This window comes from Gouania willdenowi, chromosome 7, assembly GCF_900634775.1.
Source record: "Gouania willdenowi chromosome 7, fGouWil2.1, whole genome shotgun sequence".
Taxonomy (NCBI): Eukaryota; Metazoa; Chordata; class Actinopteri; order Blenniiformes; family Gobiesocidae; genus Gouania; species Gouania willdenowi.
Genome location: NC_041050.1, coordinates 19,355,867 through 19,644,224, shown reverse-complemented (window position 1 = coordinate 19,644,224; position 288,358 = coordinate 19,355,867). Strand labels below are relative to the sequence as shown.

At 38.4% G+C, this 288,358-nt stretch overlaps 16 protein-coding genes and 2 long non-coding RNA genes across 22 annotated transcripts in view; 7 read left to right on the top strand and 11 right to left on the bottom strand.

Annotated features, from left to right (window-relative positions):
- tbc1d25 (TBC1 domain family, member 25) overlaps positions 1 to 3,178 on the bottom strand; it is an 8,302-nt gene extending 5,124 nt beyond the window's left edge. Inside the window, exons 1-6 of the mRNA XM_028453868.1 lie at positions 2,933 to 3,178; positions 1,217 to 1,326; positions 974 to 1,128; positions 710 to 837; positions 434 to 622; positions 23 to 298 (exon numbers count right to left, since the gene is read on the bottom strand). Coding sequence (XP_028309669.1) covers positions 23 to 298; positions 434 to 622; positions 710 to 837; positions 974 to 1,128; positions 1,217 to 1,326; positions 2,933 to 3,004 — 930 coding nt within the window. The 5' untranslated portion in view covers positions 3,005 to 3,178. The remainder of the gene's footprint in view (positions 1 to 22; positions 299 to 433; positions 623 to 709; positions 838 to 973; positions 1,129 to 1,216; positions 1,327 to 2,932) is intronic.
- Positions 3,179 to 5,407: 2,229 nt separating this feature from the next.
- On the top strand, positions 5,408 to 21,363 carry ccdc22 (CCC complex scaffolding subunit CCDC22). Its single transcript, XM_028453408.1, has 16 exons — positions 5,408 to 5,827; positions 6,190 to 6,367; positions 7,881 to 8,013; positions 9,590 to 9,696; positions 9,956 to 10,031; positions 10,121 to 10,290; positions 12,887 to 13,102; positions 13,189 to 13,359; positions 16,452 to 16,571; positions 16,659 to 16,775; positions 16,865 to 16,966; positions 18,543 to 18,650; positions 19,396 to 19,491; positions 19,769 to 19,828; positions 19,914 to 19,988; positions 20,775 to 21,363. Exons 1-16 carry the CDS (start codon positions 5,778 to 5,780, stop codon positions 20,886 to 20,888), a joined length of 1,893 nt encoding a protein of 630 aa, XP_028309209.1. The 5' UTR covers positions 5,408 to 5,777; the 3' UTR covers positions 20,889 to 21,363.
- Positions 21,364 to 23,796: 2,433 nt separating this feature from the next.
- On the bottom strand, positions 23,797 to 30,362 carry LOC114467243 (leucine-rich repeat-containing protein 38-like). The gene is made up of 2 exons (XM_028453410.1): positions 29,438 to 30,362; positions 23,797 to 25,376 (listed from the first exon to the last, which is right to left on the bottom strand). Exons 1-2 carry the CDS (start codon positions 30,090 to 30,092, stop codon positions 25,129 to 25,131), a joined length of 903 nt encoding a protein of 300 aa, XP_028309211.1. The 5' UTR covers positions 30,093 to 30,362; the 3' UTR covers positions 23,797 to 25,128.
- A 15,542-nt stretch (positions 30,363 to 45,904) lies between these two features.
- On the bottom strand, positions 45,905 to 57,540 carry LOC114466510 (ephrin type-B receptor 2-like). Of its 2 annotated transcripts, XM_028451979.1 has the most exons (15): positions 57,457 to 57,540; positions 55,153 to 55,837; positions 54,371 to 54,526; positions 53,842 to 54,177; positions 53,585 to 53,709; positions 53,347 to 53,509; positions 53,067 to 53,175; positions 51,267 to 51,331; positions 51,048 to 51,170; positions 50,720 to 50,967; positions 50,025 to 50,240; positions 48,563 to 48,712; positions 47,644 to 47,837; positions 47,404 to 47,559; positions 45,905 to 46,022 (listed from the first exon to the last, which is right to left on the bottom strand). In XM_028451979.1, exons 1-15 carry the CDS (start codon positions 57,511 to 57,513, stop codon positions 45,914 to 45,916), a joined length of 2,892 nt encoding a protein of 963 aa, XP_028307780.1. In that variant the 5' UTR covers positions 57,514 to 57,540; the 3' UTR covers positions 45,905 to 45,913. The 2 variants fall into 2 exon arrangements, with proteins under 2 accessions (XP_028307780.1, XP_028307779.1); XM_028451978.1 differs by having other exon boundaries at positions 47,653 to 47,837; positions 51,048 to 51,331; positions 57,457 to 57,513.
- Positions 57,541 to 89,740: 32,200 nt separating this feature from the next.
- Positions 89,741 to 99,486, top strand: LOC114467517 (putative beta-lactamase-like 1). The gene is made up of 6 exons (XM_028453874.1): positions 89,741 to 89,846; positions 92,153 to 92,253; positions 92,335 to 92,492; positions 92,629 to 92,849; positions 96,926 to 97,031; positions 98,514 to 99,486. Exons 1-6 carry the CDS (start codon positions 89,741 to 89,743, stop codon positions 99,484 to 99,486), a joined length of 1,665 nt encoding a protein of 554 aa, XP_028309675.1.
- Positions 99,487 to 107,655: 8,169 nt separating this feature from the next.
- trappc6b (trafficking protein particle complex subunit 6B) lies at positions 107,656 to 115,052 on the bottom strand. 2 transcript variants are annotated; one of them, XM_028453206.1, is made up of 6 exons: positions 114,849 to 115,052; positions 113,659 to 113,726; positions 111,548 to 111,665; positions 110,197 to 110,280; positions 109,506 to 109,599; positions 107,656 to 107,876 (listed from the first exon to the last, which is right to left on the bottom strand). In XM_028453206.1, the coding sequence occupies exons 1-6, from the start codon at positions 114,927 to 114,929 to the stop codon at positions 107,845 to 107,847; spliced, it is 477 nt and encodes a 158-aa protein (XP_028309007.1). In that variant the 5' UTR covers positions 114,930 to 115,052; the 3' UTR covers positions 107,656 to 107,844. The 2 variants fall into 2 exon arrangements, with proteins under 2 accessions (XP_028309007.1, XP_028309008.1); XM_028453207.1 differs by lacking the exon at positions 110,197 to 110,280.
- A 3,663-nt stretch (positions 115,053 to 118,715) lies between these two features.
- Positions 118,716 to 133,667, bottom strand: foxp3b (forkhead box P3b). 2 transcript variants are annotated; one of them, XM_028453469.1, is made up of 11 exons: positions 133,569 to 133,667; positions 124,057 to 124,196; positions 123,693 to 123,765; positions 123,433 to 123,586; positions 122,148 to 122,235; positions 121,908 to 121,976; positions 121,731 to 121,824; positions 120,752 to 120,828; positions 120,074 to 120,175; positions 119,808 to 119,948; positions 118,716 to 119,263 (listed from the first exon to the last, which is right to left on the bottom strand). In XM_028453469.1, the coding sequence occupies exons 2-10, from the start codon at positions 124,192 to 124,194 to the stop codon at positions 119,847 to 119,849; spliced, it is 897 nt and encodes a 298-aa protein (XP_028309270.1). In that variant the 5' UTR covers positions 124,195 to 124,196; positions 133,569 to 133,667; the 3' UTR covers positions 118,716 to 119,263; positions 119,808 to 119,846. The 2 variants fall into 2 exon arrangements, with proteins under 2 accessions (XP_028309270.1, XP_028309269.1); XM_028453468.1 differs by having other exon boundaries at positions 119,808 to 119,929.
- Positions 133,668 to 137,298: 3,631 nt separating this feature from the next.
- Positions 137,299 to 150,831, top strand: gpr173 (G protein-coupled receptor 173). Its single transcript, XM_028454123.1, has 2 exons — positions 137,299 to 137,840; positions 146,563 to 150,831. Exon 2 carries the CDS (start codon positions 146,749 to 146,751, stop codon positions 147,931 to 147,933), a length of 1,185 nt encoding a protein of 394 aa, XP_028309924.1. The 5' UTR covers positions 137,299 to 137,840; positions 146,563 to 146,748; the 3' UTR covers positions 147,934 to 150,831.
- Positions 150,832 to 157,862: 7,031 nt separating this feature from the next.
- Positions 157,863 to 168,950, bottom strand: suv39h1a (SUV39H1 histone lysine methyltransferase a). Its single transcript, XM_028453090.1, has 6 exons — positions 168,781 to 168,950; positions 166,445 to 166,590; positions 164,204 to 164,863; positions 162,181 to 162,327; positions 160,643 to 160,772; positions 157,863 to 158,995 (listed from the first exon to the last, which is right to left on the bottom strand). The coding sequence occupies exons 1-6, from the start codon at positions 168,797 to 168,799 to the stop codon at positions 158,862 to 158,864; spliced, it is 1,236 nt and encodes a 411-aa protein (XP_028308891.1). The 5' UTR covers positions 168,800 to 168,950; the 3' UTR covers positions 157,863 to 158,861.
- Positions 168,951 to 169,332: 382 nt separating this feature from the next.
- On the bottom strand, positions 169,333 to 173,832 carry LOC114467303 (organic solute transporter subunit alpha). The gene is made up of 7 exons (XM_028453481.1): positions 173,491 to 173,832; positions 172,536 to 172,687; positions 172,359 to 172,432; positions 172,115 to 172,270; positions 171,244 to 171,355; positions 170,802 to 171,054; positions 169,333 to 170,165 (listed from the first exon to the last, which is right to left on the bottom strand). Exons 1-7 carry the CDS (start codon positions 173,555 to 173,557, stop codon positions 169,738 to 169,740), a joined length of 1,242 nt encoding a protein of 413 aa, XP_028309282.1. The 5' UTR covers positions 173,558 to 173,832; the 3' UTR covers positions 169,333 to 169,737.
- A 1,365-nt stretch (positions 173,833 to 175,197) lies between these two features.
- On the bottom strand, positions 175,198 to 187,856 carry LOC114467161 (protein-serine O-palmitoleoyltransferase porcupine-like). 2 transcript variants are annotated; one of them, XM_028453250.1, is made up of 14 exons: positions 187,740 to 187,856; positions 185,049 to 185,155; positions 184,515 to 184,651; positions 183,984 to 184,176; positions 183,468 to 183,511; positions 182,982 to 183,163; positions 182,752 to 182,882; positions 178,370 to 178,495; positions 178,101 to 178,201; positions 177,089 to 177,165; positions 176,893 to 176,956; positions 176,438 to 176,523; positions 176,170 to 176,280; positions 175,198 to 175,849 (listed from the first exon to the last, which is right to left on the bottom strand). In XM_028453250.1, exons 3-14 carry the CDS (start codon positions 184,648 to 184,650, stop codon positions 175,751 to 175,753), a joined length of 1,350 nt encoding a protein of 449 aa, XP_028309051.1. In that variant the 5' UTR covers position 184,651; positions 185,049 to 185,155; positions 187,740 to 187,856; the 3' UTR covers positions 175,198 to 175,750. The 2 variants fall into 2 exon arrangements, with proteins under 2 accessions (XP_028309051.1, XP_028309049.1); XM_028453248.1 differs by having other exon boundaries at positions 187,721 to 187,855.
- A 5,399-nt stretch (positions 187,857 to 193,255) lies between these two features.
- On the top strand, positions 193,256 to 195,608 carry LOC114467351 (sporozoite surface protein 2-like). Its single transcript, XM_028453557.1, has 3 exons — positions 193,256 to 193,478; positions 194,594 to 195,459; positions 195,539 to 195,608. Exons 1-2 carry the CDS (start codon positions 193,457 to 193,459, stop codon positions 194,983 to 194,985), a joined length of 414 nt encoding a protein of 137 aa, XP_028309358.1. The 5' UTR covers positions 193,256 to 193,456; the 3' UTR covers positions 194,986 to 195,459; positions 195,539 to 195,608.
- A 182-nt stretch (positions 195,609 to 195,790) lies between these two features.
- On the top strand, positions 195,791 to 196,294 carry LOC114467350 (uncharacterized). Its single transcript, XR_003674509.1, has 3 exons — positions 195,791 to 195,850; positions 195,927 to 196,057; positions 196,167 to 196,294. It is a non-coding gene; the product is annotated as an uncharacterized LOC114467350 (long non-coding RNA).
- A 6,617-nt stretch (positions 196,295 to 202,911) lies between these two features.
- Positions 202,912 to 232,025, top strand: myt1a (myelin transcription factor 1a). Its single transcript, XM_028452979.1, is given in 22 exon segments — positions 202,912 to 203,139; positions 204,410 to 204,493; positions 204,591 to 204,645; positions 205,769 to 205,811; positions 205,887 to 205,952; positions 208,879 to 209,123; positions 209,658 to 210,908; positions 213,162 to 213,281; positions 213,707 to 213,797; positions 214,643 to 214,756; positions 214,843 to 215,060; positions 216,077 to 216,279; positions 220,154 to 220,369; positions 220,446 to 220,597; positions 220,700 to 220,762; positions 223,529 to 223,591; positions 224,756 to 224,839; positions 225,120 to 225,341; positions 225,513 to 225,604; positions 228,536 to 228,639; positions 229,334 to 229,477; positions 231,165 to 232,025. Coding segments are annotated over 20 exon segments (3,690 nt in total). The 5' UTR covers positions 202,912 to 203,139; positions 204,410 to 204,493; the 3' UTR covers positions 231,309 to 232,025.
- A 2,976-nt stretch (positions 232,026 to 235,001) lies between these two features.
- asxl1 (ASXL transcriptional regulator 1) lies at positions 235,002 to 251,585 on the bottom strand. The gene is made up of 11 exons (XM_028453330.1): positions 251,098 to 251,585; positions 246,407 to 246,490; positions 243,733 to 243,852; positions 243,165 to 243,363; positions 241,989 to 242,149; positions 241,824 to 241,908; positions 240,160 to 240,326; positions 239,979 to 240,075; positions 239,422 to 239,527; positions 238,177 to 239,200; positions 235,002 to 238,026 (listed from the first exon to the last, which is right to left on the bottom strand). Exons 1-11 carry the CDS (start codon positions 251,152 to 251,154, stop codon positions 235,432 to 235,434), a joined length of 4,695 nt encoding a protein of 1,564 aa, XP_028309131.1. The 5' UTR covers positions 251,155 to 251,585; the 3' UTR covers positions 235,002 to 235,431.
- Positions 251,586 to 254,350: 2,765 nt separating this feature from the next.
- On the top strand, positions 254,351 to 268,271 carry LOC114466976 (zinc finger protein PLAGL2-like). Its single transcript, XM_028452873.1, has 3 exons — positions 254,351 to 254,491; positions 258,703 to 260,411; positions 268,105 to 268,271. Exons 2-3 carry the CDS (start codon positions 259,126 to 259,128, stop codon positions 268,199 to 268,201), a joined length of 1,383 nt encoding a protein of 460 aa, XP_028308674.1. The 5' UTR covers positions 254,351 to 254,491; positions 258,703 to 259,125; the 3' UTR covers positions 268,202 to 268,271.
- LOC114466977 (uncharacterized) lies at positions 267,808 to 268,311 on the bottom strand. Its single transcript, XR_003674484.1, has 3 exons — positions 268,252 to 268,311; positions 268,045 to 268,175; positions 267,808 to 267,935 (listed from the first exon to the last, which is right to left on the bottom strand). It is a non-coding gene; the product is annotated as an uncharacterized LOC114466977 (long non-coding RNA).
- An 11,686-nt stretch (positions 268,312 to 279,997) lies between these two features.
- LOC114467387 (sporozoite surface protein 2-like) lies at positions 279,998 to 282,319 on the bottom strand. Its single transcript, XM_028453625.1, has 3 exons — positions 282,127 to 282,319; positions 280,149 to 281,014; positions 279,998 to 280,067 (listed from the first exon to the last, which is right to left on the bottom strand). Exons 1-2 carry the CDS (start codon positions 282,146 to 282,148, stop codon positions 280,623 to 280,625), a joined length of 414 nt encoding a protein of 137 aa, XP_028309426.1. The 5' UTR covers positions 282,149 to 282,319; the 3' UTR covers positions 279,998 to 280,067; positions 280,149 to 280,622.
- Positions 282,320 to 288,358: the final 6,039 nt, after the last annotated feature.

The following is a 288,358-nucleotide window of genomic DNA, read 5'->3' as shown; positions in this document are numbered from 1 at the left end:
TACCAGCAAATGATCTACATACCTGCGGGTGTGTGATAGCAAATGTAGTGAGCAGATCAGTGAGGGCAGTCAGATGAGGACTATCCTCTGAGCCTGCGTAGTACGGGTGGGCCCGGTCAGTTCTTAGGACATCTTTGAGAACATTTCCTCGGATGAATTCCAGGTCCTCTGTGCTGACCCGGGCGGTCCACTCTCCCTTTAGCTGGTCGTACTCCCTGGTCTTTCTCTTCATGTAGTCCATTCTTTCCTGCCCCGTCAACCCATCTGGGTAGACATTCAGAAGGTACCGCCACACCACCTAACACATTATTGGAAAATGAAAATGATTTTACTGAGGGAAAAAGTATAGATGGGGAGTGAAAAGTCATTGCAATTTTAGTACCCATTAAACCAATCTAATTTATATGGTGTTAATGGGAAAAAGACTGTTAACCTTGCGCAGTGAAGGCTCGACACCGCCATGATAAATACGCAGACGGAGTTCCTCCGGCCGGCTCAGCTGACCCTGTCCGTTCAGGTAACTGTGAAACTCTGCATCACTCAGGGGAGGCTTGAAAGGTTTGATCTCCTCACCATAAGACCAGCCGAAGGCTTGCTGGACTTTGGATAATGTACGGCCCACCTTTGCACAGTGAATAAAGGCGCACAATGATTCACAGACAGTGGACGAGGCATGTAGAGGATATAAAAACAGTAAAGGATGAAGGACCTGGGATAGAAGAGTCTGAGTGAATGGGAGTGCTGCAGATGCCAAAGACCTGGTCCTGTCTGCAAAAAGCTGCTCTGAACCAATCACGTCTTTGGGGCTTATGATGTCCCATTCCTCTAATACAGGGCCTGTTGGTCAATAAAAAAAGTTAAGACAAAAAAATTCAGATTTAATATCTCTTCCTCTGATTATTAATGAAAGTTTTCTGGTAAATAAGCTGAATCAAAAGTTGTTTTTTTTTTTTTTTTGGCTGTTTGCGCTTACTGTCTTCTGATGGTTTTATGTCCATCTTCAGCTGTAAATAAGGTCTGGCTGAACTGATAAATGCCACATCTAGATCCCAGTCTGACACCAGAGTCAGATACATCTCAGCACCACTCCGATCTCGGGACAGATAACTGATGACAAAGTTCCGCTTCCTAGTTTGAAAAATAACGATAAAACATATTCTTGTATCAACACCAGACGAAACACATTTTTATCTAATCAATGGGTGTCCACGCTTACCCATTCAACTCAAAGGCTCGGATGAGTATGTGCTGCAGGACTTCCAGTGATGTTATCTGAGGATCCACAGCAAAGGAGCGGAACTCCACAGGAAGTATCCCGTCACACTTCTTGAAGCAATTACATCACAATTTTAATTAAAATGAAGTTGCATAAAATACAAGTGTTCAGGTAAAATGTAAATTATCAGAGAACATTTAAAATATAGTTACTTCCGTACAATACAAAGTCACACGAGTTACGACATTGTGTGCTGCCTGTCTATTCAGAGGGCGGAAATCAAAGATCCGAACAGTCACAGATTACGGGTACTCACGTCACGTTACTGTAATTGAGTAGTTTTTATTGGTACTTGAACTTTTTGGAGTATATTTCTAAATCAGTAATTTTACTTGTGCTTAAGTACGTTTTAAAAAGGAGTAAAGTAATTAGTTACATTTCTACACCCAACTGTTACTGAGTAAACTATTATTTTTTCATAGCCAACCAACAAAATTAATGCACGGTGCCAAAACAGCATTGAATGTAGGTTATTGTCTCTATACTTAGAGCCTGATAGATATTTTTTTAAATTTGTATTTTGAATTAAATTAATTGGTGTTATTTTATTTTAAAAATAATTGTACATTTTGACAAACCTTTTATTTATACAGATGCCTTTGTGGGAAAAAAAAAAATTAAGTTCCAATTGAGCAAGATTTGGTATCTTGGTCTGTTTACTGTATGCAAGGGAACCGTAGCAAGATTTATTATCAAAAATAAACGTAGGGGACGAAAATAACTAGTAACTTTCTACTTTGACTACTGTTTAATTGATTGTACTTGAGCATTTTATGTATGACTTACTTGTACAATTTCAATCAAGTAACACAGTATTCTTTACACCCCTGAAATACAAAGTTTCATGTAACAAACAAGTTGAAAAACAAAGTCTTGCATTTAAATGTATGTTTACCAAAAAATAAACGAGGGAATGGAAACAAAGGAATATAATGAAAGCTGCTTTAAAAAGATTAAAATAATCTATTATTGTGTCAATAACAATTGCAGCCATTGTTTTTTTTGTTTTTTAAAGCAAAGTACTTGTTTTGAATGTATTTGTTTGGTTTTTGGCACTACAACGATATTTCCCCACTGGGATTATAAAGATTTACTAAAAACTAAAACCACTGGGCTACATGCCCACAAGCTTTAGACAAATGTCTGCTGAAACCTTTTAAACTCATTTGTACTAGGGTTTTAGCATGTATTAAAAACTTTAATAAATGGTTCCATGCTCAATAACTACCTGGCTGAGCGCAGTGAAATATTATTGATATTCAGGCTAATAATAAACCCATGGATATGACGACACACTGTCCCAGGATGTAGGTGACGTCAGCCCGCCTATGTGGCTCACGAAGCTCACTGTTGTTGTTTCATGGTCACATACTGGGACAAGTGAAGCAATATGGATCAGAATCATCATAAAGATCCGAAAGAAGTGTTAATAATGAACACTTCCAGGCTAGCTGACGGTTAAAAAACCAAAACATTCAGTCACAACAGACCACACACCGACAGGCACCGGGTCCGTTACCACTGAATTAAAACGCAGCCATCATATCTCAGTGTTTGTGCTGCAGCAGGACAATATTAAAGACGCAATAATGAGGTTTTATCTGTGTGAGTCCAGCTCAGTCTGAGGCTTTGTTTGTCAGACGTTGATCAACCTACCTTGACTTTAACGCGAACCACGCCTCGCTCCTCCTCTCCTGCTGTGTTAGCGGGACGTTGTAGCTCAGCCATTGTTCCTAAGGCTCGGTTCCTTTTGTTTTTTTTTTATACCGACATGTTGACCAGCAACAGACGGAGGCTGGAGCGAGCCCAGGTCCTCTGCTTCCTCATCCTCTGTCAGGACTTCACTAAAGGTTCACACGGTTCCTTGCGCCCCCTATTGGTTGTAGTTTATTTACCGCGTCCATCTACGTCAGGAGTCCAGTTCACAGGTGTATTACCGCCATCTAGTGGCCCAATGGGGAAAATGCTAAAAGGTGAAGATCTGTCATTATTAAAATTTTGGACGATATCCGATACTGGGCTCACGATAACGATTCAAGATGGTGTTTTTTTAAAAAAAAAAAATTTTTAATTATTATTATTATTATTATTATTATTAAAGGAGAATAAAAAATTAAAAAAAAACCTTAAAACAAAATGTTTTTTTTTTTTTTTTACTAACTTTTGGAATATAAAATAAAAAAATATTTATATAGGACCTACTAAAAGTGCCACTCTGCAAATAGAACACAGAGACAGACAATTCATGCTTGTCTAAAATTCAAACCAAATCATGTCATCATCATGACATTCTTGAAAGAAAAAAAAAATCATGAACTTTGCATAACACGTTTTCTAAAACATCAAACTGGAACAGTCTACAGAGCCCAGGTTTGAAACATGGATATGTACAAAAAAGTCTACATTTTCTGGCAGCAAAATAACCTTTGGGCCTTGACGAAGTCTCCCTGCAGTTGAAAAAACACACTTACTTCTGACAGAGGTAGCAGAGATGGAATAGAACACTTTACCCCCTCCCCCCAGCCCCCTTGCAATATCGCGATATCACTTGTACCATTGACGATTCATTTTGTGATGTTTTAATATCGCAATAACTAAAAGTAAGCACTGCATTGCCACAAACTTGTTGACTGTATCAGACCACAGTGAACAGCTAAAATTATCCAGTGTTCATTGATGAACCATGGCTGAACATAAAAACCCTGTTAAAAGATTCTCAAGATTGGCCGGTTTTAGTAACATTCTTGAAGCCAAAATACGGCGCTCTTGTAAATTTGACGTCATTTGGAGCCAGAGTCTGCGCAGTAGGGTCCGGCGAGAGGAGCCCTGGTAACACAGCATTGAAATACATTTTAATAACTGTGTTGCACTGTTGTGTTGGTAGTGTAATGTGAAGGGCAGCTCGTCCACCTTCCATGACCGAGTGCGCGATAGAGAGAACCAGCCATTTTGCGTGTCTCTGCTTGTGTATTGGTTGAGGTTACAAAAGGCGGGGTCAATTAGCAAATGTGCAAAACATTTAAGTTCAACATTTAGATTTAGATTTAACATTTAGATTTAACATTTATATATAAAATTCAACATTTAGACTTAGGTTTAACATTTAGATTTAACATTTATATATAAAATTCAACATTTAGACTTAGGTTTAACATTTAGATATAACATATAACATTTAGATTTAGATTTAAAATTTAGATATAGATTACCATTTAGATATAACATATACCATTTAGATTTAGATTTCAATATTTAGATTTAATGTTTTTTTTTTTTTTTACCTCTATATATGTAGTTAAATGTTGTGTTAAATGTAGGAAAATGTGCTCAATATGAGAAAAGTGAGATAAATAAAGAAAATGTGTTAGCTACAACTTTTATACTAAATTTTTACACTTGGCACCCCATAGCCTTCTGCTGTCTTCATGCTGGAGCTGGCGATTCCTGATCGATGATTCGTGGCTCAACTATTCTGGAACACTTGGAGGGACTATCTTTCTATCCATTTCTGTTTGCCCTTCTGTTCACTGACCCCAACCAGTCGAAGCGGATAGCTGCCACCTGTGAACCTGGTTCAGCTGGAGATTTCTTCCTATAAAAATGGGCTAGTTTTTTTCTTCCCAATGTCCCTAAATGCTTGTACATGTGGGTCTTTCTTTCTTACTATGGACTCTTATATTTTGTTAAGCGCGTTGAGATGACTTTGTTGTAATTTGGACTATATAAATAAAGTTGAATTGAATTGAATTAAAAATAAAAGCTTCACTTTTGTCCCATCTATTCTTTTTACAGTCTGGTAATCACACAGGTTATTCTTTATTCTTTTAATGACTTACATTTAAAGAATGTTGCAGTGCTTCATATACTCCACCCCCTGCCCGGTGCCATCACAAAGAAACACATAAGCAGTGTAAACTTCACTTGGTGGTCTTAATGTTAAAGCTGATGAGTTTTATCCTTCAACAACCAGAATCAATCAATCAGAAACAGAACGTCCCGGAACCAGTTCCCTGTTCACCCGCAACTTTTTCCGGTCATGAGATTGCTAGTGCTCGTGCATGCTGGTTGATGTAGTTTTTCTGCACTTTTTTTGCTTTCTTTTTACAGTGAGAGAACTACATCTCCCAAAAGGAGCTGTACTACTTGTCGCCTGTGCTGCATTTTTCCCACGGAAGCTATATTATTACCCGATTTGTGCTGTTTTCTAAGACTTATAGCGCTGAATCATTCCCCGTAGCCAACGCAGAGGAATATATAATGCTATGAAGTAATATTTAGGACGATACGCTTTATACAAAAGATGACGATAGGGAATGTTAGCAAAGCGGGGAGGGTCTGCCTTGCTAACTAATAAGTTTTCAGCTTATGAAAGATGGAAGCTCGTCATTTAGCTCACTTTGGTACACGGGCAACTTATACAAGTTACAGTTAATTTGACGAATCTGCTCATCGGAACTTCAGCTCTTCATCTGAGTGTCTGCTTTGCTCAGAAACATCAGTTATGGAGGAAGTTGACAAAATTCTCATTCACGCATTAAAACAAATTGGCACGTAAGTATTACAAGAATATACGTTTAAGGGTTAAGAGTGATTAAGAAAGGATATAGTAACACATTTATATATTTCTCAATACTTACGTAGGAATGCAGGAAGCGAGAGTCAGCTGCTGTCATCTGATGTTATGGCTGATTACAGACAAACTATTTCCTTTTGTCGATCTAAACAATATATGAATAAATGAATGAAAACACCAGGATCTAGTTTTGGCTTGGTCTCATTGCTGTAGTTAATTGTCATGTGCAAGCCATTATCAAGGTTCTCAATCACTGTGTACTATACTGTGACGCTAGTTTTTCTAATGAACGAGTTACCACTAACAGTGAGAATCATTGTGTCTGGATTGTTTCACACAGAGAAGTGAGTGAAGAGACTGACAGCATCAAGAGATTTACCAGTGAACTGATCGTGGAATCGGTGGTAAAATGCATTCGAGTGATCGACCCTGGCTTGGGCAGTGCTTTGCCCACCTCCCTCCCTCCAGGCATGTCAGCGCGTTTCAGGGTTGGAATGATGCTGGCACAAGCCTGTCAGGTAACATGTTTCTGTATTACATTGTGCACAAGTATCACAGTCTGACTTCCCTTCGTTTTGAAGTAGAAAGTTTGAAAATTCTCAGTTTAGATCAAATATATTGAACACTTATTTTAAAAAACTTAAACAATGCCATATTATGTGTGGAAGTAATTAAATACACTTCTGTGTGTGTGTGTGCGTGTGTGTGTATATATATATGGTAACAAAGAAGTACTCCCTAAGCATCAACTTTTTTAGCGCATATTTTTTGTAAATGTTACTGAAGTTGTCTATCCTTAATAGATGTGCATTACAGTTTATCTCAGTCACTTTAGTGCTTATAAAAATGAAAATTCTCATTAATATTAGTTCAACCTCCACAACATTTAATCATTTGTGCACATCATAGGAGCAATTTCTCCTTCCTCTGAAAAAACTGCAAATGCATATCAGTTGCTTTCATACAGTTCTCTGCTGTTTTATAACAATTTCATTTGCTTATGTCATGTCAGTCAAAATGTACTATACTTTTGGATCCTGACTAGTTGCTTCCAATAAAACTAAAAGTCTTCATTTCATTGCTTGAGTCATTACATACAAACTTGTTGAACTAGTTATTAAATTTTGTCAAGCAAATTTTATACCTTTTTTAATAATTTTTTTCTGGAAATGTCTCCTAAATTGAACAAGGGATTATATTCGTTGTGATGTAGATCAAATAATGTGGCCAGACAGACAGGAATATCTGGATATGCCAGAATGATTTACATATGCTAATTAACAATTTGCCCCACGACACTGAACAGGATAAAGTGGGTCTGAAAATGAATGAATGAATGAATTTACAATTTGTACTGTTACAGTATATTGTTCAGATTTGTGCACAGCTCTACCAAAAGGGCGTTTCTTATGTTTGTTCTAAATAAGTGACTGTAGTGTATTTTTCTTTTGCACAATGCTGTAGAATTGCAAAAAGCCTATACAGTAAAAATGTGAAACATACATATTCAGTGTCTTTTACTCCCCTGACTACAGCAATGTGTAACTTTACTGTAGTTTTCAAATGGCTGTACAAGTAGTGTATAGTGCTGTTTTTAGCATTTTCAGGTAGTGTCACTGAGTTTTGACCTTTTTTTGGCATTGGAAAACACTCAGAGAATAAACTGTCATAATAAAAACATGACAAGGCCATTTGACTATCTTGTTCATAAACGATGGTGTCGAAACTTCTTATTTGGATGACACTGGCAGTTTCATTGACTTGAATACTTGATTTTGAGGAATGGACCATCCATTTTGAGCAAGTCACGTGCTTTTGCAGGTTATCCACTAGGTTTTGCAGTTTGCACTAATTGTTTTTAGAAATGCACTAACTGCTGTGCAAATGTTAATAGTGATGTGAGAAAAGCACCAAAGCGACTGAGAAAAACTGTAAATTGTGTATGAAATTTATAATGCATATCTCTAGTTAATGCTGTGTATGGGCCTATGAATGTCTCCGGTTTTATGTGGAATTGTTTCCCCCCCCCAGGACATTGGTTATAAAGGAGAAATAGGGTACCAGACTTTTTTATACAGCAATGAGCCAGAGATTCGGTCTCTGCTCATGTTCTTGGTGGAAAAGCTGCCCAGAGAAAGTGCTGAAGCCTCAGACCAGCCCACAGGTAAAGAAAATACCAGTCTCCCTCTGTCTTTTATTATGTGGATTTTAATGAAAATTATTTATTGCAAGCATATACATTTTTATTTTCCCCCCTATGGACAGTATGAGTTTTCATCTTCACAATGACCAGGCTAATAGATAGATTATAGGACTGATGAATAGCAATCCTCTATCACAACGTCTCTTACTGATGATTTAAACAGAGCTCTAATCTTATCGTGGGGATGAACTGAAGTCAGAGTGAGCAAAGCTTCACATGTTATTTCAGGAAAGCAGAACAATCACTGTTAGTTCCTAATAGAGGGTTTTCACGGCGCCTCATCAATCCGGACGTCGCCATATTGGAGGTACTCAGCAGACCCTAAAGCAAATCTTGAATTTTGAGAGGAAATGGTGAATTATTGCTGTGTTTTTGGCTGTACCAATCAGTCAGACCGTGAAAAACATTTGGAGTTTCATAGACTGCCAAAAGTTATAACAAATCATGGAGAACAATTTAAAAAATTATCAGAGGAAAGGAGGCGCTTTTGGCTAGCGAAGCTAAACCAGGACCTACGAGGCAAAAATCTGAAGGTTAGGTTAGTTAGGTTATTAAGGTTAGTTTGATTAAAGACGGATATTGCATTAATTACTTTGGCCTTCACAACACTCCTGTCATTGATGAAATGATACTGCATCTCCCTCACTCATCCACACACCATCTGGTTATAGGCCTTCAAACTTTTATAAGATTCAAGGTCTTCCGCTGTGTAATGGATTGGTGAGAAAACCAATTTTGCACTAATAGACGGAAAACTCTCCTGGTCATCATTGATCTTAGATGACAGAGCTGACTCGTATGGATCTGCACCACCAATAAAGTGTAACTTTTCCAAATATCGTGCCCTTTCCTGCGGACCAAGTCCTTCCCTTTGTGCTTGTGCTGGGTATTGCCAGGTACCTCGCGATACGATATATCACAATTTTATTATATTTTTGCCTACAATAACGATATTACCACAACACAGCGATTTTTGCGATAATCGATATATCGCGGGATATTTCATCCACGATACATTACGATATCTGTGTCATTGAAGAAATTCAGAATTTATTGACTGCACTGAACCCATTTCACAAGAATTACAAAACATTGTCAATCAATTTCACATGAATGACAGCCAAGTAAAACAAAATGTATACTGCACAGTGGCTCATCTTAACACACACACACCACACACACATGCACAGTGTAAATTTGTAAATATCCACTCCTCGCCTATTGTCTCGTTGTACTGTGTATGTTCTGCATTATCTCTGTGTATCATGTAAGTATATATATATATAGTTTTTGTCATGTCTTGTATGTTGCATATAAAAAAAAATCGATATTTGGCGCCAGAGAAGCGATGACGTATTGCGAGACGCAACCTTGCGATATATCGTTTTATCAATATTTTGACACACCCCTACTGTGTGCCTTTGCATCTATAACGCATTTTGAGGAGCTTTTCTGTAGTTTATACATTGCAGTGTTTACCTCCGAGTTTTTGCGACCCGTGTGTTGAAGTTAAACTAAAGTTGTTACTGTGCTGTAGGAAAGTCGGTGGTGCTGCAGAGAGCCATTTCTGCTGCAATCAAAGCCCAGCTTGCTGTGCCGTGGCTGCCTCCAAACTGCAGACTGCCACTGCATTATGCAACACAGGTAAACACCTGGATTTTATTGTCGAATGTCAGTGGAGGGAAAAAAAACAGAATGCACAGGGATTTGTCAGTTTGCTTCCATGCAAAACTGAAAAGAGGCAAAGACCGTTTGATCTTTTATTGGGTTTTTTGATTTGTGATCCTGGGGGACAGGAGCCACAGGCTGGAGGGCTGCAAAAATAATTAAAGAAAATTAGTAGAACAGCATCACTGCAAGTGTAACAGCCACAATGAAGCAAGCAGCTTTTTTTTCTGTCTAGAGTCAAGAAACATTGCACAGCTTTCATGTTCAGCCTCTCAGCTTACCACAATCCTCAGGCAAGGAGCACCTCAAAGGTAACCACTGCCTGCATTCACACACAATTTTCTTGTTGTTATGATGGCGTTGCCATGCGTTTACATGTATGAGTCTGCTGCTTTTTCAGAGGTGAAGGATTACCAGCGGGACATTCTTCTTCCCATCACTGCCCAGCTTTCCAGCCGCACGTGCTTGGTTGCGTCTGTACTGGAGCAGCACACAGCAGAGCTGAGCGCTGCTCAGGAGTGGGACAACGAATGGAACAGTCAGGGTTTGTTGTCCCGCCTCACACCACAGGCAAGTAAACCCACACAGAAAAAGCAATGAATCACAGACAGTCATGGGCCACTAACTTTCATTGATATTTGTGGGAAGCAAAGTCTGGTCAACGTGTTCTCATTTACCAGACAAACTACTGTAGATTGTTCATTGGGATGCCCATTAGCTTCCACCACAGTGGTTGCTTGTCTTCCTGGGGACCCTAATTTAAAGCAACAAAATATTTACAATAAATATACAATAGCAAAAACAGAATAAAATACAATTACATACAATTACAAATACAACAATAAAAACAGGACTAGAACACTTCATGTCTTGATCTCACATGTACAACAGGGCTTTGAGTTCCTCAGTTTTTTAGGCAGTTTATTCTATAGTTAAGAATAAATAATATAGTATACATGTAATAAGACAGACTTTTGTAGTTAATTAGTTCTAGGCCGATTAATGACCAAATCCTGACGATAAGCACGCCTCGTACAATGTGAGTGTTTTTGTTTTACATATCTAATATTTTCAAACAATGAAGCTGGTTTACCGTTCAGGATTATTTTCTTTAAAAATCATAATAGGTTGTATTGTATTTTGTCTTGGAGAATAGGCCAAGACAAGGTAAAATGCATTTCTTTAACACAAGTAAAGAAAGGACACTTTAGTACGACGCAGGCCGCCTTGTTTTGTACAACCTGAAGCCTTGATACATCTGTTCTATTTACAGTAGACCATATAGTTGAACAATATTAGAGATGAGTTAACACAAGGGATTGAACTACCAGTTTTATAATTACAAGAGTGACAAAGTAAGATGACCTACTGACCACAGAAATAGCTCTACCCATTTTACTGATCACCTGGTCTATATGAGGTGACCATGAGAGGTCGTGATCCATTGATGAAGGCATTTATGCTGGGTGGGAGGTTCGCCTTGGGCCGTATCCTCCGGTCTGGACTTAAGCGTTTTTTTACGTGCCTGCATTTACGCGCCTCTCTCCTGCGCGTATTCTCCGATCAGGCTCGTGACACGCCCACCTTGCTTAAATCAACCAAATGTGCTTAGTCAGTGAATGAAGGTGGTCTGAAGCAAAGGAGGCGGGCTGGGCCATGATGTCATTTTTTTGGGGCTGTCTAGAAATCACGCAACATGGGAGTTTTCCCAATTCTTGAAAATGTCATTGAAATCCGTGAAAATTATAAAACACACGTTTAATTTGAAAGGCCTTCGTTGATAAACAATGTAACAAGTTGATTTGATCAGATTACTTCAGACTGAAGATCAGACACATTTTTCTTTCCGAGCCACAGTTAAAATCTCTCTTTCTCCCTCACGTTTGTTTGTCTGCAAAGACTAATTTTATTAATTTCTTACATTTCTGCATTCAGAAATGATCAGCGCACATTAGTCATCATCATCTGTCATCAACGTTTCCTTGTTATTTACTCTTGTAGTTGATCAAACTGTGGCATTACTGTACACGGTGTTTAAATAGTTGAGCATCAGTCTGATGTCTGTCAGAGTTTCATTGTAACAAGCTGCAGCAGCTGACGTGCACACCGTGGCACACACAGCTGATCAGCTTTGTGACGATGCTCTCATCCCCTTCCAGGAGAACGAGTGGACGGCACGGATAAACAATAATTAAATGTAACGCATTTTCTCCCGTCTAGAACTGGTTGATGTGAACATATTAGAAATGCTGATGGTCAATCTTTTGGCGTGTTTGTGTGACTCCCCCCACCCCCGTGACGGTGTCAGTTTGGATAGATTCTTTCTGGGAGTGTCTTCTGCAATATTATGTGTGTGTGGCTTAATCTGTAACTAAGGCCAAGCTTTTTATGCAATACAATGTTTCACCTTATCGTGGCGCTGCACTTATTCCAGGTTCAGAAGCGCGTAAGAGGAAAATACGTTAAGCATGTGGGAGAATACGCGTAAGGCCAGATTTGAATGGGAACGCCCACACTTCAGAGTCGCTCCACCCAGAATGCATAACTGGGATGGAGGCGCGCAGTGACTGACTTAAGTACAGGGGGAGAATAGCGCACAGCCAAAAACAGCGCCACTGCACGGCTTTTCTGACTTACGTTCATGGAAGAATACAGCGCCTGAGAAGCACACTATGTAAGGAAAAGAAGCCAGCTAAACCTTTTTGCCTTTTTTCCTCCAGTAAAACTCAAGTTGTGCTTTCCACATGGATGTGACATATCCCATGTGACCTTTGACCCGCTTTTATAATACGCTTTTTCTGGTCTGGCACTCCCCTTGAGGATGTAGCTTATTGCATTACTGCCCATGTGACATTAAACAGTCTTCCATATCACACATTGTTGCCTCAGTTTTTTGGGTACTCACTTGCTAACCCACTTACAGCTGTATTTGTTTCAGGTCATGTTTAAGGTTCATGACATATTTGAACTAAAATCATATACAATCGCTGTACCAATAAGATTGATGCTTGTTGGAAGACAAAGAGTAGAAAGTTAAATGGTTGGTTTAATCACAATTGTCTATTTCCTTTTCATGCAATTGTTGAACTAATAAATATAATTATATGACAACAACCTAATACTTTTGTAATGAACTGTATGTAATACATGACACGCTTTTGAGCAGGAGTACCGCTCCAGGAAACTGACCAGGCTGCATAAGCGCATTGAGGATCAGCTGCGTTCTGCTGCCCTGCCTTCTTCTGAAAGTGCCTTCGGAGTTTCCCACGCCACCTCCGACCTATCAGAGCTACTGCAGTCCTTCAGCGGCTCCACCCACTCTGACCACATCCTGACCAAGGGTTCCCACTTCACACACACTCAGAAGTTTACCTTTACACAGGTGAGGACTGCTGTGGGAGCAGAATACGGTGACATGTCTAGCTCTGTAGTAACAACTGATGCACTGTGCGTGTGTGTGCACCTCAGGATACGACAGCAGTAACCAACCCCATCCCGACTGTGCGTCAGTCAGAGGGTGACGCTTTGCTTCGTCAGCAAGAGGAACTGACTTCCCTTCAGCAACAGTTCCAGCAGCTTTGTAGTCATGTCAGTCAACTAGCAGCAGACATGAAGCACACAAATGTCACTAATGCACAGGTAAGACACACACTATCATTGTCTTTCAACACCAGCAAGTCCAGTTACACTGGTATCCATTTGAATTAGTTTGCATTAGCAGGGCTCTACACTAACTTTTCCAGTGGTTGAACCAATCCCAGAATTTGGTCGCACCCTTTTTTTGAGCGAGGATGGGGGGTGGGGGGTGTGGGGTGTGTGTATAGCATAGCCATGCATGCTGATGAATAGTTGACTTAACTGGCATACCTTTTGTATAAAGTAAAGATTGACAATGACTTGAGATATTTGCAAAATGTTTTCAGGTTTTAGTGTCAATATTAAGTTTTTCTGCAACAAGCAGTGGCTGAAATAACAGGTGATGTTTTTTTAATATAATTTTACAAGAAGACGGAACAATTTAAAAATAAAATAAAAATAACAGCAAAGCATAACAACAGGTTACATGTATTCTGTTTTTTATTTTGCAGAAAGGTTGTACTTGAATTAAGTTAACAGTACCATAACTAATTTAGCATCTGCATTGTTTCACCCCGTGGAATTCAATTCAGAGGGTCCAGGAGGTCTTATAGTGGGGTCTCCTAACCCTCTTCCCCTGGTCAGGGGTCTGCAACCTTTACTCTAAAAGGAGCCATTTTGCCTCATCTCACCTGGATTAAAGTCCTCCTGGAACCAAATAAATACCTTCTCAATGAAGACAATACAGTGTATTAAATTCTATACAGTTAAATATATAGAATAATGTTTGATTTAATTGTATTTATATTGATCATGTAAATGGAGACTTAGAAACAGTTTAAAATAAAATAAAATAAATTGACATCAAGAAATAAAACAGTATATTGCATCTTCAAATTCTTACACATCTCAGTTTACATGAACTCAATGTTATATAAAGAAGTATTTTTTTAGTTAATGTATTTGAAAGGCTACAAAAAGTAACTTTGTATTTGATAACACATGATCATGTGATCAACGCATGCTAATTGTTATTTTCTTGCCACACATAAAACATGCATATTTAACCTGCACATTGGTGGTTAAATGAATCTGTTCCCACGCAATTAAAATCTCTATTTTCTTCGAGAATAGTGTTTTTGTTAGTTTAATTATTTTACCAGGGATTTAAAACTTAAGGTTAACCACAGGAAAGTTAATGGTCTGTAGATGTTGCAGGAGGTGAAGTAGGAAGTCATTGCATAACTTGATTTATTTTAGGTTAACAAATTGTTATATCTTGATTTTATTTGTCATTAAACATTAATAGCCTCAGTAAAAATAACTTTATTTCAATAGTTTTTTTAAAAAGTTATAGGGAGCCATTGCAAAAGAGTCAAAGAGCCACATGAGGCTCCAGAACCACAGGTTGCAGACCCCTGCCCTGGGAGAACCACAGCTGAACATCTGGCCTGGAATCATAGTCCATCAGTTCTGGTCCCTCCATGCTGGTTCTGATGAGCGTGTACACTCTGTCACTGAGCTTGGCACGTTTTTCCTTTTTACTGCTGCTCTCAATTTGAGCGTGCTCTCAGTGAAGGGCTCGTTATGTCTGGCTGCGTTCGCGGACCGCGCACACTCTGAAGGAGCACATTGGTGTTTATACTCAGTGCATTCACCGTTTGCATTACCCTCAGCCAAGTTGTGTGAGCGCGCACCGTCTCCTCACCCGCAGCGCAGAGAGAGAGAGAGAGAAGTGCACTCTGTGGGACGTGACAAAATAAGGTCACCCATATGAAGTCTTGAGCCTTGATTAGGGCTGGGCGATATGTACGGAATTCCTAAAGGGCCATGCTTTCATACATGTTATTTCCTTCATTTTCCCATGATAAAATTGATATATCTTGATAACGGCAATGTTGTCATTTTCTATATCGCTAAAATAGAAAACTCAATATATCTTGAATCATGATATATAGCCCAGCTCTAGTTTACATATGTGCTTTATTTGTTAGCTTAGGTAATTATGCCGTTAACTTTACGCTCTCCAAGGGCTGTTACATTTAATAGTTGTCTTTGCAGTGCCTGATCATAAAGTCACACTAGTGACAGGCAGACAAGTATTTTTAACTAAAATGCAAGCTGGCATTAATTTTACTTTAACTTTATGTTTCTATTTTGTTGACTTTATCACGTGGAGAAAAAAGCTATTACCCGTTCTTCTCCCACACCAACCTTTCCTTAAGGGATTTCCTTTGGTCCTCTTGTGATTTGGTAACTTAATACTTTCTGCATCCAAATTGATTAAACTCGTACCGTATTTTTTGGACTATAAGGCGCACTGGATTATAAGGCGCACTATCAATGAATGGGTCTGACCAGGTCTATTTTCATACATAAGGCACACCGGACTATAAGGCACACCGGTTTGTTGTTGTTATTATTATTATTATTATTATTATTATTATTATTATTATTATTATTATTATTATTATTATTAAGGCTCATTAAGCAAAACAAAATAGTCTGATAAGTCAAACTTTATTCAACTCATTAACAATAACTCTCAACATTGTTCAGGTTTAACACATAAAATATAGAACAATACACTCACTTTTTCAGTTCAGTATGTTGAAGCACAGTACAGGTACATATCACCCCATGAGGTGTCTGACTATGGTAGCCCTAAAGCACCAAAAATCCATCAATAGGTGCAGCTTCATGGTTTACCAAAGTTGTACTAAAACATTTTGACACATTAATTTCATACATAAGGCGCTTATAAGGCGCACTGTCGATTTTTGAGAAAATTAAAGGATTTTAAGTGCGCCTTATAGTCCGAAAAATACGGTAATCAAATAATTGCTCATATTAATGTATTTTAGCAGTGCTGCTTTGCATTAATCACCCATTAGTTTGTGATCACTCATTCACACATGTTCTACTGGCTAGAAGCTGGAGTTCCCTGGTCATGTAAAACCTCACAGTTGTCCATAGTTTATACATTAACTTTGATGGCAACATGTTTACTTGCTGCTAAAGACATTACAGCCAATAATAGGTGTCATGCTACAAAGCAACAGTAATAACGTTATGTTTTATGTTGGAGTTTGTTTTCAGTTATGTTTGCGGAAAAGAAATGGACAGTGAAGTAACAGTTGTGTATTTTGCTGCAGGTGATGGATGAGTTAAAAAAAAGAGAACAGGCAAACTCTGAAAAAGAGGAGAAGATACTTGTGAAGAAGAAAACAATTGACCTGCTGCCAGACACAGACAACAACCTGCTTAAGCTTCAGGTCAGAGTTTTGCATTTATCAAAGCAACTGGCTGTTTTCCTTCAGTGGACTCTTCTATTTACAGAACATCTGTATCATCTCATACAGGCTGTGGTGGAGGCCAGCTCCAAGCGTGTCATAAACCTGGCAACTCAGTGGGAGAAACACCGCGCACCACTCATTGATGAGCATCGCAGGTTAAAAGAAATCTGCAGCACTCAAGATGTGAGAAAATAAGACCAGTTCTACTGATGCTACAGCAGCTGTTTTAATTTCACCACATCTGATCACTTTTGTGTAATTATCCGTTTTAGCTGGAATCATCCAGAAAGCTGTCTGAAATCAAGTCTCTGCACGATAAGATTTCAGTGTCTACGGAGGAAGCAAAGAGGAAGGAAGAAATGCACAAACAACTGGTTAGTGAAATGCTTGAGTGGAGCATTTAGGAACTAAATGAAATTGTTTTTTGTGAACAATTAGATTGCAAATATGAAGTTAAGATGATTTAGAACTATAACTGTATTTAGTACTATGGCAAACTGTTTTAACATGTAATCAGTTCTTACAATTGTATCTATGTTTATAATTGTTAGGCTTTACACAGATCTGATTGGCAATATTGGATCAGGTTATATTTTGCATTTAATGCAATTAATGTAATCGGCTGTATTGTCTTAATTCACCGATTCGATCAATGACGTTATTGTCATGATGAAACTTTCTGTAGATGCTCCCATTGCATTGTTTTATCGTCTCATTTACACCAAAGAGTTGTTTGCTTTACATGACACGACTTTATTTCACTCACATTTCTGTACAAAGGTGAAAACCTATGAGCGAACGGCGAAAATGTCGAGCAAAACGGCTGAGCACTGGACAACTTCCCCAGTCTACCGGCTCTGAAAGCAGGGACAGCGTGTGTGTGTTTTGTTTATTCAGTCAGAGCATGTTAAACGTGAGAGTCCTAAAGCCTCACATTTACTTTTGCTTTCATAGCAGACACTTCTGTCCGTTTCAGGGTGGTGTTGGACACAGAACCGTGTGCGTGTGCGTGTGCGTGTGTGTGTGTGTGCGCGCCCCACCCCCGCTGTGCACCTGTGAATATGGACTATAAGCAACAGCAGGTTTTGCAATGTCACAGTCAGGAAATATGTCTTTGCTGCTAATGCTAATGCTGATGCTAATGGAGGCTTCACGTAGTTCCAGTGTGGTCTGCCTACACAGCTTCATCTCCAACTCTTTTGTAGTTGTTTCACAACAGTCACTGAGTCTGACATGGGACTCCGGTTTAATTCAACAGCTGCAGCACTTATTTTGCAATCACTAAAAACGGCATACAGCTTATAATCGATCTGCTCCAGTCTCACACGCTCCCTCACTCCAGATATTGGTCGAGCGACTAGGGCATTCATTTGCTGTTAAAGGGGCACGCACGCACGCACGCACACACTCTGACAACAAATGTTACACTCCCTCACAGTCACAAGGCTGCATTTAGGTCCCAAAAAATAGTACCATTTGATTTTTCGTGGATCTGTATCAGGTAGTACTGAATGAATTCGGTCGTTACCTAAAAAAAAAAAAACTTTTATTCATATGATCGTATCAGTGATTGTTTTTTTTAATACTCAATGATTGGTGATCGGCTCAAAAATCCTGATTGTGTAAATCTAATAATTATTAAGTCAACATTATTCATAATTTCAATTATATTGTCACTAGTTACACTGTTGATTATAGATATCAACAAGTCAGTTCTAATTAGTGGAAATTCTCATTGTAGATATCTGAAACTCGTCAACATTTTCCATTGACTTCCAATAAAATGTAATTATGTTAAATATTAGTATATTGTTGGCCACGTTAGCACTACAGTATAATAGAAGTATCGCCATGGTTGAGTTAACCAAAGTCACGCTTATTTGGTATATTTATATTTATTTATTCCTGAATTGCCTTGACATGTAAGTGACTGTTAATCTTCCTTCAAAGGTAACAGAGTTGGAGAATCTTCCTCAGGATGCGTCTCGGGCAGAATACACTCAAAGGATTCTAGAGATTGTCAGTAACATCAAGAAACAAAAGGAGGAAATTACAAAGGTGAGGAGGAACAGGACGTTTTAATGCTGAGGTGATGGTGGTGGTGTTCATTTTTCTTCCATGTTGGCTTATACTGACTTATTATCTCCTAATATTGTATAAAATAAACATAACTAGCTACAATGACAGTAAATGTTTCATCTGACTCCAACTAAAACACAACCTATGACATTAAACATTAGTTGTGATTAAAATGGTCCAAAACCTTGGTTAGAAAGCACACACATTATTTTATTTGCAGTCTGTAGAAAACAGGTCTGATACGGTGTGAAAACCATAGAGTGATGCTCATAGGATTGGAACCATGTCACTTTACTTGTGTGCAGATGTATGTGCTGATAAGAGGTGAGAGCTAAATTTAAAAGGAAACAAAATTGAAAACTTTCAACTTTAAAAAATGAATCACAGCAAAACGCAGTCAAGAAGTGATACTTTTCTCAATCTGAGAGCAATTACATTTTCTTACAATAAAATGCAAATTAGTTTCAACTTAGCCAAGCTGTTGATGCATTCATTATCAAAGCTCTATCAGTTCCTGCTACTTCCTATTATGCCCTGGATCTTTGTTTAAGGAAGCAGAAATTTGAGCTCGACAGAGGAAAGGAATGACTTTAGGGGAGCGTGGCAGTCATTTTGTTTCATTGCACTGCATTATAGAAATGATTTGTAGTTTATCCACGGGACAAGCAAGCTAATGCAGAGCTCATGAGAAGAACGATCCAACATGTGTTACTTTATTTTGCAGATTTTGTGTGACACAAAGGAGCTTCAGAAAGAAATCAACAACCTGACGGGTAAACTGGACCGGACCTTTGCCGTCACAGATGAGCTGGTTTTTAAGGTATCGGCTGATCTTGTGTTTATGATCCTTTTAATAGTTTAGTTTGAAGAAAATGGTTTTGACCAAAACCATAACTCACAGATCTCTGTTAGATGTTAATCATTCACACTGTTTATAACTATAGCAAATCAATGTTTTCTAATCATATTTAGGAATTATTTTAGTAAAGATTTTGAAAGTTCCTTCCATTCTACTCCCATTGTCTATGTTTAATTTATGTTCAGGAACTGTTTTCCAACTGGTTGTTGTTGTTGTTGACAATTGTTTGAATATCCAGGATGCCAAAAAAGACGAATCTGTCCGCAAGTCTTACAAATACTTGGCTGCCTTGCATGAGGTACATCACTGCATCAAAACATCTTTTTTTTTTTACCCCCAGTTCCTTTCAGACTGATGTACCTAATGTCATTTCTACTTTATAGAACTGTAATCAACTCATCCAGACAATTGAAGACACCGGTACGATTCTGAGAGAGATCAGAGATCTAGAAGAGCAGGTAAGACTTCATTTTTACTGATTTCTATTTCTAGAGCCTTAGTTTAAAATGTGTCCAAAATGTACATCTGTCCAATTCCATCACATTTACAAACTCAAAGCAGGTAAAAGAGGACTTTGTATATACTAATCAAGTGAAATATGGTTTCATCGTATTTAATTGATATTTAGTTTGAAGTTCAGTGAAAAAGTTCTGAGTTCTTTTCCCAAAAAATATCAAGCCAGCATTGCTGTGTGCATCAGAATAAAAGTATCGCTATGGCATCGTTTCGATTGTTTCTTGTGGGAACTTTTCTTTCCTTTTTGATAAATTGTGGGTAAAACTGCATTTAGGAGTGAAGTAAGGCTGTATTTATTGACATTATAATTACAGCTTTCACAAACCATTGAAAAAAAGACTCTGATTCTGAAGAAAGGGCAGGATTTTCTAGACTGTTCATAATTTACTTAATATTAAATGAGAGATGTAGATCTGCAGCATGGGTTTATTCCTTTGTGCCACCAACTGTTTAGGTAAAACACTGTTAGAGCTATTTATAGGTTCTGCTATGGTTTTTACTCTTCACCTAAAAAGGGACATTTATCATACTATGGTGCAAAGTGTTTACTGTAGTCTCAAAGAAGGTCAGTGCAAACAATAAGGTTAATAATCATACTGCAAAAATTACGTTTTGTTGCATTTGAAGATATAAACGCTTTATGACTCGTTGGTGACAAAGAAATATTTATGCTAAACAAACTAAACACATATTGTTCCATATTTCATGTCATTGTTTGTTGTCCACAGATCGAGGTAGAAAATGGAAAGAAAACAGTGGCTAACTTGGAGAGGATTCTGGACGACTATAAAGCTATCCGACAGGAGAACTCTGCACTCGCTGCCAAAATCAGAGACGGCTAATGGAGACGCCACTTTTTTTTTTTTTGCCTTTTGAAGCTGCAGCCACACACTGATCTGAAATGGACTGATCCAGTTTTTACATAGAGTAGGACACATGGAGACCTGTTTGGGAAACTAATATATTTTATTGCACCAAGTGAAACAACTCAGAAGACAAGTCGCTGTTTCTTTCTAATTGGATTCTGAGAATGTGATGATGGTTTTTCTAACTGAGGCATATACCGACATGTTCTCCATCTCAAATTGATGTTGTAATAAAAAAAGTTTAATTATAAGGTGATAATTATTATCAAATTTTTAATGTGTAAATTATTCCTCCTTTTTAGACATTAGCAGGTTCACAGTCCTGATTATACCAACTGATCATGTCAAGTGAATGACTTTTGAATGTAGTCCATTAACCTTTTGGTTCAGATCTATCTGCTAAGTATTGTACATAAGGTACCAGCTTGAATAAAGATGCCTTCTAGATTTACTAGTGCTGTGAATTTTTAGTCTGATTATTAAATGCCTAACAGTGTCTTAAGTCATCTATCTGTTCTGTATGCTTTTGGATTTCTCCTTAGTACAACACAGCTCGACATGCAGGTTTGCGGCCCTCCAGAACAAAGGTTGGACACCCCTGCTTTGTGCAGATGAGCATTGAGTGAGAGTGAAATTACTGCTGTAGGTCAGCAGTCCAGATTTTAGTGTAAAAATTAATTAAATATATTTTATGCTTAAGATTTCTTAAAATGAAATTTGAAGAAACTAATATTAAAATGTATACATTTTTCCTATAAATACGAAAATCCTACTCCCAGAATTATGTTTTGTTAACAGTGTTGGGTAAGTTACTCTAAACTTATAGTATATTTATGTAACTAGTTACTGGGATAAAAATGTAATATTATTACAATATTACTGTTTTTTTTTAATGTTACACTGCTTTGAGTTACTTTTGGTCCAGAACACTAATTATATATCTCACTGATGGTGTTTGAATAACATCGATCTAAGTTTTGTTTCTAATATTTGTGCTGTTTCAGGAGCAGGAAGCTCTTTTTTGTTTCCCATAAGTTATATTTAACTATAATGATCATCTTTTTTTTTTCCTCAAATAATTGCAAACAGTGAGAAAACAAAGCAAATATGCACTTAAATTAAATATCCATGTAACTTGAGTTACTTTAATTGTAACTAGTAATTTATTACAATTTGTAATATATTACAAAAATAACTAGTTACTCCCAACACTGTTTGTTAGTAACACAGTGGCTATCAAAAGTAATACCATATTGAAAATGTTATGCTTTAAAAAACTTTCATTTTTACATTTTTTAATCAATGGTGAGCTACACAATTGTATCCATAATATTAAGATTCCACAAAATGCATTTATTTAAGTTTTTTCAGGAAATTAACTTTGATCTCCCGACATGTTTCGACTGCCAACTGTCAGTCTTCCTCAGAGGCATCAACTGATTGCTTCGATGTATCCTTACAAGTTCTATAGAAATAACGTGTGTGTAGCGGCCAAGCGTTCACAGGAACGTCTCTTTTTGATCCTTCAATGTCGGCTCTTCCAATCATTGTGAAGCTAGAACTCACCAAGTGTTGGATCGCTCCCACACTAATATGGAACGTGAACTGGGTTTAGACCATTGTGAGACAGGTTCATTTTACCCTACTGATGATGTGTTGTTGCAATAGTAATCCTGCGAACTGTCAGTTTTCCTCTGAGGAAGCAAACCAGCAGATCACTAGAAAAAGTTCATACTAACTGAAAGAGATGTAACAATGAACTTTGCACCAAGTGAAACAACTCAGAAGACAAGTCGCTGTTTCTTTCTAATTGGATTCTGAGAATGTGATGATGGTTTTTCTAACTGAGGCATATACCGACATGTTCTCCATCTCAAATTGATGTTGTAATAAAAAAAGTTTAATTATAAGGTGATAATTATTATCAAGTTTTTTGATAATAATTTTTTGATCCTTCAATGTCGGCTCTTCCAATCATTGTGAAGCTAGAACTCACCAAGTGTTGGATCGCTCCCACACTAATATGGAACGTGAACTGGGTTTAGACCATTGTGAGACAGGTTAATTTTACCCTACTGATGATGTGTTGTTGCCAACTGTCAGTTTTCCTCTGAGGAAGACTGACAGTTGGCAGTCGAAACATGTCAGGAGATCAAATTATGTTGTTTTGTCTTCTCATATTTTTGCAGTAAAATGGAAATGTATGGACAAGTACTAGTTTAAACAACTTCCTTTGTGATTCAAAAATGGTTTTGTGGAAAGAAAAGTGTATAACACTTGCCTTGACAACAAATAATATAAAAAAGGTAGGATTTTGAGTTTATTGAAGAACATAAACACTTTTTGTTAGAAATGCTGTATGGCCATCAGCACAGTTAGCCTTTTTTTTTTTTTATCTCTGTTCAAAAATCTGGTGGTGTTGAAGGACTTCACAAGAGGACTAGACATCTCAGAGAATCAATGAACAATTAGCCTATTTATATAACAATCCAACTGAAAAACCAGTTGTAGGTTTTGAGACTATGGCAATTCATTTTAGCATTCAATGCCTAAATGTAGGGTGACCATAGTTTTAATTCCAGAAAGAGGACACTTGGGCCGACCTTGACCTCGTATATTCTCTTTATAACAAAAAAAATTCTGAAATCAGAGGTGACTCAAAGCAATCCTCTTCCTTATGTATTAAAATAATGTGTTTGATAACAAATCTAGTATCAGACAGCCATTTGCACACCATAATTACAATAGTCTATATGGTTTTATAAAATATAAACTTTATTTGTTAGTGTATGTACATGTGTGCTGATGCTGCACCCATCTAAAGAGAGATCTATGGGCAAAACCCTTCTCGAGCTTTGCTATCGCCCTATGTTGAGATACAAACAATTGGACCACACAAATGAATGTTGATGAACCAAATCTTAGGAAGACATTCCTCTCAACTATCGTACAGTGAATGCCAGAAATAAAGGAAGTATTCAGTGTGTGGCAGTTCTCTGAGGCAGTATACTTTGCTAGAGGGTAGAGCAGAATGACCGAATCAGTTCAATAAACTTCTCATAACCACTACATGCAGAAGACTATCATGAACAGCAAAATTCAAAGTATCAAACCTTGAAAAGCATCAATAAAGCATTGAAAACCCATTGAAAATAGCTTTCCATTTCTGCTAGAACAGGAAAGAGAAGTTACATTTTATACAAGATCTGCACAAACTTGCTTTTTTAATGCTGCTTAAAAGCTGATATTACTCAGACCCAACAGAGTCAACCTGGATCAGCCGCTCCGGCGTTCCGGACAAAGTCACTTTTGCTGTTTTCAGTCTGCTACAGTTTGGTTTCTGGTTTCAGGAACCTTGATGATTGTTGGTGAAATAGCTTGTGTTCAAATCAGCTGAAGAAGAACCAAAGAAGGTGGATGTTGAGAAGGATCAACACTCCATTCCAGAAGATGGTGCAATGCACGTGAAGATGGCTGTCAAGAAGTACAGTATTGTTCAAATTGCAGAATAGTAGTTGTGCTCTAAAGTTTCATGGCAAAAGTTTACCCTGGCTTTATTGATCTTTTTTACTCCTAAAATATAGTTAGTGTTTTGTTCCCCTCCCAAATATTACATTTTATATAATTGATTTTTGTTGAACAACTGATACCATTATTTTGTCGGAATCCCCTTTTAACATTATTCAAACATCTTTTTCCCAACAAATTTTATACACATTGTTAAGGTTATGCCAGGGTACGTAAACACATCCCACTGAAGACACCATGGCTCATGATTAGGTCAAAAGGTTCCAAACCCAACCTACCTTTTCATTTCCATACCTGGTTTATTCATCAGTTTAAAGACACCATCTGGTTTGGAAACCGGAACCACTCTGACACTGTGTGAAAACACTGCTATGCTCATTGCTACTTAAAGACTGACTAAAGTCAAGTGTCTTCATTTTAAGAAATAGTGCATTGATGTGACATGTTACTGTCTTTCTGTTGCTCTGCGATGATCATTTTATCTTTCTTATGATTAACTATTTTAATCAAGATGAACTGGCAACCTATCTATGTGTACTGGAACTCATATTTTAGCTGGATTTGTTCCTTTGTCCCTCATTTTAGTCGTACACTGTCCACTGCAGCTTTTTCCAGGTGGATTGCATGACAGCGTTTTTGTTCAGTACTCGGCACATACCGTATCTTTTTACCATTAAGCTACCTATTATCAGTCGATTCCCTCCTCTTCATCTCCTTTAAAGCCTCTTTTGAGGCGCTGGAAGCAGGGAACAATGGAAGCCAGACAGAAGCTAGCAATAATGGCTGCTACGGACACAGAGATGCCAGAGAAGATGACAATGAGATAGTCTGTGAGGGAGAGTGTACTACGGCACTCTCTGAAACTGTCCTCACTCAGAAGACTGAGAGGAACACGTTGGCCATCCAGAGGAAGCGAGCACTCCAGTACCTTCATTCCTGAGAAATGAGAAATGATACCATATAATCAGATGACAGAAAGCACTGAGGTCTTAAACAGTCTGAGTCAGAACACAACAAAGCAAAGAAAAGCCTTCGTGACAGTGGGTTTGATTGTCTGTTGCTGACTGAAAGTCTCCAATTATAATGTTGGCCGAGCCACTAAAATCAAAGAAAGCTTATTATGACGCAAACACGTCGTTATGTTATTTTACAGAAGAACTAAAATCTGAAATTTCTGAATGTTTCAGTTGAAATATCAATTGCTTTGTCAACAGTCCTGACCTCGTGGAATCAGCTTCGGTGTGTTGTTCATGCCGGAGATCAACACAGTCACAGGTTGTGATAAATGGGATGCTATTACAGCAGTGTGTGACCAGGTCGGATTGGTGACCAATGAATGAATGCCACAGTTTGTTAATGGATTCTTCTTTCTTTAGACTTCAAATCAACAAACAAGAGCCGACAGCAACCCACATACTCAGCTCTGCTGCTTATCCCATAATAAATGCTCCTTATAAACATTGCAATGCCTGATTTTCCCACGTTAGAGGGTTTATATTCAAGATGCATTACTAAAACAAAAAAAGTTTTTTTTTGATAGGTTTTTCCAAGGTATATTATTTGGGAATTTTAGTGATTAGCATGTTCAGTAATAGGGGTGACTATTGGCAAGGATGTTGCAATACAATACGTATCACGATACTAAATGAAGTTGCTGTATATGTTCATCAGAAGATCATTCAGAGGACAAATTGAGTCAAAACTATTTGCTTCAAAACATCCTATTTGTTATTTATTATTAGTGTTTATGCACATTTTCACTGAAAAAAAGAAAATGCAGTGTTACACACTGCCATCATAAAATATACAACTTTTTCTTCACTGAAGTGTCAAAGTAACCATTACAACACAAATGCAAAAATACACAAAAATATAGATTAAATAGATTTTTTTAAAAAGAAATCAATAATGATAATTTTTTTGATAAAAAATATGAAGTTTTTTAATTAAAAATCAATTTAAAATCGGCACCCAAAAAATCGCGATCTATCGTGAAATTGATTATTTTTCACACCCCTATTCAGTAACCTCTTTCTTTTTGGTGACATTTGCGAGAACAAAAAAAATCATTTTAACAAAAGATCATAAAACGTCCACCTGCGTAGCTATGAAGTGGTGTCTTGCAATAGCCGAAAAGTAAAACCATCATCCTTATTACCGACACAATTTGAAATGACACAGAATTGAGACAGTTTTGGAAACGATTGCGAAGAGCTTGAGAAATATTTTCGATATAGAATATATCCATCCATCCATTTTCTGATCCACTTGTTCCTTTTTTTCCAGGGTCACAGGGGTCTGGTGGTGCCTATCTCCAGCTCTCATCGGGCGTTTGGCGGGGGTACACCCTGGACATGGCGCCAGTCCATCGCGGATAAAATATATTTGTTTTAAAAATGTATTTGCCCAACAAACTAACGGACCTCTAGGGGTAGCTTGAGGTCCACCAGTGGCCCGTGGACCACTCTTTAAGGAAAAAGAAATCAAAATTTTATGGCCTGTTGTTTCAGACATCACACAGAATGGTCAGAAAAGTCTTTAGGACCATCTTTCAGCAACTTCTTGGTCCTCCACATAAAGGTACCCAATGCAACACAAGGGGAATGATAATTTCATTATAAATACTAGATTTATCTTGTGGAACAAAATACTAGGTTAAAAACTCTAACTTCTTGTACAGTTTTAGGCTTAAACATATATAAACTCTACCTTAATGCCTATCTCTGGTTTTTAAACCCAGTGCTGTGTTTTTTTACTGCCTGTCATTGACTTTTAAAAGGCACCTTTTTATAAAAAACACCATTGAGCCCTATATTGTGTTTATTTCTACAAAATTCTCTAGACTGGTTTAGGTAACAGAATTTCCATCTGATTCGACCACCACTGACGCGTTGCCATATTCAAGAATGACATGACAAAATGCTCAAATAATATTTCTTTCCCAGCGTGCATGAGTGTGCATGCACGCTGAGAGACTACAACCACAGGAGGGTTTTCCACATGAAAGAGGAACTCAGTGACCTCAATGCCTGGTCACGACGCACAACATCAGGCAGTGGAACGAGTGCAGAGAGGAGAATCCTTCTCTCTACTACACCCAGGAGCAGACAAAAACAACTCATTTTGGACTGATTGGTTAAAAACCATATCTGTTAAATCCAAATCCAAAGTTGTGATATAAAACAACTGATGACCTAATTAAGAATGTGTCAACAAATATGGCTTGGTGTTGTTGTTTTTCAGTTCAATTGAATTTTTTGGATGAAAAGGATCAGATTAATAATGTAGGTCATCGCTGTAAGCCAGGAGAGGGATGTCGATGACATCCGACTTCTCTGAGTTCTGCTTTGATCTTCCTTTGACGTTGTTGATGTTCATTCACTAAAAACATACTACACAACAAAGGCACTATTATGCCAAGTACTTCATCTAGCTCTCCATTCTTCTATCTTTATAACCACTTTATCCAGATTACAGTCACATGCATACACACCCACACATGTCACCGTACTAGAGGAGGAAAACAGTGAAAATGGAAACCAAACACAGTGCATGGTTATTGAATTATAAGCTAAGTGATCTAAAAGGATGGATAGATAGATTTTGTTATTCAATTCAACTTATTTGGTTATGAAACCATTTAAATGGAAATGGCTTGACATTGATTTAATAATCTTTGTTCTTGGTTGTTTACTTTTTAAAATTGTTTAGCACGACTCCTGAAACCATTAGTTTGTTAGGTAAAACATCTTGTTTTGCTCTTTACAGTTCACATGATTTATTTTAAACATTTGTTTTAATTCTTCAGAACTTCCCAAGAGCAGCATCACTTCCAGTGTGGCGCCACATATGGAATTATATCATTTTTCAAATGCAGTCCAAAACTTTTTCCCTTTATTTCTATTTATTTTATCTTACAACATTTAAATTGGATTTTATTCTCTGGAAGGCCGGGAAAATGGTGCAACCACATCGGGAAAGAATAAAGGGACAGAAAACGTATGGCAAGGCAAAAAGATCCAGAATTTGAATAAGTACTAAGTGGAGTTATTTTACGGTAATTTGGTTGTTATTTAGTGCTTGGAAAAAATGTGGAGAGATAGCAGTAGGTTTTATGGGTTCAATGATTTGGAAAAGACTTCACTGGAGTTATTTGGCATATTCTAAGTAAAGTTTTATTTTTGTTTTCAGGGTTTCATTGTTATTGTAAACTTCAGATTTTAATTAAAAAGTAAAGGCCATGTAGTTCAGAGCTGGTAAACCTGATAATGTAGTGTAATGGGTGAGATGTGGGTCCGTTCAGCTTATTTCAAACACCTTGAAACCTGCACTTGCTCCTGTGTTTGGTCGCTCTTGCAACAAATCTGGTGTGAATCCAAAAAATTATTTTCTGTTCTGAGTTGCAAGGGAAGGTTGCTGTGGTAAAAGCAAATAAACCATGCAGCAAAGTAAGTGAGCTAAGTAGCCGTGGTCTCAGGACTTTGTTTGAATTTGTTTATTAACAGGTTCAAACAGATTTTGTGTTGCTTCTGCAAAAAGGAGCCACTCAGAAACTCCTTGCTTTACCTGGACATAAGTTCAAAGGTCTCCTGAAGAGGACAAACAGAGTGAAGTTCAGCTAACAGATACTAACAGAGCCTCTGTAAATCCCTTCTTAGTGCTTGTTTCAGGCCAGCAGTTGTAAGTGTGCAAGGTTAACCTGGCAGTTTGGTTCTGGCAGTGTGAAACAGAACAGAGCCAAATGCAGCCATATAAAAACGTGTTTTCTCTCTCCAATCTAATTCAGTCCTCCCTGATAGTTACTTTACTGCTCTTTGGTCAGACTGGAATGGAGACTTGTCAGTACATCACTGTGGAAAAATACACGTTATTTAGTATTTCATGTTTTTGTCAATGTTTTATGTTCTTTCCTTCCTCTTTTATAACCGATTAATCAAATTGTTACTGATCAAGATTGTTACTGAGTACAGTGGTAACCCATTCTTTAAGCAGCTTACCCATTGGCAGCTTGTCCTCGTTCTCTTTCATCCATGCAAATAGTTTTGCAAAGTGACAGTCACAAAGCCAGGGATTGCCCTCCAAACGCAGCACTTTAAGGTAAAGCAGGGGTTTCAGAACACTGACATCTAATCCTGTTAAACCGTTCCCTTCCAGCTCCAGCTCCCTTAAAGAAGTCAGCCCTGAGAAGGCGTCCTTGTCTATCATGCTTAAGAAGGGGTTGTTTCCCAGACGCAGTTTGATCAGACTTGTTGAGTCCTCAAATATCCCTGAAGAGATTTCTGTCAAGTTGTTACTTCCCAAGTCTAAGAAAACCAATCTAGAAGATGTACTCAGAGTCCCTGGCTCCAGCTGGGAAAGACAGTTATTCCGTAAATCTAGATAGACCAAATCACTGTATAGGACTAGAAAGTCAGAAGGAATCCAGGGAATCCAGTTGTTGGAGAGTAGAAGACGCCGAACGTTCAGAGGGATGGCGTCTGGAACTCTAGTTAATCCTTGGCCAGTGCAGTTCACAGTATGGTGGTCTGGACACATGCAGCTGGATGGGCAATTGTGGCCCCGTGTAAGCAAAGTGGAAGAGATCAAGGCAAGTAAAGGCTGCAGCCAGTTAATGCATGGTATCATTGTCAAGGGGGTGGTAGCATGAACCATGAGACAGGGGAGTGAGGGAGTAAAAAGAGGGGGGAAATATGGAGCTGAGACATGTTAGGACTCACAGGAGAGGAAGGGGAAGCAAATATCAGACGTTGATTAGGCGCAGTGCTTGCATCCTTCCACGCCGTTTTAGTCCAAAATGAGGACAGAAAAAAAAAAACAATCCTGGAGAAGGGAATTACACAAGATCATGTAATCAGTTGGATTCAAAAAGCAGGCTGTGGATTCTGGGGGAAGAGGGATGGGTAAAAGGGAGCGTGCAAGAGAGCTTGGAGGAGGGGGGATGTGAGAAAGATGAGGATTAACTCTGTGGGAAATACATGCTAGCAGACGAAATACAAAGGGGGAGGAACCTCATGACGTGTGTCTGTGTCAGTTTGTCTGCGTTGTTGTGTAGGGACAGCCCTCAGTGCGTGTTAGTGAGCAGCTGAGGTAAACCCGCCTGTCATTGGATGGATCATAGACTGGCTTCCTTGCTGTGATTTGTTGCGACGTAATGGGGGGTTAGGCCGACATTAGTCGTGACTCATGTGATGCTGTGAAAAACGTGCAATGTAGGCAGTGTTTAATGAAATCACAACCACTTCCTTTGGATTTTTCTAGGATCAATTTTACAGAAACAATTATTTTCCCCCTCTCAGTGTTAGAATGAATTATATTTTGTTGGTTTTAACAGCAGCTATCAGTAAAAAAAAACCAAGCACAAAGTGTTTCAAAGCTCCTCCCCTCAGAACTTCTCTCAAGCAGTCTTTACTATGGAAACTAGTTATCCAGGAAACCAGGAAAGTGACATTTTGGGCAATCGTTTACCATTAGGCTTACCAACAGATAGCATGATGTGTTGTCATATCTTCAATGTCTTGAAAATATGTTCATATTTTGTTGTATATTCACAGGTGAGTTATAGATTGCGTTGATGCAATGCTTAATATGGATTAACAGTTTTATAAAAACTATGGAAAGAGAAAACATTCAAACAAGAATATAGTAACCATTCTATTATTTTATCTAACACAATAAGACTGGTTAAGATAAGATTAGATAAGACATGTACTTTGAATGTGCTGATTTCTGTTTTTGACCACCATGGCTCTAACTACAGCACATGTTCTGGGTGGAGTTTTCCTTTAGAATCCTAGTATTGTTTTAGAACATCTCTGGTTCTCTCTAGTGTTCAAAAGTAGCATTACAGAGTTTTTTTTTTTCAGTTTTTTGGGCCCGAGCGCCAGAAGTGGTGGTCTAGAAGCAGCCAGCAGTAAAACAGTGATGGATGGACATGGATCACAGTGAGAACTTTACATCAATACTTTCACAATTTTTACACATGGTAAGGACACATGAAATCTATGAATAAATAATAAAAGTGGGTTTCATGGTTACTTTTCTTACATTTTTTTTACTTCATGTAACAGGATAGATCTTTGATTTTGTTCAGGTGCTCTCACTCCAAGCTGGCACCTTAATAAGTGGTTTGCAACTGACGTCACATATCCCATGATCCTCTTCGATTCGCATGGATCTGCCATCTCTTATGTTTACAGCTGCATAACAACACATCTTCATTGGCGGATTCATGTGATTTTTCCCGAATATTCCACATAAAGCTAGGGATCGCGGTATGATAGAGGAGCGCGGTGGGGTTGAGCCCTACAGCAATTTGTTCAAATTTGAGGACGATGTAGGAATGTGGCCGAGTCTAAAATACACGGCCATCGTGAACTACTTGGTACTCGCTACAAGTTTTGTAACAAGGAGACAGATGAAGGCGTACAAAAGCTTCTCCTCATACAACTTTTTTGTGTTGGGATGGATGAGGAATAATGTTGTAAAAAAACAATGCAAAGGCAGAAACAAATGTACACACACACACACACACACACATACATATACTATATGCGGACATGCCTGGTAGTATGTGCTGGTGTTTAAATCTGTGAATGGGTTTGGTCCAGAATACATCAGTGAGATGTTAGTCAGGCAAATCGGTAATGGAGAAAACGAATAAAGGTGTTCGCTTTCCGTTTTTTGTTTTCTGTACCAAAGCAAAAGAGTTTGAATTTGAAAAACAAGGCGTTTTCCGTTTTTTCATTTTAGTTTTGGAAACAAATATCAAATGAGTGTTTTTTTTGTTTTTCGTGTTTTTGTTACATAATGAAAAAACGAATGAACGAATGATACACGGATTATCGAGCCTTCCGTGGTTGAGTGTCATGAGGCATCTACGTATATCATGTCTATGTTTGTGCTGCAAGAACCGGTGCAGTTTTCATAACAGATCCCGTGGGATTACCTTTCACTAATCAGATTGAACAATAATTTTGGTTATTTTACCATTTATAATATTATGTCATCGTAACTAACGTTACTTACATGTATAAGAGCAGGAACTGGTGCTATCTCTCATTCTCTTGTTGTTTTATTATTTTTAACATTTTGAAGGTTTCCCAGTGATACAGGCTGTCTTCAACTTCCCATGTCATCTCCAAAGAGGAGGTGTATTTTTACTCTACATGGTAACGGAGATATCAATGATTCGTTTTAAGAAACTGATTTAATTTATAATTTAGTTTGTTGCTATTTTGGGTTAGCGTTTTGTTTTCAGGATTAGAGCCATGGATGAGTCCTTACCCCTAGTGGTGGCTTTCCTTCACGTATTGTGAGTAATGTGCTGTGCCTCACGGGAGATCAGGTGTTATGAGTTTTGCCTCGTCTTTGTGACTTTGGGGTAAGTCCTGGATTTGGTCCTCAACATTTATTGATTTGTATAAGTTACTTTGCTGTTTTTATGTTTATTTTTCCTCTGTTTTGCGCAACAAAGGCCAACATAAGAACGTTTTAAAAACGTAAATGTGACGATTAAATAAAAACAAGGCTAAACCATTAGAATCTTGTCTCCTGCCCTTTGTGTGATCAAACATGTGTTTTTGCTGATCAGATGGGTGCTTCGTTTCTTTACAAAGGCGTGTTTGGAGAGACAATAAATCCTCATCTTGCCACATTCATAAGCCAATAAGTAAAATAAATGCTAATATATCACCAAAAGAAACAAGACAACTGTCTCCAGGTGAACTATAATGTACAAGTGGTATCTGATCAGAGGTGGAAAAAGTTCTGACCTTCATTAGTTGAGTGAAAACTACTCCAATACAAGTAAAAGTAACTCAGTTAAAATATTACTTAAGTAAAAGTACTGAAGGATTTGCTTCATAAAATGCTGTTCTAGAGCATAAGGACTTTTATGAAACATATTAATTTTCACCGGCACCACACAGACGCACATGGGAGACAGATGCCCCACTCCGCAACCACGCCTTTGAATGCGGCCTCGATGGGCACGGCAGGTGTGAGGGCCCGTTATCACTGCTTGCAGTTTTAATTTTTATTTGCATACGACATATGCCCCTAAATAAATGTATGTAGCCTTGATGCGTTGTTCCAGGCTAGATTTCCTAAGATGAGGTGACCACCCAAAGCAGAACAAACAAGAGAAAAGCTGTGCAAAAAGAAGAATGCTCTAGTTTTGAATGAAATATAATTTCAGCGATTTACACTTTGCATTAAGTTTTAAGAGATAAGATTTATTGAGAGATTGTATGTTGAAAATATAATCATTTAATTTGCTTTCAATTATCAGGTTTGATCATCTGTATCTGTATATTTGAAATGGCAATAGGCCTACCCCATTGTCCCACATTTTGGAAGTCAACACCTTCAATCTTTGGTTTAATGACATTTTTATTCAAATGAGCACAATTTCTCAGTGCTGCGAGCAGAACATGGTTTTTTAGCTTGTTAATCACTGAGACTAATATAGCCAGTGTGTTGCTGGATTATCAGCATGCAAAAAGTGAGCGTTTGCTACTTTCAAATACAATTGTGTACGCCCACATGCACCGCTTTTAGAGATTGATGGTATGTAAATCTACATTTCATTTTAGTGGAATAAATCACTCCCAAATGTATTAGTGTTCAATAAAAATTATGTCATAAAAATTTCAAGTATACATGGAATGATTTATTTACTTCACATTAACAGAGACAAGGCAATTATATACAAAGAGCCTCAATCAATGTGATTATAAAAATACTATTAAAATGTTAATATAAAAAAATTACCTTATTAACTTTGCTTCCTGTCTCAGACTTATCGTCACAATCTGGGGTTGTGCGTTGTGTTATGTTTATTATGTTTCCAGTATTTTTGTGAGTTGATTTAAATTTTGTCTGGTCAGGTTGTGAGTTCAAGTCCTGATATGGCTTTTTCAGTAAGGAGTTTGTTTTGAAGATGTTTTTGTTCTTTGTATCATTTTTTTTTTAGAACTTTGTGCTCAGTTTATTTTGCAATTTATTTATCTAAATTGTATTTTTTGAACATCCTCTTCTTGTGATTGGTTCCTTTGCTTTCTCCTACGCCTCACACTATTTAATAATTGGCGTATTTGTGCACAGAAGCTTTTGCAACCCTGTTTGAGACTGAAATTAGTGTGCAATATAATATCCAAAGATAATGATTTAAAAAACAAGAAAAAAAGATGTTGTTCAGATCATCTTTATTGATTTCACCTTGAAAACTCATTTGTTTGTGTTTTTTTTTTTTTTTTTTTTTTTTTTACAAAATTACACAATAACAGTATCACAAATTCAATCAATTCACCATTCACAGGAATTGTAATAAATACACATTTCTACCACGTACAAAAGAGAAACTCCAGTTTTAGTGTGGTCACAGTGGTATGAGTCACTGGGCTGTGATACAAAAATCCATTAGTCCTATGTTTCATGTGCCTTGGACCAAAAGACAAGAACAAATGTATTGTATGTAAATATTATTTGCCTAAAGCCTCTGTTTACTTGTAATAAACATTTTCAAAAAAGCATAGGGGAAAAAAAATGTGTGGTAAAAGAAAACTATTCACTTCAAATACTGGATTCTTTGAGGTATTTAAAGGGCTGATGGACTTTGGATTCTGGTTAAAAACCTTTAAATGAATTAACAAAAAAAGGACAACAATGTACAGTGAGGAACATACATATTTCAACACCCTACAATTTTGCAAGTTCTCCTACTTAGAATTTATGGAGGGACAGAATAAAAATAAATAAAAATCAGGAAATCATACTGTATGATTTTTTAAATAATTTATTTTCTTGCTGCACATACGTATTTGAACACCTGAGAAAATCATTGTTGACATTTGATACAGAAGCCTTTGTTTGCAATGACTGAGGTCAAACGTTTCCTGTCAACTCCTCCACACAGATCTTCTCTAGATCTGTCAGGTTTCGGGGCTGTCGCTGAGCTTCCTCCAAAGATTTTCTATTGGATTTAAGTCTGGAGACTGGCTAGGCCACTCCAGAACCCTGATATGCTTCTTACGGAGCCACTCCTTGGTTTACCTGCAGCTGTGTGCTGTGTGGTCATTGTCATGTTGGAAGACCCAGCCTCGACCCATCTTCAGTGCTCTGAGTGAGGGAAAGAGGTTGTTGCTCAAAATCTGGCAAAACATCCTCTCCTTAATACAGTGCAGTTGTCCTGTCGACTTTGCAGAAAAACACCACCAAAGTATGATGTTTCCACCCAAATGCTTCACAGTAGGTATGGTGTTCTTGGGATGGGACTCATCCTTTTTTTCCCCCAAACACGGCAAGTGGAGTTTAGACCAAAAAGTTATATTTTGGTCTCATCTGACCACATGACTTTCTCCCATGCCTTTTCTGTGCAATGCATGATTTTAACCCATGATGGCATAGTGTTCTACAGACAGTAACCTTTGAAACTGTGGTCCCAGCTCTTCAGGTCATCGACCAGCTGCTCCGTTGTAGTTCTGGGCTGATTCCTCACCTTTCTTATAATCAGTGATACCCCACAAGGTGAGATCTTGCAAGGAGCCCCAGTCTGAGGGAGACTGACAATCATTTTTAGTCTTTTCCATTTTCTAACGATTGCTCCAACAGTTGATCTATTTTCAACAAGCTGCTTGGCAATCGCTCCGTAGCGCTTTCCAGCCTTGTGGAGGTCAACAATTTTGTCTCAGGTGTCTTTGAATTCTGGCTACTTAGCTGAGCAGCAGCAAAAGAGCAGAGCTGAGCACACAGATGAAATTATTTACTAAACATGATTTTTTTTATTTGAGAACGGACACGATACGTCATTTCACAACAAACTATCATTTACCACCTGATTCTGGCTTTGAGGTAATCATCTACTTCTTTTTTCTTCACTGGCTCAACTGGAAAGCTAAGTAGCAAGCTAACTAGCTACAAATAGCAAGCTAACTAGCAGAAGAATGGCTTTTTCCACAACAAAATACAACAGCCAGTGCGAGGAATACAACATAGAGGGTAATAGACACTGTGGATATGGGAATGAAACAACTTTGCCGCTATTTCAAAACAGCAGAGAGGATAAAGCTAACTTGCTACCAAACGGTGCTGACAAAGCTGTCAGAGCTAAGGAGTATCTTGTTCCCATTGATAAGCCAACAGGTGCGAGTTCTCCATGGAATACTCTCAGAACTAAGCCTAAGAGAAAGTCATATCCGCTTCAAAGGCTAACGGGCCGAGCAAAGCCCTGATATCAGTAATGAGACGGACTGGCCTGCTCTCCCTTCCCAGACCGCAGCCTCGACTTCAACACTCTTGTCTGCCCAGACACAAAAGTGCACCACAAGACTTTATTTATTTAAATAAGTGCTGTACTTACAGGAGAGGTGGTAAAGTTGTTGCCATCTTTAAATCAATATTTCAGTGCAAAGAAATAACATTTGGTGATTTTATCTCCTTTGAATATATGTCGTTCTTACTGATGGGTGATTCAAGAGTTCCGTTTTAAGTCAATTATAGACCCCCAAGATATTCTGGAGAATTCATGGATGAGTTTGCTGAACTGCTGTCAGTTGTATGCACTGAATACAACTTTTTAATAATAACAGTTGACTTTAATATTCATGTAGACAATAACATGGACAATACTGCCAAAGAACTATATAGAATGAATGTAGTGTGTGTGTGAGTGAGTGTTGGTGGTGGTCAGACGGGCCGATGGCGCACTATGGCAGCCTCGCTTCTGTCAGTCTGCCCCAGGGCAGTTGTGGCTACAATAGTAGTTTACCACCACCAAGTGTGGAGTGAAAAAATAATTCCGTATTTCTGTAAATCAACTTAGTGTCCAAAAAAGCGCTGTATAAAATTGATGTATTATTATTATTATTATTATTATTATATGCTTTAATGGACACTTTTGGTCTTATACAACATGTGACTGGTCCGACATACACTCAAGGTTGCACTTTGGATCTGATTATATTTAAACGTGTTGATATCTCTGCTGTTGATGTAAGAGACTTAGATCTATCTGATCATTTCTGTGTCTTTTTTATTTTGAAGCTGTATCATCTGTTCCTCCTACTTCTGTGTGTTTTAAGAAAAGGTACATAAGTGATAACACATGAACAGTTTATGGAAGCCATAGCAATGACACCAACTTGAGTGCTGAGACAGTTGATAATCTCTTGGATGAGTCTACTACAAAAGTCTGTAATATCATAGATGTGGTGGCTCCAATCAAAACTAAGAGAAAAACAAACACACAGAAAACACTTTGGAGGAGGACTGAGAAAATGCAGAATTTGAAATTAATTAAAAGTTCACAACCCCCAGATCAGATAGCCCCTGAATTACTGTCAACTGGAAAATGCAATGTATTTGCTGTATATTTCAATGAAAAAATACAATCAATAAGGTCAAACATCAGAACAAACCAACAAAATAACAAAAAGCTTGAACAGCTTCAACCACTGAGGGATGAGTCAACTACAATGTTAGAGTTTATTACAGTGAACCCAAAAACAATAGAGGAAACTGTTCAGCAGTTGAATCAATCAAATTTCTTTAAAATTGTTGTAAAGTCAATTGTCACTGATTTGTGTCAGATAATTAACTGCTCATTCCAATCAGGCACCGTACCAAAATCCCTGAAAGAGGCTGCTGTGAAACCTCTGTTAAAAAAAGAGAACACTGGATGCCTCTATACTGGCTAACTATAGACCAATCAGCAACCTTCCATTCATGGCTAAGAATATTGAGAAGATGGTCTTCTAACCTTCAACAAAATATTTGATAAATTTCAGTCAAGTTTTCGTTGTCATCACAGCACAGAAACAGCTCAAAGTGATCAATGACAAAAGGTTGAACACTGATTCATGAAAAGTACATGTTCTCATTCTATTGGATCTCAGTGCTGCATTTGACACTGTGGACCCCACAATTTTGTTGCACAGATTGTAAACATGGGTTGGACTAAATGGAAAAGTAATGCAGTGGTTTAAGTCATACTTGGAGGAGCAAAGATGTTTTGTTAGCAATGGAAACTATGTCCTGTGGGGTTCCTCAGGGCTCTGTTCTTGGGCCCATTCTGTTCAGCCTTTATATGTTTTTTTTGTTGTTTTTTTACAGCATTGGTGGCTCACAATTGTTCTCGGAAGTGATCAGTATACTATTGTAGCCAATGGAGCTTGAGTGAATTAGAGGGTTTGTGATGCACTTTTGAACGGTAACACATTATTATTATTATCAGCGTATCTAAACCCATTAACGTGTGCATTAAGGCACGTTAGTAGATTATCCCCCACTAAACTAGTACATTTTTATTTTTTGTATTTTCATTTTTTGTTACTATTATTATATTTTACTTACTTTTACTACTACATTTTTGTCATTGTGAGGTACAATGCTGTTTTCATGTTGATGAGAAAAGAAAAAAATTCTGAATTCTTCTTAGAAAATTAAGGGATCAGATACACAGCGTTTACTTCACACAGTTTTATCTACCCACATAGGCGACATATCTTCTTTTTTTTTTTAATCAAACAATACGCTTTTCAATTGTGTTATTTGTGGAAAAAGTGCAGATGAAGTGTTTGAATATGATTGTCTCACAGATTTCTTTTATTGCTATAACCTGCTGACTTTGGCTAGCCATTTTTTTCTCCTCTGATTCGGTTGCTTAGCCATATATTTTCACTCCTTTTTTGGAGCGAGTGGAGCATCCCCATACAGCACAGCAAACTGCATGACAAGTTATTAATGTTTCTGACTTTGTTAGACATTTATTTAATTAATTTATCTTGGTACATAAGTGCATAGTAAAAAATCGAATGTGTATTTTTTATATATGTACGTTTTCAATGTGTCCTGTCTGGATGTGGTGTTTTTTAATGACCCCATTTTTAAAGAAAATTTAAAGCAATACAATACATATTAAAACATTTTTTAAACCAAATTAATGTTGGCCTTAACTATGTCAAAAAAGCTGGCAAGCTTACACTAATTATACGTTAGGAATAAAGCTATTCATGGAACTACATAAACATATATTGTATATACACATACATATGATGGTGTACTGTTTAAATATTGTCAATTAATGCAGTTATTGATGAAAAATTACCAAAAATCTCAGTTATGTCACTAGGAATCAATGGATTCGAATGGCCCGTCACTAACTTCCGGGAACAAATTCAGTCTTGCATGAATCAAGTGACGGTCAAGCATTTTGCACTTCCTTTGTCGCTACTCTCTCTATACGGCTCTGGATTTGCCCATGGTAGTAGTTGGAGTCTGACTGACTGTAGGGTGGACAGGTGTGTTCAACGAGCTCAAACTATTATTTACATTAATAAGTGGAATAAATGTGGACTTTTTAAACACAAAGTAACAGGTCTTTGAGAGCCAGAATTCTTGCTGATTGGCAAGTGTTCAAATACTTATGTGCTGCAATAAAATACAAATAAATTATTTAGAAATCATACAATGTGATTTCCTGATCTTTTTTTTTTTTTTAATTTTGTTTCTCACTGTGGAAAAGCACCTATGATGTAAATTTCAGACCCCTCTATAATTTCGGAGTGGGAGAACTTGCAAAATTGCAGGGTGTTTAAATACTTATGTTCCTCACTGTAAAAATTTATTTAGTTTTGAAACTCATTAGTAGTTCAAGAATTATGCTGATGGTGATAATGAGCCATTCACATGAGTCATTAATCATTAATATGCCTTGGATGGACGTAAACTGTCTTCCAAGAAAATGGAAAGCAGGTCCAGACTCTGTAAGAAACCATCACATACATTACATCAACATTAGCTCTAATTCAGTTGAGTCATTGTTGACAGTTTAATTGGATTTTAAGATTGACTTTTTGAATTCTCATTATTTTAAAAGAAATAATGAATGTTCAAAATGTATTGGAAGTGTGTCGTGTGGGTTTCAATTGTAAATACAACCCAAAGTCTTGATCCAAAGCTATTCAAATAAATAAATAAAATCCACAGATGTTTGTTTAACTTTTTCTTGTGCCATGTCACACTGTGCTTATGTGTTCAGTAAAACACAAAAAGTAAAAATAAAACAAACATGAAATCAAAATACAAAAAAAACAAAAGGTTAAAAACTAGACAAGAACATTGCATATTCACAGACCAACAGGCAGAGAGTTTAACAGCGTTGTCCAGGTAAACATATTCAAAGCCTTATTGTGAGCTTTTTAGCATCAAAGTTTGAGAAGAGCTAAGTCATACAATAATTCTTTGCTGGTTTAACATGAATAATAAGAACATTTTCCAGTGTTTTGTACAAAAAGTGGCTAAAAATTGAGATTTCACAATTTACGAGGAAGACGTTAAGTGAGTTGTATGAGGAAATTTAGTACATAATTCTGCAGTGTGAATATGAGACTGAACCAGTACTGATCAAGTATCTCGTCCATAGCAGTCAGTGAGGATGAACTACAACAGCCTCATTTTAGGACAAAGTTGTAACAGCACAAACATCCGAGGTAAAGTCATTATACTACAGAAAGAACACGATATGAACGAACAGTGTTTAAAGGGAGGTCTTTGAAATGTGTCATTGCTACTCGCTCCAACAAATTCAGGCACACCCTTTATCCTCTGTGGCCAAAGAGGAACCTTAAAATAGCTTATGTTTTGCAGGAATGTCAGTTATTATTTTTTTTGTTGATCTGTTAACCCTGTAAAGTTGTGATCCTGTGTCTCCTCCCTGAGTGCATCGGTCATTTAGAGGTACACTTGTTTCCCCAGACTGTAAATAAATATGAATGTTAGTGTAACTGGAGGCTATAAATATACTGTAGTGGTTAAATTACTGTACCACCATTACTCGGGGGAGTGTCAGTCTCTTTGTGTTAGCTCAGTGACGGGAACATGTCCAAGTACGTAGAGTGCCTTCACTGTCCTTTCCATATAGTAATAATCTGTGAGTGTGCTGCAGATGTTATCACAGTAATGTCACAGTGAGAAGGTCAGAGGCCGATTGCAACGTGCGCCGAATCAATGACTCTTATTTTCACAGAGAGCATGAATGCATGTGTATTGGTTTTGTGATAGATTTGCTTCCTCCTATGCCTTTCTTCTGCTGTGGGCTGGCACTGAGTCTAGAGTAAGGATCTATAGCCTGGATAAGTAGGTTAGGATGGATGGATGGATCATCTGTACACATATGCAAAAAAAAGAAAAAATACAGTCGTTCATGACTACACTTAAGAGTGTAACTCAGTCATTGTGCAATAGTTGAAAAAGAGGTATTTGTCTTTTATCAGTACAATAAACTGATCTATACAACATGAAACATTGCTGGATGCATCAACAAAATCTAAACATTTGTAACAATAAGGGACAGATTTACTAAAGGTTTGCGGCTGTAAAAACGTGCAAATGTCACTACACTCGCTGAGAAACAGTGCAAATTGCGTCAGTCAAGAATGCAACATATTGCGCACAATGCATTTAGCGCATTTGTCACTGATAAATATCTGGGGTGCAAAATATTGGGAGGAGGAAATACAAATATATTAATTCAGCACGTCCACTCACATTTATCAAACATGGAACTGTTTTTGCACATAAATTCAGTAGCTCCAAAGACAGGCGGTAACTCACAGCATTACGCACAATATGGCTACAGTAGACATTGCAAGAAGACACATAGGAAGTGAAAGAAAACTAAAAGAATGGATGTTCAGTGCTCCAGTTAACTGTTTCTAAACTTCAAAAAAATAATTAAAATAAAACTGGAGTTTATGTTAACAGGATGTTCCCAACCAAGAAAAATCCCCAGAAAAATTGCTACTTCGGACACCTCAGACCTCCTGGGCAAAGCCTGTTAGCTCATTCGCAAGTGCTGCAGAAGGCTTTCTTTGTTGCTGCAGTAACTCCGATCAATGATCAACTGATCAATAGCATGGTTTCTGGGCTTTGCTAAGGAGCCTGTTTTCCATGGGCAAATATGAGCAATGTGATGGGGAATGACTGAGTAGCCACAAAAAATAACATTATGTTTTGAAGTCCATTTAAGTAACAGTGCTACATAACTGAATAAATTCAGTGTACTCACCAAAATAAAAGAGTTTTCTGCAATTATCTGCAGAACAGACAGGGAAGGGCACCGATTTCACAATCACCTTTAATTCAACAGCTTCAATTTTAATTTTGAGCTTTCACCTACACATCTCTCTTACATTCTTCATGTTAAAAATGTTCATTTAAATAGGACCACCTAAACTACGTGCACCTATTTGCGCTGCAGTCTTAGTAAATTCCCCACAGCAGGTAAGACCAAAGTATTGAGTCACGCAAGTGATTTTAGCGCCCTATATTTGAAATTTTAGTAAATCTGCCCCTCAGTGTACAGTTCTTACTAACAAAGCACACATTAGGCATGAAACACATTTCAAAGTGATGGTCTCAAAGTTTACAGGAACTCTTTATAAGCTCAAAATAAATGGGACGGAAACCGTGCCAACATTAAAATGGTCTGTCATGAACAAAATGTGCTCAATCTCCAACAGATGATTGTTTTGGAAGCATTAAAAGTCATTATCAGAAGACGAGATTGTTTCCCTTCACAGGTAAACAACCCACACATTGGCCTTTATAACTTTATAAAAACCCTTCTGAAGGGCAAATCTCTGCAGGGTACATTTACAAGCATTACCTCCATGGAGGTTTTACCCCTTTTATCAATTCCTATAAAACAAATGTGAGCAACATTATTATTCTGAACCACTATCCCCTCCCAAAAAACAAAAAAAAGACTTAAAAATCTTTATATTGTCAAAGAGAATGCAACACCTGCAAATGTGTAGTGCCCAGTGATAAAACATAGGGACAATGGTGCCTAATGGTTATAGTGTAATGTACTTGTGACACAAGGGTTGTAGGTTTGACCCCAAAGAGCAGATTAGGCACATCCACTCACTACCACGGTGGGCCCTTGAGCAACAAACAATGGAGTAAATAAAACATTAAACACACATTTAACATAGATTCTCTTCTGCAGCCCAAGGGTTTGCATATCAAAGGTAATCCTCAGACGTGCTTGCAGCAGACCCGTCTACTCACAGCAGTCACTTTTACAATGAGCACACAACTAGTACCAGTTAGCATTAACTTAGCATTAAAAATCAAGTCAGTTATATTATATAACTTGTACTTTTTGGCCACTGGAGATACTGCACTGTAGTATGTTAGTGACACTGGGTCCTCCCAATGACTTAAAACATAATCATTGTAAAGCACATATAGTTTCCCTCTGCAATACACAGTGCTCATTACCCTAGCGTTATCTTATCAAACATTGTGACAAAATCTGAAAATGATTATGACCGTGACTTTTTTTTTCCGTATAGTATTTGTGTTTACGCAAAGCATCTATAAATAATATTTTAGTTGTTCCACCTGCCTACTCTCAAACAAAGGGTATTTCAACTGTCAGATGAAGCAAACCGATTAGTTTCCAGATCTGTCCTCAAAGCGATCTGAGTTTTGAGTGAATGTCCCTCCCCTTCACCATGGCAACAACAGGCTTACTTATTAAAACATAAAAGTAGACTTTGTTCACAATGAATCTCTTCAGTTATGGAAGAAGGAGGTTGTGAGTGGTGAAGATATTATACCGAGGAACAGTGGTATCAATACTTACATACTGTATGCAATTTTACTTCACCATATATATTATGGAAAAAGTAATGATATTGAAAGAGCAACTAAACCCCAAACCCACTATTTTCTGCTGAATACATATATATTTGAGTAATAAGTAGTGCTGTTGATTGATCCAAGTCCAACTTTTAACATTTTAGCAAAGGTATTTTTGCTTATTTTGTTGTAAAATGTGAATTGTCACACTGCCCTCTAAGGGTTGAATGCTGGCTATTACAGTTGAATTTTTCTATTGGCTGAGACAGATTATGACACGTCGTTGGGATCATCGTGCATCACTAACTGTCACTGTTGGCCCCGCCCCTCCTATAAAACCTGGGAGGAGGGAAGAGGGTTTCCTCCTATCACAGCCCTCAGTGAGCATTGATTGACAGTTCCATGCTCCGCTGCTGTAATGTTTTTGACTCTGTGCTTCTATAAAGAGCAGATTCTGGTTAAATTAGAGTGTTCATCAAGCTATGTGTGTATGTACAGACACATCATGTGTGTATTCCTGTCTGTCTCTGTGTGTGCACAAACGTGCGTGTACTTTTTGTCGCTGCGTGTGCGTCTTCTTGGTTAATGTGTGTGCGAGGTGGTTTTCCGAGGCTGGAGAGCAGGGGCTGTTTCTCCATGAGTGCTATGGTGTCTGTAGGGCTGTGTGTGGGTGGGTGGGTGAGCTTCACGTGGGCATTGTGTTTGCCTGTGATTGTAGCAGTTGAGCACAGTTCAGCTGTTACTGTGCAATGCTGTGACTGGACGTGTCTTAGCTGCTTCAGAAGTAGCACCCATAATCAAGATATTTTTTAATTTACCCCCTTGTGGCAGGTCAGTAGAAAGCAGGGGTTTAGTTACTCTTTTAGTAAGCAAGTAAATCCAAATTATCACTACACAACAGGGGCCCCAATTTTCAGTGCGCAGCGCAGCCCGCACACACTTTTCCTGGCACTATTACGAGCCTTCTGTGTGGTAAAACACAGATGTTTCAAAATGTGATTTTGTAGGTGAACACAAGAATTGTGTCAGCAATCTGGACTGGACTCTGCCTGTGATATAAAACACATTCTTCCCTGCAGCAAAGTCCATTTTCTAATCCTTCATTGTCAGACAGGGTGTGCCGTGCTGTCCTCCAACTGGACTGCGCTACTGCATCTCTACGCCACGCCTGATTTTTAGGGACATGCCTAACAGTGCAGGGAGCAAAGCGCTAGTCGGAGAAATCAGGTAATAATCTATGGGTCCTGAATTGTATTTGAACTGTATTAAAGTGTCACTTTATCAGATATTAGTCTTTAGCAGAAGCTGGAAAATACATCCAAAATATAGAATAATATCAACATTTTGATGAACTTTTACTTGGGACTGTATTTTAAGAATCCTCTGGATAAAACGAGAGGAAGATATTACATATGATATGTGTTCTACCAATCCCCTCTGTCTCTGCCTTTGTATACCTGCTTAGTTAAGACTGTGATTTCTGAGCTATAGATGCACTCATAGAATGCAAAGAGCTGTATGCCTCTTACTGCTAATGTGCCGGGCATTGTTTGTACCACAGTGAAATGGAATAAAAAAGCAAACCAATAAAATGTTGTAACATATGTAACAAAAACAGATGAGGATGTTTCAAATGTCATCTTCCCACCACTCATGTCTGCCACCTGAACATACCACAGCTACGAAGCATCTGCCAAACATCTGTGCTGTGCTGCAGACTGACAGTGCCTGGAGAAGCAGAAAGGAGAATCCAAAGTAGGGGAGAAGTCTCTGAGCAATCTTCAGATCTCCTCTGAGGTTTCAGGGCGTGCTTCTGGTTTGTGTGATCAAACCTCCACTGAGGTGATCTGGTTCATCTGGGCCCTCATTGACTGGATGCTGTTTAGGATCTTTTTCTGGTGGCCGGCCAGTATCACCCCAACCCGGAGGATGTCCCTGAAAGGAAGACATTTGAAACTTTAGCTTAATTTAAAACTGAAGGACAACCTGATCAAACATGTATTTACAAATGATTACTAAAACATCATTTAATGTTGCGTTAAAGGGATTCTTGCTCACATGTTTATACTCTCTTCTGTGGAAAAAAGTGAATACTCCTGTGTAGTGTTAACTTCCATGGCAGTTACATAAGATGATACATTTGTAGTAATCAGAGAAGGTATATTATGGCTCTGTAGAGTCCTCACAAAGCTGGAAACTTAGGGAAAACACTGACACTTCCTGGTGGAGGTCAGCTACATCTGTGCACACAGCTGCGCCTTCAACCATCACTACATGGCTCCCAGTCAGTGGCTGAATTGACATCCCCCCAAAAAATTGATGCACATTAAGAACTCATAGTTACTAAAGACAGACACTGTTGCCCTTTAAGAAAATGGTTCACTCATAATGAGTTAAGGATGTAGAATGCACATCATTAAGGATGTATTGACCAATAGTATTGGTTTGCAGCCTCTTGTCATTACAGTAAATATCAAGTTGAAACTCTAAGTCTGTCATCACTCTAAATGATTTTTTTAAAAAATCAAATATATTAAAATTTATGGATATAGTTAGGTTAAAAATACTAGAAATTCTGTTTTCGAGTTGTAAACAAAGACCTTCCTTTAGGTATTCAAGCATTATTCAGATTAAGAAACAGTCGTTATAATCTTAGAGGTTTTCTTCAACTTGAAGCAAAAAAAGCGAGAACTAATATTAGACAACGAAGTGTATCTGTTATTGGAATGAAAATCTGGAACGATTTTAATGATCAACTCAAATCAATTAACACACTGTCTACATTTAAAAAATACATTAAAATATGAAATGATTAATGCATATACGCTGTTGTCATAAAAGTAAAAAAAAAAAAAAAAATCAGGAAAATAAGTTATTAAAGAAAATTTAGTTTGAATTAAAAATCATGAATTTATCAAATTCAATTGAGAATTGTTGTTGTGTTTAAATAGTTTAAATAGTTCAATTGTAATGTCTGGATGGTCTCATATGATTGAGATGTATTTGGTAAATGTAGTCTTTGTCAATGCACTGTGCATTGAATGGACAACCAAGTAAAATGTATTCATTCATTCATTCATTCATAATCATGAATTTTTCTCCAACCTGTAAGTGATGGAACACGTGCAATTAAGCCAAACATTTACAGTGTGTTTCTTTGGTCTAATATATTTAGAACATAATGTACTGTGCACCAAAAATGTTGGCCACCACCTGACAACTGGATTTTCTGTACATTAAATTTCTTCGATTTCTAACACAAATTGAAGCCTTGTTTTGATGCAGGTTTTAAGGATCGTAAAAGTACTGAACCTACTCTATGGTCATTTGAGATACCAAGTCGAAGCTGGTAAAACCTTCACTGGCAAAGTTCTCCTTGTACTGTCCCATTTTAATTGCATCCAGCCACTCATCCACCGTGCTGAAGGAGGAGAAGTCTGGCATACTGCGGTCGAGCAGGGGCAAGTGAACGCTGTTGGACAAAAGGAAACATCTGGCTGTGACACTGCTGATTTATGGGGTGCTGGGGTCAGGCACAGAGTAATGTCGGCCTTACCTTGATGACACTGGTGTCATGGCCTTCAGGCTGTTGGGATTTCGGATCATCTTATCCAAAGTGTTGACTGTTTGATTAAATTTTGGTCGATTATTGCGTTCCTTTTGCCAGCAGTCCAGCATGAGCTGATGGAGCGCACTAGGACAGTCCATAGGAGGAGGTAACCTGTAGTCCTGCTCTATGGCATTAATTACCTGCAATATTTAACATGTAAATCAATGATTGATGAATACCTTTGGAAACATTCAGTACATACCAGCATTGATCTAGTTTGACTGATGCAAACGGAACAATTACCGATTGAAATATTTGATTTCTACAAAATCATCTTGATCATCTACAAGGAAAACCATAAGGCAATTTTTCCCTTCACTCATTTTTTTGTACTAATTTCACCATATTGTTATTGATCTTAATGACTGAAATCCTACACAGAAATATAAAAATGTAATTTGATTGGTGGATTATGGTTGGTTAATTTTAAGCAGATGATGCAAGGCAGGCTTTTAATTAAAGGACCCTCCTTGCACTCCTGCTGACTCACAAAAACAACTCATCATACACACAACGCATGGTCATATTATGAAACAATGTCCTGTGACGTCAAAGAATAAAAAATAAAATAAAAATAAGAATGGGAATCTTTGCAATGGAGTACATGGAAAGGTGTGTCATCCAGTTTTTGTCATGTCATGTATGTCAAAGCCTCAGCCACAAAACAAAAAGATCCATACAGTATCTGTTGTTGTTTGAAATGTCAATGTATTAAGTAACCAGTATTTACCCAATATTAAATATTGCGATTTAAAACATTTTTCTCTACAAACAGTGTCAAAATGTCATGCAACTTTGCCAGAAAAAACAACAACTAATAATTAAGAAAAAAACCTACATTTTTTTGGGATCAGGTTTTACTTACATCTTGATTACTCATGTCCCAGTAGGGTCTTTCTCCATATGACATCACCTCCCACATGACTATGCCATAGCTCCAGCAGTCACTGGAGGAAGTGAACTTCCTGTATTGAATAGCCTCTGGAGCTGTCCACCGGATGGGAATTTTCCCTCCCTAAGATGCAACCAATAAGATAACCACACATGAAGAACTGACACAAGGAGCAGACAGAGATTATATTCATTTCATCTTATTGAGCAGGGATGCACGTAACTTCTTTGTTCTGGTGCTCACATTTTTTTTTAAACAAATGTTTTCCATAACTACCTTACAAGAGAAACAGAACCGAGGAATCCCTCAATAACGTGTCGTGTACTTTCATTTAAACTGAAATGGAATAGAACCAGCAGAACTACATGTCTGTTTGTTTAAAGCCTTGTTGAAAATGAAGCTTTCTAATGAAAAAACTAAATGCACAAATATCTGAAAATCAAATGAAATTCAAAGTTACTTTTTCCAAAGCACTGAACATTCTGTTATTCTACAGAATGCCATCATCACTCTCCTGACTGTGTTCCTCTCATTCAACAACACTAGAAGATGTGGATGCACAATTTTCCCTGGTTCAGCCAGTGATTGGCTGTTTCCATTTCTTACACTACTTTATAAAGCTGTCTCATCAGAGTGGGATTTTTCTGATAAATAAATATTCTGCACTGCATTTCTGTGTTTTTTTTGGTGTGAAGCCAACCAACCTCACTCAAACACTTCTATTGTGGTTCAGACTCAATCTGACCTTTATTTGAAGTAATGCTTAATGGAGCTGAACTATTAATAACTGGACTACAGTATAAGCTCCCTAATGATAGCCAGCTTTTTAAACTCCCAAGTGGCTCCTCATCTTTCCTGTTGCTTTCATTAATTACTACTAAATGATTTGTAAAAAAGTTTTGACTAGTAATGAAAATCTAAATTGTATCAATTATTCATCAAGTATAAGGTTTTATTCATATACTTTAATATTTGTGCTAAAATAATTAGTTTTAAAATACAAAAGGTGCAGGTAATGTCACTGATGGATGGCCTGTTCTCATATGTCTGTGCAGCTTGTTCGTGGAGCCTTTATGGTTTGTAACTTTTAGATGGCTCAGTCTACACTCTGCTCCGGATCAGTCCATGACATTAAAATCCAAATTTTGCTGTTTTCTTTCATGTTCTTGCTCCTCTTGTGTTTCTTTGCCTCCCTGCTGTGCACAGTGCTGTGTGTCTGTAACCCTGCCCTCCCCTCTCAGACACAGACAGAGCCACACATGTGGCTGAAAAACTTAAACAAATGGCCCAACTGTTGTTGAATTATACTATGATGATCTATTACTAAATCTTGGGTGTGCAAATACAACATTTGATCTGGTGTATATTGTTTTTTTGGTGGTTTGTGAGCACCGCTAATGAGCACCCTAGATAAAAGCACGTGATAAGAACCAACCAAAGCACTCGTGTATGTGGGGTCTGACGTATCATCTTCAAGGAAGCGAGACAGGCCAAAGTCGGACACTTTGCACACGAGGTTGCTGTTGACCAGGATGTTCCTTGCTGCCAGGTCTCGATGAACGTAATTCATGTCACCCAGGTACTTCATTCCTGCCGCAATGCCCCGCAGCATTCCCACCAACTGGATCACTGTGAACTGCCCATCATTTTGCTAAAAGAACAAATGAACATAAAAAGCAAAAAAAACAGATATTAATTCCATCCAAAGTTCTAAACTAAAAGTCTTCCTTTTTCTTCAATGCTTCATGTTCATTTTATATGAAAATGTGTGCACATCTTCCGTGTGTGCATGCTCTACTTGGCTCATTTGTGTTTGCTTACACGTGCATGCTCATAAGTTTTGTGTCTTTGAGATTCATTTTGGTATGCTTGCACATTTCAATTTGCCACTATAAGGTCAATAGTCCATGCTTTTGAGTTTGTGTGTCCTTTCATGCATGCGCCATCAATTCCCTTGATTGCTTGAGTGCTGTCTGTTTTGGCAACTTAGCATGTGTGCTTATCTTGTGCATGAGTTGAAATGATTCGTGTGAGCATGTGTATTTGCATAAGCTTGTAAGAATTTAATTTGGAGTATGACAAACTTGAAGGCAACTGTGCTAAAAAATAAAATAAAATTGTGATTTTTACCCTGAGGAAAGAGTCCAGGGATCCATTCTCCATGAACTCAGTGATGATTATCACAGGACTGCTCCTTGTTACCACCCCTTCCAGATGGATGATGTTAGGGTGGTCAAACTGGCCCATTATGGAAGCCTCGCTCAGGAAGTCCCTCCTCTGGCGGTCAGTGTAGCCTGCCTTCAGGGTCTTAATAGCCACCATTATCTCTCTCTTCCCAGGTTGCCTTAGGTTTCCACTGCACACTTCTCCAAACTCACCTTACAGGTAAACACATATTCAAGAAAAAGATAAATACATTCAGATCAACTTCCTTTAGACTGCAGTCATGTTTCTTTACCTGCACCAATCACTTGTTCAATTTTGACACAGGATGTATCAATCTCTTTAGCAAACTCCCTGACAGCCTCATTTGGGTCCTCATAAGTAAAAGGGTCAATGTAGATCTTCATCCCTGGTGATACTGCAAGAGGAATGAAGAAACATGAAAGTAAACTGAGTAACATTTTTTGTTTTGTTGGCCACCATAACAGCAGAGAGAATAAATAAAGCTCCTTACAATGACCACTGGTGTATTGTTGCAGTTTGTCTGTATATTCAGAGTCCTGTCGGTCTGAGCCTCTCCTGTGCAGGACAAACAACACACACACACATGGGTACTTAGAGGACAAACATTTCAAACAAATTAATTCGGGAAACTTCTTGTATTGATCAAGGCTATGAGATACAGATGAATCCCAAGGAGAATACACTTTTGTTTGGGTGAAGTGGACGTATAAGCTATATACTGTAAATAAATGAAGGACCATGTAAAAGCTGATATGTGATTACAGAATCTCTCCTGGTCCTGAGGGGTATTCCATAAAGCGGGTTATGTTCAAACTCTGAGTATATCATTCCAAAAAGTGAGGTATGTTCTTCTCTGAGTATGTTACCCGGGCAACATTGTCCGTGAACTAAACCTGGTCGCTGGCAGGTTTTTATCAAAGAAACCCTGGGTTTCTACCTGGCTCCGCCCACCTGAACACCGTTTCTGAACACTTTAATAGACCTTAACACTTTTCTCTGAAACACATTAGTAACATCACACACCACAGACGTGTTCACATCATTAATGTTGTGTTGCTTTACGTTTTTTTTTTTTTTTTTTTTTTTTTTGTGATAACGGTAGTTTTCTTTCTAACATTGTGGATACAGATCATTTAGTGACAGACGCTGAGAGGTTGATCTGGATTAAAACATCTACTAATGTCTGTAGTAAAGTTCACTGAATACAAACCTGTGGATAATATAAAGGAGGAGATGATAATTTAAATAAATCCACTTTTAAGGCTCAATTGTTGTTTTATATTGTTATACAGTTAAATTTGTAGATCATATGTCTTTGAAGTTATGATGGCACAGTGAAGTGTGATGCTGCGCTTGTAAGTGACGAGTTGTGGGTTCGCGTCCCACTTCAGTGTTTTTTTTATGACATTTTTTAGGACGTTGAGATGACTCTGGTGACAATATTACATAAAAAATCAATATAAATGATGCAATATCAAGCGGCATTTACTGTCTTTATATCCAGTGTAACAGGAGGACTCTCTATGCAGCCTTCCTATGCTGCTGACACGTCTCCTCAGACACATTTTATTTATATTATTCACCGCTCGTCACGTCACTGAAGCAATAAAGTGATGAAGTGACCAAAAAGTGTGACTAATTATGGGTGATTTAAGCCACTATTGTAACTGAAGACTGAACGCACCTTTTGAACAGGCTCATATTCATCAAACAACGGCTTATTTCACCCATTACGGTGAATAAATCACTATTTTCCGTTTGGTTGCCATGGCAGCTCGATTAAATCTCTGATCCATTGATGATGGCTTTTTGTCGCGCGTGTGCACGTAAGTAACCCAAGGTTTACATACTCAGGGTTGATTAACCCACTTCATACCAGCTTTAATGGAATCCGATACCTAGAGTTTCCCATCACGGAGTATGTTGACCCAGAGTTTATGGATAGACTCAGAGTTTGTTAACCCGCCTTTATGGAATACCCCTCTGGTCACACTGCTTCAAGCAGGCCAGATACCATCCTATACTGATAACATTTGCCAAGGTCTCTTCTCAGAGACTCTGTCATTGTTATGCTTAGCGCTGTCAGCAGCATACAAAATCCTGAGAGCACAGAACATCTACATTCATTGGGACACACACATGGAAACCTCTGAATCCCAGACCGGTCTGCCTCTAAAACCCTTTCACCAAATAAACCCTGTGTCCGCATCTGACCAGTAAACCAACAACTTAACTCCGTCTCATTCCATTCAAAATCGCCACAACAAAAGCCTTGAGCAATACTACTCACCTGCGACAGGCAATGATGACAACAGTGATGGCAAGAATAATGACAACCCCTGCAGCAGAAGAGCCAATAATGAGGGGAAGCTTTTCCTGCAGACTAGAGTTGTATTCCCCTTCAAATTAAAGCCAAAAGAGAAAAAAATACAAATAATTAGTTCTGGTTAAAAATGACTGAAAAACACCTTTTTAAAATGAGAGATAGAATGTGTTTTTAAAACATTCAAAGCAAACCCATCTTCGACAAACTAACATGACCTGAAGACTATGAACGTCCACAGACTTACCTTCAGCCAAGGTTTGGAAATACATCTTGCCACTGAAACGTCCAAATCCAGCTACGGTTCGAGCCCGAACCTGAAAGACGTATATGGTTCCAGGTTTCAAGCCTCGTACGACTGCGGTGTTAGTTTGACTCCTGGTTAGAGATGAGTTCCATTCTGCCTGGTTCTGAGACACAACAAGAATAAACTGTATTGAGACAAGAATAATCAATTAATGTAGGACTTCAGAAAAACTAAACACCTTCTCATGATACTGCAGTTCATAGTCTAGGATTACACCATTGGGTTGATCAGGCTGGGACCAGGACAGAGTGATGCTGTTTGGGGTTCTGTTAACCTGGTGGATGATGGACACTGAGGATGGAGCTGAGAAAACACAAGAGATGTTTTGACAGAAACACTATGATACACATACAATCTGATTAACACCAACGAAAGTTCCACACCAATCCTGATCACCAATCACTGAGTCAACAACGTGATGTTGCCATTGCTCACCCGCCTGGTTGGTGGTGATGTTGACAGAGGCATAATGAGGGGAATATGGACTCTGGTCTGACACACCGTTGACAGCCTGTATTTCAAAGGTGTACACGGTGTGAGCCAGGAGGTCGCTGATGTAGACGTAAGAGTCGGTCAGTCCCAGCTGACGTGGGACAAACTGCACGTTGTCTCCACAGCGAGTGCAGCCACTGTGGCCACTGCCACAACTTTTACAGATGATGTTGTAGACAACATCCTCTCGACCTCCACGTTCCTGTGGTGGGCTCCACTCCAACCTCAGGGCTGTTTCATTAACAATGGAGATGACATTTTGTGGAGCAGATGGAAGAGCTGGGGGAGAAATGAAAGAAGGAGAAAAATACTGTTACGTGCAAAAGTTTTTGATGACAGATATTTTAAATATGAGTATGTTGTGTTTGTTTAGTGGCATGCTGACTTAAGTGTCTGATGATACTGACGTTCACGTGAGGTTTTGTTTCAAATTGGAGCAACTTTCAAAAAGGAGAGTTGGATGTATACGTACTGGTGCATGGCATCTGTGGAGGATCGGAGTCAGAGCGGTAGTATCCATTGCGACAGACGCAGTTTGTTGCCCCTTCGTTCATGGTTCGACTGTTAATGGGGCACTGGTGACATTTGTGGTCGCCTTGTGCTTCCTTAAAGAATCCTGAGACACAGGCTTTGAGGGGATGAAGCAGCGGGAATGATCAGGAAGACATGGAGAAAAATTCAAAATTAGCAACTAACAAGGAAGTAAAAGGATGAAACAAAAGTATAAGGTAAAAATACTCTGATTTTAACATAATTGTCATATGTACTAAAAGCTGTCAATGAGTTTTGCTTTTTCCACCCAATCAAATGAAATACCTAATTTGACCTAGCTCTAAAGATACTATATGTTTGCATATTTAAACAGTTGTATTTTCTGTTCTTTAAATTATACAACTGGTTAATGCTCTGCTCTACTTTTAGCCCACATTTACTGCTGAGTTTACAATTTTTCTTTGTCGAGACAACCTCTGTTAATCAGCATAGAAAAGCACATCTTACATTAGTGGCTAAAAATTGACTTCAATAACCAGGTCAGGAGTAGGTACTTCAACAATGTGAACTAAGATTTTAGTTGAATATGCTACGCTGATTCTTACTTACAAAAGGATACTTTTTTTTTAATGAAATCAATAAGATATCAATTGAAATGGTGTATTGCACATCATTATACTGTAATGAAACTTTATCCTTGTGTGGTTATGCATTTGTTATAAGTTATCATTATCAATACACAAATTCCACAGAATACCTTACCTTTGCAGACTGTGCCATTCTCCACTGTCTCATATCCAGCTTTGCACATGCAGCGTCCGATCGGCACCATCCATTCTCCATCACCATTACAGTAAAGCTTTATAGGAACGTCCACTTCCTCCCCATTGGCCACACACACACCTCTGGCTGATACCAGAGAGGTGCTCTCTGCTCCTGACAAAGTCTCAGCAAAAACAGCCCCATTTTGTATCACCTGAGGACATTTCCTGTAGAACACTCGAACAGCAATGAGAGACATGCAGGCCCCGTAATCCTGGAAAGCCAGGTAGAATCCATTGCGGGAAACGGGCCCAAAGCTTCGAACTTCACTGTTGATCTTCATGATACGGCCGCCAAGATCCACCTGTGAGAAGCTTTCATCTGCGGCTATAGTGTCCACTTTGACCCAGGGGTTCTCCATCCAGGGGGGTGAGGATTTGGTTGCCATGTCTGTGTCAGACTCATAGTAATACAAGTTGAAGGTCTCCTTGCAAGAACCAGGGACATTAGGAATGGAACTGCAGTCACGCACAGAGAACTTCATCTGCACATGGATACGCTGAGCACCTCGACGATAGATGTACTTAGTTCGAACCCAATTGTTCTGACTGCTGTCGAAGACGTTGCACACCTGGTATGTTCGAATAGTGTTCATATGTTCGTCATAACCGCTAACTTCTTCCCACTGAAAGACATGAAAACAAAACATGATTAAATGACACAATCATTACTACAAAACAAACTTTATATTAGGTTACGGTAGGTAGGGTAGTTAGAACCTCAGACTCAGGAATTTCCCTGGACCAAAAACAGAAAAAGACAGATCCGTGCCAACCGAGTATATTAAAAAACATGTTCCTGTACTACTCTTATATTATAATATAATATTTATATATATATATATATATATAAACCGAACAAAATTGTTTGCAGAACATTAGATCAGGTCCAACTGAAGACTCTAGGTGCCTGATTGGACAAAACCCCAAAGAGGAGTTCGAAAAAGTAGGTTTTCCAGTTTTTGTGATTTTGCGCCAATACAACGGAAATGGGCGTGGCCCAGCCCAGGTGATACATTGCTATTCAGGCAATCTGTGGGTATAAGGTTTTTGAATGTGCAACATACAGTGTGAGAGTTATAGGCCAAAACGCGTTGACCTTGGTTATAGCGCCACCTGCTGGTGGACGTATGTGAGTTTTTGAGCCCGAGGTACGTGCAGGGGTCTGGCCCAACCCTCCAAATTGCACCACCCTCCCTTGCACGGTTTAGCCTCCAGCACCACCTTTACAGAGAGAAAAATTTAAATAATAATAATAAAAATCGGAAAACAAATACAATAGGCTTCCCAGCACCGCTGGTCCTGGGAATCATAATTTGGGAGGTTAAGTAGCTTTTTCAACAACAAAGCGAACATCATCTGAAATGGGATCAAATCTGGCAGCGTAAACAGACTAACTTGTTATTATCTATTAGAAGTGATAGCCTCAGTAATGTAGATAGATAACAGCATTAGTGTGCAGTGTTTTCACTTCTAATTGAACCAATGCTAACTAGCAAAGGGTGATAGAGGATGGTTACTTGTTCATAATTAGTTTGAAACCCCCAATAAATAATGTGTAAGCATTGTACTTTTACACTGTAAATATGATCATTAAAAATGTCTCATGACGCATTACAGTAGAGTACAAAATTATCCTAAATAAAATAATTGAGAAGTCAGTAAGTGTGCACAACCCTATACTTGCTAACCCAAATGTTCACAAAAGTGGGGAGACTTTTATTCACAAAACTCCATGTTTCTAATGAATCTCTTCACCTAACAGTGTTTTAGGTGTTTTCTTTTACTTTCCTGGTCTTACGTTGTCTTTAGTCAAAGCTCATTTACAATATGTTGAATTACTTTACTTGGTCAGAAGTGGGTTTTGAACATATAAATAAATGCAGTATGGGTATAAATACAGTAGATTTTTTTTAGATTCTTGAGCAATCGATATTTCATACTCTGGTGTAAAAATCAACTTGTGAACAAAAAAGAAGAGATTCCAAAAAAATAAAAAACTCAAACCAATGGGTAAAAGTGTCTTTTCCTTAACATCACTGTATTTGTAATATTTTAGTTATAGTCCATGGCTTTTTATCACAGCAGCAACTATGTGATGCAAAGGGGCTATATGAACCAAAATCACAACTTGAATGTTCATTATGTGTGTTAATATCATCAGGGCTAATGTAAAACTGTTTGATGGCTGCGTACGCAGCACAGACACTGTTTCTACTTTCTAGTGGTGCTTGGATTCTCTCACCCCTTGTGATGGATAAATGGTCCAACCCAGTTCTGCTGTTGCTGTTGTTGAGTCCATCAGTACTTCTGCAATAACAAACACCAAAGGAATGGTATCAGTTTGGTCAGTTCACACTATTACTCTGTTGTTCTTAATCTTGACTGTTGGTGGTCTGGTATCGTAGTGACACAAGGGTCTGCATGCAATGCTGCCTCATTGATTGGGTTAAATACTTTTCGGTCTAGTGTCCCTCTTTCTGGAGACTAAGGGGCCTCCAGCATGAACTCATTATCTTAGCAACAACATAAGCCATTGCACCACAGTGTTGAACTGACTCTATCCAAATTAACCCTGCCTGGGTCTTTATCCGCAGGGAGAGGCAGATAAAGAAACAGCCATGTCCAGAGTGTGGCCAATAAAACCTTCAGAAGCAGTGGCATTGTGCTCAAGGCATCCCCAATATTATTATGGGGGATAGAATGTTAGAACGCTTAACTACTCTTCCAACTACCAAGTTAACCATATAATTTATAAACAGGCATCAGGCATAGACTAACTTTTTTGTGTGGAGCTCAGAGGACCACCTACTGTATAGAGTTGTTGATTGGTGCTCACTTCTATATATACTGTACATATTTTCCTTTTTCCATTACTACCTCACAGGAGGAAGAAAACCAAGGGTTGCATGGATAATGTAACATGTACTTTATTTCGAACTGAAAACCGAATTAGCACAAATACATATCTGTTCTTTAAAGCCTCATAGAATATGAAGCTTTCTAATGACTGAAATTCAAATGTTTAAAACAGCTACTGTTTTAAAGGTGCAGTCTGCAACTCTTATAAAAGTGACTTTTTGTCATATTTACTAAAGCTGTCACTATGTAAGGACAGCTTTACATCAAACTAGTAGTTTGTGTGAAAAAAAACAGGCTCATTGAGTCCCGCCTGCTGCTCCTGCTGCCTTTGGCAGATTACCAGAATGTATTGCGGCCGAGCAAAAAGAACCAATCAGAGCCAGGATTGTGTTTGATGGGCTGTCTGACAGCTGTTGCTCACAGGCCCCGCCCCTTTCCCGGAGCTAGCACGCCGTTTTTTTTACAGTGTATGGTCTGGAGGAGTAGAAGATAGAATTGGTGACTTTTCGGCTCGAAAGGTAATTACTGCTGCTTTATTTACATTATGTTTGATTTGTAATTGTTACACTAGAACTCTGTAGTGCATGTGTTCATGTGTGCGCAGCAGCCTCCGTGTGGGCTGCTGTAAGTGACACAGTTGCTGCTGCTGCTGCTGAGGTACATTGAGAGAGAGAAGCGCTGCAGTAATATGCTTTTAACAGAGCATGCTATATTACTGTGATGTTGCTGTTGGACTAACGTTAGCTTGTTAGCTCCTCTGAGGGATGGACTTTGGAAAGTTTGGAGGCAGGGTAAGAGAGCAGTGGGGAGGGAAGGGGAGAGAGGAATCTGAGAGTCGTGGACTGCACCTTTAAAGCACTAATTACATTTATTGCAAATTGTGCACCACATTTCTGTGTTCGTCATTTGTATGAAGTCAGCTGACCGCCTGCAGCCACCTTTCTGAGAACACACTCTCACTGCTCCAATAACAACAGCTGATAAATCAATCAATGACTGAAAATACCTTTCCTACCACATTAAAAACAGCCACTATCATTCCAATCCATAAAGCAAGAAATAAACAAGACATTACCAACTACAGACCAATTTGCATTCTCCTCGTTATATCAAAAGCAACAGAAAAATAGTCGTTGAGCAACTCACACAACATCTGAAGGATGAAGGCCTTTTACATCCCATGCAGTTTGGATTTCGGGCAAACCACTCGACCGAAACAGCATGTTGCCTTCTCACAGAAACAATAAAACAAAATCTTGACAATGGAGGAGTAGTAGGAGTAATATTCTTAGACCTTCACAAGGCATTCGATACCGTCAGTCACCCCACATTACTTTTAAAATGAAATAAATTCAAACTGTCGACAAACACTCTGGCTTGGGTTAAGTATCTGGTCGTACCCAATGTGTCCATATCAGTAACACTCCATCCAGTATTACTGCTACTGATATCGGACTGCCACAAGGCTCTAACATCAGCCTTCTTCTGTTGTCCCTATATATAAACGACCTGCTATCTGTATGTGAGAATGTTAATATCCAGATGTATGCAGATGATACGGTCGTTTATACTTGGGGAAAGGATGCTGAACAGGTAGCCAATAAACTTACAGCAGCAATGGAAAAGGTGCAATATGGCTACATAATTCATGTCTCACAATAAACGTAAAGAAGACGGCAACAATGTACTTTGTCAACAAATATAAACAGTAATCCTTTCCAAACATAACTGTACAATACAAAATGTCACTGAATATTGTTACCTGGGTGTCATTTTAGACCCAACTCTTAGCTTTAAAAAACATATCAAACAGATGTGCCAGAGTCTCAGATACAACATCGAAACATTCAACTGTATTAGAAACTCTTTAACACTGGAGGCTGCTCAAAGTTATTTTAATGCAATGATTATATCCCGGTTTGATTATTTTATAACATGCTGGTCCCTGGCGAGTAAAACGACCGAAAACCACGACAACACAATCACTGTTAAGTCCTTCAAAAATATACTGTAGACTGTTAAATTTTGACAACATTCAAAGATTTGCATCAACATGATTGGCCCATAGAATCCTAAATAACTCTGCACCAGCTCCTCTTAAAAACTTACACAGTTCTCTTCTGCTGTGACAAGTAGAACCACATAATCCTCCACCAGGGGGCAGTGTATCATACCCAGACGTAAAACTTCATTTGCACAATAATTATTATATATAGAGGGTTTTCACCAACGTCACTTTCTGAGCAGTAACTCGGATGCGCCGCTATGTTGGAGGTAACCGGTTGTTGACACTACATGTTGGATGCTCAGAGAGGTGTACTCTGCGATGGATAAATCACAGAAAAGCTCCTCAAAATGCATTATAGATGCAAAGGCATACAGAGAAGGGCTTGGTCTGCAGGAAAGGGCACGATATTTGGAAAAAATATGGTTTATTGGTGGTACAGATCCATACGAGTCGGCTTCCTCGTCTTGGGTCAATGATGATCCGGAGAGTCTTCCATCTATTATGCATCCTGATATTGTCAACTACCTGGATTTCACCAAGCTCTACACAGCGGAAGACCTTAAATCTTATAGAAGTTTGGAAATCGGCTGCAGTTGTAGAGGCTTGCGTTAGCAACAGATTTATATTGGCAGATAACTCAGTCAGTTCTAATGATTTCACAGTGAACCTGTAGCGTAGTTACTGTAAAAAAGTATAGGAATCGCCAGGCAATCTTTAGGCAAATCAAACAGTTATACTCCATTAGATGCGACTACTCTGGACCTCGAGCCTCAGATTGCTACGCCGACTACATCCAGCGGCCTGCGAAGCACACGGAGCCTCGTACCAGCCGTGTCCGCCAGCAGAGGAGACGTGAGCGGACCAAGCTAAAAGCTAATCCGCAGAGAACGCCGCTTCCTTAGATTCTGTGTTCTAATGTCCGCTCCCTGGAGAACAAACTGGACTACCTGAAGCTGGTGCAACAACGGTGAGCTAGTCTCATGTTGCTGTTCTCCTGATGTAGAACTACTGACTATAAAATGCAGACATTGTTCTCCCTGATTTGTTATATCTTTTGGCAGTCTATAAAACTCCACATGTTTTTCACGGTCTGGCCGATTAGGACTTGGGATTTGCTTGTTGGGATGTTGGGATTTGCTTGTTTGTGTGTTGTTTGTAAACCGGCTGCTTATATCCAAAATGGCAACGACGCGGCAGATGTGTAATGTGTATTTTATGAAATGTACTTTCTGTATTGAACTTATGGTTAGTGTTTACAAATAACGACAGATGTTGAATGAAAGGATGTATTTGTCCTGGTGAGTTGCTGTAAATGAAATGTGTGGATGTAATGTACAGGTGTAATGCTGTACATGTGTGCGTGGGTCAGTGTCAGTGAGAGTGCGAGTTCTGAGTGTTCTTAATTGTCTTAAATGTCTCTATGTATTGTCCCTAGTATAGTGATGGAATCTTCAGCTCACTGTTAAGAGCCGTTTCTTCCAGCTCCCATGTGACTCCTTAGATTATTTTCTAATTTACATTACCTATGACTAAATTATCTGTTTAACAAAATGATCATTAACCAGAAGTCATTGTTTATTCTGTAGATATAAGTAAAATGTGTTGAGTAATTTGGTATTTCTGACACTTGGAGAAGTGTCTGTTATTCGCCCGCACTGACAAAGGTTAGAACAGGTGGTCAACTATTTTATTTCACTGTGTGAATGACTGACTACACCTGCAACTGATCATCAAATTAATAACAGCATTTTTTGATCTTCTCTGTATTAAATACATTGCATTAAAGGTTATATCTTTATTAGTAACATCAATTGTGTTTAATGTGTTATCAACAAACAAAAAAAGTGCAATCAAAAAACACATTAAAAGTACTGGTTTTCTGCATAATTTTGTTATTTGGGGCAGAATTTTTTGCAGTCATTTCTGAGCAGATGTTACATTGAGTCATTAATTCTGGGTAAGCTGCTGCAGGTGAACAAACAGTGTTCTGTAGATCAGCTTATCTATAATCTTTTTCATTTTCAGTGAGCGTGATGTTCTGTTGGGTGATCAAAACCCACACGCCACTTTATTAATGCTGATCAGCCAATCACATGGCAGCAACTCAATGTTTCAAAACATCTCTGAAGTCTGACCACTAACCATGCTGACTACAGCAGTAGAACACAGGTATCATGTTATTTAAAACAAAAAAAACAATAAACTGGCTTTATACAGGCTCACAAAAGTGGGAAAAAAAACCGTTCTCATCATACATAGTTCTCGGTATACCATAATACTGATGCACCGGCTACAAAGGGAGAACCTGAGAAGTCGTTGCTGTGTTTCGTGGGAGTTTGAAGAAAAAAGACACCGGATGGAAAACAAAAGTCCAGTTTTGTGCAAATTGTGCAAGAAAGAGTTGTCGAGAAATTTTTGCAGCCTCCAGCCTTCCAGCTGAGCTTTTCCACCCCAATGCTAAACATTAAGGGTGTAACAATAGATGTATTTGTATTGAACCGTTTCGGTACAGGATGTTCGGTTTGGGTACAGGGTTGTGCATGGGTGAGTTCCCGGAACAGAACAGAAGTTGCGTGTGTTTACTTCCGCCTGCAGCTACATGTGCCAAGTAGTAAAGGCTGCAGCCTGTGTACGTCATGGCTAATGCTAGTGAGTAACCAGAGCTGGAGGACCCTCCCCTATCGCTAAAGTCTCCTGCTTGAGAACACTTTGGCTTCCGGGTGAAACACTGCAACGGGGAAAGACCAGTGGATAAAACAAGGGCAATGTGCCGACATTGTTCATCTGAGATTGGTTATGTTTCTGACTTGAAACGGCACCACCCGAGTGCGAATATCACTGTGACAAGAAAGAAAACGTCCTTAGTGCAAACAACAACTGCCATCGGAGTCTTTATAGCAGCGGATAAAAGCTTTTAACAAGCTGTGAGGAACTTATTTTGATAATATTTTATGTATTTTTTGTTTGAGAATATTATTACCAAGCAGCACTTTACAACAGTATAGTATTTTTTTTTTTTAAACTTTATTTTCATATTCTGTATAATGTTAAATACATTGTTGGTTTACTAAAGTTTTAATTAAACAAGCAAATTTATGTTTTGCATTAAACTGCCAGCAGATCTGCACTTACTGCAGACAATGTGGACAAGTACATTTTTCTGACCAAAAATAAGAACTTCTAAACCAAGGGCTACATGCTGGAACTGTGCTGTACTTTTTGTTTGTTAAGAGCTGTTAACAAGCTGTGAGCTTATTTCTATAATATTTAATGTATTTTTTGTTTGAGAATATTATTACCAGGCAGCACTTTACAAGTATTGTATTTTTTTTTACTTTATTTTTATATTCTGTATAATGTTAAATACATTGTTGGTTTACTAAAGTTTAGAATAAACAACAAGCAAATTTATGTTTTGCATTTTGTTCCATACTGTACTGAAAATAAACCTAACCGTGACCTCAAAGCCGAGGTACGTATCGAACTGTGATTTTTGTGTATCGTTACACCCCTACTAAATATGTAGCAGCTAATTTAGCATGGACAGCGGTCCTTTGGACGCTACAATAGGGCGAGAAGACAGAGTGGCCAACCCACCCCCAACAAAATGACAGGGTTCAGAACCAAAATGAATAAATCCATGTGTGACAAATGATCAAACTCACTGGATAAATGATTGCAGTGGACAGTCGACCACTCTCGGTGGTAGAGGATGTGGGGCTCGAGGCAGTGTTAAAGATAGCGTCGTCTGACCCACGTTACCAACTTATGAACTGCTATGTAGAGAGGCTATTTACTATACTATATACTCATCAGCTTCATCATTTGCTCTGTTTATTTCACGCCACAAATATTCTAACTATTTTGCACTGTTCAGTTTCCACTTCTCTTCTCTTCTATGTACTGTACTAGATAAGTGCTGTTTTTATTTTAATACACAAAAACACATTTGTTTTCGAAAGTTTGAGTTAAAGTTTGTGCTTCGTGAACCATGCAATCATAATATTCTTCATTCATATTGCACATTATGCTAGCAGTCAGTGATTTGTTTTCATTAATCCAGTCATATACCAAAATCCCTTTAAATTGGAAAACATTGCATCTCTTGTCAAATATCATTAAGTGATTAATTTAGATTAATCAAGATTAATTTATTATAAAGTCTTTAATTAATTAGTTTGTTTTTTTGATCGATTCCCACCTCTAATATACATATATATATAGGAGTTCAATCAAACCAAGGTTCAGAACCTTAACCTTAAGTCCTACCTCCTAGGGCCCGGGCCGGGGGCGTGCCGCCCTCCCAGCCCCCCCATAGCTCCGCCCCTGCATTTCATGTTGAGTTTAACTTGGTATTGAATTGACTGTACTTAAATGACACCATAGTCACCAGATCTCTATTTATTAGACACAATCTAGATCAGTGGTTTTCAAACAAAAAAGGTAAAGATTGACTATTCTTTTTTAAAACTCCTAAAAATAACATAGAATGTGCAATCAGATATAATAATAAAGTTATTTGAGTGCAAAGAAAAAAGGCTTTTCTATTTTCCATGCTCAATGTTCAGTAAGGCCCAGAGTTGAGAGGCACTCAACAGTCAAAGTAGATTTATTCACTGAATTATTTCTAATGGTTAGATTTTTTTAAATTGTCATATATCACAGTGAATGCTTGGATCCTGTAAATACAGTTTTTTCTGGTTAAAAAGGAAATTTACTTGCTCTCTTCTCACAAAACACGAAAAAAGATGCCACACTTTTGGGCCTTTTACAACAGTTAAAATGAAAGAAACATCATAAAGTAGTTGACACGGAATCACTTTTCACAGGTAAAGTGAGGAATAATGTGGAATGAGCAGGTTGCAGTGTAAAATAAATATAAACAGGAGGAATAGAGCTGCTCAGTGTCCAGGTTCTATCCATAAAATTAGGAGCTCATGTAATGCTATCGCATGTAATACACACCTTACTAGTGAAACACAGAATTTATGTTAAAATGAATGTTTATTTTAGCAATAAACTACACCTGGTCAAAAAAAAAAGATAAGTAATTATGAGATCATTTCAATGTATTGAATGTACAGTATTTAGTATGGAGGACTATTTTTTAATGTACACTTACCCTTAATGTGTAGGATTAGTTATATTTTGTCATTTCAGGGCTTTTAGAATAGAATATAATTTTTATATGTAGAGGTGCATAAACAAAAGTAGTTCTCTGCCTTTAATCCATTCCACAGTGTAGCGCTCGGCGAGCAGTTAGGGTTAGGGGACTTGCTAAACATCCCACAGTAATGACTGTCAATGTGGATCTTTTAATGCTGGTGCTTCAAATGACCTGTCAGTCATCAATAATCCTGATCAGAGGCCAAACTCATGTTACTCTATCTGACTCCCTTGTCCTCTGTCTCATAGTGACTCTGTTGCTCTTCTGGTACTTTTCCAACCTACAGTTCAAAGTCCAGGGGTTTGATTCCCCCCACTTATTCACCAGTTGCTGGTCTTGTGATAACCAACATGACAAGAGGACTTTCAGGGTCCATTGTTCTCTTCTGTTGACTGTTTCAAGAATCATTTGCTTCACCTCTCTGTCGTCCCCCTTTTGCGACACTGTGTGTGTGACAGTTTACACATTTAAAAAGTCCCCAATAATGTTTCTGCACGTGCATCCCAGTTTACAGAATCTGACATGAACCAAGTGGGATTCAAATCATGCAAGCACGGCTCCTTAACAGTGATGTGCCATGACCACTAGGGTTGGGGAGGCAGGGCGTTGCAAATCGAGACCACCAATGACAATTTCATATGTTTCTGCTGTCAAGTGTTAATTCAATTCAATTCAACTTTGATTGTACAGCGCAATTTACAAGTCATCTCAATGCGCTTATCAAAATATAAAATTCATAATAAGAAAGAAAAAACCCAACAAGATCCACATGAACAAGCATTTAGCTATCTAACAAAATCAGCATCGTAAAACACCATTAAAGAAACATAAACAATTATTCAATATAGCCTCCATACTCTCCCAACAAGATATATCTCATGACACGGCAGAGCATCCGTTGTTACGGCTAATTCTGATTTTGATTCACCCTGTAGTTTGGGTACCACCATCATTATTATGCAGCTGGGAAAGTGGCTGTTTGATATTAAAATGAACGCAGATCACTTGAGTAAGTTTTTAAAACACTGCCATGAAATGTTAAATTAACTTTATATGTTTTATTTATTTATTTATTTTTTTATTATTATTATTATAGTGCTTTAGCCAAAATTCACAAAATATTGCTCTCGGGTATCAGCCACATGTGCCAATTCAACACACACACATTCACCCATTTTACTCACACATTCACACACGTATTCAAACACTAACAGGGAAAAATCTGTCATGCAAGACGAAAAAACTTGGGGTTCAGCCTCTTCCCTATGGACATGTGATGTTATGATGTTTATCCGAGGATCTGAAACGTCGAGATAATGAAGTGGCCTTTAATTGAATCAAACCATCCTTAGGTGATTCCTATTATCTCACTGACTGTGGTAATAGTCAACTCATGTAGCCCTTCAGATATTTTTACCATCATCGCTATGTATAAACACATTAGCCCACACTCTTATCACACATTCACACGTTGTGTTAGATGACATCAAAACCTGTGTATCCAACACACAGTCATTCACTGAGCTGCTACTTGCTGAGGCAAAATCAGTGGCTTTGAAAAAAAATCCACAAGGACCAAACAAAGCTTGCGGATAAAATCACAGCTTGAGCTCCAAAATGGAATTGATCTAATTTGGCTGGAGATAGTCATTAGTTTGTCGTTAGCTTGTTTCACGCTATTTCTTTGAATACAAAACTGCACACACTGTCTGCTTCAGTGGGCCTGTGCATAAAAGTAGCTATTAGCTGATAAACAGAGCAGAAGGAATGCACTCAATGCCCTGAGACATGCTGCTTTTGTACGGCAGCCGCTGTAGCCAGCAAAGAAAATAAAACCAAACAGTAACATTAAAGACAAGCCACAGTACAAAGTGTTGACTTTATCAGTAATGAAGCTACCCAAATATTTGAACAGTCAGGCTTTTTGTCTTGTTCATTGTTTTCACTTTTTAATGATCAGTTATTTAGACAAAGCAGCCAACAAGCGTGTAGCTCAGTCAAAGTGAGGGTTTTCAGGTGAATCATCATGAGAAATGCAGCAGTGTATTCACAGCAGCCAAGTTTTACTCCTTAGAAGAATTGGCTTGGTAATGTGTCATGTGACATGATTCTACAATGAACATAAACCACAGATGGAATTTGTTTGATTTAGCTGGATATCATCGATGTTCTGATGTTATTTACCAATGCTGAACAAACATACCATAGTAGCTGTAGTTTGGCCACATTGCCTCCAAAGTTTGACTACATGCCACTACTTGTACTGACATTTATTTTATCTTGATAAAAATGAGCTGTGATTGGCTGTTTCTGTTATTTATGATGGACTTGTCACAATGTAGGCTGAGATTAAACGTTTTGTTGCGTTTTGGCGGTGCATTTACACGGCAATGCCATTTTGGTGCTTGAAAACAGAAGTTTTTAAAAAGTTAACTTTTTCAAAAAAGCATCTGAGGGTCTAAGTCAGTGCTCCAACACTTTATGCTGGATAGTGCCTTATTATCCATCCATCCATCCATCCATCCATCCATCCATCCATAGACAGCCAGACAAGCCAGCAGTTGTATTTATGTTGTGAAGCTGCACTCACAGGTCTGTCAAAATGTACATTAGGGATGTAACGATTCACTCAACTCCCGATACGATTCGATTCACAATACCATTCTCTCACGATTTATTTTACAAAATGGGACGTTAGACAATTGATGAGTGAAAAATATTCCTTTATTTTTTTTGGGAAAAAAAACTAGAAAATACTGTTCTATTTTCCTTTTATTTTTCATTGTCAAAAGAATCCCTTGATAAACTATTCAAAACATTACAATTTAACTAAAAATAAATCTTGAATGAAATAAATAAAGGAATAATACAAATGAAGAAGCCTATTAATTTAAATTCTCGTTTAAACTACATAATAGTTATTTTTCTTTTTAAAAGTGCAACTGAAAATATATTTTGTGCCTTAACAATTGGACTTTAAAAAAAAAAAACCGTCATTCACTGATTTACGTCAGATATTTGTTTGGACCAGCAGAGGGCGCTGGTAACCCAGTGGTCGGTTGGCATGCAGAAATTCTTGCAGTGAAGAAGAGATGCTATGCTAGCAGACAGAGCTAATAGAAAAACGTGACTTTTACAGACATTCATGTAATATTACAGATATTCTTTCAGTGCTAAAGGGGTAATGAATCATTTATGAACATGTTTAAGAGTATTAGGCGGCCAGGAAGAAAGTAGTAGCAGATTCTGCCCGCCGCTTGTCCACTGCGATTCAATTTTCAAAGTATCGATGTCAATCATGATACCTATGAATCGATTTTTAACTGCCTTACGATTAATCGTTACATCCCTAATGTACATACATAATGTATGTTCTGTATTATTGAGTTTGGATTTTAGTACAAAATTAGGCACAATGGTCACAGGAAGTAGGTGCAGAATTGTTCTGTTGTCCAATGAAAATTGAGAACCCCTATTTTCGTCACCTGAAGAACAACTTTGCGCTGCATTTTTAACACAGCACCTGATTTCTCCTAATAGCGTTTTGCTCCCTACACTGTTGTAGGTCTGTCCAAAAAAAGCAGCATCAGATTCTGCAGTGGAGTCCAGTTGATGGAGAGCAAGGTGCACCAGGCACTACAATAAGGGATTAGGAAATGTTTTACTTTGCAGGCAGTGTCCGGTGCAGATTGCAGACACAATGTTAGTGTTCACCTCCATAAACTAGAGTATAAGTCTAGAGTATATTGTCATCTCACCAGACACCAAACAATGGTTTACATTCAGTAGAATTTTTATAATTGTCAAAATATATATAAAAAAAAACAATTATCTTCAGGGATCGAGATTGCGAGACTTGGTCGCATATGCACGTATTTTGTCAGTGTGTGTGACTGAGAATTTCCTCTGGTCGCATCTGTGCGAGTGCGTAGGGTGACCTTATTTTGAAAATCCAAAAGGAGTAAATAGGGAGTTACGCGCTGAGGTGTATGGGCAGAGAGGGTTAGGGTTAGGGTTATGGATGGTTATGGGGTGTGTGCCTAGTGGACGTGGGGCAGGGGTAGTGGGGTAGAGCACGCTGAGCGCAAAGAGCGGATCGAGTGAAGGAGTGGGCGGGGAAGAACGCCCCGAGCAGAGTGATAGAGCGCACACGCGCAGCAAGGGCCAGTCTTCACACTGATACTATGGAGGACATCATCAGAATCAGCATCAAGGGGCCAGAACTGAGGGACTATTATGCCAGGCCAGATGTTCAGCTGTGGTTTTCCCAGGAGAAGAGGTTTAGGAGACCACTATAAGAGCTAGTTACTCTGAATTTCCATGGAGTGAAGCAAGGCAGATGCTAAGTTGTTTATGCTACTGTTAAGTTAACTCAAGTACAGCATTTCTGCAAAATAAAAAAAACAGAATACATGTAAGCCTTTGTTATGCTTTGCTGTTATTTCAAACATTTATGTTACGTCTTCCTTTAGAATAATACACAATAAAATAAATGATCTGTTATTTCAGCCACTGCTTGTGTTTTTCTTTTTGGTTTTTTAAAATGTATTTATTTACAGAAGAAAATAACAAAATAGACTTCCAGCAACCCATCGCACCCCAACCACTCCCCCATACATTCATACCACAATCACAACCACAATCATCCACACATTCACAGTGTTGTGACAGGAAAGCAAAATAGAAATAGAAATAAAAATAAAAATAAAAATAAGGAGCACAAAGCAAACAAAATGTATAACATACCAGAATGAAAAATAAAATAAAATCAATAACACTAATCAAAAATCAATAAACAAAATACAACACAATTACCAAAACATTTAATTGGTACACCTTTAAGAAACTACACCTAATAACTACTGTATATCTCTAACTCAAGTAAGCAAACATTCCATTTATTTTCATGCTCAGTTATTCTGTTAGTTGTTGCTATAATTGTTTCTAGCATATACTGATGATCAGCTCTATTCTTAAAGTTTTTATACATACATTTGATATAGTTTAGGCTTTAAAAATAGACATTTTACCCAGCAGGATAATCATATTAAAAAAGTGTGTACATTTACCTTCAAAAACACATAACAAAATATTCTGTGGTGTGATTCTCAAAACAATATCCATAAACCTTAACCATGACTGTACACTGACCCAAAACCAAGCCACATGTGGACAAAAATGAAATAAATGCATCAGCCACTGCTTGTTGCAGATAATATTGACACTAAAAATTTAAAACACTTTGCAAATATCATATCTCGAGTCACTGTCAATCTTTACTTCATACAAAACTACAGTACAGAATCCATGAGGGAAGTCGTGTAGACTCTCTGATCCATTTTAAATTGCCCGGCTTTCTGCTGTGTTGACATTTTACCGGAAGTCCGCGGCACATACACTACGATTGCGCATTTCCGGTTATTGTGGAAAAAGGTCAATTAAAACATTTATAGTTCATTCTTAAATGTAAAAAAAAATCACAAGTTTTCCTCACGTCATTTCAAGTAAATAGGCTCAAGTCCGAGTCAAGTCTAAAGTCATAAGGAGCAAGTCCAAAGTCAAGTCGAGTCTTTTCAGAGAACTATTCAAGTAAGTCTCAAGTCCCGAAAATTGCGACTCGAGTCAAGTCACGACTCAAGTCTCCCACCTCTGATTCACAGGAAACCAGGACATTCTTAGAATGTTACATACAGTAAAGTTACAGTTTAAGTGTTCCTAATGAATATCTCCTCTTAACATTGCAAGCAGTATATCGTGTTTAGTGTTAAACTGACCAGAAAAATATGATCTCTGCTGTCATCTAGGTTTGAAGGTAATATTCCATTGTGTTCTAAGTTTTTCTTTTTACAAATAAACACACCCACAAAAAAACCACAACCCCACAAATCACCCAAAGCAATCTGATTGGCTGCCGCAAAAACGTCAACCAATGGTAATCGCTAAAACCCAGATACAGTATGTCATCACCATTATAAGACCAAGGCAAAATTCAAATCTTTGGATTTGAACGGCGCAGGTCGCAGAGTCACCCCATTGTGATGTACTATATATTTTCTTTGTAACCGCACAGTGTTTTGTTTTATTCGACTTTGAGTAAGCTTGTATGCTCCAGAGAGGAAAACACCACTGGACGCACTGCTGTGAGCTTAAACCAACACAAGAACAAAGCTTGTATGTGCTGAGGACCTCTCATGAGCCAGAACCAGTTGAAACCATCAGTTATCTCTCTCACACACATAAGCATGCACGTACACACACACACACACACACACACACTGAAACCACGCTTTCATTTCTTTCTTTCTTTCTTCTACTAAGCTTTTTACTTTTAAATTGTATTTACTCTAGCATTTATCCTTAGCTTAGTGAGTGTAGTGCTCTTTTAGTTATTGTGTAAATTTAACAGGTTTGATTAATAAATGTTTATACTTTTACTATTTGTCTGTAGTTCATGCAATAATGCAACATAACATGGTTTGTTATTGGAAAGTAGACAGTTTCACACACTGAATGACACGGTATTAATAACTACTTAAGTGGCCAAAGACACTTTAAACTTTATCTTGAGTGGCACCTCATTTAAATTCATGTAATATTAATAACAAATAACATTATCATTCTTATCACTCCTTGTCAACCCCCTTACACTTGTGTAAAGTAGGGAACTTCACTTCTCAGCTCAGAGGTAAACCTCTCATCTTTACGCACAACCACAATCTGGCTGCAGATGTGAATCAAATGACCCCCCCCCCCCCCCCCCCCCCCCGTCATTGATCGGATTGGCGAATTAAGACATTGCAGCCGATCACATTAATTGGATAAAATGTTCAATATTGGCCAATCCGATAAAACTGATTAGATCGGTGTAATGATGATTTGAGTCCCCCCACTGTCCCACCCTGAACTCACTCCTCGGTGTCAATGTCTTTTAACAGTTTAGTTACGAAAGCACTTCTTAAAAACTACATTTTCAGGATTTCCCTTTAATTACAGGGTACGATAATAAGGAAGGATAGCAGTAACTTAAAAAGGTGGGAAATGTTGAGGTTTCATCATGAAACACTAGTTTTCCTATTTTATGCAATTGTTTCATGTTCATTAAATTTCATCGAAAATCCAAGCTTTATGGAGATGCTGATTTCATTTTCCAGCAGGACTTGGCACCTGCCCACACTGTCAAAGCTACTAAAAGCTGGTTCAGTGACCATGGTGATACTGTGCTTGATTGACCAACAAACTGGTCTGACCTGAACCCCATAGAGAATCTGTGAGGTATTGTTAAGAGGAAGGTGAGAGACACCAGACCCAACCATGCAGATGACCTGAAGGCTGCTATCAAAGCAACCTGGGCTTCCATTACGCCTGAGCAGTGCCAGAGGTTGATCGCCTCCATGCCACTGAGCATTGATCCAGTAATTCATGAAAAAGAAGCCCCAACCAAGTATTGCATAGAAATGAACATACTTTTCAGAAGCCTTACATTTTAGTTTAATTTTGAATTTTGGGTTTTCATTATCTGTAAGTCATAATCATCAAAATTTCGAGAAATAAAGGCTTGAAATATTTCACTCTGTGTCATGAGCCTATATCATATATGGGTTTGACTTTCTGAAATGAGTGACAAAAATATTGAACATTTTCTTGATATTCTAATTTTTCTAGATGTACCTGTATAACATACCACTGACCATACACCAGATCAGTGACACTTAAAAACATTTGTTGCAATGTTTCAGCAGAAATAATAATTTAAAGATGGTAAATTTGAGTAAAACTTTGTCAGCAGTATTTAACTTTACTGAGTACTAACTATATCGCTCATATCTATCTTTGTGAGTTTGAATCCTAAAAAGTAAATCAGATTTTAGATGAAGCTTATTGGTGAGGGGAATGATTAGGGCAATGATTTTAAGTAGGTGATTTGGTTTGTTTTATTGGTAAATAACTTTAAAATAGTCTAAATGTTTTGAATGAAAAAAATCGTGATAAAATTGTGATCGTGATTTCACAACAAAAAAAAATCGTGATATGATATTTTTCAACAAAACACCCACCGCTATGTACACTGTATAATTGCGATAATTTAAAGTGGACAAGGTCCATTCTGTAGTGATCACTGAGATCACTACGTGCGCCCAGTACAAGACGAAACCTTGTCTGTAGTGGTAGCATTTCAGAGCATGGTGGAGGCCTTTTAAGGTTCATATTAACCTAACCACTGGGAACGAGTGTATCATAGTGTGTCATGTTTTCCCTGCAGTCTGTGCCGGACGGGGTTTGTACGGGGAGGGTATATTTTTAACTATGTAAAAGCACTTTGAGCTGTATCTATATGCATGAAAAGCGCTTTTTATAAATAAACATTGATTGATACACAAACACGCACACATAAAATGGTTTGAGGCATCAATTTATGCTTATTACATTCCAATTACATTCTGGGAAATTGTAATGTTAGTGAACTGGTCTTTAAACAATAATTTTGAATCTAGTAAAGAGCAATAAACTACATATAAATTCAGCACACTTGCTACCTCAGAAACAGGGCCACTTTTGGTTTAAGGATACATTTCGAAAGACCTTTGAAAAATCCTCAATAATCTGTTTGGAGTTGTCATTTGACGTGAGTTTTAAGCTGCACCCATTTAGATGGCATGTCAAATTACAAATGCCCTTTGTATGAGTGTAGATAAACCATTTTCAACTAAAAAAGAAATAGTTTTATATATAGACAATAGGACATCTATAAGATTCAAATACAATTCTTTTGGGTTTTCCCCCCAAGTTTCTGCCATTAGGACAATTAGCTGTGATTTTGTTATGAGTGTCATAGTGCATGGACAGACTTGGATACAAGCATGTACTGTTGCGTCCAAATGGCCCATTTTTCCGGCTGCTCGCTTCTTGTTAGTATCAGCAGCAATTAATGAGGAGCTGGGAGGGGACGGCAAGCCAGGTGTCAGGGCCGCCGCTAAAATGGAATAAAGAGGCCATGAGCAATGACCCGCAACCAATTCCCACAGACTCAGCCAAGAAGGAAGTGCGATGAATGAAGGAGACTGAAGATCTGACTGCACTGTTGACTATTCATTAGACTTCCCATCTCTTTTTCTGTTTCCTCAGAAAACCTACAGACAGACATCATTCATTGAGATAACACAGCATATGTCCTGAACATATACATAGTTTTCCCACCATGTTTTTGTTTTCCTTTAGAACCTGGGAAACATTAATTTTCACTGCATTGTTACATAAATGAATCACTGCTTAGATGTGTTAGAGCAGCGATTGGATGGGTTGTGGACAACTGGTCAAAAATAGATACTTGATGTCTCTCATCTTTGACTTGTCTTTCATTTTGGCATGCATGCTGTGAAATGCATGTTGCACAGGAAAATATATAGATTTATGTTTTAAGAAAGATTATATGTGTGTTTTTAACAGCTATTTTTGAAAAACTAAATTTACTTGGTTGAATTCTAAAAAAAAAAGTGGGTCGCGATTTATTGACGGTGGCAAAATGTGGGTCTCAGTGTAAGACCAGTTGAGAACCCCTGTGTTAGAGGATCACTTGAAAGGCTATATAGCATGTGTGTTTGGTGCCTTATTGTCCATTTAGACACAAATACTAACACATAGTTTGGTTTTAAAGACAGTTGTGCATTTAAAAGCTTAGCTGCGTTGGTTTTGGCTGGAGCTGCTAAGAGTTTCAACACTGAAATGAGGACAAGGGTTAGCAAGGGTGGGGGTGCGTTAATATCTGTTTTTCCCTCCTATCGTGACTAGACATTCATGGCAGCTCCACAGTCACGGCAGTTTGAACACGACTCAATAGAATATGCTATTAAAAGTCATGTATTGTGTGTTAAGAGGCAATTTTAATGCTTTTACACTGTCTGTCTGTCTGTCTGTCTGTCTATCTATCTATCTATCTGTCTATCTATCTATCTATCTATCTATCTATCTATCTATCTATCTATCTGTCTATCTATCTATCTATCTATCTATCTATCTATCTATCTATCTATCTATCTATCTATCTATCTATTGTTGTGTGTCAATTTTCTTTTTGCAGGATTCTATGGAAAGTAGGACAAAAGAAGAGGAGAGAGTGGGCCAACTGAGGAGGTAATATTTTCACCAACATTTATTTGTAGTTTTGTTTGTCTGTAAGTAGGATTACATCAGATCCATATACTGATTCTGAATCAGTTTCAAAAATTGAAAAATCCCTATCTCTCAGTCTCATCATTGACGGAATTTCAAAAATTCATGTCTTGGTTTGTAATTGACTGATCTTTATGAAATTTGACTCAGTTATGTCAGGTTGGTTTCTCAATTACTCAGCCAAATTTCAACCAGATTCAGATAAGGATTGCGCATTTCATTGCGATTTTTTTTTTTTTTTCTTAAAAAGGGGGTGACCAGACATTTTTGCCTGCTGTATGGTTGTTAATGGAGATATAAATTTGTTCCAAGCCTTTAAAATGTGATGATCATGGTACCATGTGCAGAATCACTGAACCAGATAACTGCCAAAATCTGGCAAAGAGGATATGTGATGCTTGGCGGAGGTTTTGCGCTCTCTGAATGCTCTTGTTTTTAATATTTTGTATTTGGTTTGTAGTTCAATGGACATTGTCAATTTTGTACAGTACAGATTTTGTACTGCTTTTTGCAACGCCACACCCAGCTCCTGCCTTGTTTGGTTATTAGGAAAGAGGTAAAGCCTGACACCATGAAGTGGAATCCCAACAGTTTGGTTATGTCTCAAAATCTAAATTATTTATTTTTTACATTCCATTAGTGGCTATACAGAGTGAGTGCAGCGTGGAGCACAAGGCACCCATCACATACACACGCATGCACGAAACAATCCTGTATATTATGGTATATTAAAATAAATACACAACTCGGGAGATACAGCTCTGGTACAGTCGTTCATTTACATTTACAATGGAAATAGCTCATTAACATTCTCTGCTGTCAAGTTCATTTTTTTTAGTGTTGAGAGGAAAATGAGGGCCAGTAACAAAAGAGCTATGGATTGATTGATGCTTGGTATTTTTTTTTTTTTTTTTTTGATCCCAGTAGCACCCAAAGACCATCAAGCTATGTGATGATAGTCACACTGAATATTGACTGGCTTAGATCATCACAATTAGACTAGCTTCTGTTTTTAGAGCAAGGAAAAGGAATTGAGGTCAAATGTTGAGTTGAACTCATTGCTAAAAATAAATTGAAATTCTGACTGAATAGTGACTATTCCACTGGGCTGCATTTACGTCCCTTCATTAGGTACTTGTACAATACAGCATATATTCACAATTTATTTTGAAGCAAACCAATTTCACAGAACCACCTTCTCGCACATCAGTCCTCTGCACACGTACCTACAGTATCAACCAACTGATTTCTTATGGGTAAAGATTTATTAACGCCTTTCTCCTGTTTAGACTATTTTCACGGATTTGTGGTTTCCTTAAACTTTCCTTCTGTCATCTTCACTTCAAATTTGGAAATGCAGTGTGGTTGATGATCCAGCTTATTGCTGAGTCCAAGAATAATATATTCCCACACAAACCCATTTGTTGTGCTTTCTCTTTCTGTGCTGTATCTTTTTGTCTCATCATAGTGGCGTCATTTGTTTGTGCATGGACTGTAAAGGTCACCTGAACCCACAGGCAGGCAGAGAAGCAGGTCATGTGTTCCTCACGCCAGCCCTGACGAAGGAAGGAGACAGCCATCTTTTTCTTATTCTTATTTCATATCCTCATTTGACAGGAGAAAGCTGACAATGGACTGATGTGACAAAAAGAAGCAGCTCTCATATAGTTAAAAAGTAAAGAGCAGGACTGTAGTAGGTATGGTTGTTGTTGTTTTTTGATTGCCCGCTTCTAAAGGACTTCTGTAGTAAAATATACAGACTGTACTCAAATAATCCAATAACACACTTCACAAAATTCAAAGTGCTAATACAATTGTGTAATAATCATTCCATGTCTTTTTTTGTTTTGAAAGTAATTACTCCTATTTTTAATCTATCTCATGCAGGGGTTCCCAAACGTTTTGTGCCCAAGGCACACATAAGGACCAGTGAAAATCTGAAGGCACACCTATTGTGCAAAATAGCCTTTATAACACGAGTTATCACTCATATCATGTACAATATCTGTAAATTTGCACAATTATTTACTAATGCCAAATAAAATGTGGCAAAAATAACTATATTACTCATGAAATATTTATTAATTAAATATTTCCCCCCCAAAAAATAAGGTATAGAGTTTGCCTCTGTATTATGAAATGAGTGCATACAAAGTAGATTATTTTTGTATATTGCAATAAATGTATGGTTGTCACAAAATTCCACCCGGACTTGCCTCATGGCACACCAGTGTGCCGCAGCACACCGTTTGGTAACCACTGATCTAAAGGATATAACGTCTCTCCACTCTGGTTTTTATGTCTGATAACCAATTAGCAATCAAACAAAGTGTTACCAGCTGATACCAATCACCTGATCACTGATTACAGATCACGTGATGAATTAAAAATTAGGCGTTTTAATTTGTTATGGGGCAATACTGCTCAATACCTATTCTTGGCAACATTCCATATCAATTTAAGAAAAAGAGAATGTATCATAAATTGCAAATGTTTCATTATTAGTCTGTGCTTGGCTATTGACAGAGGTGTCTTATTCAATATATTAATTCATAGCAGTCTATATAACAAACGTGTTTTTGAAATAATAATATCCTGATCGATCGGAGCATCGAAATATTGGTTCTCCAATATTTGTAGGAAGTTTAAGTGACTGTAATTTAGTTAATGTGGCCAAATTGATTGAGAAAATTTTGGTTTGTAAAGCTGCATATTTAAACTCTGTGTGGTATCATACATCAGAACTGTTTCAGAACGAGTCAACTAATAAATAAACAAATTTTCTCCATCCTTCTGAGAGTTATTCATTAGTTAATGATGAAATAAATACATGCCTGTTTTACAGTAAACGCCTTCCAAACCGTCTGCAGTACAGTCTGCTACCACAGTGTCGATTCACGCCCTTAAAGGTGCAGTCCGTAACTGTCAGATCCCTCCCTCCCCCTCCCTCCACGCTGCTCTCTTGCCCTGCCTCCAAAGTCCCTCCATCAGAGGAGCTAACAAGCTAACGTTAGCCCGACAGCAACATCACAGTAACATAACATGCACTGTTAAAAGCATATTACTGCAGTGCTTCTCTCTCTCAATGCGCACACACCAATCTATCAGCAGCAGCATAACAACACAGTGTCACTCACAGCAGCCCACACGGAGGCTGAGGTGAGAGCAGCGCACACACTAACAAACAGCACATGCACTACAGAGTTCTAGTGTAACAATTACAAATCAAACATAATGTAAATCAAGCAGCAGTAATTACCTTTCAAGCAGAGAAGTTACCAATTCCATCTTCTACTCCTCCAGACCATACACTGTAAAAAACACGGCGCTCCAGGCAATACCTTGCTAAGAGCATTGCTGTGTTTTGGCCAAGGCGGAAAGGGGGCGGGGGCTGTGAGCAAAAGCTGTCAGACAATACATCAAACACAATCCTGGCTCTGATTGGTTCTTTTTTGCGTGGTCGCGGTGCATTCTGGCAATCTGCCAAAGGCAGCAGGAGCAGCAGGCGGGACTCAATGAGCCTGTTTTTTTTTCACACAAACTATTAGTTTCATGTAAAGCTGTCCTTACATAGTGACAGCTTTAGCAAATATGACAAAAAGTCACTTTTAGAAGAGTTACGGACTGCACCTTTAAGCATGCTGAAAAAGTGAAGGTTTCTCTGCGTAAACGCTACAGCCATAAACCAACAAAAGTATAGGGCCAACATCCAATTCTGTGTCAAATAATTACCTGCATAAAATAAAGCTTTAATACGTTGCAGTTACATGTATATTTCACCACACAAATGTTAGAGGGAACTTTCCACTTGACGCTCAAATAGTAATTACTTTAGTGCATTGTGGCCATGGACCCTTTTGCACTGATGCAGTGCCAGACACAATAACATAAAGATCTCTGCCTGTAATCTGTGAGATTACAGGCAGAGATCACTAGGGATTCACCAAAATGAAAATTTGTGGTCGAAGCCAAATAAAATATAAACGCTTGGCCGAATATCCAAATATCGAATGAGGTTGTTTTTCATTATTTATTTTTTTTATAGTGCATAAATAGCCTAGAATCAATTTTTAGACATGTTTTTTAAAGAAAGTAAATGTTTATTGAAAATTCTGACATTTTTTAAATATCCCAGTAGCCTTTGCTTCTCAAAAAAAGCACAACAAAGTTTTCCATTTATATTAGCCCTTCAAATAAAACAAAACATGCAAAAAAAACCCAAAAAAAAACTAAAGTGTATTAAAGGTGAGGCATGATGAAAAAAAATCACTTCATAATGGTTTTGCTACAGTGATATACATCCCAAAGGTGAAAAAGTTCTGTTTCCTCCCTTGTTATTCTACATTTTGTAGTGTCAGCTCAAAACGAGACAGTTAGATTTTGCCCACACCGAACACACTTTTTTGACTCAAAATCACTGCACGTAGTTTGATTGCGTCACGCGCTACTATTCGGCCTTGCTTTTAACTCACTCCACCGAAGGCCGAATGTGGCTTTTTTTGCAATATTCGGCCGAATATGTTTGGTTACCAAAAATTCGGTGCATCCCTAGTTTTCACTTTATTACCACTTGTTGAACACACTTGCTGAAGAGCTGCAGTGAGGCTTTATACAGTCAATGCACTGGATGGGATGACTGAAGAATGGCTAGGCGGTAGTTTTGAAGACACAGTAATCTTATAAGGAAACACTTAGATGGCCTGTGCAAACATCAATAAATGCAGGGTACAAATGCCACAAATATTAAATGCTGTATTTATCTGGAAATTTTGAAGTTCTTGGCCTCTTTAGCCTAATAAACATAATGAGTAATGTTGAAATAGCTTAATGGTAGATTAATATGGAAATAAAGCAGTCCTTAAGTAATGAAAGTGACATTTTTACAAGATCGTTTCTTTGCGACAAGTGTCTAGAACAATGGAGAGCAAAGGGTTTGTCGTGTTCTTGCTTTAAGTTTGCATTAACTTAAAGCAACTCAGCGTTAAATAACCTTAGTCCACCATATTATGGTTAAACATAAGTCCAACCATCCATCCTTTATCCAGACAAAGGTCAGTGGGGGGAGGGGTGGGTGGGCTTCCTACCAAAGCTACACCAACACTCATCTACAGACAACATCATGGCACTAAACTGTCGCAGAAACAACATCCAGGCTTTATACAGTATATATATATATATATATATTAAAAAAAACTTAACTGGTAAATCTTAAGTGTAATATTAACATGTACATAAATACCATAGAAAAGCTGCGAAAAGTGACATGTGACAGAAACTTCTCGGGCACAGCAGAATATAATGCATATATGTTCAAGCCTTTATTGAACCAGGATAGTCTCATTGAGATCAAAACTTTCTTGAAAACAGTTTATATATAAAATTATAAAATATATATATACACTAATGTTGTATGTTGTTTGCTCTAATTTGATGGTAGAAAACAGCAACAACAACAATGCTTTCTTACCCACATTTATAATAATAATAATAATAATAATAATAATAATAATAATAATAATAATAATAATAATAATAAAAGTTAAGCAGCACTCTGACCATTAAAAGGCTCAGAAGATAATTCCAATCTTACCTTCCAAAGCCCACACTGATGGTATTATCCACAGCAGATAAAAGACACCCATAATCATGACTATTCCAGGCACCACAACGTGAAATATTTTTCACAAAGCCGTCCAAGAGCCGGCTGTCAAACTGTGCTTTCATTTGGAGATACAGAGAATCATCATCATCGTCATCCTTGTCCTCCTCCCCACGGTCACCATCATCACCATCATCACCATCATCACCATCATCATCAGCAGCAGCAGCACAAGAGATAAAGACCGGGAGCGCGCGCTCAGGCCGCTTTGAAGTGTCCACAGAGAGGGGCGGGAATAAAAACACTGGCAACAAGGGATTGGACCAGAGTTACCGCCCAGTGGGAAATATGTGGCCAATCAGGAGCTTTAAAAAGCGCACAACATTCAGAACTTTTATTTATTTACATATTTTCTTTTAAAGAAATGATTCAATCTTTACAAAGGGACATAGAACACAGATACTAATACAACATCACATTTTCTTTCAGTTTAGCTTTGGATTTTTTTTTCGAGGTCTTCAGGTTTTTTTTTTTAAATTTTACTTATTATTAGTGATAAAAAAAGAAGAAAAAGAAAAAAAAAAACATTTAACACTTTTAGCAGGTGAAATAGACCTTTTTTGAAGTAAAAAAATTCTTACAAAACAAATACTTTTGCTGTAATAGTGCAGGGATGGGCAACTATCACAGCGGGGGCCTCAAAAATGTGATTGTATCTGATCTGAGGGCCACATTATCAACATTTTTGTCAGCATTTAGAATAATGACTGATATAAGCAATAACACATGGGAGGGGAAAGGTTTTATTTTTTAATTTTTTTTTTTTTTTGTCTTTGTGGTTTTTGGAGTCATTATGTGTGTTTTGTTATTTTTTGTGCTTGTTTTGGGTCACTGTGTATTTTTGTTGTTTTCTGTTTTTTTTTTACGGTCATTTTGTTGACATTTTGTGTGTCTTTGGAGCTATTCTGTAATGTGTTGTTGATTTTTGTGTTTTCATAGTCATTTTGTTTGTTTAAGTGGTGGTTGTGTCTGTCTTTGTTGTCATTTTGGGCATTTTTTGAATTTTTTGTGTGTTTTGGGAGGTTTTTTGTGTGTATTATGTTGGACTTTATTTTCCTTCCAACTTCTTGAAATCTAAGTTTTGGGTATTTGTTTTGGGGGCTGCACAAAATTAAACCGAGGGCCACATGTGGCTCCCTGGCCACCAGTTGCTTATGTCTGTAATAGTGCATAAAGCATTCATTGTGTTTCAATATCAAGGAAATTGAAAGTCTATAAGGTAGGTGATAATATCTAATATTCATAGAGCATGAGAGTTAGTGTTTGGAGGTTTTTCCTTTAAATTCACATACATTTTTAGCAGATAAAGCACAGCACCTTTCTCACTAAATAAACTAAAAATAAACAGATGGGATTTTGTAGATCAGCGGATTTCAAACTTTCATTAATGATCATGATTAATGATTAATAATCTCTGAAGTTGCCTATAATTTTATTCAAGTAGCGCCTCAAACACATGAGAAAAATATTAAAGGATATTTGCATGCATTTTTTTAATATATGTTTATCTGCGTAAAGGGCTGGATACTCATTAAAGGACTTGGCTTTTTAAATAGCAAAACAGTAACTAACTAATTTCAGGGTTTTTTTGGACTTGCTTGTTGTGTGTGCTCATGAAATATATAGTTGCAATTCTACTAAAATATGTTTGATTTAAGTAAAGAAAGAGAAAAAAAATATCAACCGACCAATAATTAATCTCTTGCATTCCAGATGGAGGTACAATACTTTCCCCATTCTAATGTGAGAAGGCACAATATATCTAAAAAGCAATTTGTTTCTTTCTATTTTGTTTATAATTGCTTTCATTGAAAAAACACATCAAAAAAGGAAGGAAAACTTTCATTGAAAAAATGACATATTTTGCTTTGTAAAATCAGTAAAATGCTATTCAACTCAACAACTTGGTTGGTGCACTTTTAAAACTGCAGCTTTCTCCACTCCATGCTTATCTTTCAACATGGTTGTCTGTGTGAAAGTCCTGTGGTGAACCTGTGTCTACTACCTGCATAGCGCCCTCTGCTAGTTGGGATCATCTCTAAAACTATAATAATATCTAATAATAATATCTCTCCATAGCCTATAGAGAAAAAAATATTACATCCCAAAATATGCCCTCTGTGCCACTTGGTGACTTGTTCTTCAAGTGATCCACACTTATGACAGATATTTGGTGATGTATTTACTATATCAACAGATTGATAGCTAATATTAGTGTTAAGAAGAACCCCCATTATTTCTATGCAGGAAAATACCCATGAAATAAAATATGATATATGATATCATATTTTATATGATATAATGAAATTAGTGTTGATTAACTTATAGTTGTTATACCCTTTCAGTCCACAATTATGTTTTTAACAGCAAGTTTCCAGCCTGCATGTTATGGAGGAACAATTCTGCCATAATTATGAATAAATATATGATGAAATACTAAACACCTACAGACATATGCCATTAATAAATACATGAATAAATAAATCACTCAATATGTGCAATAAATAAATATTTTAATACCTAAACATATGCCATAAATGCGTATTTTTTTATTTTTAAAGGAGCCTTGGGCAGGATTTGTGAAAAAATAAACGTCTAAAAAGTGTTATAATGCTAATGGGGGATGAAGCGCTCAAAACCAAAGAGAAAGAGCCCACACCCATTTCTATCTATTGCTTTGAACAGGCTGTGTGATACATTTTGTACTGCAATTCTGGGGCCAAATTGTGACATCAAATGACGCTGGTGCACATTCTCGATGGCTTGGAGAGGTGTCCACTCTGTCGGAAATAAAGAAGAAGAAGACGGCTTGGAAACTGGAAGAAGACAAGCCCGGATGCATGTGCGCAGGTCTTGCATTAAACAGTCACGTGAACGGCAAGTAAATAAATAACCGTGTCACAGTTTGAGTGCGGATTGGGTCGCATTTTCTTGTCCGAGTCCGACCCGACAGTAAAAATCTTATTTTTTCTTCATATTAATGACATTTTTTTTTTTTTTTTAGTGTTAACTACCGCTTTTATTAACAAACAACTGTTAATGTCAACATCAGCTCAGCGAAAGGGTAACAAGCAAACGTCAAACACAAACTGGGGCACAGTACACGCAAGACACCCAGGGGATCTATTTACATAATCCAGATAAAGATAATCAATGATCTTGTGCAGAAAAAAGATTGTTTCAACGGTGGATGGCTTCATAATTGTCCTTCTCTGCTCCTACATCTTGCTGATGCAGTGCTCACAGCTGCAGCTGCTGCTGCACTTTTCAGCGCTGCAGCAGCAGCTTCTGCAGGAATGCCAAGAACGCTGCGCGCAAAGGACACTCTGTGACCAAACCCGACCACCAGTCCGGTGCCATCGGGTCCCATCAGTCTTTGGTCAGGTATCCATCCACACTATCAGCTGTGATGCTAAGAGTTGATGGGCTAACATTACACTAACGGCCGTCGTGTCACTACGAAGTCTTATTTCTTGATCCTGCCTGATGCTCCTTTGATGCACACATTTCAGCTCGCACAATAAAATGCAGAGGAGGGGGCTGTCCACACTGGCTGAACTTTTTGCCTATTGGTTGATCTGCAATCCGACGGTGAACTGTTTTTTCGCCAACCCCAAACACTCTTTCAATGTCACAGACAGTCAAATCCGCAAGCAGGTGATTTTATTGCGATTCCGCCGGCAACATATGAGCTGGATGTCCAACAATGTGGCAGATTGGCAAGATCAAGTGATGTACCACTTCCTCCAAATACCAAAGTATCTGAGGGTCAAAGCTTGTGTCGTGTACAACACTAAAAATATTATGCTACCAGTTATTAGCTATTAGTCATGACTGCCAGTGTTACTTTCTGCCACATCAGCTCAGCACATGCAGCTCTGTAGCGTCTTACTTGAAGTGGCGTCGCTTGCGTTGGCGTCTGTCTGCCATTGCTACACCTGCCAATCAACCAATAGGCAAAAAGTTAATTTAGTGTGGACAGCCCCCTCATTGCCAAACCATTTCATTGTGCATGCTGAAGTGCATGCATAATTAAAATAATAAATAAATAAACAAATGAACAAACAAACAAATAAACAAAATAGCATTTATGGCATATATTCAGACATTGGATGATTTATTTATTCATTTGTGGATTACATCTGTATACGATACTTTACTTCTTTTCATTTTATTTTATTTTATTATGGCGGAGCTGGTTAAGATGGGACACAGCCACTGATATATTTTAGGATCACTGTTACAATTGTATTCCTTCGTTTATTGGAACATTTAACTGAATTTCATCTGTGAAGTAAAGATCTAGTGATACACTTGTGTTGGTGGGAAACTATAAAATCAATGGCTGAGCTGCCAAGACTACAGAGTTTATAAAGCTGCCACATCAGTCAGTTTATAGCGACTGTAAAACTGGACGACATAGAGAGGGAAGGAGGGGGAGGGGGGCAATACTGAGAGCAGAGTGAGTGAGTGAGTGAGTGAAAGAGAGAGAGAGAGAGAGAGAGAGAGAGAATCTCAGAGAGGAAATAGAGCAGAAGAATATGGGCCTGAAAAAAAGGAATCCAGCCTGCCTTTAGATCTTTTGATGAGTGAGGGCGGCAAAACAACGGATTAGCAGGGCCTGGGGCTTGTTCCCATGGAAACATTTGCCCAGGGAGATGACGATGAAAATACAGCAGATTGTAGGTCAGACGTGGCATCAGAGATCTAATCAGATGTAATCCGTTTTGACTTGTCTGTCAGATTGAGCAGTAAAGCTTGTACCTTTCTGTGACAGGTCTTATTGTTGGAGTTTCCATCTGTAGAGCAGAACATCTGTGATCACAGCGTAAAGCGTTAAGGTTACCACGGTAAATCAAAAAACACATCAAGTTTAAATATTGGAGTTGGTGAACAATAATATCTGAACAATTCTGCAAATAAATTACTGTAGAGACGAGAAATTCCATCAACAGAAAGAATTATTTATTGGAAGCAGAAACAGTTATGAAAGTACAATTAAGAGTAGCCGACGGCTGACAACAGGCAGCATGAATAAAAAAAAGTTTCAAGGCCACCCCAGGCTGGCCTGATCATGAGTTTTAGTAGAGCAAAGGGTTCTGTATAGCAGCACCAGGAGGTTTCCATCAATGAAAGTTACTCACCATTATTCTATGTTTTCAACATCATTTCCAGAAATACAGTGAGAAATGGCTCATTGAATGAGAATAAACATAACTGTTGCTGTATATTAACAAAAAAAAAAAAAGAAATTTCGAAATATTTTTGTCACATTTCTCTCTTAAAATGGTCGCTTTTATAGGATGACCACGGAGTGTTTACAAATTCCATAAGATTTTAAACAAGCATTTTTTTCTCAGTCAATCTAACAGGGCTTTGCTTGACCATTCAATATAAATTCATAGTTAACATGGTATCAAAAAATGTCCATAAATGGTAGCTAATCTTTTTTTCTCAATTAAAAAAACAAACTGATGTACTGTTCGCTATGGGTCCATCATCCGACGAGAGACCCTGGAGAGATCCCAGGTAATTGTTAGTGTGCACAACCTCCACACAGTCTCCTTTGATGGGCACAGGCTGGACCTGTCCTGGTTCTTTAAGGGTGTACTCAAACTGCCAGCTCGTGCCATTCCAAGCTCACAGCAGGAATCCCCCTCCCTCCCCGTCTCTTTTCTGGCACGGTAGAATGGACGTGATCACCAGCTCAACTTGGTTCCCACAGACAAACAAGTCATCACGTTCATTTACGACACACATATGGCATTACGTCATCATTAAGCGACTCTGGGTTTGTTGTTGACAGTACATGCCGTTAATTTCATATCTTCTGTTGCGTAGTGTAACTATACGTCCAGATTCACCCAGACACGAACTCTTTTCACAGCTGAATTATACGAACGGACTGGGTTTCCCAGGGCCCCTGAACGCAACACGGTAATTCAATTGACCGTAACTCTGCTCATATTTGCTCTATCTCAGAAAAACCATCAATTTATTAAAAATAAGAAGTTGCTCTTTACAGCCAGTGTCGGTAAATTTAATTTTACTCACACGTGATTGAAACATTAGTCGAAATCGACACGAGGAACAGAGAGAGAACCAAGTGAGCGAGAAAGAAAGATAAATTAAAAGAGACCAAATAACGGTGGATTTAATTGAAAATGAAGACTCTTGGATGATAAAAACCACCATGGATGGAGGTTCAAAGGGATTTGTAAACAAAGAAGCAAATCCAAATATATTGTGAGGGTCTATTGGGAACATTTGGCAGAGTCTCCCATCAGAAGGAGCTTCAACTCCCACCTCCGGGAGAGCTTCAACCACATCTCAAGGGAGGCGGGAGACATTGAGTTTGAGTGGGCCATGTTCTCTGCCTCTGTTGTTAAGGTGGCCGATCAGTGCTGTGGCCGTAAGGTAGTCGGTGCGTGTCATGGCGACAACACCCAAACACGCTGGTAGACACTGGCAGGAGGGATGCTGTCAAGCTGAAGAAGGTGTCCTTCTTGGCCTGTGGGACTCTGGGGGAGCAGATAGGTACAGACGTGCCAAGGCTAAGACAAAAACCCGGACAGGGGAGAAGTTTAGTGAGGCCATAGAGAATAACTTCTGGACAGCTTCAAAGAGATTCTGGACCACCATCCGGCATCTCATGAGGGGAAAGCAGTGCACTGTCAACACTGTGTATGGTGAGAATGGTGTGCTGCTGATGTTGATTTAAGACGTTGTGGATCAGTGGAAGGAATACTTTAAAGACCTCCTTAATCCTACCGATACGCCTTCCAGTCAGGAAGCAGAGCCTGGAAACCCAGGAGTGGATTCTCCTATCTCTGAAGGGCTGAAGTTGCTGAGGTGGTTCAAAGGTTCCTTGGTGGCAGGGCACCAGGGGCGGATGAGGATGGATCCGCCAGGAGTTTGTCAAGGCCCCGGATGTTGTGGGGTTGTCATGGGTTACATGATGCTGTAACATCGGGTGGACATCCAGATCCAGGAGGAGCAATACAGTATTAGTCCTGGTCGCAGAACTGTGGACCAGCTCTACACCCTCAACGGGGTCCTTGAGGGTGCATGGGAGTTTGCCCAACCAGTACACGTGCTTGTGGACTTGGAAAAAGCATTCTAATGTCCCTCGGGGATTCCTGTGAGGGGTTCGCCGGGAGTATAGGTTATCAGAAACCCGTCTGTTCCCTGTACGACCGGTGTCAGAGTTGGGTCCGCATTGCCGGCAGTAAGTCGGACTTGTTTCCAATGAGGGTTGGGCTCTGCCAGGGCTGCCCTTTGCTACCAATTCTGTTCACAATTTTTATGAACAGAATTTCTAGATGCACCCAGGGCATCGAGAGGGTTCGATTGGGTGGCCCCAGGATTGGGTCATTGATTTTTGCAGATGATGTGGTCCTAAAGGCTTCATCAGGCCGTGACCTTCGCTCTCACTGGATCGGTTCACAGCAGAGTGTGAAGCAGCCGTGATAAGAATCAGCATCCACAAATCCGAGTCCTTGGTTCTTGACTGGAAGAAGGTGGAGTGCCTTCTCCGGGTTGGGGATGAGATCCTGCCCCATCTACCCAAAATGGTGTGGCGTCTGCAGTGATGCAGAGTCTGCACCAATCATCGTGGTGAAGAGAGAGCTGAGTCGAAAAGCAAAGCTCTTGATTTACCGGTCGATCTTCGTTCCTACTGTGCTTTGGGTCACTTCACCACTATTATCATCAATAACTATGTAAACTGGTAATTACAGAACTTTGTCTGTAGACTAAGGCAACATTTCTTAGAGTATTTTTAAAGATAGCCAAAACACAAACTAATTTCCTGACTTTACCTCGTTTTGAACATATTCAAGGTAAGGATAAGTGCCATGTTATCTTCATCCCTATGACCAGTGATCCCGTGTTCTCCTTGTGTTATTCTGTCTCCTCAGTATTGAATTTCAGTTCATGGCCAGGTCATGTTTGTAAATGATAGCTGGTTCTGAAATATTTTACCTGGTAGAACAAAGGTAAAATAAAATAAAATTAAAATAATTAATTAATCAATTAGGAAAAACATCTGTAAACCTGAGGTGTAAAATGGTTTGACCATCTCTGTGTTTGCTAGTTATTTGAAACTACAATAAGGAAAAGGTCCATAAGTGAATAAGATTTGGGTTAAAAAGATTTTAAAGATTTGTTTTTATGTAAAGAAGAGATACAAAGCATAAAATCTTATTATTTTTTTTAATTAGCAGATGAATGATGTGAGGGTTGCATTTAACCTGGCAAAAGAAATGAGAGTTGAGCAGTTTTTTATTCCACAGCTCTCCTTAGGTTCCCCGCAGATTATGATGTCACAGCAGAGTAGGGCCAAGGATCACGTTCAGGATTACGTATGTGTAGGTACAGAATGCTTGAAGGCGGTGGAGCCAAGTTGGTCCAGTCCTTTCGGCCTCGTCATCATGGACTCATAGCGAGTGGAGTGGATTTTTGCTGCACAGAAGAGAAACCCAGTAAAGATTAGGGACATCTGACATCTGGGCAGCTTTTAATTGCTGTGGTAAGTTACAATGTTTAGCTTCTTCTTTAAAAGTAGTTTAACCAAAAGACCAAAATTATAAAAACCTGGGTACTTTTGTTGACACAATTTTTTAAAATTGGTCTTTTTTCAGACCTTTTCCCAAAAATCCACCAAGATGAAGGTGAAATGGACCATGCTGGGCATGGTTGTCTTCTTTCTGCTTTCTGTGGTCATGACTTGCTGCTTCATATGGCAATACAGACTTCCAAAGCTAAATACAGGTAAACCTTGGTTAGTCAACTCTTTAACGCTTAAAAAAACAAAAAGAGCTCATTGCAGAAGTAAGAACTTTCTTTTCCATGCCTGCTTTTGATCTTAGTCCTTCCTTAGCCTTTTGACAGTAATGGCTACTTCCTAAAAGCTGTTGCAGGATTATCTGAGGCTGGAAATGGTAGCAGAGAGATTAACACCTTGTTTAAGTCGACTTTACCCCCTTCTGAGAGAGAAGCTAAGCAGTCATATGTTCACTGACTTTGCAGGTGACAGATATCTGTGATTGTCACGACATTATACACCATAATGTCTGTGAAAGGCCAGGTTTAGGTGTTTACCATATCATACTACTTCTGCGCTCAGCCTCAGACCTGCTGAGAACCACTGGGACGGTTGTGTTGACAAAGAAGGTTTAAATTTATTCAGAGTTGGCAAGAAACTGTAAAAACTAAGGGCCCTACTTTCAGAATAGGCACAAAAATGAGAATATGCATTCATTTTTACTTGGTTAAGATGTTGCCATAACCATCTGTGCTACTTCCCAGCTTGTGCTCTTTACTTGGTGAGGAAACATGTTTCTCCTCATTGCTGATCTGACACGCTCATTACTCGTAAATTATACATCACACCAGGATTGCAGAATAAATTAGTTATTTGGCGGTTTGGGATAGTGACTGGATGCCAGCTGTGCACTTCACTGTGTGTCCTCAGAATAACTTTACATTTTGATCAGGTGTGTCAAACATATCGCCTGCCAGGTGCTGGATTATACCCACAAATGTCCACTGTTTATTATTATTATTATTATTATTATTATTATTATTGTTTTTTTTTTTAAAATCAATTATTGTTTTTTATTTATCAACATGCTGGAACTCTTGCATATTGCTTATTATTTAGATGGGTGGGAACTGGTTGCTGCGTGCAGTTAGACCCTCATAAAATGGTGGTCGAAGTGAGCTGAAAATATTTATAAAAATGGACATATGTTCTCCTCCAGGACAGCCGGAACAAATCAATACACACTGTTTTTAAAGGATACAGAGCTACCTTTCGAGGTGGGGTCATAGGTAGTTAGTCAAGAGTTTGGTTTTCTCTTTTGCATGTATATTTAGACCAGACCAGAGGATCTAGCAACAAGGTTCTGTCTATGAAAACCACAGGCAAACTGTGTTTACACAAAGCACTATCACTCTTCTATCAGTTTAGATGTTCGCTCATCTTTTTCTTCAGTGTTCATCTACACCCATCAGCAGTGACGTGCCATAAGCACTAGGGGTGGGTGGGCAACAAAATCAACACCGTAAAAAACACCATAAAAGAAACATAAACAATAATTCAATATAGCCTCCATATTATCCCAACAAGATAGATCTCATGACACGGCAGCGCATCCCTTTATTCATTATTCTCATTTATTCTCTATCTATCCTTTATTTATCCCTCATCCTTTATATTTATCATTATTATTATTATTATTGTTGCTGGGTTGTTCTTTGTTGTGTTGTTTTTATTTCTTTTGTTTCTTTTTGTTGCTTGTTTTGTGCACCAACCACCAAGTCAAATTCCTTGTACTGTCCTCAAAACTGTACATGGCAAATAAAACATTTCTGATTCTGATTCTGATTCTTGTTTGTTTTGGAAACACAGAAACACTGAGAAAATGACAACAACAACAACTCAGAACAGCCTCAGTGAAGCGCATCCACAAAGCCAATCCTTCCTTTTGTACCATTCACTGTGGAAAGTAGCAACAATTTTCTGACCTTACCTTTGCTGTAGGTCTGGTAGCTCAGGTGTTGGTCTCCCATCTTTTAAACGTAGCAGGCCACGCTGTATCAATTCACTAATGTACTCTGAACGTATGTATAGCATTTAGCATAGCGCGGTTAAAACACAAAAAAAACAAGCTTTGGGGCCAGAGGCAGAGCAGCAATGTGCTTTTGGGAGAGGGTGTGGCCTCCTCCTGCCTTAAAGCGGAGTGAGACTGTGCAGCATCTCTGCCGTACCAGAAAATAGCAATGTTTAGGCATTTGAGCTATGAAAAGCACAAAATGCTGACCCTTTCAAACTTATAGGTAGTGTAGGCTGTCGGAAATTGAAAAATAATCATTTATAATCATATTATAATTAAAACAAATAATCAAAATATCAATTCACCCTTGGGTAGGCAGTGCCTACCTTGCCTACCCTGACTGCACGTCACTGCCCATTAGTGATATGACAGATCAACCTTACAGATGTGTCATTGTGATTTAAGTGCAGATAGGACAGATATACACACACAGACACTATCCTTGCTCCTCCACAGAAGTGTCTCTAAAAGAAGCTTTAATGGGGGAGATGTGCCCTCGCTACCCCGAGCCAGTGCCCCTCCAACATCCCATTTCATCACTGAGGGTGGCATTAGAAAAGGTATGAGTTCAAATAACATTGACCAATCCCACCATTTGTTTAAAAGCTATTTCAAATGTAGATTTAACATTTTTTTCACAGATTCACGCCCTTTTGAGGTCGAGCGTTCACCCCACCCACCTGCCAGCCTTATCAGCCATTGTTGTTTTAAATGACTCAGTTCTCTGGAATGGAAACTTTGGCAAGAAAAATAGAAGTGACCCATCTTCAGATACACCCAATGAGTACACGGTGTACAGGTGAGCTCTGACAGAACTTATAACTGACATGAGACCAACGGCAAGTGCAAAGGTTTTATCTAAACTAAGGCTAATAATAAGTTCTGATTAATGACATCAACCATGTGAACAATATTTACCTGTATGTGGTTTCCAGAATTGCAAGCCTCTCCAAAATCTTCCCCACACTCATGCTTTACAAACTGTGGGAAGATGGCATGGTGGACTCGCTGGATGACCCTTTGGAAAAGTATGCAGAGAACTTTACCATCAAGAATCCACTGGGGGGAAATGAACGACCATTCCAGTCATCATCTAGGACCCTCGGCAGTAGCCTACCTGCACTCACACTGCGCAGGATGGCTAGTCAGCTCTCAGGTAAAAACACTGTCTGCTTTCATAATGCATGTTTGGGTTAGACATCAACTATCTGGTGTCAAATTCTTCATCATCACATTCAGGTCATAATAAAATTCTACTAATCCACTAATCATTAAAGAGATGAATCCAAGCTGGAGAAAGATGTTTAACAGAACAAACCCAGAACAAGAAACAATAATAATGTGCTGTTGACGTCTTAATAGGTTGGTCTTTTAAAGCTTTATAACTTTGATCTTAGAAATCAATCTGAAAATAGTCATCATATGAGAATTGATGGATCACTGAGAAAATAAGGACATTTAAAAACCTATGTCCTAGAAATGCGCAAATATAAAACTGCTATCGAACAGCACGAAATAGCTAACAGTTTTAAAATCTGTTCATTTCTGCGTTCTTGGCAACTTGGAACTCGGGATTTTACAGCTTACTACTTGAAAAAGTGTGTTGGAACGCCACCTGATGTTGGAGCATGTCTGATGTGACACAATACTGGTGGCACTAATGCAGAACCACGCCAGTGATAAAATGTTAATTTAAAGCATTTTTAATGCCAAAAAACATTAGGAAACAATGTAAAATCTTCACTACAATTACAGCACCTACAACTATTGTGAAACAAAGTAATGCAGGCTGTATTTATGTTATTTCATAACAGTTTTAAATTACCTGTTTTCGTGATCTAAAGTGCATTTAAAATAATGCTTCACGTGAATCACTTTGGACGCCATGTTGCTGGAATGTGCTACATATTGTTGCCTTACTTTGATGGGCCAATACAAAATTGCTGTTCTGTATAATCAGTTTTAACCACACAAACATTATTGCTATTGTTGTAAATACTATCCCAGTCAGCCATGTTTATGAGACATATTGACATGCTGCGCCTGGAACACTTAGAATTTGGAGATGAGAGTTTTCAACTTGTAAATCCTGAATTCCGTGGAATGCAGCATAACCGTGGAATAAAGGGTGGTAAACCAGGTGCGTCCCTCATTCCTTTGGTGGTCAGTTTTCTCACCTGCTGTGAGAAATTCTCTAACATTACACCACTAGTAGGTGCACATACAGACGTGGTTGAGGTGAGTGCACAGAAGCACAACATGACAAGTGAAGAAGTTCATTTGGAGGCTGGTGGGCTTCTTTGTCTGCTGCACAAATATTTAATACCGTAGAAAACAAAATAAACAAATAAAAATGTTTAAAAAAAACCAAACAAACAAACAAAAAAAACTTTAACTTTTGTGGGTGCTCCGCTAGGTCCTGTCACTTTGCTCTTAAAACAGGTGGATTTGGACAGAAATCGTCCTATTGATCTGTTGATGCCATTGATCTGAGTTAATGCAGCAACAGAGTCTGTCAATCAGTCGATCAGCACCATTTGGAGAAGCTCCTGAGTCGTCACACTCTCATTTGTGAATATTGTGCCATCGCTACTCGGCTGATTCTGGCCTGACGCTCCTGCCATCAACGCGACACAAGAGTTTTACGGTCAAAACATGGAGAGAAAGACAGAGATTTGTACCCTTTATTAGCGCGTTTGCACACGTTTGAATACCCCTAAACCTTTAGTGAACCCGCCCCTGGGTGTATTCATAATGTGACAGGTGTCAAATAAACTGAACTGACCAGCAACCTCTCTAGATAACAAATTGCAAGATAGACAGGCAGTTATAATAATTTGGGCTATTTTTTGTTCTCGGTCTTTACATCTGGGTCAATTCAGCCGACAGGGGCATGTGAGGAAGGTCCACTGCACACTGAGTGTCTCAGCTTAGAACATCATGTAAGAGGAAGCCTCTCTTCAGCCCAACACAGCACCTTAAATAACCTGGACTCAAGCAGACAGGGAGTGAACCTACAATTACACCAAGCTGTGTCCACAAATAGAGTAAATCTGCTTTGGAGATTACCAAGAGGTTAGGTACGCTGGGGTCTACCTGCTTTGGAGCAAAGTGAGGGAGAAGTAGGATGATGGGTTGTGTCACTGTTAGAGATGTTGCATGCTAACAGCCAACATTGACAAATGGCATGGATTAAAAAGTCAGGGGGTCACCAGACACACTTCAAGTGGAGATTCTATACTCCGTAATCTATGTCTGATGGGGTTGTTTGAGTTCTGATCCTGTCCCAGCCTTCACGGGGCATGAGTCAGGGTTAATTCCTGATGGGTCATCTGTGACAGTCAGTCCCACACACAGTCAACCACAGACAAAAGGGGCCGACTGCTGGGTTCAAACAAGGTAACCTACCCTCCTGCTGTAAGGCAATGTCCTCATCCACCACATTACTGTGCTGCTCTGATAAACACACATTACTTCAAGGATAACAAACATCTCAATTTAATGTTTGGTTTGCCGGACCAGAAAAATCATACCCTAATTGATAAAAACAAAAAAATAATTTCAATTATGTGGACTGGCTGCAGATTTGGGTCTGAGAATCATCTCAACAAGCTGTTGGAATGTTTTCTGTCTGCAGCGTCAGTGTCTATCAAACTATAACAGGGTTATGTAAGACAATGTCTCAATGATGCAGACCTGTAAAGCTGCAGTATGTAATTTTTTTTTTTTTTTTGTCATTTGGTCAAAAATCCATAATCACATTTGAGCATATTGTAATTCAAAGTGTTCTGAGTGGACATTGAACCTCTAGACCTATTTTCTTCAGGCTTTAGAAATTCAGGAGCGTGATGCTAGATTTTAATCAATGTATACTTAAATAATCACTGTAGTGAAATTCTTCTCTGCATTTTTATCCATTTTCCCCAGGGGATAGCAGTTGGCTGCCAATTGCAGGCGCCGGGGAGCAGTTGGGTTGGGGTTCAGGGACTTGCTCAACATCCCACAGTGATGGCCTGGGTGAGATTCGAACTAGCGACCCTTCGATTACATGCCCGCTTCCTGAACCACTAGGATACATTCACGTACCATCGATAGTAAAAGTACCATAGCGGTTGTTCCAGGAGAAGTCCCCATTGCAGCGTAAAGCACAATGGTTACATGACAAAGCAGGAAGGAAGAAAAAGGAAGACCGACAGAGGAGCAACAGTCTAAAGGCTCAAACATACTCAAAGGGAACAGACTCACGGAGGTCCCTCTGACTCGGTATGTGGGGTGGACTGCGCACGGTTCGCTTTGAAACCATGCGCAGTCTGCCCCACATACCGAGTCAGAGAAGCATATCCAAGGTGGAGAGAAAAGACACAATTCATTTGCAGTCTGGATGTAGAGTGTGTCTGCTCTGCTGGGATCGCTATGGCTGCTTGTGTGAGAGCTTATATAATGTTGATTCTGATAGAAATGAACAAGATGTAAATTGAATGAAAATGCAGGGAAATGTGGGACCAACAAAGTACTGGTAAAATGGTATAACTGAGTGATTCCTAGAGTAGCTACTTGAGTTATAAATAAATGCATGACTTCCAACGATGTAACTCTTAGTAAGTAACAAAATGATCATGACAACGTTTTTTTTTGTGTGTGTTTTTTTAAGTTTTTCACTTTGTTGAAACACATGGCTCTATCTTATGTTACAGCTTTGGAGTATATATGATCTGTTATGTAGGGCAACCACGATATTAAAGCCAAAACCTGAAAAGGCATTTTTCATGATGTAAATCTTATATATCAAACAAAAGTAGCACCCATACTTTGGAAGTTGCAGCTCCAGAAATAAGGTTGACTTTCTTTCTTTCATCGGCCCCATCAATGCCAATGTTACACTTGTCAAGTTCCCCTGTTCATGTGGAGACTGTGTGTTTACTGCTGTGAATAACTCCAACAGAGGGAAGTGCAATGTAGGCAATGTAATGGGAACAGTGAGTGAAATCTATGAGAGCACAGAGACAATCCCTATGGACACAGGGTATGTTCTCCAAATGGCCTCAAAGCTTCAGAAACAATTCAACGTCAAAGTTCAATTTTGTGCTAACCAGAAAGGGTTTCTGCTTTGCAGAATCTCTTAAGGATTCCCAGGTGACCACCGGCAGAATGTGTAAAAGTAGCTATGCTTTCATTGGGTCAAAGACAACAGAGCCCATATCCTTTATGTGCTAATATGTGTTAACTTTGTAGGGTTACCCAGAAGATTGAGGTCGACTAATCTCCTGTGGACTGGAGACACAGAGGCAGCCATGACTTTGTTACAGGATGACATCCTTGTAGCAGACCCAGGAACAAAGTAAAACTATTTTATCTTTTTGTCTTTTTTTGCACACACTTGAAAGAGTACATCTTTAAAGATAGGCCACTTCTCCTATATACCATAGTTCATTTATAATTGGGTCAAACTAATAACTGCACCAATCAGTGCAATTTAGTTAGAAACTCATTCTCATTCGAATTCAACCACATAAACCCAAGTAGTGCATGATACATGATTGATTTAATTTTTATCTCTAAATTCTCACAAGAATCCATTTTCTATTATTTTCTCAATAAAGTCATTTTAACCTTAATTTTCTTTTTAATTAGGTCAACATTCAATTTAAGGTCGGTACATACTTATTTAATTACTCAGGGTTAACTGAGTTCTCATTGACTTTACTGTTTGAAAACATAAGCAACATTTTAAGGTTGATGAAATGTGCTTCAAATGCATCATCACTAATATTCCAACTACGACAAAGTTTAAAATATATATCATAGAAACACTTTGAAGAGACACAATGATGACCAGCATAGTGCACTTTTTCATTGGTGTCAAACAGTAGTAACTAGTAGTTGGTAAGGTCCTATTTTGGCTACATACTAAGCAGGCTACTATAGAACAGGAGTCCATTTGATAGGTACGATTAGTCTTACTCTGCTTAACTCGTATTATTATGGATGAGTGAGTACAGCATTATCTGTATCTGTTAACCATATTATTTATCTGTATCTGTATCTGTACTCGGACTAACTCGAAAGTGGGTGGGATTTAGCCCGGAAGTGGGAGGGATTTAACCCACAAGTGGGTTGGGTTTAACCAGTATGATCATAAATTGTTATATTTATTTCTGATTAGAAAACTATTTACTGGACAGCATCAGCATCAGCATCAGCATCAGCTTTGAGCTTCAGATGTTTTTGATCATGATAGCAAACAAACTATTTGCAGAACAAGTTTTGCAACAATGAAAACAACACAGGGGGTTGCAATTATGAAGTAAAATGTAATGAACAAGAGTTTTCATACTCAACATAACTTTCTTTTGTTAACTTTTAATTTTTAATTTTATGATCAGTGTGATTTTTAAAAATGTTTCTTTGGTTCTTTATTATTATTATTATTATTATTTATTATTTATTTCCACACCATGTGTGTGTGTGTGTTTAAAATATTTATAGCACTACTACCTTTACTTTTTTTATGAAATACAGCAAAAAAGTGTCAGACACTCAGTAAAGTAAAAAAAAAAAGAAAAAAAACAAAAAACTGGTTAGAGCCAGCTGGCGGTTAAACAAAAAAAAGAAAAAAATCACAGACAGGCTGAGACACAATGCGTTCTACCAAGCACCACATCTGAACAAACCCACGTTTACCAGAATTCTACTGGATAAAGTACAAACCAAAGTAAAAACAAACCTGAAGCTGAAGAAACCCTAAACGTTCACGGAAAAGAGGAAATGGATGTGGACCACAGACAGTGTATGTTGGTAACATTGTCTTTGTCTCCTCCAGATGCCACTACAGCAACGTTGCTTTTTCCCTCATGGCCAACATCTTGGCCCAGAAAGTGGCTGAGACTGATTATGAGAGCTGGGTTTCTGACAATATCCTGCAGCAGCTCAATATGGAAAACACTGGTTTCAATATGACTCCAACAGTTCAGAGGCTGATGGCTGTGGGTGTGTACAGTGATGGCCGGCCAGCTCCGCTCTTCAACCTGGGCTGGTACCGGCCTGCAGGACAGATGTATTCTACTGCAGCTGACTTGGCCAAACTCATGATGGCTCTCCTTGGTGCGTACAGATCTCTTCTCCGGCAGGACACTCTCAACACCATGTTGACTCCAATTATGCGATGCCATAGCGAGTACTTCGCTCACTCTACTGGCACACCGTTTGAGATCAACGAGCAGTTTGGTTATGATGTGGTGAGAAAGGATGGAGACCTGGATGGATTTGCAGCCACGCTGACTCTAGTTCCTCGGCTGAAGCTGGGATTGGCGATTCTGATGGCTGGGGTTCGACCTGCAGACAAGGACATTGTGAGGAAGGCCTTCAGCTACCTGATCCCTGCAGTAGAAGGAGCCTTCCGAGACAGCGAACATCTCAGACCACCTCCTGACCCTGCTCCTTATGTGGGCTTTTTCACCTATAAGAACATGACTTTTTATGAAGTTAAGGTAGGTTCAAATGGAATACTGTTGATGCAGCAGTTTGGACCACAGGTGGACACAAATGTTCCACTAAAGTACAGAACAATCAGGTTGGATTATCTGCAGGAACGGGTGTTCAGGCTGATGTTTAAAAGTCCATATCCTTGCAAGTTGAAGGTGAATGGGGCCTCAGTGTCCCTTGAGGGACAGGATAGGCAGCTTTTCAACTTTCACATTTTTAACAAGAAGGGTGTGTCTCCTGGGTTCGACTCCCCTGGGCTCAACACATACAATGTGACAAGGATCGCTGGTAGACCATTCTTTACTTCTTAAAGTCTGGAACTACACAGTAGTCCTTTAACTTTGGAACAACTTTAATTGGAGCCTAAGCAAAACGTGTTAATTACGTGGTCGGTGTAATACCTCAACTTCCATTTTATGTCTTTTTTGCTCATTAATCACACTGTTTCAGAAACTTCACACAAGCAAGTAAAATGTACCAATGTATTCATTGCAATGTGTCGTATTGACGTGTTCTGCTTTAATCTTCAAGTGCCTGAACAAAAAATTGATTGAGCAGTTTTTAGTGTTCCCCTCATCTAGAAAAGGATGCAGATTTGACAATGATCTGTACAAAAAGGCCAAAGCTATTCAAACTGATTATTGTCTTCCCACCTGCATTAACCATGGTAAACATTAAAGTACATTATAACCAATATTTCAATCCTAATTAAATGGTTATTTTATATTAGTGAGAGACCGCAAGCATTGTAAACTAATCAGCCAGAACTCTATCAGTACTCTGAAGGTTTTCTGTGATTTGAATGGATTTTGTTTGTACAGCATATCCTGCAAAGGCTTCATTTAAATGGTCAGCTTTTTCTGACACTCTTGAATTGTGGCCTTTTAAACTGTCGACATGGCTCAGCTTGAATGATCCGTGGCTATGCTGCAGTTTTTCTGATCTCTATCTTTTGAAACTGGGAAATTTAAGCTACAGGAACTCGTCTTTTGAATCATAACACACAGGCAAGCCTTGAAGTTCAATTCCCATGTCCCTCAGCATCCCCCAACTCACATGACTCTCGCCAAACAGCAGGACGGACATACGCAGAGTTTGCGGGGAAGCATTTCCCCCTAGTCATCAAAAGCTTTCATTTAAGTTTCCCAAAACAATTCAAAAAATAAAATTCTTAATGTAATGTAAATAATGTACAAATGTTTTAAGTGCCGAAAACAGTGACTAGGAAATTATAGAAACAGCAATATAAATTTAAAAGGTTCACAAAAAGAAAACAAGTAAAAAGGTTTTAAAGAACCAGCAGCCAGTGACATTTGATCATCCTGCTTCCTGTAGCAACTAAGTACTTTGTTTACAACATGGCGGACACCGCTGGTGCTCCGTAGACTCATAAGTCTGTTGTTTGTAGTGATGCACCGAGAAAACAAGCCAACAGGAACAGAGAACGAACAAACCCCGCGCTGTTTCAATCCACTCGCCCAGCTCCCCTGCGTCAAAATTGGCATCCACTGGCCTCTGGAGCACGTAGATATTTGGCAAAGGTGGAGTTATGTTGTTAGACTTTTAATGCCATAATCTACATTGTTGGACTTTTAAATGCTTTTAATCCTTTTATTATCTCCTACCTGTTGTCTAACTTAGTGATTTACGAGTGCCAGCAAGTGTGTCCCTCCATGTTAAAGTGTATCTCCCATATTAAAGCTGATGTATTGAGTGTTGTATCATACTGTATATCATGTAGAACATCATAAATAATAACACTGCTTACTTTGAGCAACTTTACTCTCTCATTCTTTAAGTTACAAGAGGGTGCTGTACATTTCAAACTGCATTTTGGATTTATTTTGGCAGGTCCATAATGCAGCTTTCAAAATTTATGTTACATACAGTAAATGATAATAAAAACAGTTAGATTAACACATTTGTTTTCATTCCTTATCTGTGAAAAGAAACTTGAGATGTTCTATATATTTTACAAAGAAATTTTTGCTGCCCCCCATGGCAAGAATCTTAAACTCCGCCTATGGATTTGGAGATACAGTCGTCAAGCCATCACAGTTGTGTTCAGGTCTCCGAGGCAATAATATACGAAGTAGTTATTTATTGTGCATTGATCTCCCTGGACTAGTGAGAGGAAGCAATTTCAGAACTCTGGTAAGAATCATTTTTAGAGCACTTTGTTCAGGATCAAACTGGTATAAGTAGAATGACAGATGGGGTGGGATGATAGGCAGAGTTAATAAATTCCATATAACAAGTTTTTTAAATCATCAAACTAGAACAGTCTTCAGAGCCCAGATTAGCGATATGTACATGTTCTTTTTCAAGAATATGTTGATGTTTTCTGGGAGCAATTGAGACCTTTTGGCATTGATAATGTCTCCTGCAGTTGAAAAGACACACTTGGTTGGAACCAATATAGCAAGCATGGAAAGGAAACCTTCAAGCCCCCTCACCCCCCTTTGGGAAATTGCAATATCACTACCATCAACGATAGAACTTGTGATGTTTTAATATCGCAATATATTACTGGATGAGATATTGTCTCACCATGTTCAGTTTTTAGCCTTAAAACTGTGAAAGGTTCGCTATTTCTACAATGAGTCTGTTCTCAGCTAACAACATGACCATTCTTCATTATATGCAGAACATTCTCTGGATATTGTATAGAATTTGAGCTCTACTGTCTGATTACCTGCACCATTTTACTTCAGATGTTTTTGTCTTCAAAAGATATGAAAGCATAAAGTAGTTGAGCATTGACTTAGAGACAGTCAGAGGATTTTATTGCAGCGAGTAGGGTACAAAGTTTGACTGAACTCAATGTTTATAGATAGTTTTCACACATTGACAACAATGCCATCTTATCTTTGTGAAGTCGACTCATCACAATTGGAGGTCCCGGACGGTAGGTGTTTTCCCCCTTGAACACATAGTATTTTCATTTTAAAATAATCCGGATATTTTATTCTGTTTATGTACTACTTCCTGTCCCGCACGGGCTTATTTTTGTTAACTTGCTGCAGCACAGCTCCAGCGTCCAGCAAAAATAGAAATGCTGCGTATTTGCTGCAGAGAGCAGCAGCGTGCTGCAGCAGTGATGGTGCTGAGCAGGAGCAGATTCGCATGCAGTGGAAATTGACACATTGACTTGAATGGAAACCTATCAGGTGCGTTGCTGTTTCGCAGCAGTTGCTGTGCAGTTGCGCATCCAGTGGAAATCCAGGGTGACAGAGAATATTATCGCCCGTCATTCCGCGGTCCCAAATACATTATGGCTGATTAATGTTCACTTTTGCAAGCGCACTTTTTCTCTCTGTGTCTGTTGATCCAGAATACAACGGCGTAAAAAACAACAGCTTCCCGCTTTGATGCCTAAACAAAACCACCGGAACACAAATGAAACATGGACTGTATAATAATCGCAAAAAAAATAAAAATAACACAAATACATTATGGCTGATTAATGTTTCTGTCGATCCAGTCCTTGTATTTTTTCAGCGTAACAGGACACATTATATAGTGACCAATAGGATCAAATGATAAGGCCAGTTTAATGCTAGTTACAGATAGCATTTTGGGTTCATTATTTTTTAATGTTGGACCACGGCATTTCATGTAATTCAAATAAACTTAGCCTGAAAACGGAAGGAAAATCCATTTTTTTTTTTTTACACTTCATTGAGTAGATCTTGCCGTCATTAAGGTAGAGGTCAGGGATCTTGGGCTTGAAAAGGTTGGAGACCACTGTTGTAGTGGCTCCACTTGCAGAAGTGGCATTCATGAGAGGATGTTTTTTTTTTCATGTGCTGCAGCATCATGGAAGTACTGTTTTGGTAGGTTAGATCCATCTTACAGTATTTACACTGGACTTCATTGTCCGCCTTGCGAAGCGTAAAATGGTCCCACACTTTAGACATTTTCTATCTTTTTTGCACTCCACCGGTGTCCACGTCTGCCATCATTGCCAGAGAGAAAATGATTTGCGTCAAACAATTCAGTCTGGGTGAAACATGTCGCCGCCAGAGACCGTCTACAAAGCGGCAGTGACACGATAGTACAGTCATTTACAGTAAACAGACTTTGGTGACATGAATTAAACGTGTCTTGATAGTTGTAAGGGCCGTGTACCTTCAATAATCCAGGGTAGCGCATGGATAAAATCACTACCATAATCTCTCAAGTCCGTCCGGTCTAACCAGGGTTGTCATCCTCAATAAACATTGTGGTCTTCTATACTCTACCACCGTCTATCCATAAAATCATTGTCCACATTGGCTGCATCGATGCATCCCGGCGGTAGTCAAAAATCACCAAAACAAACTTTAACAAACTCCTTCACTATCCCTCCACCTGTGGCAAATCCATGTTCATCAGCGGCCCACTCTCTCCCAGATGCGGATTGGGAATCTTCATATTCTCTGACTCTATACTGGGCTCCAAACCACATGCAGGGCTCAAAATGTGGGCTACATCAACAACTTTAATGTCTTCTGGGGTTAAAAATCATTTTTTAAACGTGATTGTTTTCACCATAATAAACTAGGCAGTAGTATTTTAACAGGCAATCTTCAGCACGCAGTCCAGCATTTGCCACATGATTGACTATTTACAAAACACACGCCGTCACCTTCACCTTACTCTACTGCACCACATAAAAGCACCTCCCCTAACACAGCTCCCCATACAGGCTCCACCCTTTACTGCCTCCCTCTGCTCCCACCTTTCCCATTCAGTCAATAATCACAGCCAGACCCCCTAAACCCTACAATAATGACACAAAACTAATGAAACAGCCCAATCCCATCTTCCATTCACTCCCTCGTTCCTCATAGCCACTCACACAGCAGAAAATACTGAAACTGGCTCTCCTTAACACCTGTTCATTTAACAATAACTCATCATACATGAATTCATAACTGACAATAACCTGGACTTCTGCATCACTGAAACCTGGCATAAACCTCTAGACTGTTTCTCACTAAATCAAGCCACTCCCCCCAGTTACACTGATCGGGGCGGTGGCATGGCCGCAGTTCACAAAAAAGCCCTCAACAACCATATTCACAACATCCTTTCAGTCATTTAAACACATCACCTTCAAACTCCCTGGCCCTTCTACCCTCATCATTGCAGTCATTTACTGTCCTCCTAAGCCCAACCCATCTTTTTTCCCCAAGTTCTCTGATTTTGTCTCACAGCTCTCACCCATCTCACCTTCCATTCTCTTCCTCTGCAATTTCAACTTCCACCTGGACAACATCAACTGTAGCCATGCCTCTGAATTCCTTGCTCTACTGGACTGCCACAACTTCACTCAGCAAGTCAACTTCCCCACACCCATGGCCACACTCTACTTAGTCTGCTCCACCGGTCTCACCATCCTGCAACTCTCCAGTACTGATCTCTGCATCTCCGATCATCTGGCTATCACCATGGACCTCCACCTCCCCACCGATCACGCCAAGGACAAGCGAACCATTTCTTTTAGAAATCTGGAATCCATCTCTCCTATTGATTTTTCCACTTCTCTTCTTAACCTTCTGTCTGCCTCCCCTCCTCCGCTCTCTGACGACCACACCAACCTTGTCAACCATTACAACTCCCTCTCCTCCTGTGTCGACCAACTTGCCCTCTCCAAAACCGAATAAGTCTTATTTAAGCACTCAGCCCCCTGGTACACCACTGACCTCAGAAAACTAAAAACCCACAAACGTCAACTCGAACGTCTCAACAAAAAAAAAAAAAAAAACGGTTTAACAGTCCATCTCCTAGGCTACTCTGATCACCTCCAACGGTACAAAACTGCCCTAAACACGGCCTGCTCTACCTACTACTCTAACCATATCCACAACAGCTCCAATAACCAAAAGGCTGTCTTCTCCACTGTCAACAAACTCCTCGAACCCAGTAGGGCTGTAGTCAACCAAGGAAATGGTTGGTCGATCAAGACTATGACGCATGTAGCGATTAGTCAACAAAAAAAAAAACATGGAGAATGAAAAAAAAAGGGACCCGACAACGCAAAAGTGAAACCTACAGGTCATCAAGTATTTATATCAGAGCCTGACCTGAAACAGCAATTAAAACCTATTTTTCCTCATACAAATGACATATTTACGTCTGTTTTAGTGGTAAGCCTGCTTTTTTAATAAACTGTTAATGTCAACATCAGATCAGCGCACGGGGAAACAAATGCACGTCAAACACAGGTGCACAGTGTGCCCTCAGTGCCAGAGACAGCAATGGATCTATTTACATAATCCACAAATCAAATTTAAGGATAACCCATGTTCTTGTGCAGAAAAAGGATTGATTTAACAGTGGATGCTTGTTTCAAGCCTGTCTTAATTCGTTCCCTCGCTCAGATCTGCTCTCAGGACTGCGCAGTGACAGCTGAAGTGCAACATTTTTTATTTTTTTTTGCAGCGCAACACGCACTCACACACAGCTGTTGCTGGACACAGAATCATGTTTAGGCATTAAATACATTATATTGATATTTAATCTTTATCACCTATATAAGTGCATTTTTTTTTGCGGTATTGAAACCGATGTCATTGCTGGTCGACCAATGAAAATCTTGGTCGACCATGAGGGCATCGACCAATTAAGGTGTGTTCACCCTGAGCTACATGTGCTGTTACTCACTACGCTAACTGCTGCCATGCTGCTGCTGCTCCGCCCTTTCCACAGAAACAAGCTTGGGCTTCTAAACCTCAGACTTAGCTTCAATTATTGGCTTAAAAAAGCTTTTTAAATCCAACTGCCTTTTTTGTGGCCAGTTCCTACTTTCTTCCAGGCTGACAGAGCAAAAAAAATTGCGCAAAATCACCCTAGACGTAGCGTAGGGGCGCGGCTTGCCTTTCCCCTTTCTTCCTCACTCGAGCTGTCTGTCTACATTCAATTTTGTTTTTACAATGGAATTTTCAGTGATTTCAACTCAATAAAAGACACAGCTGTCCAAATATAATACTTCAAAATTTAATCAAAACACCTAAAAACAAAACAGGTGTTGAATTTTGTATTTTTATTTTTAAATGAGGTGGATCCAATAAAACAAGTGCCGGTCCAAATCTGGGAAATGCCGGAATTTGCTCCGACAGGATCCGGCCCAAATTATGCCCTGGTTATCTTCCTGCAGTCCAAAAACATGCATGGTAAATTAAATAGAATCTATGAATTTGCTGCAGGAGTGAAATAGTGTGACATTGATAGACTGTTGTCTTTTTGCTTTAGCAGATTTATGAAATTAGCTAATGTTAAAGACTTATTTTACCTCTTCCTCACAATACATAGTTGTCTTCTTTTCTCTTTAAACGTTCATTACAGTACTGACAGTAATTGATAAAATATGAAAAAGATGAATGGAAACTAGGTGTTTGTGCAAATTTGCAAGTAAAATTACTGTTAAGAAAATATGCAGGCTCCTAAATCCCTGTCACCATAAACAGGGTAAGCAGGTATACAATATACACAGAATTCATAGGATCCAACTGCAATTACACAAATACTCCACTAGATGTCAGTAAAGTAAAAGGAAACGTAGAGAAGAGTTCAATTCAGTTCTCGTCCTTGTTCCTGCTCTGTAGAGGTTTCAGGTCATTCTTTAGTTAAAGTAAAGCTTTACAACTACTAGACACTATGATCTGTTAAAGCATATATAAGTTGAATGTACACTGCACACAAATTCCCTTCTAGCGCTATTGATTGTGATAAACTGAGGAAAAGTTGGACAAAAGGAGATTATCACCAGAAAAAAAAACATTCACTGTCTCTCATTTCTTCCTAATTTGGAACAAAAGCATGTAAATGTATCCATCCAGTGTTCTGTTGAAAGAAAATGCCATGGTCTGAGCAGTGAGCAGCTGAGTTACACAAAAAGATCAAATTAGATATTGTGTGTTGTTCTAATAGTGTCTGAAAATCCTCTTCTTAATTCAGTACTTCACACCACTGGTGTTCAAATGTCATCATGCTTACATTTACTGTAAGACACAGCTGTGCGCTAAAAGCATTATTTTATAAAATATTAAATAAACAATACATTTCTTTGTTCCGAACCCGCTTATTCTTTTTCAGGGTTGAGGCTCTCAACTGGTGCCAGATGGGGGATAACCTGAGGACAGGTCAGGACCCAGTGCAAACACACAGACAACCACTCTCACACTCCCATTCACTCTTAGGGGCAATCTTATTCACACAACATGCATGTTTTTGGATGGTGGGAGAAAGGCACTGGGAGAACATGCAAATGCAACACGACCTTAATCCATTCCTTGTTGCTATGAGGCAGATGTCCTAACCACTTTATCATTTTACTATCTTACATTCTATTATATATTTCTGCTTTGTTCTGTTGTGCCTACTAAAACAAACTTACCAAAAAGCTTGAATACAAAAATGGTTCAATAATATCCATAATTTGGATTCACATTTTAAAACAAAGTTTTTACCTGTGTACAAATACTAACAAAGTGTACAGAGAAGACAGTTGTTTAATATTTATGTTTCTGCCACAATAGACATCAAATCATTACATACATTTCTCTGTTACGTCAACTTTAGTGTATAATTAGAGGAAACCATGGCAGTCTCTCAGACACCCACACATTTACAATGAACTGAGGCAGATGAACGACATTTGCTGAGGTACAGTGAAGGTCACTTTATATTTTCTGGATCATGACCTGGAATTTACCTGAAAATATAAACAGAAGCAAAACAAAAGCACACATTAGTAATCAAGACAATCATAGTTATCTCGGCTAGGAAATCACTCAAAGCAATTGTAACTGTTTAGGTTAATATTAATATATATAATTTTTTTATCTGCTCTGTGATTTAGCTGGTGAGTAACTCTACAAACATGGCTCATTTCTAATTGATTTTAACAGCACACTTAGGGGTGGGTTCACAAAAGGTTTAGGGGCATTAACACGTGTGCAAACGTCCCTCCACATGCTAATAAGGGGTACAAACCCCAGGGAATCAGGACTGTTCAGTGCGTCACAATCCATATGCAGCGTTTCCCTCTGATGAATATCTAATGTAGGCGGATCTTATAAAGGGCACAAAAAATGGGAGGGGGAAATACAAATAAATGAATGCAGTGGGCGCAATACAATTCATCAAATTTGGAACTATTTGAGGTGACTGTTTTCTCAGTTTTCTGCGCCAAAAATAGTACGACCCACATTCAGGTGCAAACTCACACAGAGATTATGGCTGCAGTGAATGTTACTTGACACAATACACAGCGGAGATGAAAAAAGGCTCCAGTTCTAGTATAAGAAAATAATTTAAATGACAATACAGTTCTGAGCTTCTCCACTCTTCCTCCACAATCTGGGACCTTGATTTCCAAATGATATGCAACATTTACTTTTAAAATCCACGTTGCTTGAAGTCTAGTGTAAAGTTTCCGCAGTCTGTGATATGGTATTTGGGCTGCCATATCATCTGCTGGTGTCGGTCCACTGTGTTTTCTGAAGTCCACAGTCAATGCAGCCATCTGCCAGGAAATTTTAGAGCACTTCATGCTTCCTTCTGCTGACAAGCTTTATGGCTGATTTCATTTTCCAGCAGGACTTGGCACCTGCCCACGCTGTCAAAGGTACTAAAAGCTGGTTCAATGACCATGGTGTTACTGAGCTTGGTGGCCAGGAAACTGGCCTCACCTGAACCCCATAGAGAATATATGGGGTTATTGTCAAGAGGAAGGTGAGAGACACCAGACCCAACCATACAGATGATCCAAAGGCTGCTATCAAAGCAACCTGGGCTTCCATTATGCCTCAATGCCACGTCGCATTGATGCAGTAATTCATGCAATAGGAGGCCCAACCAAGTATTGAGTGCATAGAAATGCACAGACTTTTCAGAAGCCTTACATTTTTGTTTAAATTATCCTTTTGTTTTATTGATCTTATGTAATATTCTTATTTTTCGAGAGACTGAATTTTAAGTTTTCATTATCTGTAAGCCATAATCATCAAAATTTCAAGAAATAAAGGCTTGAAATATTTCACATTATGTGTCATGAGCCAATATCATATCTGGGTTTGACTTTCTGAAATAAGTGACGAAAAATATTAAACTTTTTCATGATATTTTAATTTTTTTAGACGTAGCTGCAGACTAGCATTGCATCCTACAACCTTCTGAGTGTACATCTGAAGAAGGACTTAACCAAGGACCCATAAGACATAAAACACAGAGATAAAACACAAATAAAATGCAGGAATCAAGATGATTCTATTCTAAAATGTTCTGAAAATCCTATATTATAAACATTTTCTGGCTCAGAGATCAAGACAATGGCTCTTACATGCTGGCATTATGGACACCTCAGCAGTTACAATACTCTTCACTCCTAGGTTGGACAGCGCTCCCCTCACCAGACCGCAGGTAAAGGCCAGATACTGTGACGAATAGAAACAGTAGAGTTTGTGATTAGAAACACTGTTGCACAATTACAGATGACACAACCAGTCGTTTGTTCTCTTATGTAAGGGAATAGTCCAATAAAAAGAGTAAAAGAGCACAGAAGCATGATGGAGATATCTGTCATAGTAAGGGAAATGCAACAGTCATGGAAATGATCAGAAATAAATAGAACCAATTAGCTCCTCATCATGACACGTTCCTGGGTGGAACACATTATACAGTCAGTAAACGTGTGTTCTGAAAGTTCAGGTAATAAGATGCAAAATGGGCAAGTGTGAGTATTTCAGTTAGTTTAATAATGGTCAAAAAGGAATGCTGAGATGCAGAATAATGGGAGTGAGATACCATTAAAGATCCATCTGAGCTAAAGCAGATAGTCACTGAAAAAGGGCAGCTTTGTGCAATGAAACATGCATTCTTTTGGATCACGTGAATGGCAAAGTGTGTGTGTGCTAGGAAACAATACAAGGATGCATTAAGATGCACTTGTGCAAGTGGAAGAAAGGGCTTAATGTGTAATGTACTTCAATAAGTCTCATAATTTTGTGTGAACAGATGAGGCTTGAAAGCACCTTTGGAGCCTGATCCAGGTACTGTTTACCAGCTGAAAGGTGACTCAGTAACTGGAACTTGCTGTCCTGCAGGACATAAATGCCCTGAAACACACAACAAATCAGCAGCAGATCTTAACACTCATCAAAAGAAACAGGAACTGATGAAAAAATGAGGAGCAGAGGAACATTTAATGTTTGGGAGTTGCACATAAAAACAATGTCAGAAATGTTACTGCTTTAAAATCATGAAATTATGTAAATGGGAGTAGTGTCTAAACAGGATCTAGACATATATGCACAACCTATGATTGTTTCTCTGGGTTTGTTTGCTTGAGAATGGAAATGTCTGAGGTATATTCTGTTTTACGCACTAAGCCAGTCAGATCAGGCTCCTGCACTCAATGGCCCATTTTGAGCAGCACAGCCAACACGATGCACTGAGAGTTGTGTAATTATTCAAGGTGTGGTCAGAAGGTGTGTTCACTGAGGACAGAGGTGGGTACCTTTGTGCTCAGGATTGCACCCACCTCATTTAGCTGGATCAAACTTTGTCATCATTCAGGGCTGTGGTTAGTAAGATACACATGCCTGAGAGGAGAGTGCATCTGAGGACACTGGGAACACCAGGGTTGGGGTCAATTACATTTTTCAGTTACAATTATGTTTTAAATTGCCCATATTCAATTACAATTACAGTGAACAGCATTTTTTCCAATTAAAATGAAATTACAATTTATTTATTTTTATCCTCAGAAAGTCCATAACAATTATTTTTCTCAATTACTAATGTTCAATTACAATGAATCAGAATTACTGAGCCTGAAATAAATAACTTAATAAAAGTTAACCTTCCTCTTGTGTTAGCATCTCTCATGATAACGGGTCCAAAATCAGCTGTAAAATACACTAAAAACAAATATATATCAGCTAATTTATTTCCTATCTATTAGTTACCGAGTTAATTTTTTTAATGGTAAAATGTGGAACAGCTTGATATGAACTGTTAACTACATACGTGTAAAAATGTAACATGGTTCTGCAGTTTTGCATTAAATTTGCAATTTTTATAAAACTTTTATGGCAATTACAATTGCAAAGTCAATTATCTAGACTCGTTTACAATTTAATTACGATTATGATCGCAAAGTTTGTTTTCAGATCCCTTATCATAGTGCACGCTAACGTCCTAACCTACCAACTAAACTGTGCTGCAAAATCTCTAAACCACACCTGATTTTTAGGGACACGCCTCACAGTGCAGGGAGACATAATAGGGTCCAATGACTGTGGATGATTCTCATCAGGATGGATAGGATACCCCTACAGGGAGATCAGACTGAAGGAAAACAACACAGAAAATCGGTGCTACCTGATGATTGGTGCGTAGATTGTCGATCTGCTTCTTAAACAAACAGGTCCAAAAGTCCTTACAGATGAATTTCATTACATCCAACTCATCTTTAAACCGCGATGTCTCTTTAGTTAATCTGCAGAAGAAGGAAAATAACTTTTATTATCATATCGTTATCATAACTCCATATACACCAGAATAATGGAGACTGTCTTCCATGTGAGGCACAAAAGGAGACAATTTTAACAATTGACTGAGGCTAGTAATACAGGCCCTTTCCAAAAAATTAGAATATCAAGGAAACGTTGTTTAATTTCCATAATTCCATTTAAAAAGTTAAACTTTCATAGATTATAGATTAATGATTTCAAGTATTTATTTGTTTATTTTTACATAATTTGGGCGTTCAGCTCATAAAACCCACAAAAACAGGAATTCCAAAAATTTAAATACTGTGAAGAAATCACCATTTACTTCTCAGTTTTTGCAGGAAAAAAAGAGGAGAAGAAGGACTGGACTGTTGGCCAGTGGTCCATGGTCCTGATGACACATGGAAGTGTTTTAAAGCATTAAAATGTTGTCAGAGTGAGTGGAATGCAGCATGCAGGGTTTGAACTAGCAACCCAGCAATAAATCTCATAAATGATAATCAATATTGTGATTATTATCAATTAATCCAACCCGACCTAGACTAAATTACATTGATCCTGAACCAAAGTGAGAAAAAAAATGTTTATTGACCATTTAAACAATTAGGTTACTTTTTATATAAAGTATATTTTATAAAAATATGTATTACAATAGATAAAATTATCTCAGACTACAATCTTTGCATATGTAAATTTTTTTTCAATATGCCCTGTACCTTTTTTAAATTTATTTTAATTTGAATTTATTTTGGCAGTCTTCAGAAAAACAAAAACAGAACGGACAACAGTCAAATGTCTAATTCTTCAGCCGAAAGGATGTAGGTTGAAGCAAAGCTTATACATACCTGCCCCATCACAACAAAACAAGGTTCTCTAGATAATAGGGATGTAACGATTAATCGTAAGGCAGTTAAAAATTGATTCATAGGTATCACGATTGACATCGATACTTTGAAAATTGAATCGCAGTACTTTTTTTAAACAGCAGAGGGCTTGTCCAGCTGCGTACCGGCGGGTGGAATCTGCTACTATTTTCTTTCTGGCCGCCTTCTACTCTTAAACATTATAAAAAATGATTCCTTACCCCTTTAGTACCGAAAGAATATTTGTAATATTACGTGAATATCTGCAAAAGTCACGTTTTTCTATTAGCTCTGTTTGCTAGCATAGCATCTCTTCTTCAGTGCTAGGTTAGCTGCATGCCAACCGACCACTGGGTTACCAGCGCCCTCTGCTGGTCCAAACAAATATCTGCCGTAAATCAGTGCAATGACTTTTTTTTTTTTTTTAAAGTCCAATTGTTAAGGCACAAAATACATTTTCAGTTGCACTTTTAAAAAGAAAAAGAACTATTATGCAGTTTTGCATTGTTTACTATAGAACCAGAATTTAAATTAATAAGCTTCTTCTTCATTTGTATTATTCCTTTATTTATTTCATTCAAGATTTATTTGTAGTTAAATTGCATTGTTTTGAATGGTTTATCAAAGGATTCTTTTGACAATTAAAAATAAAAGGAAAATAATACAGTAAAATAAAGGAATATTTTTCAGTCATCATTTGACGACAGTCCCATTTTGTAAAATAAATCGTGAGAGAATCGTATCGTGAACCCAGTATCGAGAATCGAATCGTATCGGGAGTTGAGTGAATCGTTACATCCCTACTAGATAATATCACACACTCACTAATTTTACAATATACATTCAATATATATTCTGCACAAGTTTTATATATACAATTTATACATGCACATCAAACATGTATACATACGAACACACATGTACACACATGTACACAAATGTACGTGACATGTGCATAATATTAATATTATACTATTTCATATCTATGACACAAATTTCATCAAAACAAATAAATCAACTTCAAATACTGTACAAACATAAAATGATCAGTAGACCGTAGATGACTTTTCTCTAACAGTAGTTAGGTCGTGTATGTGAGCAGTAATTGGTACATTACCTCTCTATCAGTCCTTGGCCAACTCTGAAGCCCATGCTCTCCACCTTGGTGATGTTCCGCCCAGTCTCCTGAACAAAACCACAGGAATCAAAATCGTATAAATAACACTGACAGTAGTATCCACGGTAACATGAACAGTGAGATCATAAAGTGCAAGAGTAACATTGACAGAAAATTGGAGTGATGCTGATGACACACAACCACACACTGATCCAATATTTATAATTAGCTTTTATTGTTTGATATTTTTCCCCCTCACATTTTATAAAGAAAGTGTCTAGATATGCGTGCCAGGATGGCCGAGTGGTCTGAGGCGCCACATTCAAGGATTCTTTGTTCCGCTAATGTAGGTTTGAATCCCACATATGACAAATAATTTTTTCATTTTAACATTTAACACGCATAACTACATATACATATCTGACAAAAATAAACATTTTAGGGTATTTTCTGATTTAGGGTTAGGTTTAGAATTAAGGTAAGGGCAAAAATTAAAGGGTTAGTGGGGTAGCTAAAAATAAATATGAGCTAAAATAAAACTGACGGAACTTTAAGTTACGTGGTGCACCTATCACGTGACCTAAACTGGCCAATGATGGGCGCAGCATATGCATAGAGTGGCCGGCTATGGATACAAACGTATCCATAGCCATGGCCTTTTATATAAGGGTACACAGCCCATAAGTACATCTATCACTGAACAGTGGCCTATATTTAGATTATTTGAAAAACCTCAGTGCAGTATCAGATTATGAAAGATTGTTTTGGAAGACAGAAAATAAAGACAAATTATAACGAGTAACAGTACGAAAATGCCAGGAGAGCACAATACGTTTGTCTTATTTATTATTTCTTGGTATTGTCAAACTGGTAAGCGTTTGTGCGTTGATTGTTTTTTCGCAAGTTTTAATTATTTAATAATTTTACTTGTGTTTAATAGATCCATCATCGGAGTGGCTATCTGTACGTAGCCGTACGGACAACCCCTGGTTCTATTTGGGTTAGTTAGACTATAACGTAGTTTAAGAATCTACGTATTAATAGCAAGCAGAAGTACTGGCCAATGAGGGGCGCTCACGTGACCTACACTGGCCAATGAGGGGCGCTACGTACGATACGGCTCCGTACGGATAGCCACTACCTTTATGATTCATGGAAGTGGCTACAGATATGAAAACACAGGAACTCACCGCGTCCCCGCTGTCAGACGCACCGAACACGTACTGAATCACTTCACTGTGAAGAAACTGGAAAGGAGCTTCATCTGCCATTCTGCTTCTCCTTTCTCCAGCTGCTTTAATCAAACATTCTCAGTAAAGCTCAGTGTATTCTCTCGCAGACACATTCAGACCATGTAAACAAACGCTGCTACTTCCTTCTTTTTCATTCAGAGAGGAAGAAGCTGCTGAAGCAGCAGTGATCATACATGTATGTCGCCCCCTGCCGGCTCGGGTGATACCTTGCTACACGGCCATGCTGAAGTTGCCATCAAAGACTACAAATATTCATAGGTGTATTAAGTACTTATATAAAATATATAAATATACTAGCGAGTAAAAATACAGGTACCATAACTGAAAATGACATTGATAAATGTTAAATTCACTCAATGGAAAATTATTTCAGTGAAAGCCACAAAGAAGCTAATATTAAATGTACTCACCTACCTAAAGTATTTTGTGAAAAAATATACTTAAAGCAGCATAGGGCAGGATTTGAGAAAAAACAAACTATCATTTTAAGTTTTTTTTTAATGCCAATGGGTGATTAAACACTCCAAACCAAAGCGAATGAGTAAACACATATTTCTACCTATTGCCTTGAAAAGATTGTGTGATACATTTTGTACAGTTACGTTGATGGTGACGTCAAATGACGCTGATACGCGTTCTCGATGACTTGGAGAGGCGTCCCAATACCGGAAATAAAAAAGAAGAAAGTGTCTATTTGTACGGTTGTCATACGGACAACCCCCGGTGCTATTGGTATGGTTACGTATCGTCTTAAGGTTAGGGTTAGTGTTTGGTTAAAACCCATTATCGAAACATTTTTTTAGGGTTAGGGTTAGGGTTAGGGTTAGGGTTAGGTTTAGTCTTAGTCACGTGACCTAAACTAGCCAAATAGAGACGCTGCGTATGGATATTGATACGTCAACCATACGGATAGCCACTGCCAAGAAATAATGAGGAGAAGACGGCTTGGAGACTGAAAGTAGACAAGCACAGTGGACTAAACTACTGTTTGGTTCCACAGATGAATGCAGAGTGTGGTTCCGGACCGCATTTTCTCGTCCGACACCGACCTAATAGTGAAAACTTAATTTTTTTCCCCTCAAAGAAATGACATATTTACATTTGTTTTAGTGGTAAGCACCGATTTTATTAACAAACAACTGTTAATGTCAACCTCAGTTAAGCGCACGTGTATCATGTGAAAATGAAACACAAACAAGAGACAATCAAGAGACCCATCTGATCTATTTGCATAATCCACGAATCAAAGATAAGGATAATCCATGTTGTCGTGCAGTCAAAGGAATGTTTCAATAATGTATTCCTTTATAATTGACCTCTGCTCCATTGTCCTTGCCCCAGGAATCACAGCTGTCACTGTACATTGTTCAGGGCTCCATCAGCTGTGGCTGCTACTGCACTCACTGCGCGCAAACGACACTATGTGACCGAACCTGACCACCAGTTCTAAATATCTGTCCGAACGCAACCCGTACGGTACAGTCGGGTCTCGTCAGGGTTTTGGTCGGGTATCCATCCTCTATCCACAGTATCAGTTGTGCTCCGGTGATGAACAAACAGTTGATGGCTTGGCTGATGGCTGCAGTTACACTAACCACCGTGGTGTCACTATGGAGTCTAATTATCCAGGTCCTGCCCTATGTATGTATTAAAAGTAAATGTTAACCACAAACTACAGTTTATTTTACAAAACATACTTACAAAAACTTGAGAGCAGGCAGCATGAGGTGGAGGTGGCTGGTCTTCTTCTGATCAAACACGAGCAGTATAGGGTGGAGATGCCTTTAGCCTTTGTTTTCTCAACGTTCGTTTGCTTCAGAAATGTTATCTCCATTGTCATCATGTCGACTCCATCAGTGAAGTGTTTGTGTGTGTAAACATCTACTGAGTGCCCTCAAAAATGATCCAATCACAGTAAACCTATTGTATGCAATTATTTAACCTGAGCTCATACAACCAGTATGGAGGATGACCTTAGAGTGCAGTTGATTTGTTCACATTTGTAGCGCTTTTGTGTTTACAGGCCGGTTATTGGTAATGTCAGTGTTTTAGCTCTCCTCTCTCTTTATCGGTACCGCTGTTTACTTTTTTTGGCCTCGATACATCGCCATTTTCCTTGTCTCCCGCCTCCAAACAGGCTGAATGACATCGTTCGCAGAACCTGTGCACGCTTGTTCCATATCAGAATCAGAATCAGAATCAGAAAGATTTTATTTATCAAGTACAGTTTACAACAGCACAAGGAATTTGACTTGGTAGTTGGTGCAAAGAACAAAAAACAAAAAAACATATCGGAAAGAACGTAGGGAACTCTGTCGTCATCCAGTTCTTTTGTGTTCTTTGTGGGGGAGGCGGGACCGCACCCTTCTCTCCTCGAGAAAGGTGCCATGGGTCTGGTGTCACCCTGTGGCATAATGCAGCATTTCTGCCCAAGGTCTAGTCAGAAACTTATTGTAATGAACCTATCATAGCGGGAAAAACCTGTCTCCAAATATTCAGTAAGACTTCAAACAGCTGAGGTAGGGTTGGGGGCAAATATAACTGTAATTGTATTTGAAAAAATATTTTACTGTTGTAATAATAATTGAGTTCAGATAATTTACTTTGTAATTGTAATTGTTATGGGAATTCTAGAAAAACTGTCAGTGCCAAGGCATGAAAATGGGAAAAATGAAGAATGTATTTTTTTTTTTCTGAGATAGGGCTTTCATAAGACCCTAAAAACTAGTTTAAATATAATGAACACACTTAGACTGAGGTGAAAATGCTGTAAAACTCTCAGTATTTTATACCATCATATATCATGGTATAAAATATATGAATACTTAAACATAATTCAAGGTTTTTATTATTCATATATTGCCACTCTAAATTTCATTGATAAAATTTGTGTTGTAAATATGAAATAGTACAATATTATTATGTACAAATCATATACATTCATGTGTATGTACAGTATGTATGTGTGTACTGTGTTTATGTATGTATATATGTTTGTTGAGTGTATAAACTGTATATATAAAACTTGTGAAGAATGTATATTGAATGTATGTTGTGAAAGTTTTCATATTTTTGTGTGTGATATTATGTAGAGAACCTTGTTTTGTTTTGTTGTGATGGGTATATAAGCTTTGCTTCAACCTACACCCTTTTGGTGGATGAATTGGACAATTAAGTGTTTGTTCTGTACTTTTTGTTTGTTTGTGAAGACCGCCAAAATAAAATTCAAATCCAAAATGTATATGAAATGAGAAAAATGTGAAAAGCATCCAAATTTCAGAGCGTGCCCATACCTGTCTGTCACTGCTTGATCTCCTCAGACCTTGGAAGCTAAGCAAGGATGGGCCTGGTTAGTTGTGATTATTTGAATTTTAACTTCAGTAATTGAGAACGTAATTGTATTTGACATTCAGGGGTAAAAAAATATAATTGTAATCAGGGCCCGAGCACTGAAGGTGGTGCAAAGGAGTGTAAAGGTTGGTGAAGGACCCATGTTGTCTTTAGGGAAGGAACCCTGACTGGAACGTCAGGGTTTTAGCACGTAAGCTATTGGTTCTGTGGACTTGAAAATGTCCATTTGATGTGTCATGCTGTTCTTTAAGGCTATTGGTAGTATATTATAGTTTTGATTAATTGTCTACGTTTTATCCAGATTTCCCATTTTCCCAGAAAGTAAAGAAACTAATTAACCTTCAGTGGAACAGTCCAAATTGTTCTGATCTACAAATCATCATAACTTACAGAATTTTCAACCCAAATTCACAAGTTTCACACTTTTAAAACTATTTTAACGCATTTGTAGAGTTTTTTTTTTTTTTCTACCTATTTAAACTTGTTTTTTTTTTTTTATTTTTTTTATTTTTACGATTCTTCTGCATCCATCTTGGGGAATACTTAGTGCATTATAAGCAGTAATTTACAGGTTGTAAGTAGGTTTACATAACATTTCCACATTTTTGAAATATGTTGGATTAACTTCTATTGTTGAGATTTGTTATGGTAACATTTAAATTAAAACAGAGCTTGAGTAAATTAGGGAAGATGTACAGAGGTTGTGTGGAATAATACAGAAGACCCCCAATAAACACCAGTATTAAAACAGAACAGTGATAAAAGTTACATTCATTATTTGCTTTGTTATACTGTATTTGAGGAAAGTCCCCAAACAGCCGTCAACTCAACGATTGTCTTCATCTAACAAAGTCTACAATGTATAATTTATGATGAATGTATAGATTTATCTTTATGGTGATTTTAGCTGAATTTGAATGTTTCCAACTTTGAGAAGATGTGAATCCATGCCTGCTGTTCATGGCTCCTCAGAACAGCAGGGAGAAAAGGACGTGAGTCCCCTGAAAACACAAGAGATGTGATTTAGTATAATGATCAGGTTTGGTTTACAAAGAGTCGCTTACTGAATCTGAAAGGATACAAAGACATGCTTTAATCCTTCATCAACACATACTAATTAAAGTCACAGGTGATGGAGTCTAAATACGGATGGTAAAAAAAAAATATATATATATTATTGACAATTATTAAACAATTTTTAAAGTAAAAAAAAGAAGATTATTTACATTTTTCAGATTGTAATACAAACCAGGCCAGTCCCCCTAATTTGGATCTTTCATTAATTACACTCTACAATAGTGAAGTGCTGAGATATGTTACTAATTTAGCAGCTGATTGATGTTAAATGGAAGATTCATATTCAGCAATGGTCGAAAATAGAACCGATAATCAAAAATCGGTTTGCAATTAAATCAAAACTTCTATAATTGGAATCGATTTGGGAAACTGAGGATGTTGAAAGTCTGCTTGTCCTTGGATTAAACAACAAATCCATGTTGAACCAAGAAGTGCATGACATCCCAGCTTTATTTATGTGTTTTTTACCTTGAATACTTCTGTCCCTTCCTCCTCTGATATTCCCTGTCATCCACCGTCCACACTGCTCCCTTCGCCCCCTCCACTCGGACAAAGCATTTGTGAAGGCTGAGGTTGTGACGCACTGCATTCTGAGCAGAGATCAAAAAACTGCTGCTTGAATGTAAAATATGTAGAGGTTTCCATTGCACAGAGAAATATAAACAAAATAAACACATATACAGTGGATTCACTCTAACGCACAGCAGAACACTAAAGAACCAAGTTGTACTTACCTTCCATGTTGCAGTGTTGTGTCTGAAGTAGAAGAACATGGTAGTGAACCACTTATAGATCTCACTCAGAGTGCGCTGTCCGTCTGAAGTCTCCAGAATGGACTGGAAACAAAGAAAACATTTTATTTAGTTACAACAGGCCCACAGCAGAGTTGTATATTCTCTGTGGTGTGGGTGGGGTGACACTGGAAGTTCATGGTTTCCCCAAAAAAAACTTTTTACCCCATTATTCATAAACATGTATGTTCCTTGAAGTACATTGTCACCGGTCATAATAAACCCACTGATGACTTACATGTTGTCCCAGTAAAACAGTTAAGCCAAGTCCCCAAACAGTCTTCTGTATTGTACACATGTATATCGAATGTGGAGAAACACACGATAAGGAGAACATGCAAAATGTTTGAATATGACTAAACAAGATTCTAGCTCTGGTGATGTAAAATTATTTATTTTTTTAATTTATATTTATATGTCAATAATCCCCCCCCCCCCCCCCAAACTATCTGTCTGTCTGTCATAATATATTTTTTAATTAAATCAGATAAAAACCAAGCTTTGAATGTGATTCATATGTAGAAATATATAAAATTGGTGTTTTGAATTAAATTAATGGTCAAACAAACTTTATTTCATGACCCCAAATTTAATTGTGAATGAAGTTGAACAAACACTCACCCATCGTATCAATTGAGCATAGGTGTACGGGGGCCTTATGTTGTGGTATTTATAGCTTTCAGTGTTGGAGATCATATCTGTAACACAGCAGTTACATAGACTAGTACAGTGGTTCTCAATTCTACTTTGGCTCAAGTACCCTCTTCCTCTTATTTCTGAATCCAAGTACCCCCTATTTAAAAACACTCCTAGAGCATAATGATGGAATGAACGAGTGATAACACATATTTGAAAGCATCTCATTTTTAAAATAAGTGGAAAGAAACAGTATTTAGAGCAGTGGTTCCCAACCATTTTTGGATTGTGACCCCATTTTGATATCAAGAATTTCTGGCGACCCCAAAGACATTTTTTTCCTATAATTATTTTTTGATCATGAGCTAAGATTATTTTTTGTTTTGTTTTTGGTTTTTTTTTATTGCATCTTAGTTTAATGAGATACAGGTATTTAAGATTGTGTGTTGTCTTAATAAAAACTATTAAAAAAAAAAAAAAAACTACAGGCGAACCCACACAGGGCCCCAACTCAAACTCTACCCAAAGGTAGAAAAACACTGATTTTTATTTATTTCTTTAGTTTTCATCATTTTTGGTCATCTCACACGTAGGGTGGGACCAAGAATGACATTTATTTGTTCATTTTCCACTCTCTCTCTCTCTCTCTCTCTCTCTCTCTCTCATACCCCCATTTGAGAAGACTGACTAGTACATAGACTAGTGTCTGGTCATCCATGTCATAAGAGGGCTGTGGGTAGCAATATGTGTACAGTATAGCATAGTGCAAATATTTGAATTGTGTGCTGAAGACATTTGTCCATTCCATTGCTTATGCTGTAGCTTATGCAAAGAAATATAACTCAGACTCATTATCACAGAGTAATAAATAATCTAACGGAAAAAATTTGACTACGAGAAAGAGCATTAATGTGGAAAAACGTCAAAACACAGACAGACAAAGTGAGCAAACATAAACTCTTACCTGGCGGGTAATGAGAAAATCCATCTGCTCTGCATAAATGAAAGGACTCTTCCTCAGGTTTAACAGCCTGATGTTCCTCCAGCTGACGTCGAGGCTTCGAACAAGGAGGGAAGGTACAAACATAAATATTTGTCTTTAATAATTTAATTCTCAAATAACCAACAGAACAATATTTACCCAGTCAGATGATTGCTGCTTTGTGAGGTGAAGTTGCATCAAAAACAGTTTCTGTTTTTCCCGAAAGAGCTGAAAAAGAAAAAAAAAAAAAAAAGACCCATAGTAACACAAAGTAGTTTTAATATTTTCATCATTATCTGTATGTCATAATCATCAAAATTATAAGAAAAAAAGCTTATACATTATATATAATCACATAAACTAATGTTACTCTAAGCTGTAAAATTATTCAGTCACTACCTGACTCTCCATGTGTCGAACAATCTCTTGTTGGATCCTCCACTGAGCAATGCTGCAGTCATCCCACCCACTGTCAGTATGAACATACCTAAGACACCAAAATATATCATTGATTATGAAATGACCAATAGTAACAACCAAGAAGGTGAGGTATTAGATTATTTATCAAGGTGCAGGAAACATTCTTTAAAAATGTTTGTCCATTGTTGAGCAGAGGTGGCAAGTAGAATACAATAGAATAGAATAGAATAGAATAGAATAGAATAGAATAGAGTAGAGTAGAATAGAATAGAATAAAGTTTATTGCCACATGCACATGCCAAAATAGAACAGGTACAATGGAATTCTTGTGCATGTCCCAGAATCAGATTAAATTAACAAATACAAACAACAATAATCAGCAGACTAACAAAGTACAAATACTTTGTTACTGTACTTAAATAGGTTTTTTGGTATCTGTACTTTACTTTTTTTGGCGACTTTTCACTTTTACTTCTTACTTTTTTAAACAAATATATACTTTCTACTCTTTACATTTAAGAGAAAAAAGGGGCTCGTAACTTTAAGACCTTCGAAGAAGGAAGAAAAGATGCAAACTAACAACCCCAGAGCTGGAGGAGAAGCATGAAACATTTTGTTTTACAAATTTATCAATCTATAATAAGCGCTAAATTCTGCAGGTGTTCATAAAGGTTAACAGATTTAAGTTATTTACATGTACGGTAGTTAAGTTCTTAAAAATGTTGAAGCTGCTCTGGGTTTAATTGAGCATTTGCACTTTTTTTTCCTTTTTTTTTGACACATTTTATTTACAAATTGTATTTATTACCAGTGCTAAATTCTCCAGGTGTTCAAAGGTAACAGATTCAACTTGTCTCCATGTACCAGTATTCTACAAGTTCTTAAAAAACTAAAATATACGGAATTTGTCTATTATTGAGGGGACATTTGTTTTCCTTTTTAGTTTTTTACTTAAGTACATTTAGTAGCATGTACTTTTTTTTAAACTTTTACTCAAGTAAGGGAGTAACTTATACTTTTACTTTTACCAGAGTCAATTTTCATTCAAGTATCTATACTTTTACTTGAGTTCTGAAGAGTAGTACTTTTGCCATTTCTGAATTTGAGTAATAGCATATCACACAGCACATCCTCAACATTTATGAGGAGCACAGAGAACTCGTAATCCTGTTGAAGAAGCCAGTTTCAGTTGATTTGAGCCTTGTGTGATGATGAGGTATTATTCTATTCAGTTTGAATTTGTCCTCCACTCTGAGAATATTACCTGTCATGGAGTCTGGAATTCTTCAACACCTCTTTCTGACGCTCATTGCTCAGTTGTAGGCAGTGATGTTTAATACTGGGAGTAAAGCTGGAATGTGGGGATAAGTGATGAACATCTGTGTTTTTCTTGTGGGTCAAGATGGAGGCACAACATTCTTGAAACAAGGAGACGAAGGGCATGTTAAAGTGAGCATACCGTAAACGTACTGGACTCTAACTAAAATACAAAGTCATCTGTGAAGCGTTGAGCACTGAGCATACCTGGTTGGCTTTTGGAGACTACATGCAGCACTGATGGTCTTAGAAGTTTCTGTTCTTTTGTATCACTTGATGACTAGAAGAAAGAGTCAGTGTAAGAAGTCATCACATACATTCGTAAAGTTTGTCTGTCTACAGACCATCACAGGAAGTCACATTCACTGTTTGGGAATGCTAATCAAGAGCTTACATCTGACCTAACAGTTGGAAATTAGGTTTGATATAATAATATTCCTCTGATGCTGCGACACAATACGGTAACACAAAGTATTTTCCAAGAAAGATCAATCTGTGTGACCTTTTCTCCTCCACTATAATGTCATGGCTACAGTGCAGCAGAGTATCATTGCATCGCTGTGTAGCACACCTGACTCTGAGGAACAGACAGAAGCATCCTGCTTCCAGTCTGAACAGGAGGTGGGCGCAGCTCGTGCTGCTGCGTGATGTCATCGCTCTGTGGCTGAGCTTGGAGCTGTCCGCGTCGTCTTACACGGTCATCAGACATTTCTGTAGGAACGAGGAACACAAGTATTTACCCAGCTCTGTGACCCCTCTTTTGTGTTATTTACCTTTCTTCTGCTCCATACTCCACAGATTGAGACGCAATATTATTTCAATTTTTTTTATTAGAACTACTTTATACTTTTTCATAGTTTAAGATACAGCATTCACTGTATATGACTGTTGAATTAAATCAAGAGTGATTGACCCTTGGTCTCCCAGGACCCAGTTAACACCACTCCATCTGGTGCAGTCAAGCCTCCGACTTGTTCATTGTTATTAGTTGTTCATTGTTATCCGATATCGGATATCGATCCGATATTAGCCTGAAAACGAGAATCGGATATTGGATTCAAATTTTCCGATTGTTCTTTCTGTAATTTTTTTCAATTAATTTTTTATTTATTTTATTCAATTGTAGAATCAGGGCCGGCCCGTGGCATAGGCAGTATAGGCAAATGCTAGGGGCGCCGGCCATCATAGGGGGCACAAAATTGGAGAAAAAAAAAAAAGTGTTTTTTTTTTTTATTTTTACATTTTTTATTGTATATTTTTTTATATTAATTAAACAATGAAAGCGCTGGTATTATTAGCAAACTAAACTTGGTAGTATTATTCATATTTAGTTAGTCTTGTTTTAATGCAAATTGTCTAAACAACCAAACGAATGATCTGGAGCCCAGGGAAGAAAAAAATGGAAAAAATAGGAGGAAAATGTGGAAAAGCCAGAGGTAAGTCAGTGTTTGAAGATCCATGACAATTTATTAGTCCACGATAGTCAAACAAGCTAGCAGAGCGACCATGCTAAGGCATGTTAGCAGCTCGTGCCAAACAGAAACAGATGAAATACTAGCTTAACAAAAACATTGATTGGCACCAGCGGTCTATTAATTTATTACATTGTAGTTTAATGTAATTTTAAGAGAACTATGTATTATTACATGCAAGGAGTGATGTCACAGTTTGTGTTTTATGCAGCGGGTCTTATTTATTTAATCTATATATATATATATGTGTATAAATGACTTGACTTGATGTATAGATAAGTAAACATATTACAGATGCATAAATTATTAAGAAGAAAGTTAATATTTCTAATTTAGCCGAGACCTTTTTACTTTAAATAAAACTATATTGTATATGTAAACTTGTGTTTTATTAGTATTCTGTGTCAATCTACTTCATAAATAATAAATCATTTTCATCTGCTTTGTGCTACATCTTAAATTTGTACAGCTTTTTTTTCTATTCTTAAATATCTAAATATTTATTCATTTCTAATCACAACATGCATATCCTATGACTTGGTTTGATTGATAGACTAACTAGTGGGTTCACATTCTTTTTTTTCCCCTTCAGATTCACTGAGATGACTTCGCTGGCAAAAATGCCACTAGAATAAACCAGTAAGGCTGGACTAAAGGATGAATGAATGGAGCTTTTTTTATTTAGCTTGTGTTGGTTAAAGCTTCTTTATAAAGCACCACCAGAAAATGACACTATTTAATATTAAATAGTTTCCCTGTGCAGTACCTCTGTGAACTGCAATTGTTTAAGTTGATGTGTGTTCATTACTGCAATTTCAGTATTTTATGTATATATATAAATATAAACTGGAAGTTTTGCATCTTTTCACAAAATGTGAATGTCAATAGTGAAACATTTTAGTCAAAAGTATTTAAATTAAAAAGAATACTTGATGAGCCAACCCAGCACTATCTATCTATCTTTTATTTGTATCTTTGTTTTTGTGCAATGCCTTACTCTAATAATATTAATCATTTGTATTCTGAACGTGTTACTAAGATATTTAAATTGGCTTTTATTTACTTGTTTGTGTTCTTTTATATGTGTTCTGATAATAATAATATAACAATGATGTAAATAGCAATTACTTGGTTAAAAAAAAAAAAATGGCATATAAGGGGGCGCCAAAAGGAAATCTCGCCTAGGGCGCCAGAGAGGCTAGGGTTAGCACTGTGTAGAATACTGTAGAGATTATGTTGAAGGTCAAAATGTATGTAACCAGTTGATTAATAATAAATGGGTCAGCTTTTCTCATACCTACTGTTGCTGACTATTGTTCTTTGTTTGCGTACCATTCCACATTACAAAATAAGTAGTAATTATTTTTTTATTAAAGAAAAGAGAAGAAGTAAAATAATAATAATAAAATAAATAAATATATGTGTGATTCATGCTGATATCTGATCAAAATTGCCAGTTCAAGCCTCACCTGGGCCATCACTGTGGGATGTTGAGCACGTCCCTTAACCCCGAACTGCTCCCCAGGCGCCGCAAAATGGCTGCCCACTGCTCCTCAGGGATGGGTTAAATGCAGAGGACAAATTCCATGTATGTAATAACATTACATGGCCAATTAAAGGCGAAAGCCCCCGATTTCATTTAATATTGGTATCGGCCGATACGCAAGGCTGTAATATTGGTATCATATCGGAAATTTAGAAGTTGTATCGGGACATCCCTAGTTATTTGGTTTACTAGCTGCCTAATATAATATATTTCTTTATATAACAGGTTCAACTTTGTTTCTCGGTTGAGCTATGTTAAAAGTTAAAAGAGAGTTTTCCGTAAGTGAGCACGATTGCTTTATAGCTAATCTTTTATAAATTCAAACCTTGTTGTGTCACGGCTCAAACTTTCAGTACACACTTTTCATGTTCTCTTTGGAGCTTTGTAGTACATGGCCACGGAAAATTAAGGAATGGAGCACACCTGAGTGAAAAACAGGATGGAACCTATGCACTGGCTGCGTTCAAATATTCCCTCCTATCTCCTTTCCTATCACTGTTCCTTGACCCCCGTAAGTGTTTAAGTGACGGCCATGATAAAGAGGGTTCAAATTCTCTTAAAGCTAAAGAAAGGAGGCTCAATGCTACCTTTATAACCTATTTTAGCCCAGGAAACACTGATGCCTCCTTTACCAAAGGAGACCAGTTCTGGAACAACATTCTTTGGACCTCTACTAGAATGATGGCAAGAAAAAAGTATGGAGAAGGCATGGTACAGCTCATGATCCAAAGCATACGATACCACATCATCTGTAAAACATGGCGGAGGCAGTGTGATGACTTGGGCATATATGCTAGTGGACTGGGTCACTAGTGTTTATTGATGACGTGACACAGGACAGAAACAGTCGGATGAATTCTGAGGTGTTCAGAGACGTACTGTCGGCTCAAATCCAGCCAAATTGATTGGGGGACGTTTCATAATACAGATGGACAATGACCCAAACATACAGCCAAAGCAACCGAGAACTATCAGGTTCTGTTGTTTAGCCTCAGGTGTTCTCTTTCAGTTATTCTGTGTGAGTCTGGCCTCCTGTGTTTAACTCTTGTCTGTGTTTCAGGTATTCCTGCTTGTGGCTCCACCCCCCAGCGAAGTCTGTGTGCTTGGTTGGTGACTGATTCTCTCCCTCATGTTTCCACCCAGGTGTGGCCCGTTCCCAATCAGCTTCCCTCACTATTTAGCTGAGTGCTTGGACACAGTGTGGCTGCTGGATCATTGTTAATGTTATTGTCACTGTCTACCCTCCTCATGTCCTGCTGTGTTTTGTTCCCTGATTTCCTCGTGCTGCCATTTTGGGTTTTTGTTGGAGAAATAAACATGGACTGGTTCCAAGAACGCTATGCATGCATTCTGCCTCCATCTCTCTCCATCCAACTTTATTTAAGCAAAGAAGCGGAATATTCTTGAATGGCCAAATCAGTCACCTGATCTCAACCCAGTTGAGCATGCATTTTACCTTTTAAAGACTAAACTTCAGAAAGAAAGGCCCACAAACAAACAGCAACTGAAAGCTGTTGCAGTAAAGGCCTGCAGAGAATTACAAAAGAGGAAACCCAGCGTGATGTTCATGACTTCATGACTTCAGGCAGTCATTGGCAACAAAGGGTTTTCAACCTAGTATTAGAAATTAACATTTTATCTTCAGTTATTTAATTTGTACAATTACTTTTGAGCCCCTGAAAAAATGAGTTTGTGTTTAAATGCTTTAGTTCCTCAGATTTTCATGCAATGTTTTTGTTCAACCCACTGAACTAAAGCTGCAAGTCTGCACTTCAACTGCTGTTTAAGTTGTTTAATTTAAAATTCATTTTAGTACTGTACAGAAACAAAATTAGGAAAAAAAAATGTCTTTATATTTATGGACCTAACTGTAGATCTTCTTTAGATGGACTGATCTACATGATTTGTCAGCTGCTGGAGGCTGCCTGCATCTCCTTATAGCGCCGCCTGATGAATTCATTCATCCATTCACTCATAGATACTGACAGCCTCAGCAAAAGTACATGCTGGGCTGCTATAAACAAAGTGGCGAGGGCCCTGTAAAATAATATAGGGTATATAAAATACAAATAAGTCCACGTTATGTTGTGGGCTTACTGATTTGTTTACTAAATGTGTAGCATGTCCCTTTCACAGGGTTCACTAGAAACACGTCTGTGTTGTAATAAAATGAAACTGATTTATCAGAGTGTGTCCATTTATTGTTTGATGAATTGTTACTGTATAACCTCACAAAATTACGCAGTAGCATTGTTGGTATTTTGCTGTGGCGATGGATTTGCTTTAGAACTGAATTATGGGTTTTGATTCTTCATATTCTTAAGAATTGTTCCTCAAAAGTGACATAAGTCTCTCTGCAGGGTTTTGCTGTGCTTGCAATTAATCAGATGCTGCAAACTCTACCTCTTTTATGTGAGCGTGCACGCATCCTGGTTGGAAACCCCTGGCTTAAGTTAACGTGTTGATAACCATCTATAGTAGTTTTTTTTTTCAATAAGAAACTGCTTCGGTTGGTTGTAAGTAATGTATATATTGTGTCCATGTCTGTGTGTATACTACTGTATGTCCATGTCTGTATCTTTTATTGTTCTTTCTTAAACTACGGATGGAAAGTAGCTCTTGGCTAAATCTGTCATGTTTACAAAAAGTGTTTTACTGGTGTTCATTAATGTGCACTGTACTCTCCAAATAAACAAATAAAGTAAAGTAAAGTACCAGCTTTATGCATTTGCAAATGTTTTGTTACCATGAAGGTTTACCCTGGTAAGAAGTTAACTAGCATCATAGTACAGAACATACAGACTTAAACTCGGTTTGTGAGATAAGCTTTATAGTGCAAGCACTGTGATTAAATACCCCATTTTGTACTTTGTTGTTGTTTTTAACATTTGTTAAATAAATGTGGATATTCCTTTAGTGTTACTCCTTCCTGCAGCTGTGGTCTCTGCGACAGGGTCCAAACACGCCACACCCTGACAAATTCTTTATTTTATTTAAATAATTTCAGCTTTTTGAGAGATCTAGCATAAATGTGCAGATCACATAAACTCCCTAACCCTAACCATCTTTTTCTGCCCTTTTTTAGCCTCGTGTAAAACCCTCTTTGAGGGAAATGGGGAAGTGTGCATGTTCACAATGCAGCACACATTAGAAACACATAAGCAAACCCACAACAACAGGAATTCAGTAAAACGTCAGAGCACCACACGATTGTGGCTTTTCATCATCGTATCACATTCTACCTCTTCTTTCTCGAGCTGATCTCAGTGATAAGAAACTGTCGGAGTCTGTTTGTAACCACCAAGTGAGTGGATTTGAAAATGCACTTCCTGTTCAGATTTTACAGTCTACTATATTTCAGGATGGAAACGGCACAATATTACAGTTGAGTATTGCACTTCGCAGTCACAAAGGGACATAACTTCACAGCATAATGTATTGTTAATCATGTATCACAAAGCTGTGCTGTCCTCCATGCTTTTCTTGGTTGGCTTGACCAGCTTTAAGTATTTTTGTTCATTCAAATTGAAGGACATTTACTGAGACTTGACTGTATCACATGAGAAATGTAACATTCCATTGTTCCTTTGTGTTGCTTTGGGTGGTTGCTGTATCGACACCCTGATTTACATGATGGTAAGCTAAAGGGCAAGTGTGAACATCAGCCAGCCAATCACCAGCAACATGCTGGGGTTTGGAGCTGAAAACCCCAAGAAGTAATCTGTACTGCTTGTAGTTGGTATTGAGGCTTCTTAGAACCTGCGAATAGAACCGTTCCCGATGGTTTCATCATTAGGGATACTTGGCCTAGAATCTCTCCCCCCCCCCCCATTTTGAGAGGTGCCAACAAACAAGCTTGCAACACACTCGACTCAGGTGAAAAAAATGCCATGTCTTATGAATATAGACTGGGATTAGATCCCCCAGAAAGGTTGAAGTATGAAAAGAAGCTGCTCAGTTTGGAGTGTTGTCCTGATCAACTATATACAAGTATCTGGTCGAGACTCCTGGTGTGTTCACAAAAGAGAAAATGCGAATGTACAAAAGTCTTGAGGCATACATCTTTTTTGAGGTAAGACTAAAAGCCATGGCTATTTTTACTTCATTCACTGCCATTGACGCATATATAAGTAATTTCAAATTGAGTTTCGTTGATGTTGACTGTTCTCAAAGCTTGTGCCCATTTTGATCGTTTTTCTGACTCTGTTGGGAACAAGAAAAACAATACCTTCTCGCCTTGCAGGGAGTGGTTGCCGCATCCAAAAGCAGCACACCTTTTAGGCATGGGAAGCATTCTACGGGGGCTCAAAAAGGTAGTGAAATGTGAGAGCTCGTGTAGCTTTCAATAGTAGTAACTATGTAGTTGTTGGCACCCCTCAAAATGGCGAGGAGAGTTACTGGGTCAAATGTCCCGGATGTGTGACGTCATGCATCAAGCTGATCATCAAAGAACTGGGAAGGTAGAGGTAATGAAAACCCTACAAAAGAATGGATGCATATACTAGAAGCATGTTCACGTGAAGTGATGCCATGATCAGCCATCACTTTCATGTTCATTATCTTGATAGAAGTTCAAATAACTTCATCTAAAGTTTCCTCATATAAGAAAGTTGAATAATACCAGAGCCCTTGGATTTATTAGAAGAAAAATCAAGGAACAAAAGAGGAAGAAACCAACAACAACAAAAACAAAACAACAAAAAATACATTTTCAGATTTTCCTTTAACACAAAATTGTCAGACCTCAAATTTAAATTAATTTGGACATAGTGGAAGAGGAACTCATGATTTGAATATTACTTTGATGCAGATAAAACATGATGAGTTTCATTGCCGTGTTAATTTATGCGGTCAGGTATGAGAAACAGAAAGGCCTTCCAACGCCTCAGCTTTGTGTCACAGTTTGATTATTACATATAGGTTTGGCTTCCACACAGATATTTCTGATTCAACACTTGAATGTGTTTCAGCCTGGTATTATATATTTGGCAAATAATTACTTTTATGATCATTTGACATCACAAAGCACATGACTAGCCCATAACTAGAAAGTGAAGAAGGTCCCATTAAATGTAAAGAATATTGAATTAAAGAACTAATGACAGTCAAAGTCATAACTTAATGTAGGCTACATATGGAAAAAAACAACTCTCTCCACTGGAACACAATAACTGGTGCTACACTGCAGAAATTTCAGTAATTAACAATATATACGTATGTTAATTATAAATATGTTTATAGTGAATAATCCTATAAACAGAAAACAACAAGTTTTAAATTAAGCCAAACCATCTTATTCTGTCAGGTTTTAATTTGGCTCCATAGGGTTTGTGTTATATTTATTTTATTGTTTTAAGTTGATTTATATCAAATGGATCCTCAACCCAAATGACAAAGAAAGCTCAATTCAAAGATGTTATTATATGAAAACATTACTTGTATGAATAGGTGATTTAGAAGCTGCAGATGCAGAAAAACATTTCAAACCAGGGTTAGGGTCAATTACATTTTTCATTTAGTTACAGTTCATCTTCAATTATCCATGTTCAATTACAGCTCAATTATAATTACAGTGACCAGAATTTTTTCCAATTAGAGTTAAAGTTAAAATGATTATGTTTCCCCTGAAAGTCAATTACAATTACATTCTAAATTACAAAAGTTTAAATTCAATTAATCACATTTTTTTTAAATGAATAACCCCATAAAACTTATCCTTCCTCTTTCTGTCAGCATCTCTTATGATAACGAATCAGTTTTGACTCATGTCTTAAATCAGTAAAATACACTAAAAATATTGTCTATCAACCAATTTGTTTTTCATCTCTTTTTACCGTGTTAGGCTTCCTTATCCATGAAAATATTGGTAGCCTTTTTTCAGTCAGTGTACCCCGTGATTTAATTTTTTTTAATGGTAAAATGCGCCTCAAAAGAAATGACTTGTGGGAAAAGTTGATATGGAAAATAATTTAATAATTGTTAACTACGTATGTGTAAGCCGTAGAACTGTAAATATGGTTCCTCAGGTTTAAATTGTAAATGACTTTTTTTTTTTGGAATTTATATGCCAATTACAATAACAAAGTAAGTGATCTGAACTCAATTACAAAGGAAATATGATTACAAGAGCAACAGAATTTTTTTTTAATCAATTACGCGATCACAATTATAATCCTCCGGCAGAAATACGTGGACAAGTGAAATGACAAATGTGCTTTGATTTTGTAAAATTGAAAAGGGTCCTGCATGTTGACATTTCTGTAGTTCTTAGATATTTTTTCAACTTCTACAGTTTTGAATTATGAGCACTGCAACATGTTTACAAACTGCTTCTTTGAAATAGACTTAAATATTACTATAAACAAATAAAAGTCGACTTTCAGTAACGCTGAACGCACACCATGAGAGTGAGGACTTTCCGTTGCTTCATTTTCGGGCTTCAAGTATCGCATTAAAAACAAAACAAGCAACAATAATTTTACACTAAATTTAGCATAATGCGATTATACTTAGGAATTATGATGTGATGTATTTGTATATAAACATCATGTATGTCAACCAAAAGAAATGAAAAGAAATTGCTAAAGAGATGATTAAACTATAAAATTCTTATATGACATGTACCCTTTCAGCCTTTTGCTTGTAATTTTACCACCATAGCAATCCAAAACATAAAAATAAGACTTTTATTTAAAATGCAGGTAAAAAAAAACCAACACGTGTATTTTGATTCTCAGAGCACATAATATTCAGATCAATAAAAATAGTATTCTTTTTTAAAGAGGTTGTTAAGTAATGTGTGAAAACAAGAAACACCAAAGCAATGTACAGTATAAGCTAAAAAAACTACACATTTGAGCAAGAGACTATCATCTTATCATATTAAAATCTACAAGTTCTCCAAACACAAAACTTATCTTATCAAGAGTGATAGTTTTCTATATTGTAACAAGTATATTTAAAGGAAATCCAACATTAACAATATCATTATATTCTGTTAGTATAGATAATTGTGAAGTTAAATGATTAAAAGTTTTGACATAAATCAGTCAATGTTATGCTCACCGAACTCAGAGCGTCCTGACACAGTCTTCCTTTTCTCAGGTTTGTTAAGAGAGATGCTTTGAGGTAATTCAGAGAAGAAACTTTTTCACAGGAAATATGGTTTTCTGCAACTAAAATGTCAACAAGTACCATAGGTAGAGGGAGCAAAATATCAAAGAGAAGGAAACACCGTAAAAAGCCAGCAATAGAAAATAATAATGTTTTTTTTTTTTTTTTTTTTCAGAAGCACAACATTTGTGTAAACCTGGAGTTGTTTTACCATCAGTCCACCCATCCATTATTTTACCCAAATCAACTTTGGGATATTTTCCTTATTTTTTTTTTCCATAAAAAAAGCATGTTCATAATTAGTGCATGAGCCTAACAGTACCGGTAGATTGTCCCTCAAAAAGAAATAAATTCTGGTTTGGATGTCTCTAGTTTGAATAAAACATATATCTTGAATGAATGCATGAAAACCATGTATCATTTTTACAGCAACATAAATATGATGGACACAGTTTTCCCACACTGCAGAAAAGCTCTGACTGCGATCCATGATTCCACAACATGCCCCCGCAATGAGCTGATAAATGCTGACAAGGTGCAGGGGGACATAAGTACAGTAAATTATGTCCTTGTGTGTGTGTGCGTCTGTGTGTGTGTGTGTGTGTGTGTGTGAATCAGACTGAAAACCATATTGACAATATGTCAGTGATTCACTCCTTGCTTCACGTGGGGGCTGGACGGGGAAGGCTTACTCAGCTGGTTCAGTCAATGGTGGGGCCGTGTATTTCTCTCATTGCAGATTGAATTCCAGCAGTTTACGTGATAACTAAGCAGAACCTCGAACTACACTCAGGTCCATTATCATTAAACACAGACATAATAATCAGCATTACGGCTCTAAATGCTGCCACAATTCATCGTGCTCAATTCACGTGTATTTGCATCCTAATCCAGGGAACAGTGTTGGTATTACAACAGATTTGGCAGGAGTAGTTTTCCACTTACAATTCAGGTGCTGTAAGAGATTCAGGTTATTTATACATCATTATATACCTTGTCTTTTTTTGTTGTTTGGCCTCAGCTGATGGATCATACTGTCAGGGGCTCAGTTCTGATCCACATTCTGATTCTGAAGCTGAGTTGATTCATCTCAGCAAAGCAGCATCTAGACCAGGGGTTCTCATCTGGTTTCACCCTGGGACCCACATATTACCACGGTCATTAAGGTGCAAACCACTTTTTTTTTTTTTTTTTTTTTTTTAGAATTCAACCAACCAAATTTAGTTTTTCAAAAACAGCTGTTGAAAACACACAAATGTAATTTTTTTTCAACATAAATCTATATATTTTCTTGTGCAACATGCATTTCACAGCGAGCCTGTCAAACGGAAAGTTTCTTTCAAAGTATTTATTGATTTTTGACCAGCTGTCTGACCCACTTTTGGGTCCCGACCCACCAGTTGAGACTCACTGATGTAGACATGTTTTTGAGTGTCTGGAGATCTTTTGTTGTATTGAGTGAAGGAGGAAATGTGTCGACATAAGGATAATTACATGAGAGGGAGTAATTTAAAAATAACACTTGTGATTTGATTGAAACAGTTTTATTGAGATGTAAATATTGTATTTAATTTGAGCCCTGGGGTCACTCTGTGGTGTCGTGCTGAGCATTGCTGCTTCTCAAAGCAGGGATCGTGTCTCTGTCAAGCCCTGCGATATACTGGTGTCCTAACCAGGGAAGTTTGAGCTGCTTTACCCCCCATGTCTACTGGGATAGGCTCCAGCATCCCCTGTACAAAATAAGCAGGTATAGATGACGAGACAAGAGACGGATTTAGTTATGCGTAAAAAATTGTGAAATTATGGGTCTATTCATAGGTAAATAACAGTAATAGAATATATGATAATACCCAATAATTTCTTTGTACTTTGTTCAATGACAATAAAATGATTCTATTCTATTATATGTATCTCTGTGAGTTTGAATCCTGGAAAGTAAATCAGATTTTAGATGGAGCTCATTAGTGACAGGAGCACCTCACATGGTCCATGCAGGCTACCTGAGGGGTTATGTTCAAACTCTGAGAATATTCGGGCTCCAATGAGGGAAAATCTTGAGTATCCCATTCCTGAAAGTGAGGTATGTTCTTCTCTGAGCATGTCACCATGGTAACATTCTCCATGAACTGAACCTGCTCGCTGGCAAGTTTTGTCTAAGAAACCGTGGGTTTCTACATGGCTCCGCCCACCTGAACACCACTTCTCAAGGAACACTTTAATTTAGCTTGACACTCTTCTCTGACACACATTAGTAACATCACACACTACAGACGTGGCTCACATTGTTACTAATGTTGTGTTTTGCTTTGCGTTTTTTTTTTTTTTTTTTTTTCAAACGGGAGTTTTCTTTATAACATTGGGGATGAAAAGCATTTAGGGAAAAGAGTCTGTATCTGCAGAGCAATAACAAAGGTTGATCTACATTAAAAACCCTACTGACGTCTTTTGTAAAGTTATCTGGATACAAACCTGTGGTAAATGTAAAGGGCGATATGTCAATTTAAATGAATACACATTTAAAGCTCGACATTTACATCATTTCTTACGGTATTAAGGCTGGATATATAGTTATCAACCATAGAGTTGATCACATAGCTGGAAAGTTACGGTGGCGCAGTGGGTAAGGAAGTGTGCTTGGGAGCACGGGGTCGGGGGTTTGGATCTAAACTTAGTCATCTTTTTTGTCATGTCTTTTTTAACATTAAAAGTCAATATAAATGACACGACGTCAAGCGGCTGTCACAGTATTTATAGTCGCTGCAGAAGGAGGGCTGTACACTTCCCTATCTTACTGGGGCCAAATGAAAGTGGAATACACCTTTTAAATTCTAATCGGATTTTGAGTGAACTCATCCTTTAAAAACACTGTAAGTTGATCATTTAAACCATAAGTACAGGTGGAGCTGTCTATGATAAGTGCTGTATATGTACAGCTGTAGAAGAAGTGATCAGCCCTCTCAGTGTAGCAGCACTCTGCTCCTGCACATATTATTCATATTATTATCATATCGTCATGTCTCTGGAGTGATGAAGTAATGATGGACCAAAAAGCGTGACTGATCACAGGCGATTTTAGTCACTATAGTCGCTGAAGTCGCGTTCTGTGTGAACACCTTTATAAAAGGCTCATATTCCTCTATAAACACCTGCTTATTTGACCCAACGGGGTGAATAAATCACTCTCTTCCTGTTGGTTGCCATGGTAGCTTGAGTTATCTCTGCTTAATTGATGATGGCTTTTTATTGCGCATGTGCACTTATCCCAATGTCTACAGACTCTTGGTTGATTGACCAACGTCATACCAGCTGTAGCGGATTCAGATAACCATAGTTTCCCATCACGTAGTATGTTGACCCACGTGACGCAGAGTTTAAGGATGGACTCAGGGTTTGTTGAACCTCCTTTCTGGAATACCCTTCTGAAGCCTACCTGGTGCCAATAATGGTGACCCCTTGAACTATTTTTTTATTTATTTTTTTATTAGCTTTTTAGGTGTAAAGATTGTGCTCATATGCTTTATTTTAACTATCAAATAATAGAAAGCAAAACAGTGTTGTTGTTGTTTTTTTTTGGGGGGGGGGGGGGGGGGGGGGTTATTGCTCACAGAAAGCGTTGTGTCGTCCCTGTAAACGTAACAGATGGGAACAGCAGCGGGGTTTGTGATTGGACGCTGCACTTATTCCTGAAACCTGCCCAGCTCCAGCCTGTGAACACTGCGCCTCCAGCTGTAGCAACACCAGAGTCCGCTCTCCGTCTCCATCCTCGCGGACACCTCACGGCCTCTGCGCGGACACCATGGGCTCGAGGCTCGCTGTCCTCCCGCCGCCCGGACCGAGTGTGTCGGTGCTCCGCGGCCTCAGCGCGGACACGAGCTAACGGACGAACGGGATGTTTGGGCAAACGGGGGATTTAATGGATAACACACGGCTTGTCTGGAACAATGCGAAGCGGGTTGAATTTGAGGAAGGCCGGCTGGTGGTCGGGCAGTGTGTTGGTGGGTGTCAGCTCTGACTGAGAGCGACGTGTGGACGGACCGTGACCAGCACTGACCATGACATGCACACGGAAGAAGAGGAAACGCTGCTGCGGCGGTAGAGCCTTTGTTTTCTGAGGGAAAAATCACCGGGAGGCTTTTCTTGGTTAGATTCAGACCGGCTCGTCTCTTCCGTGCAGTCTTTCTTTCTCATGGACATCAGGTGTGTGTGATTGTGGATGACTGACAGGTAAGCAGCTTTGGACCCTGTGTTTATCTGTGCTGTGTTGGACAGGGTGTCTGGTCCTGCTCTGTCTGTGAGGCGTTCACTGACGCCTGTGTCCCGGCTGTTCCGGTGTCACGTACTGAAGATTGCATCGTGACACCGGGGCTCGGCGGCACCGGGACAGCCCGGTTCCTTCATGTCTGTTCAGCGTGTGAGAGCCAGAGCGCCCCCTAGTGAAGAAGACACACAACATGTGATGATTTAATTCACTCAGACAATCCTTTTAGCCTGAGCTTGTCTGTCCTCATTGGACCTGCAACCTCTGCCACAGACAGCACTATGTCTGTCTGTCTGTCTGTCTGTGTCTATGTGTGTGTGTGTGTGTGTGTGTGTGTCCACCTGTGGGCTCTTCGCCTCCTCCCACTGACATCAAGCCCCCAAGTATCGGCTGCTGTTGCTACCCAGTTCCTGGCAGTGACTCTGCCCTCCACCGCCAACCAACTCCCAGCTCCACAAAGCCCCTCCTTCAGCTCACACACCATCGGCTCCCAGCCTGTGCAAGAGTGCCGCAACCCGCCCATGTACGCGCAACAAAGTCAAAAACACCTTTGCGTCAATGGATGCAATGTAAACTATCACCTGTCGACTCATTCATCAGTCGTGATCAGGTGGTTTCTGAAGAAGAATAAGAAAACAGCAACATTTAAGGCACTTATATCGAATTATGAAGAGCTGAGAATAAAGTCAACACATAATTGAGTTTTTCTCCAGAAAACTAGAATCCAATTATTGGATCACTGGTTCCCAACTTTTTTTTTTTTTTTTTTTTTGCCTTGTGTACCCCCTAAATGTGTCTAATACCTTTTTAATAGGGGTGTCTCGATATTGATATCAGATATTGGTCCGATTCCAGCCTGAAAACGAATATCGGATTCAAATTTTAGTTTAATTTTTTTCAATTATTTTTTTATTTATTTTATTCAGTTGTAGAATACTGTAGATATTATTTTGAAGGTTAATTAGTGCAACCAATTGGTTAATATTAAATGGGTCAGTTTTTCTCACGCCTACTGTTGCTGACTATTGTTCTTTGTTTGAGTGACATCACTTGATCAAGCCTTTTCTAACATTCCACACTACAAAATAAGTAATTTGTTTATTTTTTATTAAAAAAAAAGGAATTAAAGTATGTATGATTCATGCTGATATTGGATCAATATCAGTATCCGACGATACGCAAGGCTGCAATACCTGTATCAATACCTGATGTAAAACCACAACAACAGGGCGTTTAAACAATTAATTCCAGCATTAATGATGTTTTGTCACTTTTGTCATTTTAGCTTTGTTTTAGTTTTTTTTTTTTTTTTTAATGTATTTTAATAGTCATGCTAAAGTTTGTCCCACAGGTAGAATTAATTCCAGGTGCACATGTATGATGGTCAAAATATACTAAACAGGACATTGCTTTTGTCCTTTAACAAGTCATATCCTCAATACATTGTTGCATTGCAAGGGTGTAACAATAATTTAATAAACAAATTTTAAGATACTGGTAATGCTCAACTACAAAATAAATAATAACTTTTCTCAGTGACTTCAGTTAGATATTTGACTTACATTTTCAAACGCACATTATGTTTATAAGTAAGCATTATTATAATAACAGTTAACAGGGTATTTAGGGCCTGTACTACAAAGCTGGATTTCCTCTTGTCACGCTAACTTCCGGGATTTATTTGGTGTGTGCTGTACTACGATGCTGGATAACTTCTTACCGGGCTAAATCACCACGGTAACTTTAACACCTAACCTGGTCGGGGCCAGCTTATGAAATGGATAAGATCCGAGCAGTCTTGGAAAATGACCTGCCGAAGAAAAGGTGGGTCATTCTGTGGACACCTCGCTGCATAGATCTGATGTGACAGCTGACAAAAGAGAGAGAATATTTAGGCATTTATGCAATCCTTTCATTTACTTGATGACATTCTATAGGAAACATACAGATTTTTATCTGATGGACTGACCTACGTTAGTCAGTTGATAAAGCCTGAATGCGTCAGTTGCTATCAGACCGATAAATTCATTCATTCACTCATGTTTTCTGTGATGATGCAGAAAGTCTCAGTCCTGTAAGATTATACAGGCAGCGGCTATATAAAATACAAATATTGTCCACTTTATGATGTAACTACTACTATTAACGCATCATCAGAGCCACAGACGAGGTATGTGCCTTAATAAAATGTAAATGATCAATGTCATTTTCTTCAATAAATTAATATTGTATAACCTCACTAATTTAAGCATTAACACTCATCACTTTCTGCATTCATTCATTCCTGCTTTTACTGCAGCAACAGTGTTGTTTTTGGTGAGAATTATTATATTTTCAAAGAATTACTCCTCAATTGTTACGCAAGTCTACATGGTTTTCATCGGCTTGTGTTGTCCAGTGGGCGGTGGGTCCTGGGCTGCAGTCCTTGCGCTGTTTGGGCCTGTGCGTTTCTGCTGGATGCTGGCTGGTTTGTGGGCTGGAGCTCTCGCCCTCGGGGGTTTCCGGTGCCTTGTTACCCAGCAGGCTCGGCCTGACTTTGACAATAACTAAGGCTTATCGTGAGGGCAACATCGATGAGGTGTGATCAGGGGCGCTCTGGGGCAATGTGGGGCACTTTGGGACAATGTAGAACAATTTGGGATACTCTGGGACAATGTGGGACACTAGGATGATGTAGGACAATGTGGGACACATTGGAACAATGTACTGTTGGACAATGTGGGACACTCTGGGGCAATGTAGGACAATTTTGGTCACTCAGGGACTATGTAGGACACTCTGGGACAATTTGAGACACTGTGGGACACCCTGAAACTATGCAGGATAACTTTTGACACTCTGGGACAATATGGGATAACTTTTGACACTCTGGGACAATGCAGGACAATTTGAGACACTCTGGGACATGTTGGGACACTTTTGAGACAATGTAGGACAATATGGGATAACTTTTTACACTCTGGGACAATGTAGGACATTTTGAGACAATTTAGGACACTCTGGGACACTTGGACAATTTGGGACACTGGGAAAAAATGGGACACTCTGGGACTATGTAGAATAGATTTTGAAACTCTGGGATAATGTGGGACAATATAGGACAATGTGGGACTATGTAGAATACATTTTGACACTCTGGAACTATGTAGGATAACTTTTGTCAGACACTCTGTGACAATGTAGGGCAATTTAAGACAATGTAGGACAAAATAATGTGCAACAAGTTTCTTTTCACAGAAACTACTGTGTAGAAGTATCATAGTCACAATGACAACATAATGACGGCATTGTAACAACTGTAAGTGAGAACATTAAAGCTGATATCTGGACTTTCTGAGAGTACGTCTCGATGTCGCGCCCTCAACAGCCTCACTTCCTCCCCCTATGTCTGCAATCTACCAGAAGCCACGCCTCTACTTTTCTGCATGCGCATCGCGGAACATAAAGTCGCATTGATAAAGGTCTATGGGTCAGGTAAGAGTCAAAATCATATTTACCTGTTTGCTGTTGTGACGCGCGGCCTTGTTTCCGTGTACAGTTCCGCGTTCACTTTCATTGACAGTCTCAAAAACAGGAAGTTGAAGCTTATTGGCTGTGTGCACTCTGCGATTGTTTCCATTTGTATAAGGTTCTATAGGATGAAGGAGGGACTTATATGCATTAATGTATATGAACGACCACCGGCAGTAGACCATAGTAAAAGACTAGTTAGGTATTTTTTCACATTTCAAAAGAATGATACATAAACATAGATTTCTCAGAAACTCCAGATATCAGCTTTAATAAAGTGAAAGTGGCTGAACAAAGCACTGTCCGTTGATCATCTGATAGATTAATAATGTATAATCTCAAGCTCTTATGCATTAACAGTGTCAGCAGCTTCCTGGCTGCGTTTCTTCATGCCCTTTCTGCAGCAACATTGTTGTTTTTGGTCTCATTTATGTATTTTATTTCTTCATATTTTTAAAGAATTATTCCTCAATTGTGACATAAATTGCTCTACACAGTTTCTCCGTGATTGTGATCGGTCTGACGCTGCAATCTCCACCCCCTCACAGTTGCGAGCACGTCGCCAGGCTGAAATCACCTGTTTTAACTGAATGTATTTATATCCTGCTTCATAGGACAGGGGCTCTTTGACGGAGAATGTTTGGTTAGGTAAAGCCCGCTAACGGAGAGATATCTCGGATATACTTATCCAACTTCGTAGTACAGGCCCTTTATGCTCGATCGTGGTAGAGAAGACAAGGAAAAGACATTTTAGAACAAGGAAGAGATGCTTGTGGAAGGCAGGAAAAGGTATATCATTAATTTGGTGGTCACATTAGGGACTCTGTGGTATGTACCATATGTCGCTTTGCAGCATTTCTCTGTGTTTGCGATTGGTCATGCTGTAAACACCACCCCTTTTATGTGAGCGCACACTGATCCGCTTGGAAACCCCTGCTTTAACTTAACGTGTTGATAATCAACTTCATAGTTCATGATAGTGCAGCACATTTTCAGATTTTCGCAACATGCCCACTTCTGTTACAGATTCTACGCAATAGAACAACAACAAAAACACCCAAAATAACAGAAAATAAGAACAAAACAACTCGCAAGACATACAAAAACAGCAAGAACACACAAAAACAGCAAGAACACACAGGATCAATACAAAACAGAAGAATACTCACAAAACCCTTTATTCTTTCCTGTATTAAGGCTCAGTTTGATCATTATTCTAAATGGTGACATGAACTTTAATAATCAGACAAACACATTTTTGTGGCCCCCGCTGTGGTGGAAGTTGCCTATCTCTGGTTGACATGAGATAGGTTGGGGTGGAGATTGCGGCGTCATACCTCATACCTACTGTTGCTGACTATTTATATATCAGTTAAAATTATTTAGAATAATGTTTGATTTAATTTATATTGATCATGTAAATGTCAACTTAAAAACAGTTTAAAATTAAAAAAAAAAAAAGAAATTGACATCAAGAAATAAAACAGTATCTTGCATCTTCAAATTCTTATGCATCTCAGTTAACATGAGCACAATGTTATGTAAAGAATATTCTTTTTTTAGTTATTATTGTATTTGAAAGGCTACAAAAAGTAACTTGAATTTGATAACACATGATCATGTGATCAACACATGCTAATTACTCATTTCTTGTTACACATAAAACATGCATATTTAACCAGCACATTGGTGGTTAAATTAATCTGTTTCCACACAATTAAAATCTCTATTTTCTTCCAGAATAGTGTTTTTGTTAGTTTAGTTATCTTACCAGGGATTTAAAACTTAAGGTTAGACACAGAAAAGTTAATGGTCTGTAGATGTTGCAGGAGGTGAAGTAGGAAGGTGCTGAGTCATTGCACAACATGATTTATTTCATGTTAACAATTTGTTATATCCTGATTTTTTTTTTGTCATTAATCATTAATAGCATCTGTAAACAAAAAAAAAAAAACATCTCTATTCCAATAGTTTTTTTTAAAGCTATAGGGAGCCATTGCAAAAGAGTCAAAGGGCCACATTAGGCTCCAGAGCTGCAGGTTGCAGACCCCTGCCCTGGGAGAACCACAGCTAAACATCTGGCCTTGAATCATAGTCCATCAGTTCTGGTCCCTGCATGCTGATTCTGATGAGCGTGTACACTCTATCGCTGAGCTCAGCACGTTCTTCCTTTTTACTGCTGCCCTCAACATGAGCGTGCTCTCAGTGAAGGACTCGTTATGTCTGGCTCCGTTCGCAGACCGCGCGCACACCGTTGCATTACCCGCAGCCAAGTTGCGTGACCGCGCACCGTCTCCTCACCCGCAGCGCAGAGAGAGAGAGAGAGAGAGGTGCACTCTGTGGGACGTGACGGAGCGCTCAGCCGCTCCGTCCAAAATAAGTCACCAATACGTACTCGCACGGATGCGACCAGATAGAAATTTCACTCGCACACATTGAAAATATACTCACATATGAGACCATTTTGGTTGCAGTCTCGAGCCCTTAATACTATGTTTTTGGGGTTCTTAGAACAAATGGAGATGGATGAAAAATAGCATGACATGGGACCTTTACCTGTAAGTGAACATATCGTTCATATCTCGTTTTGTAGCACAGCTGATCTCTGACGGATAATGTTTGGTTAGGTGAAGCCCGCTAACTAATGCTAAATCCAGGATTTACTGATATCATACCATAATACTCCTGGGAATACTGTCAAGTTGTTTAAAAATCTTTGACATTTTACTATCTATCTTAATTAAACATTTTACTATCTGTCCTAATTAAACATTTACCATGATATTCTGTTAGCTTGTGTGCACATGAAAACTGATCTCAAAAGCCACATCTGTGCTCCACTGTTTTTGTCATTAATGGCTCTTGAAAAATATTTTTTATAACTTACAATATTGAGGACATTGTTATCATAGCGATACTGTGAAAGATTATTTTTGTTTAATTTAAGCAAATAAGGAAAAAAAAAAATCTTTTAAAACCACAATTTCACATTAGACAGAAAAGCCACATTCCCAACCGTATTCAGCTTTATCAGATACCGATATTGATCCAATGCAATTCGATGCGATATCAGCACGAATCATACATACTTTTATTACTTATTTTGTAGTGTGGATATGTTAGAAAAGGCTTAATCAAGTGATGTCACTCAAACAGAGAACAATAGTCAGCAACAGTAGGTATGAGAAAAACTTACCCATTTATTATTAACCAATTGGTTACATAAATTTTAACCTTCAACATATCTACAGTATTCTACAATTGAATAAAATAAATAAAAACTGAGGGCGGGGACAAAAACAACAACACAATATTGTCCACTGCCCAAAACAATGTGTTCATTGCTCTTAGTCTTCACTAAATAAAATAGTGTAAACAAAATAAACACATCAATCTAATAACAAGAGCAATAATCAGTCATTTAATGAAACTGCTGAGTATTTGTTTTTTGGCTGATATTGGACTGATATCAATATTGGATCGAGACACCCACTGCTCACCTCCCGGAAAAGTGACAGTTTGTGTAGTTTGTCATGGGGGAGCCTTAGTGCTCTGCCTGTGCCCAGTCTCTAAACAGCCTCTCCCTCTCTGTATATTCAGAGTTTTGTCATTGTAAATTTCTAGATCCTGAATGAATGGACATACAGTGCAGTAAACGAGAGGCAATGGATGGTTTAAAACACATGGAGACTAGGGTTGGGAACCTCTGGGTACCTCACGATACGCAATACAAAGCTCACGATAACGATTATCTCACGATATGACGATACTGCGATTATCGATATATTGGTCAGAAATCAATCTACGATAATCTATGACATAACAAGAGAAAAAAAGATTAAGTGAAAAAATACAATATTTATTTTATATTTCTGAAAGAAAATAAATTGAATATGTGTCCTATGAACAGTGACACTATTTTAGTGCAACATTTCTGTAAATAAGTGTCAAAATACCAATGTAAATGAATAAGTATCTCCAATAGTGCTTTCTGTAAACAAAAAATAGGGTCTTTCTTACCAGTGACACCAGTATAGTGCAATATTCCAGTAAACAATATATTGGTTCCTTCAACAAACAGTGACAACATTTTTGTGAAGACATACCTGCACATTTTAGTGACAAAGCAGAAAAGGTTTTGAAAAAAAAAAAAAACAGAAAAAAATCGATACTTAGCGGGAGCATATCGATAATCGATCGTGCGGAAAAATATGGCGATTAATCGCCTTATCAAGATATTGTCACACTCCTAATGGAGACGGTGATCATCTCTAAAAAGTAAAATACACATTAAACACATAGTTAGACCGTGATTCTATCTATCTTAAATAAACATTTACCATGATATTCTATTAAATTTCCATTAAAAATACCACATTGAAGCCATAGATAGTGAGAAAATGTAGAACAGATTTCTATTTCACTCCTTTTTCAGTTTATATAGATCTTTGTTGAGTCTTTCAAAATGATGATGTTGGTTTAAGCAGCAGGTAAACTAAACCTGCTGCTTAAACCTGGTGGGAAGCAGGTTTGCACCACCGACTGTGTTTCCATGGCAACTAAGGTGTTTTGTCTTTGATGAAACGGCCATTCCAGTTAGAACCCAGTAAAGTGAGCCAGATCTCAGGTTAAACCAGGAAATGACCCTGAGCTGGGGTTGATGAAATACCCCTGACCTGCTATCACATCAGAGGTCGTGTCCTGACTCACATTGTCAGTAGTGTCCCAGAAATAGTTCAAATGATCCCTAAAAGGATATGTACAGTATGTACACATGTGCTTCAACCAACAAGCAAGGTAACCTGTTTATAGAATTTTGATGAAAGTATTACATTTTCTCAAATACTAATTTTTAGTAAAATACAAAGCAAAAAAGCCTTTGGTATCTACTAGTACATCTAGAATTGGCATAAGGCCATTTATATATCATGGATCTATGTTACGTGAAAATGAATGCCTGACACAAAGGAAACCACAGAAGAAGCTGGTGTACACTCTGAAAACTAAACCTCTGGGGTTTGCCAACTTGAATTGATATATTTCGTATATCTTGAGTTTAGGACTGGCTGCGTTATGTATTTGTCTCAACACCTACAAATAAATTCATTAATAGATTAAATCTGCAGGTCTCACTGCCATTCACAATATAATTTTTACATTTCTTTGTATTTCTTTCAGGATCCTGGAGATGAATCCAAAAATACACCTTTAGAGAGACCTTCTTCGACATGGGGCAATGTGGATGGAAGTGTACTTTTCCTTTGTGACCAACAAAAAGGAAGCAATCACGAGGACCAAGGGACTACTTGTTGATGGGGGAGAAGGTGGAGAAGCAGTGGTCGTTTTGATTGAGGGGAAGTGGAAATGGCTGGAGGGGGGTTTGGGATGGCGAATGGGAATGAGAGTAGTGAAAGGCCTGCAGGGCCCTTGTCATCAGTGGTGACTACTGAAGGGGAAATGGTTGCTGAAAGCTCCTCCTCACCTATCTCCACCTACATCAAATTGGTGCTGTTGGGGCTCATCATCTGCATCAGTCTAGTTGGAAACCTGGTGGTGTCCCTGCTTGTACTGAGGGACCGGGCATTGCGTAAGGCACCTTATTACTTCCTGTTGGACCTGTGCCTGGCGGACACCATTCGCTCAGCCATCTGCTTCCCCTTTGTGTTGGTGTCCATAAAAAATGGCTCAGCCTGGACGTACAGTGTGTTGAGCTGTAAGGTGGTCGCCTTCATGGCAGTGCTCTTCTGCTTCCACGCTGCTTTCATGCTCTTCTGTATTAGTGTAACGCGCTACATGGCAATTGCACACCATCGTTTTTACTCAAAGCGCATGACATTCTGGACATGCGTGGCGGTGGTGTGCATGGTATGGACCCTGTCTGTGGCAATGGCCTTCCCCCCTGTTTTTGATGTGGGGACCTACAAGTTCATCCGGGAGGAGGACCAGTGCATTTTTGAGCATCGTTACTTCAAGGCTAATGATACGCTGGGTTTCATGTTAATGCTAGCTGTGCTCATTCTGGCCACACATGTTGTCTACATGAAGCTGCTGCTTTTTGAATATAAACACCGCAAGATGAAACCTGTGCAGATGGTACCAGCTATCAGTCAGAACTGGACTTTCCACGGGCCAGGGGCTACCGGCCAAGCAGCAGCTAACTGGATTGCAGGCTTTGGTAGGGGTCCGATGCCTCCTACTCTGCTGGGAATCCGGCAAAATTTGCACAATCAGAACCGGCGTCTTCTGGCCATGGATGAGTTCAAAGCAGAGAAGCAGCTCGGCAGGATGTTTTATGTGATCACGCTGCTATTTCTGGTGCTCTGGTCTCCTTACATAGTGGCTTGCTATTGGAGGGTGTTTGTTAAGGCTTGCACAATACCACACCGGTACCTCTCCACCACCGTGTGGATGAGTTTTGCTCAAGCCGGGGTCAACCCAATCGTCTGTTTCTTCCTTAATAAAGACTTGAAGAAAGGGCTCCTTTCCTACTTACCAGCCTGCTGCAGGACTAAACCTCATCTGCCACGAGAGCCTTATTGTGTCATGTGAAGTGATTGTGACCTAAAAGTCCAGAATCAGCCAATGAAAGTACAGTGTATTGTGGCAGTTGATATAATGCATGCAGTGAGTGTGAGCTTAACTATTGAATGGATAAAAGAGGAGAATAGGAAGCCTGATTTCTCTCCCCACACTTTTCCTTAACTGTTTTCATTCCAGAAGAAGCTATAAAAGAGCATTATTGTAATCTGGAAGCGCACCCAGTAGTTTGCAACTGGTTGCAAAAGGTTGTCAGAGTTAATAATGAATACATAATTCAGCTTTTTGTTTCTCAACTGGTCTAGCTTTTCACTATCAGACCCTAAGCGGAGTCATTTATTAACATATCCTTTTTGAAAGATGTAGGAAAAAACTTGAGAAAAAAACCCCACTGTACTTTGAAACAGGTACCAATTTGTTACAGCCTACAAATCTTGTTCATTGTAAAAGCACAAAAGTTTTTCTGTATTTATTTACTCGAGTAAATGCCCGTGACCCACTGAAAGTCAGTCAGTGACCCATTTTTGAGTAAGACCCATGAGTTGAAAACCTCTAAGGACCTTCAGGATTACCTGAAAAAAACAGAAGTGGTCCAAAAAAAGAGCATTGAAAATTGAGAAAGTTTTTCCTTTTTTTCAGGGAAATCTGTATGACCACAAGCCTTTAGATTTTTTTTTAGTTTTTTATGTTCAAAATATTAAACTCTACAATAAGAGTGACACCTATAAGACATTCAACCCACCACACATGCAGGCAGACCTACAAAATGTAAAGATATATGCTTTCTTGAGGAGAGGAAATATTAAAGGCAAGAGAAAAACCACTTGGATACCCAAAGGGAAAAAGAATACAATTAGAGACGTTGTAAATGAAACGCAGAGTCCAAAAAAGACATGGTCCATCATGAAAATCTTGTTTAGTAAGTCCTGTACAGGGTGGTAGGGGATACTGGAGCCTATCCCAGCAGACAGGGTGTAAGGCAGTGTAAACCCCTCTGGATAGGACAACAATCTATCGCAGGGCTTGACAGAGACAGGTTGGGGGCCACGAGCAGGAATAAAGCCCACAATCCTTGCACTGAGAGGCAGTAATGCTGCTCACCAGTGTGCCTCAGTGACCCCATCACAAAAATGATTTGAATAAAATTAAAGAACAATGAGATTATATGGATTATAAAAGATGAAAAACAGATAAAAAAAAAAACATTTCAAGATAAGAGAGTTTATTCAAAAGATAAATGTGTTAGTTGATTTAAAAAGCCATCAAAAGTTCTAGGGCTCATGTATAGACTAGGAACCAGTGTATAGACTTGTGCTGTCAGCTTTGATACACGGACAACCCACATCGCCGAGACGTATGCGTGCTGTCTGGGCTGTTTATCAACACTCCGAAAAATAAAAAATTGGAACAAAATTCTGTTAATAAAATGTGTCTTTTTCTGAGGTGTTTATAATATAAACCATATCCCTTCCTGTTTTCAAAATTCTTGAAAACAATGAACTTCAACCAAGGCACAGGGCTAATAACCTATGTTAGCTAACAATGAGATGTACAGTAGCCCCGAATGAGAAGGACCCAGCCACTGAAAGCTCTAGTATCAACCTTGCATGTATTTGTCGACAGACGTTTCAAAGAGATTTGATAAATTGAACTGTCTGATGCAGTTCATTCACTCCATTGGGGGGTGTTTTTCAACAAAATGGAATTAAAACATGCAAAATAACAGGACCTCACTGGATTTTCTATTTTATCAAACTGTGATTAGGCTGAAGAGGAGCAGTTTAGCCAGCTATCACTCAACCGTCAGGTACATCACAGATTTACTAATCAGAGACATGGACATATGAGCTTTTTCTACCAGTTAAACAGATAATATGGAATCCTCGTCATCTCATTTCTCTCCGCTTGTTTTAACTCAGCCGAATTCAGTATTAGCCTGGCAAAATTTAGGTTATCTACGTTTCCTGAAATAACCCCTGGGTCAAGTTAATGGCAGCAGATGGTGGTAATATCAGTTTCTCCTCTTTGATGGGACACGGTAGCTTTAAGGAATTTAGTATCAAACCATTTGTGGTTATGGTTATCAAACTGGGGTAAACAAGAATAAAGAAGCCCAATGAGTCTCTAATATAATGGCTTGCAATTTGATTGCTAGGTTTGGAAGTTATTGCGCTGATAACAACCTTACAAACAGTTCTTTATAAAAGTTGCAAATCAGAACTATTTGTTGCTGGAGGACCCAAAAATGAGATACTTTTTAGAAAAAATGGTTATGTTTTAGTTAAAAACAGCTCATATCTAACTAGCAGGCTAGTCCACACGCTGTTACCAACTAGGCTGTTTGCACCTGCGTTGTCCGCCTATAGCAAGAAACGGCTCTGTTTTGAAATGCTGTACTAAAAAGGTTGGGATACAAAATCTATTCATGGATATTTGTTTTTTCAAACAAAATAAACAACCAAACTGTGCTTCTTAACATGTGGGGGTCAGGTAGAAGTGAATCACTGAATGTCTGAGTGTAATTCACACCTGAGGACTGATTGCAGATAGTGTGTTTGGGAATCCAGGTTCCACTTAAGTCTCTGATACCACGTGTGACACATGCAGCAAAAACATACCACAGAAAACAGCTTATTCTGTCTTTATTTTCAGAATGATTGCCTTATTCTATCCTATTGTCAAATCAATGCAACCGATAATAGAAGAATGTGTTTGGTCTGAGTGCGGAAGTCTTTCATCAGGAGGAATCTAACACTGTGGAAACTCATGACCTTTGGAGCGTGTGCCACTCTCTCTCTCTTCCCAGCAGGAGCTCCAGGAACTGTGGAGAACAGGAAACGTGACTTCTTTTTTTTTTTTTTTTTTACATTGATAGGTGTGGGTGAACCCCGCTTTGAGCTTTGTTTTATCAGCCTGTAAAAAGAGAAGGACCAGGACGCTGTTCTCATTTTCACATCCGCGACAATGCCAGAGGAGAGTGAGGATTCTCAGAGGCCTGACTGTGCTTCTTTTTTTTTTTTTTTAGCTGCCTCAGGCTAATCATCTTTTGTAAATTTACTGTGACCTCTGTTCTATTTGGTGTGTAATATATTGATAGCAAAAGAAATTTGAAATGCAACAGAAAAGCTAGTGATCATATTTTTACTGTGTGCGTGTTGGTGTAATGACGTATGAAACATGGCTCTTGCTGAGGCTTCCGGCCCTTTCTCACTATGGTTTTCTTGAAACAAAGATCTGAATGTGTTTTCAAACCAATGATGTTCATTCTAAGTCTTTTTATTCGAAACACAAGTGAATTATAACCAAGGGGGCATTTTGTACATATTTTAAGTGTAAAACCACAACAAGAAAACAGCCTCTTTTTGACTAAGAAAACTGGTCACACCTTTACTAAACTGCTGCCATTCTAGGTCCTTCTTGATTACCGTAGCTATTTCTCCAACCACGGTTAAGGAAACCTTGGGCATCTGTAAGACAAATTTCGGGTTGTTAAATTCTAATTTTTTTTAAATTTGAGATTCATTTTAAAAGCACCTACAAATTGGATTCTGAGCCCCAAAATGCCACATTATTAAAAAAAAAAGACAAAAGCCTCTTTTTGACAGTTGTTCTCTATAATGGCACTCTCTGTGCCTTATACTGTGTCAACTTCCACTTGACTTGATTAGCTAACATGTTGTTTTAGCTCCACTGAGTAGCTATTTCTCAAAATACAGTTAGGGAAATGCTTGGGTGTCACTGGTTTTTGTTGCTTTGTTAAATTATCATATATTTTTTAAATGTCATCATTGAAAAGTGCACACCAGCAAAGAATTAACCCAAACTGCACACAATAATCACACACAAAAAAAAAACTGACATTGTTTGTCCTATATATTTAAAAAATGATTATCAATCACATAACTTAATTTTCATGGGACCGTATTGTTGTGCAACTCCTGCAAAATAATTACTCCAGTGAAAAAGATAAAAGCTAAAATGTACTCACTCCAACATGTAATGTAAAGCCTAAATTGAGTTAAATAAATTGTTGTGGTATTGTTATATTTTTAGTATTTTCAAGTGAGGGATCTGTCTTTGTATTGCTGAGCTCTTTAGTAAATAATGTGGATCAGGGCCAAATTTAAACTGACAGAGCATGTACTGCTTGTACTGTTAAACAGTCAAACAAACAAAAAACATGAATCTTTATATAAATCACTACAATTCATGCAGAAAACTGTGATTCTTCTTTGCTCAGCAACACACATTTGTAATCATATTTTCCACCCTGCAAATTAACCCACAAAATGTCCACAAATGACATTGCTCAATAAAAACATTCAAAGAGGTTAAAAGTCAAAATCTCAAAGGTATTAAAATCAGTAACTCATTGGTTGGATATTTACAGTTTCTTAAACGCCTAATTCATTTATGGTGCAATAATGGGCAAATTGTTTGTTTGGTTTTTTTTTTTTCCATTAAAAAAAATCTTAATTTAATGGAGATCAAACTGGATCGTTTATGGCCCCTGAACTAAAATGTGTGACACCTCTGGAAATGAAAACGTGTCAAGCATCCACGACAACAGAAACGTGTGCATTAATTTAAAAAAATTTCATGATTCTTCACATACACAAACATGTGACAAATAAATGAATAGTTTATTATTATTATTATTATTATTATTATTATTATTAAATTTTTAAGGGACAATTGACATTAGTTCATGGTTGTTGTTTTTTTTTTTCTCGATAAATTAATGGCACATGACAAATTGATAAAAAGTAAAATGTAGTTATTGATAAGACATCTATAGAACACAATTGGACATTTTGATGATGCGGAACGTGATTACTTTAAATTGTCTGGAAAAATGACTTGTGCTGCTAAATCCTATACAAAATAAGACATTGAATGTTGATGTAAAAAATGTCAAATGAGCTAAAGGAGGATTTTGCTTTTGTGCTTTTTCCATTCAAAATTAGGTGCTTCAAACTTTTAATCCCTATTATCAATTTGACATTTGAAAAACTCAGTTTTTTTTATTATTATCCAAAAGTTTAATTGGAGATTCCTCTCAAAATATGAATAAGCTCTTGTTTCACTGTCCTTTAACTGGGGTTACAGTTTTATCTTGTGACGCAGTAGCAGACTCACCTAGGACACCAAAGGCTTCTCATCAAACCAGCTAACATAGAATCTCCTCCCCTAACTAACAGAAAGCTAAACAATGACTCATATTTTATTTATGCTTCTAAAAGTAATCATGTTACAGCAGGTGGGTTGAATAAAAACACCAGATTATGACCAGTGATGGTCCAGAACAGCGTTTGATTTGTGATACTGGGCATTTGAAACTACAGCTGAGCAGGAACACAAGTGTCTTAAAGAGGGAGTGTTTGTCAATCAGCTGTTCTAATGTAATCATGAAGTCAGAGCTTCTAGAATGTCAGAGAGGAGGCTAAATATGATTGTTTCAAACTATGAAGGCTGTCAGCCATTCTAGTTATGTTTTATTATGTATCATTTCTAATGATGGGCTGATGAGCATGTCACTGGCAATTTGTCATTTTTGTTGGTTTTTCTAATGATAATAAACTTTACTTGAAAGGATGTGCACGACATCATGATTCTGTGGCGTCCCATTGTGCCCAGCGGAAACCATCCTCATCCAGATACAGACTGATTATTTACTGTTAAGAGTTTTTTTATCACAAATATGACTGAATTTATTGAAATGTCTAGTACCTACAACTGTCCTGATAGCACGCACTGAGACATAGACATCCAGTGTGGGACTTTTAGTGAAAGGTCATGACACGTGGCCTTCAAACAATCACACAAAATGACAAGAAATACACACAAGGACAACAAGAACACATTAGTCAACAACCAAAACACATCACAAAATGAATGTGTAATTGCTCAGATTGGTCATTATTCTAAATGCTGACATGAATTTTCATAATGTGGCCCTTGGGTCAGACAATCCCATTTTTGTGGCCTGATGTACAGTATATAATAATATGGTAGAGCATCGTTCATATTCTATAGCTACTTATCAATAGCTAACAATTATTAACAGTGATTCACAATGTATTGTAATGTTTTTTTGGTTTTTTTTTTTACATATTTTCAGCTTATTAGAGTTTCTGTATCTACTGCTACAAATACAAGGTTTGTACTGGTCAGTAAATATCCTGCAACGCTAAAAAACTTTAGGAAACATTTCTACTGGATTTGATTAGATCATCCCATAAGAATGTTTCACTAAACTAATAGTTTTTTCTTCTTCTTCTGATAATCAGGCTATTCTTAAAGCCTGCTGTGGCTGTATGTGTCTGTGGTCGTCAGATATCCAACCCAACCTGTTTATATCAGAGTTTCCACCAACAAACTTCTGGAACTGAAAGTTCCTGTTGTTGCTTTACTTACCATTCTGTAAAGCACATGTGTCTAAATCCTGGAGGGTTGCTGTACTGTACTTTTATATTTGGCCCTGTGTTAGCACAGCTGAGTGCAATGAGAGGCTCCTCTTTTCACAATCAAGACACATTTGTCATTATATTTGGTGTTTTCCATAAGATCCCATACACTCAGGACTGCAGACCTCAAGGAAGTATGTGTTAGAGACTTGGTGTAAAGAACAGGTGCTTAAACTATATTAGTAAAGTAAACCAATACCACAATCAAGCTTTTGGCCTTTCATATTTTTTCCTAAAACTGCTGGTAATCTTCCTGAGCAGAGCACACAAAATCCTAATGCACTGTGGCATCTTACATTGCAGTTATTAATATCTATCTCTTTTCACCCTATATACATTTGGTTAATGACAATAATATGCAATTCACATTGTGCCTTTATTTGGCCCTAGTGACAATGCCTCCCAGCTGGAAGAATATATAAATAAAATAAAATAAAATAAAAATGTGAAGCTGATTAAAGCTGTGTTCATTTTTAAAATACATTTTTATTGAGTTTTAGTCTTAGTCTTTTGACTAAAATTATTTTTAGTTTTAGTCAAGATTTAGTCATCTGATTTGTTTTAATTTTAGTCGACTAAATCAATAACATATTTAATAGACTTTTTTTTCTTTCTTTTTTTTACCGCTGGTATAGGAAACAAACTAAACCTACTGTTATTTATGTGTGTAATATATAAAACACAACTTTAACTTTAATTTCAACACAAATAAGTTTAACTTCAATAAGCCTTTTCATAGTCTCTGAAATCTCGCTCTCGTTCATTTCTCGCACGTGAGTTCAATGGTCAGGAGGGATAAACTCGCCTTGTCTGACACAACGAGTCAAAGACAGATTTAGATTATTTTTACCGTTAGAACATTGATACATTGATATTTATATATGATATCTATGAACGCGACCGTCTCTTCTCACTTCCTCGCCCTAGAGTTGGTGCAGCCAATGAGAGCCGAACAGGAAAATACGTCATATCCGATACGCAAAGCAGTATCAAAACAAACATGGCGGCCAACACGGACAAGATCTTAGCAGCTGCGCTGTGCTTTGTTTTAAAATACCTGGATATATTGTTGAAACCACAAGAAGAAGAAGCTTTAAAACTGTAAGTCTGTACCGTACTACATGCTGTTTACGTCCGCTGACTGCGTTCAGGGAAAAAGAACTATGCTCGTCGCGCTATTGTCGTCAGATCCGCTCATCGTTTGATTGGTTACTCTGAGAGTGTTTGTCCCGCCCCCGCTCAGCCACCAGAACTGAATCTGAATCCAGAATAATCGCCTGTATGAACAATACAAGGAGATTAGGATATGGTTCCAGACTATATCTCTCCTGTCTTCTGATTAGACTTTCGTCACAGTCTATTTTCTAGTCCTTTCTGAGTTGACGATAATGTCAATTAATTTAGTCATAGTTTTAGTTTCAATCAATGACTTTTTTAGTTTTCGTACACAAAAATATATTCGTGACGAAACGAATTAGTCAACGAAATTACCACTGGATCAAAGTATCCAAATTGATCAAAGGAACAAATATGTGAATGTTTTCAGCGTGTACCTTTGCACGATGAGTGAACTGGGATAAGTAGTACTGGGTTAAGCAGTGTTGGGAGTATAACTAGTTATTTTTGGAATATATTCCTTTTTCAAGTAACTCAGTATTGTAGCTCATTACAAAAGTGAAAAATGGTAATAAATTACTAGTTACAATTAAAGTAACTCAAGTTACATGCATATTTAATTTAAGTGCATATTTGATTTGTTTTCTCAGTTTTCAATTATTTGAGGAAAAAAAGATGATCATTATAGTTAAATATAACTTATGGAGAACAAAAAAGAGCTTTCTGCTCCTGAAACAACAGAAGTAACAAAGCTTAGGCCTATGTTATTCGAACACTATCAAATTAGTGTTCTGGACCAAAAGTAACTCATAGTAGTTTAACTTAGTTACATTTAAAAAAAAAAAAAAAAAAAAAAAAGTATACAACAACAGTAATATTGTAATACAAATATATTACTATTTTTATCCCAGTAACTATATAAATATATTACAATTTTAGAGTAACTTACCCAACACTGGTTATCAAGTATAGAAAATGGATGAAACCGTCCATTTTATTAATAAAATAACTATTCTGATAATTTTCTCCTTAGCTGTCCCTCCATGGGGAGTTGTAATAAAAGTAAAATGTTGTAATTGTAGCTAATTCTGAGTGTTCACAGCTCCTGTTTACTGCAAACAGACTATAAGGATCGAACGATCTCCTTTAAACACACGTACAATCAGTGCGAGGAAAAGATCACTGTAGCATAGCTAATGTGGCTCCATTACTTTTGACTGACACCAACCACCTGTGTCTCTTCATTAAGAACCTTTTATCCTGCATAAAGCCTGTAAATCCACAGAGATCCCTACTTACTGTTTATGTGAGGAACGCACTCATGATTAGCAAAGTCGATCTGTTGGGATCAGACGTGGAAAGACCAGGACTGGCCTAGATTCTCCTCCAGTGAGCGTTCATCACTAGGTGCTACAATCCATTTTGGTGTTTCTTGAAAATGTTTTCATATAAAGCTAAACAGTGTATGACTGTTATCTTACATATAGACAAAGTTATTATCGGACCCAAGGAAAAAAAAAAAAGCAAGTATCGTAAATCAGTGTTTCTCAAACTTTTTTAAAATTTTTTTCTCTCATTTAGTTGTGTTGTGTGTAACTGGTAATTCTAATTAAGTTTCTCTTTAGTGTATGTGTTCTTGGTGTCATTTTTATTTTGTTGTTTGACTGTTCTTTTTATTATTCAGTATATTTGTCTCTGTTAATAATTACACATTTAATGTTATCATTTTCAACACAAAATAAAGATTTTAAAACTATAAAATTAATTTCCCCCTCTCTGTCTCTCTCAAGTACCCCCTGTAGTGTCATTGCATACCACTAGGGGTACGAGTACCGCCATTTGATAAACACTGTTGTAAATGATACCTTTTAAATGTGATATGGAGAATAACCTACACTAATGCAGCCATGTTTGCTTTATTTCAATGGATTTGATTGTATCCAACTCTACAGAAGATGTTATAACTCACTGTGAAGGTGTTGAAGAAAGCAAACATGAAAAACATGCAGTGGTTGATCGCTAACATACCATAATGTTAACGAGGGGGACTTCTCATTCCAAAGCTGTCATGGTCAACGTCAGAAGAAACTGAGTATCTGGTATTTTACCATGAACCAGAGGTTTTACATGTGTCGTGACAGAAAGTTTGTACAAATACAAAAAAATAATCCCATAGACCAGGGGTGTCCAATTCCGGTCCTCGAGGGCCACTATCCAGCATGTTTTAGATGTTTCCCTCTTCCAACACACCAGATTCAAATGATCAACTCCTCATCCAGCTCTGCAGAAGCCTGATAACGATCCTAATCATTTGAATCAGGTGTGTTGGAAGAGGGAAACGTCTAAAACATGCTGGATAGTGGCCCTTGAAGACTGGAATTGGACACCCCTATAGACGCATAAAATACCCACAATTATGTAAAATATGACAAGAGAATACAGTTGTCAGTTTCATTATAAAAGGCAGTGGAAGATAAGAAACACTGGGATGCCTTCAGTCAGTGGAAGCTCACATCATGGTAAACAACCAGCTGGTAGATTCACATATTATCAACCCAGACTCCATAAGGAAAATCGATGACGCTGCCGAGTTCTGATCAAACACAAAGTCTGGCTGCTACAAAATAGGAAAACAAGAACTGCTGCAGCAAACAAAACAAACAAAAAGACAAATAAAACAGGCAGAAATAAGCGACGTAGATCAGTCTTTACACCTCTGACACACAGAGATAACATGTTCTTTTTTGAAGCAGACAATGAATTCCATCCTTCACCGCCAAAGTAAAGAAAGGACAAAACAAATGGAGGATAAAAAAAGCTGCACATATACGTTTTTAAAAAAACCTTATCACTGTCTGAAATGGTGCTGGCACAAAAACTGCAGCCCTACTCATCCTGGGGTTAAAATCAAAATGTGTAAAACAAAGCCTGCTCATCAGATATTACAAGTGTTGCAGGCCCATTGATCTTATTTGTCAGCAAATAAGATCAATAATAATAAAAGAAACCACTGACAGAAACAACCATCAGCAGCTTCCTCTAAGAATAACTTGTTTCCTACTAAGGTCCAATTAGCATTAGTTTGAGAAACACATAAAATACCTTGGAGTGATGTGCTGCAGTTACAGGTTACCACATCAAACAGCTTCAAACTCACAGCGACACAAATCATTGTGGTTTGAAGCCTTTAGTTTGACTAACAATGTTTTAACTCTGATAAAAACAAAAAGGCTTCTAATGTTTTAGAGTTTCCAAACATGCAAAAGTTGAAAAAGTAGAAACAAAGGTTTGTTCAAATGTCTGTATCCTCACAGATTATTCACAGGATAATGTGTGGAATTCCCAGGATGCACTGTGTCAGAACAGATACTTTCGACATGAGTCGGATCCACATCGACATTCAACACGAACTCTTTTCTTCGGAGATGAGGGGAGGCCAGCAAAACTGAAACTGGAGTCCATTTTGGTGCTTTCAGTGTCCATCGGATCAACTGGAAAAAGACGGAGGTCAGGTTGGTAATGTGTATAAAATAGAAATAATATCTCTATAAAAGCAAGGAATCTCTGTCTGTGTGTTCCTCAAATATCTCTGTGGATCAGGATCAGACTGAGCTGAGAGTTTCAACAAGGCTGCTGCTTGGTTCAAGGGTGTGCAACGTCGGATTTGTTTGGACGCCCCACCCCCTGAGTCAATGCACTCAGTGATGATGTAATCAGTCCCACCTCCACACTGATGATGTCATCCCTATGTTCTAATATTCCCAATGTATTATAGAGATATGTCATCAGTTCTATCTCTTAAAACCAATGACTGTCTGTGTGTTTGTGTGTTAAAGCACATTGAGATAGATTTCTGAGTGTGTCCTAACCCAGACCTTCCCCTAAACAACCACACTACAGAACTCACTCACACTTGCTGTCCCTCAAAGCAGTCTGGTCTGTTAGGGGAAGAATTGTGCAAATGTGTCTACAAGCATGTCATCTGGCATACTAGAAGCATTTCACAACAAACCTAGATGTCCCTGACGTCCCACCTTCAAACACAGCCTCATTTGGCCATCCATGAAAAAGCTACTGACCCTCCCACTTTTCTATAGCTATACAGGCACTGCACTCGTAATAATAACAAAAACAAAATGTTAATGATAATAGCAATATAACAATTATTATAGTGATTATGATCATTTAATATAATACCAGTATCATTATGATAGTAATACAAATAATACAATAATAGCAAAAAATAATAAAAATCAAAGATTATTCTTTAAATAAAGACCTGAATTTACCCGTTTTCTGGGTTTCTTTGGTTTTATTTGTCCGTCTGTCCTCCATGTCTGACGGTTGTGATCAACAGAGACAGGTCGGCTCTAATCAGCAGCAGGCCTTAATGCTGAGTCTAAGTATAAAATGTCTATGTGATAACCTGCCTCGGTCATGGGTTTCAGTGTTAGAACCAACACGTTTATGTTTGAGGCCATAACTGTAATACTTTTTTTTAATCTTCTCTGCAGGCCAATTTACAATAGAGGACAGGCCGCATTTGGTCAGCAGATCAAAGTTTGCACACCCCTGCTATAGATAGACTAAGTTATGATGTGCATGTGCATTATAAAATAGAATAGAATAGACCTTTATTGGTACCCAGCTGTGAAATTCACATGTTGCAGCAACACAATAGAAGAGCAGAGAGTAAGAAGAAAAATAAATACCACATTAGATAATAGTGTAAAATGTAAGGCTGTAGAACACATAAAATAAGATCATGGTTATAAATAATCAATTCTACACATTTTATACAGGTTATAATCTCACATTATTGGTGCTGTAAGTTACGATATTTTACTTTTAATAATAACTCAACTTGGAGTAACTTATACTTAAAGTTGAATTGTTAAAAACTGTCTCTATCAATGTCAGTTCAAAACAAAGATACAATTAGCACCCTAAACATATGGAATCATATCAATGGTAAAGTAGATATTGGTGTTAATAATGAGCTTTTAATTTATCTATTACCAAATACTGTGAGTATTATTACAATGGTGTTTTATGACTTCTGGGGACAGTATGAAGTAGGGTTACAAAATGCAGGTTCTGGTTTGGTTCATAAAGTTTCAAATGAACTTCTCACTTACTCTGCATCTTATAATCAAAGGTGAGCTCCTCTCCTGCTCGAATGGCACGGGTTGAAAACAAGGCAATTCTGGGAAGTCTCTCATCAATGTTGTTAATGAACACATTGAATACCTGGAGATTGGGGTTGCACTGAAAATAGAACAGAGTGTGGTGTGGTCAAAACAACAGCAGTGCTTCTGTGGCATCACGTCCACTTAGTAACAAATATGTTTAATATTATCAACGGTCAAATGTGTTATTAACATCGTACAAGTCCATCAAAGTTGTTTTTTTATTTCCCTAAACTTGGAGAGATAAACTGAAGTTACTTGTGACCCATTACCAAATTATTTTTCAGGGAGGAAACACGAGTGCCCAGAGAAACCCATGTAGTACTCTCTACGAGACAGCATTATAAACCTCTGAACTAACAACTATTAACTTTGGAGACCAAAATTGACTTATACACAATATATTTTAGGGCTGGGCACTTTTAATCGTAATTTCTATATATTACCATAAACTGTCTAAACACCTTTAATTTGACACTAAAACAAAGTTTCTACTACATTACCTCACAAAGTTGTAGACTTCAAAGTTTTTCTTAAATGCCAGTCTGATTACTTAATTTACTGATTCTAAAAATTAACCGCGATAGACCATTAACATAAAGTGCACAAATAATCTAATTTATAGGTTTAGAGAATTCCAGAATGATACATTGTGCAACAACAGGAAACATGACAAAATCTATCTTTGATTATCTAAATATAGCGAAGGTTAGAGGAGGTGACGTACACCTATTTAACTGCAGGAGACATAATCGACAACCAAAGGTCTCAATCGCTGTCAGAAAATATTAACATACTAATATTGTTGAAAAAAAAAAGTTCATATTATAAACCTGGGCAGTGTAGAAAGTTCTAGTTTGATGTTTAATAATAATAATTAAATGAATAAACTTAGTATGCAAAGTTCATGCACAGATATGAATATTTTTTGAAGATGATGACATGATTTGGTTTTAATTTTAGACTGAGGAATTGCCTGTTTGTTTTTGCATTCTATTTGGCACTAAATAAAAAAAATAGATATTTATGTTGTTGATTGTTTTATTTTTATATTATTTTTGCATTGAAAAGGTCATAACCAGAGTAAATGGGTAAATATGCCCAGAGTGAAACTATTTCTTTTCCTCCCCCTTTTCTAAATATTGCATTGTTAGTGTGATTATTATTGTCTATCATATAAATCCCTAGATTCATGTAATAATCCAGAAAACACCTAATTCTCCTAGAAAAATCCAGGGAATGTTATAATTCCACCAGACCATAACCAAATTATAAGATAAACTTTAGGATTGACAGCACCTGGCATGTTAGAACAAGGTGGTTATGGGTAGTTAAGAAGTCAGATTCCTAACTTTAAGATAACACATCTACCTACAGGCTGGGGCTTGACCCAGTTCAAAGGGTCCCTCTGGGCTCTGACATGAACTCAAAATGAGTACAACAATCTCTTATTCAGACACTAAAACAAAGACATTTACGACACTCACACTGTGGTTGACAAAGTGAGAAATGTTTCCTAGGTGAGCTGCATCCACCGTGTACACGTCCTCTACGTAATCCAGGTCAAACAGGTATGTGGAACCTTGGCGGTCATACACGTGGCCCCTCCTCTCTGCTTCATCTGAAGTGATGATCTAGACAAAAACCATGGCACAACACAGTGATTAACGCAACATAAAAACAGCAACTTATACACTAGTGAGACGTACGCTAACAGTAGTATGACGCTAAATTACAAAAGGTTTGACATAAAAATAAATTACTAGAGCTGGGATTGTTCATTTGATGTGAGATAATGTATTGTCTCCAACAAACCCCATTAATGTGCGATAAACACAATGAACCAAAAGAGACTGTTTGAAAAACCCAGGAGGAAATGTTCTTCACTTCTAATATAGCACGTTCACTTCCAAAGCAGGAATAACACATCCTCACTGAGGTCTAACAAATATTTAACATGAAAGTCTTTCAAACCATCAGTAACAATCACAAACTTGATCAAATCTGTTTTTTTAATCAAACAGCTGACTATGTGCATTCCAAAAGGGACGTCAATAAAAACGAACTTTGTGACACCACATGAATTAAACCAGGGGTGCTGGACTCCAGTCCTCGAGGGCTGGATTCCTGAGGCTTTTAGATGTGTCCCTGCTCCAACACACCTCATTGAAATCCATGTGTTGTCATCAAGCTCTGCAGAAGAATGATACGAGCCATTCAGTTGATTCAGGTGTGTTGGAGCACGGAGCATCTAAAAGCCTCAGGAATCCGGCCCTCGAGGACTGGAGTCCCTGAATTAAACCCAAAATTTAGGAATTGACACATCTGAGATATTTCCAAAACCAAACAGGAGGTCTTATTTTGTTTGTGATGCATTTGAATTACAAATATATAAAAGAAGATCCACAACTGGAAAAATACTGTCTGTTATGTTTTTGAGTTTTGGGACAGTTTCTAAGAAATAAACATACTCGAGGCCCACCCAGCCAGCCTTTATCAGTAGTTGTTTAAAAATAATCATTAAAAAAAAAAAAAAACAACTGTAAAATTAAAATCTACATGTTAATATTTTTGGCAAAAAATAATGAAACGCATTAATTAAATAAATATTAACACTAAAAAAAAACTGTGCATTAATAATTATTTGAAATGCAAGGATAAAGCCATTATGAACAATGACAGAGAAAGTTAAATTTACAGCTCTTACTGTACAATAAGTTTTTGTCAGCCCAGTGGGAGCCCTACTGTTCCTAAGCATTTGCCTGCTTTTCCCCAGTATCAAATCGATTTAATCGAATAATCAAATTTGTAGATAAGAACAATTTTTATTTTGCAAATTCGAGTTTAAAAAAATAAAAAAAAATAAATTAATAAAAATAGTAATTCCCCACCACAGTTTCTTCTGACTCTTTCGCGTTCCGATGTGAGCCGACCCTCTTTGTTTACATTTGTTAACCCTTTGAGTAGGCTATATGTGTGCCATAGGCATGTTTACTTTTTTATTCGCACTATGCTGAGATGCTAAGGAAAGAGTTCATTATTTTTTTTTAATTGTAATGTAGTAAATTATGTAGTTATCTGATTTCTTAATCAGAAAATTTAAGCTACTGTGAAGTTGTTGTTGCACTTTTGCTTAAACCTGGGTTAAAGCTTGAAATTGTTGAATGACAGAGCCTCATTTACTTTTTATTTTGGGATTGTTCTATGCATTTTAACTCTTCAGGACAATCACAGCAATAAAGTTGCACTTTTGACAATATATCTGATGTCTGCAGTCATTTTAAGTGCATTAAAAAATAAATACATCGAAACTCGAACTTTTCTTTAAGAAATCGAAGATTTTTTTTAGGCAAAATCGCCCAGCCCTAAGTTTAATGTGGTTTAGTTTTATAACTAAACATCAAAGCAACGGCTCCAGTGTCTTTGGTGTACGGGCTCTTTTTTAACCCTAAAACCAGTAATGCAATCAATGGATCATCACACACGTCACAAAGCACGTTTGATTCTCACCTCCCCCACGTACTCCATGACAAATGTGTTCTTCCTGATGTGATGCAGAGTACGAACGCCCCACCCACGGTCGTTCTCCGTCCTGAAGATGCACAGGTCCAACTGGATGCCTTTTTGCACTACTCTGTTGGGACAGTCCGGCCCACACCTGCACTGGGCGTTGCATTCGTACACAGGCTGTCCAGGTCGGATGCGAACCTGGCCCTTGTCGTTGTAAGCCATGCGGTGCAGGGAGGCCCCTGGACAACACCCACTGATGGGCTCTTTGAAACAGTCTTTGCATTCACAGCCCACGGCCATTTCATCCAGCACAATGCCTGACCCTACTTTGTAGTTGTTGATGTAAGTGAAATTCCTCGGTGGGCCCTCTAGGTCCACGTCATTGACTACAAAGATGCGACCTGGGTGATTGCGTGTGTAATTTAGATGGGCCTCCCACTGCTGCAGTCTCAGGCGAACCTTGGCTTTCTGGAGGAGGAATGAGGACATCTGTTTGTCAAGCTTTTTGGGGGTGCAACGTTTCTTATAACGCCTGAGCTCCTGATCCAGATCTATGTGGAACTGTTTGATCAGTTTTGGACATTTGAGATTCCTCCGTGGTTCCCAGGTGCATTCCGACTCAAGAAATCCTCTCCACTTTACCAAGTAGAACTCATCCTCCTGAAAAACGCACAACAACATTGGTTTGTTTCATTGATGACGCAAATATGTAGAGTTTATATAACTTGCATGACCTCACAATTAGAGGTGGGAACCTTTGGGTACCTCACGATACGATACGCGATACAAAGCTCACTATAATGATTATCTCGCGATATGACGATACTGCGATTATCGATATATTGGTCATAAATCAATCTACGATAATCTATGACATAAGAAAAAAAAGATTAAGTGAAAAAATACAATTTTTATTTTATATCTCTGAAAGACAATAAATTGAAAAAGTGTCCTTTGAACAGTGACACTATTTTAGTGCAACATTTCTGTAAATAAGTGTCAACATACCAATGTAAATGAATAAGTATCTCCAATAGTGCTTTCTGTAAACAAAAAATAGGGTCTTTCTTACCAGTGACACCATTATAGTGCAATATTCCAGTAAACAATATATTGGTTCCTTCAACAAACAGTGAAAAAATTTCTGTGAAGACATACCTGCACATTTTAGTGAAAAAGCAGAAAAGGTTTTGAAAAAAAAATAAATATATATATATCGATACTTAGCGGAAGTATATCGATAATCGATCGTGCGGCAAAATATCGCAATATATCGTCGTATCGAGATATTGTCACAATAATAATAATGAATGATAATGAGTAAAACCCAAGCCATATTTTACACTAGAACTAAATTCTAAACTAGCAATAGGAGCAGAACTACACATGTGAAGTAGCTTCTATACGTTTAGGGTGAAAATAAAATACAGTTTACAATTAGTGTCCAACACATTTCTGTAGGTTTCTGAATATCTTAGCATTAACAAACATTAAGAGGTTAACATTGTATGATTTGTATGAACAAATGCTATGTTATGTAAGTATGTAGCTTTAACTTTTAAAATGTTTCATATGTTTTATAATTGTTGTTGGCATTATACACCTTGCCAAGGGACAACAGTTGAAAACTAGCTTAGCAGCTAATACTGATACATTTACAGAAATGTTCATTAATGTGTACTGTCCCTGTCAAATGAACTTATAAATAAATAAACCCTTTCCAATGGATTTTTGCCTTGACTGATTTAGAAAACTGCACTGTATCGTCAGCTCACTTTCACCTGAAAAACATTGGTATAATTTCTCACTGAGCTAAAAAAACAACAATCAAATTGTCCAATGACATCTTCCAATGCTGAGTAACTGTGTTCAACACTGTCTACCCTTTTGTTTATTCATTTAGACATTTACACAGTCCAGATAATGTAAGTTATTGTGCTTTATTTACAAAGTCAGCTAATGTGAACTTGTTTTTGTGACTTCTTGGTTGGTTTAGAAAAAAACCAGGTGAGAAAATGCAAGTTTTTTCATTATGTCAAGTAACTGTAGGATTTTAATCTATTTTGAGATTTATTGACAACAGAATTTCAAGACAAGTATATTAAGACCATTTTAAAAGACATTTAGCATATTTATATATTTTTTTATCCAGTCTCGTCTCAATGTCTTTATCTTTAAATAAATTGCCATGAAACATCTGACTGACAGCGGCACGATGTGTTAGCAGTGCTGAAGGTGTACCTTGGTCTTCTTGTAGTCGCAGAGGAAATCCACCTCAAAGTTATTGATGTTGGCTCTGTTTACGCCGAGCTCTTCACAGTGAAGCCTCTCTGATCGACAAAGGGTCTCCAGCTCCATCCAGGAAACTTTACAAGGAACACTGCAAACTGACACAGCAAGCACCTTCAAGTCAGTGTCCAAAACACACCTCCCTCCATAGTCTGCACCGTTTATTATTGCAGGTGAAAGAGGACTATGGTTTTCATCATATCGGATTTTAGTTTAGATCCCAGATCTTTACACCTGGCTGCTGAAAACTGTTACGATACCTCCACTCATAGTGTAAGATGAATTAGTAGTTTAAAGGATGGTCTTCTGATCTGTTTTAAACAAAGTAGCATAAAAAGCTGCGTCCTGAGTTCAAACTTTGAAGCAAGTGGTACTATATCTGTTGTGCTGTCTCACATTGGGTGCTGTTCAGTAATCTGGTCAAAAACCACTAAATCAAGTTGCCCAGAAAAGGCTGCTCACCTTGCTTTGAGGTGTCCCTAAAGGACCAGTATTACTGATGTGCACTGCACTTTATCATGGCCCCTCATTGAAAATAAATAAATAAAATGCATTATAATTCACTAGGGGTGTTGGGAAAAAAAAAACATTTGGTGATATATTGCGATATGTACGTTGCGGATTGATTCAAAATACATCCATATCAATTTTTTTTATATATATATATATATTTATTTTAAAAAATGTTTACCTTTATCTAACCAAAAAAGTATTTTCCACTGACATTGTAACTGCACAAAGAAGTGCACTGCAACCTGGGCATGTTGACCAGCTTGTGTTTTTAAAAAAAAATCTAAAAAGAAAGTACGGAAGCTTATTGCATTCACTTGAATAAGAGAAAAGTTTCTGTTTTTATGAGTAAAGTTTCTGTTTTTACGAGAAAAATAAATCCTGTTTTTATGAGTGAAGTTTTTATTTTCATGACAGCCTCCTACTACAGTATGATCACAGCTTAATGCTGAGCGCTGCACCATGCCTCGATTATTCAATTTAATCCGCTTATATTTTAACTTAGGCTTACGTCGATGGGAAATGTTACTGTCGTTAGTGAGTACTTTAGATGGTATAATCATCAGTTTGTCAACTCTAAGACGAGATCTCAGGTCGATCTGGATATATCGTATCGTATCGTGACCTATGTATCGGGATACGAATTGTATCGCCAGTTGCCAGGCAATACACCCCCCTATAATTTACTAATATCTATTAAGACTATTTCAAGAAAAGATCAAATACTCCCATCATATCCACTTGTTTGTAACCCAATCGTCCTAAATACCAACTATTTATAAGTATCTGTCTTTTTTTCAAGCTTTTCACTGATGTAACAAATTACCTAGGTTCCTGAAAAACAGGTCAACTTCACGCATATTTAAAAAATGCTTTAAAATCATATATATATTTACCAATCTTAATGTATATATCCTGTATTTTTATAATATATTTGTTGGTGTAATGAAAATGTGTCTTGGTGTGCCTTTTTATGTAATGTTTCTGTATATTTTTTCCCACCCTGTTCTTACATGTAGCACAATCTTGTTTTTTATGGACCCCAGAAAGATAAGCAACCACCACTTTGGAAGCTAATGGGGATTTAATGAACAAATAAATCTTATACCAACAAGGAAAATATCAGAGGTGAATAGCGGTAACTATGTTATTAAACCCCTAATAATACACTAAATAAGTTGTGTTTTGACAGAAAGTGACTATAATGTAAATATAAAGAGCCTCTGTATTTGTATTCACACAAAAGTCAACATGGTGCAGCTTTTTTTTTGTTTTAAACACGGATGACTGGATCACACCATTAATACACAGTTTGTTAAATGTCACAAACTAAAATCAGTAGCAATGATCCTTCAGATTGTGTCAAGTTGTTTGTTGTTTTTTATTTACACACAAATAACAATTAAACCACACACCATTTTGTATTTAAAGCATTAGCGTGCTCCGTGAACAGTTTTTGGCTATTTCTGGGCTCAATGGTGATTAAAGTCCGTCTGTCTCTCACTACATTAAGTCATAGAACAAACACAGGGTATTCGCGTCAGCACAAACCCTGTTTTAACGTGTTATTAGACATTTCAGGGACTATTTAACTCATTAAAAGCCTCATTAAAGTGCGCGACTGCTGCAGCGTCAATGTAAGCAAGCTGTTACCGTTTATAATGCGCGGGGACTGAAGTCAAAATCTTTAAAGAAAGGACTTGAAATACAATTTCAGAGACGGTTCGTAAAAGTCGACTTTAGCTGATAAAAAGACAAAAAAACAGTCCTTGTGTTACCTTTCAAATCTTCCGCCATGTTTAGCGCACAACCGCCAAAAGCAGACAATCTACATTGGCCGGGACTAAAAAACAGCAGCTTCTCATTGGCTGAGGGATTGCTAAAGCTCTTTCGGATTGGCCTGAGATGCGCAGAGGGGGCGGTCCGAAGTATGAAACGTAGTTTTCCAATAGCCAATAAAAACACTGAAAAGAAGACGAAGAGGAAACGTGCTGGTTTTGTGTTGTGTGACTTGAATGAGGAATGATGAATCCGATACTTTAACAACTTTGTAACTTCCCACAATCAGGAGGAACATGTAAACTCGCCTTATAGCGACTCAGCCAAATGTTGAACAACGTTAGTAACTATAACTGTGCTTTTGTTAATTTCAAGTTATGTAAATTCAACTAGAATGTAGAAACAAACTAAAACAGCAAACATGAAGCATTGATTTTCAAACTGGGGCTCGCGGACTGGAGTTCTGCAGTCCGTAAGTCAGGAATGTGTAAAAAAAAAAAAAAATTAAATAATGGACAGTGAGGCCAATTCTTTTATTATCATTTGTCCATTACTGTCCTCTAGTATAATACACTTTAAAGTCACAACTTCAGTTACACAACAGGGTTAGGCTCATACAATAATAACATTAATTGTATCCTGCACATTGAGTGAAATAATGTTTCAATGATCACTTGCTTAAATTACGTACTTTATGATGGATTCCAGAATTAATTGATAAGTTTCTTAGTGTGTAAAATCACTTAATCCTTATTTTTTAATGAAAAAGTACATTTTGAAATGTTGATGTTCACATAGGTAGCTCTTAAGCTTCCCAAACACATTTAGGAGTAGAAGGCAATAATCATGTAATCCCTATTCAATGTGAGGGCGTCCCTGGAAAAAGGAATAGTAGGTTTTCAAAAACATTTGTACATTTAATCATGTTACATATATAAATGTCAGATCTCCTTTGGTCAAACCACAGTAACATTGTTAAAGTCCTCATAGTTAATTTCAGCCCTGACGGTGATGGTGCTCTGGGCTCCAGGCCCCTCACCAGCACCTCCTTCTGCTTGTTTTGGTCTGCCTGGGAGCTGACCTTTGACCTGTGGGAAGTGGAAATCCTCCATGGGCGTGTGCTCAATCCTGCACAGGCTGTCTTCACTATCACTGCTGTAACCGGCATTGGAGGCGCTCACAAAGCACCGGTTTGACCACCTCTCCCCTGACTGCTTGTGATGAGCCACCTGAAGTTCGTCTGTTTGAACTGCGCTGTCTGTCTTCCACACACTGACCACTTCCTCAAAATCCTCCTCTGTGCTCGGCTCCATCTTCCGGAAGGTGTGACGAGCATACAGGCTGATACAGAACATCTCCACAATTACACTGTAGTGATAGATCACTGAGAACAAACAATGGACACATGAAGAACACATGCACATGTGTAGCCCAAGAGAACTTTCTACACCAACACAACAGAGGATATAAACACATTGCTTTGAGTTCACATAAGAAACCAAAGAACTGCACGCCCACTAACATTTTTTCATAACAGGCCTAACTTTATCCCTGAGCTGCATCCTGATGAGTTTACTTAAAAAAAAAAAATCTTATTCTGTCTTCTGCTAAGATAAATAAGCGGTGTCTTCAATCTCTTGCAGGAAATGTGAAAACATATCAGAAAGAAAACCTGAATTAAAGCAAAATCTGGCATAATTCAACAGAAGCCAAAGGCTGTAAATTCTATTGAAAACACTGTCACTGAGGAGTCTGTGGTGAAATTTGCTCACTGGTGTTTGTTTATCACTTACTAGAACAAAAACTCCAACCAAGACTTCTGTTTTAGGTCATTTTAGTCATAAATGTTTATAAATGCTTTATAGATTCTGATTTGATTGACATTTACAAAGTGACAAAGTTGTCCCAATAGATGAAAAGCCTGTATTAAGGATCCTGATGTAGAGATCTGTAAACCCAATCATTGTTCACTTTTGTGCAAAACGAAAAGAAAACATTACTAAAGTGCTATAAAACTTACACTGAGACCTGGTCAGCATAGAGAACGGGGGTGAGCAGGGGAAAACCTCCAGAGAACCCATGGTTTCCAAGATGCCACTCTGCAGGCCGCACAACACCAAGACAACCACGATGCAGATGAACTTTGCCCTCAGCCCGTAGCCAGGTAAGGCACTCTTGGTGGCTTTGTAAAACAGAAGGTGACCGTAAAAAGACACAAAGGTTGATACACCAATGATCCCGTTTACATACAAGTTAGGGTTCAATGAATCCACCTGGAAGACAACAAGAAGTTTGTTAATATTCAATTTAGTAAAAAGAACACTTTTTTCTAATAGCTGTAATAATACATCAAATACAGAGGTGGGAAAGCCACTCTCTCCTTAGCGTACAATACTTTACATCGCACCTAAATACACATTTCTGTACACATAGGCAAATAGTAACCTGAATTAATGACTCACATCCCCATAGTCATACTTCTCATCTGTCCACAGGACCAGAGTAACAAAGAACAGGATGCTGCGCACCACTGAGAGTTGCAGCACAGCAGCCATCATCCACCCACGGCTGCTGCTGCACACAGAGAGAACCCAAACACACATTTACAGGAGCATACATTTGGTTATTAAAGCCACAAATGCATTCAAGTGTCATAACAGCAGTGTTCATTTTGACAGCAAATTTAAATTTAGTTTCAGTCATAGTTTTTTGACGAAAATGCCACTTAGTTTCATTCAAAATTTAGTCATCAAGACTACCGGTATTTCGTTTTTAGTCAACTAAATGACATAAAGATTTCAGTTGACTAAATTTGTGACAGAGAGAGTCGACTTAAATATACAGGATAAACGATTTAAGGATTAAATGACCATTTATCAACCTAATATGGGATGGTGTTATACACATTTGATGATCACGAGTTCTGATTGGATGTTGTCACATATGACAAAATTATACTTTCACTTTTATTATTTGACAAAATATAAATACATTTTGATATAGTTTTTGTTAACATAAAAATTGGTCAGTCTGTTTATTGTCACTTAAAAAAATGTAGTCAATGAAAACTGACAAAAATTTTCAGCCAATGAAATTAAAACTGCATCACGTTACTGAGCTTAAATCTCTGTCTCAACCTGTCCATTCTTATCCATGGATTTGTGGATGGTTTAATCTACGTATAAACTGTTTATGAAATTTTGCACACTTGCAAAATTGTTGGGCATGTGCAATTTAAGGTTATCCTAGATTTAGTCATTACTTGATTACATTATTAACAAATGAAGAGATTGTCCAGTAAAAAGCCTGTTTATTCCGTGGCGGAGGCGGTACCTGTTGACAGCTACCATTGGCAGGCAGCAGCAGCAGCAGCAGGGAAAGGGATCCGGAGATACTTGTTTCTCAGACAACACGGCCAGCATCCGGGTTTTCCCACCAAAGAAGTCCGTGATCAGTCCCATAAATTTAAGTAGGGTGATAGAGTGATACCTGCACGAACCAACAAGCTCAGACAGCAGCAGCAACATTCAAGGACAACAAACACCACATCATCCCAAAACATAACAAGCAAACTCACAGTGAAGCAACAAAATTGCATAGTGAGGATGAGCGTGGTACATAGAGAGCTATGAGGGAGGTCACGGCCAACACCTAAGAAACAAGAACAGAAAGGATAAAGGAAACAGTGTCAACAGACCTTAAAGCAGAAAAAATTGCATCATTTTAACAGGGATTGATGTATCTGTGTACACACCGGATACATTCCCAATATCCATAAGTAGAGTCGTTTACGTCTTGACGAGGTGCTGTGACGCAGAAAAAAGCCGATCTCCTCCAGGAACAGCCCCAGTAAAATAACAGCCAAGCCAGCAGGTATCAAGAAGAGCCACAGCTCACCTTTGATGGCTGAGAAAACATAATCCAGTTAGTCAGAGCAACTTCTGCACTGCCACCAGGTGTGTGAGGAGGCAGAGTACAGTCAGACACCCCGAACATGTTCAAAATCAGTCATCGATGACTGAGGAACTGGAGCTGTGTTCACTATAACTGTGTCCATCCAATCAAATGATCAGTTTATCAGCTTGCTGTCATTTTTACCTGTGTGGGCAGGGAGTTAAAAGTCTATGAACTTCATATAACATCCATCCATCATTTTCTGAAATACTCAGCTCAACCCATCTCATAGCATCAGCCACGTCACATTGAAAATTCAAAAATGTAATCACCTTTGTTCTTGTTATAGAAATATTCCAGCATACACTACATGTCTGTGAAATAAAGTCAAAAATGGACCACCTGTTGGCTAACTACATAAACTAAGGCAAAGGGATTGTTATGAGATCAACCGACGCTGCCTGTGACAATCAATGTTTTGTGAACTTGTGTGCAGGAAACACAACAAGGTGAAACAAAACAAGGTACTGTATCTGGAAGGAAAAATAGATGAGTCAGAGCTCTGAGAAGCAGGGAAGGGCAAGATACAGTATATATCTATATATATAAGGATGTATAGAGGTACTGTATCTATAAGCTGTGGATATACTGTGCTCATAATTCTGCTGTAACATTCTCCACATCAATACTCAAGTTTCAATCACGCAGCTCATTACAAACATATTAACACTCTTACTGATGCCAACATCAGTAAGAGTTTCAAAAGATCCCAAGTAAGACATCACAATAGAGCAATTGAAAGGAATTGTACCTACCGCTGAAGAACTGTGACGACAGCGGTATCTCTGGCCTGATCCAGCTGCAGTTTGTGCCTCTGCCCATTTCCTTCAGTGCACCGATGTGAATCGACAACGTCCCTTGTTATTTTTGATTCATGGTTAACTAAAACTAAAGGCCAACCTTTTACTCCTCTGGATGACAGATGACAATTGTGTTTGAAGGTTTTCTCCAACTTCTACTGAAGACAGATCTTAACAATAGTGTGGCTCTTACTGAGATTAATGATCGACAGAGGCTTTTTATGAGTACAGGTGTGTTTGTAGGGGGGAGGGTCCAAGTTCATCTTGCAGGAAGATAAACATACCTGTCCACAGAGGAAAAACAGGGCTTTACAAAATAAAAGGTGACTGAATTCCACAAGGAAAACCAAATGAAGTGGTATGAGGATTTATGACACAAAAGTACTTCTGTTTTTTTAAATGGTAGAAGCCGAGGCTGGTTTCAGATCATTTTATGATAAGGGTTTGTGTGTTCTCCCATTAAAGGTCCCATGTGATGCTATTTTTCACCCATCTCCATTTGTTCTAAGAACCCCAAAAAAAAACAGTATTTGAGGTTTAATTTCCCAAACTCGCCTGTTTTCTAGAGTTTTGCCTCTAAAAAGTCACTTTCTGACCAACTCTACACAAACAGGCTGATTTGTGGCCTACTTATGCATATTCATGAGTGGGCGTGTCTATAGACGCAACACTGACTTCCTCCTCACGGCACAATGACGTAGGGCAGGGGTGTCCAATTCCGGTCCTCGAGGGCCACTATCCAGCATGTTTTAGATGTTTCCCTCTTCCAACACACCAGATTCAAATGATCAACTCCTCATCCAGCTCTGCAGAAGCCTGATAACGATCCTAATCATTTGAATCAGGTGTGTTGGAAGAGGGAAACGTCTAAAACATGCTGGATAGTGGCCCTCGAGGACTGGAATTGGACACCCCTAACGTAGGGCCTGAGGACGGCCCGCCTTCCTCCGACCCACTCCGTAGCCAAGCTCATGCTGCTTTATAAAGACGAGATAGAGCGTGTGGGCGGGGTGTTCTCCGGTACATACATAGACTGTAGAAAATACATACATAGCACTGTGTGAAGGACGCTGAAATGCTCACCTTTGTGGGCATGTCTGTTTACATGTCAATCACGGCAGAGAGCTTCCTGGAGGCGTGGCTTCTCCAGCTCAGTGCAGCGTCAAATTCGTCATCAAAGTGAGAACGCGTCATCAAATTGGAGCGAGGTGTTTGGGCTAGCCCTGCAGTAAGAAAGGAGCAAATCACCCTCTAACTAACGACTGAGGGAATCAATGAAAAAAACACTTTGGACATGTGTATGAAGCCCATATAACACTTTTATGATGTTTAAAGCCCAGAAAAGTTGATTTAGCATAACATGGGCCCTTTATTGCAGGTTAACTTCAGATAAGAGGAAAGACACTTCACTGCCACATATCACATATGCATTAGTTTTTAAATGTCCAACGCTCCAACCAGGGCACTGTGTGGTTGAAAAAGACAACCTTTAACACTTGGCTTCAGTCCACCACAATGTGTGTTACCTTAACTGAAATTTCTAAAAACGACTATAATAAATCAGTGTTAAATCACTCTGCCAAACTATGTTGGCATGTATGACCTCCAATGGTCAGACGTGTTTCATGATTGATAACAATTAAACAGGCACATCAGACCATATATAATCATTAATATTTTTTTTTATTTCAAAATACAAAATATATCATATATAAAGTAGTGTCTGTGTCTTATTAACAGCTCAGGTGAGACTCTATAGAGGCTGAAGTGTCAGAGCAGAATGAAGCTCATTTACAAGCTGAGGTAAAGTTACAAGAGGAAATAGTTACCACAGTAATCTCAAACACTGTTGAACAATAATGGACACTTAAAAATAACCCTCCACATATAAACACTGAGGTGCTGAAATGTTATTGGATCCAAACACTACATTTTTGCATATATTTCTTAAGAAGGTAGAAAACAACTTCAGGTGCCGCGTTGGATGTCGGTGGACTCGTGAACATCTAACAAGGTGTAACTGTTGGATTATTTGGAAGAATAATGTAGTAATTTCTTCACATCCATTTAAACAACTACAACTCCACTTCTTTTCATATCATTGTTTCTAACTGCTCAAAGATACACTGGACAGACGCAGACATCCACCTGTCCCTTTTCTCTTCGCCAAGTCAGAAACAATGAGGAAATGTCCAATCACTGATACAGTTAGTCCTCATAAAATCAAAAAGAGAAGCCAGCATAGGAACACAATCCAGTGGCTTGCCCAGTTCAGTTCAGACCACCTCTGGATGGTGTGGATAGCTGTGTAACTCTGCAGACAGGAAAGCAAACATTGGCAGTGTCACTAATATATGATATTTCCATCATACAGTATGTGCTGTAGATCATATTGTCCATTATAGTCCGTTCTAACACGTGTGTCCCACTATGTACAAAGGCAAACTATGCCATCACTGTGTTAAAGTGACCTGTCCAGTACTTTTTTTTTTACTGATGAACTTTCTGTTTTCTGATTTATACAGTATTTCTTTGCTCTCGTCACTGTATTTGCTGTTGTTGTTTTAACCTGTAAACTAAAGTGTCTGAGTTTCTTGAAAAGCACTTTTAAATAAAATGTATTATTATTATTACCTCTCCTGCTTCCTGCTCATCAAGTCCAGGATCAAACATAGAGCCCAGATAGGTGAGATGGAAGATGACTAAAAGGCTAAAAGCCAAATTTAGCAACCACACCCAAATCTCCTGAAAACCACACAAAACAGGAGAAGCTTAAAATGTTATACAGTATATGGCAGTGAGAAGTTTCTTATGCCAGTTTAAAACCTTTGAAGCCTGACCAGGTAGAATATAAACTCCAGGAGAAGATAGAGCAGTGGGGTTTTGAGCAGCAGTGAAATACCTTTTTGTGTCGATGGCTGCAGTCGGATGTGCAGGGTCGGGACAGGATGCAGGCGTTAAAGATGGCGGAAAGCTTCTTCCTCAGAACTGAGCAAAAAAAAAGATAGTAAAATTCTGTATAAGGTTTCAATACTTCAAAGCTTGCATTAGGATCAAAATAACATGAAAACTGAAAATCAATGTTCATTTTGACAGCAAATTTTTATTCAGTTTTAGTCGTAGTCCTTTGACTAAAATGCAACTTAGTTTTAGTCAAAAAGTAGTCATCAGGACTATTTCACTTATGGTCCTGATTGGATTTCACTCTATGTATCTACATATCTTTTATTCATATCTTTTTTTAAATGAATCATAATCTAGTTATTGTCACTTTTAAAAAATATTAACAAAAAAATCTTTAGTCGACAAAATGAACACTAGAGAAAACAACAATAAGAAGCGACACACAGGACCAACCGTGTTCAACGTAAGTGATGAATCCCAGAGAAAGCAGAACAGCTCCAAGGTGAAAACTGAGACCCTGAAAAACACCCACAGCACTTTTTCTTTCATTCACTCACAGAAGTCACATCAAGCTGGTATAAATTCATTTGTCACAAGCATTAACTTTAGATGACAATCAAAGCACTGTGGTTAAAGAAGATCTACTAACATGCAACAAGGCGCTAGCGGTGTACGTCACCAGGATAGCTGGGAATGTTCCCAGTTTCATGGCATTCTTGAAGACATCTGAGGGTAAAAAATGAAGCAATTCAAGCAAATTTATTTTTTGCAGTTTTTAAGGCAACTTTCAAAAAATTATAAAATATTATCCTATTATACTGTACTACTGTATTCATGTTTTATCAACAATACATCTAGTGTTTTTGTTGCATACTTGGCTCTGTGCTGCTTTCTTATTCTAATCACTCTTATTTGAAGACAGTTTTGGGGTAATATTCAGCCTAGTGATTAAAACTGTCAAACTTACAGAAGAGGATTAGGGACACTAAAAAAAAAACAGGGAAAAAAACAAAACAAAAAAACAGAGCGAGTAGTGGAAGTATTATTTATTATTATTACTATTTTTGTGTTAATTATTATTATTATTTTTTTTAAATTATTATTCATATTTTTAAAAGAAAACAAGTCAAAATGACCGAATTTTCGGATTTTCTCCATGAGCGAGGGATTTGTACATTCCTCTGGAAACCCTCGCTCACGGAGAAAATCCGAATAATTTTCTTTCTCCAGCCACTCAGAAACACGCTGCCCTGTCTCCACCTGTGTTTTGTGTGGGAGGAGCTTGCAGGCGTCCCAAAAGAGAAAAAAAAAAAAAACAGGGCTGGAAAAAAAATTAAGACTAAAACAAAAAAAAACAAAAATCAAGGGTATATATATATATATATATATATATATATATATAATGAAAAAAACGTAATTATAATAACAAAAAAAAGATTACTTCCACTACTCGATCTGTGTTTTTTTTTTTCCCCACTACTTGCTCTGTTTTGGGGTTTTTTTCAGAGGCCATAATCCTCTTCTGTAAAAACTGAATTGCCTTTTTAGAATAAAACTAATTCAAATCCTAGTCAGATATTTTCCAAGTGAACCCAGAAAAAACACTGCAATATTGAATGAGTCTGAAATGTTTGACAGACATTGAATAAGTCAGATCTTACATGTCTTGAGCCACTGAGACATTGGGATGTTCCAGGATGTCACCACCTGTACCATGGAGCGAGGCATTTCAACATTCAGAGGCTCCACCACCTTTAGATCCCTACACAGACACAGATAATCAAAGCAAAGTGCCATTTTAGCGCAGCAGAGACTAATTATTAGTGCTGCAATAACAGTCATGGCAAGAAAGAGGTCATCATCTAAACAACCGTGTATACACATCAGACTATGACACCAATGCTGTTACAGACACCGTTACTAAACTTGCCATAGGATGTTGTCCTTTTCTTCACTAAAGCCAGCTCCAGCTAACATGGTGGTGCTTTCGCTGAGGTGACCCACAAAGTAGTTACTGAAGTGGAAGGACAATGCATTCTCATAAGCACGCTGCCACCTGTGCAACAAACCACATGAGAGTCAAAAGATGATTCCAGGCATTATATATGCAGCACAATCCCTGCACAAGAGCTTTAAACAGAAAACCAAATCTCTTAGGTTATCGTGTAGACCCATGGTTCTATTTGTATTTACCCAGTAACATCCTTAATCACAAAATGACACCCCAACCCCAGAAAATGGGGCAAATTTTCAACTAATCTAAAAAATTACAAACTGTAAGGCAACATTTAAACAACAAGTTAATTCGTAATAAAAAAATTATAAAATAAATCAAAAATATATATCATAATATTTATATTTATTGGGTCCAAGCAAATGCTTGCAGCTCAATGAAAATGGGCCTGCGAACCACTTTTGGGTCCTGGCTCACAAGTTGAAAACCTTTGGTCAAGACAGAATGTGTTTTTGTAATTGTCTACCATTGTTACCACCGCCAAGGAGGTCATGTTTACACCATTTTCAAAAGAACTTTAAGCAGAGATAGACGTGACGCCATGAAAGATTCCATTACATTTTGAAAGGGGATCTGGTGTCACGTATTGAGATTGCATCGTACTGAGATTATTATTATTATTAGAGTATGCGCACCACCGGAAAACACATTTTTGCTACTTGAAGATTGTTCATTCAATTTCAAAGTAAATGTTCAAAGTTATATTTTTTGCATAAAATGCACTTAACTGACAAATAACTTGCTGAAATATTTCAAATACATTATTACACTTCTTAATTCATTATTACACAATATTAATGTGAATTACAACTAAGATATCATTGTAATCTCAGTATGACAATTTGCGCATGGCAATTCCAGCACGGGTACAATTCCAATACGTGACTGCTGCGTCTGTAAGGTTGTCGTACAATCTCAGTACGTGACACCGGTTCAATATAATGGTTCTAGATCAGTTTCAATAATTGGAAAAATCCTTATACCTCATCACTGGCATATTTTCCAAAATTCATATCTCGGTTCATAATCAACCAATCTTTATGAATTTTGACTCTGTTGTGTTGGCTTGGTTCCTCCATTACCCCACTGAGTTACATCAAATGTATTAAAACATTTGCACACAAATGCTGCCCCCGATCCCAGTCCCCACCATAAAAGCCCATTTTATTTCTACACCGTCACTCAAAGCACCACAGTAGGAGAAAAGACTTCACACCAAGCGACGAGAGGGGCTTTGAAAAGACATTGGACAGTTAGTGTGTTGCTGCTACATCATTTTGGGCCTTTTGTTATTAGAAAAAGAAAATGGAAAAACGCTGTTTTCTTTACCTGCAGTCAAGCTGGGAGGTATGGTAGATTCCTGTAACACTGACAGTTTAAACCTGTTTACTGGTTTGTTTTTCTCGCTAAAGAAACCATTTTCCTCCACTGTTAATTGTTCAGTAATTATAAGGGAATAAAACCAACTTTTTAAACATATTTCTGTCTATTAACCCTGTGAGGGATCACCAACATGTTCATGGTGTACCCCCAACAAAGCCATAGCACCCTAGGAATCTAATCAGGAAAATTACATGCAGAAGATGGATGTTATTCTGTGATTTTGAGATTTCATTAGACTTTTCAGTTATTGTTTTAGTAGTTAATTAGGTTAATTGAACTGTAAATAAAGTAACAGTGTCAGTTGGTTCTGTATCTGTATATAAAAGTGAAAGTGCTGCTCACAAATTAATGCTTTTGCACGATATAATCACTCACTTAAAAGTAGGGATGCACCGATGAACACTATCTTCCAAGCCGATACAGATGATACCTGGTTATGTGTATTTGCCAATTCCTAGTACCGATAACGATACTTATACCACAAACAAAAAACTAATTAGCAAAATGCAATGAATTGGAAGACAGAATTGTTCTCTGCTTGTTACAAAAATGTTTATTATTATAATTTATCTATTATAAATTAGATAACATTAATTTTCAAAATGACTAAACTGACATTTCAAAACATTTTCTGTTAAAAATAGTTCCCCCTGGCGGCCAATACCAAAAAATACAACAGAAATACTGGCCACCATTCAAAGCTATTGGATGCAATGGGTATCAGTGAACTTTACCCAGTATGAGTATATTGGTGCAGTATCATACCAATACCAGTATGATATCTCATACCAGTATTGATGTAACCCTAATTAAAGCTGCAATATGTAGAATTGTGAGGCGCTCCACACTCCCCTCTCCCCTCCTGAAAAACTAACTGGTCTTCTTGGTAAAGCTTGCGTGCAAGCGCACAACTGTGGAACTCTTTGCAACTGTTTTCAGAGATTAGTGAAAATTATTGGGACTTTATCATGTGTTATTGGTGAGTTTTCAGATGTTTTATAGACATAAAAGCACGTATCACTGCTGTGAGGTCAGTAAGAAGGCTCAGATCTGCTCCTCACACACAAGCAGCCGATCCGTCCTGAACCCGTTTATGACTTTACTCTGTTGCTTCTCCACCTCGAGCTTACTTTTTTCCTCTTGATTTGCTGTGTAACCGCTGTGCCAAAAGCCGCATTAGAGACTTCCGTTTGAATATAATGCCATGTGACTGTCACTACTCTCAGATCGTGAACGCGCACTGACTTGACGAGCAGCTCGAGCAGCCAATAGTAATGCTTAAAACAGCTGATGTGCTCGCCCTGTTGGTAGCAAGATCTCTGTATGGCTGAAGTCCAGCGTCACACTCCTGTATTGCTAAAGCTCATTTACAGAGATTCACTGTCCACTCAGAACACTTTGGATTTCAATATACAATACAATATAATAAGTTGATTATAGATTATTGACCAAATAACACCAAAGAAAAATTACATATTGCAGCTTTAAAGGTGAAGCTGACTAGTGAAGCATGGCTAACTCTTTACACACTACATACAAACCAAAAGGTTGCTCTACTTCATCAGAGCTTTTAAATAACAATGTCAGATGGGGAGAAGTGACCTTGTTAATTGTAGGTGAAAGCTTTTAACCTCTCTAAGTATTCTACTTTTGTAACATTCTTTTCACAAAACAACAGGTAACTGTAACTGATGTGACTACAGTGCTAATGTGACGCCTACAAATGTATGGTCACAATTGGTAATTAATCTGTTTGTTTTTTGTAAGTTTTTTTTAGTAGTGGGGCCTCAGGCTAAAGTTCCTTATGTAAAGATTCCCATTGGTAACCACACCAAACATGAAGTGAGTCTGTCATGCACGACAGTGCTGGGAAGTATCGAACCAATCTCAAAGATCATAGAGACTGATGAACTGAACATAACAAATAAAAGTGTTGTTCCTGAAGTCCACAAAAATGACATACCAGAGACTCAACAGGAAAAAATGGGTCTTGTGACACAGCTGTGGGACCCACCCGTCGATATTACCCATCTAAGTGAGAAACAGCAGAAGGTTGTCAGAGAGATGCTAAGAGAAGTCGAGAGCATTCGCACAAGATGATAATGATATGGGTCGGATACCCATCACCCTCACAGATAGCACTCCCATCCAGAAGTCATACACTTCTATTCCCAAACCCCTTTACAAGGAAGTGAAAGAGTACATTGAAGATCTCCAGGCTATAGGATGGATTGTGAAATCTAAACCACCTTATTCAGCACTGGTAGTCTGTGTGCGAAAGATAGCGCTTTATCACCACACTGAAGCAGTCTCAATGCGCTTTACACATCAGCTCATTCAAACAATCACTCTCACATTCACACACCAGTGGGACAGGACTGCCATGCAAGGCGCTAGTTGACTACTGGGAGCAACTTAGGGTTCAGTGTCTTGCCCAAAGACACTTCGACACATAGTCAGGTACTGGGATCGAACCCCCCAACCTCTCGATCAGAAGACGACCCACTACCACCTGAGCCACGGTCGCCCTTTGACTTTGAATAAGTGAAGTTCTGTAAAAGTGTTTGTTTAGAATGATAGAAATGACTAAATGCTAGAAATGAAAATGTTAGAATTTAGAAATGTATAAATTGAAAACTGTTTATTAAAGACTTAATGCGGCCTGCGGAAAGATAAGACGGACGGCTCATCTTGTTTCTTTCCTGAACCAACAGGACATTCTATCTGTTGCCAGTCCCACAGACGTGGAACCTGCAACACTAACATAAATAATCTAAAACTTTCAGTCATGAGAAGGCTTACCTTTATTACATGTATACCTTGAAAGCAGGAAAGAAGAAAGTGTGTTATCAAGGGCTGCAAAACAGCCCAAGTTAAAGAAGATACCGGTAAATCATTTAAATGCTATATCTTACTTTTGTGTGAATTGGTTTCCTTGGATGGGAACAAACAGTGGGAAAAGGTATGGAGCTATGCAGGAGGACACCAGCAGACACAGCTGACTTTTTTTGACACTGTAGAATGAACTCTGCACCCACTTCCAGCTCTGAGGAACAAAAACCCCCATTACTCCGGATTAATATAAATAGTCTGTATATACCATGCATGTGTAAACATGTATAAAACAACCACATCAGATACTCACTAGTTTGGCACCTCCTGCAGCATTCATATAAGTGGAGAAGCTGATCCATGGGCCAAAGACTACAGTGCCCACAAAGAGAACATAACCCAGGTACTCAGGGAGAGAGGGCAGCCTGCCCACTGCTCCTCTGTCCACATCAAAGGCCACCGAGATGGCTTTCATAGCTACCACCATCTGAGAGCCTGAAAAAAACACACATGCTGCTTTGTTGAATGTGAACAACAAAACCATGGCCCCGTGGACAAAAGATTTTGGAAAAGGTTCAGAAAGGTGGTGTCAAATCGTTGAACTGTAAAAAAAATCATGTAAGCTACAGCACTTTGGTCAACAGTGTTTATTTAAAGTGCTTTAAGAAATAAATCTGAATTGTAATGGGAAAGTTATATCTATTAATGTGTTATCTAAGATTTCTATTAATAATCAATAATAAAACATCATCATTGCAGAAGAAGAAAAACAAAAAATTTATAAATATGTTGTATTTACCTCTTATCTTATGCCATGTCACCATGTCAACTAAAAGTAGCTCTCTGAAATGAAGAAACAAGAACAGACAAAATTTGGTAAAAAGGCCACATGAACATTAAATTACTGAACTTTAAATGATCTACTTATGATCTAACATATCTTTTTTAAAACCTTTATTTAACCAGGAAAGTCTCATTGAGATTAATAATCTCTTTTTAAGGAGAGTAGTGGAAGCAGTTAGGTGTAGGGGACTTGCTCAAGGTCCCACAGTGATGGCACAGAGTGGATTTGAACCTACAACCCACTGGTTACAAGCCCACCACTAGGCCACCACTGCCCAACATTCTATCTAATAAATGGCAGTACCTCAGAGTCTTTAATGTAAACTAAATGACTGCTGTGAAAACAGCAGTCAATTAGTTTACATTAAATCGACAGTGAACAAAGTGACGGTATTTCTAGCTTAATACAAAATATCAGATTACAATCATTAAAAACTGCGGTTAATCTCCAGTTTTTGTAAACTAATCTTACCCAATGAGCAGGTAGGAGAGGATGACGACAGAAAGATACAGGCCTCTCCTGCTGGGGTTCTGGCTGAGCAGCAGAATGAAGTAACAAAGTCCAGCTAGCAGTAGCACCCAGACCATGTCCAGCTCAAAGAACAGGAAAAGTCCACAAATCCCAGTCAACACAGACACACCATGTTTCAACGTAGACGGAACATCTGGACAACACAAGAACCACAGTTGTTGTAATGTATGTGGATTTCATGCACTTGTCAATGACAGTCTTAACTAAGTTCCCCAGTGTTTTAAATGGTTTGGATGGTTCTTTGGGCCGATTCCTGAACATTGATTACTCTGCCTTCTCCTCTCCCGTGGGGCTTGTTTTCTAATAAAGCTGTAAACAGGGTTCCTACAGTTTCAGTCAAATTAAATTCAAGACTTTTTAAGACTTTTTATTGCCAATTGAAATTAAATTTAAGACCAACTTCACAGTAAACATATTTGCAAGAACCCCTACACTGGGGGTTCTTGCAAATATGCACCCAGTTAAACTCACCCAGTCTGAAGCTGACTCTGCAGATCAGGCACAGGAGAAGGAGCCTCCAAATCTGCTGAAGGCCCTGTTGAATCACGCTGAGCCCACAGCTCTCAGCCAGCTCCAGCCAAATGCCTATTCTGATGGATATATCCATCCTACGCACGCACACGCACACACACACAGCATCAGAGATTAAAAGAAAGTAGGTCAGCTATTATGAAACATTAAGAACCTTTTAATGACTTCAAATGCAAAGTTTTATCTGGTGGTCAATCCTTTTTTTTCTCTGTGAATTGAAATTTTTCCAATCTATATATTGTTTATTTATATTGCTCATTACAGTTTTTAGAAATTTGATGGCCAAAAATCTCATAATTTGGTTCCAATTTTTGAAAAAGAATAAAATTGTAATATCATTTGTAGCACCTATAACAACACTATAATGTCTACATCACATTCACAACACTCAAATTCCATATAGGACGTTTTCATATAAATAGTAACAAATGAGTCAAAGCCTCCCCAACACTGCAGCTCTTTTCCTGTCTGTACCTTTTTCTTTATGGTGTTTTTCCCACCTCTTCTTTTCTTTTTCCGTTCTTTTCCTCAGCACTACAGAGGGCAGGCAGTGCCAATCAATCAGTCAGAGGAGACGATCCCTGAGGAAAGCAAAGATACGATCATTTTTAAAATAATAATAATGTTACATTTCATACTGTAGCATTAACCTTAACTTTAGCCCTAAACCTAGCCATTTCATACTAGCCGCTACATAACCTTAACATCATCGCAATAAAGAGTTATTCTGGCTCCAAAACCACCTAAAAACACCAGACAATATTTATCTTATCAAACAAACCCTTCTCTAAATATATTGTTTAATTTTAGTGGCTGGTGGAGGAACTCCTTCTGAAATACCAAAGCTTTTATGCAGACCATGAACACTCTTGCACTGAATTGGTATCTTTGTTCAAGTCAATACTTGGCCTTAGGTCCAGTGTCACGGCCTGAGTTTACCTCCGTACTGAAATTCTCTTACAATCTCAGTATATGACCACTACCTACTAACCCGTGCTGGATTAGCCATGCACAGAGATTGTTGTACTGATTTTAAAAAATGCTTAAAACATCACATCAGTCGACCATCAATAAAAAAAAAATATGATGGTCATGATCAGATTTACATAAATACAACAGCTTATTATTAAAGTTACATTAGGTTAACTGTTATTTATTGCAATGCATATTATCATGTTTTTCTGGAAAATAAATTATTCCTTTTCGTATTAAGTTTTATTATAATCATGTTTTTTTTGGAGAATAAACTATTCCTATTCGTATTGAGATTACTGCATGAGACACTATTACTTGCTCAAGTTGTTGACTGAGATTATCACTTAGATTGCCGTACTGAGCTTTCCATGGGAAATTAGTGACAGGAAGAATAAATGATTAAAAAGTATAATCCAACATGTGCATAGAATAAATTATAAAACATTTTTTTTGTACAAACACAATACACGTAATAATAAATAACTGCATAGAATAAATTATAAACCATATATTTTTTCATACAAACATTACTTTGAAATTGAATTTTCAATCTCAGCACGGCGGAAGTAGCAAAACTCACAGCGGAACTAGCAAAAATTCATTTTCGGGTAGTGCACATGCTCATAATCGATCTCAGTACGAGGTAAACTCAGACCGTGACACCAGCCAACCAGTCTAATTGTTCCTCTATGGGTTTTACTGGACAAATACACAAGATCCCTTGGAACACCATCTTACAGGGTGTGCTGCTAACTTCTTGGAGTCAGATAATCAGAGAACCTTTGGGGTCGAGTGGACAGGAAAGATATTAGCCAGGAAATGTGCCAATGTCCTGAGGCAGCCAAAGGAAATGGAAATTGTTTGGTTTATTGGTCAGAGCAGAGCAAATACAGTCTACGTTCTGGTCAGACCAAGGGAAAAGGGGCAGAAACCTTAGCCCTATACAGTATATACATATACAAGAATAGACATTGATAATCAAAGCATAAGAATATACATATATACATACACAACATTAATCATTAAAGGGAACCTACGCAGCAGGAGGAAGGGATTTTATGAAATGTGCCAAGGCTATGAAGTAATGGAGGCGGCATTTCTGAAAAGCGCTTATGAGGCATGCTTCATTTGGGGGAGGAGCCAAAAATGATGACAAGCGAAGCTTCACTGCCCGGCTGTACCACGTGACTGCTTCAGGAAGTGGTTCAGAGTTTGTCGGGTGGTTTGACAGCAGCACAGACCCCTCAGTCTCCGTTAAACGTGTGGGTTTTTATAGAGTTACAGTTAGCTCAGTGTTTTGATATTATAATGTGCATTTATCAGATGCTAGACTATGGATAGTGTTTTGATAGATTTAGTTATTACAATTTTGAGATTTGGATGATTTTGGAGAGTGATGAGAGAGCATGAGTATCAAATTGATGTATGCATGAAACCAGAGAGCTCTTTATTGTATGTTTCACAGTTCAGCACTGTTATTTCTACTTTTCTTTGTTTATCAGCACTGTTATTGCTGAATAAATCCCCCCTGTTCTGTACAAAATTCTCCAATTAAACATGCATATTCAGTGACCCCTTCCCAGTTCAGTGAGTGTTTTCAACAAGCACTACCACTTTATTAAAGTGACAAAAATAACATAACAAGAAGAAGTGTTGGAGGACTGGAAGGGCTGGGCTCACATCTTATTGCAACTACTTTTGGGGGAATTTAAACACAGAATACTTTGAAAAACATTATTTACATGTGATTATTTATGTGGAGAAATATTTTACTCATACATTTTTTGTTTAAAACTTTTTTTTAAAATTATTTTTCATTTATTTATTATTAACTCTGCTTAATGTTTTCACTTTCCACTCATGTAAAGCACAATTAATTTCCTTGTGTATGAAATGCCCAATACAAATATAAATTTGCCTTGCCTCGATATTTCCATCACATCATTTACCACTGTGTTGCCCTGGGTCAGAATGTCATAGTGTATTTGGTAACAGTGCAACTCGTTGGCAACTAAGTGAACAAAAGTCACCAGTTTAACCAGTGCACCGTACAACTCAACTCAGGAGGAAACACGCGCTGCTATTTTTCAGCCCAAGCACGAGCCTGACCATAACAAGCCTGAAAACACTGCAAACATCCAGAGAAAGGCCTCAGTTAATGTTTTCCTTACCGACTCTCTCTGCACTCACTGTTTTCTCCGCCATCTTTAAACAGACGCTGCTCCGTGTTCTTGTTCTATGGTGTTCTAAACCCTGGTTACCAGAGACTCCTTTTTTTTACAGCAATGGCGGACCACGGAGCCTCGCAATCGTTCCAGGAAGTGAGCAGGTTACTGTTGCAGCGCAATGAAGCAAGTGTGGATTAGATAGTTTGTGATGCACTTTTCAACGGTAAGACGTTTAAATAATCATATTGGAAATTATTATAAAAATTATTAGCGTATCTAATAACTTTCAGGAACAATTTGAGTCTACATGAATCACGTGACGGTCAAGTATCTCGAACTTCCGTTGTCGCAACTCTGTGCTGGTTAAAGGCCTGCTACCGCCACCTACTGGTGGGAAGTAAACAGAATAACTGCACCACAATGAAGCCCTCACGTTACCCCTCAAAAATGTTAGCAGCAGACTATTCAAACTTGCTTTTCAAACTTAGGTGCTAAGTATTCAGTAAGAAATACCTGGGGTTTTATTATGAAGTACTTTATCCAATGATCAAGGTATGTAGTTAAGTAATCTGTGCTCTGAGTAAAGATTTTCTGCATGTCAGATTAAAAAAACAAACAAAAAAAAAAAAAAACAGTTTGAGCACATATAAAACGTAATGCACTTTGTGTTCTAACACATGTATTTCAAAAGCAGCAAAATTCTCTTTATTCTTTGCTGCTACAGCTGCAGGTAATCATCTAATGGATCAAAGCTCTCAAGCATCTCACCCCATTTTGAAAATATGTCCTTTGATTTGTATCCTTTATATTCTGTATATATAATCTTTCTACTGTTAGTTCGTAGCTCAGAGAGAAACATTTTTTTTTTCTTAAATTTTTCTGTATGTCCAGCACATGTTGAAAAATGTACAATTAAAGAAGACTTGGACTTCCTACCTTTAGAATTTGGCAGAATCAACCACTGGGTGTACTTACCCTTGCTTTAATCTTTAAAAAGTTAAGTTATTGTATTGAACACAGCAGACTGGGGGAACCCCAAAACTCCTAATTAAAAAATAATAATAATAATAATAATAATGAAAAGGTAAAGATAACATTTATTTGTCTTACAAAGGGGAAATTTGCAGAGTTTTGGCAGCAGATAAATAAAACAGCATAATAAAAAATGGAAAAAGAAATATAGAAACATGGGACTGTACACAGTACAGAGATAAAGAGGGAATACATGTGGCAATCTACAGACTGGCTCCCAATTTTTATTTATTTATTTATTATTATTTTCAACTCTTGCTGCAGGTTTGCCATATCCAACTGACAATGTTTAACCCAAACACTAAACAAAACCTGTCCAACTTAAACCAGTCCAAAACTCAACCCCTAAAATCATAAATATACTACATGAGTAATAAAACCACAACACTAAATAAACAAAGTTTAAAAAAAAAAGAAAAAAAGTGCAACAATCAGACATCCAAACAGCCAACATAAATATGCCGTGCCATATTTTTCCCCACTTTGACATTAAACCATCTTTACATGCAGAGTCCAAGCTTGATGCAATGACCTTCAGGCCAGTGCACCTTAACTGGGTTCAACTCATAACCCAGTTTAGTGTTTAGAATGTGAAGTACTGTAGTATATCACAATGACAGACTGATTAAAGATGCCAAATTGGACAGTTTCCTTAGAATAACTTTTACAAGGACACAAATGTGTACTTTCATTTAATTCACCACATTTCTTCTGGGTGTCTTCTAAAAACCTGCCAAAACATGTGAAAAGATGCTTACATTTCATCAATCCTGTTGCAACTTTTCCCAGTCCAATGTGTAAGAAACCCAAGCTGGCCACACACTGTAAGGCTGCACGGTGATGCTGCACATCAGTACTGAACAAACACTTAGTGATGTCCTACGCCCTCCTGCGTTCTACCTCCACATTGGACTTTGGTGTTGTACACACACTGTCCATTTTACAAACATGTTAGAATGTGTGCAGCAGCAGTGGCACACGTGTACCATTGTGATGAGGTCAAACAGACCCCCAGCTTTAACTCTATTTTTCTGCTTATCTAAGTCTTTCAAATCAGAAATCCACCATATTCCCAGGAGCTTTACAGATACATTTATGGACACATGGAACTTTCTGTGTGGGTGTAGCAGTTATCTAGTGGCTAAGCAATAAAATACTTTTAGCATGTGTAGGCAATTCATAATGTTATAACAATGACAAGTTTAAATACTTTGTTTTATATACTACACTAAGGGCTCTAAGTAGCAGATGGTGTTACTCATGCACATTCAGACAAATTTGATTTCAACAGGGCCTGACTATAAAAATTACGTAATTCTTGAAAAATAGTTTATCAGCATTTTAATCCACAATATGCCCCAATTTAATTTTTAGAGAACAAAAATAAGTACTACTAACTATACACAAGACCCACAAAAGAATTTAGTTACAAATAATGTAATCAATGTTTTTCCTGTGTATTTTAATTGCTAAAAATTGTGTTTTATGTGCAAAATCATCCCACAAGTAACTTGAGTTTGACACATGGTTTAACCTGACAGAGAGAGAGACTATGCATTTCAATGTCTACATTTATCAAATAGGAAGCTGCATCCATGATACATATGTAGCAGCACTAGGATTATAGTGGATGTAAAGATAGAGATAATATGAACCACTATATAACAGGAGTAACTGGGATTTCACTAGACATCCCTGTTTCCTCTTGGCCAGGAGGCAGGAAAAAAAACCAATAGTATGCATGTACGACTACTGATGCCTTTGGATTGACATTTCCTGATGGTAATAGTCAAATATATAATCATTTACAACAGAGAAAGTAGGGGCATCAAAATTAATGTGCCTCTCAAAACAGGAACGTGGTAATGCTGCTGCTTTCAAGTCAAGTGTGCAATGCGTGCATCCACACACAGTGTGGTCTGTACTGTCCAACAAGAAACACTGGACAGTACAGTCCAGGATTTATCTTTTACAAACCCAGTTGTGCGTTTCCTTTTTATTTTATTTTTTTGGGTTCCTACTATAATCTTTATGGCTCAAAGAGCAGCAGTCGGACAGGTTGGAGTCAAAGTCCACATGAAATCTTGAAACGCACGAAACAAATATTAATATGTTAAGAAAGTATGAGACACTTAAAAAAAGAAAAAGAGAGAAAAAGTGCAGCTTTAATTGACAGCACAGACTAAAAATCTAAGTAGAACTTTATTACACTTTATATATTTGATTATTCACTTGACTTTATACACTTCAGTCTTTTTTTCAGTGTTCGAATTAAGTTGAGTTTTTATTAGCCAGTTGTAATAATAATAATAATAATAATAATAATAAAAACACATTAGGGCTTTTGGAGGTTTGTTTATGGACAAAACCTTTCAAAGATCAACATATTTCAAATATCAACATATTTAACAGTGTATTTTAGATCCATGTATAAATATTAAGTTTTATTTCTTTAATTTGTACAGAATCCAACTGGAAAAGAGCAACAACACCACCTTTTCCACTGGATTTTACAGTTGACATATAAGATGTGAAACAGATTCCTCCTAATAATAGTAAACTATTAAAACATTTGCTGTAATAATTGCTCCACACCTTTGGACAAACAGAGTAAAAACTGTAGCACTTGTATATACTGTTTATACAGGTATTCAATGTGTATCTATTGTAATTAATGAGGCCTTTGTGACTGTGTGTGATGATAAATCTGCTACATATTATGAAATATTACAGATGACGGAGATCTACCTTGTCTTTTATTGACCTCTTCTCCAGAAATCCTTCAAAGTAACAGTCAGGAAGCTCATTCCTGATCCCTACTTGCTTTGCCATCACACTGAAGATAAATCCTTCCACAGTTTCCTCACAGATGTGTTTTTGGGTTCTCATGACTTCAGTCTTTAGGTCTCTGAAGGAGGGACACCTGTCTGTCACTGCAGGCTGCTGATTGGCTGATACTCCCAATGGGAGAGCTTTTATATTCTCAGGTAAGGAGTGACGTAGACCTCACAGGAAAAGACCCTATGGAAACTTTACAATGGTATGATGTTTAAATCTGGCTTAAGAACCAGCAAAACAAGCCAGTTTAGAATAAAGTATTTCCCAGTTTGCATTCATGCATCATGTATCAATATTTGCTTTAAATATTGGGCTCTAAGTTTAGAACCATTTATTTTGAATAATAATTAATGCAGTTTATTTAGAATTAAAAAAAATAAAAAATAAGTAAAGTGTGTCCCAGTGGTTTTTACTACTTCAATATAACCATATTTTTATGTTATAGATTGTATAGAAGCAGATTTAACAAAAACAATAACAATATCTGTCCCAGTGTGTCTCTGGAGATATGTTGGCGCCATCTACTGGCTGTATTAAGTAACACATTTAATTGTCTTATCAAACTATTAGTATGGAGTTACTTTCAGTATTTCATACAGATACATAACCTTATTTAAAAAAAAAAAAAATGTATAAAACGATCTTAAATGTCTATTTTATAATCTTAATTTAAAAACGAAGTTTTTGTTTTAATTTTCTGAACTGAAAATCCAGTGACCAAAACACGCACTGACCCTCTGTGTCATCTCAGGTATTTTGTTTCTATAGAGGGACCATGTGTCCATTCTTCATGTACCTAAAGAAGAACAAATAAAAGAAGAAAAATGTGTTGTCATTTCATAGCACATCCTCAGCAGAAGTAGAGGAGAAACATATTAAGGCCTGGTAAATAAGTTAAACTATTATAAAATAAATTCATTTAACATAGTTATGTGCACATTTAGTCACAAACAACACATTGTTTAAACTAAGATACTTTATACACTGTTTTAAAATCTGCCACACACTACAAACATTCATTTACACATGAATTAATGAACAAAAAGTTACTTTAACTTAGTGAGTTTAAATGGGCTCAGTCACACGTGTGAGTAAATCACCATAATGAAACTAAAATGGCTCCAAAAAGCAGCTTCTTAGTTTTCAAAAATTGAATTGTCCCGATAGAGCAAATAATAATAATAATAATAATAATAATAATAATAATAATAATAATAATAATAATAATAATAATAATAATAATAATAATAATAATAATAATAATTGATTTTTGTTTCCAAAGTGAACAGACACGTGTTTTATTTGTTTACTGGATTATGTTAAGGTTAGGTTATAATTTCAGTAAACTCACTACGTGACACCTGTAAATTTAAGTAATCACAGTGATACGTTCAAAGTCCGTAGGAAATCTGCGCATCATAATAACTTTACTCGCCAAAACCTGACGTGAAAGTAAACGTGTGGTCACCCTACGTAAATATTATATAATATCAGTCATATAAAACGTTTATAGAGTCCATATTGATGTATACACTTAAAAACAAAAATAGTTCGTGTTTCATGATACATTTTGTACGTGTGTGCGTGAACAGGGCGTTGTAGCCATAGAAACGAGGAGGATGCGTTATTTAAAGTCACCAACTGACCTTCAGTTACTCTGCGAGCAGCGAGAGACGGAGAGAGACGTGCTGTGAGCTTTGAGCTGAGAAACCAGAACGTTTACCAGACCCACACAAAAGTCTCACTAGAGACTTCTACAGAACCAGGACCAGAACCAGGACCAGGACCAGAACCAGAACCAGAACCAGAACCAGGACCAAACAGAGACAGACTTCAGCCCAGAGAAGAAGTAAGGACCAGGAGGAGACCATGGGTCCTCGCATGCCAGACGGTAAGTCATGTTTTAATTATTCTCATCTGATAAGTATTCTTTAATAATTAGCACTAAACATAATATAGTCTAAACATAATATCATTTACAATCGTCAGGTTTGTGTCGGTTTGTCTTTAAATCAGGTTTGAGGTCTGAGACGTTTGGTTTACACAGGTTGAGGTTTAAGAAAGGTTGAATAATTAAAAATAAAGATGTATCAGGCCTACAGAAAATGGTTTAAACATTAAAATTAAAACTAAGAAATGCTGATAGATGTCCTTTGTTATGCTTTAGTGATAATTTTACTCTGAAGTGAGCGTTTGGGCTGCAGAGGTGTATTTAGTGAAAAAGTGAAAAATATTAAAGTCCTTTTCTGAGGTAAATTTCATTAGAAAATTGTAGTTTATTTCACACTTTGCTTTATTGATTGTTTGTTTTTGTTTGATTTAGCAGTTAATGATGTTCAGTTAGACTGGGTGAAATGTAGTTACCATTGATGCCGTTTGCATTGTTTGTGTTTGAATATTTCTTTGCTTCATTCTAATAATGCTGGTGATGTTTGCACGTGCTTTGTTTAACACATTGATTAGTTTCTTAATGTAGAGGGATTTCTCCTTATTTAAGTTTAAGTGGCTTATTCTTTTCTCTTATTTCATTATTATTTTATTCACACATTATGCATTTCAAAAACATTGTAAGATTTAATAACACTTAGTTAGCATGTTTTGGCTCATAACTTACTGCACATACTCAACTGTTCAATAATCCTTCCATGTGTAAATTACTGTGTGGAGGTTTGAGGATGTGTGTTTAAGAGCTGCTATTGTAAAATATAGCGCCACCCTAGACCTGCAACACCAGGCAGGTAGGAGGACCAAGGAGGGGTGAAAGGGATCAGGATTTAAATGCCCTTTCACAATAATCTTTAAAGGAAAAACAATAAAACGCTTTAATGTTTCTGTAAATGAAGTGAGACAGTAGAACAATTTAACTATACAACTAAAGGAATGTCCAAATATGTTTCAGTTTAAAAAAAGCTTTAAAGCTGTTCATAATGTGATGAAATGAAGATGTTTTAAAATCACTGTATACTAACCTATTTCATTATACATTCAATGACTTTTTGCTTTTAGGATTTTTTTCTGGCAGGGAAGAACCTCTGGATTGGGTCCTAGGCTGGGGAGAACCTGAAGAACCAGAAGAACCCGAAGAACCAGAAGAACCAGAAGAACCAGAAGACCCAGAAGAACCCGAAGAACCAGAAGAACCTGAAGAGGACCTTCCTGAGGGAACTGTGTATTACATTTATGAGGTGACTCCTGGCTGGGGGACCCCTGAGGATGAAGGTGAGTATTCTCAGGAGTCACCACTTGAACTCATTGTCTTCAGGGAGAGCTGTTACCATAGTGATTCTACAGCCAGGTACGTAGACAGTTTTGAGGAACCTTCATCGTCCGACTCTGACTGTCAGTGTGAGCCTGAGAGGAAGAGGCTGAGACGGGACGACAGCTCTGACTCATCTTAGAGTCATCTGTTCTTTTCCTTTTCCTGCTCCTCTCCATATGAGCAGAGTTTCCTGTGTGTACCCGGTTTCCACAGCTGGTCCTTGCGTCTGGCGGGATTAACTCAGCCTTTGGTTACATTGACACCAACCAGGGCTGGCCATTTGTGTGTCCAGTGCGTCTTGCACCTGGGCCTTTTTGTAAATAGTTGTTTTTGGTAAGTTTTCCTTTGCGTCTTGCGATGGCGGCTGATGTCCCAGGCAGCGTCTGGTACCAGGACTTTTTTAGATGGTAAGGATTTTATTTTGTTTCTTTATGACAGGCAACAGCAGGAGTGGTTGTCCTGTTACTGTTGTAAAACATGAATAATATATAAGGTTTACTTAGGTTAGAGTTTAGAATTAGAGAAAACCTTTTTAATCCCAGCAAGTGAGGACAGGAGGAGACATCAGCAGAGGGCAGAGACCAAAGAAGACTTCTCCATCAACCAAAACAATGTAAGCAAAAACACTGAACACACATTTAATGTAAAAATAAACTTTACTTTTTTTAAAATGTCTGTAAAATGTGAGACAGGAGCACCAGCATCCACAGCATCCACTGAAGAACCTGAGGAGGAATCGTCAGCAGACGTCAGAAATCAAAACAATAAAAAAACAACCAATGTAAGTAAAGCCTCTTATTGACACAAAAATGATCTGAACTAATGTTTAATGTAAAAATAGAGGTGAATTTATACTAATGCCTGTAAAATGTTGGACTGGACCATCGCCATCCACTGATGGAGGAGGATGAAGGACGGATGGAGGACAGGAGCACCAGCATCCACAGCAGCTTGAGGAGGAAACATCAGCAGAGGACAGAAATATTTATATTAACCAAAACAATGTAAGCAAAGATACTACACACGTTTAATGTAAACAAAAATAGACATTACGCTATACAAATGCCTGTATATTGTCAGACAGAAGTGCCAGCATCCGTTGATGGAGGAGGAGAAAGATGGAGGACAGAAGCACCAGCATCCACAGTAGCCTGAAGAGGAAACATCAGCAGAGGACAGAAAGACTTCTATTATTAACCAAAATAATCAATGTAAGTAAAGCCTCTCATTGACACAAAAAGAATCTGAACACACGTTTAATGTAAAAATAAAGGTTATTTTTATACTAATGTCTGTGAATTGTCCTGTGTTTGATTGCAGAGTTTTGCTTCAGAGGAGAATCAGACAGTTCCATATGTCCGTCACCACAGCAGAGAATGAGACACCAGCTCTGCAGTGTTTACACAGACTGCTTTGGTTTAAACTTTGAATAAAAACTATTGAACTTGGTGAAATGTTTCGTGTGCTTCATCAACTCACTTTCCATCAGAATCTGAGCTCATCTTCATCACTGAGATGTTTGTTCATCAGTTCTTCTTACAGACTGAGGCAGCTCACACATGGAGAAGATGATTTATGGAATATGAAATTTAGTCAGACAAAGAAAGATTAGCTTAATATAAGGTTCTAATATTAAAAACAAAGTGATTTAACACTATGATGCACTCAATTTTTTAATGAAGTGTTTTTCAGCTCAACATGAATCCATTTCTATCAATAAACTATCAGTGTATTATTATTAGGACTCTTATTATTAATTATATTAGTATTATTTTACACCAGGGTTTTGTCAGGGTTCATGTTGATTTATTGATCATTTACAGTCTAATGGTTCTCAGTGCTCTCCCAGTAGGTTTGACTTGGACATCTGCACACGTTTACAAATGAATGCACATGTTCATGTGTGTAGTTAGTTAGGTGTGCTAAGCATAACTAGCTGTGAGTGAGACTATAGTAAATGATTGTTTATGTTTCTTTATTGGTGTTTTTTGATGTTGGTTTTGTTAGATAGCTAAATGCTTGTTCATGTGGATCTTGTTGGGTTTTTTCTTTCTTATTAGGAATTTTATATTTTGATAAGTGCATTGAGATAACTTTGTTGTAAATTGCTTTATACAAATAAAGTTGAATTGTATTAACACTTCCCAGCAGAAACATATGACATTGTCATTGGTGGTCTCGATTTGCAACGTGCCTACCCAACCCTAGTGGTCACGGCACATCACGGGGCACAGCAAAGGTGGTGCAGCGAAGGCGGCACGGTAAAGGCGGTGCAGATGGCCAAAGGTGGTTCAATTTGGTGAAGGCAGCGCACCAAAGGCGGTGTGGTGAAGGCAAGGGGCATTTATCGCCGCCGGTTACCACGGCTAGCAAGGATTGGTCACCATTAAGGGAGACTGAAACAGCAACTACTGTTGAAACAGCCCCTCCCTCTGGATGAACTCATCAACACAGAACCAAAATCAAAATCATCCAGTTAAGTTACTGTATATGTTATGTTGTTGGTTGATAAAATCTGAATGAAGGATTTATTATTTAAATTTTGATTGCCACTTTATTGTGGTCAGGGGGTTTGCGTGCCTCATTGATCTTAAGAGCTATACCAGCAGGAGCTTAGTCTTCAGGTGGGACACCCAAGTTGGACAGGTCTGAAGGTAGAGGCCTGACTAAGTGCAATTCACTTCTCTAGGTTGGGGTTGGACACATAGCTAACAACCCAGTTCAAGAAAAAAAAAAAAAACTCTTTTCAAGGGTGCGGGGTTCTGCTGGTGCCTTTCTCCAGCTCTCATTGGGCGTTAGGCGGTGGTACACCCAGGACAGGGCACCAGTCCATTGCAGAACAACATACACAGACAACCACTCACACTTACATTCACTCCTAATGGGCAAATTCAGAGACTCCAATCAACCTAACAGTCTAGTTTTTGGATTGTGGGAAGAAGCTGGAGTACTCTGAGAAATCCCACACAAACTAGACTGGAGACGAGATTTAAAGAGAACTTTTATGACAAAATAGTTCCAAAGCTCTTTACAATATTATCTCATTCACACAGAATAATTACTGAATATGTAAATAAATGTACAAGAATATAGCAATATTTAATAACTTGATTAAGCAATATCAATGAATTAGTCATTGAAATTTAAAATTTTACAAGAAACAAAATTTGGACCCAAACATTGCTCACTGAGGACATCTGCTGGTAAATCTTTATGGGGTATTTTAATGATATTAGACCAGTGTTCCACACTTTGAACGAAGGGGAACTTTTAAGCCATACCTATTGCCCCCCAAATAATCCTGACAAATAACACATTTTCAAATTTATTGAACTAACAGGGAACAAGTAACATCAGTTGTAGTTAGATATTCATTGTCTCCACAAGTAAATGTATTTTTGTGTACCTGTTCATTTTTAATTCATCATAAGTGTACAATTCAGTCTTGAATTGTCTTTTTCTAAATTGTTTATCTGAAGTCTATTTCTAAATTATTATTTTGTGAAGGTACAAGCATTACAACAGTATATAATGTACATTACAGTCTATTCTTTTCCCTTTTAAAAGTTCTTATTTTTGACTGCCTGCACTTTTGAAATTTCCAGAATAATAAAGCTATGATGAAACAATACAGCTACAGTATGTACTGTATCTTGTCTACCAATGTGACTGAAAAAGCCCTGCTGTGTATGCGCAACACAATGTCCCAAGCATCTTATCGCCTTTTTAAAAGAAACAAGCAAGATTATTACTACTTTTTTTATTGTGTAGTTAATAGTTACCCTTTTTATGGAGGTGCTACTGTTGACATAATGATGGGGACAACTTTCTTTGTGAGGTTGCGTGTGATAAATGACCATTTGGCTGTTATTTTTCAGAACTATTCATGGGTTTTTTTTTTTTTTTTAATGATACACACTGTACAAAAAAAAAAAAATCCCAACATATATGGAATTGGCACCCAAGTATCATAATATATATAATCGGGCCATAAGCCTATACTTACCTTAATAACAAAAGAACATTTTTTTTATGCCTTTTTTGTTTGTTTTATTTTAAGCATTTTTCTAAAAATTACAATAAATGACTGAAGGACTTTTGTTGTGAAGGCGACTATATTGTCCCAGCTCCTATATGTATATTGTGATGGTCTGTGCATGTTCAATCAACTCAATCCACAGTAAGCACAGATGTTTGTACATCTGTGTAGTGCATTTATATCACCTACATAGTTTTTTTAATGATCCAATTATGATGTAAACAGTCCAATATTCATCCAACAAGGCTTTTTTAACTGATGTAAAACAAAAACTACAGAGGCTTGGGGCAAATCTAAAGATTTTATTCGTATTACTTGATGTTCAGACAATTACAAAATGACATCTCAATTTCTTTCACTGTCGTCTAGTCTATGAAGTGATAATAAAAACACCTAGAGCAAAACTTAACTAAGTCAAAAGGTGGTGAAGCTTGCATCGTAACGGTTCTCAGAGCCGACGGCACCTCTCACTTAAAACACAACAAAGACCTGGGGCTGGGATTACAATGTTAGCTTTTGACGACTGAACAGTTCAATAAATGGCAACTTACCCGAATATAACAGTACTTGTCAAGTACATTATACATCACTGTTCAACACCTTTCTTGCAGACTCACCTAAATATACTTAAACATCACAAACACACACACACACAAGCGTGAGCAGTAAACATACCTATAGGCCAGGGGTCACCAACACCAGGTCGCCTGCATGGACCATGTGAGGTGCCTTCAGGAGCTCTAGTTACCAATGAGCTCTATTTAAAATATGATTTACTGTCCAGGATTCAAACTCACAAATATAAATACATATGAGCAATGTAGTTAGTACTTAGTAAAAGTAAATACTGCTGATAATGTTTTAGTATTAAATTAACCATCTTTAAACATTTATTTTCACAGAAACATTGTGATAAATATTTTAAGTGTTGCAGATCTGGTGTATAGTCAGTGTTATATGTTATATATATATACAGTATATATAAAACGCAAGGTGGATTTTCCATAAAATTTAATGAAAATTAAACAATTGCAGAAAGAACGTGTTTTCATGTTGAAACCTCAATATTTCCTATAAGTTAATGCTGGCCTTACTTTTTATCTTACCCTCTAAAATGTAGTATTTAATATAGGCTTTATACACTAAACATCAATATAAACACTAAACATGCATATATACATTCTTTCTTTTACCAATAGATAGATAGATAGATAGATAGATAGATAGATAGATAGATAGATAGATAGATAGATAGATAGATAGATAGATAGATAGATAGATAGATAGATAGATAGATAGATAGATAGATAGATAGATAGATAGATAGATAGATACAGTCCCCTCCAAAAGTATTGGAATGGCAAAGTCAGTTCCTTTGTTTTTGTTGCATGCATTGGAACATGTGACTGATGGGTGTTTCTAGTTGCTCAGGTGTTGCCTTTTAGATTGATTGCTTAAACATGAAATAGTTCTTGTTTTTAGTCTTGGGTTTCACCTGTGAAAAAAATTGCTGTTATGCGAACTTGAAGACCAGAGAGCTGTCTATATGGGAGAAAAGCAAACTATTTTGAAGCTGAGAGAAAAGGGAAAATCGATCAGAGCTATTACATAAACATTGGGCATAGCCAATACAACAATTTGGAATGTCCTGAAAAAGAAAGAAACCACAATACTTTTGCTCACTTGAAAAGTGGGTGGGTTCAAACAAAAGGTGCGCTGTCCTGAGTTGTTTAACACATCTATGTAAATAATCAAAAGCTGGAATTCTGAACTTTTGTCTCATATTCATGTTTTGATCTGAAACCCAGTGGCAGCTGGCCAATAGAGGGTGCGAGGGCGCCGCCCCACCACTTACCATGTTTGTTTGAGTGAGACATAAAAATAATAATGAATTAAAAATACTATGTAACAAACGTATATATCTGTATTTAGATAATCAGAATGAATATAATATAGATAATAATGATGATGTGTGAAGTTGATTTGTTCATCTGTGTCTGAATTGTGATGACGTGTTTAATAATTAAATAATTCTGCTTTCCCTGCCTACCTGCTGACTCAGCATGGATAAAGACAGGTAGAACCCATTTAAAGTACTTTCAGAGAAGGCAGAGAAACATGAACAAACTAGGAACAAACTACATTTGATGATTTCAAATCTTGAATATGTCCATATTTTGTAAACTAGGTCCTAAATTATATTTTTTCACATCTTAAATATGTCTTAAATTATTTGTATTCATTTACCACTTCATTTTTCACCCCCGTTTTTATTTAATTACTTGTTAAACTAACTTAAACTGGGGAGAAAGGGTAAAATCTGAAATTTTTTTTTAAAAACAAAACAAATTAAATGTCATTGTATTGTAGCAGAGTTTCTCAAGTTGCGGTACGTGTACCCCTAAGGGTACGCGATGGCACTACAGTGAGTACTTAAGAGAGAGAGAGAGAAGGAAAATGAACAAATGAAAGCAGTAAAAATCTGGGGTTTTATAATGTTTATTTCTTTAGTTCAAAATGATAATAATACTAAATATTACCAGCAATTCACAAAACGACAATAAAAACACCAAAGAAGAGAAAAATATACTGAATAATAAAAAGAACAGACAACCAACAACAAAATCTGCAAAATAACACCAAAACACACACTAAGAGATTAAAATACTTACTATTACCAGCAACACACAAAACGACAACAAAGACACATTGCTACAAATTACACAAACATAACAGAGAAACATTAAAAATGGCATAAGAAACAGACTGAGATGGATAATTTAAATAATACCAACCACACACAAAAACAAAATACACAAAATGAAACCAGAAACACACACATTGACACAGAAAACACACAAAATGATGATAGAAATGATACTGATTATAACATTATCTTGAAAAAACAAGGATCATTCTCCTGGTCCCACATCAGGAAGGAGATGATCATACATGATAAAAACTATAGAAATAAATCTATTCATGAGGCACTAAATACTGTTTAATTCCACTTATTTACAAAATGAGATTCTTTAAAATGTGTGTTATCACTCATTCATTCCATCATTATGATTTATAGTGTTTTTTTTTCATAGTATTCTGAGCAAAATGTGGTAGTTGGACATAAGGGGGTACATGATCAAACAAAAATGTTTGAGAACCACTGGTATATTCTACTACTATACACTATATTTGTTCATACTTGTTTATGGGTTCAATAACAATAAATGTGGTTGGTTTGAAAGCAGTTCTGTAAGTGCAATTGTCCTTACTTATTTGTTTGAAGCTAAATAAAACCTGTTTTTGGTGTAAATCTATTTTGGAGTTGTAGCCCCCCTGGAGAAAAATGCACCATCCACCACTGATGAAACCCAAATGTCTTCAGTAAACAAAAAAAAGAATTGACCTTGCTGTTCGAATACTTTTGGTGGGGACTGTAGATAGATAGATAGATAGATAGATAGATAGATAGATAGATAGATAGATAGATAGATAGATAGATAGATACTGTAGATAGATAGATACTGTAGATAGATAGATAGATAGATACTGTAGATAGATAGATAGATAGATACTGTAGATAGATAGATAGATAGATAGATAGATAGATAGATAGATAGATAGATACTGTAGAATAGATAGATAGATACTGTAGATAGATAGATAGATAGATACTGTAGATAGATAGATAGATAGATACTGTAGATAGATAGATAGATAGATAGATAGATAGATAGATAGATACTGTAGAATAGATAGATAGATAGATACTGTAGATAGATAGATAGATAGATACTGTAGATAGATAGATAGATAGATACTGTAGATAGATAGATAGATAGATAGATAGATAGATAGATACTGTAGAATAGATAGATAGATAGATAGATAGATAGATAGATAGATAGATAGATAGATAGATAGATAGATAGATAGATAGATAGATAGATAGATAGATACTGTATAGATAGATAGATACTGTAGATAGGTAGAGTGAGAGAAGGCCGCCTGCAGGGGGCGGTGTAGCAGACTCCTGTCCATGGTGCTGAGATCAAGCAGCCTCTGTCCCTGGTGCTGAACATCTCGGCGGCGCTGAGCTCCGTGTGGTCCTGCTGGTCCAGTCCGTGTGCGGTGTGTTTCCGGTCAACTCCGTAGCTGCGGTGGAGGACGGAGGACCAGGACTGGGCTCTGTGTATCAGCTGTCCGAGGACGTCGAAGCAGAGGGGGAGGGGAGGACAGCGGTCTGAACGTACGGTGAGGCTTTTGGAGGCGGACAAAGAGCGACCGTGTTTGTCGGTGTTTCTCCGGGCCTCGGTTTCAGGTTTCACACAGGCTGCTGTTTGTGGGTGCGGGTGTGACGGGGGGTGGGGGGTGGATGGACCGGGACCAAAGTGTATACGTCTGCCCACGGAACAACTCCTTCTGACCGTAGGGTCCACACACGCAGGGCTTTAACCCGATTATTATTGGTTGGCTCTACCGTGGCTGGGCATATACGCTGGGCTCACTGAACCCCCACAGCCTCGCCCTGCACCGGGCGGAGCTCAGAGAAAGGCCTCGATCATGGAAGGCCTCCGTCTGCTGTCATAGTACGTCATGGCCGGTTTGCTGTGCAGCAGCGGGGCTCAGGCCTCTGCTCTGCTACTCATAACACTAACCATCAGAACCTCCTGGTTAGACCAAGACTGAACAACCAGGACAGGATCAGTTTAGACCAGGACATTTGAGTTGGTTATCTCTGAGGCAGAGGTTGAAAAACAATGATGTGTATATGAACTATTTTTATGGGAACACAGAGCAAATATTTGGTTTGGAAATACAATAACAATGAAAAATGTTAGATGTAATTTCAAGTAAATTATTGAAACGATAACATTAAAATAAAGCTTAAATTCTGCCCATGTCAGTAGTTTGGTTTTTTGGCTGTAACTCTTGTGTGGAGACTTCTGGCACCTCTTTACAGTGGATGAGTGGCTTCGCTGGTTCTGAACTGATGACAGTGCTTGAAAGGTTTAACATAAACTATCACCTTGGCATGTTACCATTTATTGCATTTTGTATCCTTGGCTCACCACTGCATTGTATAGAAATCATTTCTTCTTGTTTCTTGAGAAAAAGGCTCAAACCGCACATTTTTTAACCTTGCTGATGAAGCACAGCTACTTTGTGTCTTGTGACTGTGCTCAGTGTTACTGTGGTGTAGGAGTTGTAAGATAATCTGTCTTCTAGAACTTTGGTAGATAAGTCTTTTGGTTACACGCTCAGTTTAAAGGCTCTTCTACAGCTACTGTATGTCATTTAAAGATTGTGTTTCAACTAAAACTGGTTTAGACGTTTCCTACATTGCTACTCTGTTCCATATGTAGCATCACATTACAGCAGGTCTACATTTCAAACAGTGTAATCATTTAAATATCCTGCACTTTATATGAGAATCATCAGTCATTTAATAGGAAGAAGTCTGAGTATACGCGTGTGTGTGTGTGTGTGTGTGTGTGTGTGTGTGTGTGTGTGTTTCATCCAGCAGAAAATGAGTTTGAATACCAAACACTGAGCCAGTTTTGGACCAGGAAAGAACCGACAATAATCAGCAAGCCTCCATAAAAAGGTATGTATCCCTCAGTCTGTCTGTCTGTCTGACATTCTGTTTGTCAACCCCTCTTTGCTTCATATTGTGGCTGACTTTGTATTTCTCTGTGATTAAGATGAGTCAGGACACTACAGAGACGCGAACGCGGACCCGCTCCAAAGGCATCCGGGGTGAGTAGGAGTTTTGCCATTTCTTTACATTAAATACTAACAAGAGTAATAAAAAAAACAAAACACTGCTATTTTAGTACAGGCTAAGTCCCTTCTTTTTTTTTTTTTTTTATGTAAACAAATCATTGCACACGAGCACCTCACTACAGATGTGCAATTGTCACAATAGTCAAAATAGTGAAATTACGAAATCATATTATTAAAAATATGAATCACCCAAATCTTACCTGTGAAAATGATTTGCATGTAACACAGCCTAAGGATAGGCGTATTCTGATCAAAACATTTCTGATTTTATACTGACTATTTCTCTGAATATCAAAATGTACTGGACAAAACATTAAGACATTCAGCTCTAAGCATCGCTGCTGTCACATTACGGTGTGTGATTGTGCTGTGCAGGCAGCTTACAGTGCTCCCAAGTGTTCTCACTTTGACCTAAAAGCAATTTAGATTTGAATGTTATTAATTCATTAATTCATTTATCTTCCAACACTCTGGTTACTGTTCAGGGTCACAGGGGTCTGTTGGTGCCAATCTCCAGCTCTCAAAGGATGTTGGGTGGGGGGCATCTGTCAATCACAGGGCAAAACAGTGAGACGGACAACCTCTCACACTGCCATTTACCCGTATGAACAATCTGGAAACTCCAATTAAACTAACAACATTTTTTTTGAATGGTGGGACGAGACTGGAATACCCGAAAAAATTCCACTCAAGAACAAAAAGAACATACAACTCCACACAGAAAGGACCCAAATGTCCACCTCAGGGTTTGAACCCAGTTTTTTCTTGCTGTTAGGCATATGTGCTAAACATTACACATATAACCACTAATGGGCCAAGTATGATTTTAATCAAATAATTGAAATAATGGTGTCAAAACAAGATCTCCTTCAGAAATAAATAAATAAATTGATTCAAATTTAGCTGCTCTCAGGCAGACATTTCAGGTCCTTAAGTTGTAGCATGTTTAAACAACTACAAACTCCATCAAGGAAAATTGTGGCATATCCTACATTTAAATCTTAAACTCTATGTGAAGCATGCATGTTCAGATTTCTAAACGTTTAATGCCCACTTGTATCCTTTAATTCCGACATCGGTATTTGTTTCTTTTCAGTGTCAGCAGATCTGCTGGGACAAGACATGAAGCAGGAGTTAAGGTGGGTGACATCAATCTGATGAAATGTTTGAAGTGTTTGGTTTGTTAGACATAGTTTTTGTCCTTCTGGTTTTAGCAGTTGTCCCACACCTGGCTGTGATGGTAAAGGCCACGTCAGTGGAAGATACTCACGACACCGGAGGTAAAAACATCATTCATTAATCTTTCTGTACAGTGACTCATTTTCTGCATCTGCTGCTCTTCTGCTTTTGCAATAGAACTCTTCATATATTATTGACATGCAGTATTTACTGTCAGGGGTGTTTCTCGATCCCCTGGGGGCCCTAGGCAAGAAGGATTATTGGGCCTCCCGGCCCCAGAATGATGATGAATGAAGTCCAGGACGATGGATCAGTAAAGAAATACTTTATTAAATAATGAACATATAAAATAAATTACATAGCTATCTAAACTAAATGCAAACATTACACACAATATATACGGTAAATGCCAGAAAAACAAACTCAACTGAAATGTCCAAAATTTTAAGTATGATAAAAATGCAACCAAGCAAAAAAACAAGGAATTGAAGTGGAAAGTAAGAGTACACTAACCATTTCTCATTGGATTTTCTACCCATTTCTCGTTGTCATTTTGTAATTTTCTTTGGTGAATCTCCCGAGTTGGGTTTTCTGAACTTTGGGGAAGTCCATGTCTGTTTTTTGGAGTGTTTTTTCTCACAATTTGACACCAAGCATTGTCATCGATAGCTTTTGGCCACAGCACAGGATCATCTGATATTATGTGATTTGCTATTATTTGAGTACCTTCTGTTCTGGTGATGTGGTTTCATGGAGGTGGTGATGGAATGCTGTGCTGCCATACTGCTGCTGCTGCATGAGGTTGCCATCATGTCCTACTCTTCTTCTTCTTCAAGACCCCACTCATGATCTGAGGTTGATATTGTTAGAAAGAAAATAGTATAAGAAGCAATTGTTTAAAACAAATATTTGTGTGGTCATATCAAATCAGATAGCTCCCATGATATATTTTAAACTTTAAAATGTATTTAAAAAAGTTAAACTAAATAAGTTCCTACTTTCATGTAGAGAGGTCTGCTGTTGCTGCTGTTGCTGCTGCTGCTGATGTTGGTGGTGTTGTGGTGGTCCAAAAAACTTCAACAAAGCACCTCGAGGAAGAAAAAAGAAAAGAGCACAATGTATTTGGTTTGCTTACATAAAGTAAAGTAAAGTAATGTACATGCTACACAAACACTAAACATTTAAGATATGAATGTAATAAATAATGAACATTAATTTGCAGTAACAACTTTAATGCTTCATGTTAACATTTTATTTAATGTAACATTTAGGCTATAGCAGAACATTTATGGATGTATCAGTTTTAACAAACACTTTATTCTGGGAGAAAATATCATTGGCAGCAAAAGATTAACTTATTGTGTGGCTATGAATGTACAGTATGTTGCCATTGGCAACAAGACTTATGATGTGTAAGCAAAGCTGGACTACATCTTAACATAAAGCTGTTAAAATTAGTGTAAAGTAAGAATAAATATGTGCTCTAAGTTTGTCATAACAGAAGTTTGTTGTTAACCACACTGTCAAATTTGAATGATTAATATATACATATAAACACACTTTATGAATGTGTTTAGAAGTAAATGGCTGAATTCACTTTACACAGACTTAAATGTGCAGTTAACTTTTCTGGTGCTGGGTGGATGACTGGGAGTTTGGGACAAAGTGCCTGGGACTAACTGGGACTAACTTTTTTATAATGTAACACATTTTACACATTCTCAATTATCACTATCACGTTTTTTTATATTCATCCTCTTCTTGTTTCATTCTTCTTTTCATGAGCCATGAGGGATATGTCTGCTTCATTTTATTGGTGTGTGTTTAATAAAAACAGCACGTCGATGGAGTGACCGGTAGTAGTGGGGCCCCATTAGGGAGGTTCCCGACATAACACTGTAATGTGTTCGGTGGGTTCCAGGTTGTGTCACTGATATCTTCCATCTGTCGGGGCCCCCTATTAGCAACTAACCAGTGACTACTCAGAATGGGCCCCCGTGCAGGGGATTTTTGATGCGCTGTTGTTGCACCGCAGTTACATTTTTATGTCATTGAAATTGACTGTCAGCCATCCCTCGGGGGCCCCTTCAGCTCGATGCCCAAGGCAATTGCCTGTGTTGCCTACCCTGTTGCAACTCCTCTGTTTACTGTGTGTAATGTATTTGTCATTTTTATATTATAAAGCAAAATAATATATCATACTAATAACAACAATGACGTGGCAGGTCAGGTCAAGTTTTATTAACTTTGTCTGTGCTCATACACCTCCAATAAACAATAAAACCCTTCTCGCCCATCAATGATTGGACTGTACCTCTTCTCTGTATGGGCGTCAAATTTGCTTCTGGCTGAAATTGCTAAGTGTATGTAAACATATAACAAAAGACTAGTAAGATAAAGCAAGAATTATTAAATCAAGTTGCTCCCAGAAATCAAGACTGTTTAACAAACAAAAGCAATTTGATAAAACATAATTGATATGCTAATTTAAGGCCTAGCCTACATTAATAAAAATTATTTCATCATTATCTAATATTTTCATATTAGGTAATCAGAATAATAACAACAATAATCACAATAATAATAAAGCAGTGCCACCATTTTATAGTTTTAGTAACATGCTTAATATCTGAGTTAAAATAGTAACAATATATATATATATATTATGAATGTGTGAGTACATTGTGAAGAACATAAATGTGAAGTATATGGAGAGTAAATACTGGAAGGAGTAGATTACACTTTTGGGGATCTATATATTCAGCCAAGGAAAATTATTATTTATTTTTTCTTGAAGCTGTGAGAAACACACATGTATAAGTATGTCTCAAACAGTCCAACAGAACTGGAGTTGCTTTGATTTGTGTCAAATTGATTTCAATCGTAGCAAAGACTTCTATTTCCTTCATTATGAGAAAATGTTTGTTTTGTTTTCCTGTTACTAAAGACTAATAACGTGCAGGTCACATAATTCAACTGCATTTTGTGCATTGGATTCTTCTCATGCAGTGATGCTTCTCTCCACAGTGTCCTGGGCTGTCCTATTGTAAAGAAAAGAAAGCTGGAGGAAGCTGAGGCAGAAGATAACCAGTCTCTCCCCAAGAAGAAAAGCCAGCCAGGGAAACAAGGAGCAGAAAGCTTCACCGCAGACAGTGACACAGCAGAAGAGGAGGAGGATCAGAAGGAGGAGGACCAGAAAGAGGAGGAAGAAACAAACATCAAAGACAAAGAGAAGGAAGATGATGCAAGTCAACATCCAGAGCCAGAAACGAGTGAGTGAAACAGAACTGGAAGAGCCAGTATTTAGAAAAAAACAACTAACTGAAGTAAAGAGGAGGTAGAAGACAAATAAATCTGGGTCTTACTTGCTTATTGTGAGCTAGCACATATTAGTTTCTTGTAAATCTATATTTGGTTAGTGTACTTTTCTGACAGGTAAATCTAGAATGCAAAAAAAACAAGTATAGGCAAAGTCTAGGTCAATGGGTTATTGTGGGTTACTACTCTGTTAATATATGTTAATAGAGTGAGATTAATGGTTTAAAAATTGTCTGTGCACAAGTTCTCCTAGAGTCTGTGTGTGTGTTTTCTCTGGTTTTCTGTGTGTGTGTGTGTGTGTGTGTGTGTGTGTGTGTGTGTGTATAACTGTATGTGCCCAAATTCATATAAAAGGCCATAATTGATGATTCATATCCAATAAAAATACATTTTCATTTCACAATGCTAATGCCCTGGTATTTGAAAGATGAAAGATGAACATTTACAGATATCAATACTATCCGTTTGTCTGTTGTATTAATCCATAGCAGTCTGCTCATCAACGACTTCAGAAGATACAAAACCAGAGGATAGTCTTCCAACTCATGAGGAGGACAAAGAATGCGTCACTTCAGCGACTGAGAATTTGACTGGAAATGAACCAAGTGGTGAACATTTGATGGTGAGACCCCCAGAAGACCAGGAACCTGAAACGCAGGAAGATCCTAAGCAGGTGACATTGGCTGAGCCATCACAGCTACCTGAAGTAGAGGTTGTACTTCAAGAGACAAAAGAGCATGAGCAAGAGGAGGAGGAAGAAGAACAAGAAAAGGAGGAGGAGGGAGAAGAGGCAGAAGAACTGCAAGAGGAAAAACAGCAGGAGGAAGAAGAACTGCAGGAAGAAGAAGAACCTCAAGAGGAAGAAGAACAGCAGGAGGAAGAAGAACTGCAAGAGAAAAAACAGCAGAAGGATGAAGAACTGCAGGAGGAACACGAACTGCAGGAGGAAGAAGAACAGCAGGAGGAAAAAGACCAAGAGAGACGAGAGATTGCTGAAGAAAGGAGTCACATAGAGAGACCTTTCATTACCCAGGAAAACTCTGATCATCAGTACTCAAGTGGAGACTACAACTACCAGGCCAAAGAATCAAAACAGGAGCAGAGAATGGAGAATGATCAAGAAGAGGAAGAGGAAGAGGAAGAAGAGGACGAGGAGGAAGAAGAGGAGGAGGAGGAAGAAGAAGAAGAAGAGGAAGAAGAAGAAGAGGAATTAGAGGGAGACATTTTTCAGGAGGTGAACTTATCTTACACTCAGGAATCTGAAGCCACGATGTCACTCAGGGAAGAGGTTGGTAGTCCTATGACTGAGGAAGAAGAGGAGGATGAGGAAGAGGAAGAGCACTATGAGAATGATGAAGAGGAGGATGGAAAGCAGCAGATGGAAGCTGGTGAGATATTGGAGGAGGATGAAGATGACAGAGACTCGTACAAACCCTCTCCAACTACTGTTGTTATTGAGGTCCGCTCTGAAGAGGAGGATGATGAGAGGGAGGATGAAGATGAGGAGGAGCAGTATGAAGACTATGATCATGTGTCAGACGGCTCAGGGGTCACGGATGACTCTGAGACCTGGGACATGACCCGGGGGAACCTGGGGCTGCTGGAGCAGGCCATTGCTCTGAAGGCAGAGGAGGTGAAGGGAGGCCATGAGAACCAGAACTCTCCAGACTACCAACCCTTCAGCTCCTCTGGGAAAGGCTGTGATGCTGCTGCACGTCGCTCTGCACACTACAGCAAAGGTACACCTCAGTCTTCTACTCATGTACAGATTACTGGGTCAATTCATTCAATGTTATTGTATTGTTTTAAAGGTGGGATCATGCATCTATTATTGCAGTTAGTTTACTTTAGAATGACTGACTACTTCTCCAATACCACTAGTGGCATTAGATTGTACATTGTGTTTGCTATAGGTGTAAATTATTTGAAGGTGTGCAAGACATTATCCACTCCAATAGTTCACAAGTGTCAAACTCAAGGCCCAGGAGCACCCAATTCAGCACACAGGATAAAGTAAAAATTACAGAGAAAACAAATATTCCAGTTGTATATATCTCAAATTCACCAACTCCACATTATTTTTAGGGGCTTTTCCCTTTGTATATATCACATGAATACAGTCATTTTTAATTGCAAATTGTGGAAAGAACTCTCAATTTTTCCACAAATCTTGCAATTTCTCACAAACAATTCCACAAAATTCCTTTAAATTACACAAGAATTGGTAACAAAATCAAGAATTTTTGGAGTGATATTGAAAACTAGGGCACAGTAATGTTAAAGTTGTTCTGTTTTCCCTTACCTTAAATCTATTGCCCACTTGAGGTCAAACATATTTGGCCCCTGAACTAAAATGAGTTTGACACCCCTGCGATAGTTGAAGGGAGGATTTACAAAACTCGACTAAACTCTGTCAGTACAGTGTGAGATGGATATACCATGATTCTATGTAAGGCTTCTCTTCTAAGCACAACTTTAGAAAGAGCTGCAGTGAGCTAGAATTCAAAGCTGAGGTTCTCCTACCTCACAGTCCTTCATCTGCGATCCCATACGTCATCTTCAGCCAAATGATCTTTTTCAGTCCAATTGAACGCTTGGATTGTTGCCACAGTAAATAATATTTTTTAAATTACATAATCCCACTGTTCACTTTAATCATTGCTATTAAAGGCATAGGACTTGATGATTATTCTAAAGAATGATGTCTCAGTAGCACATTGCATATGCAACCCATTAAATAAAAACAAAAAATATATTTTTTCATCTGTCATATTTAGCTGAAAAACATTTGTACATAAATTATGTAAAATGTTAATTTTCTTATTTGATTAGATTTTTTTTGAACATGTAAAAACAAAAACAAAAACAATACATATAGAATTAAAGGAATGTCACAAAACAATTTAGTTTTCCTCAAAAAAGGTCAAAAACACTTTGTATGAAGACATTCTTTTTTTTCAGTAAATCTTTTTCAAAAAGTAAATCCTGCCTTGTTTTTTGTACCCAGCTATTTAGTGGCTAACAATAAGTCCTGTAACAACACAAGAAATTGTATACTGTGGTACTTTTTTTTTAACATTCTTATGGTTTATTCTGGTATTGGTTTTATTTATTATTTTTGGACAATATTTAGATTTTTAAAATAAACGAATAAACAAAATAATATTCTACTTGAACACGATCGGAGCTCCAACCTAATGGCGGCAGATGTTGGATAAATGGAAGTCACACCCACATACCTGTCAAGTTTTGGATTTGAAAATAAGGGAAATTTTCTGGCGCCCACTACGAGCCGTTCCAGCCGCCCAACCAAGCTCCAGTATCCCTTATATTTTAATATAGGTGTACAAGGAATCAAAAATACCCACTTGTCAACCACTTACTAAATACAATTATGTGATTAGAATCTGATAGGTCGACCTTTATTAACATTGAAATACTGTGAACATTCCTACTAGGGCTGGGCAATATGGACCAAAACTCAATATATTTTCTCAAAATGTTGATATATGATATAAATCTAGATAATTTTATCAATTAAAGTCTGACCAGAAAAACAATTCTGGGTTAAATTTGCTGATTCAAAATGCTACACAGGGACATTTATTAACAAACAGCTGCAAAACATGTGACAATCATGTTGTTCAGAGAAGTAAAAGCAGCGACTCCTAAAACTAGTATTTTGATCCATAATAAGCTATTATATATATATATATATATATATATATATATATATATATATATATATATACAGGGAAGAGAGCAGATAATTTTCCGGTCAGCAAGCATTCTTGACGTGAGAGGTTTAAAATATGAAAACAACTTTGTTTTCTTTATTCGGTTCTTTTCTCTTTCTGATAGATGTAAAGACGTTTTTGTAATATTTGAGAAATAAGTAATGTCTCCACATTTTGACTTGCATGTGCCGCTCCCTATGCTGATGACTGCTGAGTAGTTTGAAGCTCTCAACTATCGTCATGCTTCTTTTTTAGAGAAGAAGGAGGTGAAGTGTCCAACCCCGGGGTGCGATGGGACAGGTCATGTGACTGGTTTGTACCCTCATCATCGCAGTCTGTCTGGATGTCCTCACAAAGACCGGATCCCTCCAGAGAGTAAGTCATTTTATTTCACCATATAAGGTGAACATCAGGCTAATACTGTGGGTCTCAAACATGTTTCTATCACACTCCACTTCAGATTAAGAAGCCCACCCCACACACTGTATCTGCTCCTTTATCGGATCTCAGGTTTTCTTTTTCTCTGTCCTTCAATCATTCTTTCTCTCACACTCTTTCTTGGTTCCTTTTGGGTCTAAATTGTTCTGGGAGTTTTAGCATCTTTGTTTGAGACCCTCCTACTATCTAATTTCACAGCCACACAACTGTTTCTACTACACCCTGCTAATATAGAAAAATGACTAACTCTGTTCATTTGACTGCTTTAATTGCTTTCTAGCCTCTCTTTGCGTTGCACAGCTTCCTGCATTAGCCCTGCCGTCTAAACACACTGACCTCATGTTGCATCTGTGTGTCTGTAGTCCTGGCCATGCATGAGAACGTCTTGAAGTGTCCGACTCCTGGCTGCACAGGCCAAGGCCATGTCAACAGTAACCGCAACACACACCGCAGGTTAATGCACACAATCACAGAGACACCACAATGGATTAATTATACATGACGCATTATGTGTTAACCTGACAAACTATAGGAAATTAGACTTTTTGGAAAATAAAGGTGGTACTATTGAAATCATATCTGAAATATAGATAAAATAAGACTACAGCTATATTTTTACTAATTTGTTAGATTGCGCCATTCAGGATCCAACAACTTATCATGTAGAAATATTATAAAGAATGATATCTTTACTATGACCAAATGATACAGCAACTATAATTATATGCATGCTTATGCATAATTATTTCTTTAGATGTACTGTATAATGGTTTTATTTTCTTTTTGTCTCTAATTCCCAAAATATCTAAAAAGGTGATGGAGTTATTGTCTGCAATGGTAATTACAATATTTGTTGTCTGCCTCCTCACATCCTTTGACAAAAGCTGCCTGTGAAAAAGCTTTAGATTGGACCAATTGATATGTATTAATACGTATTGACTGAAAAAAACCCACTTTTCATTGATTAGTAAAAATACTTCTCAGCCAACATTGACACTTTGACACCTTCAGATTCTATTTCTGTCCGCCCACTCATGAAAGCCTTTGCCCATAAGGCAAAACTTTGTTTGACTTCTCATACACTTTATATTTCATGCTGTAATGCCTGAGTCATAAACATAACGTAACACGTAACAGAAGCCCTTTCTCAAAGATGAGGTGACATTTTAAAGAGAACAGCCTTCAATTTTAACATTACTAACCCACTCAGCACTTCTTCTAGTTTTTCATTCATAACAAATTGTTCTCATGAGTGTTTCACTGCATCAACTGCAAACATGGATGTTCCCTCCCATCAGTCTGTCCGGCTGCCCTATCGCAGCTGCAGCTAAACTGAACAAGACCCAGGACAAACAAATCCATTTACAGCCTTCCACCAGCGAACCTTCCACCAACTCTGACCGAGTGCTCAGGTCAGGTTCTTTTAACAGCCTATTGCATACAATGGTAAAGGCCTGCATGTTTGCTGGAGAACCCTAATCTACGACTTCCCCCCCAGGCCCATGTGTTTTGTGAAACAGCTAGAGATCCCTCAATACGGCAGCTACGGACCCAACGCAGTCACCACCACGCCACGAGCCAACCTAGCCAAGGAGCTAGAGAAATACTCCAAGGTGTCCTTTGACTATGCAAGCTTTGATGTCCAGGTGTTTGGAAAGCGAATGCTAATTCCAAAGACACCCAGTTCTGCGGAAACATCACCTAAAGCCTTCAAATGTAAGACTCATGCACAAGTTTGAAACACCTTGATTCAAGGAGTTTTGAATCAGGGTGATAAATTAATTGTGGTTCTATTGCTACATGTGGCCCAGTTTGATCTCAAGTGGGATTGACTATAAAAATCCTTTCTTTCCAAAGGAGAAAAGAACAATTTGTCCTACTTTTAATACTAATGCATGTAAACTGTAAATTATTTAGAAATTTCAAAGTCGCAATGCATTTACTCACAGATATCTGGAACTTAAACACATGATGAATTATCAAATAATTGTTTTCCCTGTAATATTCGGTCTCAGCAAAAACTGGCCCACAGGCTAAATGAGATTACCCCAGATTTACCTGCAGGTCTCAAATGAATTTGATGTTGTTTAGGAACCTTTCGTAATACCTTTATCCCCTCAGTACTCTCTGAGCCTTGGGATGGTTTTCTTGTTTTTGGCCCCTAAGGAGGAACATAAACTGTTATATAGAGTAGAATCACGGAAAGACTTAATACTTTTAAACATGTAGGTTCTTCAGTTTGAGGCATTACCACTAGATGCCTACTAAATGACACAGGGGAAACAAATTTAAAATGTTATGACCACTAAATGCAAATGTAATAAAGTCGGAACATCCATCCATCCTTTTTCAGACCCGCTTGTTCCTGTTTTTCAGTGTCGTGGGGAAATTTGGAACATTGTGTAATAATATTTTTCCTACGTGATAATAGCCAGAACATTTGAATTATATATATATATATATATTTATTATTATTATTTATTTATTTATTTTTACTGAAGAGTGCCCTGCTTAAGAGAGGCAGCAGTAATACAAAGTTTCTGATACTATTGACTTACAAAGAAAACACAAGATTCAATATGAAGGTTTGTGATCTGGTATGACATATCATAAGCACTACCTTCTCTTCTTTTTGTCAGCAGCTCATTGGAAATAACAAAACGCTAAATGTTGTACAAACTAAAAATTCTAGATATGCTCTCTTACTTTTACTGTTTTCTTTTTTATTGCAGCGAAAACATTCCCCAAGGCGTCCTCCCCCAGTCACAGCATGTCCGGAGCCTTTTCCAAGAGCGCCTCGTCCTCAAGTGCTTATGACTACAGTCAAGATGCAGAAGCAGCTCACATGGCAGCAACAGCCATCCTCAATCTGTCCACCCGCTGCTGGGAAAGACCAGAGACCCTCAGTGTAAAGCCCAGGGAGCCCTGTGCTAAGGTACACACACCCAGACGAGACATCAATGTTTCTTGTGAGGAGTCAGTTCATTGCTTGGGATGAATACAAAGTCAGAGTTTCATTACTATACTACTGTATACTATCTTTTTATGCCATGTTGTCATTGCATGCATGGAAGCTGATGACTTTTCACTCTGGAGGAAGTCTTTCTCAACTTCTAGACTTTGCATGCAGTCCTATTTTGCAGGCACGGTACAAAAGGTGACGCAGTGAATCAGGTGCTAGAGGATGGATACCTGAACTGAACCCAACAGGTCGGGCCAGGTTCAGACAGATATTCTGAAATGATGCTCGGGTTCAGTTTAGGCTTAGTCACATTAGCTTATTATGTAGGTAGCCGATGGGCCTGTATCGCTTGATGCAATTAACATTTTCTTATTGACTGTGAGTTACCTCATACCAGTATGGTTTTGGGAGTGGCCATTGAGGAATATCACCTCTGCTGCACGTACAATCATACCTTTCTATATGCAGCTCAATTGTCAAAATTTCCATGTCTTCTGTGGGACTAAATATCCTTCCTTTTCATTGTAGTTTTGCATAGGCAACATATAGGGCTCCCTGGTTGATTCCATCTTTGTTCCAATGCTTGAGTGCGACAGTCTTTGCCCATGCTTCAGCCTCCTGCACCCATGTACCATTCACTCCCACAGCAATGTCATACTTTTCTAGCCATGGAGTTGTAACTGGACACGGCTGTTTAGTCACAACGAGATTAACTGTTTGGTTTTCAAAGACGCCCATCGTGATTTCTCAGATCTTGATGCACCCAAGCATTTCCAAGCTGGTGGTCCAAATTCAATCAATTAATCAATCAATCAATCAATCAATCAATCAATCAATCAATGTTTATTTATTAAAAAGCACTTTTCAGACAAAGAGATGCAGCTTAAAGTGTTTTTACATAGTTTAAAATACCCCCACCCCTTACAAACACCTTCCACCACACACAGACACACAAGTTAAAATAAGGACAATGGCACATGGCTGGATACAGAGGATCTAGATAAAGAGACATCACAAGGAGCCATCTGCACCATGAACAGGACACAGACTGTGGGCACAGACAAAGATACAATATAAAAGATAACAATCCTAAAACTATAACAACAACATAAAAGATAACAATCCTAAAACTGTAAAAAACAACAAAAGAGATAAACAATATAAACATGAAAGATAAACAATCCTAAAATGAATAAATAATTAGTTAAAAGCTAATTTGAAAAAGTGGGTCTTGAGCTTGTTCTTAAAAATATGAATTTTCTCCGGCAGACTGTTCCACAGACGGGGGCAGTAAAACTGTACTCCTGACTTTTGGGATTATTAAAAGGCCAGTGCCGGAGAACCTCAGGGCCCGGAATGGCTCATAGGGTAAAAGTAGTTCTGGAAGATAAGAAGGTCCAAGACCATTAAGACACTAAAAAACCAGTAAGAGAACTTTAAAATCAATCCTGCAACACATGGGGAGCCAATGCAGCAATTCTAAAATGGGTGAAGAGACCGCCTCCTGGTCTTCGTCAGGACAAGTGCTGCTGAATTCTGTAGTAATTGTAGACTTGAAATACTCTTTTTGGGAAGAGCAGAAAGCAGGGCATTACAGTAGTAGATTCGACTGGTGATAAAAGCATGCATTAGCGTCGCCATGTTGGCGACACTAATGCATGCTGAGTGAAAATGGGGCAGACTCTGGCTATGTTCTTCAAATGATAAAAACGTAATTTTGTAATATTTTTAATGTGAGGGATAAAAGTGAGCTCAGATTCTAAAATAACGCCCAGGTATTTAACTTGTTCAGAGGGCATCAAAGATGCTGTTAGAAGTTTAAGTAAAAGTTTCTCTCTCTGTGCCTCAGGACCCAGAACTAAAACTTTTGTCCTGATTGAGCTGGAGAAAGTTTTCTGCCATCCAGGATTTGATATCTAGAATACAGTTAAAAATAGCATTCATTGGACTGGTGTCATCAGGAGATATACAACTGTGTATCGTCAGCGTAAGTGTGGAATTATCATATATCCCAGGGCTATGTCGGTGTACATTCCCCGGAACTGTTTGTAATAATAAGGTGCTGATCTAAGGTGTTGTCCTTGGGTCTTGATGTGCAACGTGTTGAATATCCAGGACCTTGTGAACGAATGTGTCTGGGCCGATCTCTTGTCCCTCTTGCATTACAGCTCATCAGTTGACTTGGGTCCATAAAGTTTGGTGACCCACAACATCAGAGACACTTGGCCGCATTGTACTTCATTCCCTCAAACATGGCAGGGCACACACACTACATATAACCACTGCTAAACAACGTGCAGGCTTTGAGTTCATACAGTAGTGATGACCAATGTGAGTTGCATAGTTAAACGGATACAGATTACAGACAGATCGAAGAGTGTGTGTGCCTGTATTAATGCATTCGCTCATCTGTTTACATTTACAAATTAGGAAATGTACAAAATTCCTACAGTTGCTCAATAAAAGTGTCCATTCAACTCAACTTGGGCATTAATATGTTAATACCTCGGGTCGGGTTCGAGCTGAGCACAGACAGAAGAATGCGACCCGATCCGCACTCTATAGGGTGCCTCTCCACAGCGTGAACTTGGGACTACTCCCAGGGTCTCTTTTGGGTAGATGCTCTACCTTCATGAAAGATGAAGCCAGGCCCACTCAACAGCAGGGAAATGAGTATCTAAAAGTGGCATAGTCTTACATACTAAGACTATCGGTGTCACTGGCTGGGAGTTCTCCCTCAATCTGATGAGACTCTGGAGTGATAGCTTCAGTCGGTCCGGCTTCCTCCTCCCACTGCAATACGTGTTCTGGGAGGAGAAAACATGATCAAGATTCACACAGGATGATAACACATGGAAGTGTGGTGCACTCATACTATTTGGAAGGATGTTGATCTCATCCAGGTTTACTGGCATGGAACTCAGCCTCCCGCTCCTGCTCCAAGGCCAACAGGACATTCTGTTCCTTGTCAATTTTTCTGAGCTATTGGTACTCACGTTGGACTTGGATGTCTTGACATTAATTGTAAATTCTTACCAACTGGTCCATCTCTTTTCTGGTCAGGTTTAACAGTGTGTACACTGAAGCCACTTGCTTACGGAGACTTGTTGTCCTGAGGGCCTGGGGACATTATGTACCACATGTGTGAAAGTTTCGGATAGAGTCTGAACAGTGTCTGTATTATGTTTGAGGTTTTACCTCTACTAATTGGAGGTAGATGTTCTTGATTAGGCCTCACTTATTCAGCAGAGAAGCACTGGCCTGAGTTGCCTTTGGAGTTTTAAACAATGAGTTTTGCATGTTCTTCCCCATACTTGCATGGGTTTTCTTTGGATACACCGGTTTCCTCCCATCATCCAAACACATGACTGTAAGGTCAATTGGAGTCTATAGATTTTCTGTAGGAGTAAATGGGAGTGCGAGTGGTTTTCTGTATATGTCAATGAACCTGACAATATTCTGGGACTTTGTCTATCAGGGGAAGTATATATGCACCTAAAAGATACAGGATGTGGGCAAACATTTGACCTATTTTAGGATATGGGCTAATCAGTGAGAATATTGTGCATAAAATCAAGATGTTAATTTAGCAAGCATGCACAGTGTGTCTCATCTGACACAGTCAGGGGCAATTAAAAGAAAAAAAAAATAAATAAATAATAAATGAAATAAGAGAGGGCTGACAGAACAAACTAAAGTCATTTTATCAATGCTGATGTACAAGAGAGAACAAAGTTATCTTGATTTATCTTGTTGTCTTGAAGTTTGTAGTAGCCTTTAGAGTCAACACCGGTAACCTTTACGACAAACACAAACTGAGCTACATTGTGATAATTCAACCTGACAGGAGCCGGATATTGAAGTGGATGAAAATGGCACCTTGGATCTCAGCATGAAAAAGTCAAGAAGGGAGGGAATGCAGTCTCCTGAGCCTTCATCCTCTTCATCTTCCTCTTCTCAACACGCTGGAAGTGCCATGCCTCAGGGACACACTCTGCCAGAGTGGGGGGGCCCTCTGGACTTCAACTAACCCAGCGGAATCAAAGAGGAAGACCATGAAGAAGTACAGTGCACACCCGCACAGACATCTCAAAGTAGATGATCTGTTTATTAATGCTGTGGCTCATGTGTATCTAAAGGTGGATTATGGTGCTCCTTTGTACACCTCCTCTGAGGGTGAGGAAGAGGAGGACCAGGACAACATGGAGGACAGAAAGTACCCCGGTGAGGTCACCACCTCGAGCTTCAAGGTCAAGTTTCCACCCAAGGACAGCAAAAAAGAGATTCTAGTGTAAGTCATAGTACTTAGTTGCATATTTATTTGCCATATTTAGATGGATTACACTCTACTGAAAATACTTCTGTGATCATTGGCTGATGTATGTGTCTTTAGGTGCCCGACCCCAGGCTGCGATGGTAGTGGGCACATCACTGGGAACTATGCATCACATCGCAGGTAGGTCCTGTACCATAAGCACAAAAACGTATGAAACTTGTTTTTATGAACTTCATGATGTGAGTGCTCCAGTAAATGAATGATTTGCTGTGAACAAAGTCAGTTTCATATTTTTGGTTATTGGGTGAAAGGAGCATAATTCCTCTTTATCAGGTGTCAAGCATTTGGCTCAGAGGTCAAATCCAGCCCATGTGCAGCTCCACTTCATTACATGGTTCAAATGTAAAACTTTAGGAGTGAAGACAATGATCCAAAATGCAAAACTATAGGTCAGGGGTTTCAAACTCAGTTCCTGGAGTGCAGCTGTTCTGCAGGTTCTAGTAGTTCAGCTGCTCTTGCACAGCCAGATCTCACGAATGTCACTTGTTGCTGCTCAGCAGATGATCTGATAATAAGACATTCGCTGGGTGAAGCTTTGATGAAGCAGGAATCATCAAAAACTAACGGACAGCAGAGGCTTTTTGCAACAAAGTACCTCATTACTATACTTAAGTAGTTTTTTTTTTTTTGGCGATTCCTGCATTTATTGAGTTTTATTTTTATTTTACTCTACAACAATCAAAATATTATAAGTGTACTTTTTATTTGCCACTGCTTACCTCATTACTAGATACAATTATTATCATGAATATTTTCAACATCCAAGGAATATCTTGAATGGGTGTGCAGGTGACGATCATAACAATGGCCTTGTGATTAGAAATATGAAGTGAATGCGTGGGTGGTGCAGTGGGACACGTTGGCTACCTCCTCAGGTAACGATGGGAACTTCAGAAAACGGTCACCAGTGATGGTACTGGTGATAGTAGTGAGTATGTCTGACTCTGACCTGGTTTAGGATAGGGTAGGGCTGCCGACCATCCCTAGAAATGGAATCATCCTTCATAACTAAGGGATGCACTTTGTCCCGTATTTCTTTGAAAAAATAAATAAAATGCTAAAAACCAGTGAGGATTATGAACAGATTTTTATAAATCAATGGAAATGTCCATGTTTCACACCTAAACATGTCAAAGCTGCACTTTGAATTACGGCATCTCCGTCAAAATCTGGCCTATTTGATGAAATTCAACAGTTTCTGAATACCAAGATGTTTCAGTCAAAATTATGTCATTAGGCTAATTTCACTCAAACTCATGAGTGAAACTCATTGTGCCTTCTCTCTTCACACATCTGACAGTAAAATTTCAGCTTTATACAAACAATAATAAGAAAGTTTGATTTTTATATACTTCTTTATATTCTTTCTTCTTTTAACTTTTCTCACTAATGTATTTGGAATTGGATAAAAACAGCACTCTCTCTTTAATTTATTGGGGTTTTTGTCATAAATTCCGGAAAACGAGCGTAGACTATCTTTAATTTCTGCTGCCCTGCTGTTATATTTTGTTTTATCCCAGCGCTAAACTGAACACATATTTCAATTTAACGGTATTGAAGTTTAATTTTTATTCCTTGTGTGTGCGGCTTGTTTAAATATGATGTTAGTTTAGAATCATTGTATTATCTGCAAATTTCCCCTTTGTGGGACGAATAAATTTTATCTTTATTTTTAAGGTGACATATTTATAAATGCCGAGTCTTTTTTGTGTATACCGAGTTCAGCGTATCACAATTGTGATTGCGCTAAACTTGAACTAAAACAGGAATTTTAAAAATATATCCTTTTTATACTGTACTTTGTGTTGAACTTTTACTTGTACTTTTGATACTTAAGTATATATTTTTTCACAAGATACTTTTGGTAACGTAAGGGCATTTAATTTGAGCTCATTCAGGTTGGGAATTTTCCCACAGGAGACACTAACTTTTATCAAAGCCTATTTCCATCATGGTTGTACTTTGGATTTTATACACCTCTGTAGGACAGTGGGCGAGTTTGAGACTTATATTCTTGGTGTTAATATATTTAAATGGCTGAATATTTTTGTGTTACACGGACAGTTACTGATTCATTGATGGTGCACAAATGTCAAATATCAGAGTAACGTTTTTTATAAAAGTGCTTTTAAGTTGCAGGTCAGCTGTTTTGTGTTTGAATTTTTCTATAGGCTGTCATGTTGTTTAGTTACTATATCTGTTGTTGTTCTTTAAGGTCAGGTCAAGGAAAATAAATTAAATGGCACAAACTGGGCTGTTTGCTGCCTCTGAGCTAACATGAGTTTGACCGTCTGTTCCAGTTCTTCTACGACTGGAACATGAAGCTGTGAGGGAAGATCTGCTCCTGTCCCCTATAAACCAACATCTGCATCATGGATAGTTTCTTTCACACCCTGCCCGCACACACGCTGGATAACTGTTAAAATGCACTTACACATTCTTTGGTAGACATTAGTCGGACTCAAGCGTGATAGATAGAAGTGTTAGTGCCATCCTCCCAGTGAGCCTCCACAGCTCACTTCCTGGATCGGGTCCTCTCCTTCACTCACACTCAGACATCTTGTTCTCAGTCTACCTTTCTGACGTTCTCTCTCTAACCTGGCTTTCCAGTCCTGTCAGGCTGTCCTCTTGCGGATAAATCACTTCGGACCCTCATGGCTGCCCACACAGCTGAACTAAAGTATGTGTGCTTTCTCCTGTCCTCTCTCCTCTGACATGTTCACTGACCTCTCTGCTGCTGCAGGCTCCATCCCCTGCTATCCTCCTCCTAGTTAGTCACACTCCACATCATTTCTTATAGCACATTCTGAGCAGCTTCTTACTTTTTCAGAGAAAGCGGTTTACTGCCTGCAGTTAGCTGATGATATCAGTTTGTGTGTGTGCCAGGTGTCCCACTCCAGGATGTGATGGATCAGGCCACATCACAGGAAACTACGCTTCACACAGAAGGTGGAGGCCTCTCTTCTTATCTGCATGCACAAATAAACAAGTTATTTTTGGTAAATTACAACATATGGTTAAAGGTAACATTCCTGGTGCTGTGGAAAACATTTTTTTCCGTTTTCAGTTAAGAGAGAACCTACGTGTATATATATATATATATATAAAAAATGACAAAAATCCCAGGTTTTTTTTCTTATTCATCAAATGTCTACACCTAACTCTATCCAAACTGTAATTGTAATTAAAAAAAAAAAAGTTTGTTAAAATAATTCATTATTTTACATTTAGACATGAAATTAGAATTTACCAATTTTTTTTCTTGGAACAAGCATCACAACTGCAATGGATGGACCAAACCTTTGTATTAGAACGTGAAGTAGAGGTCTCATTGCTGTTCTTTGTATTATTGATACCCTGCTCCATGACTTGAGTGTGCTTAGGCGGTGTTTCTCAAATAAGGGTAAGCGATGGCACTACAGGGGGTAATTGAGAAAGAGAGAGTGTGGAAAATTAACAAATGAAAGCATTAAAAATATGGTGTTTTAAAATGTTTATTTTTAGTAAAAAAAATGACAAAAACTATAGAAAAAAACTATTCAGGAGGCACTAAATATAATTTTATTCCATTTATTTACAAAATGAGATTCTTTAAAATGTGCGTTATCACACATTAATTCCGGCATTATACTCTATAGTTGTTTTTTCATCGCGTTCCCATCAAAATGTTGTAGTCGGACAAAGGGGGTACTTGGATTCAGAATTAAAAGAAAGGCGGTACTTGATCCAAAAAAGTTTGAGGACCACGTGGCTAAGGTATAGACATTTGTTACAGTTATTGCCTACTGTCTGCTCAGTATCCCAACAAGAGAGCTTTTCTTTTTTGAGGAAAGGTGTCATTGTTATGGAAAACATTCTGTCGTTTGTAATTGGACCGTCTCGTCCACAAAGACCGTGTCCAACAGAGACAACTTAGTATCATGCTAATAAAAATAAAAGTACAACATTTAAAAAGCTTTATCCAAATACACAGCACCCCTCGGTGCTTGTGAAATGTATGGATGGATTCAAATGTAATTTCATATCATTTGGATACACAGCCATCACTACCAGACACTAAAAGCAGCATAGTTTGAACAGTCTTGGGTGTTTTTCTCTTTGTGTTTTTATCAGTTTGTCTGGATGCCCTCGAGCCAAGAAAAGTGGAATCAAATCAACGCCTACGAAGGATGACAAAGAAGACTCAGAGCTGCTGAGGTGAGCTTCTAACAAGATGCTCTAAAGGGACGGATTTGGCCCTAAAAACTGATAGGATCATCCTTACTCATCGCTAGCCCGTCAGAGCAACCAATTTGGCTACTTTGGAGTTATGCACAAATGAAATGCAAAAGTTGAATTATTTAGAACAAAAAAGTTTGCTCCTGAATGCTTCGTTAGATGAAATACATAGACACACAGAGATAAATTATGACTTATGTTCCAAACTAAAAACAGAAATATTAAACAAACACATGAAGGTGTTTCTCTGTGTCTCCAGGTGTCCTGTTCCTGGCTGCGACAGCCTGGGCCACATCAGTGGGAAATACGCTACACACCGCAGTGCTTATGGCTGTCCACTTGCTGCACGTCGGCAGAAGGAGGGCCTTCTTAACGGCACTCCTTATTCCTGGAAGTCTTTCAAGACTGAGGGCCCGAGTTGTCCAACACCAGGCTGTGATGGCTCCGGTCATGCAAATGGCAGCTTTCTGACTCATCGCAGGTAATCCTGAAACACACATTTTCACCTCACAGACAGCTTTTCATAACAGTTTGACTGACATGTTTAACTGTACCACACTGACTATACTCCATTTGTAAAAACACACCAGTTTATCTGTAATCCTTCTGAGGGACAGTGGTGTCATGTGATCGCTCTACGTGTTTCTCTCAGCCTGTCAGGTTGTCCTAGAGCCTCAGCCAACAAGAAGAGAACCAAGTTCCCTGGAGACGATTATGTGACTGCAAAGTTCAGGGCCAGTGACGGTAAGAGACTGTGGAGTTTCCTCACACCTTCATTTCATCTGCCACTGTGTTTTTATGCTGACTCCACATGTGCTTATGAGCAGGAATGCACAACACCTTTGTCTGGTACTCAGGAGAGTACCTCAGGTTGTTCCGTGGGTGTTTTTTTTTTTTAAATCCATGTTTTTCGTAACCACCTCACAGTAGGAAGAGAACAGAGGGATACTTGGATAGAGTAACTTACTTGAATATAAACCATAAATGAATAGAAACATCAGGACATGTCTGTCCAAATTTCCATCCTTCCCATATCTGAGACACAGCCTCCACGCCACTCTCAAATGGTAAAGTTTATGTGACTACCATCTTTTGGTACAAAGGACGGTTGAACACATCACATACAGTGTTTAATGATTCTAATTCTTCTTCTTCAACACTGTATATTATAAAGTGTTAAATTATTCAGAGAAATGCATTGTAGAGATGTGAGTTGGTACTTGCCTGAGTACAGAGGGTTAAAGAGGCAAACACTCTGAGGATTTTCGGCAACATGGCAGTAACAGCTGCCTGATCATGCTGTGCAGTGGATTTGTCTGTGAGATCAATCACAGCTGGTCTACCTCAACACGTGAGGTGTTCCTATACATTGTTAAGCTATTTATACATACAGTGGGTATGGAAAGAATTCAGACCACTTTAAAATTTTCACTCTTTGTTTCATTGCAGCCATTTGCTAAAATCAAAAAAGTTCATTTTATTTCTAACTAATGTACACTCAGCACCCCATCTTGACAATAAAAACCCTAAATGCACATTTATTTCAAAAGAAAAACTCAATTATCACATGGTCATAAGTATTCAGACCCTTTGCTGTGACATTCATATTTAACTCACATGCTGTCCATTTCTTCTGATCCTCCTTGATATGATTCTGCTCCTTCATTGGGCTTGATTAGGAAAGGCACACACCTGTCTATATAAGACTTTACAACTCACAGTGCATGTCGAAGGAACTGCCCAAGGAGCTCAGAGACAGAATTGTGGCAAGGCACAGATCTGGCCAAGGTTACAGAAAAATTTCTGCAGCACTCAAGGTTCCTAAGAGCACAGTGGCCTCCATAATCCTTAAACGGAAGAATTTTGGGACGACCACTACTCTTCCTAGACCTGACCGTCCAGCCAAACTGAGCAATCGTGGGAGAAGAGCCTTGGTGAGAGAGGTAAAGAACAACCCAAGGATCACTGTGGCTCAGCTCCAGAGATGCAGTAGGGAGATGGGAGAAAGTCAACTATCACTGCAGCCCTTCACCAGTCGGGGCTTTATGGCAGAGTGGCCTGACGCAAGCCTCTCCTCAGTGCAAGACATATGAAAGCCTGCATAGAGTTTGCCAAAAAACACATGAAGTACTCCCAGACTATGAGAAATAAGATTCTCTGGTCTGATGAGACCAAGATCATCCCCTGCCCAATACAATCCCAATAGTGAAACATGGTGGTGGCAACATCATGCTATGGGGGTGTTTTTCAGCTGCAGGGACAGGACGACTGTTTGCAATTGAAGGAAAGATGAATGCGGCAAAGTACAGAGATATCCTGGAAGAAAACCTCTTCCAGAGTGCTCAGGGCCTCAGACTGGGTTGAAGGTTCACCTTCCAACAAGACAATGACCCTAAGCACACAGCTAAAATAACAAAGGAGTGGCTTCGGAACAACTGTGACCGTTCTTGATTGGCCCAACCAGAGCCCTGACCTAAACCCAATTTAGCCACTCTGGAGTAACTTGAAAATGGCTGTCCACCAACGTTCACCATCCAACCTGACAGAACTGAAGAAGATCTGCAAGGAAGAATGGCAAAGGATCCCCAAATTCAGGTGTGAAAAACTTGTTGCATCATTCCCGAGAAGACTCATGGCTGTACTAGCTCAAAAGGGTGTTTCTACTCAATACTGAGCAAAGGGTCTGAATACTTATGACCATGTGATATTTAAGTTTTTCTTTTTTAATAGCAAACATTTATACATTTCTGTTTTTTTCTGTCATGATGGGGTGCTGAGTGTACATTAATGAGAAATAAAATAAACTTTTTTGATTCTAGCCAATGGTTGCAATGAAACAACGAGTGAAAAAGTTAAAGGGGTCTGAATACTTTCCGTACCCACTGTAACATTAAAAAAAGGCTACATTCCCGCATTCTCATCACAATGGTTTAGTGTTTCAGTGAGTATACATGTACTTGAGCATATTTTTTGGACTATAAGGCGCACTTAAAATCCTTTAATTTTCTCAAAAATTGACAGCGCGCCTTATCAGGTGCGCCTTATGTATGAAATGAATGTGTCAAAATGTTTTAGTACAACTTTGGTAAACTATAAAGCTGTCCCTATTGATGGATTTTTGGCACTTCAGGGCTACCGTAGTCAGACTCCTCGTGGAGTGATATGTACCTGGAGTGTATTCTATATTTTATGTGTTAAACCTGAACAATGTTGAGAGTTATTGTTATGAGTTGAATAAAGTTTGACTTATCAGACTATTTTGTTTGACTTGTTTCATAATAATAATAATAATAACAAACCGGTGCGCCTTATGTATGAAAATAGACACGGTCAGACCCATTCATTGATAGTGCGCCTTAAAATCCGAAGAATACAGGTAAACTTTACAAAAGTTCACTGACTAAAAGAATACACCACCTTTGTAACTGCACAATAATTACACAATGGAGTAATCCTCTATGCATACGTCTATATATAAATTACTCTGCTTTGCGCCACATCTTGATCTTTACCACACATGGTGAGATCTCTGTCTCCAACCAGAGCACAACATTGTTGGGGTGTGGATGGCTTCTACAAAGTGACATTCTGAAATTTCCAGACATCAACTTGTTCTTTGAACACTTGTCAGATGTCATGATACACTTGTTCCTTTGTGTTGTTGCTGTTGCTCAGTTCTGGACAATGATGAGGAGATCAAGCAACTCAACAAGGAGATCGAGGAGCTCAATGAGTCCAATTCAGAGATGGAAGCTGACATGATGAACCTTCACACCCAGGTGAGATAACCACCTCTGAAGACACACACACACACACACACCAAGTGGACTTTAAAACTATAGATCTATACCTGATTATATCAACTATGGCCAGGTATGTCGGTACATTTTTTTGAGATTTTAATTCAGATTTTATACATAGACCACTTTTTTTTTTTAATCCCTTCAGGGAAATTGGATATCAGCATTAATTGATTCATTTAATCAACAAATACTGTATATACATTACCATCCCCATACCCATACAGAATATAAAAGAAAAGACAACTCAATACAATGACTTTAAAACTCTTGCACAGGGTCAGCATGTGTAAGTGTTTGATAGTTGGAAAAATATTCCTATTTTTAAGAGCAGAGACAAATTAGACATATATTCTTATATAAAAATGTGTGGGAATAAACCACTTTGGATCTGTAGTCTGTTTATATTTTTAGCAACAAAGCTTGTACGCAACAAATAATGTACACATGCAGGTAATGTGGTTTGTTGGATAAATAGCAGGGCTGAGTATGTGTGATGCCCCAATGAAAAAAGGTATATCTATTGCCTCCAAGCATTTTAACAACATTGAAATAATTTACTAATATCTTCTAATACATGTTCTTGTTCCTTTCTCCCTGATTTTAAAATGACTGTAGCTTCCATTGAAACCAGGGCCCTGTTCACACTGACTTGTGTCTGTCACTGCTTCAGATTTCTTCAATGGAGAAGAACCTGAAAAGCATGGAAGAAGAGAATAAACACATTGACGAGAGGAACGAGGCCTTGTTCCTGGAGCTATCTGGTCTGAGTCAGGCTTTGATCCGCAGCTTGGCCAACATCCGCCTGCCCACCATGGTCAGTGTGCAAGTCTCTTCTTCCGCTTTTTAACCAACAGGAGTGTGTTTATCACCAGCCTTGGTTATTTTACACAAAGAAGCTGGTCGTGAAGAAACCGATGAGATTTCAAGCTGAGCACAGAGGGATGTGGAATGCAGGAAGGAAAGAGGAAAGAATTGACCAGCAGTGTTGCCACAGTTACTTTGAAAAAGTAATCGAATTAATGATTACACCTTTAAAAAGCAACTGAGTTACTCTAAGGCAGGGGTCACTAACATGGTGCCCGTGGGCACCAGGTAGCCCACATGGACCATGTGAGGAGCCATCAAGATCTCTAAAAATGAATATGTATGAGAGATGTAGTTAGTACTTAGTAGAATGAAATACTGCTAATTAAGATTTGGTAGTTTTAATTTTAACCATCTTTAAATGTTTATTTTCTCTGAAACACAAAAGTGTTGCAGATCTGGTGTTAGGTCAGTGGTATGTTATATATAATATAATTTATACAAGATGTATTTTTTTTGAAAAAAAATTCTATAAAATATATATGAAAATGAACCAATTGCATAAATTAGGAGAAATTAAGTGTTTCATGTTGAAAACTCAACATTTCCTACCTTTTCAAGTAACTGCTAGCCTTCCTTATTATCTTACCCTCTAATTAAAGTGAAGCCATGAAAATGTAGTATTTAAGAAGTGCTTTTCTAACTGTTAGCCCTTTGCACTGCACAGTACCTATGAAGTAGCTCACAGTTTCAAAAAGATTGGTGACCGATGCTCTAGGGATTACTTGATTTGATTACAGGTTACTTTATTAGTTACATATCTCATGACAAACTATAACCTGATGAAAATACAAGTTTTCATAGAAAATAACATAAAGATGGTCTTTCTTGACTTCATTTTAATATATATACATATATATATATATAATAAAGTCAGTATTGTTTGACCTGACATATTTTGTCTGTTAATGCCCAATGAAAGTTGGAGATAGGCACCAGCAGACCCCCGCAACCCTGAAAACAGGAAGAAACGGGTCAGAAACTGGATGAATGGATATTTTGTCTGTATATACAGTACCTGTTATATTTTGTCTGAGTATGTAACACGTGACTTGTAACATACGTGAGGAAAATAACATGAAAAGTTCCTCACAGTCCATCCATTTTATGACCAGCTTGCTCCTTTTTCAGAGTTAGTCTGATGGTGCCTATCTCCAGTTTAGTAACTCACAGTGATTTGGATGAGTAACTTTATTCTGATTATTGGTTTGGAAATAATAACGTGTTAGATTACTCGTTACTGAAAAAGTGATCATATTAGAGTATTACATTACTAAGTAGTTAAGTTAATGGCATCTATGTTGACGAGAGCATTTGTAAAAGAATCATCAGCAAACACATAGGGAAGCTGCTCTGTAAATGTATTTTAGTCCTTGGTACATGTTATGGCTATCAATGGGTTCTGCATGAAACCAAGTTGTTTAAAGAGCAAATGAATTCCTATTAGAACTGAAGACATACTGTACATAACGTGCTCCAACAGGGCTCGTTAGCAGGCTTTTTGCGGAGCTGCGGCCCTTCAGGACCTAGTTTGGCCACGTCTCTGAATGAATGGATGATTGCGCAGTGTCTCACATTAAGTTGACATTTCTTTATTTTGTGTGTGTGTGTGTGTGTGTGTGTGTGTGTGTGTTCAGCAGGAGCCGCTGTCTGAGCAGAACTTTGACAGCTATGTGGACACACTGACCCACATGTTTACCAATAAAGACTGCTACCAAAACCCTGAAAACCGCGCCCTGCTGGAGTCCATCAACCAGGCGGTGAAAGGCATCGAGGTGTGACCACAGAGGAGATGAAGGGCCAGGGCTTCACCGTGACAACAGCAGTCTTTCTCTCCAAACCCTTTAGAGGCTGCATGTAATCAGCGTTCCTCATTTTGATCTTCGTCCTTTGTTCTTTGCGTTCCTTTCCTGCCTGCATGTTTTTACCAATATGAGCGTGAACAGGTTTGTGGATGTTATGTGTGTGACAGCACACAGAAATCAATCTGTTGGTAAGCGAGGCTATCTGAGGGTACAAACAGCCAGGCACAGAGTGCAGTATACAGCCTGGGCTGAGCACATTCTTAGTTAGAGAACAAATCTCATTTCCATTCAAAAATGTTGATCGTATCCTGTACGACATCGTGATGTTGCACCTCCGGGACTAGATCGTAGATTCATTCTTACTCTTGCTGTGTAACTCTTTTGAGTCTCCTACAAATGTTGGTTTATGAACTTATTTACTCATGTCTGCTGGATTTTCTATGTTTACTATTTATCATTCACTATTTATTTATTGAAATGTCACAATGCTACCTGAGAAGAAATGAAATGGTACCCAAGAAGAGGGGATCGTTTCCTCTGCATTGCTGAACACAGAGGAAATATTTTAAGATACCAACTATGAATTGTTTTATATATCTTATTATTTATTTATTTAAAAATACCGGGATGTTTTGAAGTGCAAATATTTTGTAACTGAAAGTTTTTAAATAATTTTTTAATAAGATTTTTTTCTGGTGCTTGAGTTTGTATGTTTTTTTTTTGTTTGTTTGTTTGTTTGATTTCTGCAAACTATTTTGATTACATTGCAATACACTGAGGAAATTTAAACTGCACATATTAGGTATTTATTTGGTGATTATGAACAAAGTGATGGTGAATATTTATTTTGTAATGTCCATGTGTTTACAATGACTGTGTATGGATTAGTCCTTAAGTTGCTCTTGAAATAAAAGCTACTTTAATGTAGTACTGTTCTGTCTTTGCTATGACCTAATATGAGTAAATACATTGATTATCATAACATACTGACCACTAACAAGAAAAGAAGATTATGCAGCACTCGAGAGTTAATTCATTTTAATGTCATGGGCAGTTCTAGAGCAGGTATATGATCGTTGCAGTCTGTGCATTATTATAGCCATATGTTTTGTGTTAAGTATACAAATGAAAACATAAGTAATAAATACTTTGTACAATCATGTGTTTTTATAAATAATTTAGTAATGATAACAAAAATTTGACTAGCCAATTGGGAGCCGAAAGTGCCGGCTATTCTTAGGGAGCCAATCTGCTCAACTTGTTGACAGATTCACAAACATCTCAAATAATAAAGGGCTTAAAACATCTTTCGCGCATAAATTCTTGGATGCAGTATTTCCTCATACATGCTGAGCCTCATCTACTAAGATTGCATTGCAAATCGATGGGCGTGCAGACATGGTTGAGACCGCCCTCATCGAATGATCATTTTGCACGTGTGAAGTGTTTAACATAGAATCTAAGGGAGCTGAATGGGAGAAAGCACGACATGAAATTTGAAGCCATTGAATTGGAGTTCAATGGAGCAGCAGGTACAGTTCTCTCTATGCTATATTAGCATAAGCCCTAACTTAAAATGACTTTTTCCCCCTCATTTATTATTGCCTAAAAACCTTTTCATGTCTGTAAGAATTTTATTGTCTGTCCATCCCATGTCGCACACCTTAAATACACCAAAAACAAGCATCATGGCAAAAGTCAGGAATCGTTTTTTTATGTATCTTGCTGTCATAGTGAGAAAGGATGAAACATACTCTTGATTTTTCATATGTCAGGCACATGCTGGTGAATTAACAATAAAGACTTTGAATCCTTGAGTAAATGCATGCCGAGAACAGGCCCTGGCCTGTAGACAGTGATATGTAATTACAGAACTCTCTCCTGATCACTTCTGGTCAGACTGCCCGATACAGTCTTGCACACTGATGGCACACACCAAGGCCTCTGCCTGAGGAGGCTCTGCTATGTTTTTCCACTATTGTAACTTTACCCCTCACCCACACCTTTCCTATCTGTTTAATCAGCCCAAACTCAACATTAAAACTTGGCAGATGTCTCACTCAAGCCATTTTGCCCCTACATTCTGAGTTGTGAGCAATGGCATGAGGTCCAGGCAAACAATGGAAAAAATTTCAAGATTAAATGATGCTTCAAACAGATCTGCCAAGAGGAGCCACAAGTACCATGTGGGTACTTTGTCAAATCAACATCCTGGTGGTGTCACTGAGGAATCTTCAAAATGAATTTGATTCTTTTTTGTTATTATTTTGTGCATTGTCCTTTTCTGAATTTTGGTTTTTGATTTGTTAGGTTTGGGAGTCATGGTGTGTTTAAGTGGTTGTCATTTTGTGTACTTTTGTCCAATGTGCCGCTGTATTGTGTGTTTTCTGAGTTATTTTGTGTATTGTATTCCTTCCAACTTCTTCAATTAGAAGTTTTGGGTGATTTGTTTTGAAAACCCCACAAAATTAGACCGAGGGCCGCACGTGCACCTGCACAGAGGGTGTGATCATATATGGACCTTAAAGTTAAGAACAAAAACTCTAAATTAATAATAAAACCATTAAACTTGAAGGGAAGCTTTAAGTGGAGTATGTCATCAGGTGTGCCATGTAGTAACATGGACTTATTTTGATCTCGAACTTTTTTGATTTAAAACCTTTAAATAACTTTCTTTTCATGATGTGTCACAACTTGATTCTCCTTATGAAGTCCAAAGTAGCTTAATGCTAACATTAGCAAATTTAGCTTTTAATTGAAAACTCAAGCTGTTTTGTCTATAACAGACGTTTTGGTTCTTTTTTCAGACATTAAATTTAAGAGTAGATGATGCTCTACACTTTTTTTGCTGAATGAAATGTTCTAATAAAGTCGAACCAAAGCATGAGTAAGTTGTGTCCAGCAGCACAAAAAGAATGTTGGCACTCACGCCAAAAATAGAAACAGACAAGATGTACACAATGTTAACACATTTTAGTTCCCAAACCTCTTTCCAACAGGTCTCCTCCTGTTGATTCGGTGTCTTAGACATGACATATATCACTCTCTACTCAAAGCACTCCACTGTTTTTTAAATCCATTACCTCATATTTGGTGCAATTGTTAAATAACACTAAATTAGCTTATTTTTAGGGACCATTGCTGGCCAGAGACAGAGTGAATATAAATACATCCATAGACATATTTCATTGTGTCAAAGGATGAGGATAATGAGAAATGTAATTTCCAACTATCTTGGCAGTGGTTTGTCCTTTTGAACAGTGATAAGATAAAAGCATTGTGCTAGAATCTAACATGTGGGATTTATACCCAAGGTCACTGCAAGCTCTTTTTTATTGAAGCTGCACAAACTTATGATCTGAATTAATGTCCACTAAAAACTAACATGATGTGAAAATCCTCTCAGTACAATGATGATATTTAGACAGAACTTACAACCCCCACTTTAGCACAACTAAAATTGAGGCATATACAAGACATTATGAAAATCTACCTACAAGTTAGCGCACTATGTTTGAGCTAAACCTGATTAAATATGTTGCTAAAAGTCAACCAAGGATTCAAAGACCCTGTCACCACTTAATAAACACTTTATTTGGTACTTTACTTCAAATAGACTGGAATGCAAACAAAATTAAATATCAGTAACAACACAAACAAGTGAAAAGATGTTATTTACTCCGTTTAATGGTTAAAAAAATATTTCTTTGCACAAAGAGAGAACAATGAGTCCCTGTTCACTGAGGAAACCAGGGACCAAATGATGATGGCCACCAATCGATGGAGCGAGATCCGATGAGGTAAATGTTTTTGAGGACAAGAACAAAACAAAAAGGCACAATTTACAACCATCATGCCTCAAATTCACAACATTTACAATAAGAATAATTATCATAATAACAATAATAATAATAGTCATAATATCCGTTTTGGTAAAAAATGATTCTAGGACAAAGCAAAAGGACAAATTATTGAATTGTACAAGTCAAATTCTTCCATTTAGGATCCTCCTGTGTTCTCATCCAATAAACTTTAATTTACACTCTTTAGCCCCTCTTCCCGACAGGGAGCAGTTCTACAGTGCACTTATATCTACATACTATCTGACCACCAGGCATGACACGCAGAGTTTGGAGGGCCCAATGCAATCATCATGGCAGAAGGCACCGCAGCCTTGGCACATGATCATGGCCTTGAGGCGGCACGAGCACTTGAGTGCCACCTCCTCGGCCGTACTATCAGTAAAGGCCTGGATACTGAGGGTCGCTTGACTGGAAGCCAGGCGGGGGCGGAGCTGGAGGACACCATCTGTCATGCTGTGAGGGAAACCCCCATTGTCCATCACTGATACACTGGCTGTGTAACTCACACCTCCTCCTTGCTTGGGGAGCTTTCCATAAAGCTGAAACGGAAGGGAAGAAGCAGAGGAGGGCGAGGGAGAAGAGGAGGAGGGAGACCTGGAGGAATAAGAGGGTTTACTATGCTCTTTCTTTGCCATTCTGGCTAATGTCATCTCCATATTAAGGAGTCCCTCCATTGCCCCCCCACTAAGGTAACCATCCCCAGGTTCCTTTTTGGGAAAACTTACAGATATCCCATGAGAAGATTTGGCAAGGGCCTGGCAAGATGGCCGCACACTAGCTTCATTTTTCACAACAGGACCTGGAGACAACTGCTGCTGGTAATGAGAGGGGTGTTGAGACTGCGGAGCTCGCCAATTAAATTTTATTGCTGGCAATACCTCAGTGGGGCAGGGATCAGCATGGGGAGGTGAGGGACCTAACTGACCATTAGGCACTGTTCGGTGGACGGAATGATGCCTGTCAGGAATAGCTCCCTCTGAAGGTTGACGGCCTGGAGACTCTTTAATAACAACAGACTCCACAGCCGACGGAGAGACAAGTTCTGACTTACTTCTAGAGGACAATAAGTTGGAAGAGGAGGGAGGCAGAGGAGTGATTACTGGGACTGCACCAGGGGCCTGGTACTGCAAAACAGCAGAAGCTTCCATTACACAGGACACTGGGCCTGTTGACGATTTAGTGTGAATCTGAGAAACCTTGGTCAGCTCTGGGCTAGGAGACTGGGCTGAGACCTCAGGCCTGTTGTGAGGCACTGGTGTTCTTGCTGCTGATGGCCTAGATTGGAGTCCTGGTATTCTGCTTATCTCAAGTTTATGCGCAGTATGCGAGGGTAAAACCTTCTCCAGAGGTAGGCTTCCCTGAAGAAGCTGAGTAACCAAAGGGTTGTTGGCTTCCACACTTGACAAAGGTCTTGCAGTGCTGCCCAGCTTTTTAGAAAACACTGCTGTATTATGCAGAGTAGACGAGGGCTTTAATGCTCCTTGACATTCTCCTTCAGGTGAGCTTTGCCTGGAGACTCTGCAGTCCTCTCCAGGCTCTATTTTAACCACAATATCATTGTCTCTTACATCTTGTGGGGAAACAGTTGGAAAAGAAAGATTGTCCTGGGAATGGGTACTGCTGTGATTAGAGTGGGGCAAACCATTTGGGAAGCAAGGCTGAATGACCGTTTGTCCTTGCCGACTGGTCACATGGGTCTGGATAACTGGCTGTTGGTTCTGAGGGCTACAGATAACCAGATGGCCATTTCTTGGGCTGCTGAGTTGGGGCTGCCAGTCTTGGTCAGGCTGCTGCAGATCATCCTCCTGACACTCATTCTCGCAGTCGGAAGCAGTTTCTGTTGAGTCACTATGCATGCCGGTTTCGTCATCTTTCTCTTCCAGAGAACCGTCTAAATGTTCGGGAGAAAATAGATCCATATTGGGTTTATTGACAACTGAACGTGATAATGCCTCCTGGGAATCAACATGATGGGAACCATGCTTAATAACAACGCTGAGTCCAGACTCATTCCCATCTTGTTCTTTGGCCTGAGAAGAATTAGCTAGTGTCTGAATAATGTCCATACCCTGAGCCCCAAACCGCGGCACAGAGTCTGGGATTGAAGTAGGGGCTAGAGCAGGCTTTTCACCACCCTCTTTTACTTTTTCTATGTTAGCAGCAGTAGACTCAAATCCTTGATTTAGTTTGAGTAAGTGAATAGGCGATTGTTCTGGTTCAGTATTAACTTCAGGGGAGAGAGGACCAGCCCTGTCATTAAGCGTAGTGGACGAACTCTGGATGCTAGAAGGTGATGTTTCTTTATCCTCTTGGCACTCAGATCCTTCATCATTTTGACCTTGATGTGCTGGAGACTCTAACGAATTGGAGGTAGAGGTGGTGGACATCAAAGAGGAAGGTTGCGAAGCAGATTCTAAATCGAGAAGCTGTAGTTGTGTTCCTGACGAATCAGTGCTTGAAGACGATTCCTGTTCCTCCACCCCACTATCTCCCCTTCCTCTATCTCTTCCCCCACCTCCTCCTCGTCCTCCTCCTGGCTCGACAGGTCCTGGATGCTCTCGCGCTCGTCGTCCATTGCTGCTAGTCTGTATCCCAGAAGCAGGCCGCAACCTGGTGCTGGTCGGCCCTGTCCCTTCGCTAGAGGCTGCAACAGCAGCAGCGGCCTCCCGCTGGGCCCGGGCTTGCTGGGCCCGTGCCTTGATGTCCGCCAAGGTGCGCGCCCCACCTGTCCCCGACCGGCGCGAGCCCTCGCCGGGGGGCACGATTCTGGGACAGATCTGGTAGGTGGGGTGCCCTTTGACCCAGGGTGGTTTGATTCTGGACAGTTGTATCTGTGTTAGAAACACATACACAGCATGTCAAACTTTGCCTTTAAAATACTGAATCTACTTATGCTAAAATCAACCAAGTGCAAAAACAAGTATTTTAGTATTGAAATGTGCAATCAGCTAATTAAATATATTTCTGCACTTAGGCCTTACCCGGATTGGCGGCACCTTGGGTTCTTCCGTTGTCGGCTGCGGCTTCTCTGAACGGACACCGTCAATTGTGGTACGAAAGGACCGACGGTCATCAAGACGTGGTCTCTTTTCGGGAAAGCTGGAGAAGGCCTCGGTCTCATCTGGTCTCCTCTTCTGCTCCTTAGGCTGAGTGCTGGGCACAGGGGTTGTAGCAGGGCTGGCTGATGGGCTGCTCTCTCTGCTGCTGGTGGCCGTTCCCCCGGTGACAGAGGTTACCACAGATGCAGTATCGTCAAGGGGATCAGCAACAACAGCTGCGCTTGAAGATGCAGAAGAGGATGATGAAGAGTCCAAGCCTGCAGCAAAAGCCTCCTGTCTATCAGATGGGGAGGAAGGTGATGAGGCAGGTGATGAAGCTGAAGAAGACGAGGAAGAGGAGGAAGAGGATGGAGAGGTGGTGGAAGCCAGGACAGGTGCAGCTTCCTCGGGGAGAAGACGAACAGCAACTTCAGGTTCTTCAATGGCACTGGTAGAGTCAGGGCTTGGGCTGGGACTGGGAGTGGGTGTTGGAGTAGGAGTAGGAGTAGATGTAGGAGTAGGAGTAGGAGTAGGAGTGGGGGTAGGAGTGGGTTCTGGTAATGTGGCTGGCTCTGGGCTGGGAGCGGGCTTTGGTTCTGTGGAGGCAGTCTCTTCCAGGACCTCCACACTGCATTCTGCTTGCAGAACAACCTCTCCTTGAACTACTGTATCGTCGGACATTGGAGAGCCCAGAGAGACCGTAGAAATGTCCAGCTGAGTGCTAGTTTCAGCTTCCTCTGGTGATTGCAGGGCTGGAGTCGCCTTGCTGAGTGTACGGCGAGCTCTGCGACGAAGGTCGGCTCGGGTGCGTCTTCTCATACGGCCATCTCTCCTCCGCCGACCCACACTGCGTCTTTTCGGGGCCCCGGGTGTCACCACCGCCACATCACTCTCCAACACACTGGCTGCGACTTCATTTGCCTCACTCATGGTGAGTTTAAGGGATTCCTCTTGTGTTAGGCCAGACCTGCAAGCACAAGAATTCTAATTTAGTAAACAGCCAAAGACTGAGAAGAAAAAGTTGATTTGCTGCACTTTAAGAACAATTTAAATGCTTGTAATTAATTTTCATTAACTTGATTTCTAAAAAAAATACTTTGTACACCCACGATGTAACCTAACATGTATTTGTCTTTAATAGTATATGAAAAAACAATTTAAGTTGATATAAAACAATCTGGTTCTTACTTTTGTCCATGGTATTCTTCAAAAAACTTCTCCTTCCAGGCTTCTACCTTCTTTTCTTTCTCCATTTCTTGTCGAAATCGCACTTGCATCTCGTGAGTGAATTCACCTAAAAATAGCAAAGACACATTAAGTTTTCATGAGAGAAGAGACAAAAGTAAATGAGTTCAACAAACGCTTCCACACAGTGTCAGGAGTTTATTTAGGCCCTTGTGTTCATATTTATTCCAAATTTTAAAGACTGTTAAAATAATGTGGCTTCAACCTGTTATTTTCACTCTACCAGCAGAAGTTTGAGGAATTGGTCTTATCACACTAGTATTTTGCATTATTTTAATTTAGTAATTCAAGGGCAAGCAAATGAACTTGTAGATTTCAAAGGTATTGGTCATTATCAGTTTGGGAGGAGTAGTTGACATGTGTTTACAAAAATGGGCTTTGATATCTGAAAAGTTGTTCATTAAAGTCGTCAAATCCAGGATATACTGTAAATGCTGTTGTATCACAGGTACCTTTATACTGGCTTTTAAGTCCCCTATACCTACATTATATTCACTTACCCTCAGCCAATCTCTCCTTCCAGCTTTGGGAGGCATGGGTAAAGAATTCATTGTTGAGAGCTGAACCACTCAATCTGGCCATACCATCCGATCCAATCTAAAAGCACACAGCAAAAAGTGTCCAAACAAAAGTCTGTAAATCTCATTGACCCATTCTGAAACATGGAGAGAACCCACATACCTGCCGGTCCACCTCTGGTAAGAGCTGTAGAAGCTGCTGTTGTGAGTGGGCAGGGAAAGCTGAGAACGTCCGCACATTAATGAGGGCTCTGATGTTAGTGTTGACTAGAATAGAACCTGGTGTTTCAAAGTCTACATCAACTCCGCCTCGGTTCCTCTTCATGGGACCTAAGACAACCAAAACCACAAGAGAACCCATTTGTAGATCCTATGTAAGCAGAATTTAAAAAAAAAAAAAATCACACAAAACGACTAAGAGAAGCTATATTAAATCTGGTTATATAGACACCAAGTAATCAGAACAAATGAACAAACTGTGAGGGATTTTGATAATCTGATCAATGCTGGTAGATACTCAGTATACATCTGATCCCATCATTAAAATAAACTAGTACAGTGCCCGTCGGAAGTATGTATTCATGTGGGAGCTTAAGTAGAGTTGTCAATTATGGCCAAATGAGTGTGTTTGAAGGTTGGATGTACAAAGAGGTGTACATACTCTGTACTGTTATAAAGGGGTATATTTGCGGGTGCAAAGTAAAATAGCGTGTGCGATTTCCCTGGTTTAATTCTATGAGACATGTGCATGATAAATTGATAAAGTTTGCACTGGTTTAGGTTTTAGTTTTATTTGTACAAATGAAACTCTTTATTTAGCATTTAACATTTCTTAGTGCAGGGGTAATTATCATCCAAAGTTAGTAATTGATATACAAACAGATGTAACTTAGCGAGCAGACTGAGAATAACTTCATCTATAAATCATGTGTGTGGCTCACACTTCCAGAGGAAACATGGTGTGTATGTGTGTCTCTCGCTACCTGTCCAAACTATCCTCCGTGGGCTCACTCTAACACAAACGCACGCGCTTCAGCCGCGCACATGCACGCACTAAGTGACTCACATCAAGTCAAAATGCTTGTCTCACGCTCAATGCGTGAGACTCGATAGCTTTGCTGGTATATCAGTGTGAGTGCGGCTCCCCTTCTCCGGTCTAACCCTCCGTCCAGTGTAACCTGCGTTGATTCCGCGGTGATTTCAAAATAAAATGAAAATAAATGTTTTGAAATGTAATCACCAAATAAGGAACAGTCAAAAAGTATGTTTCCTCAAAAAAAAAGTCCACAGGAGCTCAAAACTTGTGATCTTCCTTGCTCACTCATGTGCCTGCGGTCCGTGTCCGCTTGGCTGTGTGCGCACACGTCTGGTGCTACTCCAGGTCTTCAGCGATTGGCTTTGGCTGCACAAGCGACTCTAGCTCGCCACTGCAATTGACTCTGGTCGCACTTGTGACACTAGTGGCTCTGCTCTGTGCTTGCGGTAGACAATATTATATGAAATTATTCATTAACTATAGCATTGCAGTACGAAATAATCCAAATTCGCACAGTTTTGAACCAAGCTCCAGCCATGTTGCAAGTATGAGCTCTGTCTGTCCCTGAACACCAGAGATATTTGAGGCACAAACAGACACACAGACAGTCCATGCTTTTATAGATAGATGTATTACAAATAAAGAGGTGTACATGTATCTGAGCCTCCTTTAGCCTTTTCACAATTTGTCACTGAATGAACTAACCAAAACCTCAATCAAAAGTGTTGACATTCAATCAGTCAGGCAATATCCAACTTTTCAAGAATAATGTCACATTGTGAAATTCTTACCTGAGGAGACATGCTCCCCATTCACTTTGAGAGGTGTGAGGACAACACGAGGCATCATGACTGCTTTCTTCCTCTGCCTCCCCGACTGTGAACAAACACACAAAGGAACATGATTTATAGTCAAGTTAGCAATCAAACAGCTAGTAGTTTAGTGTGAGGTCGGACCTGTCGTGACCGGCTCAGTCTGGTCTGGGCGTGCTGTGCTGGTTGTGTTTCCGTACGTCCCTGTTGTCCTGCTGCTCTGCTGAGACGTGTCTGAGGCAGGCTACTGGAAGCCTGTTGCTCTGTGGCACCAGAGGCACTGGAGGAACTTTCATCCACTGAGGCTTCAGAGGCAGGATGACACAAAAATATGAACGTTAATGGATGAACCATTTTATGAATTGTTCTTATTCACTTGATTCAGACTCATTTTAATAAAACATTTGTACTCTTTTATTCACACACAAAAAAGTCACTTGAGGTGAATTAATCTGTTTAAGTTGTGTTTCCCGACAGTTTGTACGAGAGTCCGCCAAACATCACGCCATTACAGTTAGACAATTTCAAACAAACGTTAGGTAAATGGAAATGCATGGGCTAATAACTCTTGCACAATGAAGACGATTCTAATTGACTTACTAAGAGGGTTAATGGTTCCCAGCATTTCAATTACTAACTATACATTGATGGTGTACAGTACCAGAGTGTCATGCTATATAGTGTACCCTCTCCATTGTTGCTAGCTGGAGACACCTGGATGTTTTTGATAAGTTGTAATTATGTTGGGTGGTAAAACTATCTGTATAGTACCACACTGTCACATATTTCTTATGTACGGATCAACTTTATGCAGCATTTTTGTTGACTTTTGCTGCACAATAGACTAACATAACACAATCTACCACTTTATCTGTGAACCATCACCACATGGTGGTCAACAGAACCTGAAAAGACTTCATATGTATCTCAATGTGACATAACATTTATTAAATTAGCAACTGTGGAAGTTAGTATCCATTTCAAAATATGTGACGATGTCCTTACAGTTTGGTCTGCCTTTATCAGTCAACCAAACCAAAACAAACAAAGTAGTAATTATTTTCTGCATTCCTTGCCCAATCAAATCCCATGCTATCTTGCAAAATGACCAGTAATACATGTCCAAAATCAGTGCAGAGGATCACAATCTTGCAGGTCTTAACCTCCCCGTTTCATCACACCTGAATCTGATGAAAGTGTCATTGCACAGATTTCTCGTAACAAGCCGCAATATTGGGTAATATAATCATTTTAAACATAATTATCTGTCATAGCACAGTGGTAGAAAAACACTGCGATTTGTATGTGGCGTAATGTTACCATCATTATCTACACTAGCAGCAGTAGTTTCACTGGAGTCACAGCTCTCTTGCTCAGTAGCCTCGGTGGGAGCAAAGGCTAGTGCCGCTGAGCCGCTCCCTGCAGCGCTGCTGCTGGAGGCAGATGGAGTGGTAAGGCTGGATGGATCTGATGCTGCGTCGGTCTCTGTGGGACCCTTTGTCCACTGGGGAGCATTTTTCTGTAGTGGGAAATGCATAGAGGTTAGCATGATTCCCAATAGCAACAGTCCATCAGCTGAACTGAAAAGTTTACTGGCAAATGCAGTTACACACACTCGATGCTTGGGGGGAGAAACACACCTTATATTTGCAATATAACAAAGATTGAAATTTTAAGAATTTAAATGTGGGACAAAATTTGCAAGAAAATCTAAAATTGTCAAAACCAAGTACCGTAGGAGTTTGAAACCTTTCTGATTGAAATCATGTAATGCCGCACCAAAGTGTAACTTCGGTTTACAACCACAAACACTTTTTCACACAACAATTTTGTTTTTAATAAAATAAAAAATAATGTTTGAGTTATTGTGAAAAGATTGTGCAACTACCTTCAGTGTGAAAAGGCTCATTCGTCCAGGCAACTTGAAGAAGATGCTGTTCTTGACTCTGTCTCCTCTCACCTGGGAGTGCAGCATAGTGACCAGGCAGGCCAATGGAGCAGTACCACTGAAAGAAGAGATAAATGCCAATCAACAACCTCTGTGGTGAGACAAATATTAAACTGTGTTTACATCATTACTCATGTTTTCTTTTCACAGCAAAAAGACATGCTGTGTCAACTACCATAGCCTTTAAGATCTGTTTGAAGTTTTTATTTTTTTAAGAAGCATAAATAGGTGCCCGCATCCTATGTCGTCTGCATGGGTTCCTCTTTCTGGTCATGATATTGACCTGGATGATGATTTTCCTAACCTCCAAGAGGCCATTTGTCTGTAAGCAATGTGGATTATGTGAGTATAGTCGATGAAACAACAAGGCATCAATAATGGTAAAGTATCATACCCTGACCTGGATAACGGAGAACCCTTGGAGATAGAAACATTACAGCCCTGCAATCTTGGCAATTATTCTGGCAATATTGGAGTAATCTGAGCACAAGCAGCACGTTCTTCTATTTTATCAACCGTATAAACGTGTTTTGTGAATAATAAATATTAGAGAGCTGCAATGTTGTGTTTGTGTATGAAATTTAAACAAAACAGTGTTTGTCACATTTACAATTGAAATTCTATTTTTAGTTGGTAATGAATGATGATTAGCGAGACCCCACCCATTTTCTCAGAGCAAGTGCTGCTCATGTTTACAGTGACTACCGCATACTTTTATTTACTTTTAGCTTATTTTATACATTTTCACACCTCCTCTCCACAAGTAGCCACTATAACCATAGATGCCAGTAACATTATTTCAAAAAAGAAAAGAAAATATTTTTTTTATGCAGTAGTTGGTAATGTAATTGACATTACAATTAAAAATTCCCTTCATATAAAGTGAGTATCGGCAAAACCGACTGTGATTCTTAAGTTGAGGCGGACTGGAGTGTTGTCGGCCGCTGCTGAATGTAACTAGTAAAGTTACTTCTAATCTAACTTAATTACTTTTAGAGTCAAGTGAACAGTAAAGTAACTACCATAAGCTGCTTTTAAAAGGAGTAATCAGTAGTCAGACTACTTTTTCAAGTTAACACACTTTCAGACCTACCAGTTATGGTAACATTACACTAAGGACTTGCTGCCAAGTGCGTATATAAAGTTGAATCACAGAAGAAATGCAATGAGTAATATTGCAAATCTCTAAAAAGGAAACAATGCACTGCACTTTAGCTCATCGTAAATATGTAAATCTGACATCCTCTGTGAGTTTCTCTGTACTTTCTTTTTGCCTCTCCATGTTTCTTCTCTTTGTTTCACACAGTTCTGTACACCAGGCCATCAGTAGTTGTCCCATAAGAAAGAAAGAAAAAAAAAACTATCCAGAGGGCATTGATCAGAGAAACCCCGAGCCTTTCAATATTGATCGCATGACTGTTACCATGGGCACCCAAATTCCTTTGAAAACCAGTTCTTACATGAGACCCAATGCTACAGGTCAAATAAATTCACACAAATCAAGCAGTAAGAACGATATTATGGCCACGTTTACATAGGAGCTTTAATTCCTCTTTAAAGCAGAATAAAAATGAATTCCTCTTTAACACAATTATCCTATTATTATTATTTTCTTGTTATATCATTTTATTTAGTTTTGCACATATTAGTCTTGATTATTATTTAAAGTTTACATTGTTAGAGAGAGCACAGTTCACCAAGTCAAATTCCTCGTGTGTATAACATACATTACATGGCCAATAAAGTTGATTCTGACCTTGTAAACACTTAATTCCTAATACAAATTTATTCCGAATCAAATTATGAAACAATCAAAAGTGAAAACAGTTCTCATGTGTGGTCTTCTCTGTTACAGCCAACAAAAAAAGGTTTGTTGTGTGTTTTTCCTGATAGACGTGATACGATACGTCATCCTTTCCAATCCAAGCCTTCCCAACCCCCAGACCTAAAGCGGAATTAAATAAAGCCGAATAAACCGGTTTTCCACGTCAGCCTAAATCCTGGAATTACTATTTCCATGTAAACACGAGGCAGAACACTTTAATTTCGAATGATTTAATTCGGAATAACTAATTCCGAATTAAAAAACATTATGTAACCGTGGCCATTGATAGGTTCCTTTTTGTTGCTAGGATATTAGCAAAACAACCCAAGTCTTTGTTCCAAAACTATCAAGCTTTAAGATGGTAGATAGTCCATGGGCAGTCATGGGGTCAGTCTGCTAACATTTGTACATTACCAGGCCTTGAACAGTCACAAATAGGAATGGAAGGTACAATACACTTAAGAAATGACATAAATGCAATAAAAGATTCTAGACAATCCACCTACCTCCTGTTCAGGTCAGCAACAGGTCCAATGATACATGTAAGGACAGATTAAAATAGACAGACCCACAATAAGTTATTAGATTAAAATAAAAAAAATCATCAACAACATTGAGACAAATCCCAATTACTATATAAATGTGTCTTGGTTTGTCACTGAGGTGGTTCACTGTGTGATACATCAGTTAATATAGATTAGATTTAGCTTCAGGTTCAAAGTTAGACAAAATGTTCATACCAATTTAAAACCCATCAATGACTGTATTTTTTTGTGAGTACATTTCTTACCGCATTTCCTTCAACCCTTTGGTCTGAATGACATGAAGGATTTGTTTTGGAGTCATGGGAGCATCTGAGAAGTTTTCCAAAACCTGAAAACCACAGAGACCATCTCCATTACCAATTAACCTGAAAATAGTAAAGTGTGTAAATCTAAAAGCAATTAAAATGTAGCGATACCCAAGGCATTAAACGATCAAAATAAATCAATGTGCATAGCACTGAACAAAGCATGCTGCTAAAAAACAAATGCAGTTTATGAATCTGCATTATTATTTATATTTACGCTGTAAAGGTGCTCTAGGACAGTATGTCATTTTTGTTATTGTTTGAGACTACTTGCTAATTAGCTAAATATACTGAGCAGTGTATCAGGGAGTCTCCTTCCCATAAGAAATCATCAATGCACTCAAATGTTAGATTCAAGGCAAGCAGCAGTTTGCTTGTAGAAAACGCACACTTTGTGCCTGTGTATGCTTATGTGGCCAAACAATCAATCTTTGATTCAGTGCAGAAGAAGGATGGTTTTAAAAATGCATGAAACATTGCGGAATGAAATTCTAAATCAGTGTTTCTCAAATGAGGGTACGCAATAGGGAAAAATTCACAAATGAAAGCAATAAAAAAAAAAATGGAGGTTTTTAATGTTTATTTTTTTTTAGTTAAAAAATGATAATCACAATAATGATGATAGAAATAATCTTGATTAGAAAATGAACTGAAAATACAAAGGTCAATCTTGGAATGACACCAGGAGGGAGATGATCAGAAATAAAAACTATAGGAATAGATCTATTCATGAGACACTACATACTAGGGGTTAGGGGTGGGAACCTCTGGGTACCTCACGATACGATACAATACGCGATACAAAGCTCACGACAACGATTATCTCACGATATGACGATACTGCGATTATCGATATATTGGTCATAAATCAATCTACGATAATCTATGACATAAGAAAAAAAAGATTAAGTGAAAAAATAAAGTTTAATTTAATATCTCTGAAAGACAATAAATTGAAAAAGTGTCCTATGAACAGTGACACGTTTTAGTGCAACATTTCTGTAAATAAGTGTCAACATACCAATGTAAACGAATAAGTATCTCCAATAGTGCTTCATGTAAACAAAAAATTGGGTCTTTCTTACCAGTGACACCAGTATAGTGCAATATTATAGTAAACAATATATTGGTTCCTTCAACAAACAGTGACAACATTTCTGTGAAGACATACCCGCACATTTTAGTGAAGAAGCAGAAAAGGTTTCAAAAAAATAAATAAATAAAAATCAATACTTGGCGGGAGCATATCGATAATCGAGCGTGCGAAAAACTATCGTGATATATCGCCGTATCGAGATATTGTCACTAGGGATGGGAACGACACGGGATTTGGGAAATCGATTGTCGAGGCCCATGTGTCGACTTTTTGTCGAATTGTCGGCCTTTTTTTTTTTTTTCTTTTTTTTAAAGAGCAGCAGCAATGCGGAGGGTGGAAAATAATCTATACTGTTGTACTAGTTAATTTTAGTTTAAAAAACATGGCTCTAGTGTCCAATATTGACCATTAAAGCAGTAATAATAAAAACGAGAGAGAGAAATTTAAGATGTTTATTCAACAGCCTTACAAACACATAAGACGTACTTTTTGCCGTTTGGAATTTACAGAAATAAAACAGCCAGTTCATTTATTATTTAGTTTTGTAGGCTACATGTAGCCTAAACAAGTTATTTTTACAAATAAAAAAAAACAAACTAAATGAACATGTTTATCGCTCGTGAAAATAAGCAACAATTAAAATCGAAAAACAGCGTGCCCATTTTTTTTTTAAACCACAGAAAAGGACGCAGCCTAACACCAACAACTCAGATCTCAGTGAAAATAAAATATATATAGGTATCTTACCATTTCGGCCTAATTTTTGTTTAAGAACAGAAGCATGTCTACATGTTTGGGTAGAAGGCGACTGCGGAGTCTATTCACGACCAGTCCTGCGGCTGAAAACACTCTTTCCGCCGGCACAGATGTGGCGGGGATGCAGAGGTAGGCTTTTGCCAGACGGCTCAGGTTTTTAAATCTGGACTCATTGAGAGACCACCAGAGCGCAGGATCCTGACTGGGTGATATTCCTTCTTCGTTTGTGTAACGTTCTATTTCAGAATGGTCAGATGTGACCGTGTCCCCCTTGAAATAGTCCTCTCCGAAGAATGAAACCATTGCATCCACCTGTTTAGCCGTTTTAGCGGGCCCGGACTCGTCATCATCAACGCGCGCACTATCACCTGAGACCGTACGGAGGCCGGACAACAGATCTCTAACCTTTTCTTGCACAGCTTCCTTAACCTCCTTGGTCGTGAACTTTAGGTGTTTGTGACGTGGATCCAAAAAGGATGCGATGAAAGCTGCCTTCTTCGCGGTGCCGGTGTTTTCAGGTTCCATTCGAGAGGTGAAAAAATAAAAATGCAATCTGGAAATCCCACAAGCCCCGCCCCCTCGACATGTCGACACTCTATTTTTTTTGTCGAGGGGAGCATGTGTCGAATGTCGGTCGTTTTGTCGACAAAAAGTCCCATCCCTAATTGTCACACTCCTACTAGGGGCGTCCCGGTCCGATATCAGCCAGAAAATGAAATCTGAAAATCTGAAATCTCCAATATATATTATATTTATTAAATTGTAGAATGCTGTAGATATTTTGAAGGTTAAAATGTATGTAACCAATTGGTTCATAATAAATGGGTCAGTTTTTCTCATACCTCCTGTTGCTGACTATTGTTCTCTGTCTGAATAACATCACTTGATCAAGCCTGTTCTAACATTCCAAACTACAAAATAAGTAATAAAAGTATGTATGATTTGTGTGGATATTGTATCGGATCAATATCGATCAATATGCAAAGGCCGCAGAATCGGTATTGTATCGGAAGTGAAAAAGTTGTATCGGGACATCCCTACTACAAACTGTTTTATTCTACTGATTTATTAGATGAGATGACTTAAAATGTGTGTAGTCACAGATGCATTACATTATTATGCTCTATAGTTGTTTATTCATAGTATTCAGAGTAAAATGTAGTCAAACAAAGGGGGTACTTGGATTAAGAAATAAAAGAAAGGGGGTACTTGAGCCAATAAAGTTTGAGAACCACTGTTCTAAATGATGCACTGGCCACATGCTTATGATATGTCCTTACCAACATACTACAATCACATATCTTCACATAGATTTTAAAGGTTTAAGAAAATAAATAAAATCAAAGAATAAGTAATAAATAAACTCAACCACATGAATGAGGGGGAAAGTATGAGTAAAGCATTTTGAATAAAACATAAAATAGCCCATGGAGGGCCTTTTAAATGATGCAGTGTTAAGGAATTAAGGCTGAACGATTCATTGCATTTGTGATATTATCCCGATATCATAAAGCACGGTTTTCTAATCGCAACGGCTGCATTTTTTAAAAATAATTTAATTTAAGTTTATTGGGAGTTTGCTTTACCTAAAAAACAGTCTATTGGTTAAAGCAAATATTCGTTCTCCTTACTTTTCCTGCACTTTAGTAAGTGTGATGTTACTGAATGGATTAGTAAGCTTTATTTTATATCTGTTTATTTTATTTATTTATAGACTTCCTGTTAAGTTCAGAGTGTTTAAGAAGTGCAGTCCACATGTTTACATGTAACACAGTTAGTTAGATATGTTGAAGAGGTAAAGCCACAGATTTGCTTGCTTTATTGTTGCAATCTGTGCTTTAAAATTTTGATTTTATATTAATTTCAAGTTTAAATAAATCTGAGATTGCATATTAAATCACAATCGCAATATTGAGAGGGGGGGGAATCGCAAGGCATACAGATGTTTTACTGATCCTGGCCATGTCCAGTGCATGACATAAACAGTGCCAGTAATAGTCATCGTGATTCTTGGGGAAACGACAAACTATGGACTGATGAAGCCATTGGTTCCTGACTCATGATGAGCTCAGATCATGGTTTACATGTTCCTCTCCGGCTCTGTTCACAGCATGTTACCTGATGAGACTGTGGATCACTGCTAGCGACCCCTCCCCCCAACTCACTGCTGCTATTGTCTCATGTCACAATCCGCTTCTTTTCCCCATTCACACTAATATCCTTCCACAGTTTCATCTGGTTATAAATCACCAGCATCACTCCAAACCATTGTGGACTCCAAGCACTGATCAACTTTAGCCACATTCTCTGCTAAGACTCGCGCGAATCAAGGTTACATTTAAAAATACTTGTCGCATATAATGTTGACTTTACATAATCATCGTGTTTATAAGCCTTGTGGATCATTTATTGCCCTAAACAAGATGTCCTTATTATGTTTTGTTGGCATGTCTTCAGCCCCTCGTAGTATGAATTATAATATGCTAACAAGCTAGCTGCCTAGCAAACAAAGAGAGAAGGGTTAGCGTGCCAGCCACGGCTAGCATGCTACATCCTCGAGCATTTTGTGTTCCTGTGAACAAGTTATCTTTTATGTTTAAAACATACGCTGTAGGATTAGTTTTGGCTTTCAATTGGGTGGCTGTTGTTCGTACACAGAGGACGATAATAATAGAACAGGCTGTAGTCGTGAGCAGATATCCCAAACAACAACACATCTGCATCCAGACTTCACACCAGGCCTAAAATAGTCACATTCAGAATAAAAGCAGTATTTACCATGCGAGCAGCCTCGGCCCAGGTCCGCTCCTTCTTTCTCTTTTGTTTGTCCTTCATTTCCTTGGCGCTGGGTTGTGCTGCTGGCCTGCTCAGTCCTTGAAAGACAACTGAATACAATACGATGGCGCTTTAGCGATCAGTGCTAACAGCGTTCTGCGCTAATTCCGCAGAGCTGGGAATAGAGCTGCTTTTAACCCGGGCCGACGCTGCTGTGTCTCTGAGCTCTCTCTGCTGCTGCTGCTGCTGCTGCTGCTGCTGATGATGATGTCGGTGCTTGGTCTGGACTAGCAGAGAACACACATCGCCTCTGAAGCACTGGAGCTGTGAGAGCAGGACTGCTGCTGCTGCAGGACGAGCCTCTATGGTATGCAACAACCAGGTCAAAGGTCAACCCCTCTGCAGGAATGCAACAAAACAAGACCAGCCCTCCGCCTGCACCGCAAATACTACAACTGTGTGTGTGTGTGTGTGTGTGTGTGTGTGTGTGTGTGTGCGTGTGTGTGTGTGTGTGTGTGTGTGTGTGAAAAGCAGCTGCATGCACGACACAGCATTTATCAGATAGGTGTCCCTTACCTTCACTGGGCTTTCTGTTCGCCCACATACAAACATGTTAACACAATAATGGCTGAGTGTGAGTGGGCAACATGTTTGACACAGTAAAAAAATATTGTAAAAATAAAAATATTCGCCTTCCCTTTGAATTCCTCATATTTATACCATGACTGGAGCTTGGGTTTATTCAAACTCCAGTGTTCTACCAGAGAGCCAGTATTATACACACACCCAATCAAAATTGTACAAGGAAATTATCTCAAATATTTACTCAGTGATTTTTTATTTTTTATTTTTTTAAATTGGTCTGAAATGTACAAATAACACAAAATGCAAGAATGTATAAACACTCTTTTGCTGTTTTGAAATCTGACGGTTGTCCAACCAACCTTGACTAGACAAAAACCATGATGATCTTTAAACTTGGATTGGATAATAATAATGTGAATGTAATTCCATATTTAAAATTAACTTCAAACACAGAAAAAGGATCAAAATTCTAAATAAATATCATATCTTTAAAAGATTTCATTACAAATGTGGTGTTTAAAGCTCAAAGTTCCCTCTAAACCACATGTGTCAAACTCGTGGTCCAGGGGTCAAATCCGTCCCTTTGGAGCATCTAATTCGGTCCGCAAGAGAAAGTAAAAAATGACAGCTAAAACATGAATCATTGTGTAAATGAAACTTATATATTTGCAGGGGCTCACAGTTTTCCCAGTGCTTATATCACATGATTGCAGTCATTTTTAATGCTTAACTGTAAAAAAAAAAAAAACAAACTCAAAATCCCTACAAAATCCTTCAATTTTCTTCAAATTATGACATAATATTTCCCTTAATTTCTTCTAATTCATATTTATATGCAATTGTAGAATGTTCTTATTATTTTTAAGGTTAAAATGTATGTAACCCATTGGATAATAATAAATGGGTACCTACTGTTGCTGCCTATTTTTTAAGAAATATTTTTGATCATGTCTTTTCTAACATTCTATAATACAAAATAAGTATAATAAAAGTATGCAGGATCAGTGCTTATATTGTATCGAATCATATTGGTATTGGTCAATACTCACAACTACAATATCAGAATCACATCAAAAGTGAAAAAGTTGTATCGGAACGCCGCTATAAAAGGAATATGTGAAGTTTGGAATAACTGAGTGATTAAAGTGCTTATAGCTTTTCATTTTTGGATTGATGATCTTATTTGATTTTCTGTTTCATTTCTATTCCAAACAATAAAACAAGGGGTTGTATGCAGAGAAGTATACATAACTGTATATAATTCACTATGCTCATACACTTTATATTTATTTCTATCTTTTCTACCTCGTACATACATATCTTTATTACTTTTTAAATTCATATAATTTTGTTATTACATTTTTTTTTCATCTTCATATGTTGTTTTTTTTTGTTCTTTGTTTAAATTCTTTTTTTCATTTTTTTGTGGGTCCAATATGATGTGCAAAGTAGAAATCTATCTGTGCAGGGAAACATGTTTCTTTACTGTGCAAATGACAATAAACACTTTGAATCTCAAATCTTATGAATAAGGAATTTTCCAGATGGTTAATAAAATGATATAATATTTGTATAATCTTTGATGAGGAACAAGAGAAAAATCCAAACAATACATCAACATATGACAGAGAAACTTCAGAGATGCTGAGGCAACATAATGCCCACAGGCCTGTTCTAACAGGAGCACTACTCAATGAGCTTCATCTAAAATCTGATTTCAAACTCACAAAGATAAACACAGATAACAGTTGTTGACTGTGCATTATTGCTAAGTTTTTTTTAAATTTTTTTTTTAATTCAAACATTGTGGCAAATGTTTCACATGTCACAGATTCAGTGTGCAAATACAAATGTTTGGAGAAAAAAAAAATGCAAAGTGCATTTTCGTTTAATAATATACAGTTGTTAAATTGTACAAATGTTACATGTTTTGCAATTAGTTAAACGTTGTTTGTAGCTTGTAAAAATTGGAGCATGATTATTTTCTATGAAATGTAATGAAAAAATGCCTAGATTTAGAAAAATAAATTGAAAAACTTAAACCTTTACTACCTTTTTAAAGTTACTGCCAGTCTTCCTTCATTACCTTACCCTCTTATTAAAGTGAAACAGTGAAAATATAATAATAATAATAATAATAATAATAATAATAATAATAATAATAATAATGATAATAATAGTTATAGAAGTGCTTCTAAAACTGGTAGCCCTTCTGACTAATTTGAAGTTTAAGAATAGTTGGTGACCCCTGTGCTGGGTATCTACCCTATAGTTATATTGTACGAACAATATAGTATATTGTACAAACATTACATTATATTGTACAAAGAATAATAATTTTTTTTGTACAATATAATAATATTATTCATACAATTCAGTGTTCCAAAATATATTTGTCCCCGTGGCAGCTCTACGCTTCCGTAGAGGAGAACGTGAAAATTCCCAAAAATAATAAGTTTATGATTATCTCAGGATCTTGTTTAGAGAACGTAGAGTTTACGTATATGGTAAGAGTTTTTTTTTTTTTTTTTTTTTTTTTTTGTCCTTGTACAAAAAAAGTGCCGAGGGGTTGAAACTGTGTGAATCCGTTTGAAAATAATTTCTTCCATTTTATTCAAATGAGGGAGTGCGCGTGCTGCTGTAGTGCCCCTGAGCAGAGGGCGTGACGTCACTCTCCCAGAATGCATGGCTTGCAGCGCGTTGCCCGGCGATCCAGGCCCCAAACTCCCCAAAACATCCTTAAACTTCGTTCCTAATGTCCATGTGCGCAAAGAAAGGAGCCTGGACTGAGGCTCGGACTGGGACATTTTTGGTGAGTACCGGCCTGTCGTGGTCTGCTGCCTGGGGTTCGAGTGTTGGGCTTCGCGGGGGGAAAACCGGAGTTAGCTCCCGAAAGACAAACTCTGGTACAACTTGGGAGAAAGCCTTGAATTTAGTTTTTCAGGCCAGATGCTGGCTAGTTTAGGCTTCAAACTCAGTCGACAGCAGCTACAGCCGCTTTGTGTGGATGAAAATTGGCGTTACTCGCACTTTAGCATCGAAAGAATCGGACCCCCCCCCACCCCCACCCCCGCAAATGTGGTAGTGCTAGTAGTGAGCCGTAGCCCCGCTGCTCACTGACCCCCGTCCCACCACAGCGTCGTGTCGGCCACGCTTCTCTCATTCACCGCTGATTTTATTTAATATCACAACAAGCCGAGGACTTTTATACTAAGATTACAACATCGGGGGAAAAGTGACCTATATTCGATTTATATTGACTTTTACGACCGGTAACTAATGGTGGGGACCCACAAGATGGCACTGCGAGCTCCCATGATCGCCCTCACTACAGTGCACAGTCCATAGCGTGCTCTGTGTTTGTGCTCCAGTGTTAAACACGATATCCATGTAAATAACTTCTAAACCTAACTAGTAATACCAGCACCATGTGGGGGGTAACTCTGCATGGAGTTTAAACATATCAGCTTTAACATTATGACCACCTTCAGTCTGTTTGCTGATCTACAGACTTTATTGGATTCAACAGTGCTGTGGTATCTGGGATCAGGACATTAGAAGTAGGTTAATAGGTGAACCCAACTTCAGCACATCCCACTACGTATGTTGTTCTGTTGATCCGAAATGTGTATTTTTGTAAATAAAGTTACAGTTGTTTCATTAAATTAATTGCTTAGTCATATTTGATTTATTACTGCCTGTATTTTGCTGAAAGAGGCCACTATAAAAAAAACAAACAAATCCATACTTGTGAAATATTATGATCACATTCACTGCCTACCATTCCATTGTAGAGATGTTCAATGTTAGCTTTTTTGTCGATATCCAATGTTCTGACACTGTCCAACACTAAAATTACCCATAGACCCCACCCCCTCCTTTTCTTTGCAAGAACAAAAACATGCATTTGTCAAAAGATCATACTACATGAAGTGTGAACCTAAAACAACAAATTCACACATGGGGTGGGGAAATAAATAAAAAAATTATGATGGATAAATTAAAATGATTTTATTATTAAATTTTATTTCAAACATTGGCCCGTAATATTTGTGTGCTGATATCACCCATCTCTAATCCATTGTAAGCTATGTTATAAGCAATATCAATACGATATATCGCGATATTTTGTCTTGCGGTGTGTTATCGATACACAGGTACCGAAGATCGATTTTAATTATTATTTTTCCCTTTTTACACAAGTTAATGTTCTCAGGTTTTCAAGTTTACAAAGAACAAATTGATATTAGTATTAGTAGGGATGCTCCGATACATCCTTTTCATTTCCCATATATCGATATTGCAGCCTTGCGGATCGGCCGATACCGATATTGATCCGATAAGATATCGGCGTTTTTTATTTAATAGTTCCTTCTTTTGTAGTGTGGAATCTTAGAAAAGGTTTGATCAAGTGCTGTCACTCAGAACAATAGTCAGCAACAGTAGGTATGAGGAAAAACTGACCCATTTATTATTAACCAATTAGTTACATACATTTTAACGTTCAACATAATATTAACAGTATTCTACAATTGAATGAAATTAAAAAAAAAAGAATTGCAAAACATAAATAAAAATCAGAAATTTGAATCTGATACTCATTTTCAGGCTGATATCGGATCGGGTATTAGCACTGCCTGTCTGCAGTGCAGGTTTAAGTTGAACTTTACGTATGGTGGTAAGTATAAGTTAAAATGTGAGCCCAGGTTTCCAGTTGTTTATATTTTAATACACTGAAATGTTTATTTTTCATATGCAGTGAAATTCTCAGTTTTTATAAAACAAGTTAATTCTGCTTGTTAAGCAGCACTGATATGTGTCCATGTTTATAGAGAAGTTGATAATACTAGCACTGAAAGGAGTATTTTCTGCATTCATTTTGCTTTTAATGATTTAAAGTTAATTTGCACAAACATCATTAATAATATTTTGGTGAAGCATTATTTTTTATCAGTCTTCCCTTACAGACTTAAACACAAGACAAGGACATGTGACTAGTTGTGGTCAGTGTGTGTTAAGAAGAGTCATTATGCAGTATACACTTGGCTGTCATTCATGTGAAATTGATTGACAATGTTTTGTAATTCCTGTGAAATGGGTTCAGTGCTTTCGATAAATTCTGAATTTCTTCAGTGACACAGATATTGTAATGTATCATGGATTAAATTTCCAGCGATACATCGGTTTTCATAGAATTGCTGTATTGTGATAATATTGTTATCATGGGCTAAAATATCGCGATATATCGTATCGCGAGGTACCTAGCAATACCCAGTCCTATTAACATGTGACTAATACCACTTGCACATACTAACGCCGCAACTGTATCTTTTAAATGTAGGCAAGTGCATTATATCCTTTGTATTGTAGTTAATTCTTTACTGTAGAGTTCAGAATGGAGCAAACTAATTTAAATTAAGGTGTTATATTCCAAAATATGTATAGTGCCCATTTGTTTTCAGTTGCTTTAGTCATGCATAGTTTTTTTTTTTTTTTTTTCTAGAGAGAGATGTCCTTGTTTTTTTTTTGGGTTTTTTTTATGTTTATTTACATTTAAATTTTTCTTTATTATATACACCTGTGTAGTGGTTTGAATTGTCAGTTTTTGTAATTTGGATTGAAAATAATTACTGCTGCACCACTTTTATTGCGCAATAAGTGTTATGAAAGAAATGTTTTCTTCCACACGAAGATGTGATTTAAAATGAATATGTTTCAGTACACTTTGCATCTGCTCCTCTAGATGAGCACAATTATTGAGGGAATTTAGCTGATAGGATGTTACAAACCTCTTTAAAAAAAGTAACCACTTGATTATTAAGATTATATTGTTTGTTCATGTAATGCCACTCAGGCTCCTCCCCTATTTTACAAGTCAACATTATAGAAAAGCATCTGGACATGTCAGAAATTTCCTCCATTACTGTTTAAGACTGTATTTCAACTTTATGTGAAATTGATCATCATCAGCATGTGTGATATTATAATTTACAAGTAGATCTTGCACCTGATGTCCTGGATTTTTATTCACCTGATATATCACTTTTTTGTTTAGCTAACTTTGCTTTTTTTATTATACAAAGTAATTTTATATATATATATATATATATTTTTTTTTTAATTTAAAGCAAATTTTTGTTTACATGTTTTGTTTTAGATTTTTGCACAGTGTGATAATGATTGTCTTAGCCAGCACTTACTAAACCTGAACAATGAGGGTATGAAAAAATGGATGTATTGCAATATTTCACCACGCGATTATTGTATCGATTTTATAATCATGTTTTTTAGTGTTAGCCGGAGATAGGCGCTGCAGACCCTTGCGATCCTGAAATAGGACAAAGCGGGTCTGAAAATGGACGGATAGATGTTTTTTAATGATAAAACCTTTGAATTGCACTAACATGTGCGTAGCATGTAAACGCCCAGTCACTAGGTGTCAGTGAACCACATTAGACCTTGTTAAACTACCTCACTCCTCAATGCACTTTAGCTGGAAGTTGATTGCACTTTATTTTAATGAAACATACTGATCACTTTTATAGATGTATGAGGTTATTATTTTTTTAAGAATTTAAATATTTAACAGAATCAGAATCTGTTGTAGAAGCAAAAGTTGAACTTTTGAAAAATGTAATTCAACAGTTTGATACACATACCACTTGTTTTAGATGTTGGTGCTTGAATTACAGTTAGGTACCATTTACTTGTTCTTGCAACTTTAAAAAAATTATATCAATTGTATTTCATGCCATTTTGTGCTTGTAAAGGCGAAATTTGTAATTATTGATATAGCAATGTATATCGTGTAGTTTCTTCATATGTCGTATCGTGACATGCAAATCGTGTATCGTATTGTCAGATTCATGACAATGCCCACCCCTACTCAACAATACTTTACACTTTTATGGATTTAACTCTTTGAGAGTCAGAATTAATGTTATATTGCTGTTATGATTTTTGGAGCTTACAAAAGAAATGTCACTCATTGCTGTCCTTTTTTTTCATTTGTTGTGCTTGCAGGTCTTTAAAGATGTGGAGCTGCACATGTAATTTTGGTGTCTGAGGACGTTCAATACTAAATTAGACTGCCAGCCAGTACAAGAGCTCTTCTCAGGAAACGCATAGACCCAGTCAGAGCTTCCAAAGCTCCTCATCACAGCAGCCCTTTTGGGGTTGCTATGGCAGCTGCTGTCAAAGGAACCAAGTGCTGGACACAGGCTTTCCCCAGTAAGACAGGACAGACCACTAGTCATTGCTACAAGAGAACATCAAACAGTCAGGAAGCAGCACTCAGCATTAATTCTGCCCTCGAAGTGAAGAACACGGGTAAGGGTCTGAAGGCTGATGGTCAGCTCTCCTCATGAGTCTTGTTTGTGTCTGCTCCGGCTTTTGGCCAGAGTCCCTGTGCAGCCGCCGTGCAAGCATATCTCCTTCTGTTAGACCATGTTCCACCAGCAGGACCATCTGAAGAGCCAGCTGCAGGAGAGCCACCCAGCCAGCAGGCAGCTTTTCCACTGCCACGAGTGTGGAAAGCAGTACAACACCCAGCTGGGTTATAGACGCCATCTGGTTGCAGTCCACAGTAATGCAGCAGGCTTGCCCTGCGGGGAGGGAGCGCCCTCCCTGCTGGAGCACCTGGGTGGCCATATTGACAGGCCCCCACCCTCAGAGGGTACCACTAACATGGCAGTACCAATAAGAGAGAGGAAGTACTCTTGTGAGCGCTGCGATCGCCGCTTTTACACACGTAAGGATGTACGGCGCCATGCTGTGGTCCACACCGGGCGCCGTGACTTCCTGTGCCCGCGTTGTGCTCAACGCTTTGGGCGCCGAGATCACCTCACTCGCCACCTAAAGAAGAGCCATGCCCAGGAATCTGGGTCGATGCCACCCTGTACACCCACTACCCCTGTGGCTACACCAACCCCTGCCCCCCAGTGCCCAGTGAAAGAAGAACCCAGCCCTGTGACATCAGACATGAACACAGTCTCCAAGGAGCCCATTGAGACTTTCCCTAGGGACATGTACGCATCCTATCCAATGGCCAATCCTGTTTCTGGTGTGGGTCACCCACATGGCATTATGCAGGGGACCTTGTCACCCAGCATGAGTGTGGGTCGTCCCATGTCCTCCCAGTCTGTACACCACCACCACATGCAGCCTCCGGCAGCTCCACCGCAGCAGCCTTACAGCAACATGTCCCGCTACCAGCATGGATCTACCTCATATCCTCGCTCTGACATGGACAGCTTCCTGTTGGACCTGCAGAGTGCCCCACCCCCTCATCTAAATGCAGTCAACTCCTCTACCTCTACTTCTGCCTCCCCTCAGAGGGAGGTCCTTGGTGAAGGGTTAGGTGCTGGTGGCGACCCTCACTTATTGTCCAGGAGCCCTGCCGTTTCATCCACCGAGCTGTCCTGCACCACAAACATGGACCTTGGACCCCTGCTGAGTTTTTTGCCTTTCAGCCTGCCGCCGTACAGCCCTCACATGGGCATGGGAGGGTTAGTGATGAGCTATCCACCGGCCACCACGACAGGGACCTCCCCCTCCTCCTCCACCGGGCTAGTCTCCCAGGCTTCAGGACCCTTCTCCTTCTTCCAGTCCCCTCAGGCTCATGCTCCACAGGGACCAGGGGCCCACAACCACAGCCAGCTACCTCAAGCCTACAGCAGTCCTGCTATGAGCACTTCTAGCTCCCTACCTCACTACTACCAGGCCTTTCAGCAGTAAGCAGCCCCAGAGTCCTTGTATTCATGTGCACTCTTGGATTTTTATGAAAAGGGTAAACCATAGGAATGGCATCTTTATTATAACATTAGTATGTTACTTTAGCCTATAAGTGCTAACGATGCTAAACTTAGTTATTGTTGAACACAACAAACCGCCTCATCAGTATTACCTCATTATTTAAAAAGTAAGCTTGAATGTTTAAGGAACTGTAGGTGATCTTACTGCAACCAAAATAGAGCTCTACTCATTGTCGTCTGAATTGTAAAAGCTTGCACTTAAAACTCCTCTCACTGACGCATCTCCAGTTTAGTTAGAATTAGAAATAAGGACATTTGTCCAGTAAGATCTTTAGTTCAGGGTCAGCTCCCCCTCCCCACTTGAGTTGAATTGATAGATTCTTAGGCATTGCAGATAAGGAAGTGTTTGATGTGCTTAGTTACATTTATTCTGACAGAATACTGAATATGTGAAGAAGCTCTGTGCATCAGACTGATGAGTAGTAGGTTCATCAAACAGCTAATCTAACAACACACCATCTAATGTGGCCAGGTGCATCATTAGAAATACACTGTATCCAAATTAAGTGGTTTTAAATTTGCATTTGCCTGTAAGTTCCCCTGAAGTGCCTTAAAGGGCAGTCAACTCCTCCAACAGAAATGAACTGTAAAGCAAAAATCTTTCTTAATTCCAGTAATTATTCAAATGTCTTTTATCACAAATTGTAAAAGCATCAAAGAGAATCAGCTCTCATGGTCAGAGCTGTGTTTAAGGACAGAGGATTCTCACAGGCAACCATAGTGGCACAGACACTGTGTGGTTCATTTCATTTCTATTAAATAGACTAGTGAAATACAATGCACTTACCAATTTTTTTTTGCATAATTGAAAACATGCCAAAACACACAAGGCTTAGAGCTGTAGCTCCACTGTAATCTATCCTTCATTTGTTTAGTCTTTTTCAATGATCAGAACTGTTAACTCAGTAGGTACTCTTCTGATTGAGAGGTGATTGCTCATCATTGCTTATTTTATGGACAGTTTTCACTATAGTGTTGTGTTCTTTGAAAAAGTATTAAATGCCCTGTTAACCAGTCTGATCAACCAGTGAGGCTGCACCAGTTGGAGGCTTCAGTGATCAGTGAAGCAGCTTAAAAGGATCATTTTGTGATCGAACTCTTTTCAGCACCACGTTCACAGTTCATGTCCCTCAGGGTTGCCACCAATGCTTGTAACAGTCTCAGAAAACAGAGGAACCTAACAGGACTTATAAGCCAGTACACAGCAAACTGGAATCGTTTTGATTTCATGCTGTAAAGTCAAGTTAAAAGCAGTGGCAAATGCATTTATTTTGTTTTTAGAAACAATAGCTAAAAGTTTGATGTTGAGAAACTAGCCAAATATTTTTGTAGTTTCCACGTGAACGTCTTTTGAAATTTCGTTACGTTAAATTTTTACAATATTATGGTGGCAACCTTTACAGAGTGATGTGACCTGGGATGTGTGGGAAAAGAGTTTTCTTCCTGATTTTTCAAACTATTCCACTGGAGGCAGGCTGATTGGTACTCACTTTCTGTAAAATTCTGATGATTGAAATGAATGCAGCTCAACTGTTTAGAATGGTCTTTCACAGCACTTGTACGGCACCTATAATATATTGTACCAGTATAATTATGTCACTGTTATCACTGTTTTTGGGCTGTACTGTTGGATCCTAAGCTTTTCTGATGGACGTCAGTTATCCTCTCCAGGCTCAAGGAATCCGCACGTGAAGCAAATTAGGAGCAATCGTCCTGTCAAGATTTAACAGTTCTTTTTACAGTGTTGCCCTGCAGTACTGGAACAATAATGATTTATTTTTCTTTAACTAGCAGCCAATGATAAATGATAGACCAATGATGCTCCACTAATGAATACTGATGTCAGGCCCCTGAGCCAAGTGTCACAACTGATGATTTTTACCAGAAAGGAGAAAAAAAACGTAGGCAGGGCAGATTTTGCATGATGTATCTTTTCTGCCTTAATTCCATGGACTCTTTATTAGCATTGTAACAAGCCTCAAAGTGTTGCACCGACGTCTTAAATGCTACTGTTGTGCCTCTCTGAGAGTGTCTAATCTCTTGACAGAGTTTAAGCACTTACAACATTTCTAAAACAGATGCATAGGAATCTGTACCTCAAACACATAAGTTTGTGTTGTTTTTGTATTTCTTTTAGACATTTTGGCTTTTGTGCCATTAGAGTGAAACTATAAAAGTAGATTTTATGAATTTTTTTTTTTTTTAATCTAGTGGCAGACATGTTTCAAACTTTCTACCTCTGCATTGTTGTGTATCTTTCTGCAAAAAAAAAAAAAAAGTATATAAAAAAATAATTAGATGTAGTTTTAACCTGTAACAGCTAGGCGGTTTTTACCACTGAGGATGAGGTTTGGTTCTAAATTCAGATTTGAAGAACTGGAAACTATCTTCGGATGGTGTGTTCCAGAGTGGTCCTTTATAATTGCCTTTAATTATATTTTTACTTATTTACTACCTCAGAAAAGGACAGGGGGGTGTCCGTCTAACTGCAGAGAAGGTCTGTGTAGAGTTTTATTTTTGTCAGAACAAGCACATGTACTTTGTAGCTCCATAGATTTGTACTAAGGTTAGATGTGTGCTGCACCAAGTAGCACACTGCCTGTTTGTTCCCCTACGTCTGCTCCATTACAGCATGGCTTTTCTGCCTCATCAGTCAGCGTGGAGTCAGTCTGCTGGAAACCCAGTGTTTCTTGTTGGACAGTACAGACCACACTGTGTGTGGATGCACGCATTGCACACTTGACTTGAAAGCAGCAGCATTACCACGTTCCTGTTTTGAGAGGCACATTAATTTTGATGCCCCTACTTTCTCTGTTGTAAATGATTATATATTTGACTATTACCATCAGGAAATGTCAATCCAAAGGCATCAGTAGTCGTACATGCATACTATTGGTTTTTTTTCTGCCTCCTGGCCAAGAGGAAACAGGGATGTCTAGTGAAATCCCAGTTACTCCTGTTATATAGTGGTTCATATTATCTCTATCTTTACATCCACCATAATCCTAGTGCCGCTACATATGTATCATGGATGCAGCTTCCTATTTGATAAATGTAGACATTGAAATGCATAGTCTCTCTCTCTGTCAGGTTAAACCATGTGTCAAACTCAAGTTACTTGTGGAATGATTTTGCACATAAAACACAATTTTTAGCAATTAAAATACACAGGAAAAACATTGATTACATTATTTGTAACTAAATTCTTTTGCGGGTCCTGTGTATAGTTAGTAGTACTTATTTTTGTTCTCTAAAAATTAAATTGGGGCATATTGTGGATTAAAATGCTGATAAACTATTTTTCAAGAATTACGTAATTTTTATAGTCAGGCCCTGTTGAAATCAAATTTGTCTGAATGTGCATGGGTAACACCATCTGCTACTTAGAGCCCTTAGTGTAGTATATAAAACAAAGTATTTAAACTTGTCATTGTTATAACATTATGAATTGCCTACACATGCTAAAAGTATTTTATTGCTTAGCCACTAGATAATTGCTACACCCACACAGAAAGTTCCATGTGTCCATAAATGTATCTGTAAAGCTCCTGGGAATATGGTGGATTTCTGATTTGAAAGACTTTTTTTTTTTTTTTTTTTTTTTTTTAAGCATTTGCAGTCATCAGATAAGCAGAAAAATAGAGTTAAAGCTGGGGGTCTGTTTGACCTCATCACAATGGTACACGTGTGCCACTGCTGCTGCACACATTCTAACATGTTTGTAAAATGGACAGTGTGTGTACAACACCAAAGTCCAATGTGGAGGTAGAACGCAGGAGGGCGTAGGACATCACTAAGTGTTTGTTCAGTACTGATGTGCAGCATGTATTGACGTCGGCTCTGAGAACCGTTACGATGCAAGCTTCACCACCTTTTGACTTAGTTAAGTTTTGCTCTAGGTGTTTTTATTATCACTTCATAGACTAGACGACAGTGAAAGAAATTGAGATGTCATTTTCTAATTGTCTGAACATCAAGTAATACGAATAAAATCTTTAGATTTGCCCCAAGCCTCTGTAGTTTTTGTTTTACATCAGTTAAAAAAGCCTTGTTGGATGAATATTGGACTGTTTACATCATAATTGGCTCATTAAAAAAAACTATGTAGGTGATATAAATGTACTACACAGATGTACAAACATCTGTGCTTACTGTGGATTGAGTTGATTGAACATGCACAGACCATCACAATATACATATAGGAGCTGGGACAATATAGTCGCCTTCACAACAAAAGTCCCTTAGTCATTTATTGTAATTTTTAGAAAAATGCTTCAAATAAAACAAACAAAAAAGGCATAAAATAAATGTTCTTTTGTTATTAAGGTAAGTATAGGCTTATGGCCCGATTATACAGTGCCTTGCCAAAGTATTCGGCCCCCTTGAACTTTTCGACCTTTTGTCACATTTCAGCCTTCAAACTTAAAGATATAAAACTGTAATTTTCTGTGAAGAATCAACAAGTGGGACACAATCATGAAGTGAAACGAAATTTATTGGATATTTCAAACATTTTTAACAAATAAAAAACTGAAAAATTGGGCGTGCAAAATTATTCAGCCCCTTTACTTTCAGTGCAGCAAACTCTCTCCAAAAGTTCAGTGAGGATCTCTGAATGATCCAATGTTGACCTAAATGACTAATGATGATAAATAGAATCCACCTGTGTGTAATCAAGTCTCTGTATAAATGCACCTGCTCTGTGATAGTCTCAGAGGTCAGTTTAAAGCCCAGAGAGCATCATGAAGACCAAGAAACACACCAGGCAGGTCTGAGATACTGGGTTTTTTTAATTTGATGGTAACAATGACTGAGATTTTGTACAGTGTGTATCATTAAAAAAAAAAAAAAAGCACAACCATGAATAGTTCTGAAAAATAACAGTCAAATGGTCATTTATCACACGCAACCTCACAAAGAACGTTGTCCCCATCATTATGTCAACAGTAGCACCTCCATAAAAAGGGAAACTATTAACTACACATTAAAAAAAAAAAAAGCACTTGTAGTAATAATCTTGCTTGTTTCTTTTAAAAAGGCGATAAGATGCTTGGGACATTGTGTTGCGCATACACAGCAGGGCTTTTTCAGTCACATTGGTAGACAAGATACAGTACATACTGTAGCTGTATTGTTTCATCATAGCTTTATTATTCTGGAAATTTCAAAAGTGCAGGCAGTCAAAAATAAGAACTTTTAAAAGGGAAAAGAATCGACTGTAATGTACATTATATACTGTTGTAATGCTTGTACCTTCACAAAATAATAATTTAGAAATAGACTTCAGATAAACAATTTAGAAAAAGACAATTCAAGACCGAATTGTACACTTATGATGAATTAAAAATGAACAGGTACACAAAAATACATTTACTTGTGGAGACAATGAATATCTAACTACAACTGATGTTACTTGTTCCCTGTTAGTTCAATAAATTTGAAAATGTATTTGTCAGGATTATTTGGGGGGCAATGGGTGCAGGAATGGCTTAAAAGTTCCCCTTCGTTCAAAGTGTGGAACACTGGTCTAATATCATTAAAATACCCCATAAAGATTTACCAGCAGATGTCCTCAGTGAGCAATGTTTGGGTCCAAATTTTGTTTCTTGTAAAATTTTAAATTTCAATGACTAATTCATTGATATTGCTCAATCAAGTTAGTAAATATTGCTATAATATTGTACATTTATTTACATATTCAGTAATTATTCTGTGTGAATGAGATAATATTGTAAAGAGCTTTGGAACTATTTTGTCATAAAAGTTCTCTTTAAATCTCGTCTCCAGTCTAGTTTGTGTGGGATTTCTCAGAGTACTCCAGCTTCTTCCCACAATCCAAAAACTAGACTGTTAGGTTGATTGGAGTCTCTGAATTTGCCCATTAGGAGTGAATGTAAGTGTGAGTGGTTGTCTGTGTATGTTGTTCTGCAATGGACTGGTGCCCTGTCCTGGGTGTACCACCGCCTAACGCCCAATGAGAGCTGGAGAAAGGCACCAGCAGAACCCCGCACCCTTGAAAAGAGTTTTTTTTTTTTTTTCTTGAACTGGGTTGTTAGCTATGTGTCCAACCCCAACCTAGAGAAGTGAATTGCACTTAGTCAGGCCTCTACCTTCAGACCTGTCCAACTTGGGTGTCCCACCTGAAGACTAAGCTCCTGCTGGTATAGCTCTTAAGATCAATGAGGCACGCAAACCCCCTGACCACAATAAAGTGGCAATCAAAATTTAAATAATAAATCCTTCATTCAGATTTTATCAACCAACAACATAACATATACAGTAACTTAACTGGATGATTTTTATTTTGGTTCTGTGTTGATGAGTTCATCCAGAGGGAGGGGCTGTTTCAACAGTAGTTGCTGTTTCAGTCTCCCTTAATGGTGACCAATCCTCTGTTGGCATGGTTGCCTTGCTAGCCGTGGTAACCGGCGGCGATAAATGGCCCTTGCCTTCACCACACCGCCTTTGGTGCGCTGCCTTCACCAAATTGCACCGCCTTTACCGTGCCGCCTTCGCTGCACCACCTTTGCTGTGCCCCGTGATGTGCCGTGACCACTAGGGTTGGGTAGGCACGTTGCAAATCGAGACCACCAATGACAATTTCATATGTTTCTGCTGGCAAGTGTTAATTCAATTCAACTTTATTTGTATAAAGCAATTTACAACAAAGTCATCTCAATGCACTTATCAAAATATAAAATTCATTATAAGAAACAAAAAACCCAACAAGATCCACATGAACAAGCATTTAGCGATCTAACAAAACCAACATCAAAAAACACCATTAAAGAAACATAAACAATCATTTAATATAGTCTCACTCACAGCTAGTTATGCTTAGCACACCTAACTAACTACACACATGAACGTGTGCATTCATTTGTAAACGTGTGCAGATGTCCAAGTCAAACCTACTGGGAGAGCACTAAGAACCATTAGACTGTAAATGATCAATAAATCAACATGAACCCTGACAAAACCCTGGTGTAAAATAATACTGATATAATTAATAATAAGAGTCCTAATAATAATACACTGATAGTTTATTGATAGAAATGGATTCATGTTGAGCTGAAAAACACTTCATTAAAAAATTGAGTGCATCATAGTGTTAAATCACTTTGTTTTTAATATTAGAACCTTATATTAAGCTAATCTTTCTTTGTCTGACTAAATTTCATATTCCATAAATCATCTTCTCCATGTGTGAGCTGCCTCAGTCTGTAAGAAGAACTGATGAACAAACATCTCAGTGATGAAGATGAGCTCAGATTCTGATGGAAAGTGAGTTGATGAAGCACACGAAACATTTCACCAAGTTCAATAGTTTTTATTCAAAGTTTAAACCAAAGCAGTCTGTGTAAACACTGCAGAGCTGGTGTCTCATTCTCTGCTGTGGTGACGGACATATGGAACTGTCTGATTCTCCTCTGAAGCAAAACTCTGCAATCAAACACAGGACAATTCACAGACATTAGTATAAAAATAACCTTTATTTTTACATTAAACGTGTGTTCAGATTCTTTTTGTGTCAATGAGAGGCTTTACTTACATTGATTATTTTGGTTAATAATAGAAGTCTTTCTGTCCTCTGCTGATGTTTCCTCTTCAGGCTACTGTGGATGCTGGTGCTTCTGTCCTCCATCTTTCTCCTCCTCCATCAACGGATGCTGGCACTTCTGTCTGACAATATACAGGCATTTGTATAGCGTAATGTCTATTTTTGTTTACATTAAACGTGTGTAGTATCTTTGCTTACATTGTTTTGGTTAATATAAATATTTCTGTCCTCTGCTGATGTTTCCTCCTCAAGCTGCTGTGGATGCTGGTGCTCCTGTCCTCCATCTTCATCCTCCTCCATCAGTGGATGGCGATGGTCCAGTCCAACATTTTACAGGCATTAGTATAAATTCACCTCTATTTTTACATTAAACATTAGTTCAGATCATTTTTGTGTCAATAAGAGGCTTTACTTACATTGGTTGTTTTTTTATTGTTTTGATTTCTGACGTCTGCTGACGATTCCTCCTCAGGTTCTTCAGTGGATGCTGTGGATGCTGGTGCTCCTGTCTCACATTTTACAGACATTTTAAAAAAAGTAAAGTTTATTTTTACATTAAATGTGTGTTCAGTGTTTTTGCTTACATTGTTTTGGTTGATGGAGAAGTCTTCTTTGGTCTCTGCCCTCTGCTGATGTCTCCTCCTGTCCTCACTTGCTGGGATTAAAAAGGTTTTCTCTAATTCTAAACTCTAACCTAAGTAAACCTTATATATTATTCATGTTTTACAACAGTAACAGGACAACCACTCCTGCTGTTGCCTGTCATAAAGAAACAAAATAAAATCCTTACCATCTAAAAAAGTCCTGGTACCAGACGCTGCCTGGGACATCAGCCGCCACCGCAAGACGCAAAGGAAAACTTACCTAAAACAACTATTTACAAAAAGGCCCAGGTGCAAGACGCACTGGACACACAAATGGCCAGCCCTGGTTGGTGTCAATGTAACCAAAGGCTGAGTTAATCCCGCCAGACGCAAGGACCAGCTGTGGAAACCGGGTACACACAGGAAACTCTGCTCATATGGAGAGGAGCAGGAAAAGGAAAAGAACAGATGACTCTAAGATGAGTCAGAGCTGTCGTCCCGTCTCAGCCTCTTCCTCTCAGGCTCACACTGACAGTCAGAGTCGGACGATGAAGGTTCCTCAAAACTGTCTACGTACCTGGCTGTAGAATCACTATGGTAACAGCTCTCCCTGAAGACAATGAGTTCAAGTGGTGACTCCTGAGAATACTCACCTCCATCCTCAGGGGTCCCCCAGCCAGGAGTCACCTCATAAATGTAATACACAGTTCCCTCAGGAAGGTCCTCTTCAGGTTCTTCTGGTTCTTCGGGTTCTTCTGGGTCTTCTGGTTCTTCGGGTTCTTCGGGTTCTTCTGGTTCTCCCCAGCCTAGGACCCAATCCAGAGGTTCTTCCCTGCCAGAAAAAAATCCTAAAGGAAAAAAGTAATTCAATGTATAATGAAATAGGTTAGTATACAGTGATTTTAAAACATCTTCATTTCATCACATTATGAACAGCTTTAAAGCTTTTTTTAAACTGAAACATATTTGGACATTCCTTTAGTTGTATAGTTAAATTGTTCTACTGTCTCACTTCATTTACAGAAACATTAAAGCGTTTTATTGTTTTTCCTTTAAAGATTATTGTGAAATTGCATTTAAATCCTGATCCCTTTCACCCCTCCTTGGTCCTCCTACCTGCCTGGTGTTGCAGGTCTAGGGTGGCGCTATATTTTACAATAGCAGCTCCTAAACACACATCCTCAAACCTCCACACAGTAATTTACACATGGAAGGATTATTGAACAGTTGAGTATGTGCAGTAAGTTATGAGCCAAAACATGCAAAGTGTTATTAAATCTTACAATGTTTTTGAAATGCATAATGTGTGAATAAAATAATAATGAAATAAGAGAAAAGAATAAGCCACTTAAACTTAAATAAGGAGAAATCCCTCTACATTAAGAAACTAATCAATGTGTTAAACAAAGCACGTGCAAACATCACCAGCATTATTAGAATGAAGCAAAGAAATATTCAAACACAAACAATGCAAACGGCATCAATGGTAACTACATTTCACCCAGTCTAACTGAACATCATTAACTGCTAAATCAAACAAAAACAAACAATCAATAAAGCAAAGTGTGAAATAAACTACAATTTTCTAATGAAATTTACCTCAGAAAAGGACTTTAATATTTTTCACTTTTTCACTAAATACACCTCTGCAGCCCAAACGCTCACTTCAGAGTAAAATTATCACTAAAGCACAACAAAGGACATCTATCAGCATTTCTTAGTTTTAATTTTAATGTTTAAACCATTTTCTGTAGGCCTGATACATCTTTATTTTTAATTATTCAACCTTTCTTAAACCTCAACCTGTGTAAACCAAACGTCTCAGACCTCAAACCTGATTTAAAGACAAACCGACACAAACCTGACGATTGTAAATGATATTATGTTTAGACTATATTATGTTTAGTGCTAATTATTAAAGAATACTTATCCGATGAGAATAATTAAAACATGACTTACCGTCTGGCATGCGAGGACCCATGGTCTCCTCCTGGTCCTTACTTCTTCTCTGGGCTGAAGTCTGTCTCTGTTTGGTCCTGGTTCTGGTTCTGGTTCTGGTCCTGGTTCTGGTCCTGTAGAAGTCTCTAGTGAGACTTTTGTGTGGGTCTGGTAAAAGTTCTGGTTTCTCAGCTCAAAGCTCACAGCACGTCTCTCTCCGTCTCTCGCTGCTCGCAGAGTAACTGAAGGTCAGTTGGTGACTTTAAATAACGCATCCTCCTCGTTTCTATGGCTACAACGCCCTGTTCACGCACACACGTACAAAATGTATCAGGATACACGAACTATTTTTGTTTTTAAGTGTATACATCAATATGGACTCTCTAAACGTTTTATATGACTGATATTATAAAATATTTACGTAGGGTGACCACACGTTTACTTTCACGTCAGGTTTTGGCGAGTAAAGTTAATTATGATGCGCAGATTTCCTACGGACTTTGAACGTATCACTGTGATTACTTAAATTTACAGGTGTCACGTAGTGAGTTTAGTGAAATTATAACCTAACCTTAACATAATCCAGTAAACAAATAAAACACGTGTCTGTTCACTTTGGAAACAAAAATCAATAATAATAATAATAATAATAATAATAATAATAATAATAATAATAATAATAATTATTATTATTATTATTATTATTATTATTATTTTTATTATTTGCTTTATCGGGACAATTCAATTTTTGAAAACTAAGAAGCTGCTTTTTGGAGCCATTTTAGTTTCATTATGGTGATTTACTCACACGTTTGACTGAGCCCATTTAAACTCACTAAGTTAAAGTAACTTTTTGTTCATTAATTCATGTGTAAATGAATGTTTGTAGTGTGTGGCAGATTTTAAAACAGTGTATAAAGTATCTTAGTTTAAACAATGTGTTGTTTGTGACTAAATGTGCACATAATTATGTTAAATGAATTTATTTTATAATAGTTTAACTTATTTACCAGGCCTTAATATGTTTCTCCTCTACTTCTGCTGAGGATGTGCTATGAAATGACAACACATTTTTCTTCTTTTATTTGTTCTTCTTTAGGTACATGAAGAATGGACACATGGTCCCTCTATAGAAACAAAATACCTGAGATGACACAGAGGGTCAGTGCGTGTTTTGGTTACTGGATTTTCAGTTTAGAAAATTAAAACAAAAAAATCGTTTTTAAATTAAGATAATAAAATAGACATTTGAGATCGTTTTCTACATTTTTTTTTTTTTTTTTAAATAAGGTTATGTATCTGTATGAAATACTGAAAGTAACTCCATACTAATAGTTTGATAAAACACTTAAATGTGTTACTTAATACAGCCAGTAGATGGCGTCAACATATCTCCAGAGACACACTGGGACAGATATTGTTATTGTTTTTGTTAAATCTGCTTCTATACAATCTATAACATAAAAATATGGTTATATTGAAGTAGTAAAAACCACTGGGACACACTTTACTTATTTATTTTTTATTTTTTATTCTAAATAAACTGCATTAATTATTATTCAAAATAAATGGTTCTAAACTTAGAGCCCAATATTTAAAGCAAATATTGATACATGATGCATGAATGCAAACTGGGAAATACTTTATTCTATACTGGCTTGTTTTACTGGTTCTTAAGCCAGATTTAAACATCATACCATTGTAAAGTTTCCATAGGGTCTTTTCCTGTGAGGTCTACGTCACTCCTTACCTGAGAATATAAAAGCTCTCCCATTGGGAGTATCAGCCAATCAGCAGCCTGCAGTGACAGACAGGTGTCCCTCCTTCAGAGACCTAAAGACTGAAGTCATGAGAACCCAAAAACACATCTGTGAGGAAACTGTGGAAGGATTTATCTTCAGTGTGATGGCAAAGCGAGTAGGGATCAGGAATGAGCTTCCTGACTGTTACTTTGAAGGATTTCTGGAGAAGAGGTCAATAAAAGACAAGGTAGATCTCTGTCATCTGTAATATTTCACAATATGTAGCAGATTTATCATCACACACAGTCACAAAGGGCCTCATTAATTACAATAGATACACATTGAATACCTGTATAAACAGTATATACAAGTGCTGCAGTTTTTACTCTGTTTGTCCAAAGGTGTGGAGCAATTATTACAGCAAATGTTTTAATAGTTTACTATTATTAGGAGGAATCTGTTTCACATCTTATATGTCAACTGTAAAATCCAGTGGAAAAGGTGGTGTTGTTGCTCTTTTCCAGTTGGATTCTGTACGAATGAAAGAAATAAAACTTAATATTTATACATGGATCTAAAATACACTGTTAAATATGTTGATATTTGAAATATGTTGATCTTTGAAAGGTTTTGTCCATAAACAAACCTCCAAAAGCCCTAATGTGTTTTTATTATTATTATTATTATTATTACAACTGGCTGATAAAAACTCAACTTAATTCAAACACTGAAAAAAAGACTGAAGTGTATAAAGTCAAGTGAATAATCAAATATATAAAGTGTAATAAAGTTCTACTTAGATTTTTAGTCTGTGCTGTCAATTAAAGCTGCACTTTTTCTCTCTTTTTCTTTTTTTAAGTGTCTCATACTTTCTTAACATATTAATATTTGTTTCGTGCGTTTCAAGATTTCATGTGGACTTTGACTCCAACCTGTCCAACTGCTGCTCTTTGAGCCATAAAGATTATAGTAGGAACCCAAAAAAATAAAATAAAAAGGAAACGCACAACTGGGTTTGTAAAAGATAAATCCTGGACTGTACTGTCCAGTGTTTCTTGTTGGACAGTACAGACCACACTGTGTGACATCCCAGTTACTCCTGTTATATAGTGGTTCATATTATCTCTATCTTTACATCCACCATAATCCTAGTGCCGCTACATATGTATCATGGATGCAGCTTCCTATTTGATAAATGTAGACATTGAAATGCATAGTCTCTCTCTCTGTCAGGTTAAACCATGTGTCAAACTCAAGTTACTTGTGGGATGATTTTGCACATAAAACACAATTTTTAGCAATTAAAATACACAGGAAAAACATTGATTACATTATTTGTAACTAAATTCTTTTGCGGGTCCTGTGTATAGTTAGTAGTACTTATTTTTGTTCTCTAAAAATTAAATTGGGGCATATTGTGGATTAAAATGCTGATAAACTATTTTTCAAGAATTAAGTAATTTTTATAGTCAGGCCCTGTTGAAATCAAATTTGTCTGAATGTGCATGAGTAACACCATCTGCTACTTAGAGCCCTTAGTGTAGTATATAAAACAAAGTATTTAAACTTGTCATTGTTATAACATTATGAATTGCCTACACATGCTAAAAGTATTTTATTGCTTAGCCACTAGATAACTGCTACACCCACACAGAAAGTTCCATGTGTCCATAAATGTATCTGTAAAGCTCCTGGGAATATGGTGGATTTCTGATTTGAAAGACTTTTTTTTTTTTAAGCATTTGCAGTCATCAGATAAGCAGAAAAATAGAGTTAAAGCTGGGGGTCTGTTTGACCTCATCACAATGGTACACGTGTGCCACTGCTGCTGCACACATTCTAACATGTTTGTAAAATGGACAGTGTGTGTACAACACCAAAGTCCAATGTGGAGGTAGAACGCAGGAGGGCGTAGGACATCACTAAGTGTTTGTTCAGTACTGATGTGCAGCATGTATTGACGTCGGCTCTGAGAACCGTTACGATGCAAGCTTCACCACCTTTTGACTTAGTTAAGTTTTGCTCTAGGTGTTTTTATTATCACTTCATAGACTAGACGACAGTGGAAAGAAAGTGAGATGTCATTTGCTAATTGTCTGAACATCAAGTAATACGAATAAAATCTTTAGATTGCCCCAAGCCTCTGTAGTTTTTGTTTTACATCAGTTAAAAAAAGCCTTGTTGGATGAATATTGGACTGTTTACATCATAATTGGATCATTAAAAAAAACTATGTAGGGATATAAATGCACTACACAATGTACAAACATCTGTGCTTACTGTGGATTGAGTTGATGTGAACATGCACAGACCATCACAATATACTGTACATACAGTGAAGAAAATAAGTATTTGAACACACCCTGCTATTTTGCAAGTTCTCCCACTTAGAAATCATGGAGGGGTCTGGAATTTTCATGGAAGGTGCATGTCCACTGTATGAGAGATAACCTAAAAAGAAAAATCCAGAAATCACAATCTATGATTTTTTAACAATGTATTCGTGTGATACAGCTGAAAATAAGTATTTGAACACCTGTCTATCAGCTAGAATTCTGACCCTCAAAGACCTGTTAGTCTGCCTTTAAAAGTCCTCCTCCACTCCACTGTATTATCCTGAATCAGATGCACCTGTGTGAGGTCGTTAGCTGCATAAAGACACCTGTCCACCCCATACAATCAGTAAGACCCAAACAGTCAGCATGGCTAAGAGCAAAGAGCTGTCCAAAGACACCAGAGACAAAATGTACAACGCCACAAGGCTGGAAAGGGCTACGGAGAAATTGCAAAGCAGCTTGGTGAAAAAAGGTCCACTGTTGGCGCAATCATTAGAAAATGGAAAAAGCTAAACATGACGGACAATCTCAATCGGAGTGAAGCCCCATGCAAGATATCACCTCGTGGGGTCTCAATGATGCTAAGAAAGGTGAGGAATCAGCCCAGGACTACACGGCAGGACATGGTCAATGACCTGAAAAGAGCTGGGACCACTGTTTCCATGATCACTGTTGGTAATACACTAAGACGTCATGGTTCCCCTGCTTAAACCAGCACATGTTAAGGCCCGTCTTAAGTTTGCCAATGACCATTTGGATGATCCAGAGGAGTCATGGGAGAAAGTTTTGTGGTCAGATGAGACCAAGATTGACCTTGTTGGTCATAATTCCACTATGCGTGTTTGGAGGAAGAAGAATGATGCGTACCATCCCAAGAACACCATCCCTACTGTGAAGCTTGGGGGTGGTAGCATCATGCTTTGGGGGTGTTTTTCTGCTCATGGGACAGGACGACTGTACTGTATTAAGGAGAGGATGACTGCAGCCATGTATTGTGAGATATTGGCCAAAAACCTCCTTTCCTCAGTCAGATCATTGAAGATGAGTCGTGGCTGGATCTTCCAACATGACAATGACCCAAAGCACACAGCCAGGAAAACCAAGGAGTGGCTTCTTAAGAAGCATATCAAGGTTCTGGAGTGGCCTAGCCAGTCTCCAGACCTAAATCCAATTGAAAATCTTTGGAGGGAGCTGAAAGTCCGTGTTACTCAGCGACAGCCCAGAAAGCTGACTGATCTAGAGAAGATCTGTGTGGAGGAGTGGGCCAAAATCCCTCCTGAAGTCTGTGCAAACCTGGTGAAGAACTACAGGAAACGTTTGACCTCTGTAATTGCAAACAAAGGCTACTCTACCAAATATTAACGTTGGTGTTCAAATACTTATTTTCAGCTGTATCACACGAATAAATTGTTAAAAAATCAAAGATTGTGATTTCTGGATTTTTCTTTTTAGGTTATCTCTCATACAGTGGACATGCACCTTCCATGAAAATTCCAGACCCCTCCATGATTTCTAAGTGGGAGAACTTGCAAAATAGCAGGGTGTTCAAATACTTATTTTCTTCACTGTATAGGAGCTGGGACAATATAGTCGCCTTCACAACAAAAGTCCCCTAGTCATATATTGTAATTTTTAGAAAAATGCTTAAAATAAAACAAACAAAAAAGGCATAAAATAAATGTTCTTTTGTTATTAAGGTAAGTATAGGCTTATGGCCCGATTATACAGTGCCTTGCCAAAGTATTCGGCCCCCTTGAACTTTTCGACCTTTTGCCACATTTCAGCCTTCAAACTTAAAGATATAAAACTGTAATTTTCTGTGAAGAATCAACAAGTGGGACACAATCATGAAGTGAAACGAAATTTATTGGATATTTCAAACATTTTTAAAAAAAATAAAAAACTGAAAAATTGGGCGTGCACAATTATTCAGCCCCTTTACTTTCAGTGCAGCAAACTCTCTCCAAAAGTTCAGTGAGGATCTCTGAATGATCCAATGTTGACCTAAATGACTAATGATGATAAATAGAATCCACCTGTGTGTAATCAAGTCTCTGTATAAATGCACCTGCTCTGTGATAGTCTCAGAGGTCAGTTTAAAGCCCAGAGAGCATCATGAAGACCAAGGAACACACCAGGCAGGTCTGAGATACTGGGTTTTTTTTTAATTTGATGGTAACAATGACTGAGATTTTGTACAGTGTGTATCATTAAAAAAAAAGCACAACCATGAATAGTTCTGAAAAATAACAGCCAAATGGTCATTTATCACACGCAACCTCACAAAGAAAGTTGTCCCCATCATTATGTCAACAGTAGCACCTCCATAAAAAGGGAAACTATTAACTACACAATAATAAAAATAAAAAAAAAAGCACTTGTAGTAATAATCTTGCTTGTTTCTTTTAAAAAGGCGATAAGATGCTTGGGACATTGTGTTGCGCATACACAGCAGGGCTTTTTCAGTCACATTGGTTATTATTATTATTCTGGAAATTTCAAAAGTGCAGGCAGTCAAAAATAAGAACTTTTAAAAGGGAAAAGAATAGACTGTAATGTACATTATATACTGTTGTAATGCTTGTACCTTCACAAAATAATAATTTCGAAATTGACTTCAGATAAACAATTTAGAAAAAGACAATTCAAGACCGAATTGTACACTTATGATGAATTAAAAATGAACAGGTACACAAAAATACATTTACTTGTGGAGACAATGAATATCTAACTACAACTGATGTTACTTGTTCCCTGTTAGTTCAATAAATTTGAAAATGTATTTGTCAGGATTATTTGGGGGGCAATGGGTGCAGGAATGGCTTAAAAGTTCCCCTTCGTTCAAAGTGTGGAACACTGGTCTAATATCATTAAAATACCCCATAAAGATTTACCAGCAGATGTCCTCAGTGAGCAATGTTTGGGTCCAAATTTTGTTTCTTGTAAAATTTTAAATTTCAATGACTAATTCATTGATATTGCTCAATCAAGTTATTAAATATTGCTATAATATTGTACATTTATTTACATATTCAGTAATTATTCTGTGTGAATGAGATAATATTGTAAAGAGCTTTGGAACTATTTTGTCATAAAAGTTCTCTTTAAATCTCGTCTCCAGTCTAGTTTGTGTGGGATTTCTCAGAGTACTCCAGCTTCTTCCCACAATCCAAAAACTAGACTGTTAGGTTGATTGGAGTCTCTGAATTTGCCCATTAGGAGTGAATGTAAGTGTGAGTGGTTCTCTGTGTATGTTGTTCTGCAATGGACTGGTGCCCTGTCCTAGGTGTACCACCGCCTAACGCCCAATGAGAGCTGGAGAAAGGCACCAGCAGAACCCCGCACCCTTGAAAAGAGTTTTTTTTTTTTTCTTGAACTGGGTTGTTAGCTATGTGTCCAACCCCAACCGAGAGAAGTGAATTGCACTTAGTCAGGCCTCTACCTTCAGACCTGTCCAACTTGGGTGTCCCACCTGAAGACTAAGCTCCTGCTGGTATAGCTCTTAAGATCAATGAGGCACGCAAACCCCCTGACCACAATAAAGTGGCAATCAAAATTTAATAATAAATCCTTCATTCAGATTTTATCAACCAACAACATACATATACAGTAACTTAACTGGATGATTTTGATTTGGTTCTGTGTTGATGAGTTCATCCAGAGGGAGGGGCTGTTTCAACAGTAGTTGCTGTTTCAGTCTCCCTTAATGGTGACCATCCTCTGTTGGATGCTTGCCTTGCTAGCCGTTGGTAACCGGCGGCGATAAATGGCCCTTGCCTTCACCACACCGCCTTTTGGTGCGCTGCCTTCACCAAATTGCACCGCCTTCGGACATCTGCACCCGCCCTTTACCGTGCCGCCTTCGCTGCACCACCTTTGCTGTGCCCCGTGATGTGCCGTGACCACTAGGGTTGGGTAGGCACGTTGCAAATCGAGACCACCAATGACAATTTCATATGTTTCTGCTGGCAAGTGTTAATTCAATTCAACTTTATTTGTATAAAGCAATTTACAACAAAGGTTATCTCAATGCACTTATCAAAATATAAATTCATAATAAGAAAGAAAAACCCACAAGATCCACATGAACAGCATTTAGCTATCTAACAAAACCAACATCAAAAAAACACCATTAAAGAAACATAAACAATCATTTACTATAGTCTCACTCACAGCTAGTTATGCTTAGCACACCTAACTAACTACACACATGAACGTGTGCATTCATTTGTAAACGTGTGCAGATGTCCAAGTCAAACCTACTGGGAGAGCACTGAGAACCATTAGACTGTAAATGATCAATAAATCAACATGAACCCTGACAAAACCCTGGTGTAAAATAATACTGATATAATTAATAATAAGAGTCCTAATAATAATACACTGATAGTTTATTGATAGAAATGGATTCATGTTGAGCTGAAAAATACTTCATTAAAAAATTGAGTGCATCATAGTGTTAAATCACTTTGTTTTTAATATTAGAACCTTATATTAAGCTAATCTTTCTTTGTCTGACTAAATTTCATATTCCATAAATCATCTTCTCCATGTGTGAGCTGCCTCAGTCTGTAAGAAGAACTGATGAACAAACATCTCAGTGATGAAGATGAGCTCAGATTCTGATGGAAAGTGAGTTGATGAAGCACACGAAACATTTCACCAAGTTCAATAGTTTTATTCAAAGTTTAAACCAAAGCAGTCTGTGTAAACACTGCAGAGCTGGTGTCTCATTCTCTGCTGTGGTGACGGACATATGGAACTGTCTGATTCTCCTCTGAAGCAAAACTCTGCAATCAAACACAGGACAATTCACAGACATTAGTATAAAAATAACCTTTATTTTTTACATTAACGTGTGTTCAGATTCTTTTTGTGTCAATGAGAGGCTTTACTTACATTGATTATTTTGGTTAATAATAGAAGTCTTTCTGTCCTCTGGCTGATGTTTCCTCTTCAGGCTACTGTGGATGCTGGTGCTTCTGTCCTCCATCTTTCTCCTCCTCCCTCAACGGATGCTGGCACTTCTGTCTGACAATATACAGGCATTTGTATAGCGTAATGTCTATTTTTGTTTACATTAAACGTGTGTAGTATCTTTGCTTACATTGTTTTGGTTAATATAAATATTTCTGTCCTCTGTTGATGTTTCCTCCTCAAGCTGCTGTGGATGCTGGTGCTCCTGTCCTCCATCTTCATCCTCCTCCATCAGTGGATGGCGATGGTCCAGTCCAACATTTTACAGGCATTAGTATAAATTCACCTCTATTTTTACATTAAACATTAGTTCAGATCATTTTTGTGTCAATAAGAGGCTTTACTTACATTGGTTGTTTTTTTATTGTTTTGATTTCTGACGTCTGCTGACGATTCCTCCTCAGGTTCTTCAGTGGATGCTGTGGATGCTGGTGCTCCTGTCTCACATTTTACAGACATTTTAAAAAAAGTAAAGTTTATTTTTACATTAAATGTTGTGTTCAGTGTTTTTTGCTTACATTGTTTTGGTTGATGGAGAAGTCTTCTTTGGTCTCTGCCCTCTGCTGATGTCTCCTCCTGTCCTCACTTGCTGGGATTAAAAAGGTTTTCTCTAATTCTAAACTCTAACCTAAGTAAACCTTATATATTATGCATGTTTTACAACAGTAACAGGACAACCACTCCTGCTGTTGCCTGTCATAAGGAAACAAAATAAAATCCTTACTATCTAAAAAAGTCCTGGTACCAGACGCTGCCTGGGACATCAGCCGCCACCGCAAGACGCAAAGGAAAACTTACCAAAAACAACTATTTACAAAAAGGCCCAGGTGCAAGACGCACTGGACACACAAATGGCCAGCCCTGGTTGGTGTCAATGTAACCAAAGGCTGAGTTAATCCCGCCAGACGCAAGGACCAGCTGTGGAAACCGGGTACACACAGGAAACTCTGCTCATATGGAGAGGAGCAGGAAAAGGAAAAGAACAGATGACTCTAAGATGAGTCAGAGCTGTCGTCCCGTCTCAGCCTCTTCCTCTCAGGCTCACACTGACAGTCAGAGTCGGTCGATGAAGGTTCCTCAAAACTGTCTACGTACCTGGCTGTAGAATCACTATGGTAACAGCTCTCCCTGAAGACAATGAGTTCAAGTGGTGACTCCTGAGAATACTCACCTTCATCCTCAGGGGTCCCCCAGCCAGGAGTCACCTCATAAATGTAATACACAGTTCCCTCAGGAAGGTCCTCTTCAGGTTCTTCTGGTTCTTCGGGTTCTTCTGGGTCTTCTGGTTCTTCTGGTTCTTCTGGTTCTTCGGGTTCTTCTGGTTCTTCAGGTTCTCCCCAGCCTAGGACCCAATCCAGAGGTTCTTCCCTGCCAGAAAAAAATCCTAAAAGAAAAAAGTCATTGAATGTATAATGAAATAGGTTAGTATACAGTGATTTTAAAACATCTTCATTTCATCTCATTATGAACAGCTTTAAAGCTTTTTTTTAAACTGAAACATATTTGGACATTCCTTTAGTTGTATAGTTAAATTGTTCTACTGTCTCACTTCATTTACAGAAACATTAAAGCGTTTTATTGTTTTTCCTTTAAAGATTATTGTGAAATTGCATTTAAATCCTGATCCCTTTCACCCCTCCTTGGTCCTCCTACCTGCCTGGTGTTGCAGGTCTAGGGTGGCGCTATATTTTACAATAGCAGCTCTTAAACACACATCCTCAAACCTCCACACAGTAATTTACACATGGAAGGATTATTGAACAGTTGAGTATGTGCAGTAAGTTATGAGCCAAAACATGCTAACTAAGTGTTATTAAATCTTTCAATGTTTTTGAAATACATAATGTGTGAATAAAATAATAATGAAATAAGAGAAAAGAATAAGCCACTTAAACTTAAATAAGGAGAAATCCCTCTACATTAAGAAACTAATCAATGTGTTAAACAAAGCACGTGCAAACATCACCAGCATTATTAGAATGAAGCAAAGAAATATTCAAACACAAACAATGCAAACGGCATCAATGGTAACTACATTTCACCCAGTCTAACTGAACATCATTAACTGCTAAATCAAACAAAAACAAACAATCAATAAGCAAAGTGTGAAATAAACTACAATTTTCTAATGAAATTTACCTCAGAAAAGGACTTTAATATTTTTCACTTTTTCACTAAATACACCTCTGCAGCCCAAACGCTCACTTCAGAGTAAAATTATCACTAAAGCACAACAAAGGACATCTATCAGCATTTCTTAGTTTTAATTTTAATGTTTAAACCATTTTCTGTAGGCCTGATACATCTTTATTTTTAATTATTCAACCTTTCTTAAACCTCAACCTGTGTAACCAAACGTCTCAGACCTCAACCTGATTTAAAGACAACCGACACAAACCTGACGATTGTAAATGATATTATGTTTAGACTATATTATGTTTAGTGCTAATTATTAAAGAATACTTATCAGATGAGAATAATTAAAACATGACTTACCGTCTGGCATGCGAGGACCCATGGTCTCCTCCTGGTCCTTACTTCTTCTCTGGGCTGAAGTCTGTCTCTGTTTGGTTCTGGTTCTGGTTCTGGTCCTGGTTCTGTAGAAGTCTCTAGTGAGACTTTTGTGTGGGTCTGGTAAAAGTTCTGGTTTCTCAGCTCAAAGCTCACAGCACGTCTCTCTCCGTCTCTCGCTGCTCGCAGAGTAACTGAAGGTCAGTTGGTGACTTTAAATAACGCATCCTCCTCGTTTCTATGGCTACAACGCCCTGTTCACGCACACACGTACAAAATGTATCATGATACACGAACTATTTTTGTTTTTAAGTGTATACATCAATATGGACTCTATAAACGTTTTATATGACTGATATTATAAAATATTTACGTAGGGTGACCACACGTTTACTTTCACGTCAGGTTTTGGCGAGTAAAGTTATTATGATGCGCAGATTTCCTACAGACTATGAACGTATCACTGTGATTACTTAAATTTACAGGTGTCACGTAGTGAGTTTACTGAAATTATAACCTAACCTTAACATAATCCAGTAAACAAATAAAACACGTGTCTGTTCACTTTGGAAACAAAAATCAATTATTATTATTATTATTATTATTATTATTATTATTATTATTATTATTATTATTATTATTATTGTTATTATTGTTATTATTATGATTATTATGATTATTATTATTATTATTATTATTATTTTTATTATTTGCTCTATCGGGACAATTCAATTTTTGAAAACTAAGAAGCTGCTTTTTGGAGCCATTTTAGTTTCATTATGGTGATTTACTCACACGTGTGACTGAGCCCATTTAAACTCACTAAGTTAAAGTAACTTTTTGTTCATTAATTCATGTGTAAATGAATGTTTGTAGTGTGTGGGAGATTTTAAAACAGTGTATAAAGTATCTTAGTTTAAACAATGTGTTGTTTGTGACTAAATATGCACATAATTATGTTGAATGAATTTATTTTATAATAGTTTAACTTTGTAGTGGGTTGACATAATTCACCCGGAACCTAAGTTAAGGTTACAGAGTTCCGGTGGGACAGTTGAGACATGTGGGAATTTCCTGTTTACTTTTTCAGTGTGTGTTAGGATCCCGAGGAGAAAGGAGACTGCCAGTTGTTGTATGCTGCTCGTTATAAATGTCATTAAAACAACTGCCGTTGGCACCGTCGTTTGACACTCCGCCTCCGACTCCCGTCCTTGCACGCTACACTGGTGACCCCGACGTCAGTCCCGCTGAAGATTCCGGGTCTGAACGGAATACCGAGCGAAACGACATGGCGCATTCCGCCGTCCTCAGACTGCCTGAGTTTTGGGAGACGTCTGCGGCAACGTGGTTCGCACAGGCGGAGGCTCAGTTCGCCCTCCGGGGAATTACAGATGACGCCACACGCTACTACCACGTCGTCTCAGCACTCGGAAGCTCCACCGCAGCCAGAGCCGTAAGTTTCATCACATCCCCTCCTGCCCAGGATAAATATGCAGGCCTCAAGGCTTATCTTCTCAGGATTTTTGAACTGTCACGATCCGAACGAGCCCGGCGCCTGCTTGCTATTCAAGGCATAGGGGACAGCAAACCCTCTGAACACATGGAAATGATGTTAAACCTGCTGGGTGGGGAAGAGCCGAATTTTCTTTTCATTGAACTGTTTCTGCGACATATGCCACCACACGTCCAAACGGCGCTCGCAAATACGACTATTACGGAGCCGCGTGCTCTGGCGGAGGAAGCAGACCGGTTCTTCCTGGCCACCCAGCGTTTCGCCCCTGATGTGCTGGCCCCCACACGCAGCTACACGTCCCCAAGCGCTGGCGTTTCCCCTGGCGGAGGACACGCTACAACCGACAGCCGCACCAGCACAGGCTTGTGCTACTTCCATGCACGTTTTGGCGCCAAGGCTAAAAGGTGCCGCTCCCCTTGCAACTTCAACACGACGGGAAACGCCAAAGCCTGCGCTCGGTTGTGGCCGCGAGCACTGGCAAAAAGAACCGGCTGCTGTTCATTGAGGACTCCCTCTCTGGTCGCAGATTCCTTTGTGACACCGGCGCCCAGAGGAGCGTCCTGCCGGCTACAGTGGACGACGCAGCTGGAGGGATGCACGGCCCGCCCTTAACATCCGCCAACGACACCCCCATCAGGACGTACGGCACAAAGACTGTGGACTTATGTTTCGGGGGTCAGCGTTTCATATGGGACTTTGTCACTGCTGACATCTCCTTCCCCCTGCTCGGCGCAGATTTTTTGTGCGCCCACGGACTGCTCGTGGATGTCAAGAATGGCCGCCTGGTGGACGCGTTAACCTTTTCCTCCTTCGCATGTGTCCGCGATGAGGGGACATATGACGGTCTTTCCAGTTCGCTCTCCGAAGGCGACGTGTACCAGAAACTCCTCGGAGAGTTCCCCAGCCTTACACAGCCCACCTTCGCGGCCACCACAGCTAAACATGGGGTCGAGCACCACATCGAGACCAAAGGCCCCCCCATCCATGCTAGGGCCCGACGGCTCAACCCGGAGAGACTGACAATTGCTCGGGCCGAGTTCGCCAACATGGAACGCCTTGGCATCATTCGCCGTTCTGACAGCCCGTGGGCCTCGCCACTCCACATGGTGCCTAAGCCGGACGGTGGTTGGCGCCCGTGTGGCGACTACCGCCGCCTCAATGATGCCACCACGCCCGACCGCTACCCCGTCCCCCATGTTCAGGACTTTTCTGTACATTTAGCAGGGAAGCACTTGTTCTCCAAAGTGGACCTGGTGCGGGGTTATCACCAAGTCCCGGTGCACCCTGCAGACATCCCGAAGACAGCGGTGGTGACTCCGTTCGGGCTTTTCGAGTTTCTCAGGATGCCCTTCGGCCTGAAAAATGCGGCCCAGTCCTTCCAGCGGCTGATGGACTCTGCGCTTAGGGACATGCCTTTCATCTTCGTCTACTTGGACGATGTCCTCGTCGCCAGCTCCTCGGAGGAGGAGCATGCGGCGCACCTCCGGGCCCTTTTCACGAGGCTCGACCAGCATGGCCTGATCATTAACCCGGCGAAGTGTGTCTTCGGAGTACCGTCCATCCAGTTTCTCGGGCACCTCATCAGCAGTAATGGGGCCACCCCCCTCCCGTCGAAGGTGGAAGCTGTCTCCGCTTTTCCCTGCCCACAGTCGGCCCGGGGGCTACGGGAGTTCCTTGGGATGGTTACATTCTACCACCGATTCATCCGTCAGGCGGCCCACATCATGCGCCCACTTTACGAGGCCCTTAAGGGTAGGGCCCCCAACCAGGACATCGACTGGACCACCGAGAGGGCCAAAGCTTTCGAGGATACAAAGGCTGCGCTGTGCCAGGCCACCATGTTGGTCCACCCGTCGCCCGGAGCCCCGGTCGCCCTCACAACCGACGCATCTGACTACGCAGTTGGTGCTGTGTTTGAGCAGTGGGTTGGTGGCGCCTGGCAACCGCTCGCCTTTTTCAGCCGCCAGCTGGTCCCTAGGGAGCGCAAATACAGCACTTTCGACAGGGAGCTACTCGGCGTCTGGCTGGCGATCCGCCATTTCCGCTCCATCCTTGAAGGCCGTGAGTTTACGGTTTTCGTCGACCACAAACCCCTCACGTTCTCCATGTCCAAGGTGGCTGAGCCGTGGTCCGCCCGCCAGCAGCGTCAGCTGTCTTTCATCTCCGAGTACACCACAGATATCCAACACATCGCCGGCAAGTCCAACGTGGTCGCCGATTGCCTCTCCAGAGCAGTCATCCACACGGTGCAGCTGGGTCTCGACTACTCGAGTATGAGTGCTGAACAAGCCTTGGACCCTGGGATCCGGTCGCTCAAAGACTCGGACACTGGGCTGCGTCTGGAGGAGGTCGCGGTTGGCGACTCAGGAGTCAGGCTGTGGTGCGACCTCTCCATCGGCCAGCCTAGACCGCTGGTCCCTGTCGGCTGGCAGCGGGCTGTCTTTGAGGCGATACACGGCCTGTCCCATCCTGGCAGGAAGGCGTCCGTGAGGCTGGTGGCTCAGAAGTTTGTCTGGAAAGGGCTGAAGAGAGACGTGCGGGCCTGGGTCGACTCATGTGTGGCTTGTCAGCGTGCGAAGGTGCACCGCCACACCAAGGCCCCATTGGAGCCGTTTACTGTCCCCGAGAGGAGGTTCGACCACGTCAACATCGACCTTGTGGGCCCGCTCCCCCCTTCCCATGGTTTCACCTACCTCCTCACCATGGTGGACAGGACGACCCGTTGGCCTGAAGCCGTTCCCCTCTCCTCAACCTCAGCTGCTGACGTGGCCCGGGCGTTTATCGGCACATGGGTCGCACGCTTTGGAACACCTTCAGACCTCTCCTCGGACCGGGGTGCACAGTTTACTTCCGAGATCTGGAATGTGGTTGCTAGGGACTTAGGGGTCAAGCTGCACCGCACCACCGCATATCACCCCCAGGCTAACGGGCTGTGCGAGCGGTTCCACCGCTCCATGAAGGCGGCTCTGCGCGCCAGTCTGGTGGATGGCAACTGGGTGGACAGACTTCCCTGGGTCATGCTGGGCCTCAGGACGGCCCCTAAGGAGGACCTGCAGTCCTCGTCTGCTGAGCTCGTCTACGGCCAGGTACTGCGAGTTCCTGGGGACTTCATTCCGGACACCACAACGCCTTGGTCGGCGGCCAGGCAGCGGTCCTCCCTGCTGGAAGTTGCCAGGGCTTTCGCTCCTGTCCCCACGTTGCAGCACTGCACCCCTGTTTCCCGAGTGCCCACCAATCTGCGCTCGGCAGGTTTTGTGTTCGTCCGCCACGACGCCCACCGCGGACCGTTGCGTCCGCCTTACGACGGGCCGTTTAAGGTCCTGCGGCACGGGGATAAGAGCATGGTCGTGGACATTGGCGGTAGGCCTGAGACTATCTCGGTTGATAGGATTAAGCCTGCCCACGTGGATGTTTCCCGGGCATTGGAATTGGCGCAGGCTCCACGCCGCGGACGCCCCCCAGTGCCTCGTCCCTCCGACCTGGTTGGGCTCCCGCCTGCCCGACCGACAACACGACCGTCCAGCCCGGCGGTCTGTCCGGCGGCCCCACCGACCCCTGACACCCTTCCAGCCCCTGCCACGTACACCCGCTGTGGTCGGGCCGTCGTCCCTTTCCGGCGCGGAGATTTTGACTATGGGTGAATTCTGGGGGGGCTTGTGTAGTGGGTTGACATAATTCACCCGGAACCTAAGTTAAGGTTACAGAGTTCCGGTGGGACAGTTGAGACATGTGGGAATTTCCTGTTTACTTTTTCAGTGTGTGTTAGGATCCCGAGGAGAAAGGAGACTGCCAGTTGTTGTATGCTGCTCGTTATAAATGTCATTAAAACAACTGCCGTTGGCACCGTCGTTTGACACTCCGCCTCCGACTCCCGTCCTTGCACGCTACAACTTATTTACCAGGCCTTAATATGTTTCTCCTCTACTTCGGCTGAGGATGTGCTATGAAATGACAACACATTTTTCTTCTTTTATTTGTTCTTCTTTAAGTACATGAAGAATGGACACATGGTCCCTCTATAGAAACAAAATACCTGAGATGACACAGAGGGTCAGTGCGTGTTTTGGTCACTGGATTTTCAGTTTAGAAAATTAAAACAAAAAATTCGTTTTTAAATTAAGATAATAAAATAGACATTTAAGATCGTTTTCTACATTTATTTATTTATTTTTTTTTTTTGAATAAGGTTATGTATCTGTATGAAATACTGAAAGTAACTCCATACTAATAGTTTGATAAGACAATTAAATGTGTTACTTAATATAGCCAGTAGATGGCGCCAACATATCTCCAGAGACACACTGGGACAGATATTGTTATTGTTTTTGTTAAATCTGCTTCTATACAATCTATAACATAAAAATATGGTTATATTGAAGTAGTAAAAACCACTGGGACACACTTTACTTATTTTTTTTATTTTTTATTCTAAATAAACTGCATTAATTATTATTCAAAATAAATGGTTCTAAACTTAGAGCCCAATATTTAAAGCAAATATTGATACATGATGCATGAATGCAAACTGGGAAATACTTTATTCTAAACTGGCTTGTTTTACTGGTTCTTAAGCCAGATTTAAACATCATACCATTGTAAAGTTTCCATAGGGTCTTTTGCTGTGAGGTCTACGTCACTCCTTACCTGAGAATATAAAAGCTCTCCCATTGGGAGTATCAGCCAATCAGCAGCCTGCAGTGACAG

What these genes read in the sequence shown, in the direction of transcription:
- ccdc22 (XM_028453408.1), top strand. Translation starts at nt 5,778, where the DNA reads ATGGAGGAAGTTGACAAAATTCTCATTCACGCATTAAAACAAATTGGC. An exon ending in TGCTGGCACAAGCCTGTCAG is followed by an intron (nt 6,368 to 7,880) that starts GTAACATGTTTC and finishes TCCCCCCCCCAG; the next exon opens with GACATTGGTTATAAAGGAGA. An exon ending in TGTCCCGCCTCACACCACAG is followed by an intron (nt 10,291 to 12,886) that starts GCAAGTAAACCC and finishes GCTTTTGAGCAG; the next exon opens with GAGTACCGCTCCAGGAAACT.
- LOC114467243 (XM_028453410.1), bottom strand. Translation starts at nt 30,092, where the DNA reads ATGGTTCATGCTACCACCCCCTTGACAATGATACCATGCATTAACTGG. An exon ending in CGAGGACAAGCTGCCAATGG is followed by an intron (nt 25,377 to 29,437) that starts GTAAGCTGCTTA and finishes CTCATTTCTCAG; the next exon opens with GAATGAAGGTACTGGAGTGC.
- LOC114466510 (XM_028451978.1), bottom strand. Translation starts at nt 57,513, where the DNA reads ATGGACTCAACAACAGCAACAGCAGAACTGGGTTGGACCATTTATCCA. An exon ending in TGAACAAGTGATTGGTGCAG is followed by an intron (nt 50,968 to 51,047) that starts GTAAAGAAACAT and finishes TTTACCTGTAAG; the next exon opens with GTGAGTTTGGAGAAGTGTGC. An exon ending in CTGAAGGCCATGACACCAGT is followed by an intron (nt 47,560 to 47,652) that starts GTCATCAAGGTA and finishes TTTGTCCAACAG; the next exon opens with CGTTCACTTGCCCCTGCTCG.
- LOC114467517 (XM_028453874.1), top strand. Translation starts at nt 89,741, where the DNA reads ATGAAGGTGAAATGGACCATGCTGGGCATGGTTGTCTTCTTTCTGCTT. An exon ending in TGAGGGTGGCATTAGAAAAG is followed by an intron (nt 92,254 to 92,334) that starts GTATGAGTTCAA and finishes TTTTTTTCACAG; the next exon opens with ATTCACGCCCTTTTGAGGTC. An exon ending in GTAGCAGACCCAGGAACAAA is followed by an intron (nt 97,032 to 98,513) that starts GTAAAACTATTT and finishes TGTCTCCTCCAG; the next exon opens with ATGCCACTACAGCAACGTTG.
- trappc6b (XM_028453206.1), bottom strand. Translation starts at nt 114,929, where the DNA reads ATGGCAGATGAAGCTCCTTTCCAGTTTCTTCACAGTGAAGTGATTCAG. An exon ending in ATCTACGCACCAATCATCAG is followed by an intron (nt 110,281 to 111,547) that starts GTAGCACCGATT and finishes TGTGTGTTTCAG; the next exon opens with GGCATTTATGTCCTGCAGGA. An exon ending in GGTGTCCATAATGCCAGCAT is followed by an intron (nt 107,877 to 109,505) that starts GTAAGAGCCATT and finishes TTATATTTTCAG; the next exon opens with GTAAATTCCAGGTCATGATC.
- foxp3b (XM_028453468.1), bottom strand. Translation starts at nt 124,194, where the DNA reads ATGTCTGATGACCGTGTAAGACGACGCGGACAGCTCCAAGCTCAGCCA. An exon ending in AATTCCAGACTCCATGACAG is followed by an intron (nt 122,236 to 123,432) that starts GTAATATTCTCA and finishes TTGGTGTCTTAG; the next exon opens with GTATGTTCATACTGACAGTG. An exon ending in AGCAGCAATCATCTGACTGG is followed by an intron (nt 121,825 to 121,907) that starts GTAAATATTGTT and finishes CCTTGTTCGAAG; the next exon opens with CCTCGACGTCAGCTGGAGGA.
- gpr173 (XM_028454123.1), top strand. Translation starts at nt 146,749, where the DNA reads ATGGCTGGAGGGGGGTTTGGGATGGCGAATGGGAATGAGAGTAGTGAA.
- suv39h1a (XM_028453090.1), bottom strand. An exon ending in TCATGGAGTACGTGGGGGAG is followed by an intron (nt 162,328 to 164,203) that starts GTGAGAATCAAA and finishes GTTTTTGTCTAG; the next exon opens with ATCATCACTTCAGATGAAGC. An exon ending in CTCACTTTGTCAACCACAGT is followed by an intron (nt 160,773 to 162,180) that starts GTGAGTGTCGTA and finishes TTCTATTTTCAG; the next exon opens with TGCAACCCCAATCTCCAGGT.
- LOC114467303 (XM_028453481.1), bottom strand. Translation starts at nt 173,557, where the DNA reads ATGGGCAGAGGCACAAACTGCAGCTGGATCAGGCCAGAGATACCGCTG. An exon ending in TGCAATTTTGTTGCTTCACT is followed by an intron (nt 172,271 to 172,358) that starts GTGAGTTTGCTT and finishes TGGTTCGTGCAG; the next exon opens with GTATCACTCTATCACCCTAC. An exon ending in CCAATGGTAGCTGTCAACAG is followed by an intron (nt 171,356 to 172,114) that starts GTACCGCCTCCG and finishes CTCTGTGTGCAG; the next exon opens with CAGCAGCCGTGGGTGGATGA.
- LOC114467161 (XM_028453250.1), bottom strand. Translation starts at nt 184,650, where the DNA reads ATGGATATATCCATCAGAATAGGCATTTGGCTGGAGCTGGCTGAGAGC. An exon ending in CAGAGTCAGCTTCAGACTGG is followed by an intron (nt 184,177 to 184,514) that starts GTGAGTTTAACT and finishes TGTGTTGTCCAG; the next exon opens with ATGTTCCGTCTACGTTGAAA. An exon ending in GGAAACCAATTCACACAAAA is followed by an intron (nt 178,496 to 182,751) that starts GTAAGATATAGC and finishes TTTGTTGCACAG; the next exon opens with GTGGCAGCGTGCTTATGAGA.
- LOC114467351 (XM_028453557.1), top strand. Translation starts at nt 193,457, where the DNA reads ATGGGTCCTCGCATGCCAGACG. An exon ending in GGGTCCTCGCATGCCAGACG is followed by an intron (nt 193,479 to 194,593) that starts GTAAGTCATGTT and finishes TTTTGCTTTTAG; the next exon opens with GATTTTTTTCTGGCAGGGAA.
- asxl1 (XM_028453330.1), bottom strand. Translation starts at nt 251,154, where the DNA reads ATGAAGGACAAACAAAAGAGAAAGAAGGAGCGGACCTGGGCCGAGGCT. An exon ending in GGGCCGAGGCTGCTCGCATG is followed by an intron (nt 246,491 to 251,097) that starts GTAAATACTGCT and finishes TGTGGTTTTCAG; the next exon opens with GTTTTGGAAAACTTCTCAGA. An exon ending in GAAGGAGAGATTGGCTGAGG is followed by an intron (nt 239,528 to 239,978) that starts GTAAGTGAATAT and finishes TGCTATTTTTAG; the next exon opens with GTGAATTCACTCACGAGATG.
- LOC114466976 (XM_028452873.1), top strand. Translation starts at nt 259,126, where the DNA reads ATGTTCCACCAGCAGGACCATCTGAAGAGCCAGCTGCAGGAGAGCCAC. An exon ending in TACTACCAGGCCTTTCAGCA is followed by an intron (nt 260,412 to 268,104) that starts GTAAGCAGCCCC and finishes TTTCCTCTTCAG; the next exon opens with GCTACTGTGGATGCTGGTGC.
- LOC114467387 (XM_028453625.1), bottom strand. Translation starts at nt 282,148, where the DNA reads ATGGGTCCTCGCATGCCAGACG. An exon ending in GGGTCCTCGCATGCCAGACG is followed by an intron (nt 281,015 to 282,126) that starts GTAAGTCATGTT and finishes TTTTTCTTTTAG; the next exon opens with GATTTTTTTCTGGCAGGGAA.